This window comes from Pan paniscus, chromosome 15, assembly GCF_029289425.2.
Source record: "Pan paniscus chromosome 15, NHGRI_mPanPan1-v2.0_pri, whole genome shotgun sequence".
NCBI lineage: Eukaryota > Metazoa > Chordata > Mammalia > Primates > Hominidae > Pan > Pan paniscus.
The window spans coordinates 96,233,530-96,521,887 of record NC_073264.2 but is presented as its reverse complement, the minus strand read 5'-3'; the positions used below and the strand labels follow the sequence as shown (position 1 = coordinate 96,521,887).

The following is a 288,358-nucleotide window of genomic DNA, read 5'->3' as shown; positions in this document are numbered from 1 at the left end:
ACTCTGTTGCCCAGGCTGGAGTGCAATGGAGTGATCTCGGCTCACTGAAACCTCCACCTCCTGGGTTCAAGCCATTCTCCTGCCTCAGCCTCCCAAGTAGCTGGGATTACAGATGCATGCCATCATGCCCAGCTAATTTTTGTATTTTTAGTAGAGACAGGGTTTTGCCATGTTGGCTAGGCTGGTCTCGAACTCCTGACCTCAGGTGATTTGCCACCTCAGCCTCCCAAAGTGCTGGGATCACAGACGTGAGCCACCGCGCCCAGCCTCAGCTTCTTCATTTAAATCCAGGGATTGGAATCCCAAGCATCTGCAAAGAAAAGAGAAAAAGAAGAACCACATTTTTTTCTGTGGGTGTGTTTTTTGATATCCAGGGATCCTGTAAGAACCCATTGTTAAATTTTCAAGATTTTGAAATTGCTAAGCACAATAAACATTAAATTTATATACTTAAATAAATTATATTAAAATGTGGCAATAAATACTTAAAACTTATCCCTTCCTGATTATGTCATGAGATTTTACTATTACCTATGCTCTCGAGGATATGGATGTTTATTGCATCTGTGTGGTGATATTCTGTTTTTTTTTTTTTTTTTTTTTGAGACAGGATCTTGCTCTGTAGCCCAGGCTGGAGTGCGGTGACACAATCAAGGCTCACTGCACCCTCCACTTCCCAGGCTCAGGTGGTCCTCCTACCTCAGCCTCCCGAGTAGCTGGGACTATAGGCGTGCACCACCACACACGGCTAATTTTTGTATTTTTTGCAGAGACAGGGTTTCGGCATGTTGCCTAGGCCTGTCTCGAACTCCCGGGCTCAAGTCATCCACCTGCCTTGGGTTGGTAATATTATATAATGGCATGCTACTGTGCAGCTCTTTCCAACTCCATGTTCAATAATATCGCACACATTAGTAGCTTGAAATTTGTTGCTGTGGAAGTATATACACCATGGAAATAGGCAAGTGCCACACATGAGACTTGGATTTATTGTTTTATTGATTGTCTAGACTTAAGAAGGTGATGAAGAAAGTGTTAATGATCAAGATTGTGAGAGGACAGTTTTCACAAAAGGTTAAAATTATGACTCTCAAGCAGGTATAATATGAATACAAGTCAATTATTTTACCTAACCCATTAATTAATGAGGGACCAGTAAGAAGTTACAACTGGGTTAAACGAGGATTTGCCTTGCACAGATTTACATTTTCTACCTGGTAAAATTCATTTGCATAACCTTGGACAGGTATCATTTGCTTAGCCATGGACATAAAAGATTTGCCCACTATCAATTTTTTATAAGTTAACATCTCTGCAAGGTTGTAAAATAAAAAGACAGACAAAGGCACATACCTCTATAGCATGAGATAATCCCTGGAGGCCCCAGAGATTTACTAAAAGAATATCCAGTAATCTTTTATTCACCTCAAAATCTTCCACAATTTTTCCTCAAGAGATTATATTTAAAGTATGTTACACCTGTAGCCATTATATTGTGAAAAGCACTAAAAAAATTAAGAAAATACTCTTAGAATTTGAAAACTATTATCCAACTTAGTAAAGAAGTGACATAATATTGATGAATAAGTGAAGTTCTTTTTTTTTTTTTGAGACAGAGTCTCACTCTGTCCTGGAGTGCAGTGGCTTGATCTCAGCTCACCACAACCTCTTCCTCCCGGGTTCAAGTGATTTTCCTGCCTCAGCCTCCCGAGTAGCTGGGATTACAGGTGCCCACCTCACAGCTAATTTTTGTATTTTTAGTGGAGACGGGCTTTTCCATGTTGACCAGGCTGGTCTTGAAATCCTAACCTCAGGTGTTCCGCCCACCTTGGCCTCCCAAAGTGCTGGGATTACAGGTGTGAGCACCATGTCCAGCCTGATGAGTGAGTGAAGTTCTGACATAAATCTTTGTTGTTTTAGTCTTCTCTCACTCATTAAAGTAAATGAAAATACCAACCAACATACATGTTGAAACTATACTCATTCGTCAATGATGTGAGTCACTTCTTTGCTGAATTGGACAGTATTCAAACATTTACTTGTAGTTTAATCTTCTCAAATCATGACTGAGATGCAACCATAAGTCAGCTACAGATAAGAATTTAGCAAAAGTTCTCAAAAGCATTCTATGAGAATCAACTGGCTCTGTGGAATTTGCAATAAAGAATATTATATATTTTCTTATTTGTAAGTTGTGTGCTACAATCCTTCATATCAGTAAAATGCATAATAAACATGTACACATATGAATACATACTTTTTTTTTCTTAGCCAACTGTTAAAAAATTTAACTACACACCACTGATGGAGATCCTCTGGATTCTTATCTGGATCATAGAATTTCCTTTAAAAATTTCTTTTTAATTTTACTCTATAAGAGTAAGAACATTTTATATCAAGAACCAGCATACACACACACACACACACACACCTTTAAAACAATCATAAGACAATTATTTTTCCCTTTAACTCTAGACACATTCCAATCTATTCCATTCCAGTCCAGTCCATTTCAGTTAAAATAGTTGCCATTTCAGTATGATCTTACTATAGATCTCAGGAAGATTCCCATCTGCAGTTTGAAAAACTCTTACCTAAACTCAACTTTCAGCCCTCCCTCATCTCCCAATCTTCCTCCTCCTCTTCTTCTTCTTCTCCTCCTTCCTCACCCCTCACCCTCCCAGGCTCAGTCAATCCTCCCACCTCAGCGTCCGGAATAGCTGGGACTACAGTTGCGTGCCACCACATCTGGCTAATTTTTGTGTATATATATATATATATATATATATATATATATATATATGTATATATTTTTTAAGACAGGGTCTCTCTGCGTTGTCCAGGCTGGTCTTGAACTCCTAGGCTCAAGTGATCCTCCTGCCTCAGCCTCCAAAAGTGCTGGGACTACAGGTATGAGCCACTGCACCTGGCCCCCTCCCAATTCTCTCCTTATTCCCACATCACACTTGAATTTGAAGGTCTGTCTCAGATGCCTTCTCCCTGATCAGTGAGTGGGCTAATCTCCAGAATTAGCTCTCTCCCCCAGTATTTTTTCACACTGGTACAATTGTATGTTCCTTTGTGTCTGGCCCTCCTGACTTACTCTACACAAAGGTGGGAACAACCTTGTACTCATCTCTGGAGCTTCAGCACATGACACAGTTCCTGGCACAGACAAGGCTTTTGAAAGTGTGTGGAATGAGTATATGAATGAACAGCTGAATGAATGAAATTCAGAGTGCAATGCCTCTTATGAAAAGACAGCCTTCAGTAGAGTGATCACTCATTCAGTCTCATGAAATCTATAGGAATCAGACGAATCATCATGCCCTTTTCACTAGACAGAGAAACTGAGGCATCAAGGAGCAGAGTGATTTGTAGGGAAAAATACACACAGCTTATTCTTTGACCATCCTGTCAGCAGAAAAGGGAGGGGAAAATAGTTATGATGATTCTCGCTCAGAAGAAATCAAAAAAATCTCTCCCACACTGGCTGAAATAGGAAGTAAAGCTGAATGCTGATTTGCAGATGTTGGAAATCAAATTGCATCATGTGTAATGGAATTCTAGAAATTTGTAGGGTCAAAAAACAAACAAAATAACCAAACACACACTTTTCATTTCTTATGCAATAGTACCAATAAAACGGTGTTAACCCAAATCACATTGCTTTATTTCAGCTTCAGTTACCCTGAAGAAAATTCCAGCCAACAACTTTCCACACTGTTGTTTAAGTAAGCTGATCCGGGTCTGGCTTTTATGTGAATTGTGAATTAGACATGGACACTTGTATTTTATTTATAGCAAAACGCTATTATTTATCGAGGGCTGATGATTGTTATGTCAACTACGTATAGTCTTTGGTAAATCTCCCATCACCCATAGAGGGATGTTACTATTATTATGCCTATTTCACAGATGAGTAAACTAGATGTAACGCAGCTCTTCAGCCAGCAAGTGGCCAAGCTGGGGTTTGAACCCAGGGCTCCAAAGCCAAGATTTCCTCCAAAACATGTGAAGAGCCTCAGGCAACATGGCGCTGAACTTACCAGGAAGTATCGAAGGAGTCTGTAGGACTGAACCTGCACTGTGTCTGCTCCACCACAGGTGAGTGTACGGAGATAAAGAGGGAGTGCCTGGCAACCTGACCTGTGGCCCCTGGCTGGTGACCCTTGCCTTGACCCTCTGCTGTGTTTTTGCTTAGTGATTACAGATGGTCAGGGTCAAGGGCAGCTTGCCTTTATGGGTGATCTAGTGGAAAAAGTGCAGGTTTTGAAGGCAGACAGAGCTGGGCTTGAATCTGGACTTTATTATTTACCAGTTACGTAGATCTTCGACCTGGGACTGCCTCTCCCCGAACCCCAGGCTCCTCATTAAAAAGTGTGGCTGCATAAGACTTTCTTCACAGGTGTACTCTGAGCATGAAATGAGCTAACATGCATGGAGGCATGCAGTGAGGGTTGAACGACGCTAGCCCCTTTCCTTGCCACTCACAAGTATGGCCCTAACTGCTGAGAGTGCTGGGCCGCCCAGAGAGAGAGAGAGAGAGCAAGGGCCTGCAGAGAAGGTCATCACAAGGACAGCAGCACCTTGCAGGTGTCAGGGGGACAAGGGACCAATGCTTTCACCTGCCCCGTGCTGCTTGATTTTGCTCAAACCCATTTACTCAGGCAGGGAAGAGATTGTCATTCTTTCTATATGAGGAAACTGAGACTCGAGTTGGATGACCAAGTGTGACGCCTCCCCCTCCTCCCCCCACACCCCAGGCATTCTCGAACCCACTTCATGAATTTGCCACTTCCATACACCACCCATACCGCAGTTTACTAAATATGTGTCCTCAAGTCTACTTGGTTGCTTACTTAAATTCATTGTCAAAGGAAACTTGACTTCACCACCATAAATGGGAAACCAGCAGTGCAACTGCAGCCATAACAAAGAATATGATGGAAGTAAGTCCACTTGATTGAATTCCAGATAAACACACTATTGCCTGTGAACCTGGAGCCTGCCTGCTGTTGATGAAAAGGGAGATAAACAAAAGTCAAAGAAGCGTTCAAGACAAAGTAGCACCAGAGACTCTCTTCTTAACAGAGGCTTGAAAGCAAACTGAAAAGGGAAGAATCATTTCATATGTGGTCTGTGTTACCTAAAGGTACAGTCCCTGCACCATCAAAATCAACTCTGGGCTTCTAAAATCTCTCTTGTCAGGGAAACACTGATAGACCTGGTCCTACTTTTTGGGCTCTGAACTGTTGAGTGGCTTGCCAGCGGCAAGAGGGCTGAGAGGCAGTGTCTCAGGCTGGCCTCGACCACTGAGCAGAGCTGTTTCTGCTGCTCCACGGGTCCGGAAATGTTCAGGGAGGGATGTGGGGGCTTTGCTTGCTTGGAACTTCCATTTCCCAGGCTCAGCAGCTATCAACTTTTCTCCCACAGATTGTTCTAGAAATGAGTCTGTCTGGACCACCCCCCCAACACACGTGGTTTGGCAGCGGCATGTTCACGCCTCTGTGTCTACTGTTTAGACCAGGGTTTGTCAATCTCAGCAGCGTTGGTGTTTGGGGCCAGAAAATCCTTCACTGTGCTGGGGCTGTCCTGGGCACTGCAGGACGTCTGACAGCGTCCCCAGCCTCTGCCCCCTGGGTGATGTTCATCTCCTTCCAGGAGTGACAACCAAAAATGTCTTATGGGGGACAACCCTCCCTCTCCCACCCCACTTGAAAGCACTGCTTTTGATGGGGAAAAAAACGTGGTTTTTAGTCCCTGGGGAAAAGTCTACTATTAGTGGGATTTAGTTTGTTTGTTTATTTTACCTTCTTAGAGAAAGACTTACCTTTATAGATAAATTTGTAAGTTATAGTTATTATTCTTACCTCCTGACTAAAGACTAATAAAGCAGTGGGAAAAAAAAAGGGGGCATTTATTGTTTATGTCACTTGAGGCCAACTGAAAGCCAAGATAATGGACCAGAGGGTAGAAGAGGGAGGGAGAGGATAGGAGGAGGGAAGGAGGGAGGAAGGGAATGGCCACTGATTAAGCATCCCCCCGGGGTGCTGGGACCTCAAAACATTGTCTCCTTTCACTCACAGAATCCAACAGGGAAGGTTGGATGAGGATGCGAGACTAGAAAGGTCAAAGGGCAGGCAAGGGACTAGCTGGGTCCTCTCTCTGGCTGGGGAGCCCACACTCCCTTTTCCGGGGAGAAGAGAGGAGGAAAGAGTCAGTTCCAGGATTGGAGGGACTTGGAGCTCAGCTAGTCCTACCTCCCCAAACTCAGAGCTGTGATGTGAATTCCTTGAGGGCATCAGCTAATTGTCACTAGAATCCAAACTGTCACCAAGAAGACAGGGAAGAGGTAGATCTAGTGGATGTTGGTGAAGAGGGGCAAAGCAGGCTTCAACCCACACAGCCTGTCTCTTAGCCCTCTGCACTGCCCACGGCTCAGTCACATAGTCCTTCTCTGCATATGTGCACAGATAGGCTGGCCAAAGGGTGCTAAGAGCAATTAGCAAGGCAGGTAGTCAGCTGTCACGAACGGGGCCCCAGTGGGAGATGCTACAGGCTTGACATGAGGTCTTCTCAGACCCCTGTATCTTTTCTTCTATTTCTCTCTCCTTCTAACTTAGCAAACTGCTACCTAACTGCAGCCAAAAGTGGACGTCTCATGGACCAGCCCCTTGCACCTGGAAAACCAGAGATCACACACAGGTCACCCCTCAGGTCAGAAAAGCCCATCGAAGTAATCTTAACCCTGCTTGGGTGATAAAGTCCAGCTCCCAGAACAAGGGCCACATTCGCTTGTTTCATTAAACAGCATGGAAAGATTCAAGACTCGTCTCAACTGGCCATCCCCAGATCAGAGCAAGCCAATGAGCAGCCCCGTTACTGCCCTTGCCTTCTGCAGAAACGCCAGAGGACTAGAGAGGTTCATCAATTGTGATGGAAATTCTATCTGTGTGGCGTTTGTCTCTCTCCAGGTTTCTCTGCCTGCCGGATACCCAGGCTCACATCTGCTCCATGGCACACTTATTAAATATAATCTGAAAGAAAGTTGCTGGCAATCTGGAGAAAGACGAACCCTTCCCGTTTCTGAGACGGAAGGACTTCTCAGGTGAGAAGCACTTTTACATGCATAGCCCCCTTCCGAGTGCCCCCGTGCCTCCAGGAGGGCAGGTGACTGTCGAGGCTGTGGCTCTGTTTGCGACACAGAGCCGCCATCTACTCTCCTGGAGTCAGAAAGTCCGTTGGCAAGTTTCAGATAATAACTCAGCTAATTTGGGTGGAGCTCTCTCTACTTTTGTTTCCCAAAGGAAAGACGCCAGAGATGGAAAGATGTTAGAGAAACAGAAGAATGGACTCGGCTGAACTAAGAAAGGCAGTCCTTGGCAGGATGTGGGGAGGGTAGCGCCTCCGGCCAACACAATAGGATTCACCTGGGAGAGGGGCCAGCTCCGGAGATTTCTGAGAGGCTCCTTCTCCAGAAGGATCAGCCAGGTCCCGGCAGCTCAACCGGGCCAAGGTGCCGGAGCCCCTCGGACTCTGCAGACTGTCCAGTAGGGGGCACTGTCGCCTCCACACTGGCCGACCTCAAACACCTTCTGCTCCTGGTGTGCCCCTCCCCAAGGTCCTCCCCCAGGAGTGGAAGGCCGTCTCCAGCCCTGAAGAGACTCAAGGATCCTACCTGTCTGCAAGCCACCCCAGGCTGGCCTACCTGGCAGAGCCTGGGTGACATCCTGCATCCTCAGGGATGACACAGCAATCACTACAGCTGCTGTTTACTGAGCACCTACTATGTGCCAGATACTTTCACTGTGTGACCTCATTAAAACTCCACCGGAGCCCTCTGACGGGGGTATTATTAGTCCCACTTTACAAATAAGAAAGGCAGCTTCAGAGGCCACACAGTCCATAAACATCAAAGCATAAGCGTCTCAGGTCTTTCCAGGTGGGAAGTTTGGGCCCCTTCCACTGTCCCCCACAGTGTCAGATCCTGTGGTTCCAGAGGGCTGCCTGTCCCCTGGGATCCAGGGCTGGGCGTGTATTATCTTGTGAGCTAGGTACTATTTTATACAAAAGCACAGAGCGGTCAGACGCCTGCCCAAGATTGCACAGACACCGCAAGTAGAGCCAGGATTTGAGCCTGGACTTCCGGGATCCAAGGCCCATATTCTTTCCATTACCTGGCCTGCCCCCTGCAGAGGGCCCATCAAAAACACCTGTGTCCTTGCTTGCCCAAACCAACAGGAGGCCTCTTCCATGATCTCCTTCACTATGGCTTTCAACCCCTATTAATGCATTCTTGTGAATTTGGGGCTTTCTAGGCCTTCTCAGGTTGGCCAGGTCCACACAAGCTCATTGGCCTCTCTGGCCTCAATTTCCCCACCGGAAAATAGAGATTTCAAGGCATGGGCGGGCAGGGCTGCTGGTGTGGAATAAGACCCCGATTCTGGTTCTGGTTGGGGGTGGCCGGCAGGCTTTTTCCACCGCCAGGGTCAGGGAGGCTTTGCATACTTGTGTGGGCGGCGGAGCAACTGCCCCCACGTGAGCCCCTGAACAAAGAGGCCTCAGAGCACCTCCCCTCGCCCCACTCGCCTCCAGCGCCCGCCGCCAGCCGGCTCAATAGAGCGCTTGTGGCCGCGCTGAGGAGCTGCGGCTCGGGCTCGGCGCATTGTGCATTGTCTGAGTCCCGGCGGCGCCGCGGCCAAGGGTCGCTCCATCAAGGTCGCGCCTGGGAGGACGGGGGCTGGGGGGCGCGCGCGGGAATTGCCGGCCGCTGGGCAGCGACACGGTGCATTTGTCTCAGCGCTAGGGGTCACGGGGACTTTCAAAAGAAAGGCTTCCGGGCGCCCCTCTGCCCCTGATAAAGGCACCCATTGCTGCTCTCAACCCAACCCAGGCAAAACCCCACATTCCTCAACAGAGCCCTGAACCGAAATGACCCAGCAACCCACGGTGGAGTGAACCTCAGCTGAAGCCAAATGTTCGCTTTTCACTGAACTGAAACAACACTTGGGCGTTTTCCAAAATCATTCACTGGGAACATTTGTGCATTTGTTTATTCATTTAATAAACGCTCACTGGTCACTGCCCTGTGGTCCAGGCACAGTTCAAGGCGCCAGGGCTCCTTGTGGGGTAAGCAGTGAGGTCTGCCTGGTGGAGTCACAGATACGGAAACAGATAGGATGGCACAGTCAATAAATGGTTGCCACTCCACATTCTCAGGGCAAGCACAGTGCCTGGCTCAGGTAGGGACTCAGCCTGTTCCCTGGAGGAATGAAGATAGGGAGGGGGCGAGGTGGGGACCCTAATAGAAGCGTGGCTCTGGTCTGTAATACAAGCACTTTAGGAGGCCGGGGCAGGAGGATCATTTGAGCCCGGGAGTTCAAGACCAGCCTAGGCAACATAGCAAGACTCCATCTCTACAAAAAATAAAAAAACTAATTCGCCAGGTGTCGTGGCACGTGCCTATAGTCCCAGCTACTCCAGAGGCTGAGGTGAGAGGATGGCTTGAGTCTGGGAGGTCAAGGCTGCAGGGAGCCATGATGGCGCCACTGCACTCCAGCCTGGGCCACAGAGCAAGACTCTCTCTAAAATAAGTAAATAAAAGTGTGGCCAGGTGCTGCGGGATCAGAGAAGTGAGGTCTGCTACTTTTCCAGGCAGTCAACATCTGAAAGAAACCTGAATTTACCCTACCTGAACTACGTGTTTTTAAACTGAAAGAAATCAAGCAATATGAGAATAACGAGAGGTTCAATTGAGTTTTCAAAGGTCCGGAAGGTGTCCTGAGCAAAATGCCAGGTTGGTCGTTAATCATGCATTCATTCATCCATCATTCTTTCATTCAACCAACACTTATGGATGAAGCACCCACTCTAAGCTAGAATCTGTGGGGATTTACCCACACCCAGGTCCTTCTAGTTTCTTTAACAATGAAAAAGCAACTTTTAAAAAGCCCACTCAGGGGCCAGGTGCGGTGGCTTACACCTGTAATCCCAGCACTTTGGGAGACCGAGTCGGCGGATCACTCGAGGCCAGGAGTTCAAGACCAGTCTGGCCAATATGGCAGAACCCTGTCTCTACTAAAAAAAATTAGCCAGGTATTGTGGCGCATGCCTGTAATCCCAGCTACTTGGGAGGCTAAGGCACACGTATCGCTTGAACCTGGGAGGCGGAGGTTTCAGTGAACCAAGATCATGCTACTGCACTCCAGCATGGGTGACAGAGCGAGACTGTCTCAAAAAAAAAAAAAAAAAAAAAAAAGGAAAGGAGAAAAAGAAAAAAAAGCCCACTCAGGGATTGGGGCCTGCAGAAGATCTGGACTCAAATTTTATAGCAAGTGGCTTAAATAAGAAATGGAATTTGAGCTTATTTCCTCACTTACAAGGCTGCCTGCCTGCCTTACAGGGATTTGGGGAGAGTAATGTATAGAAAGTGCCTTCCTCAATGGAGCCGGCATCACCATAATCTGCTATGTGTGCCCTGGTCTTTACAGTTAACAAATCTCCTTCACTTGCAAAATTTCATTTTGTTTTCACCATAATCCCAGGAGTTCAGCAGGACTGCTATGTTTAATAGTCACCTTTACAGAGCAGGAAATTGAGGGTCAGAGAGATGAAGCAACTTACCAAGTTCACACAGCAACTCAGCGTTAGAACTGAGATGAAAACACAGAGTTTGAATCTAAAGCTTTGAGGGTTGGTCTGATTCTGTTGACAAAGCTTCATGACAATGCCAGAAGACTCTGGGGACTGGTATTTCCAAAGTAATTAGTCACATCTAACATAGGAGAGACTTAGGATCAAGCACCAAGGATCTGCCACCTATTTTGGGCATGTGAGTAGCCCAAGGAATGTTCTAGAAGGAATACCTGGTGAGAGAGATCATGTTTCCCAAAGATGGCCACAACAGTAGCTCCCATCCCACATGCTGTACCTGTAGTGGGACTGTCTCATTCTCTTATTAGGATGTGGGGTCTAATTTGCCTCCCCTGGAATCTGGGCTGGCCTTACAGACTTGCTTGACAAATATAATGTGGTCATTAGTGGTATTCTGGGACTTCTAGGGCTAGGTCATAAGAAGCCTTGCAGTGTCCACTGGGGTCTCTGGGGTTGATCTTGGAGCAATCTGTGTTGTAAAATTCTTTACACAGAGAGGCCATATATGGATGTTCCCAGGGACAGCCTTAGCCATGCTCCCAGTTGACGACCAGCAGGTCATCATGCTGTGTGAGCCATCTTGGACGTCCTGCATCGTCAAGCCCTCAGATAATTCCAACCCCAGCTGAATCCAACTACAAACAGCATAAGAGAACCTAAGCAAGAACTGGCTGAGTCCAGTCAAATCCCAGAACCACAAGAGACAATAATGCATCAATATTTTAAGCCATACAGCTGTGGATGGTATATTATAAAGCAGTGAATAACTGGAATACCTGGAGTGGTTTACAGGGCTCTTCATTTAAAGAGAAACTGAGGCTAAGAAATTAATCAAGGCCCTTCCTCTGGGCTCTCAGAACGCTCAGTGTAATTGCTATAAGGGTATCTGAGCCCAAATCATTGGTTTACTTGTCTGTCCCATGAGACTGTGAGCTCTTTGGGGATAGAGAATATATTAGGGCTCTGGAGTTGCTAGTAACGGAAATAAAACTGGCTTACTTAAGCAAAGCAAAATTGATTGGGAGGATTTGGGAGAGCTCAAAGAATTAGAATAAAAACCAGACTGGGTTCAGAGAACAGCAGTGATCCAGGGCAGGGGCACATGGAGAGTCTCTGGGGGTGCCAGGGCTATACATGAAGAGTAATCCTTTGTCCCTGTCATGTTATGCTGCTCAAGATTCCATTTCCAGGGGGAATACTCTTGACTGGCCTGCATTGGGCCACAGAAGGGCAGGCCCCACTTGGATGTGGGCCCCACTTGGGCTCTGTCCATTGGATGGGCTGTCCCCTAAACAAATTCAGGATGTTGATGCCAGAAGAATGGGGAGTGGATATTGAAGAGGCAAAGTTGGGCCATCACATTTGCCTCAGCAACCCCAGTACCCAGCTCAGTGTCTGGCACATAATAGGTGCTCAAGAAATATTTTTTTGATGTGTGAACAAATAATCTAATGAATAAATGTGCATGAATGAATGAAGCAACACATGAACAAGTGCATAGTTAGACAATGCATGGGCCATGTGCAGGCCTTTGAAGACACCTGCTAGATATTACAGCACTTTAACTCCCCTCCACCAAGCCAGGCATTTTTTTCTCAAGAGAGTTTCTGATACCTGGATTCTAGAATGTATAGAATTTTAATCCCCTAATCCTGTCAGTTTAAGAACATTATACACTTTGAACAGGGCCTGTGATAATTCCTGAAAACACCCCAGGAGCGATGACTCCCTAGCCCTGCTTGATTTTAAATTCAGTTTTCAGGGGAGGGCTGGTGGAGGAGACAGATGTGAGGGAGGCTTGTCTCTGAGGCAAGAGCTGGGAGGTCTGGCATTTCCTTTTATGGGTCCACAGCTGTTCAGCAGAAGGCAGCTGGACGAGGCTTGGTCTGGTGGCAGCCACACTACACCCAAGGCAGGTAGATGCGTCATCTGCACATCTGCCCAAAACCTGCACGTAAAGGACGACAGACCATGTTGTCTCACGCCTTACACAGACTCACTAAGGGTAAAAGGTCAGACTTCACCAACTCCTGAAAATGTCGCTACTTCTATTTTTGGTACACTTTCAAGGCACTCATCCTAGGTGGATAAGCTTTGGGGAGACAGGCCAGAACGAGGTCCTGGGTCAGGAGCCCAGCTGGTTGGGCCCAGTTGCCTGTGTGAGGCCTTCCAATTTGTTCTGAGACCCCCATCCCATGAACCAAATCCAAATAAAGTGACATTCCCAGCCTGCTGGTCCTGTCCCGGTGACTGGGGAGAGAATGGGTTCTCGCTCTGGTCAGGACTATAGAATTTAATGTTAATGATGGCCAATAGTGCCCTCTGGGATGGGCAATGGATTTTATTGGCCCCAGACATAGTCATTCTTGTGGGGGACTCAGGACCAGAGCTGATTCAGCCTAACGGTGGCAGAGGGGGGTGGCCAAGGAACTGGATAAGTGTTGGCAATAGTGAATAGAATCTTTGATGCCTTTACAATTTGTTAGCACACGCACAAAGAAAACTTAAAAAGCAAATTGGCTCAAATATATATTAATACCTAGACACACCCTGATTTACTCATCTGGAGGTAACTTACCAGTCAACAGATATTCTCCAGGACAGGAGGGAAAGGGTTAAGGAAGGAAAGGTCATTTGTGCTGAGCACCAGGGGGTTCCAGGGGTGATGTTAGGAACTTTCAATATATTATGTCCTTTAGGCCCTACAGCAGTCTGGAGATTCAATGCAACCTCATTTCACAGGTAAGGAAACTGAGTCCACAGAGGTAAGGTACATTGCCCAAGGTCATGATACTCCTAAGTGGCAAACCTAGGATTTGAACCTCGGTCAAGTCAGACTCTGTGGCCCATCTCCATTTCATTACATCATACTGTCTCCTGGGAAGTAAACAAAAGAGGTGTTTGAATGGAAACGCACAGACCTCATTCACCAGAGATTCTGCCAGAGCCACTGATTTTGGCTGTTATACAATTCTCACAAGTATGATTATTCGATCTCCTGGCTCACAGACAATGGGAAACATCAAATAAGTAGGAGAGAAGGCTACAGAAGGAAGAATACAGTGTGACAAGTAGCTATGGAAGCCAGGGTTCCAGGTACAGTAAATGGTGGGGTGGCTTGAATCTGACCAAGCCTCCTGATTGTAACCATTAAAATCTCTCAATAGCAAATTTTTAAAAAACCATTTGAAGGCACTGGAATGCAATTCAGAACTGGTGGGAATACAACTCTTGGAAAAAAAAGAAAGCATATAATTTTATGATTTTCTCAAAGAAAAAGCTTTTGTTTCATTCTCTCCTTTTTAATTTTTTATTTGTATATATTTGGGGGGTACAAGTGCAGGTTTCTTCCATGCATATATTGCATAGTGGTAAAGTCTGGGCTTTTCCTATACACATCATCTGAAGAGTGAACATTGTATCCAATAGGGAATTTTCTATCCCTCACCCCCATCCCCACCCTCCCATGTTTCGTAATCTCCAATGTCTACTATTCCACTCTGCATGCCCCTGTGTACCCATCATTTAGCACCCACTTATAAGTGAGAACATGCAGTATTTGACTTTGTGTTTCTGTCTCCTCTTGGTTTTTCAATGTCACTGATATCTAATTTTATTTTATTATTTCCTTTCTTCTTTTTACTTTGGACTTGATTTGCTCTCTCTTTTCTTGTTTCCTAAGGTAAAAGCCTAGGTCATTGCTTCGTGACCTTTCCTCTTTTTTTTTTTTTTGGGATGGAGTCTGTCTCTCTCACCCAGGCTGGAGTGCAGTGGTGCCATCTCGGCTCACCGCAAGCTCTGCCTCCCAGGTTCACGCCATTCTCCTGCCTCAGTCTCCCGAGTAGCTGGGACTACAGGCGCCCGCCACCACACCTGGCTAATTTTTTTGTATTTTTAGTGGAGACAGGATTTCACTGTGTTAGCCAGGATGGTCTCAATCTCCTGACCTCGTGATCTGCCCACCTTGGCCTCCCAAATTGCTGGGATTACAGGCATGAGCCACCACACCTGGCCCTTTCCTCTTTTTTAATGGCAATTCATGCTATGAATTTTCCTCTGAGCACCACTTTAGCTGCATCTTGCAAGTACTGATAATGTCAGTTTTTATTTTCATTCACTTTGAGTTACTTTTGATTTCTTCTTTTTTTAATTTTTTTTTTATTATACTTTAAGTTCTAGGGTACATGTGCACAATGTGCAGGTTTGTTACATATGTATATATGTGCCATGTTGGTGTGCTGCACCCATTAACTTGTCATTTACATTAGGTATATCTCCTAATGCTATCCCTCCCCTCTCCCCCCCACCCCAATTTTTAAATTTTGTGGGTACATAGTAGGTGTATATATTTATGGGGTACATGAGATGTTTTGATATGGGCAACTTTTGATTTTTGCTTTGGCCCATGCATTACTTAGATGTATATTATTTTGTTTCTAATATTATGTCATTTTCCAGATGTCTTTTGGGTATTGATGTCTAATTTGTGAGCACAGAGCAAATTTTGTAAAGTGGGGGTTCATTTACATTTATCAAGACTTGTTCTGTAGCCCAGAATATGGCCTACTTTGGTATATATTCCATGTGCGTTGGAGAGGAGAGTGTATTCTGTTGTCCTTGGGTGAAGTGTTTTATACATATCAATTAAGTCACGTTGGTTGATAGCGTGCCATCTATTGTTTCCTTTTCCTCTTTTTCTGCCGTCTTTTAGGTTGAGCTTTTTTTTTTTTTTTTTTTTTTTAATGGAGTTTCGCTCTTGTTTTCTGGGCTGGAGTATAGTGGTGTGATCTCAGCTTCACTGCAACCTCCACCTCCTGGGTCCAAGTGATTCTCCTGCCTCAGCCTCCCAAGTAGCCAGGACTATAGGTGTCTGCCACCACACCCAGCTAATTTTTGTATTTTTAGTAGAGATGGGGTTTCACCATGTTGGCCAGGCTGGTCTTGAACCCCTAACCTCAGGTAACCCTCTCATCTCAGCCTCCCAAAGTGCTGGGATTACAGGTGTAAGCCACTGTGCCCGGCTGAGAATTCTTTTATGATCCTATTTTATCTCTTGTGGGCTTCTTGGCTACCCCTCTCTGTTTTCTTTTAGTGGTTGCTTTAGGGTTATAGTACATATTTTTCCGTTATTACAATCTACCTTCAAGTGATATTATAACATGACATGTGCTATATGAAAACTTTATAACAGTGTACTTCCATTTCTCCTCTCCTGGCCTTTGTTCTAATTTGTCATATATTTTTACTTCTATGTATGTTATAAACTCCACCTTACAATATGTTAGTTGTTAGTAGTTTTACTTTTAATAATTACCTTTTAAAGGATTTATTTATTTATTTATTTATTTTACAGAGAGGGTCTTGATCTGTCACCCAGGCCATCTTCCCACTTCAGCCTCCTGAATATCTAGAACTAGAGGTGTGCACCACCACACCTGGCTAACTTTTTTTATTTGTGTTTATTTTTGTAGAGACAAGGTCTTGCTATGTTGCCCAGGCTGGTCTTAAACTCCTGGCCTGAAGCAATCCTCCTGCCTCAGCCTCCCAAAGCACTGGGATTACAGGCATGGACAACATTGCCAAGCCGTTAAAGGGATTTTCTAAAAGAAATAATATATTTTATATTTACCAACATATGGTATTTATCACTTCTAAAGCTCTTCACTATTTTAAACAGACAGACCATACCAAGTATTTCTAAGGATGGAGAGCAATGTAGGGTGTCCAGCACTGCTGGTGGGCATGTAAAATGGAGCAGCCACTTTGGAAGCACAGTTTGGTGGTTTTTATAAAAGCTAAATACATACCTACATATGATTCAGCCATTCCATCCCTACATATTTACACAAAAGAAATGCAAGCATGGCTGGGCATGGTGGCTCATGCCTGTATTCCCGAAACTTTGGGAGGCTGAGGCGGGCAGATCACTTGAGGTCAGGAGTTCAAGACCAGCCTGGCCAACATGGTGAAACCCTGTCTCTACTAAAAATATGAAAACTAGCTGGGCGTGGTGGTGGCACCTGTAGTCCCAGCTACTTGGGAGAGTGAGACAGGAGAGTTGCTTGAACCCAGAAGGCAGAGGTTACATTGAGCCAAAACCCCGCCACTGCCCTCCAGCCTGGGTGAAGGTGAGACTCTGTCTCAAAAAATAAAAAAAGAAAGAAAGGAAGGAAGGAAAGAAATGCCAGCATATTTCCACACAAGGATCATTACATGAATGCTTATAACAGTTTTATTTTTAATAGCTAAAAACGAGAAAAAGCCCAGGGGCCCATCAGCAGATGAGCAGATCAACAAACAGTGGTGCATCTATATAACAATAAAAACAGGCACGTAGTCAAGCAGGGATGCCTACGGCACCCCGCAACAACATGGATGAAGCACGTAGCTATCATGCTGGGAGGAAGAGCCAGAAAAAGAAAAGATGTGTGAAATTCCAGAAAATGCAAACCAATCAGAAAGCAGAGAGAGAGGAATGGCTTTCAAAGTAGCCCAAGGAAGCTTTTGGGGATGGTGCCCTTTGTATGGTCATAAACCTATGTCAAAACTCCTCCAGGTTTACATTTTAAATATGTGTGATTTATTGTATGGCAATTATACATCAATAAATCTGTAAAATCTATTGAATGGGCTTAAAGTAGATCGGACGTGGCGGAAGAAATGAGCAATGACCTTGAAAAAAACACACGATGAAATGATCTGAACTGAGAAAATAATATTGAAAAAAGTAAGGAAGAGCATCTCAGTAATTAGTGGGACAACACCTGACAGGTTAGCAAATGTCAACCAGGGTCCCAAAGACGGAGGAAACGAGACAGAAAAAAATATAGGAAGAAATAATGGCCATGTTTTTTTTTTTTCAAATTTCCAGCATCTACAGGCTCCCAAAGTTCAACAAACCCAAGAAGGAAAAAATAATAATAATAATAAAATAAAGAAATCCACATCATAATCAAATGCCTGAGAAGCAAAAACGAAGAGAAAATCTTAAAAGACTCCAGAAGTTAAAAGATATATGAAATCCGGGGATATGATAAGAATGACAGCTGCCTTCTCCATAGAAACAACGGAGGACAGAATGGTGCCATGTTCTTTAAAGTGCTGAAGCAAAATAACCACCAAGCCAGGGTTCTACATTCAGTAAACATTTTCTTCAGAAATACAGGAAAATAAAGATGTTTTGAGAAAAACAAAATCTAAGAGAATTCAGTGCCAGCAGAGCCATGCTACAAGAAATGTTTTTAAAAATTCTTTGGGCTAAAGGCAAAGGATATAGTTGGAAATACAGGTCTCAAGGAAGGAAAGAAGATTACTAGGTAATTAAATATATGAACAAATGACCATTTTTTTTCTCAATTTCTTTAAAAGATATGCGTGTATGTTTTATTTTGTTTTTTGAGATGGTGTCTTGCTCTGTTGCCCAGGCTGGAGTTCAGTGGCGCAATCTCGGTTCACTGCAACCTCTGCCTCCTGGGTTCGAGTGATTCTCCTGCCTCAGCCTCCTGAGTAACTGGGACTACAGGTGTGCACCACCATGCCCAGCTAATTTTTGTATTTTCAGTAGAGATGGGGTTTCACCATGTTGGCCAGGCTGGTCTCAAACTTCTGACCTCAAGTGATCCTCCTGCCTCGGCCTCCCAAAGTGCTGGGATTATAGGCGTGAGCCACCTCACCTGGTCAAGACATGCATTTAAAGTGAAAAAATTTGAAACATATTGTAGCATTTATAACTTATATAGAAATAAAAATATGACCATAAAGGCTCAAAGGACGAGAGAATAATAAATGGATTTATGCCATTGTAGTTCTTGTAGTTTACATGAAGCAGTATAGTATTAATTTATGGTAAATCAAAATAAATTAAGGGTGCATATTGTAATACCCGAAGTATTAGTGGTAAGGTATTACTACTAAAAAAAACCCAACAAACTAACAAACAAACAAAAATAGATACAGCCAAAATGGCAATAACTGAAGAGAGTAAAACTGGAACACAAAACAATACTCAATTTTCCCAAAAGAAAGCCTGAAAGAAAGAATAAAGAAAGAAGGAAAGAAGAAAAAGAAAATAAGTAGGAAATGGAGGCTTACATCCAACCACATCAATAATTACTCTAAATATAAAATAAACCCCCCAATTAAAAGACAGCAATTGTCAGACTGGATTAAAAAGTTAAAAATCAAAGCAAGACCTAGCTCTATGCTGTTAACAAGAGAGAGCTTTTAATATAAAGAGGAAAACAGTTCTGAAATTAAAGTGACAGGAAAAAAAAATCTAACACGAAAACACGAAGGATAAGTAAGCGAGTGTGAATATAATAGTGTCAGAGAAAATAGAGTTCAAGACAAGGTGTGTTGCTAGAGACGAGGAAGGTTTTTGATGTTAAAAGGGTAAATTCATTTAAAAAAATCTTTAATGTGTATTTAGGAATAATAGAGCTTCAAACCAGGTAAAGCAAAAATCAGCAGAATTAAAGGGAGAAAGAGGCAGGTCTACGACCACAGTTGGAGATTTTAACACATCTCTCTCAGTAACTGATAGAACTTGGGCCAGGTCTAGGGCAAGGCAAGTGAGACACTCGCCTTGGGTGCAAAATTTAAGGGGGCACCAAGAAACTTTGTAGCTAAGTAATATTTTAGAAAATCAACATTACTGCAGAAAAATCCCATATGAACAAAATATCAATGAATTTTTTTTTTTTTGAGAAAGGGTCTTACTCTATCACCCAAGTTGGAGTGCAGTGGCACAATTATAGCTCACTGCAGCTTCAAATGCTGGGACTCCAATGATTCTCCCACCTCAGCCTCCCAAGTAGCTGGGACCACAGGTGCACGCCATCACACCAGCTATTTTTTTAAAAGTTTTTGTAGAGATGGGGGTCTCACTATGTTGTGATCCTCCTGCCTCAGCCTCCCAACTCTTGAGATTACTGGCATGAGCCACTATGCCTAGCTCTCAAAATTTTAAATAAAGATAAGTGCTCCATGCCACCATCCATCAGACCTGTCCTGAGTGTAGCTTACAGACAAAGCCACCTTCTCTTTCTTACCTGGCCCCTGGGGAGCAAGAAGCTGCTTTGACAGGACAGCTGGCCAGCCACAAGGGTCCCGAGAACACCCCCCTGCTTCTGCTCGGAGTCCACACCCACATACAGTGCAGAGTCCATTCACATCCACCAAGCAGCACCGTAAAATATTGAGGAGAGGGAGCTGTTTGCAGGTTTGGAATAATATCTGTGTCTTTACCTGCACATGCATTTCACCACTTGTAAAGCCCTATCCTGTATCTCATCAGATCTTCAGTCATCTTCTGAGACCACCTCAAAGTAAGAATCACATGCCCATTTTGATGGACAGAAACTGTCCATCAAAAGGAAGTAGAAACTTGTCCCAGGGTCCATGGTAATCGGCACAGCCGAGACTCAAATCCTGCCCAAATCTTTGTCCTTGACTCCATCACGCTGTGCAGAATTCACTTATTTCCCTCCAGTTGGAGGGAATTCGCACCCAAGGCAAATGTCTCGCTTGTCTTACCCTGGGCCAGGTCTGGGGTGAGGCAAGAGAGATATTCAGTTTGGGTGCATGAAGTACATTCGCTGGGGATGCTGAAGGCTTGGCTGGGGCTTTTTGCCTTATATTGACACTTGTAAATATCTTTGGAGCCAGGTGAGGCCAGTAAAATGTTACACAAATAAGAGCTATCTCCTAGAATCTACAGGTCATTTCCTGGAGTCAAGACCAAGCAGGCATGGGGGGCTGGGTGCATCTTCTGTTGGAAAGAAGCCCAAAGCACCCTTTGGAGGGTAGTGAGTTTTTAGGGATGGGCCTTTGCTTTCCTCTCCAAACCTGTGTCGCATCTGAAAGGATGTCCAAAGGCTAGATCGGTGTTTCCCAGGGTGGGTGACACAGATGGACAAAGATGGAACTGAAAGGCAACTTGTTCAATGATGACCTGTCTCCCACCCATGACCAGTGAGGGGTGCTGAGGAGCTGTTTGTGGCCTAGGTTTTCCCATTCTTGTGCTGTCTCCCCTAGCTCCTGCCTCCACGCTCCTTGGGGACTGCTTCCCTGGGCTGTGCAAATGTCAAAGGTGCCCAGTCCTCATTTTCCAGGGCTCATGTTTCTAGATGCCTCATGCCCCCTCCATTTGTTTGTCTGAGGCTGCCTGATGCATGGTTGTTTGGCTTTTTCTCCCCATCTGCATGAAAGTTGCTTCTCTTTGGAAGCAGAAATGTGGGTGTCTTCCTGTAATCCCTTTTTTCCTGAATCCTACTCCAGGGGAAATTTCTGACCTTTCGCTTCTCCTGAATTCCTCCTGGCATCTCCATCCCAAGGGCAGGGTCCAAGTACCCAGACCCACCCCAGGACTGTTGCAGTTGCCTCTAAAGGGGTCTTGCCCACTGGGAGCCCCAAAACCAGCTTGGGAGGGTGCCTTAACTAACTCCACCCCAATCTCCATCAGCCTCCTCCCTCCCAAGCCATCCCCATAGACTTCAGTCCAGGAGGAAAATAGCTGGCTTGTTATGGGAACAGCTTCAACACAAATATCGCATCTCCTCCTCCACTTGAAGGGAGATGCATTGTCCCGGCCTATATTGAAATTCTGGAGCTGCCATAAGACCTCTCAATACCTGTGTGCCTCATATTGCTTATCTATATAGTAGGAATAATAATAGAATCAACCTTTTAGAATTGCTGGAAGGCCTGTAACTATTGCATCAAATGAAGAGAATTCATAAGGTGCAGGCACTGAACATTCTCCCCTACCCTAACACCCCCATTCCCCTTCCACCCTAGTGCTTGCTCCAGCCTGCTCTTGGGGACTATTCCCTGCTCCTTGAAGAAATCTTGGGGAATCTTCATGCTCACTCTTTTTTTGTCATTTTTCTTTTTCTTTTTTTTTCTTTTTCTTTTTCTTTTTTTTTTCTGAGATGGAATCTCGCTCTGTCACCCAGGCTGGAGTGCAATGGCATGATCTCAGCTCACTGCCACCTCCGCCTCCTGGGTTCAAACGATTCTCCTGCCTCAGCCTCCCAAGCAGCTGGGATTACAGGCACGCGCCACCACACCCAACTAATTTTTTTGTATTTTTTAGTAGAGACAGCGTTTCACCGTGTTAAGCCAGGATGGTCTGGATCTCCTGACCTCGTGATCCTCCCGCCTCAGCCTCCCAGAGTGTTGAGATTACAGGCGTGAGCCACCGCACCCGGCCCATGCTCACTCTTAGATACTGCTATTACTACTAATAATCCTGCTATCACAGTGGTCTCCTGATCTCATTTTAGTAAATATTACATTCATTTGAGATAGTGGCCAACATTCCTAACTTCATTCAGAATTAAAGCTTCTTCAGTCCCTTGGCCAGGGCCTGATGTAGGGACCTAAGGGCCAGACAGCATCTTGGCTCCTGGGGACTCTTCTGCATCATCTGCCCCTTGTCAACAGGAGCACAGCTGTGCTGCCCTGCTCTGTTGCCAAAGCCGCTTCATGCAGCCTTGTAAAGGCCTTGGGATTCTTCACGGGTGAGTCAAACAACAGCCCACTGTGTCTCTGAAGCTGGAGGAAACAGGTATCACACTCTCTAAGGCCTCCTCAAAGCCCCCTAACTAGCTTGGATGAGAGAAAAGCACTACCCATGCATCCCTGATTGGATGTGGGGTTGGAGGTGGGGAGGTGGAGCTGGGAGGGGCCACTCACAGCTCAGCATAGAGACCGCTTCACTTAGGAATCCTCCAATCCCTGGGCCTGTCCTTTGTGTCTGTCCTGCGGTGGATGAGCAGACAAAAGTCACAAAAGCAGTCTTCAGCCACTTCCTTTGCAAGTTCTACCTTTGTGGTCTAGTCTCCACTCCAGAGTTCAGCAGTCCATTCATTTGAGTCATTATCTAAGGGCCTTGATAAAAATGAATAAAATATTCCCAGCTAAACACTACAAGACAGAATATTCTTTCCACTTAAAGGGCCTGACACACAGCAAGCACTCAATAAATGTTATTTTTCATTTGTTTAAAAAAAGTGGTCTCGTTCTGTCACCCATGCTGGAGTACAGTAGCTTGATCTCGGCTCACTGCAGTCTTGGCCTTCCCGGCTCAAGTGATCCTCCCACCTCAGCCTCCCTAGTAGCTGGGACTACAGGCGCATGCCACCATGCCAGGCTAATTTTTCTAGTTTTTTGTGGAGATAAGGTTTCACCATGTTACACAGGCTGGTCTTGAACTCCTGAGCTCCAGTGATCTTCCTGCCTTGACCTCCCAAAGTGTTGAGATTACAGGCTTGAGCCACCACGCCTGGCCAATAAATGGTATTATTCAACTAAATAAGTAAGTGTTAGCCAGTGCTATTCTTATTTCTAATCATTACTATCCATACCTGTCCAGGCTCAGCCCTTCCAAGTCTTCTCTGCCTTCATGCTCCAAGCTCTCCCAAGGCTTTTGATTTCCTGCCTTTGCCTATATTGTTTTTGCCCTGGATGCCTGCCCATCCCACTCCCAGGCTAGAACACTTAGGCTCTTTCTTCAAGCCCCAGTCAAGCCATGGCCACATTGGCAGGCTGTTCCCACCTCTCCAGATGAAGCTGACCCCTCTCTTATTCTGCGCTCCCTGTAGCGTGTCCTCTGCCCCTATCCTGGGCACTAATCCTACTCACTGCAAGGTCTTCAACCTGCTGCTGTCATACCCCCTCACCCCCACATACACACACACACACACACACACACGACTTCAAACCATGGCTTATGCATTTCCATAGCCCTAGTGTGCCCCTATTCTGCAAGGATAATTGAATGAATGAGTTACTAGTGAATGAATGGATGGATGCATCAAAAAACCGCAAATTAAAAAATAAATCTGTCATCAATATGCTAGGAAAAGAATGAAATCCTCCTCAGTGAATCTTGCACTAAGTTACCACCTCTGCTGAGCAGTTTTAAGGGGGCCTTGATGGCTAAAATGATGATGGGATTTTCCCTGCATAAAATTTTATCTATATTTTTCTACCCCATTCACCTAGAGGTAGAGACTGATGAATAGTAGCAAGAGTGCGGTTCATGTTAGGTCTTTGCAGCAAAGTGTCAAGTGCCTTGCAAATCCCAAGGTTCTGAGGCCACTGTGACCATGTTTTGAGTGGTGATGGCTGTTCCTTCACTCTTTGCTGGGCTGCCATTTCTGTGACTCCAGAGGTGCAAAGGACCTATTCTCAGTGGAGCAACAATAACTGTGATTATGAGCCCTCCATCAGACACTGTACATGCCCTGCCTCAGACAGTTTATGAAGGAAATCCATTTACCCAGTCTCACTTGTCTCACTTTTAGTCAATAGTCTTTACACTTTCTTTTTGCAAATTCAGTGGTCGATTCTTACCCTTCATGGTTAATAGTGATTAACCATGTTAAATGCTTCTCAGCGGCATCCATCTTGAAACACTTCCTTCGCTTGCTTTCTGGACCACCACATTTCTCTGGCTTTTCTCCTTAGCTGGCTGCTCATTCCAGATGTCTCCTCCTCTCCCCATCATTCTCTTCTCTTCCCCAGTCATTCTCTCCTTTCCTCTCTTGTTCTCTCCTCTCCTCTTCCTACAATCACTCCCTTAGTGACCTTGTCCATTCTTAAGGCATTAAACACCATTTATACACTGGTAACACTAAGGCATTTATCTCCAGCTCTGTCTTCTCTTCTAAGCTTCAGATTGACAATGCCAAATGCCTATTTGACACTTCCCTCCTCTTGGATGTCTTAAATTTTGAACTCATGATTGCTACTGCTTACCTCACCACACTTAGACCTGTACCAGCCCCCTGGCCTCACCCATCTCAGTGATGATGTCACTGATCATCCAGATGGTCAGGCCAAAAACCTTGCATGGTCATTATTGCATTCTTGTTCTCCCTCTCCTACTAGCAATTGCTGTCAATATCTTCAAAATATCTCTGGAATCTGATTACTTCCCTCCTTCCTGTTTCCACCCTGATCCCCATCATGATTACCTTTTTCTTGGATTATTGCAAGAGTCTCCTAACACCTCCTTGCTGCCACAACCTGCCCCATTTGTTTGCCATGCAGCAGCCAGACTGATCTTTAAAAACAACAAGTTATATCATTCCACTCCTTTGCTTAACACTCTCACGTGATGTTCTAGTTCATTGTTGTTTCTCTTTATCCCCTTCAATCTGGAATGGATCCTTATTCTTTTTTTTTTTTTTTTTTTTTTTTTTTTTTGAGACGGAGTTTTGCTCTTGTTGCCCAGGCTGGAGTGCAATGGCACAGTCTTGGCTCATTGCAACCTCTGCCTCCCGGGTTCAAGTGATTCTCCTGCCTCAGCCTCCCGAGTAGCTGGGATTACAGGTGCCTGCCACCACACCCAGCCAATTTTTGTATTTTCAGTAAAGACAGGGTCTCGCCATGTTGGCCAGGCTGGTCTTGAACTCCTGACCTTGGGTGATACACCCGCCTCGGCCTCCCAAAGTGCTGGGATTACAGGCATGAGCCACCGCACCCGGCCCTGGATCCTTATTCTCATTCTTTCCCTATCTTTCATGTTCTCAATTATTCTGCAGGATTATCCTCAACCTGGGCCCATCTGATGTGTATACTAATAGGGTCTATGTATGTCCAACTTTAGTAGAAACCACAAGTTTTCCAAAGTGGTTGTATTTAATATGCTGTCCCACCAGGAATTGCTGCACATCCTCATAAACACTTGGTATTTTCTATGTTTTGTTTAATTTTAGTCATTTTGGTGGATGTGAAGTGAAATCTCATATAACTTAAATGTATACTTCTTTGATAACTAATGATGTTGCAGACATTTTTGTGTGCTTATTGGCCATATGAATGTCCCCTTTTGTGAAGATCCTATTCAATAATTTTACTCATTTAAAAAATTGGCTTGTCTTTTTCTTTAAAAATGTTTTATTAATATTATTTTAACTGACAAATATTAATTGTGTATACATATATACACATATACATCCATATATATACACATATATATACTTTTTTTTTTTTTGAGATGGAGTTTTGCTCTTGTTGCCGAGGCTGGAGTGCAATGGCATGATTTCAGCTCACCGCAACCTTTGCCTCCTGGGTTCAAGCGATTCTCCTGCCTTAGCCTCCTGAGTAGCTGGGACTACAGGCATGTGCCACCACACCTGGCTAATTTTGTATTTTTAGTAGAGACAGGGTTTCTCCATGTTGGTCAGGCTGGTCTTGAACTCCTGACCTCAGGTGATCTGCCTACCTCGGCCTCCCAAAGTGCTGGGATTATAGGTGTGAGCCACCATGCCTGGCCTAATTGTATATTTTTTTATGGGGTGCAATGTATATGTATACAATGGGGAATACATAAATTAAGTTAATCAGCATATATAACACCTCACTTATTATTTTTTGTGGTGAGACATTGGACATTCACTTTCTAAGTTATTTTAAAATATACATTATTATTGGCTGTAGTCACTGTGCTATACAATAGATCTCAAATCTCATTCTATCTGAAACTTTGTGCCTTTGACCAACAACTCTCCATTCTTTTTCTTTTGATCTGTATCAGTTCATTAAATATTCTCTATACAAGTCCTTAAATGTTGAAAATAAAACAATAAAGCTTCTAGAGGAAAACATAGGAGATTACATTTGTGATCTTTGTAAAGATAAAGATTCATTTAACTGAATACAAAAGGCATTAGCCATAAAGGAAAAAGTTGAGGAATTGAATTACATTAAAACCAAGAACTTCTGTCCACTAAATGACACTTTTTTTTTTTTTTTTTTTTGAGACAGGGTCTCACTCGGGCTACAGTGCAGTGGTGTGATCAGAGCTCAGTGCAGCCTCAAACTCCCAACTTCAAGTGATCCCTCACACCTCACCTTCCCAAGTAGCCGGGACTATAAGTGCATAGCACCACACCTAGTTAATTTTCAACTTTTTTTGTAGAGACAGGGTCTTGCTATGTTGCCAGGGCTGGTCTCGAACTCCTGGCCTCAAGCAATCCTCCTGCCTCAGCCTCCCAAAGTGCTGGGATTACAGGTGTGAACCACCACGCCCAGTCTTCACTGAGTGACACTTTTAAGAGTCAAAAGGCAAGCCATACAGTAGGAGAAGACACTTGTTTTATACCTTTATACATCTGTATAACACATAGTAATATATATTGTTATATATTATGTAATATATTAATATACTGTTTTCTATATTAACATATATAATGACATTTATTGGCCATATTTACTAAAGCTGACCATACATATACCCTATTAACAGGTACATACACACTCCTCCGTATATACCAAACAGAAATGTTTATATCTGTGCAGCAGAAAACACAAACAAAATATTCTTAGCAGGATTATTCTTCATAGCCCAAAACTGGCAACTACTCAAATGTCCATCAACAATAGAAAAGATCAATAAATTGAGGTATAGTCATATAATGAATACCATACAGTGATAGGGGAGGATATAACTGCTCCAGGTGACGACATAGATGAATCTCACAGACATAAAGCTGATCAAAAGAAAACAGGCACAAAGGAATATGTACAGTTTAATTCCATTTATATAAAGCTAAAAAAAGTCAAAACTAACTTTTCACTTTCTAAAAACTTATCATCGAACTGTATATTTAACTAATATTTGTGTGCTTTATAGTATGTGATATATGCCAATTAAAATTAAAGGAAAAAAACCAGCCTCCAGTGGCTTCCCATTACACTTAGAATAAGTCCAACTTCTTATCAAGGACATTTATGAAGTGGCTGCCATCCAGGTCCTGACCTCATCTTTTCCCCTCTCTGCCTCATTCACTCCACATTAGCCATCCCGACCTTGTTGCTGATACTTCAGCACACAAAGCTAGTTCCCACTTGTAGCAGACAGCCTGATGTTCCCAATTCTTCACCCATCTCCCTGTCCATGCCCTCTGCCATTTGCCATTCCTACTACTAGAGGTACAGTATACTTCTCAGCTCCATGGATGTTAAGCTTGGGGTTGTGCTATGTCTTGGTCAGTAAAATATGAGTAGACTCATGGTGTGTCAGTTCCAAGTGAGGCCCTAAAGTGAATCACTTCTTTCTGTTTGTCCTATCCCTCTGCTGCCACCAACCTGAGAACATGCCCTCCCTAGCCTGCTGATGCAAAGAGGATGAGAGACACAGATATGCAGCTTGAAGTCAAGCCCAGCTGAGCCCATCCTACATCAGCCGCTCACTAGTGGACCTGCAGAAGCATCATCAAGAACAAATAATTATTGTTTTCAGCCACTGAGTCATAGGATGTGTATTATGCAGCATCATTGTAGCAATAGCTGACTAATACACCACCTCAGTGTCTTTACATTTGCTGTTCCTCACATAGGTAACATCCTCATTCAAGTCCTTGTTCAAATGTCACTTCTTCAGAGAGCCCCTTCCTAACCACTCTATCTCAAACAGCACCATCTCTTCCCTTCATTTCTCTCCATCCTCCTGCCCTGCCTTACATGTCTTCATAGCACTTACTGCTACCTGACATTTTATTTGCTTATTCAGCCTCCATAAGAGAATGTAAGCTCCATGAGGGCAGGCACCTGTTCATTTCCACATCCCTGGTGCTAGCACCGTGTCTGGCACTTATCAGGAGCTCAATAAATATTTGTTGATTGAACAAACCAATCTCTGCCCTCTCCCTCATCCCCGCTCACAATGTTTCCAGCATATAGAGAAACTGACTCAAAAATCACATCCTGCCGCTGTTTACCAAGGTGGGGCTGGTGAATGACAGGTCACTAGCAAAGTGACCCATCATTAAGTTGGTGGAAGGAAATAAAACCAAAGCAAGGAATCCACAAAATCTACAATCTTTCATACCAGCCCTTGGGAAAACCATTTCATCATGATAATAATTGGGTGTGAGCTAGTGTGGTCCATAAAAGCTCACTTTCTCAGTGTGTCTCTTCCTGGAGTTCTCTCCGGGGCCTTGCTGCAAGAGAACACGCCCCAGGCAGGAAACAGACTGGCCGGATCAGCATGGCATTGTGCCTTTGTCCGGCTCCGCCCACACACCTAATCTTTCGGGAGTCAAGGCACAGCCCACAAAGAGAGTTGGGCACCATCTGTGTGTTGGCCTCTGTGCTGGGACCTTTGTGAGCTTTATGACACCAATCCTCCCAAGATCTTGCCAGGTAAACATCATCAGGGCAGTTTAGGAACATGCCCAAGGACACTGGCAGAGCTGGAATTTGAGTCCCCGTCCTTCTGATGCCAAAGCCCACGTGGTTTCCACCCCCTGCACAGGAGGGGAGGAGGGCGAAGGCTCAGAGCTGATGAGGCTCAGGGCCAGAACTTTCATTCTCCCCACATTTTTCTGCAGCAGGAATTTGACTTTGTGGAAGCTTCACATTGAACCTGACCTGCTCTCTGTGAATTATTTTCTAGGTCTTCGATGAATAAACAGGCAATTCTCCGTATCCATGTATCTTATGTACCACACAAATATATATACCTACTATGTACCCATAAATATTAAAAAACAAAAAAACTAAAAGACCCAGATAATTCTCACTTTTTGGCTTCAGATCCTGGTCCTCTGTTGAAATGCTTATAAATAAAGGAGAAAGAATAGAACCTACATACACCTATAAATAAAGGAAGACATAGTTATAAAGATATATAGTTATAAAAAAGGAAATGGCCATAGAACTATTTAGAGGGATCTACATAGAAGGAAGAGAGACTAAAAATCAACCTGACTTCTATGAGCAAATAGCAGAGCAGTTTGCAGAGTTATGTATACAGAAGCCTCTGGCAAGAGGACAAGAGAAGTACAAAAAGTTTCTCATTAAATAACTTTTCAAACAGCAGTGCAAAGGTCTCTGGGCGTGTGCCCAGCGCACCTCAACCTGGAAGGCATTGCAGTGGGTGCAAGGCAGGACAAGCCCACGGAGCAAGCACTTCGGGTCGGCACTCACCTGCCCAGGAACTGAGAGGTAGGTCATGGATCAGCCTAGAAAGAAAGATCCACGTGTGACTTCCCCGTGGCTCTGCAAGTCTCCCAGGCTGTAGCGCAGTGTAGTGGCTAAGAACATGGCACTTTGGTGACAGATAGACCTGATTCCTGTCTTGGCTCTGCCCTTCACTGGCGGTGGCACTGTGAGCAGGTGGCTTCACTACCCAGCCTGTAAAGTGGTGACAGTAGTACCTACCTTGCAGGACTACATGAAAAAGAAGTGAGATCATCCATGTAGCACGCATGGGACCAGATCCCAGAAAGTGGAGGAGGAGTGAAGCTCAACTCCGCTGGTCTGGACTTTTTGCAGTTGAAACGGGGCCCTTCCTTAGTTCTGGCTAACATTAAAAATGATCTGGCCAGGTGCTGTGGCTCATGCCTATAATCCCAGAACTTTGGGAGGCCAAGGCAGGCAGATCACCTGAGGTCAGGAGTTCGAGACCAGCCTAGCTAACATGGTGAAACCTTTTTCTACTAAAGATACAAAAAATTAGCCGGACGTCGTGGCGTGTGCCTGTAATCCCAGCTACTCAGAAGGCTGAGGCAAGAGAATCGCTTGAACCTGGGAGGCGGAGGTTGCAGTGAGCCAAGATAGCGCCATGGCACTCCAGCTTGGGCAAGAAGAGAAAAACTCCATCTCCAAAAAAAAAAAGAAAAGAAAAGAAAAAAAAAAAAGATCTGCATCCTTTGAGCTCACACCAATGGATGAGAAAGAAGCAGGTGAAGGAATTTATTGTTATATTATATTAAATAAATAATAATAGTAACAGCCCTTATGCCACTCTCAAGGGGCATTCTCGTGTGCATAGTTGCTTGCTGTTGAGCCCGCTGGAATATCTGCTTCTGCAATGAGGATGTTGGGCCCTGGGCAACCTGGAGAACCTACCCAGTGCTGGCACATAGGAGCACAGAGAGACCTGGGACAGACTGTCTGGTGGAATCAGACCTCGGTGGACACCCTCGCCAGAGTGCAGCATTACAGGCACTATTATCTGCATGTCTCTAGACAACATAATAGACAGACTCAGGGTTCAAAGCTTAGCACCAATGATGCCTCCTTCTGGAAGCCCTCTCCTTCCTCTGGTTGGAATGAGTCCCCTCTGCCCTGTGTTTCCATGACCATGCTATGGCCTTTATCATTCCATTCACCATAGCAGTCCCCTTTCATGAATGACAGGCACTATGTCAGTGGCCTCAGTGAATCTCCCCATGGGAGAGATGAGGGGCCGCAAGAGGGCTGGGGCAGAGAAGCATCATCACCTTAGTGGTTAACAGGATGCAGGGGAGCAGGGATGGATATAGGCAGACAGGTCAGGAAGCCATGGCAGTGATGCCAGTGAGAGCTGATGGTGGCAGTGAAGGCAGGAAGAACTAGTTGGATTATAGATTTTTTTTAGGTTAAACTGACAAGATGTCCTTGTGGATTGAAGGTAAAATACCCGAGAAATGAAGGAGATGAGAATGACCCCACGGTTTTTAGCCAGAGTAACTGCAAAGTTAGAGAACCCAAATACAAAGATCAGGAAAATTGTGGAAGAGCTGGTTTTGGAGAAAAAATAAGGAGGCCAGTTTGGGACGAGTTGAATTTGAGACACCTGCTAGATATCACACCTGCAGTTGGCTATGGGAAGATGTAAAGGTGGGAGTTATCAGTGTATAGGTGGGGAAATAAAGCTCCGAGCTTAGATGAGACAACCAAGGAGTAAGTGTAACTGATCAAAGAAGAGGACCAAGGAACAGATCGCTGGGCTTGACAAGGGTCGGCTGAGCATTTACACCACACCCAGCTCTGTGCTAGCAGCCCTGGGAGGCGGTGGATCCGAAGGACACCCAGTTTCTGTCCTCAAGGAACTCAGAGCCTGTAGGGAAGGTGGAGCGTGCGTCTCATTCACAGACCCGGGGAGCTGTGCCACATGGAAAAAGCTCTGAACCTGAGCCCAGCACCCAGGGCTGAACTGCCCCCACCACCCACTGGCCATGCCTGTGACTATCTCTGAGCCTGAGTTTCCTCCTTCGTAAAATGGAGATAATAATATATCCTGGCAAAGGAGTTGCTTAGAGGATCAGAGAAGGCATGTGCCTAGCACAAAGGAGGTGTCTGGCAACCTGTACGGCCTGTGCTTGTTAGTATCTGCCGGCATGCTCTCCACACCCTCAGCTGGGGGGCCCATCTTCACACACAGTAGCAGTGGGGTTTCCAGAAGCACCAACCCCATGAATGGGCCTGGGGACTCCCCTTGTCCATGGCCCAGCCTCCCTCATGGCTGCCACTACCCCATGTGGGCTGGGGACGTCGGTGGCGAGGTCAAGGCCACTCTGTCCCTTGGAGTAATTGAAGATGACAACATTATTTTGTGTCTCACAGAGACTGGTAGAGATCAAAGGCAGCAAGAAGGAGCTGCCGGGACAGGCAGGAATTCCCTGGCAAAGGCCGCCAATTATTGGAAATTGGCTGTAGTTACAGCTATTACCATTAAGGGCTGCCTGGCTGCCCTACGCTGCTGGAGAGGCGCGTTCTGACAGAGGGTGTGAAAGTGGCCACAGCAGGGTTGGGGGCAAAGAGAATTCCATGGGTTTGCACCTACCACGACTCAGACTTCTCTGTGGATTGCTGTCCCAGAGACAGGCAAAGGCGAGTCTTGGAATATTCTCTGGACAAATAGGAAGAGGCGTCCTGGAGAGATATGTGGGGAGAGAAAGGGGGCTGTAGAGCCCAGCAGGGAGAAAAGCCATGGGCTCATGAGGTCCAGGGAAGAAGAGCTCCAGCAGAAAGGAGAAGAGCACAGACCAGCAGGGAGAAGAGCCATGGGCTCATGAGCTCCTGGGACCAGAAGGGAGAAGAGCAGAGACCAGCAGGGAGGAGGGCCATGGGCTCATGAGCTCTAGAGACCAGCAGGGCGAAGAGCAGAGACCAGCAGGGAGGAGGGCCGTGGGCTCATAGGATCCAGAGACCAGCAGGGAGAAGAGTCATGGGCTCATGGGCTCCAGAGACCAGGAGGGAGAAGAACCATAGTCTTATAAGCTCCAGAGTCCAGCGGAGAGAAGAGCCATGGGCTCATGAGCTCTACAGACCAGCAGGGGGAAGAGTCGTGGGCTCATGACCTCTAGAGACCAGAAGGGGCAAGAGCCTTGGGCTCATGGGCTCTGGCTCATGTTAGCTGAAGCTGTGCCATGGTAGGCATGGGCATCAACGCTCTACTCCTCGATCCTGACCAGAGAGGTACAGCTGTAAACAGTGTGCCAAGGTTAGCTCTCACTTTGGGCATGAGAACAAAGCAAGGCACCTTGGCAGGAGGCAAGACCCTGAGCCAAGCTGAAGGGCCTTGCTGGTGTTTGAAGCCCACTTACTGCCCTGTCCTGGCAGCAACCTAGAAGAGTGGGTCCCAAGGAAGAGGGCAGCCAGTGACTCCCAGAGCAACCCAGGGTGCAGATGAGAATTCCAGCAGGTACCAGGGAGGAGGGGAGGGCATGGCAAAGGAGCAAGCTATTCTTTCAATAACTTCAATAACCTCAGGGATCTTATCTCTGTCTCCTTCGCTTACGAGCTGTGTGAACTTAAACAAGTTACTTAGCCTCTCTGAGCCTCAGATTCCACATCTGAAAAGTGAGGAAATCATACAAACTAGAATCATACAAGATGGCACGGTAAAATAAGTCATGAAATTATGGTTGCCATTAGTGAAAGGTCCAAGGCTAACCACTTGCTCAGTAATCTGAGAGGGGCCCTTTCTTTTCAAAGTGACAGTAAAAAAAAGTATAGCCATCAATCACTGGGGGTCTAGTGCATCATCCTGAGATGGTGTCACCTCACCCTCATAGAATGTCAATACTGCAGCATTATTAAGCAAAATGAGGGAGCCTGTTTCAGGAAGGCCTCCATTTTTGCTTTAAAAAATATATGATGAACTAAGGGCTTGGATAGCAAAGAAGCTCACTGACAGGAACAATATAGATGTCTCATTAATTATGTCAGAAGCAGGTGTGTGGCCACACATGGCTTTCAGGCTCCTGTCATCTGCTTCCATGGATGCCTTCAAAGCTCTCCTCCAGCATGTTGGCCTCCATGCAGGCTCCATGACCATGAGGCCATGCCATGTGTCTTTCAATCACCAGGTCTTTGATGATAATCTGCCCCCCGACCCATCTCAGAAAGCTCTCCCTATGGCAGGACCACCCCAAGGCCAGCCATGTGGCATGATGGAGAGAGCACTGGCTTGGGAGCCTGGTGACGGAGGGCTTCCTCTGACTATGCCACTGATGGGCTGGATGACCTGGAGGAGTCACTTCCTGTGTCAGGCAGAGTTTGAGGGATGCAAGCAACAGAAACCAATCTGGCTGTAACCTACATGGGAAAGGGCAGACCCAAGAGGGTCTCAGAATTTAAAGGAAAGCAAAGGACCAGACTCTGAAGGCAGAATAAGGCTGTCTGGGGGTGGGGTGGGGCTGGGATCCAAGGAGTCCAAGAAGCAGGGTCCCACAAGAGCGTCTCCTCAGGACACAACCCCACCCTCCTCCTGGGGCAAATCAGCTTCAGCCATTTCTAATCTTCTGTCCTTATGCTTGAAACAGAAACTCCAGAGACTGAGAGAGATGGGGAGAGCTAGAGGAGGTGGGCACCTTGACTGATAATCCCACCAGTCAGCCCGTCACAGAGAAGAGGGAGTTCTCCCAAAGAAGTCAGGGCACCATGATCAGAAGGAATGGGAATCAACGTTGGGCAGGGAAAAATTAACTCATCTACACTTTCCTCTTCTGGAGGCTGTTTTCTCATCTGTGGAATGGAGACAGTGACACCTTAAAGGAGTGGTGTAGATTTGGTGCATATCGTGGCATAGATGAACAGCAGTCGTTGCTATTAGTGATAGCACACAGGGCATCGAGCAATATTGAGAGCATTCCTTATGTTGACAACTGTTACGCTAGTTGTATTGTCATGCAGTTAGGACTGAATAAAGACTAGATGTTATTGGCCATTTGTCTGAGTCCCAGAGGTGTCTTCCTTTCATGAAAAAAGGGGTGAGGCATATGGACATTCATCCTCATTTAATACTCAGAGCCAGTCCATTTTCCACATGGAAACTGAGCCTCGGAAAAGTGAAATTGTTGGACAGTTGTGGGCATTGCTGGATCCACCTCAGGTCTGTGCTGCTCTGAAGTCACAGTGGCAGACACAGTTCCGGGTGATGCAAATTCCAAGTGAGCATCCCCTAGAGTCCACCTGGGGTGACACATCCCTCCGCGTGGGCCTCCTGTGGAATTCCTCGCTGTGTTTCTTGGTCCCTCAGCCCTGCAGATGGTTCTGCTTTCCCTCTGGAAGAGTATTATGTCGATTCACTTGAAGTCATGTTTGGGGCAAACAGGGCACCAGATGCTGGAATATGGTCCCCTCCACTTTTCCAGAGAGGTATGAGGATTTAATCTTTGCTTTTCTTAAAAAAAAATAATAATGGTTCTGAGGGCTGGAGGACATGTAAAATCAAAGGGAAATTACAGGCAATGTGCAGAGAATTCTTAGTTTCCAGATGCTTGTCAACCTACCTTGGGAAATGAGCCCCTCTCACAGGTAGGGGCTGCCAGAAGCCCTTTCCGGCTGGAGAACATCACGGAGGAGAATTAGCAAGACCCCTGCCTTCTCCCCTGGGACCTGGCACTGCATTTAGCAGCATTTAAGAAACAATCCCCCCATCACTGCTGATTAGGAGGAACATCAATTTTAATGGAGAGGTGTTACCTAAGTCTGGCCACATGGCCTAGCTGCAAAGGTCGCCCTTTCTCAGAAGGTCTGCATTCCCTTCCTCCCCAAATCAGGCACTGGTGTGTGGGAGACAGCCAGCCTTTGCTACTGAGTGGCTGACCTCCATCACTCCACAGGGCCTGGGGTCCTCTCAGCAAAGATATCCCAGGGCAAGCAGAACCTGTCCATTTGTACAGGGCTGTGGCTGTGGGTCAGGTGAAGGGGGGTTATAGATTTTTCTGGAACTAAAGCCCACCTAAAGCCTCTGGGAAAATGATCATCCCTCCCTTAACCACAAATTCCACTGACATGATATACCCTAATGAGCGATTTCATGACTGTGTGTGATTTCAGCAACCAAGCAAACTTCAGTGCATGCACATTGCAAGTTGTGAAAACAAAGAGAAGCTGGATATTTGTGTGGAGGCCCAACTCTCTCGGCTGCAGAGCTTCTGCCAGTGTTCTTTCCCTAAGATTCACTGATGCTGTCAGGGAGGAAGACATGGACTCATGCCTCTGCATCGGCCGGGCTGGATAATCTAAGATGGCCTCATGTGTGTGCCAGTTAGTATCCTGTTGCTAGGGGCACCTTGGTTCTCCTCCGTGTGACCTCTCAAGTAGGCTAGCTTGGGCTCTTCCCATCAGTGTCTCAGAATTCCAAGTGCCACAAAAGAGGGCAAAAGTCTGAATGCCCAAGCACTTTTTAAGCCTCTGCCTCTGCCATGTTTGCTAATGTCCATTGGCCAGAGCAAGTCATGGCCAAGCTCAGAATCAAGAGGTGAAGAAACAAACTCTACCTTGGCTGGGAAGAGTTACTGAGGCCTTGTCTTTGTAAACAATCTACTACCCTGCCCCACCCACACCCCACACAGAGAACAGTTTCCCTGTTAGATATTCTCACCACTCCCTGAACTTTCTCTCCAGGGCACTTACCCACTGTAGTTGACTATTTGTACACCGAGTTGTTTGTTGTCTTTCTCTCCCATATCCCTGTTCCACCATGCGGGCAGGGGCTGATGTGTGTCCATCCGTGCCCAGCACAGTGGCTGGTACATAGTGAGTGCCAGTAACTACTAGTGAAGGAAGCAGGAAGAAGAGAAGGAAAAAAAGAAAAAGAAGAAAGGGAGGGCGGAGGGAAAAAGAGACAGGAAGGGGGAATGAGGGCAGGAGAAAAGGAGGGAAGGAGTCCTGGAACAATGGGGGCACTTCTTAGGCGGAGGACTAACTGGAACCTCTCTGGGCAGCGGGTGCCCTGTGCATCCCCCAAGCCCACTGCGCTGCTTTCAGCCTCCATATCTTGGCTCCTCCTGCCCTCCCACCTGGCTACCCTCCCACCCTCTTTCCTCTGCTGGCTCAGCCCTGGGTTCCTTCCACGTGCATCTCAAGTGTCTCTCCCCACTCCCAGCAGCTTCCCCTCTACCCCTTCCTCCTGAGCATCTGCCCGGCTCAGGCAGCTCCCCACACCCCCGCCTATTGCTGCCCACGCTGTCCTGCACATGCACCTCTCAACTGAGCACTGCACCGGCCCTTTGAGAAATCTAGGACAGGCATATTGATCTTTCCAACCCATTGATGAGAACTCAGGTTCAGGGAGGGTCGATGTCCACGGTCACCCTCCAGGACCAGAGTCAGTCTGGTTCAATAGTCCCCAGACTGCAACGACTGTGGTGAAGCCTCAAGGACCTGAAGGAAGAGGCTCCATCCTCTCTGTCTTGGTGAGAGTGGATGCCCGTGCCAGAGGACCCAGGATTCTGATCTCTGGACAGTGGCAGACAGAGGGAAACCAATAGGTCAGAGGTGGAGCCTGCCGTCTCCTAGCCCACAAGGGCTTCCTCCAGAATGACTGGGCCCTAGGGCAGGCCTGCAGCCTCCCAGGTGACACTCCCATGGCACCACCTCTCCCATGGAACGTCTTCTTTAGAAAAGAGATGAGCCCATTCTTAAAAGGGGAAGGGGCTTTCAAGGTCACACAGCAAATTAGGGCAGCCCAAACTCCAGACTCAGGCTCCTGCGGTCCCTGAAGTCACATCGTGCCCTCCCTCACTGCCTTCCCAGTCCTGCCTCCTTCCCACCTCCACAGGGCTTGTGACCAACTGAAGGGGATTAGACTAGTTAGCAAGGGGCCAGTTCCCCAACCCAGGCGCAGGTGGGAGGGGAGTGGTAGAGGGAGCAGGCCCATCCAGCAGGTGATGGATCTCACAATAGGTATTTGCCGCGTATTGGTGACTGTCTTCAGAACTGCGCCTCTGCCTACACTGCTTGATGTACATTAGTGTGCTGGTTAACTTTAACCTGCACCCTGGGGATGGGTGCTTGAAGTAACATAATTAGGAAGCAGCTCCACAGGGCAGCGAGCCTCGGATCTGGTCAATCATGGCTTTGCTAAATCGGCACCGGAGGCTGCGGCTAATCAGCATAGGAGATGTTGCCAGTGCCTTTTCATTGGTGAAATGAGCTGTACAAAAAAAAAAATGTGGTTGGCTCCCGAGATCGTGCAGTACCCTCCTCTCTTGGTGAACCAAGCTCAAGAATCCACCCCCGGCTCCATCTGGGCCAGCGGCCGCCCACTGAATGGAAGGCACTGAGTTCACTGGAAAACTCAGGACCTGACTTCACCGGGGATCCTGCCCTCTCCAGGTCCTGCCTTCGCTAGCGATGCTGCCTTCAGTAAACAGTTGCACTTGCCTGGGAGTGACACTGGCCTGTGGGGTCTGGTCAGATGCCCCCAAGGACAGCGCGTGGTCCCTGCTGCGTGCCTGCTCTGTGCCAGAAAAGTTCTCCACATCACGTGTATATTACTTCATTGAAAAATCACTGCTATCTGGGCGTGGTGACTCATGCCTGCAATCCCAGCACTTTGGGAGGCCAAGGCAAGAAGATTGCTTAAGGACAGGAGTTCGAGACCAGCCTAGCCAACATGGCGAAACCCCATTGCCACTAAAAATACAAACAATTAGCCAGGTGTGGTAGCACATGCCTGTGATCCCAGCTACTCAGGAGGCTGAGTCATGAGAATCACTTGAACTCGGGAGGTGGAGGTTGCAGTGAGCTGAGATCATACCACTGCACTCCAGCCTGAGTGACAGAGTGAAACTCTGTCTAAAAATAAATAAATAAAAAATAAAAGTCACTGCCACCTCCATTTTACAAGAGGTACCGAGTGGCTATGTTGCTTCCCCAGGGCCTCACGGGGAGGAAGTGGTGGAGCTGGGATTTGAACCCGGGCTGTTGTTTTTGTAAAGGATCGAATAAATGATGTGAATGTACTGATCTATGATAAGCTAGCTGCATGAGATGGAGACTCAGACACAGATGAAGCCAAAGCTGAGATGCAGAATTTGCTGAGAAATCGCATTGTATCTCACAAGAGCAAATTGCTAAGCCCACCACGTATCCAGGCTGTGCCGTCTGATTGAAGAGCCTGTGCTCTGAACACCATACAGCCTCCTCCCTGCAGCTGAGGAGCTGGAGGCCTACGGGAAAATGGGCTCTAGATGGCTGAGTTTCAACGGGAGCCTACAAGTGTCCCTCCCCAGCCTCGCACCTGCCGTGGCTCCATAACCAAGAACCCACTCTCCCTCTGGATCCGGCCCTCCACCCTTCCCTCCCAGCTCATATGCTTGGCCCAGGCTACACTGAGCTCCTGGACCACACCAGGCAGTTTCACACCCAGCAGCTTTGCTCACCGGGCTCCCTTCACTTCCCTTGGCCATTGCCCACCAGGAAAACATCCACTTATCTTTCTTGGCTTCATTAGGCCTCATCACCTCTACCAAGAGAACAACACTGGACACCAGATGCCCTTTGGGACACACCAGTGTGAGGCCACCCTCACCCTGCTGTGTGACCTTGGACAAGTGACTCAACTTCTCTCAACATCAGTTTCCCCATCTACAAAGTAGGAAAATGATGTTTACCTCATGGTTTGTTGTACAAGTTAGAAAAAATGCACATTAAGCCTCTGACATGGCTTCTACTAAAAACATGGTACTTATTTTTAGAAAGTTTTCCTGCCATCTGCCCCAGAAGAATTGAACTCTGTATACCTGTATACACCTCAGACTCTCTGGACATACTTGTGTCTTTTTTTGCTAGCACTTCTCACAAGCTGGCATCCTGTGTATTTTCCTCTGTTTATGTTCTGTCTCCTTCATTGCGGGACTTATTAAGGTGCAGCTCCTTGGGGGCAGGAATCTTGTCTGTCATGTTCATCACCGGATTCCAGGGCTCGGAATGCTGCCTGGAACTTGGCAGGTCCTCCATTAAAGTTGGCTGGTGAAATGAATGAACAAATAAAGGAATAAAAAAATGAACAAATGAACCCATACCCACCTCCTGCATTAATCTTATCCATCAATCTGTCCCCAGCTCCCAGCCCAGTAACTGACATGTGTGTTCAGCGGGGATTGTAGAACAAGTCTTATCAATTCTTTGTTTATGCATTTATAAAACACAATTTAACGACGCACTAAATCAGATCAGCATGAATGAAGCTTTCCAGATGGGCACTGAACCAGGATTCTCTTTCTTCATGTCTTGCTTTCTCAAAACTGGTCCACATTATCCTCCCCAGCAGCATAAGAACGGCCCAAATTGCCAGCCATAGAATCATGAGCTAATTAATGAGACTGCTTTGAGTCACTGTGCTTTGCTTGTAGGTATGATCGCCCCACAGCCAAGACTAACTGATGCAACAGAGGAAGGGCTCCCCGAGGAGGGGAGGGCTGAGCTAGATCTGAACAACCAGAAGAAGACTAAGAGAAAGCAGTAAATTCCTGGTGGAGGAATTTGGAAGGTGTGTGTAGGAAAGTCATTTGGAAGGAGATAGGACAGCACTTTTTTTTTTTTAACACTTTATTGAACATCCAGCCAGAAAATGTACAATTGGCGAACTACCCCCTAGAGAATAACACGCTTGTACGACCAGACCCATATGAGAAACAAAGCATGACCAGCACCCCAGAGGCACTCCTTACGCTCCTTCCATTTCCCACCTCCCTCCCAGGCTAACCACTATCCTGACTTTTCTCATCACAGATTGTGTTATTTTTGTAGCGTTTTTTCAACTGGACTCTGCATTGTGCATTATTTTGTATCTGGCTGCTTTCACCCCATGTTAGAGTTGTGAGACTCATCCGTGTTGTTCTCTTCTTCTCCTCTTGATAAATCGTATTCCATTATTTACCCATCCTCCTCCTGATGGATCTTTGGGCTGTGTTGGCTATGGAGAATAACACTGCCATGAATACTCCTGAACACATCTTTCAAGGAATATATTTGTACACTTTGTTTTTTTCTTTTTTCAAGATGGAGTCACGCTCTGTCGCCCAGGCTAGAGTACAGTGGCGTGATCTCGGCTCACTACAACCTCAACCTACCAGGTTCAAACGATCCTCCTGCCTCAGCCTCCTGCCTCAGGCCTGGGATTACAGGCCTGCATCATGATGCCCAACTAATTGTTGTATTTTTAATAGAAGACGGGTTTTCGCCATGTTGGCCAGGCTGGTCTCAAACTCCTGACCTAAAATGATCCACCCACCTCGGCCTCCCAAAGTGCTGGGGTTAACAGGCATGAGCCACCACATCCAGCTGATATTTGTATACTTCTAGTGAGTGTAGACCACCAGTGAAATTCTTGGGTCATAGGGTTTGCACATAAAGCAGCTCTTTTGAGGAAATGAAAGGAACAGGTGGCTTGAAAGAGGAGCGGGGAGCTAATGAGATGAGGGGTCAAACTTTCTCAAGCCCTGTGAACACGGCAAGGAGGCTGATTTTCAAGAGATGTGCAGGGGGAGGCCAGGGAGTGACATGCTCCAATGACATTTTAAGATCACCCTGGAGAGTGAGGTCGGAGACCACCATGGGGGACAAGGAAACAGGTAGGTGGTGGTGGAGGGCATCTAAGGGAGAGATGACCATGGCCGGGACCAGGATGCTGTGGAGATGGAGAGGAGAGGATCGTGCTCTAGTTAGCTAGTACCGCATGACAGAGCTGAGCAGCTTAAAACTACGCAATGGATTTTCTCCAAGGATTTTGGGGGTTGACTGAGCTCTGCCGGGAAATTCTTGTATGGGATCTCTCATGCTGTTGCAGTCAGGTGATACAGGTGATAGCTGGGGCTGTAGCTCCAGCCAGGCCAAAAGCTCAGCTGGGCTGAAGATGAGCTCTTGTCCGAGGTGGGTTTTTCACTCACCTGCTTGGCTCCTGGGCTGAGATGGCTCAAGCAGTTGGGGGCTGGTGGGACCTATGTCACCCCATATGCTGCTGACTGGGCTTCCTCATAGCATGGCACTCTCAGATTGATTAAATGGAAGAAGCCTGTGACCAGAGCAAGTGTTCTAAGAGGCTAGGACAGACGCTGCAAGGCTTCCTATGACCCAGCCTCAGGGGCCCCCAAATATTGCATCCACTACATTCTCTTAGCCAAGCAAGTCATTAAGTCCAGCTGAAGTAGGAAGCAGGACTCGACTCTGAAGGTGGGGCTCAGATACCGGAACAAACTGAGGACTAGCTGAAACAGGCTGGGACAGAAGCACTTCCCCATAAGACACCCCACCAGTTTGCCATGTGAGTTTACCATTGCTGTGGCAACACCTGAAGGTTACCACCCCCTTCCATGGCAATGACCCAGCAATCCAGAGGTTACCATACTTTTCCTAGAAATTTCTGCTCAAACTGTCCCTTAATTTGCAATATAATTAAAAGTGAGTATAAATGCGACTGCAGAACTGCCTCTGAGCCACTATTCTGGGTATGCTGCCCATGGGGTAGCCCTGCTCTGCAAGGAGCAATGCCTTTGTTGCTGCTGTTGTACACTGCCGCTTCAATAAAAGTTTCTGTTTAACACCACCAGCTCACCCTTGTATTCTTTCCTAGATGAAGCCAAGAACCCTCCCAAGCTAAGCCCCAATTCTGGGGCTCACCTGTCTTGCATCACAGCCCACTTTCAAGGGAGGAGAAATGAGATTCTCCTGTTTCATGTGAGGAGCAGCATGCCCCTGTGGGAAGGGAAGAGTTGGTGGAGGTCTTCTTTGGTTGACACTGGCTACCAAGGATGGATTTGGACTTTTTGCTGGCTTGGATAAAGCCTTTTTGTTTGTTTTTGCTTTGTTTTGGAATCTACATGTTGAAATCAATTTGAACAGCAGGAAACATACATACTTTTCCAGCACAGCCACAGTGTTTGGGATGCTCAAGGGTCAGAGGCAGAAATGTCCCCAGCATTTCACACACACAGAAGAAACCTTTCTGCAAAGGGCAACGGAGAGACATTTTGCTCCTGGCCTAATAGGGAAAACTTGCCCCTTGTGATCTTGTTTACCTAAGACCAACAATTGCCTGAAAGTATTTCTTAGTGAATTTCTAACTTGAACTATTCTCCTCAAAGGCTGCTGCTGCAGAGCAGAAAGATCAGACTTGGTTTCCGCAAAACATCTGGACTCCAGTTACTTCTTGGCTAACCTAATGACTTATGTGACCTTGGGGACATTACTGAACTTTTTTGTCCTTAGTTTCCTCATCAATAAAATCAGGATGATAACAGTATCTCCTTGGAAGAGTTGTTGAGAGGATTAAATTAGATAATACATACAAAGCACTTGGCCCAATCTTTGGGAAATATTGAGTTCTTGATCAATGTCAGCTGCACAGTAATAGATGCACAACAAATCTGTTGTAATTGAGTTGTCCATGTAAGGAATGTCAGCTCAAAGCACTGGCTCAAGGATTTTATCTGTGCCACACTTTAGTATTTGTTTGTTTGTTTGTATATTGATTTATTTATTTAGAGACGGAGTCTTGCTCTGTCATCCAGGCTGGAGTGCAGTGGTGCGATCTTGGCTCACTGCAACCTCTGCCTCCTGGGCTCAAGCAATTCTCCTGCCTCAGCCTTCCGAGTAGCTGGGATTACAGGTGCCCACCACCATGCCTGCCTAATTTTTGTATTTTTAGTAGAGATGAGGTTTCGCCATGTTGGCCAGGCTGGTCTCGAACTCCTGACTTCAGGTGATCCACCCTCCTCGGCCTCCCAAAGTGCTGGGATTATAGGCGTGAGCTTCCTGGGACTATCAGCCATAAAGTTTGCTTTTGATTCCAAATGTTAAAAAATTATATCTATGTATCTATCTATCTGCAATGCTGTTGCAAATATCTCATACACAGGGCTTTCTCTCCCTCCATAGTACCGTATCTCTCTTCACATCTTTACATTGCCAATATCTCACACTTTGTAGGTGGGAAAGTTTATCATTTGCTTCACTAGGAGATGTACACTCTTTAAATAGTGTTCTAATGTCTGCAAAAAAAAAAAAAAAAAAAAAAATTAGCAGAGCTGTCTCTAGGGAAGCAGCCTTTGTTCAAACCTGGAAGAAATGAAGGGTTTTATTTGTGGAAATTGGGGCACCCGGTGCTGTCTACTTAGGGAAGCAGGATTTTTTTTTAGCCACCCACCAACACCTACACACACCAAAAAAATTAATAAAATCTCAGAGAATATATTAATCTTTTACTTATAGGTAATCTCCCAAGTTCAGGGCAAGTTTTTCTTCTGAATGTTGTTCACTCTGTACCACGGAAATGATCTGAATCTTACCAAAGAGCCTCACTGAAAATCTCTTCTCTATATGCACAGCTTTGATCTCACACAATCCTTCCAGGTAGGGACACCAGGCCCCATCTTACAGATGACAGCACAGAGGCCAAAATTAATTAGGAACTTGCCCAAGTTCACACAGCTCATGAGTAGCCACTTCTGTCTGTTGTCTACTGCACCATACCCACCATTCTTTTGCCTGAGCCTGGATTCTTTCTTTTTTTTTCTCTCTTTTTTGAGACAGAGTCTCGCTCTGTCACCCAGGCTGGAGTGCAGTGGTGTGATCTCGGCTCACTGCAACCTCTGCCTCCCAGGTTCAAGCCATTCTCCTGCCTCAGCCTCCCGAGTAGCTGGGACTACAGGTGCACACCACCACACTCAGCTAATTTTTGTATTTTTAGTAGAGACAGGGTTTCACCATGTTGGCCAGGATGGTCTCCATCTCTTGACCTCGTGATCTGCCCGCCTCAGCCTCCCAAAGTGCTGGGATTACAGGCATGAGCCACCGCGTCCAGCTGAGCCTGGATTCTTTCTACGTCTCAGCATCTCTCTCTGCTACCAGCCTTTGCGTTATATCCCACAGGATTCCTGGAGGTAGGTAGCAGTGGGTAAGAAAAGTTTAGCAGGCAAAACCTCAGCAGACAGGCTGACACCCAGCATTCCCAAGCACAGATGAGACCCTGACTCTCATGAGGAGCTTGGCACTCAATGAGTATTAGGAGTTACTGCTTGGTGAAGTTTAAATATTTGTTTATTCACGTATGCAACTAACATTTATTGAGCTCCTACTATGTGCTCAGCACGGTGCTGGGCTCTGGCGATGCACAGATGAATTAGACAGCTCTGCTTGCAAGGCATTCTTGAGGAGTTTGCAGTATAGTGGGTGTAACAGACATACAGAAGTCCTAGAAGCAAAAGCGTGTGGACAGGGCGTTGCCAAATTCCTCAGCCAGCTGCCAGGTACTGCTGACTCCACTGTCTGAACAGCTGGAGAATCCATCTCCATGACCACCACTCCGGCAAAGGCTGCCACTGCCTGACACCTGTATCACCGAGGCCAGCAGGGCCGCCTGACAGCCTGCCTCACTCCTCTGATCACTTCTCCACACCACAACTAAAGGGACAATCTGATCCCTGTTTAAGTCCTCCAAAAGCTCCTTGATGTCCTTTCGATAAAGTCTAAAATGCAGAGGCAGGCTACACTGTAGAGAGTTGGACTCCCTCCTCACAGGTGGATTCTGGGTCTTGTTCACAGTTGGGTGCTAGCACAGGGCCAGACCCTGGGTGACCAATGATTCCAGGGGGTCTTTATGATACAGTGCAGTCTGGTGACATCATAATGCAAACCCCCTGCCCAGGAGATGTTTTTGGTCCATTTGAAGGACAATCATTGGTCAATCTAGCTAGGATCCACTATCATCACTTAATCGGACTTAATTTGAAATTTCTAAAGATTTTTATATGAGCACTCTGATTTAAAGGAGTTAAGACTTTTTAAAAAATACAACACAAACATATGACTAATACCAATTGCGAAGCATCAATCTGGCCCATAGCATGAGCCCTTATGCAGTCATATTTGGGAGAGATGTGGGTAGGCGGTAAGAGCTACAGGACAAAGATTGGTTTTGCCTTGCTCTGCGATCTTGGATGGGTTACTTAGTAGCTTTAAGCCCCGTCTAAAACTGATCCCTGCCTCCTTGGCCTCATGAAGTCACTGCAAAGACCAGAGGAACACTGGCTAAGAAAGGGCTGTCCAAACCCTAAAGGCTTGTACACGTGAGGGCTTGAGGCCGTGACCAGAGACGGCAGCATCCCCCTTGCCACAGCCCCCAACACACTCCTCTCCCGGAAGTGGCTGGGAGGGTGTGCTGGGCTTATCTTCATTGTCCTATTCTTCCCCAAAGTGGGTCTGGGATGAGGAGATGCAAACCTCTACCTGGGTTTCCTGCCAGAATTCATCAGTTCCCATAAGCAGAGGCAGGAAGACCATTGGGCCATCCATCATGAGACTGGTTGCAGGGAATCTGGACCTGTCTGGACCATGTTTTAGAAGCCCTTACATGGGAAGAGATGTTAGACTTAGCGATCTTTAAGGTTCATTTTGGGGATTCTCTACAATTCTCTGACTCCAAGTCCTTTCCCTCAGCAGAAATCAGTTGTAAACAATGACAAGGATTCTAGCAGAATTGGGCAATTTCTATAAACTCAGTTTCTGGAAACTCCCAGGAAGCCAAGCCTTCAGGCAGAATACTTCTCCTTCCCCCAAAGAAGTGCAAAAGAAAAAGAGTACTGTTGATTCATGCAAGATGCCAAATACCTAATTCCTTCTGAAAGTCACACACCCTTCTCTCCCAGCCAGAACTCCAGATCCAGGAGGCTGCACACACCCAGAGGAAGGGACATATCATAGATTGGTATGTACCTGGTTCCCAAAAGCATGTGCTTTGCCTATCGCACATATGCAAACTTTTTTAAAATCACCTTTCCAGGAGCGTACTGGGGCCTTGGACATGAAGGTCAACTGTTTTTTCACTTTGGTCCCCTGGTTTCTGGGTTCAGGCCTATAGTGAGAGTCATTCATTCATCCATCCATTTAATTTTGAGACCTCTCCCTGTGCCAGACACAGAGCAGCCCTTGTTTTCATGTACTTCACAATTTATTGGGGAAAACTGTCAAGTAAACATAATTGTAGTATGATGCAATCAGGAAACAGAATTGCAGAGTTCATGGAATATTATGTGATTGTACTTAATATTACGGGAATTGTACAAGACAGGCACCCAGCTGGGCCTAGTGGTGTTGGAGAAGTCTCTGAGGTGCACATGATTAAGCAGGAGTAAGCTAGGTAAAGGTGAAGTGCAGGGAGCAGGGGAAGGGCATTTCAAAGGGGACAAATGAGCAAAGGTCTGGAAGTGACTGGATGTGGCCAGGACCTGAGGCAGCTCAGCACTGCTGGGTCAAAAAGTGTAGAGCCAGGATTGAGGGGCACAGATCAATCACAGATGACTTAGTGTGCCCCACAGAGGAGCCCAGAGACACTCTAGGAGACAGGGGTGATATTGACACATGAGTTCAATGAATATTCAAGTACCTTTTAGAGGCCAGCCTCATGCTCAATACTGGCTTCTATTCCTTTTTGAAAAACACCTAAAATTCTTTCCACTTTACTGAAAAGCAAAGAAGTTCTTTAGGCTGAGAGTCGTCCAACATCTGGTATACAGTTGGTGCTCAATCGATGGTGATCATAGTCCCTCCCTGCCAGGGAGCTGTTGCTGACTGGGCAGTGTTCCCCAAATGATGTGGCTGTCCATTCCCCGGATCAGACATCTTTGCATCATGAAAAATGGCCCAACCCTGTAGCTAACATCCACAGGGCACATTGCTTAAAGACAGATTCCCTGCAACCTCTCTCATGATGGAGAAGAAGGCTGATTCTCTTAGCTCTCTGCTTTGTAAAGAAAATGGTTTTCAGCACAACTTCACCCCACAGCAATTATGGAAAATAAATTGAAGTGTAAGAACAGGGAGATGGCTAGCAGATGGGGCAAAATTAGCCTGGCTGCTACTACCACCCTGGCTCCACAGGACGCAGAAAGAGATCCTGCTCCCTGGAGTGTGAAATGACCACAAGATTAAGAATCAAGGCAGCAGCAAGGAAGCTCCTGCCTCAAGCCCAAGCACCAAGGAGCCCCTAATGGGGCCTCCACTTCTGTCTCCACTGATCCCACCTTTCCCCGCCCAAACTGCTGTCCCTGTGGGGGTTCCTCTCCTCCTTCTGGGCTCAGCTCCAAGGTCAGCCTTTAGAGACCTCTGCTGCCCTTCACCCCCATTCACAGTTCCTTAACCCAAATTGACTTTCTCCTTTCTGGAGTCCACTTTAGAAATCTCCTTTCCTTGTTTAATGGCCACACGATAGCCCCTGCCCCGATGGATGACTGGAGGGTAGACTCACCCTCCTTCAGGGCCCTGCCTCAAGGGCACAGGTCTGTCCTTCGGGGGACCTCCATAGTTACTGGGTAATTAGTGAGCAGCCGGGTTTCCGGGATTCATTGCTGTGAACAGAGCAGCGATGCACACAGGCCCATGTGTTTAAATGCCCAGTGAGCCCTGTCCATTTTTTTCCCCCTCTTGGAACACTGAATATTTAAAGCCATTTTCTTTGTGGCCTTAGTTGTCACAGAAAGGGCCCAAGCACTGAGCTGGGAGCAGGGGGCTGGGACTTCCTGCTCCTAAGTCATTCCTCAACCTTGGGCAAATTCGGTAACTGTAGGGTCTCACTTTTAAGGAGTGTAAACCACATGGTGGGCACCAAACAGGATAAGATCCTGGAATTCTCTAGAGTTCAACAGTGGAGGTGGGGAGGGAGGGGACCGGAAGGCCTGTCCTGGCATTTTCAGGAGTCTCCACAGGAAGTTCTGTCCTGGCATTTTCAGTAATTTCCAGTGACCCCACAGAGGGTCACTTGGAGACTCAGTGGCCAGAGACCCCACAGCGTACCCCAGCTCCTAGGAGTTGGCCTGCTTCTTGTTCCTTCCTAGAAGCTGGAGTCACATTACTGGACCGGAAAAGGCTCCTAGTATCTAAACCAACGAAGAAGGCCCTTCTTTCACAGCCCCCCCGCACTTGGGAGACTCCCACAACTTTACCTCCACACTAGTTTGCCCCCCGACCCAGGCCCTCGACACTCCCCACGCAGGGCTCCCAGGATTCGGGGATGGGCAGGGCTCGGGTCCTGGTCCCTCCAAGTGGGGGCTGCCTCTCCAGAGTGGACAGGGGACCCGCGGAGGGGGTGTCTTATCCCGGACGGGAGGGAGACGCTGCCTCCTGGACCAGGTACTGGGACCCACGGGCCCACCCCCAGTTGCGTCACCCGGCCCACCGCCCCCTGAGACATCACAATCTGGGGGCCAGGACCCGCGCCTCATCACAGCCGGTTTCTAACCAAACAATCCAACCTACAAACACCCCGGAAAGAAAAAAAACACAAGCTGGCCTGATCCAGCCTCCCGCCCCTGCCCCGCCCCGCCCCGCCCCTCGCCCCTCGCCCCTCGCCCCTCGCCCCTCGCCCCTCGCTCCTCAGGGCCCCCGCCCCCGCACGGGGGGAGTGAGAGCGAGCCCGCCGCCCCGCACCCGCTGCCCCGCACCCGCCGCCCCGCTCGCTCGCGCCAGCCCGCGGCGGGGGCGGCCCCGACCGCGCCGCCCGCCCCTCCCCGCCCCGCCCCGCCCCGCCCCGCCCGCGCCCGCGCCCCGCCCGCGCCCCGCCCGCGCCCGCCGCGACTCCAGCTCCGCGGCGCCCTCGCCGGGTGCGTGCCGCTCGCGCGCCCGCCAGCCAGGCTCTCCGCGCCCGCCGCCCGCGCCGCGCTGGCCCGGGCTCTCCCGCCCGCGCTTCATGGCTGCACACGAGTGGGACTGGTTCCAACGCGAGGAGCTCATCGGGCAGATTAGCGACATCCGAGTGCAGAACCTGCAAGGTAACGCAGCCCAGGCTCGCCCCGGGATGGCTGGGCGCTCGGGGGGCCCGGGGCGCCGCTCCGACACTTGGCAACTCCCCCGCGCCGCCCCCGCTCGCCGGCCGCTCGTTGTTCCTGTCACTTGCCTCGAGGTGGGAGGCCGGGGTTGGATACCCGCCCCCAAGCCCCAGGGCGGCCAGCCCCGGCCAGGTTTACAGTTGCCCAGGGGGTGGGGCGCCACACGTGTGTGTGTTGTGGGGAGAGGGCTCGCATTTTCATTAGGGGGACGTCACCACCCCCTCCAGTCACCGCTGCGAGTTTGGAGAAGTTTGTACGTGGGCTCTTGGGGGCGGTGGCCCAGGTTAGGGAGGGGAGGAGACAGTGCGACTCTGTGTGTGTGTGTGTGTGTGTGTGTGTGTGTGTGTGTGTGTGTGAGTTCGCGCGCTTCCTAAGTACCTTCGAGGCAAGGGGAATTGAATGGTGGGCGGCGCTTCAGGGGGTGAGTTGGGGAAAGCGGGGCCAGGGGTGCGGATCGGATCGGTGGGGTCAGGCAAGCACCCAACTCCAGCGGCCACTTTGCTTAGGGAGCTGCCCCTCCCCTGCAGGATCAGGACTCTAACTGGGGAGAGGGCGAGAGCCCCACCCTTCCCCCACGCTGGCCCCCAACTCCGACCCTGCCTGGGCACAGGACACTGGGACCAAGGCTTCTACCTGGGAGGTAGCTGAGAAGAGGTGAAAGAGAAACTCCAGTGGTGGAGAGCGGCTGGGGATGGCGGTGCCACACATGAAGTGTGTTTCTCTTTCAAAAGAATTTATTCAATGTGGAAACTTAGAAAGCACAAAAATATTTGAAGGAAAAAAGTCACCCATAATTTCCCCTCCACAACCTATCCACCCAACAGACAGGTGTTCTTCATGGAACTGTATCTCCAGCTTCTTTTTTTTCATATGTGGGCTTTGCAGAACTAGACAGAACACCACTTCCGGCCCTTCTTCACCCACATTGACCTGTGCAGGCTAAGTTTCTGTAGCTGCTTCCCCTGCTGGCTTGGGTTTCTAGAGAGTTCAAGGTTAGGAGTGGCTAGGAGCGAGCTGGGAGGCCTGGGCAGAGAGGCGATGGGGCTGTGGGTGCCCTCCCCCAGCCAGGGCAGCGACTTTACTGTTATAGGGCAGGGAGCCCCAGCCGCTGGGGGATGGCCGAGCAGTCAAGTTTAAACATTACACCTGATTGAATGTTTCCTGGGAGCCCAGGGTCTGCCCCACCCCTAGGTTGGGCAAGGACAGTGCCGGCAGAGGTGACCTCAAAAGGACTGGGGAGCCTCCTGGGGTGGACACTGGAAACTGAGTTTGCTCTGGGCCGCTCTGATCTCTTCTGGCTGTGATTTGTGTTAAAGGAGGAGGCTTGGGCTGGGATGTTGAAAGTGATCTCTTTTGATAATAAGCCAAGTGCCTGGATCCTGTTGCCTGAGAAGAACTGACATCCTGTTTGGGGGTGGGCATTAGTGTCTTCTGCTGGACTGTCAGGGTGTGAGTGTGTGTACCTGTCTGTCTTAGGCAACCATTGAGTGTTTAATAAGCACATACTAACCAATGCTTCGTGCAACAAGTTCCTGCATTCCTCTAGGATTAGCTCCTGGTTTAGAGAAGATTGATTGTTGTGAAGATATGCCCCGCAATATGAACATTAGGTTACAACCAGAACGGTGGGAGAAGGCTTTACAGAATAGGGACAATTTGAGATGGGTCCTGGAGGTTGGGTAGGAGTTCACTGAGTAGGCTCCTCTCCCTCAGCTCCCAGTGAACTGTCCTCACTTTTAGGCAAACATCAGTTACAATTTAAGCATCAACAGGCTTTGCCATTAAAAAAATAAATTTTTAAATGTATGTATATGTTTAAATGTGCACTTATTAAGTTCAACAAAACTTTATGTATGAGTACATCTATGTAACAACCACCCAGATCAAGATGTAGATTTCCAGTACCCTAGATGGTCGATTCATCTTCTTTCTCAGCCAATAACACTGCCCCCTGACCACCAAGGGAGCAAACTTGATCCATTACTGAAAGTTAGTTTTGCCGCTAGAACCTGATATACAATTGGATCATACAGTATGTACTCTGGCCTTTTTTTTTTTTTTTCCAGCATTGTGCTGGTGTGATTCCTCTGTGCTCTCGCCTGTATCTGGACTTCCTTTCTTGCTGAGTACTATTCCATGGTATGGATGCCCCGCTGTTTGATGATTCATTCACCTGTTGAGGGACCTTTGGGTTGTGTGCAGTTTGGGGCTATTATGAATGAATGAAGCTGTCCGTGTCTTTTGGGGGCATTAGCACTGTAGAGTTACCGTGTCGGGCGTTGTGCTTTGCTTAGCATTGCTGAGAAGAGGCTGGGAGTGGAGATGGGGGCAGGCATCTGTCTTCTCTTGATTTTTCCCTTCTCTTGATTTTTCCTTTGGTCAGTCTCTTGACTGAATGCTTAATAGGCATTTTCTCTCCTTGCTCCTGTGGTACTCAGGAAGTCTCAGCCAAAGGGCCGAGTCCAGAAGGTGCTCCACGCCGAGCTTAGTTAGAGCATCTGCCATAACTGGCTGTCAGATGTCAGATGGCCCGGGATGTGCCTGGATGATCGACTTTGGGGGCCACCAGCAGGGGCCTTGTTCTTCTGAACTCAGTGCAGAGGGTAGTCAAGTTATGGGAGGCAGGAGGAGTCCAGGCAGAGGGGCTGCCATTGAAGCTGTGTGCCTGCTTACAGCACAGATAGCCGCAGTTGTCGTGGCGATGGAAGGAGGGCTACAGTGGGATCTTACAGATCTCTAATCATAGGGATTGAGAAGGATTCCCGGCCTCCATCTGCAGGCAGCAGCTGCTGTCAGGGTCAGGCATTCCTGATTCTTTTCAGAAAGCTTTGACTCTCTTGGGGCCCTGGGATGGGGTGATCCTGGGGTCATTAATGAGGGGTAGCCCTGAGCTTACAACCTCTGGGATATTGCATTTCAGGGGAGAATAGTTTAATAATAGAGCTATATCTTTGTATCTTTCCATATATCCATATGTTTAAGTTGACTTAGAAGTATCTTGGCCTCTGCTCACTTGCTCATCCAAGGCTTTTATCTCTCACGCTGAACTGTAGGATTCTGAAATCCATGCAATGTGATTGTGATGTCATAGGTCATCCCCCAAAAAACATTGGAATGAAGATTTCTCGACCTGTCTTTGGAGGTCCGGGTGAGCTGGGCAGAGTGATGGCCCCTCCCAAGAGGCCTGCCACTCACCTTCCTGTGTCTGATACTTGAGCAGATGCAGTGTTCATGGATATGTTCACATGCATAGCTCAAAAAGACGTTTGTCAAGGAGGAGCCCTCTGGCAGAGCATGGGCATGTCCCTCTGGGCAGACTGCGTGTGCCACCCTCACAGGGTCCCTTGCAAGGAAACGGGGGTGGTCCAAGCTGTTGACCTTTTTGGAGAAGAGAAGATGGAATTGCAGGATGCTGGCAGCTTCTGCCAGGTGGTCCCTGCTTCCTTGGAGCCATGTGGGAAGGCAGGGACATATTTTCTAGAACTGATGTTAGAGGTGGTGTGTTAATAGGTCTGCGCCTTAGTTCCGTACCTGGCTGGGGGCTCCGGTGTCCTTCGAAAGACAGGCTAGTCTGGCTGCCCCCTCTCCCTCTTTGCCTGAGCCTCAGGGTCCAGCTCAGTGTTCCACCAGTTCTGGGGGTCACTGTACTGTTGGACAAAAAGGGGTGTCAGGCCAGAATTTAAAGAAGGCTCCATTCATGTGGGAAGCCTCCACCACCCAAAAAACCCACAACCCTTCTCTGAGCAGTTTAGCACATGTGTGTCGAGCACGTAGCATCTTGCAGACATTGGAGAATGAAAGCTGGTTCTAGTCTCTGCCTTTCAGGACCGTGAAACTGTCATGGGCACCCAGCCAGACTGGAGCTTGAATTTTCTGATTCTAGCGGTGCAGAGGTCAGTTCTGCTTTGGGCCATCCCCTGTCATTCTGGTGCTTTTGGCGTTTGATGCTGTAATTCTGGACCTGGACTTTGAAGGCCAAGCAGAAACTTGACTGCGTAGGTTCTGGGTTGCACAGTGCAGAAGGGAGAGAAATGATTGGAATCCCCTCAAGGCAGGCTCAGAGGCAGGGCAGGGCCTGCGTTTTCCGAAGGATCAGCCCCGGCCCATGTGGCCCACTTTCTACTTTTGTTCCACTGGCTCAGGCCCAGGTGCAGGTGTCCCTCATGCGAACTTGGACTCCGCAGTGACTGACTTCTTTACAGCTTTCCACCCACCACCCAGCCACTCGAGCGTGTTGTTGCTAAAGCCACCAGTAGGTTTTGTGACCTACAGCAGAGCTTCCCAACCCATGAGCTAAGGGCAGCAGAGTGGGGGCCTGGGCAGCTCTTTGGTCCATCCCAGGACAAATGGTATCATGGTCCCATGTGACCACGAGAAAAAGGCTGGGTTGCACTGGCTTACAGGATGAAGTCCAAGCCCCTTGACCTGTTGTGCGAGGTCACCTGTGGCCTGGCTCAGGATGCCACACCAACCTTCTCTCCCATAACTCCCCAACACTTCCTGCCCCCACAGCCCACCCCTCCAGTTCCTTATCGCTCCATCTTTACCTCCCTATCTCTAGACCTTCCTTTCACACAGCAGTGGAGCACACAGCAGTGGGATGGGATGCTGCCATGGTCACCGTTATCCAGCAGCCAGAGAAGGGATGGAGCCAAGGAGGGACCGTTCCTGTTCCCACCTCCGTGAGCTCTTAGAGGGCACAGCAAGTGCACTGAAGGTTTCTATACAAAAACCCAAAGAAAACCAAATGCACAGGTTTCATGTCAAGGAACTGCCTGCCAGGGCACTACCCCTGGGGCTGTGTGCCTGGTTCTAAGGGATGAATCATCATGTAGAAAGTTTCTTTCTGACTGTGGCTGGGGTCAGGCCACGGGCTTTGAGTTCACTCCTGATTACAACAGGCAAAAGGCCGTGTTCTAGTGCCAGCTCCATCCCTATCTCATGGTGTGGATTTTTCTCGAGGGGCCTTTCCAGGTGGAGCATTGTGCAGCTGCGGAAGCCACAGCCAAGACCCCAAGGCTGAAGGCCTGAGCCAGGGTCCTGGCTTTGTTGCAAACTCGCTGTGAGATTCTGAAAAATCTCTCTCCCTTGTGGTTCCTTAGTTTCCTCATTTGCAAAATGAGAGGGTTGGATTATCTGGGGCTCAAATCCACCCCTGGGAAGGTGGTCAAGGAGTGGTGGACCTGGGCAGGTGCCCACCTAAAGCCGTCTGCCTTCCAGCCCGGCATGCATGAGTGGATGGCTGGTGTGTGACTCTGGGCTCTACTAAGCACTGCTGGCTGCATCCTAGATTCTTTTCACTGTGGAGTGCTGGAGATTCACTTCCACCAAGTGTCCTGGGTAGAAAATGTTGCATTTCATAAGCTTTGCTATACAAGTACACGTGGTAAATGATGTACATTCTTGGCTTGTCCTTGGCTGTCAAGTTGAAGGTACCTAGGGAGGAATAGTGGCCGGCCCGCCATCAGGGCAAACAAGGGGCTCTGGACTCCACCCAGGCATGTTTGTACCAAGGAACGAGAGTGTTCAGGGGCCAGGTAAAACAGAAGCCCATCTCACAAATGGCTTTGCAGCAGGGAGAGGGAAGCCCTCAGTCCACTTGGCAGCAGACCTAGGAAGAAGTTTCGCCACAGAATCACGTGTCAGCAGCCACGACTTTGCATCAGAGCAGCCCAGAGCTGCCTGCTGGCCCTATAGCCTCATGAGAGAGGCGGGATGTCTCACCAGATCTGCAGCTCTAGGGAAGCAACCCTTTGCCCAAGAGGCCCAGATTTCATAAACTGCCCTCCCTGACCTGTGGAACACTCTGGCATTTAATTTTTCACTGAAATAGCTGAGGCTCTGGACAAAGTCCCTCTGCCCGACAAGCCATAGAGCACATCTGCCCTATGTCTGAGAAGAAGAGAGAAAAATAAAGTAATTGTCTTTTTTGTGATTGAACCATTAAAAGTGAACTCCCTGTTCCCATAGAAACCTTTTTATACATTTTTTTCTTTCCCCATGCCTTTTTGTTTGTTTGTTTAAACAGTGGTAGATTGCGTTAGTCACAGAAGGAATTAGAGGCAGCATCAGAAATCATAAGTGCAGCATCAAAAAATGGACTTTTTCTTCCTTACCAGGTCTTCTTTTCCTACTTTCTTTCTATCAGAGTAGGGATTTGCAAACTACGGCCCACAGGCCAAATCTGGCCTGCTGCCTCTTTTTGTGTATAAAGTTTTATTGGCACATAGCCACACCCATTTATTTGCATATTGCCTATAGCTGCTTTTGCAGGACAAGGGCACAGCTGAGTAGTTGAGGCAAAGAAGTACCCACAAAACCAAAAATATGTATCATCCAGCCCAGTGTAGAAAAAGAGGAAGACAGAAATGGAGAAAAGTGTTAGTAAAATGCTCTCAGCAAAAGAAAAGTGGTGTGTGTATATGTGTTTTTAATTTTTATTTTATTTTTTTGAGACAGAGTTTCATTCTTGTCACCAAGGCTGGAGTGCAATGGTGTGATCTTGACTCACTGCAACCTCTGCCTCCTGGGTTCAAGCAATTCTCCTGCTTCAGCCTCTCGAGTAGCTGGGATTACAGGCATGCGCCACCATGCCCGGCTAATTTTTATATTTTTAGTAGAGACAGGCTTTCACCATGTTGGCCAGGCTGGTCTCGAACTCCTGACCTCAGGTGATCCACCTGCCTTGGCCTCCCAAAGTACTGGGATTACAGGTGCGAGCCACTGCACCTGGCCGTGTATGTGTATTTTTAGTGTGTATCTCTCTGTGTGTGTATGTCTGCCAGTGATGTTTTTGCTAAAGTCAGCTGCTCTGCCTTGGAACAGCAGCCCAGGATGAAAGCCGTCAAGATGCCCCCACATCCCAGAACTAAGGTGTTATCTTGGAACCCCTGCCACGTGCCTCCCACACTTGCCTGGTCATTGTTATCCCACGTCTGATTCTATCCAGAAGAAAGCCCCAACATCTGTGGACAAGGAATCACTCTTCTTTCCAGCAGCAATATGTGAATATAGGGGCCTGGAAGGCTGGAATCAGGTTCGTGGGGTGAGGCCGGCCAGCCTTCCTACGGAGTAGGAAATGGGTCCTTGTCAGCAAGTATCAGGCTGCTATGCAGAATACAGCAATCTGGAGGACTTCCTGTAGAAAGTTAGGAACGGTGTTTTCTGAACCCAGACCCAGGGCACGTGACAAGTAGAAGGTGCTTCTCGTGATGACAGCAGGGAATGCTTGTTGTATGTGTGGCAGCCCAGCCTTCTTCTCCAAAGGGTGCCTGACTGCCTGGGGTACGTTTTAAATCTGCTTTAGAAATGGGCTTACCCACTTGAAGCCTGGTCCTTTGGTCAAATAACAGTTGTCCAGTCCCCCTGAAATTCTGGGAGCTGGGGATGGAGGGGTGGGTGAATGGGACATGCTGGGAGTTCTCAGTACAGAGACGATAGGGTTATGGTGAGGTTGAGATCAGCGTGTAGGAACTGTGGGTGCTCACCGTGGGTCCTGCGGGAGTGTAGGGTGGGGAGGGAGGCCCAGTCCAGTCTTGAGGGGGATATTTGCACAGCTAGACTGCCCTGTAGCTTTCTCTGTGAGTTTGGTGGAGAACAGGGTGGCGGCAACAGGCCTGAGCTGAGAGTGTACAGACCAGGGCTCTGGTCACGGGGCTGGCACCACTTGGCCATAGAAACCCGGGGAGGCTTCCCGACAGAGGGCAGGAGAGTGGGACTTAAGGGGAAGGAAGAGGCCCGCATGAGTCACAGATTGTCTACCCAGGAGGCCAGAGAATGTGGTGATGTCATGTCACAGTGGTCGCCTCTATGTTCTGTATCCCTGGGATGAAGAAGGTGGCAGAGGATGGGGTACAGAGGAAAATCTGTCCCATGAACCCACAGGGTAGGGGAGCGTGTGGTGGGGGGCCATGGGGTCAGGGAGAGCCCCAGCAAGCTCCTCAGCAGGACGGAAGCCAGGGTTGGGTCGGGGCATGCAGGATGATGCGTCCCAGACGGGCCCATGCAGTTGACCTTCACCTTTTATTTCTGTCCCTCTTTTTATTTGGTTCCCTTGTGTTCTAGTGCTTCTTGGAGATTGTGGTCCAGTGTCCCCAGGGCACAGAAAAAGCAAGCAGGATTTGGGGAATTTACAGAGGCCCTGGGGTTGTTAGGATTTGGGGAATTTACAGAAGTCCTGGGGTCATTTTGGTGTTGACCAGAGCTACTTTCAGCTCCTGCAGAACTGCAGACCTCCCGGTCTAACTGGAAGGACCCCAGGCTCCGATGGTGGAGGCACGCCCCACCCCTGCCTTCCTCTCCTGGGGGGTTCTCCATGCAGCCAGGAAGCTTTGCGATATTTATATCCCTCTCCTTTTTAAAACTATTTTTAATCCTCTATGGTATGACATACTTAAAAGCAGTGTTCTGAGCCCTTCCAGCTGAGAACTGGGGCGGCGGGTGGGGAGGGGGCTCGGAGGTGACCTGCCAATCTGGTGGTGGAGGAACCTGAACCTTCAGATAGCACCGTTCATGCGCCTCTTCCCTCGCCTCCCGTGTCCCGTCAGTCCTGGCCCTGAATGTCTGTCTCATCTGGGCCTTCCCACGTTTGCCTCCTTTGCACACATTCTCCTTGTTAGTTGCCACGACCACTGTCTACGCTGCCTCCAGTGTGCCCGTCCTGCTCCGGCCCTGCAACCCGAAGACTTTTCTCGCACCCCATCCATCTCTCCACCAGGGCTCTTTGCCCCTGGGAAGAAGTGCTGCTGTGTGCTCTGCCCCCACCTCTCCTGGCCTTCCTTGAAGGAACTGGGCCACAGCTGCACCCGGGTGTCTTCCGGGTCCGCCCCCAGGCCACGCCCCGTGCCCTTGCTCTGCCTTTGTCCACAAGGACCTTTCTGCAGAGAACGACTGTGACCATGCCCAGAACAGCCTCTTTGGGCCCTGTCTGTGCCCTCCTGGACAGAACTCACAGCCCTGTGATCTGGACTCCCAGGGGCTTCACAGATGCCCTCTGAGCCGCCTCTCAGTGGAGCCCTGAATGAGGTGCACACATCTTTGTCCTGCCAGCCCCTAACGTGGAGCAGGTCTTTAGAAGTGTTGTAGGCTGGACAATGCCTCCCCTGCAAGATGTCCACATCCTAATCCCCCAAGCGGGTGAATATGTCCTCTTCCTTGGTAAAAGGGACTTGGCAGATTTGATTAAGCGAAGGATCTTGAGATAAGGAGATTATCTTGGATTATCCAAGTGGACCTAACTAATCACAAGCCTCCTTATGAGAAGGAAGCAGGAGGGTCAGAGAGAGAGGGAGACAGGAGATGTGATCATGGAAGCAGAGTTGAGAGCAGTGCTGCCGCAGGATGGGGCCAGGAGCTGAGGAGTGCAGGGACCTTGTGTTAGGCCTTTTTTTCATTGCTCTAAAAAATACCTGAGTCTGGGTAATTTATAAAGAAAAGAAGTTTAATTGGCTCATGGTTCTGCAGGCTGTTCAGGAAGTGTGGTGCCAGCATGTGCTTCTGGGGAGGCCTCAGGAAGCTTCCAATCATGGCGGAAGGGAAGCAGAGCCAGCACAGGGCCCACCTCCAGCACTGCGGATCACATTTCAACTTGAGATTTGGAGGGGACACACACTCAAACCATATCAGGCCTCTGCAAGCCAGAAAAGGGAAGACCTGGATTCTGGAATCTCCAGAAGGAACACAGCCTTGCCCGTAACCTTGGTTTTAGCTGGTAAAACCCATTCAGACTTCTGACCTTCAGAACTAGAAGAGAATTTATTTGTGTTGTTTTCAGCCACTAAGCGTGCGGTAATCTGTCACAGCAGCCACAGGAATCTCATACGCAAATAAATAACAAATGGCTGTCAAGCCTTCTCCGCTTCCATAGAAGAGACACATGGGGGAGATATTTGCACAGCTGGACTGCCCTGTAGGTTTCTCTGTGAGTTTGGTGGAGACCAGGATGGGAGCAACAAGCTTTAGCTGAGAGTGCACAGACCAGGGCTGTGGTCACAGGGCTGCCACCACCTGGCTGGAGAACTCGGGGAGGCTTCCTGACAAAGGGCAGGAGTGGGCTTTAAGAGGAAGGGAGAGGCCGGCTTGAGCCAACAGACTCTTTACCTAGGAGGCCAGAGAAGGTGGTGGTGTTGTGTCATGGTGATCTCATCTATGCCCTGTGGCCCTGGGACAAAGAGGGTGGCATCGTAGTGTCCTCTAGTTGCATACGCTGTTGTGTGGATTTTGGGACTGAACATGTTCTGGCAGCAGTAACATCTCTGTTCTAATCCTTGTGTTCTTTTGGAGTGGAGATCCATGAACCCTGGAAATGCCGTTACCCTAGAGCAAGCTGAGTCCTGGTTGTGTTGGGTAAACAATCTTCTACTTGATGTGAAATATCACAGTTTATTTAGAAAACAAGACAGCATCATTAAAATATGGGTTTATAGACAGTTTCTAACTTTTGGTTTTATTACATCACATATCGAAAGTCCCAGGCTAGACATGCAACTTACAAGGGACTTCAGTTGCCAAAGAATGAAAGAAAAGTCCTAATCCTGCCTCACTGTTTCAGTGCTGTTGAATGATGTCGTCTGTGTTTCCAACCTCCCTAGCCTCCCTCTCCCTCCTTGGCTGAACACGGGATTAGCCCCACAATCTTCATGGCCCCCGTTCCATTGTTGTCTCGTGGTAGGTTTATGAAACCAGTAATGATCATGGATAACCACACTTCCCATTTTTTTTCTTCTGTTTCTACTTATTTTTATAAAACAAGGATGAAATGCAATCAGACATTCCAGTAGTATTCCAAATATATGGCCGTGCGGCTGAAAAAGGTCCCCCATGGGTGCGCACGGCTTCTTCCTTGTCAGGCTACACTGGGGGAGTTGCAACCTGAGTTACAGAAGACAATCTGCGGTATTGTTGCTGTTACAATATGTATAATATACAGTACATGCTATATAAAAATCAGTTAAGTCAGGGACTGCCTTTATTGGTTATAGGGCACTGATGCGATCATGGGGAGTGTGTGTGGGGAGGGGGTTGGTAGGCTGAGGAGAGGTGACCACAGTGCAGGACCCTGTGCCATGTCTTTGGAAGAACCCTGATGGTGGGCATTATTATCAGCCCTGAGAACTAAGGCTGAGTGAGATTGTCACAGGTTCCAAGCCATTGAGCTAATAAGTGGTAGAACCAGGAATCAGAGGTAAGCCTGTTAAGATGAAGTCAGTCAGGGGCTGGGTAGTAAGATGAGATTTGAACGTGGGGACGTGGGGAGAGACTTGACCAGCACTAGATCAAGGACCAGGTGGTGCTAGAGAGGACAGTTGACTTACTTGGAACCCAGAAAGAAAACTGGATCCCAGCTAAAGGATGTTGGGCAAGATGTCAGCCAGCTTTGCTGCTGAGCCTTATCACAGTCTGTTCAGTGGCCCAGCTGGTTCTGTTTAGAGTCATTTACACACCAGGTTTTTCTTGAGCTAACAAAGTAAAGGCTGACTTCTTGACTGAAGATTTCTGCCTGGTGATTCCCCGGGGTGGATCTCAAAAGAGTGGGGATCTGAAGAAATTGAGGAGATGAAATTCTCATAACCTTGAATGATGGCAGAAGTGAGCAGAGGCAGCCATGGGAACCACCCTCTTGTCCCTGTGTTGTGTTATGGTGATGGCAGATGATAAAGCGGAGCCATCCCCATTATGTCATTTAAGGCTGACGTAAACCTCTGGAGCCCCTACTTCACAGATGCAGACTCCGAGGTCAGAGGGGCTCCGTGGCTTTGCCCTGTTCTCAGCGAGTGAGCAGCAGATGTGAGGTTTCACAGCACACTGTGATATCTCCAGGAATTTGCTGCAGCCCCCTAGACTCACCAGGCCTTTCTGGAGGCCGGTCTACAAAGGCTGCTTCCTCTCCTTTCATGTACACAAGCGTGGAGCTCTCTCGGAGAGCTGGCTTTCTCCAAGAGAGAGCTGGCCTGGCCTGTGAGTTTAACTCTGATCTAAAACAAACCAAACGTGTTACCTCCCGATTCAAAGCCAAGGGCCTTGGGTGCCGAAAGCAGGAGGTTGCCCCGGGCAATGGCCTGTATTGAGTTCCCAGGAGTACCTTGGGCAAGGGCCATGAAGTGGCACGTGATTGCTGATCCATAGGGGACAGAGACATCGCAATGCCATGAGGTCAGTGAGGGGTTGTGGAGTGGGTGAGGAAAGGAAGAGGAACAGCAGGAATCAGATAAGTGCTGCAGTCCTAGGTTGAGGCTGTGTAGGGTAGGCACTGCTACACTTGGATTTGTTGTTAATGATGGCTTGTTTACTGTGGGTTTGCCCAGGTAGACCAGAAGTCCTACTGGGTCAGGTGCTGGAGTCTGCCCTGGCCACCCCTGTGACCCAGGCTTAGAGAGTGCTCAGTTTATATTGTTGAATGCATGAATGTGGAATCAAAGGGAGAGTGTGGATGCTGGGTTTGGCAGAGCTGGATTTGAGCCTGTTTTTAGTATTGACTGGCTGTGGGTAGCTGTGAGCCCGACCATGTCTTTTTGGTGGAAAGGGATGATAACCCCAACTTCTCCTGGTTGCTAGAACATTCAGTGAGGTCACATGTCTTCATCAATGCCTGTTTCCCCATTCCCTTGCCTTTTCTTTAAGGTTTGTATGGAAAACAGTGAGACCCCAGCCTCTTTCCCTGGAGGATATGGCTTGCATTGTTTTTTAAGCTGATGATTTTAGTATTTTCTTCCATGTCTCTAAATAACATGCATGTATTGCTTCATCTTGAGTTTTTGGTTCTAGGCTCTGGTTTCTTACTGTAGAAGGTGAGGATGTAGGACCCCTCTTTACCTCCTTTAACCTCAAATCTGCCTCCTCTCAACTTCCCCATATGTTTTCATCATAATTTTGATAAGATCAGTAACTGGGGTTTACAGTGTCACTAGTAGGTCAGTGCTCTTCAGAGCTTAGCTGTGTAGTAAATGATGGTCACTTTTCCTTACCTGATCTGCTTTTTGTTTTCTTTGGAATTAAATATTGTCTGCTGTTGCTGTTGGTCATAGGGTATGCGCTTATTAATTCATCTGAAACTCTCTTACTATTCTAGATACCTCCTTAAGTTGTTTGGGTGTATCAGGTAAAGTGTCTCATTTATCTCTTCTTTTTTTTTTTGTTTGAGATGGAGTCTAGCTCTGTCGCCCAGGTGTGGTCACTGTCTCTCTAAAGTGGTATGATCTCGGCTCACTGCAACCTCTGCCTTTTGGATTCAAGCGATTCTCCTGCCTCAGCCGCTGCTTCCCGAGTAGCTGGGATTACAGACGTGCACCACCATGCCCAGCTAATTTTTTTGTGTTTTTAGAGAGATGGGGTTTCACCGTGTAGGCCAGGCTGGTCTCGAACTCCTGACTTTAAGTAATCCGCCCACCTCAGCTTCCCAAAGTGCTGAGATTACAGGCATGAGCCACCATGCCTGGCTAGTTCTCTCTTCTTGAGCAAGTCCGGGGCCTCTGACCTTCTTCAGTCTGAACTTGTGCTGTCCTCCACACCTGGGGCCCAGCTGTCACCTGGACTGCCTGTCACTTGTCACCTGTGGTCCCCCTCGCTTCTCTCCTGGGTCAGATCTCCTGCTTCCTGCCTTCCTCTGATGGCTTCACTCGTTGCATACAGGAGCACATCCTTCCTGAGAGAGAGTGCCTGGGTGGTAGATTTTCTGAGAATTTACACATGGGAAAATGAACTTATACTCTAATTCTTGATTGCTACATTAGCTGGGCATCAAATTCCAGGTAGGAAATGATTTTCCTTCAGCGTATTGAAGTGTTCCTTGCTCCACTGTCTGCCTGCTTCTAGGGTAGCTACAGAGAAGGGTGAAGTCATCTCTAATCCTCTGTTTGCATCCTGCTTCATGCTGTCTGGATGCTCACAGGAGCCTTGGTTTGTCCCCAGCAGCCTGAGACTTCAAGGTGACCTGCCTTGGTGGTGGTCTCTTTTCATCCATTATGCTGTGCCCTTAAAGAGACCTTTCTGGAAACTATACTTCAGTTCTGGGAAATTTTCTAGGACAATCCATTATGATTTCTGCTCCTTGGTTTTCTGACCTTCTAGAACTCCTTTTACTTGGATAGCATTCCTCATGGGCTGATCCTCCAATTCTCTTACCTTTTCTATTTTTTAATCCCTTTTGCTCTTTGTTCTGCTTTCTTTGAGATTCCATCAATTTTACATTCCATATTTTAACCTATCCATTTTTAATTTGCGAGAACTTTCTCTTATTCTTCAAAGAAGCCTCTTGTTCACGACTGCATTATCTTCTCTTACGTGCTGAGGATGGTCATGATGGACAGGGTTGGGGCGGAGCTTTGAGTGGTGGCTCACACAGTGCTCAATGGCGTGGAGCCAAATGGCTAGTTGGGAATCCTGGCTCTGCCCCTTACTAGCTTTATGATTTTGGACAAGTTATTTAACCTCTCTCTTTTTCAAAGGCCTCATCTGTACAATGGGAAGAATAATACTGATGTCTGCTTTGGGAGCTGCACTAATTGCATGAGTTACTGGAGGTGAAGGGCTTAGAGAGGGCCTGGCGCACACTGGATGTGATGGACGTGTGCACCCTTTCTCTTGGCTTCGCTTCATCTGAAGCTTTCGTGTTAGAGGCCTTCTTTCTTAGCTGCCTCATAGTCCTTGGTTGCTTTCCCCTATTTAAAAGTTGGGGACTAATAAGCATTCTGCAGGTTCTGAGTACATGGGTGTCCTTCCTGACTGGAAGCTTCTCCCATAGGCCCCTACTGGACTGTTTCACGGGGACCCCCATGCCAGTATCTTTAGGTCTTTCCTCCCAGGCTGCTTGGGCTCCCCATGGAAGGGTCTTACAGTCTCCTGTCTGGAGGGTCAGACCAGGCTGCTGGGGGTGAGGAGTGGGGGGTTTCGGAGCTGCAGAAGGAAGTGGGCTTGGGAGGCATTGGTCCTCTGTATGTAGTATGTATAAAATCACTTAATCTGGCTGTTGTACAGATTGTACAATCTGTACAATCAGTACAATTGTACAATCTGTACAATCAGTACAATTGTACAATCTGTACAATCAGTACAATTGTACAATCTGTACAATCAGTACAATTGTACAATCTGTACAATCAGTACAATTGTACAATCTGTACAATCAGTACAATTGTACAATCTGTACAATCAGTACAATTGTACAATCTGTACAATCAGTACAATTGTACAATCTGTACAATCAGTACAATTGTACAATCTGTACAATCAGTACAATTGTACAATCTGTACAATCAGTACAATTGTACAATCTGTACAATCAGTACAATTGTACAATCTGTACAATCAGTACAATTGTACAATCTGTACAATCAGTACAATTGTACAATCTGTACAATCAGTACAATTGTACAATCTGTACAATCAGTACAATTGTACAATCTGTACAATCAGTACAATTGTACAATCTGTACAATCAGTACAATTGTACAATCTGTACAATCAGTACAATTGTACAATCTGTACAATCAGTACAATTGTACAATCTGTACAATCAGTACAATTGTACAATCTGTACAATCAGTACAATTGTACAATCTGTACAATCAGTACAATTGTACAATCTGTACAATCAGTACAATTGTACAATCTGTACAATCAGTACAATTGTACAATCTGTACAATCAGTACAATTGTACAATCTGTACAATCAGTACAATTGTACAATCTGTACAATCAGTACAATTGTACAATCTGTACAATCAGTACAATTGTACAATCTGTACAATCAGTACAATTGTACAATCTGTACAATCAGTACAATTGTACAATCTGTACAATCAGTACAATTGTACTATATAGATTGTACAGTACAGTTTGCATTGAGATCTTCTCAGTATTTTTAACCTCTTCAGAGAATAAACTTCCAGTTCTGTGCCTGATGGGGGAGGGACAGTCACCCAGCTGGGAGATGTGGGGGAGGGGATGCACGGATCCGGCTGGTTCTTTCCTCTCATCCTCTTAGTGCATCCCTGCACTTTAACCCCATTTCCAGAGATACCTGCCACCACTAATTCCCGACCCTTTGGGACTTCTGGGTTGTAAATTGGCTTGGTTTTCATCCTCCCTTGCTGTCACTGAGGATGCAGATTCCTTTTTTTTTTTCTTTTAAGACAGGGTTTCTCTCTGTCGCCCAGGCTGCAGGCTGGAATGCAGTGGCACCATCATGGCAAACTGCAGCCTCGAACTCCTAGGCTCAATCAAACCTCCTGCCTCAGTCTCCCAAGTAGCTGGGACCACAGGCATGCACCACCATGCCTAATTTTGTTTATTTTTTTGTAGAGACAGAGTCTCACTATGTTGCCCAGGTTGGCATCAAACTCCTGGGCTCAAGTGATCTTCTCACCTTGGACCCCTAATGTGCTGGGATTACAGGTGTGAGCCACCACGTCTGGCTGAAGATGTAGATTTCTTTGAGTTTGCCAAATCCGTGACCACTGGTCCTTCTTGCTACCGCCTAGAATTGTATTGCTGTCTCCCCTTCTTCTGTTCTTGCCATCGTTGAGGGTTTATTATCTAAATACGTAATGCATACATAAAACAAAATCCCTTTCCTCTAGGTTTCAATAAAGTTGGGAGATGGACTGAAATTAGAAGCCCAGTTGGGTCCGTCCTCATCTCTGAGAAATCTCTCCCTTCCTTTCCAGGCATCTCAGAACAGCCAGATGGGAGGCTGGCAAACAGCCAGATGGGAGGCTGGTAAATGGGTGCTGCCATCATCCTAGCTTTGGAGATTCCAAGTCTGCAGATGCCTGCTGGCTATGTTCATTCCATTTTGACCATTTCCCAGGCTGCTGCTGAATACTGGTTACCAGGAGAAATCGGGGGCATTGCAGAGGAGGCATTGGTCACACCTAATGGCTATTTTCTCCGCCGCACACTTTGGTTCATCCGTGGTTGAGGTCCCAAGGCGTGAGGGTTGGGGGCCCCTATGGGGTGCAGCTGCACAGGCAGAGGACCTTCTCTAATGAACTCCCCGCCAAGGTCCTCCCCGGCCCCTAGTCGCCCATCAGTGGACTGAAAGCTCTTCTGAGCTTGGCGTGGCGGGGGTGGGCGTTGGGTTAATTTGACACCCCGCTCACCATCGTGCACTTGTTGTGATTACTGCTGTTTTGAAGCTGCAGCCTCTGCTGCACATAGGGTGCTTTGGCCCCTTGGGAGAGAAAAGCCACACCGCTGAGGGAATGAGTTATTTGGTAGAACATGCATTGTTTGGTGTTGGAGTCCTGCTTGCTTTTATAAAACCTCCTCAAGCCCAAAGCCACAGGCTCCCTGAGGGGAGAACTGGCTGGTGCCAAGTTTTTAAAGTTAAGCTCTTCTTCATGGCAAGATTAAAAGTATAAAGTATAATAAAAAATTTTAAAAAAAAGTTATCCTGCTTGAGCCTCTATCAGATACTGACTTGACTTGATCTTCTACATTTTTGCGTGGTTTGGATTACCTGGAACTAGGAGCACTGTGGAAACACTCTTTGGAGATGCCAGTAAAGAACAAATCACTACCTGACCCTCCAGCACCGCTGAAATGATGCCTGCTTATCCTGCAGCCCTTATCTAGTAAACATAGTTGATCAATAAGAACAAAGCCAGAGAAAGGACAGGCTGCCTGGCCTGTGGTGAAAAGAGGAGGTGTTTGAAGCCAGGCCCAGATTTGAATTTTAGCTTCTTCACTTTGCAGCTGCAGTGCTTTAGCCAAATTATGGGTCCTTGTGGTGTGTTGGTCTCTTCTATCTGTAATGTCACTTGAACAAATAGTCAAGCCCTCCCAGGGTTGTTTGGGGGACTCAGTGAAGTCATGAGTGTTAAAAATGCCCAATACTAGTAAAGGGTTTTTATGAATCAACTTTTGTTTTTTTCCTTTATTTAAAGTGAAAGAGGAATGTGTTTGCTTTGGTGGTCAATCTCATTAATACCATTAATCGTTTTAAAATATTACCTAAATGTTGAAATGATAATACTTTGGATATAGTAGATTAAAAATATATATATTGTTAAAATCAATTTCCCCTGTTTCTTTTGACTTTATATATAACAGGGCTACTGGAAAATGTGACATTTTATGTGTGGCTCATGTTATATTTCAGTTCATCAGGACTAGGTCTAGGTTAACCTTTTCCTTCCTCCCTCCTTCCCTCCTTCCTTCTTTCCTTCCTTCCTCTTTCTTTTTTTGTTTTAATTTTTTTAATTTTTGAGACGAAGTCTCACTCTGTTGCCCAGGCTGGAGTGTAGTGGCGCGATCTTGGCTCACTGCAACCTCTGCCTCCCGGGTTCAAGCGATTCTCCTGCCTCAGCCTCCTGAGTAGCTGGGATTACAGGTGCACACCACCATGCCCCACTAATTTTTTTGTATTTTTAGTAGAAATGGGGTTTCACTGTGTTGGCCAGGCTGGTCTCAAACTCCTAACTCAAGTGATCCACCTGCTTCCTTTCTTTTTTCGAGATGGGGTCTTGCCCTGTTGTCCAGGCTGGAGTTCATGGCATGACCATAGCTCAGTGTTGTGGTGGCCCAACTGAATGAGGTGAATGAATCGGTCACTTAGTCAGTCTGTTGGGGTGATGCTGGGGCATGTCAGACTTGGTGTCTGCACTCAGGGACCATGTTGTGGAGAGTACACAGCAGTAGTTGACAAGTACTAAGTGAATTGTCTGGTTAGAGGTCTGGAATTTTTTGGAGATGGGAGAGATTATTGGGGTTGAGTGATCCAGGAAAGTTTCCTGTAGAAGGACTTTGCATTGGGTGGAGGCTCAAGTAGGTGGGGCTTGGTGGGGATGGCCTCCAGGTGACCAAGGAGGTTGGTATGAGCCAGCATGCAAGGGCAGGAATGTGCTGGTTGTTCAGGAAGGTGACCGGTCCATCCTGGGTGGGCAGCAGACCTGGGGATGAGGAAGTAGGGGGTCCTCATTAATAATGATGTGACCTTTTGGACTCGTTTTCCCTTGCAGCCATTTCACCCTGTGGACATGGCCTAGGCTGGCTTGAGGCCAGCATCCCTCAACGTGTGAGTGTGGGGTGTCCACTCCTGGCTTTTGGAGCAGGATGGTCCTCTATGAGTGGGATGTTCCGCACACGGCAGGAGGTTTTAACATCCTTGAGTGAGTCCACAAAATGCCAGTCATGTGGCAGTCAAAAATTCCCCCCGCATTTCCACCTGGGAGTGGTACTGCCCATTTGAGAGCTGGTAGGGTAATAGGCAAATGAAGGGGGAGCTGTGTTTCTCCAAAGAGCTGTCCCCACTCTCGGACACACAAGAATTATGGGAACTACATGTGCCTTCACTCAAAAGACTCTTTGATGTGCAGCTTCAGCTTTGGGGCCCTTGGAAAATCAATAGTTGATGTAATAGCTGTTCTGTGAATTGTGTCCATTATAACCAGATACTCTCCAGTTGTGGGAAGAATCCAACAAAGTGACACAATAGTGCATGACCCTTTTGGAAAGTTACTTCATGGAAAATTACTTAATGCATCAGGTGCAGAATCTGCAACTTTTATTTCTATTTTCTAAAATATTGCCTATTTTCAAGTCAAACCAACCAGAGCCCTTCTGATTCCTGAGTTAACTTCATGCAACAGCAACTTCCTACAAATATTTATTGAGCGTCTGCTCGGTTCCAGGCTCTTTCCCAGGCACTAGGGATACAGAAGTGAGGAGAACAGACCTAGTCTCTGCTCCATGGCAGGGAGTCAGTCCCCCCGGTCTCATCGGGATATAATGATGGCTGTGATGGCAGACTACAGGGAGAGTATCTAACAAGGGGACCCTGAATTATGTTTTATGGAAGGCTGTTCAGAGAAGGTAGTGTTTTTAAGTGGAAATGAGAAGAATAAATGGGAGTTAGCCAGATGGGAGGGGGAGGAACGTTCCTTGCAGAGGGAACAACTCACCCAGAAGCCGAGGTAGGCAGCAGCGTGGCTCATGGACATGCTCTATTGCCCTGAGCTAACAAAGTTTCCATTAGAGGTCTCCTTTGATCTAGAGTACCGAATACACAGAGCCCTGTGCCCTGCCAGGTGAAGATGGTCACATCTTTGCTGTTGGAGGCAGGTTCTGGATTTCTTCCATTCAGTGAAGCAATGGACTGGGGCATTATCAGAGAGTCCAAAAGGTCTGTGATTTGCTTCTTTTAAAACAGGCTCAGCTCCAAAGAGGCTCCACAGGTTGGCTCTGACACCAGCCCACAGAGTTGGGGTGACTTTTGTTTTACTCATCTATGTGCTTTGGGGTGCAGCAGGCCTCTGGAGCTCTAGCACCACGTGGTTGTGTCCTCTACTCTGCCCATGACCATCTCTCCCATTTCTTTTTCCTGCCTCTGTCTTTGCCCTCCTGCCATCTGGTGGGCAGATCTGCCTGGGCTGGGACAGGGCATCATTTTTCTGGGTTGGGGATAATTAAAATGTTAAAAAAAGGTGATGGCAATATATTCCTACCTATATCATCATCATCATCATCATCATCATCATCATCATCATCATCATCATGATGTTCCCATTTATTGAACATCTACTATGTGCCAAAACCCCTGTTGGGTATTTCGTATTTATTTTTCACAACTATATGAATAAAATAATTATCTCCACTTTTCAGATGGGAAATTGAAACTAAGAGAGGCCAAATACAAAGTCCACAGGCACACAGCTAGTTAGTGGCAGAGTCAGAATTTGGCCTTGGATCTTTCTCACTTTCTACCTGTGCTGTTTCCACTAAACCACACCAATGCACCACCGAAATTGAGTTTGGCTCTGTGAATGACAAGCATGTGGTTCCTTGTTCAGTCCTCCATTTCAACCTCAGTTTCTTCTGTGAAACTGAGGGGTTAGACCTCCGCCGTCCACGACGGTAGGAACCAGTCACGTGTGGCTATGGAGGAACCCTGTTCAGTCCAGATTGAGATGTGCTTTGAGTATGAAACATACATGAAATTTGAAGACTTAATATGAAGCCAGAATGCAAAACATCTCATTAACTGTTTTAAAATATTACCTAAATGTTGAAATGATAATGCTTTGGATATAGTAGATTACGTGAAATACATTGTTGAAATCAATTTCCTGTTTCTTTTGACTTTCTGTAATAGGGCTACTTGAACTCCTGGGCTCAGGTGATGCTCCTGCGTCAGCCTCCGAAGTCACTGGGATTACAGGCATGAGTCCCCACACCCAGCGCATAATTTCTAAGAAACCTTTTAAATTCTCATGCTTAGGGTTCTCTTCTTCCTCGATCATGTAGTGTGCTTGAGTTCTTAACCTGTTTCTGAATTACTTGCCCCATTTTATCCCTGACACTCTGCAGTGGGACTCCTACCTTTGACTCCTACTTGACCCTTGACTCCATTGGAGGAAAGAAACTGACCTGTTCTAACATCACCTGCCATCCTGAACAAGGTATTTCACCTTTCTGAGTCTCAGAAGCCATGTATAAAATGGGGTTGGACAACCCCCTCCTCATGACATTATTAAGATAACAGGGTGTGGGCCAGGCACGGTGGCTCATGCGTGTAATCCCAGCACTTTAGGAGGTTGAGGCAGGTGGATCACCTGAAGTCAGGAGTGCGAGACTAGCCTGGCCAACATGATGAAACCCCGTCTCTACTAATAATACAAAAATTAGCTAGGCGTGATGGTGGGCATCTGTAATCCCAACTACTCAGGAGGCTGAGATGAGAGAATTGCTTGAACCCGGGAGGTGGAGGTTGCAGTGAGCTGAGATTGCACCATTGCATTCCAGCCTGGGCAACAAGAGTGAAACTCCATCTAAAAAAAAAAAAAAAAGATAATTGGATGTGCATAGAGCCTGTACTATGTGCCAAGACCCCCGCTGGGTATTTCACGTTTAGTTTTCACAACAACTGTATGAATAGGGAATGATCTCCACTTTTCAGATAGAACTAGTAGGAACTCCCCTCTTATGCATTCCGTAGCCAACATGGGCCCCTCTCATGACGGTTGGCAGTTGTGTTTGGCATAGTATCTGGCGACAGTGTTCATCTCTTAGCAAAGTTCCTTACTGGTGACATGCTGCAGAGTCACATCAGCCACCCCATTGATCTTGCTGGCACCAGGTCAGATGGGGTGAGGGTGCCGTTCTGTCCTGTGCCCTAGGGGCAGGGATGGAGTTGGAGGAGGGTGTGGGTTGGAGGCCTGGATTTGCCTTGTATACCTGGTGCAGGGAAATCAGAAGCCTCTGGGCAAATGGGTGAAGTATTTGCCTAGAATCTGCTCTCCAGTGGCCATAGATACCCCACGGGCCCGTCTGTTCGGGCCTCAAGTAGGCTCAAATCTAGAAACTTGGACATTGAAGAGCTGAAATGGTGATGGGGGTGCTGGTGGGAGCAGTTGCAGAACAGAGAGAAAAGGCAGGAGGGAGGCCACTGCCCTTATAGGGTGCTCTGTCTCAAAACAGAGCCCCCATGAGCGACAGATCCCACGGGGAAGCCAACCATGGGCTCCAGGGTGCGTCCCTGACCTCCCTGGCCTGTCTCCTCTTCTGCTGTTGCTGGAATCCGGTGCCCGCCAACACGCCCTTATTAGTAGTGCTCATGAAGCCCTTGGCCCGGCACGGGTATGATCTGCAGGAGGATTATCCACTTGGTTAATCATCTGTGGTCGCTACTGTTTCTGTTTTATATGGTTATAAAAGTCACATCACCACATTTTTGGGCCATTACCCCGGCACAGCTGCTGCCGGCACTCTTGTGGCATCCCTCCCATCCCTCCTGATCTGTCTCCATTTGAGCATGTGGCTTTTGCACTTGTGTTTCTGGACTTCTCCCATTTGAGTCCTACTCTTTACTTTGCCTTTGCCGGCTAGTGTCTTATCCATTGCCTTCTTCCATGTTGGTGGGGGGCCCTCCCTGGGCTGCGTGTGGCCCCCGGTGCCGTTGGCATTGCATTTCAGCTCTTGCCACTTCATTGTCACACTGTGGTGGCTCCCGCACTGGGTGTGAGCCCTTTGGGGGCAGGATGTGGTCTCAGCCACCTCTGGGAGCCTGGCCCAGAGCTAACCCAGTGGTGCCCATGGAGTGGCCACACCGTGCCCCACTGAGCATCCGGGCCGTCTCCATAGTGGGAGACGGGAGGCTGCTTTCCAATCAGAGCTTCCTGATTGAGCATCTCGCTCTGTAGAGGTGTCTCTATGTTGGGGTGAAATTTCCGCAGGATAGGTTCCTAGAAAAACAATGAGGTCAAACATTTTGTTGCCCTTGGTCAACATTTATGCTTGACTGCCATTCTGTTTCTTTCAGGGTATAGGTTTCTGGGTCCCCCCAAACTCCTGTCACTTGGCACTTACACAGAAAAATAAAAGAACTATCGAGCTAGTTCTAATGGAAGGCGAGAATGAAAATGAGGAGGAAAGGTAACCAAAGGTTGGGCAGGGAAGGGAGAGGGCCAGCACAGGTCAGGTCTGCGACACTGGATTTAAATGCAGAAAAAATCCAAGTGGGAGGTGGTGGCATAGGGTGATGATCACACAGCTTAGAGCCCACAGCCTGGACTCGAATCTTGGCTCTGCCTCTTTGTAGCAGGGTCTCTTCCAACCTCAGAAGCCCTGTTTGCATCCCATCATTTACCTTCTACTTCCTAGTGGGCGTGGACAGGTTGCTGTCTCCCCACTGCATTGTGAGTCCTTGTGGACAGCAGCCCTGCTCTCATCCTCCTGTGTCTCCAGCACCTGGTGCTGCAGCTGGTGCAGCATAGGCACTTAGCAAACAGTGGCATGAATGAATGAATGAATGCCGGAAGCCCTGGTGCGTGGCCCGTGGGGCTGGAGGAGAGACCTGACTCTTGGGCAGTGTTCTTGCTCCTTCACAGGGTCTCCCATTCTGTCATGGATCCAGTGGGGCCTGGGCACTGAAGAGCCCAGAATGGTCCTCTGGATCCTGGGTTTTTGCATCTCTCTCTCCTGACTTGGATGAGCCTTTTTGGGTAGGAAAAGGGCCTGCAGCAGTGGTGGTGGGGTTGGGGGGAGCACAGCAAGGACCCTGGGCAGCCCGAGTCCCTTTTCTCTACCCACTGGCTCTCATTCCCAGTAGACCATGTGCTAACAGGGCAGGATTTTTGTCTGGTTCAATCACTGAGGCTTCCCTAATGTCAGACACATAGAGGGCACTCAATAAATGTGTAAATGAATAAACATGTGAATGAATAAACATATAGATAAATGAATGAGTGCTGGAAGTACTGGAAGTGGCTTTCTGTGGGGTACCCAAGTAACTGGAACCTGGTGGTAACACAGACGCTTGTAAAATTCTGCTTGCAAAGATGCCTTAGAGTCGGGAGAACCTGGATCGGACACCCTGGCCTGTGGCCTGAGCAGGTTATGGCGCATCTCTAAACTCCCTTTCTTCCTCTGTAATATAGGAATGGTAGATGGTACCCTGGATGTTAGGTTAAATATGCTTATTTATGTGCACCTGTCTCCATTTCACGGTCACTTCTGTCTCTCCTGCTGTCTTCCTTTGCAGGTATAGATGTACCTCTTTTTGCAAAGACATGAATGTACTCCTGTTACAGGTCTCCTGGTTTATACTTGGGCCAACGTTCTGACCCAAGATTAACTTAGCCTGGTGGAAAGCATCTTTCTTCATTACAAAAATCGTGTGTTTGGTGGGGCAGTTGCTGGCAAGTGAGGGGTCACATTCCTGCGACTGAGGTTACTATCTCTTTGTATGACTGACCCTCTCCACTTTGGGGTGCTGGATTAGTGGCCGTGTGGCCCCTTGAACAGTCTCTGGTTCCTTGCACCAGTTTGGTCTCCAGGGTGCAGGCAAGACAAGAGAGAAGCTTCTGGCTAAAGAGGATGCCCTTCTGATGCAGCGGCAGGCTACCCTGGAGAAGCTGAGCAGAACCCACCACTCACCTTCTGGCAGATCTGAGTCAGGACAAGGGAGAGAACAGGCTCTTCTTTGTGTTTTGTGATTCACTGGGGTATAAAATCTATTGGGGGGAAGGGGAAGGGAAGGGAGAGGACTGCAGGCAGGAGCCCAGCTAGAATTGGGTGCCATGGTGGCAGCCGGGTGGGGTGGGGTTGATCGATGACGCCATGGGAGCTGGGAGAGTCGAGAATTCTGTGACTTTAGAGCAGGCCCATCCCAGTGCGGGCAAGGCCCTGGAGCATCTGGAGCTCTCGTGTGCTGCTGGGGGAAATGCACAGTGGTACAGCTGCTCCGGAAACTGTGGCTAGCAGTTTCTTGTCAAGTGAGACGTACTCCACCATACAGCCTCAGATTTCCTCTAAGGTATTTGCCAAGGGAAATGGAAGCATATCCACACACAAAACTATATGCGTGGGTGAGCATACATATGCATGCACTCTGTGTGTGTGTGTGTGTGTGTGTGTGCCTGCCATATTCATAATAGCCAAAAACTGGGCACAGTCCAAACGTCCCTGTACTGGCAAAGGGATCAACAGATTGTGGCACATCCATGCAGTGGAATACTGCTCAGGAGGAAGAAGGGAAGAACTGCTAATGCACACAGCACAGACGAATCTCAAAACCCTTCTACTAAGTGGAAGAAGCCAGATTCTAAATGCTCTACAGACTGCATGATTCCATGTATATGACAGCTTGGAGAAGGCAAAATTATCAGGACAAAAAATGGATGTGTGGTTGTCAGGGGCTGGGAGTCGGGGAAGAGGATTGAGTACAATAGGACACAAAGGAATTTTGGGAGTGATGGAATATTCTATCTCTTCCATATGGTGGTGGTTATATGGCTTTATTTGTTTGCCAGAACTCACAGAACTGTACACAGGAAAGGCTGAAATGTATGTAAATTAGACTTCAATAAATCTGATTTTAAAGAGAGACCACTAGCGAGCTGGGAATCTCCTTATCACAGTTTTTTAATGACACTGGTATGTCTGTTTAAGCAGGACTGCACAAAAGTGGCCATTTTGGTTCTGTGACCAGTGATGTGCATAAGCGCCTTCTAAGTGATTTTTGAAATCCCTTCCTCCTAAAAACCACAGGAACTCCACTGAGCCCCAGGCATAGGCTTACTTTGTAAATGAGACTTTACAGGCTTCTTTCAAGCCTAGTAAAGTGATATCTGCAGGGAAAGCCACAGATAGGAGTCCAATGGCTCCCGTTTCGCTCCCACCCCTGGCAAGCACCGAGCCCAGAACCCTTCCTGGGAACACACTAGCTGGCATTCGTTTGCTTCCTTCACCTCCAACAGAAGGTGTTCTCTTATCCCGTCTGATGGGAAGATGAAATTCAAGTGCACAGCCCTGGAGTCAGACAGACCTAGGGGTGACTTCGGATCAGTCTCAATTAGGTTTGGCTATGAATTACAGAAAACCTGAAACAACATTGTTGTAAACCAAAACACATTCCTGTTCAAGCTGGTGTGGCCCACTGTGCATCAGATTATCTGCAGGTTCTCAGGTTCCTCTTAGCTCATTGCACTGCCATCCCACCATGTAGCTCTTGACCTGAAGACCCAAGATGGCTGCTAGAGCTCCAGCCATTACATTAACGTTTCAGGCAGCGTGGCAGAAGGAAGGATGATGAAGAAGGATCAAAGGGCGGATGCTAGCTCTCTGTTAATGGAAGTTTCAAGAAACTGCCTGATAGCATTTCTGCTGACATCTTATTGGTCAGCACTTAATCACTGGGTTGTGATTAATTGCACAGGAAACTGGGAAATAAAGCCCATGGTGCCCACCTAAGAACAAGAGGTTCTGATTCTGTGGAGGAAAGAGAGAATGGTTATTTGGGGTGGGGAAGGCAACCAACAGTCTGTACTACAACTTCCAGTTTTGTTGTGTTTTTACAGCAGGGCTTTTGATCAGTCTTTATAATTATGTTGTAAGGGCTCTGCCCTGGTGAATGGATTAGTGTCATTATTGAGGGAGTGGGTTAGTTATCACAGGAGGTGGTCTCTGATAAAATGATAAGTCCAGCCCCCTTCCTCTCTGTCTTGTGTGGTCTCTTGCCCTTTTGCCTTCCACTATGGGATGACGCACCACCAGATTCCAGTGCTGTGTTCTTGGACTGCCCAGCCTCTAGAAATGTGAGCCAAAATTCTGTCCAGCATAAATTACCCAGTCTGTGGCATTCTGTTATAACAGCATAAAACAGACTAAGACAACGCATTTTCCTCCTGGAACCTCCAGAGGGAATAGTGCCTTGATTTTCGCCCAGTGAGACTCTTGGGCTCTGACCTCCCAACCTATAAGATAAGTTTGGGTTGTTTTCAGCAACCACATTTGTGGTAATTTGTTACAACAAGGGAAACCAAGGAAGCTACTTGTGATCGGGGGAGCCTCTCTGAGGAGATGAACAATGAAGAGTAGATGACGCCATGCAAACAGTTGGGTGCACATTACTTTGGACAGAGAAAACAGCAAGTGCAAAGGTCCTGAGGTAGGACCGAACTCAACTTGTTTGTGGGTCATTCATCTGTCATTGGCCACCCGTCACTTTAAGTGGCCTGGTCCTTTGGTCAACATGAGAACACTGACCTTTGTCCCAATGGGCCTCTCCCACCCCTTTGTTTTTGTGTATGTTTTCCCTTTTGCTCTAAGTGCTCTTTTAGCCCAGAAAACTGTGCATTCAAAGAGGGCTAGTCCAGTGTCCCTTCTTCTGAGTCCTCTCGTGACACCACCCCCGGGCAGACTGACAGAGTTTCTTCTTGCCATTCTCAGCTCTTACCGTACGTATCCCCTGTGCAGCAGCCACTTGTTCATACAGTATATCTACTGCCTCTGCTGGGCTATCCCCCCAGGGAGAGCCTGCGTCTTACTCACCTCTCTGTTCTTACCAGCTGGCACAATGCCTGGCATGCAGGAAGCACAGTGCTTGTTGAGTGAATGATAGCTCTGCCTTCACAACCAATGGCTCTGAAGTCTCCTGCTTACCCTTTCCAGTGGCTACCCTCTTCGATTAGACTGAACTAACCAGCTTGTGTGCATTGCAGCCTGAACACATTTTCCCCAGGAGCAGTGGCCTCCACCCTGTAATCATGACTAAAATTGCATCGAGCTTATTGTAGGGTCGTATGAGGCAGGAGCCCAGTAGGAAACTCAAAGGAGTGAGTCCAGAGGGTTTGATGCAGAGGCTGTTTACAGAGGTGGGGCAGGAAAAGGCCACCAGCAAGGGCTGGTGCAGCACCCAGTGGCTCCCAGCAGGAGGGAGCTGTTACCATTGCCAGGCCTGATGGGCAAGAAGAGGGGGCTGAATTATAGGAGCCCCACAAAGCTATCGCCTGGTGAGGGGCACTCTGGCTGGAGCTGGGGGCCCAGTTGGAAGAATGCAGCCCTGGCCAAAACCACAGCTAAGGAGCGGGAGCAAGAGTAGGAGGCAGCAGAGGAATAAGTGATGTGGCCCCTCCACCCCACATTGTCCTGCCAGCGCCTCCCATTGGCCAAACCCAGTGAGTAGCCAGAAGACCAGGTGCCCAGTGCCACAACCTGTGGAGGACCTGCCCCCAGGACACAGGGCAGGGAGAGAAAGGATGATGAAGTAGGAGGAGGGGTGTGCAAAGGAGACTAGCACAGGGATTTATCCTAATCCTCACCATCACACCTGAAAATAAGTGCCCTTTTCTACAAGGTAGAGACCAGGAGGTAACTTCCCAAGATCATGTGACTCGGAAGGGACAGGTGAGGGAGGGGGAGCCGGAATGTGGATGCAGGTCTGTCTCCAGGGCCTTTCTGTTGGACAGGATCCTTCCCCGCGGATGCCTCTTGGCCCAGACTGGGTGCAAGGCCTGCCCTGTGCATGCCAGACAAGCACACGTTCTGCCCCCAGCCCTTCTCCTTCCAGAGGTGCCCTAAGAGATTGTGTCCTGGAACCCAGCTTTTTCCTGCTTCATTGCAGCGATCTTAACTGTAATTCTGCTGTTCTGTTTTCTTGGTTAAATTTTGTCTTCCCTCTGCAAGCAGGGGCCATGCCTTTTCCTCATCTTTGTAGTCTGTCCAGTCCCTGGCACATAGTAGGTGCTTAGCAAATATTTCTGGAAATATAAGTGAATCCAGCCCACTCCCCCACCCGTTCTTTGGCAGGCAGGCTGACTGCACGCACTCTCCTGGCTGTTTAGGGTGAGGTAGGTAGGAAGAGGTTCGCCTGGGGAGTGGGGAAGCCCTCCAGCCAGACTTCTGGCCTCCTCCTCCTCCTCCTCTTTGGTGTCACCCTCCAGCCAGGCAGTGGGGCTGGCACCTTCCCTGCTGGCGTTTGGTAAGTTTTAGCTAAAACGCTAAGTGAGAGACTGAGGAGGGAGTGGGAGGGAGTTTTTCCTTGTTTTCTACTTCATGTTGCCTCATTCCGTACCACGTAGAACAACACCAGACTTGGTTTCTAGAGACTGCAGGTTTGTGTGATGGTCCCGAGAGCCTTGGGAAAGGAAGGAGCCTGGACCCCATTCTCAGCCTCACAGGACAGCTCAGCCAGGGGATGTGTTGTTGCCTCAGATTTATTTTTCCATTTCACAAGCCAGAGAGGGCTGCGGGGCAGGGGTGGGTGGGAGACAGGGGGCGCAGTACACCCACGTGTCTCTGCCCTTCTTATCCAGTGCTGGGGTCTGTGCAGCTCGTTCCTGCCTGCTGGGAGCAGGTGCACAGAGCCCATTCTCCTGGTCTTGAATCCATAGAGAATGACAGTGAAGATCAGAGGCTGACAGACTGCCTAGGGAGGCCTCAAGATATGTATGGTTATTTGATTTGATTTAAAAACAAGTCAGAGAAAACTTGAAAATAGGGAGGAAGGGAGGAAGGAGGTATTGAGAGAAGGAAGGAAGGAGGGAGGGAAGGAAGGAGGGAGGGAGGGAAGGAAGGAGGGAGGAAGGGAAGGAGGGAGGGAAGGAAGGAGGGAGGGAGGGAAGGAAGGAGAGAGGGAAGGAGGGAAGAAGGGAGGGAAGGAGGGAGGGAAGGAGGGAAGGGAGGGGAGGGGAGGGATTTTCCATCTCATTTACCCTGACATAGTTATTGTCATTTTAATTTTTTTATTTCTAACCATCTCCCAAATACATTCCTAGTGGTTCTCATGGCCATGGACGGCTATGTGCAAAATTGCATTCTGCTCTGTGTCACTTACCCACTTCTTTCTCCTGCTCCGTGGTTACCCCTGGATGATCATGTCTGTGGCTGGTTGGATGTGCTGGGGTGGAATTAGCCATGTCCCTGGAGGAGCAGACCCACACCGGGCACCCGTGCTCTCACAGGCCTGTGCTTTTGGAGCTTCATCTCGCCCTCCCTGAGCTGGTTCATGTTAATTTAATCAGGCTATGCTGATTTCTCTCCAGCTCCCAGCAAATCCTAGCTCGTGGGAAAGCTGGTGTTTTTAGTGGGGGCACAAGCATAATGGTCCCCACCCTCCCCTACCACCAGCCTGGGAATCTGCAGAGCAGGTGAAGTCAGAGGGTACCGTCGGTCCCCGTGAGTGTGCAGGGCAGAGCTTGCTTAGGCTTTTGACCTGAAGTTATTTAAAGTCAAGGACATTTCTTAGAGGAAGGACAAAAATCAATAAGGGAGACAGTAAGGCTTTTACTTACACCTCCTGGAGGGCCATGGAGCCTGTGACCCAAGATGCAGAGGGTGGAGGTGGGGGTGGAGGTGGGGGTGGGGGTGGGGGTGGGGGTGGGGGACCCTTGGGGGGCAGATCTCATTACTGGTGTTTGTTTGTGTTGTTATTTTAAACCATCCTAGGGGAGCTTATGAAATCTCTGGAGACTTTTAAAAATAGCGTAGTTTCTGGTTTTAAAAGTAGTACATGTCCACTGTATAAAATATGGAAAAATACAAAATGTTCCAAATGATGCCACCCAGAAATGACTACCGTTTACCTTTTGACGCATTTTCTTTTTGGGCTTTTTCCCTGTGAATGTGTCGAGTTTTAACATAAATGGTGTAGAGGGTGTTAAGGACGTGTAGTTGTGTGGAGTGAGCCGCTGAATTCTCTCCATGCCTCAGTCCCCCTATCTGTGAAATAGGCCCAAAAGTCAGACCTTCCTCTCAGGCTTGCAGTGAGGCCAAATGAGGACGTGGGAACACGTCAACCCTTGGCACAGTGCCAGGAACACAGTCAGTTCTCAATAAATGCTTGTCATTGCCATTAGCAATTTCAGTCCACCATGTATATAATTTTGGATCCTATTTTTTTTCACTTTGTGTTCTGACCTCAGAATTTTCCCATGTTTTAAATGTTGGGTAACCAGCATTTTTGGGGCTGCATGCGCATTCTTTCTGTGGCTGACTTAACTGCTGTTGGCCATCCACGGCTTCTCCAGCTTTGCATGCTTTTTGGTACCTCCTGCTGAACCTCCTTGCACGTTCATTCTTGTCCCCATTTCTGGTGATCTTAGAGGACAGATACCTAGATGTGGAAATATTGGGTCACAGGCTATGGGAATTTATCTGTGGGGCTCTGAATAACGTACGCTCAGCTCACTTTTAAGGAGGAGGATAGGGCTCCCCATTCCCCAGCGAGGTTTGCTGGGGCCAGTCTGACTCTGCCTCTCCTGGAGCTTTCACCTGGGCTTGGTGTTTATTTGCAGAAGTGATAATCCCCAGCCGCACCTGCAACCTGGAGCTCTGGGGATGAGAAACAGCTCCTGTGGCCAATGATATTTCCAGGAGGATGTGTGTCTGGGTTTTTTTGGCACAGGCAGCATGCAGTCCCAGGTATTAGCCAGCCCCGAGACGCAGGAGCTGCAGGGATGCGGCTCCATGTGGGCGGGATAAATCTGTTTACAGGCCATCGCCATGGCTAGGCTGCCTGGCTCCCATTTCACAGGCGCCTGCAACAGGTGGTTTCCTGGATGGCGAGCCAAGCCCCAGGCAGACAGGAAGGCTCACGCCCAGGCTCAGCTGGGTGGGTGAATGTTGTCATCAGTAACCAGGGACGCTGTCACAGCCCGGGTTCCACTCTGGCCAGCTAAAGCTTTTTCCAAGATGGTTTCTTTTTAAATTGTTCTTGCCCTTTGGGAGAGGAAGAAATTAAGAATTTGACAGAAGAGCGTGGTCAGCTTGGAGCCCAGCAGGTGCCTAGAAGGATATTAATAATCATAGCAGTATCGGCAGCTGCGTTCCTGGCAAGCACGTGTTTGTGTCATCTCTGCTGCAAGCACGGGAGCTCCATGTCCTTGGTATTATTAGTTATTCTGCGTCGGTATCCCTAGGCTACCACCCTTCATAGAACCAGCATTCATTGAGCACCTACTGCATACCACAGCACTAGGGTGGGGATAGGAATACTGAGAAGCTGTTCTGACGCTCGGGAGCTGAAAGCACCATAAGGAGGCCCGTGGGTTTCCTAGGGCTGCTGTAACAAACTTACACAAAGTGAGCACTTTCAAGCAATGCAGATGTGGCATCTCACAGTTCTGGAGGTCAGAAACCTGAGGCAGTCTCACTGGGCTAAATTCAAGGCACTGGTAATACTGTGTTCCTTCTGGAGGCCCCAGGAGAGAATCTGTTGCCTTGCCTGTTTTAGTTTCTAGAGGGCCCTCATATTTGTGGGCTTGTGGCCTGTTCCTCCATCTTCAAAGCCAGCAGCGTCTCAACTCTCTCTGACTCTGTTTCCATCAACTGTCTCTTCTCTTCTGTCTTCTGGATCACATCTCCCTCTGTCTTCCTCTTATAAAGACCCTTGTGATTACATTTAAGGCCCTCCCTGAGACTCCAGGAAAACTTCTCCATCTCAAGATCCTTAACACATCTGCAAAGTCTGTTTTTGCCACATAAAGGCAACACACAGACTCCAGGGATTGGGATCTGGACATCTTTGGGGGAGCGTCAAAGTGTGACAGAGTCACAAAGCACCACCACCCAAGAAAGAAGAGTGGGTGGGGCGGACCCAGGGCGTCATGGTGAGGGTTTAGCACTAGGACCCATTGCACCTGAGTGGCTCTGCACACTGTGAAGGGCTCTGCAGGTGTCAACGAGAAACAGCCTTGGATTGGAGGCAATTTGTCTTTCATGTGAGGATTAAGGAGCTTTTCTTTTTTAAAGGTTATATTATTTTGAAGATAGAATTCCCAAAAGACATCCCCCAAAGAATGGACACTTTGCCTTGAAATGTTATAGGCTTCAGCTCTTGTGTTTGATTCTTGCACGTCTTTAAACCTGTCTTAGGTGGCGATTGCACACAAGGAGGCCAACCCCCTGGTGGGGGAGGTGACAAGCTGGCCCCTGAGCAAAAGGACCATGGGAGACCTGGCACAGTAGGCTAAGGCAGCCAGTGGGGATTTTGGCCTGATGGGGTCATAATATGAATGGCCAGCTCCTAAGAGGATGGGGATTGGGCATAAAAGGGAACAGAGAGGACAACAGCCGAGAGGACTAGGCTGGTGGAGAAAGTGGGCAGCCCAGGAATGGGGCTGGGGGATTGGGGTGGGAGGAGCCTGATTGCTTCTTTTCCCTGGTTTGAAGCCTTCAATGCCCGCGCCCCCCAACACCCAGGTCTTTGTTATCAACCCTTTTCTCCTTTTAGCATTTAAAAAAATTGAAGTATAGTATACATATGATAAGGATGTAGAACAATGGTTTTTTGTTTATTTATTTATTTATTTATTTTTTGAGACAGAGTCTTGCTCTGTCGCCCAGGTTGCAACCTCTGCCTCCCAGGTTCAAGCAATTCCCATGCCTCAGCCTCCCACGTAGCTGGGACTACAGGCACGCACCACCACACCTGGCTAATTTTTTGTATTTTTTAGCAGAGATGGAGTTTCACCATGTTGCCCAGGCTGGTCTTGCACTCCTGAACTCAGGCAATCTGCCTGTGTCGGCCTCTCAAAGTGCTGGAATTACAGGTATGAACCACCATGCCCAGCCTGACCAATGGGATTTATATGAAGTGTCATATAACAGTAAAGTGTACAGAGTGCCCTAACCTTAGGTGTATGTGATGTGTGCACACACCCATGGCACCGCCACTCAGATGCAGGCAGAGGCCACATCTGGAACACAAGCAGCTCTCTCTGTGCCCCTCCCAGTGATACCTACCTCCAGCGGTAACCCCTATTGTGATTCCCAGCACCATGCTGAATGTTGATTGTTTGGGAACTTTTGCATAAATGGACCCTGCAGTGGATTCTTTGTGTCTTGGCTTCTTTTGCTTGATAGTTGGCGAGATCCAGAGATCCATGCAAGTTGTGAGTTAATTCTTTTTCATTGCTGTGTAGTATTCCTTTGTGCGACTGTACCATGTCTGTTCTCCTGTTGATGGACAAGTGGATTGATCCCAGTTTTTGGCTATTATGAATGTGCTGTGAAGAACACTCTTGGGCATGTCTTTTGGTGGACACAAGCGCTTGTTTCTTCTGGCTTATACACAGGGGTGGAATTGTGGAATCAAAGGGTCAGCATGTTTTATTTTTTGTGGATGCTGCCAAACAGTTTTTGAAAGTGGCACCAATTTACAGCCTGCCAGCCAGCAGTGCATTGATGTGAGCTGAAACTTCTTGATGTGTTTTGTGAGGTGTTTAAGCATAGGATCTGCCAATCTCTTCAGCCTTGTGCTTCGTCACCTAGCAGAACCCTGTGCTCCAGCTGCTGTAGTTTCCATTGTTCAGATGTGCCTGATCTGTCTTACCTCTCGGCCTTTGCATCTGCTCTTCCCTCTGCCTAGCGCACTGTTCCTTCCCCAGCCCTGCCTTCTCACTGGCTCACTCCTCTTTAAGGCTTCTCTTAGGCTTATCTCTTTCAAAAGCCTACTGTGATCCCAAAACCTCATTAGGTGCCCTCCCAGGGCACCTTAGTCCTCTGGATCAGCCACATCATGGCTGTTGCAACTCTGGTTTGCAGCTGTTCATGTAAGTCCTCTAAGAATAGGACTTTGTGATAAGGCCCCTGCCTTAGGATACAGGGCTTCTGTGGGAGATACCACTGTGGCAGTATAGAAATTATACGTGGGTTTAGAAGTAGAAAGCCCATGTGCTCTTCCAGGCCCCACTATGCTGTGGTTGTGAGATCTTAGACAGGTTACTTGACTGTTACGATTCTGTTTTCTCTGCTGCAAAATGGGCATAAAACCTGTCCAAGTCACAGACTAATGAACTAATGAACCATGAACTAATGAACAGGAAATCTTTGTACTCTGGTAGGTGATGCCTTGGTGTGCACTGAGAATCTTGATAGCCAGTAATTACGGTGGGTTGGTTGAGAGCATAGGGAGGGAAATGCAGATAGCTGGCTAGGAGCCTCTCTGCCCTCCAGAAACAGGGCTGTATGGAGAGAGGCTGATGACCTTGGACTGGAGGCTGCAGGATCCCAAGAAAGACCCAGAATCCCAGGGCATCTTCTCCCTGCAAGCCAGTGTTGTCTGAGCTTTATGGACATCTTCCAATGCTAAACCACTGAAGCTGTCGTTCTCAAAGTGAGGTTCCTGGCCAGCAGCATCAGCGTCACCCAGGACCTTGTTGCAACTGCAGATTCTCAGGCTCCACCTCAGCCTACTGCATCAGGAACTCTGGATGTGGGGCCTGGTGCTTCTGATGGGTGCTCAAGTTTAACAACCATGGCACTGCAGGAAGGGTGCTGCTCTCAGACCCTCCTCTCTCCCTCTCCAAGTAAGTGACAAACAGGGATCCAGCTGCTGCCTGCTACAGCATCCAGCATCCCAGAGATGCCTAACATCGCGCCATGCTGAGAAGGGCGGGCAGGTTGAGGCAGGCCCAGCATACTTGGCTCTGTAGTTTGCGTGTTGCATGTGGCCTCCGTGGAGCCTGGCCACGGAGCTGGGCTAGAAAGTGACGGGGACAGTTCCCATCAGACAGAGGGTTTGTGCACAGAGAGGGCTGGCAGAAGCGGGGAGGTTTTTATTTATTTGTATAGATGTAAGCTTTGTTGCTCAAATCATAGGATTTCCCTGGTTTGCAAAGTCAGACCGTTAGAATTGCCTCTCCTCTGTGCAAATTCACAGGAGGGAAGATAGGAGGCAAGGCTGGGATTCTAGCGAAGGTGACAGAAGCAAAATGTGGTAGCCTTGGGGGGATGACATGACCTGGGAGGCAGCTCACGTGTGGCAGCTGGCCTTTTTGTGTTAGTTGTTGGTTCTCCCTTCCAAATCATAGATGCCACCTTTCACAGTCTGGGTCTGCCTGTCTGCAAAGTTGCATGCAAACTTTCTGTGGGGTCACGTGGTGAGCAGAGGCTGGCACACACAGGTGTTGAGTGAGATCCTGATGATCCCTGACTGATCTACCGTGAGACACGTGCTCTCTCTTCAGGGCCTTTGAACTCACTGTTCTCTCTGCCTCATGGAAGGGCAGTCCCCTCCCTGCAGACTCTTGGTCTTTATGTCTTCAACTCCCATTAATTTTATAATTTTTGGGGGGTAAAACGACATTTTTATTTTGGGTGAAAACATTTTGTAACTGAGCCGAAAATCACACAACATAAAATTAACCATTTTAAAATGTGTAATTCAGTAAGATTTAGTATATTCAGAGTGTACAACCATTACCACTATCTTATTCCAAAAGTTTCATCACCCCCAAAGAAGACCCAACACATTAAGGAGTCACTCCCCATTTACCATCCCTCTATCTCCTGGAAACCACTAAACTGCTTTCTGTCTCTATGGATTTACTTATTCTAGATACCTCATTTAAATGGAAGCAGATAATATATAACCTGTGCCTGGCTTCTTAGCATAATGCTTTTGAGGTTCATCCATGTTGTAGCATACATCAATGCTTCATTCCTCTTTATGGCTAAATAATATTCCATTGTATGGCTATTACCTCTTGCCTCTCCATCTTCCCACCTCATTGTCTAGGACTTACTAGTGAAGTAAATTTCAGATGTTGTTCCATTTCATTCATAAATACTTTAGTATTTTTCTTTAAAAGATAAGGACTTTTTAAAAAGCATAACTACATTACCATGATCACACCTGAAATAATTAATAATATCCTTAATATCAAATAGCCAGAGGAAGAAGTTTTTCAGCCTGACATTTGATGCCCAAGCTTGCTTCATCTCCACTCTTCTCCCCTTCCTCCTCCTCCTCCACTTCCCATAGGTCAGAGATGATCTTGCATGCACTTTACCATGTGGTCCTATATGAATCAATTGTTGGTGGCTACCTGGAGTGCTGAGTGCAGAAGGATTTTGAAGTGAAGTCTGGGATGGGTGGGAAAGAGTGCCGTGGTTGATTAGCAATGCCTGCTGTGGACATGAGTGGAGGGTGTGGCCGTACCATGGAGCTTATACCTTATCCACATATCCCAGTGATCTCGCCTGTTACATACCCAGCTCAAAAGTCCACCTCATCCTGGAGCATATATCTTAGCCACATATCCCAGTGATCTCACCTGTAATATACCCAGTGCAAATGTCCACTCTTCTAAAAGATTTTCTCAGATCCTCCAGTTATGATTAGTCTTTTCCTTTATGGGACTCTGTGGGGCCTGTCATACGTGTCTAGGGGAGGAAGGCATGTTCTACAATTTACCCAGTGTTTCCCTAGCTTGTGTGTCAACAGCACAGAAGACAGCACTGCTTCTCCAGAGGCCCAGACAGCATTCACATGCAGGCCCTACCTTGCTGGGCCCAGATTCTCTCTCCCACACACATTTAAATTTCATACTCTCCTTTCCTGGAAGAGAATTTGATGACTTAAAAGATTGATTCTAATGGATATATTTCCAGGTACTAGTTGGGGATGGGTGGTTTCAGGTTTAATTTTTCTTCCTGTTCAAAATCAAGCCTGGAAAGCCACATGTATTAGTCCGTTTTTCACACTGCTGATAAAGGCATACCCACGACTGGGAAGAAAAAGAAGTTTAATTGGACTTACAGTTCCACATGGCTAAGGAGGCCTCAGAATCATGGTGAGAGGCGAAAGGCACTTCTTATATGGTGGTGGCAAGAGAAAATGAGAAAGAAACAAAAGTGTAAACCTTTGATAAACCCATCAAATCTCATGAGACTTAATCATTACCATGAGAATAGCATGAGAAAGACTGGCCCCCATGATTCAATTACCTCCCCCTGGGTCCCTCCCACAACATGTGGAAATTCTCGGAGATACAATTCAAGTAGAGATTTGGGTGGGGACACAGCCAAACCATATCATTCCACCCATGGCCCCTCCCAGATCTCATATTCTCACACTTCAAAACCTGTCATGCCTTCCCAACAGTCCCCCAAAGCCTTAACTAATTTCAGCATTAACCCACAAATTCACAGTCCAAAGTCTTATCTGAGACAAGGCAAATCCCTTCTGCCTATGAGTCTGCAAAATCAAAAGCAAGCTAGTTGCTTCCTAGATACAGTGGGGTACAGGTATTGGGTAAATACAGCCATTCAAAATGGGAGAAATTGGCCAAAAAAAGGGGTTACAGGGCCTGTGCAAGTCCGAAATTTGGGGGTGGGGGGCACCAAAATTTAAAGCTCCAAAATGATCTTTGACTCCAGATCATGCTGATGCAAGAGGTGGGTTCCCATGGTCTTGGGCAGCTTCCCACCTGTGGCTTTGCAGGGTACAGCCTCCCTCCTGGCTGTTTTCACATGCTGGTGTTGAGTGTCTGTGTTTTTTCCAGGCACATGGTGCAAGCTGTCAGTGGATCTACCATTCTGGGTTCTGGAAGATGGTGGCCCTCTTTTTACAGCTCCACTAGGCAGTGCCCCAGTAGGGACTCTGTATGGGGGCTCTGACCCCACATTTCCCTTCTGCACTGCCCTAGTGGAGGTTTTCCATGAGGGCCCTGCCCCTGCAGCAAACTTTTGCCTGCGCATCCAGGCATTTCCATATATATATCTGAAATCTAGGCGGAGGTTCCCAAACCTCAATTCTTGACTTCTGTGCACCTGCAGACTCAACACCACATGGAAGCTCCCAAGGCTTGGGGCTTTCACCCTCTGAAGCCACAGCGTGAGCTGTACATTGGCCCCTTTCCACCACAACTGGAGCGGCTGGGACACAGGGCACCAAGTCCCTAGGCTGCACACAGCACAGGGACCCTGGGTCTGGCCCACAAAACCATTTTTTCCACCTGGGCCTCTGGGCCTGTGATGGGAGGGGCTGCCATGAAGGTCTCTGACGTGGCCTGGAGACACTTTCTCTATGGCCTTGGGGATTAACATTAGGTTCCTTGCTACTTATGCAAATTTCAGCAGCCAGCTTGAATTTCTTCCCCCAAAATGGGTTTTTCTTTTCTATCGCATAGTCAGGCTGCAAATTTTCCAAACTTTTATGCTCTGCTTCCCTTATAAAACTGAATGCCTTTAACAGTGCCCAAGTCACCTGTTGAATGCTTTGCTGCTTAGAAATTTCTTCCACCAGATACCTAAATCATCCTTCTCAAGTTCAAAGTTCCACAAATCTCTAAGGCAGGGGAAAAATGCCCCCAGTATCTTTGCTAAAACATAACAAGAGTCACCTTTGCTGTGGTTCCCAACAAGTTCCTCACCTTATTGTCCATGTTGCTTTCAGCATTTTGGGCAAAACCATTCAACAAATCTCTAGGAAGTTCCAAACTTTCCTACATTGTCCTGTCTTCTTTGGAGCCCTCCAAACTGTTCCAACCTCTGCCTGTTACCCAGTTCCAAAGTTGCTTCCACGTTTTTGGGTATCTTTTCAGCAATGCTGCACTCTACTGGTACCAATTTACTGTATTCGTTCATTTTTCACGCTGCTGATAAAGACATACCCGAGACTGGGAAGAAAAAGAGGTTTAATTGGACTTACAGTTCCACATGGCTGGGGAGGCCTCAGAATCGTGGCAGAAGGTGAAAGGCATTTCTTACATGGCAGCAGCAAGAGAAAATGAGAAAGAAGCAAAAGCAAAAACCCCTGATAAACCCATCAGATTGCATGAGACTTATTCACTATTACAAGAATAGCATGGGAAATACAGGCCCCTGTGACTCAATTACCTCCCACTGGGTCCCTCTCACAACATGTGGGAATTCTGGGAGATACAATTCAAGTTGAGATTTGGATGGGGACACAAACAAACCATATCACCACAGCATCATGCCATGGAGCACAGGGCTGGGGCTGAAGCCCTGAGATCTGCTCCAGCCCGACTGCCCTGTGACCTTAGGTGAGTCCCTCCCCCTCCCCAGTCCTCTGTGTCCTCCTGTGTATAAAAAGAGTGTGGGCTTCTTGATTGTGGTCATTTTGCCTGCTCCTGCATCTGACAGGCTCCAGTTCTGCTCCTGCAAAGAATGTGCTGGTCCTGCTGACTTGAGGCTGTAAGCCAGTGGGAGCAGGGAGGCTGTTAGAACTCTCCACTGCTTTCCCCTTCCGGCCCTGATTCTGACCTTCTCTCTGAGTGGCTGCTCCTTGTCCAGGGGTAATATAAAGGCTTCCTGGGCTGAGGTGGCAAGTGCCTTGGAGATCTGTCCTTGACTCTTTGTCCCTGTGGTTTTTGCCTGCCCTCTGCATAGGTGAGGTCCCCAGGGGCCATTTCAGTGCTTGTTTGGCTTCTGCATACTGGATTCAGCTGCCCCTTTCTGGCCACTCAGTTCTCATTTGGGCCTGAACCAGCTCAGCCTGCATTGCCTCATGGTCTGTCTGAACAAATTGGCAGGTCCTTTCTCTCCTGATATTGCTCTGATCTGACCCTTCCTATATCGCCCCCCAGCTCCTACTCCTGTCCAAGCCTCCATCACACATGCCTAGACTACAAAAACTTCCTAACTGGCTTCTTGGCCTATACTTGCTTCTCTTTCCAATATCCTTTCCATATGCTGCCAGAGAGATGTTCTTAAAAATGAAGTCTGGTTTGGCCACTCTTCATGGTTCCCTAGAAGTGCAAATCTTAGTGCAAGAAGAATTGTTCAAGATCTGACATTTGCCTTCTGCCCCATCCTCTGCTCCTGCAAAATCAAACTGCTCATTCTTTTTGTACATGGTGTTCCCTGGACATTCTCTTCTCCAGCAACTGTGACTGATGAATTCCTACTCATCCTTCAGAACCCAATTGACATGTTCTCACTTACTTGTTAAGCTGATGCTCTGAGGAAAGTTACCAACCATAACCAGAGACACACAGCCAAATCCAACAAGTGTGGTCCACAGTAGAGGAAAATAGGGCAGCTCGTTTGTGAATTGAAGGGTGGTGGAGCCCGCCCCTAGCCTCTACTCTCTTTCTGCCTTCATCTGCCTGCATGGTACAGCCCTTCTTGGTACCAGAAAACAGAAAGAACTGTGACTTCTGACAATAGGTGACACTATCTGGAAGATTTAATAAGTGTTTAAGAAAATGTTGAGTAAGCTTATCTTGCATTTCTACACGAGGAGTACAACAGCAATATATTCCACAACAGTAAAGCAAAATAAGTAATATTACCCCAAGTGACTAAACAAGAAGGCTTTCCTTGAACTGGGCTATTGTTGGAACCAAGCTGATATGGAGTTGTTAGCCTATTCCAATATGTGCCCAGAATTAGAAAATCAATCTAGATTTTTTACATTACCTATCCCTGTTTCTCCTGAGCAGTAGCCAGTGATCACTGGTTGGCTCACAGGAATAAGCAGGGTCAGTCTAAATTGCAGAAAAAACTCAAAAACAATGAATGTGACTAGAATCTAATAACAGGTGTACCATAGTTTCTGAAACATAATTTTTCTCTCTCTAGTTCCCATTTTTATTAAAAAGCGGTAACAGTAGGACTGATTTGTTTGCAAAATGACTTTTAGTTTTATTATACTTGGCCTGATGATCTGTATAATGTGCAGCAAGAATAATTATTTGCCATATAGCCTTCTTTTTAAAAATTGGCTTTGATGGAACCATAAGCAGTGTCAGCTTAGACTTTTTAAAGCCTTGAACCCAGCCATGGATTTATTTAACTGTGTCCGTAAATACGTGTATGAGTTGGATAAATGTTTCTCATCTCAAGGTCTCAAGATAATTTGGGGCTCCTGGGCCTGTCAGAACTTTTATTAGTTCTGTCTATGCAGTTAATTCCTGTTTTGCCTGGTATTTATGAATATATTAGTTATCCAAAAGAGACTTGGAAGTTTATTTTTCCTCTCTGCATTTAAAAGTGCTTGTCAGAGTTCCATAGCTGATTATAAACGACCTTTTAAAGAGGATTGAAACAAGATAACAATTGTCTGTGGATGACAAAAAGTCTTAGGGCAGCCACAGTCAAAGACAAAATTTACAAGGAAATTTGGTTACTTTTGTGGCATGTAACAATTTTACATAACCATTGTAATTATTACTGATAACATACCACTAAGTCATATCAAAATTATAGGAGTTTCCCCTAATTTTGGAACACATACCAATAACATATTTATAAAAATATAGCCCAACAAAAGCCAAACACCATTTCATACTTGACAATGCTTCCTATATGATTTTAATATACCAAATAAGCCAAATACTTTTGGACTTTAGGGAATCTAATATCTAAAAGGATTAATCAGGTCAGAAAAAGACTTAATTTAGAATTAGATTTTGGAAAGTTTGTCAAATATCAAAGTTTTAAAACACTGTAAGAGAAAATCCCAGGTCACCGTAAGTCATTTATTTAGCCAAATAACTCAAAGATTTTAAACAAGCAAAAACCTCTATTCATTAGCAGAGGGAAGACTTAGCTTTCTAAACAGTCTCTTTTATTTCCCTTCTTTTTCCTGTATTTAAAAGGCAAATAAAAATCTTTCATTATCTTTTAATGTTACATGAAAATCTTGCTCAAGAGAGAATCTAGCCAAATTTTACCTTTGCATTAGTGTCCTATTAATATCAAACCCAATTCTTAATAAAACCCTGTAGACAAATTTATCCAACTTTAATCAGTTTGACCATAAGGTAATATTTTCAAAACTGTTTATAACCCTTTAGACTTTTTTTGTTAAAGCACAGACCAATGCTCTAAGAAAATCCTGTTGTGCTTTATTCCAATGTTCAATTTATGGAAAAACCAAATAATACCTCTTTAACTTCAGCCAATATGTTCACACACAATTTCTTTTACAAGATTAATCTTTCACAAACCTTCCACAACTTGCTCAAATCTTCAGCTTTAGCCTATCTAACTTAATATAATCCTTTAACCCTTTATACTAGGCAAAAAAAAAAAAAAAAACCATATTCTGATGCCTTATAATCTTTTACCAAAAATACATTCTACATTTCTTATACACCTTGCATGTAAAACTGTTTCTTTAGTCGTCTCAATATACATGTTACAGTGTTAACTCTTAGCAACTTTTATTTTTTGGTGAAAAAGCCAGTAAGTAAGTGATTTTTGTTTTGTTTTGTTTTGTTTTTTGAGATGGAGTCTCGCTCTGTCGCCCAGGCTGGAGTGCAGTGGCATGATCTTGGCTCACTGCAAGCTCCGCCTCCTGGGTTCACGCCATTCTCCTGCCTCATCCTCCCGAGTAGCTGGGACCACAGGTGCCCGCCACCACGCCTGGCTAATTTTTTGTATTTTTAGTAGAGACAAGGTTTCACCATGTTAGCCAGGATGGTCTCGATCTCCTGACCTCATGATCCGCCCGCCTGGGCCTCCCAAAGTGCTGGGATTACAGGCGTGAGCCACCGCCCTGGCCAGTAAGTGATTTTAATTATGTACCAGGTGTGGAGCCTAGGACACCAGACAGAAGTGCAGATAAGGTTTAACTCTTTCCAGCATAGCCAGGGGCATGGCTAACTCCATATGTCCCAGGCCTTATCTAGAATCTAATGTCTCCAAAGTAGGTAAGCTGAGCAATTATCAAGTCATAGAAGCAGTTTAGAGCTTAAAGCATTTAACAAACCTAATATCTGACCTGCATAATTTAGACCAAATATCTACATTTTGAAGATATTTTTATTTTACCAATAACCTTTAAAACTATCTTTATTTCCCAAAGATAACTCAAGTGACACGAACTAAAAGGTATTAAAGTTTTTCTTTTTCTGACAAAATATTTGATTTAAGCACTTAATTTTCTTTAAGCCAATTAAGTAGAGCTCTTTTATATAAACATCACACACAGAACACATATAAATACATGCAGACAGAAGAAGATCCAGTAGTCGTAAGATTTTTTCATTTGCCAGTTTTTAAGTTTAATTAAAATTTAATTAGATTACTGGCTTCAGGGTGCAGTCCTTCAAGGAACAGGGCCAGGAAAGCATGCAGTTTTTAGGGCCTAATAAGCGGGCACAGCTGGAAGACAAAAACAGAACAGATCCCCATTTTTATACTGGATCCTGGATCTCAAAAGGGAATCAGCACATCCCCCATAGGAGTCCTGTTTGTTAGTGGGGGTGGGGATGTTTCCATAACTTCTAGGCAGCCAAGAACATGCTTCTCTGATCCAAATATGCAAAGAGAGTATCTTCCCATTACTGCCATTAGCCATCCCTAAAAGTTTATTTCCTACCTATATCAAGGCTATATCTCTCATAATGCATACTAATTTCTGATACCCTAAAAAGTCAAAAAAGGTCAGGTAACACAGTGTAAAACAGAACAAAGCCTTAGAATTTGAGAGGGATTGATCTACTTTCAATTTCTGGGGTTCCATGAGGAAAACAGAGTTTTCCCAAAACGGGATCGGTGGCACCTTCTCCCTTTTTTGCCAGGAGTCTCAGGCTGTTAGAAATTATCTTATGTCCTCTCATGTGGGCATCAAGAGTGGCAAGAAGATAAGATGGAGAAAAACGACTCAGTTCACCAAGAAGAAAAAACTTTTTCAGAAAAATAAGATCCAAGAAGAGAAAAAACTTAAAGGTCTTTTAAATATATGTATAGCTTGGATATCCGTTTTTAATTAAGCTGAGTTTTAATGAAATCTCTTATTCCCAAACTCTAGCCAGGACAAGCACCCGATATTGCTGGCTTTTGAACTTTTGCAAAGGTAACCTCCCAGGTGAAACCAATATTCCTTAACTAAGGTTATGACTTAACTATGGGTGTATGAGGTACTTTCAAAAAGGTGTAAGCACTTTTTTTTTAAAATGAGATTTAGAATCTCCAAAGGTAGCTCAGAGAAAGGAACTTCAAGATGGCAAGTCAGAAGTTGTTCATGGAGACGGAAAGAATCAGTAAATGGCAAAGGTCACGCAAATATCAAACCAGAAAATTCTTATTCCCTAGGCTGAGAATGAACCCAGGCTGCCATCATGAAAAGACAAAGCCTGGCCTGGCGCAGTGGCTCACGCCTGTAATCCCAACACTTTGGGAGGCCAAGGCAGGTGGATGACCTGAAGTTAGGAGTTCGAGACCAGCCTGACCAATATGGTGAAATTCCATCTCTACTAAAAATCAAAAATTAGCCAGGTGTGGTGGTGGGCACCTGTAGTCCCAGCTACTCTGGAGGCTGAGACAGGAGAATTGCTTGAACCTGGGAGGCAGAGGTTGCAGTGAGCCAAGATTGTGCCACTGCACTCTGGCCTGGGTGACAGAGAGACTCTCTCTCCAAAAAAAGAGAAAGAAAGAAAAGAAAAGACAAAGGCTTAGCTACTAAGCTACAGCATTGGGCAGTCTCCATTGACCTCCCCAGAAGGAGCCTAGAGCAATCAACTTTGAGCTTGCAAAGCCTTTTAACTGCTCAAGATAATTTTTAGAGCTAACTATGACATGAATTCCCAAAATTCCCACCTTCCAAATGGCGGAGACCAAGAGACAGAACTGCCACGTGGTTAGAAAGTCAAGCTCCCAAGGACATAAAACAAGATGAGAGGGAAACCTCATCCAGTTTTTGTTTCAGGGACCTGCAGCAGCAAAGTTTATAGTTGATCAGTGCTGGGTCAGCTCAAATAGCAGACTTACAGGGGTCCTAGGCCTGCATTATATCTATGACACACCTTTTATGACAGAGTGACACACAAAGACAAGTTTGTAGCACAAAGTTCACCAAATTCGCTACAGCCTAAGACTAGCCTCACCAGTCCTTTTTCCCATTAATCAAAACTTTGCAGAAGAGACAATGATTTTTACCATTCATTCAACCAGTTTGCACAGAGAGAGGCTGAAGCCTGACTTGTAAGAAACTCTTGCCCTTTTGCCAGTGTGCCAGGTTTCTGGGTTCCCCTTCTCTGAGTGGCTTTGATGACCCTGCTTGCTGTGCCATAGCTATGGGGGCCAAGCCATGTTACCCCCCCACCCAAAAAAAATCATCTTTTTCACTTTTATGGAACCATAGGCAAAAACCTCTCAATTTTGCAAGATGCCACACCAGGGGTTGCATGGGGGAACTGAATTAACATTTTCCATTTTGGCCAGAGAAAAATATGCGTGACAAAACACAGACATTATCCACCCAGCTCAGTGTCTAGTATCCACCTGGCAAGGCTCAAATTCACCTCCATTGTCCCCTGTTGTCTTTAATCCATTCAAAGTGGGGTGCAGTGACCTCCAACCAGGAGTTTCAACATGTGGTCTCTGGGAAAGATGGAAAAGTGGACAGTTGCCCTGAGTGACAGAAAAAGATGGGAAAGGGAAAGGAAAGAAAGAGAGAGAAAAGTATTGCCTGCGGTGGGGTGAGGAAGGCAAAGAACTCAGGGAGGCCAGAGAAAGACCCACCCATCATATCAACAGTTCAGCCAGCCACTCGTCAGTCCCTAAAGGATCTTTTCCAGCAATCCCATCAGCTCCCAAGTTCCCCCTTTGGGGAGAAAAAAGCTCCCCATATCCCATGATCCTATGCATACCTAATCCTATCACCCACAGATGACAGCAAAGAGCGCAAAGGCAGATTAATCCAAAGAGAATAGCGGCTAACATCCTGTGGCACGAAATTCACTTTTCCTTACTGAGGGACTTCACCAAGGGGACCTCTCATCCCCTATGGTCTTAGGAGTCCCAGCCCAATTCCATCCTTTCCTCAGGATAAAATACCTCTAACTCAATTCCGCCCTTTCCCCAGGGTAAAATACCCAAACACTTACCCAAAGTTGGCTAATTGGGACTGCAGTTGATTTCCTTTGAGTCAGGGGTCTCCTCAATATCACCCCTTCGTGGTTTGCCAGGAAGGTGTTACTGGAAAGGGGTCCCAATTCAGACCCCAAGAGAGAGTTCTTGGATCTCACGCAAGAAAGACTTCAGGGTGAGTTCACTGAGTAAAGCGAAGCAAGTTTATTAAGAAAGTAAAGGAAAAAGGCCAGGCATGGTGGCTCATGCCTGTAATCCCAGCACTTTGGGAGGCTGAGGTGGGCGGATCACTTGAGCTCAGGTGCTCGAGACCAACCTAGGCAACATGGCAAATCCCCATCTCTACAAAAAATACAAAAATTAGCCAGGCATGGTGGCATGCGCCTGTAATCCCAGCTACTCAGGAGGCTGAGGCAGGAGAATCACTTGAGCGTGGGAGGCAGAGGTTCCAGTGAGCCGACGTCACGCCATTGCACTGCAGTCTAGGTGATGAAAGTGAAACTGTTTCAGAAAGAAAGTAAAGGAATAAACAAATGGCTACTCCAATAGGCAGTGTGGTCCAGAGGACTGTGGGTTGGCGATTTTTATGGTTATTTCTTGATTATATGCTAAAGAAGGCGTGGATTATTTATGAGTTTTCAGGAAAGGGTGGGCAGTTTCTGGAACTGAGTTTTCCTCCCCTTTTTAGACCATATGGGGTAACTTCAAGACGTTGTCATGGCATTTGTAAACTGTCATGGCGCTGGTGGGAGTGTCTTGTAGCATACTAATGCGTTATAATTAGCATCTAATGAGCAGTCAGGATGGCCAAAGGTCACTTTCATTGTCATTTTAGTTTGGGGAGGTTTTGGCCAACCTCCTTACAGCATCCTGTTTTATCAGTGGGGTCTTTGTGACAGGTATCTTGCACCAGCCTCCTATCTTATCCAGTGGCTAAGAATGCCTAACCTCAGGGGAATGCAGCCCTGTAGGTCTCAGCCTAATTTTACCCAGCCCCTATTCAAGATGGAGTTACTCTGGTTTGAACGCCTCTGACATCTGTCTTCATACGAGACCGCAAGTGCCCTGAGTCTGGGATTTTTAATCTGCGTCATCTGTGAGATGCCTTTCTTGGGTATATGTATCTCCAGGGCTAGACCACTATCTGGCCTACAGTAAGGGTCAGTAAATATTTGTTGAAGGAATGAGTGACTTTTTTTTTTTTTTTTTTTGAGACAGAGTGTTGCCCTGTCGTCAGGCTGGAGTGCAGTGGTGCTATCTCATCTCACTGCAACCTCTGCCCCCCTGGGTTCAAGTGATTCTCCTGCTTCAGCCTCCCGAGTAGCTAGGACTACAGGCGCCTGCCACCACGCCCAGCTAATTTTTGTATTTTTAGTAGAGACAGGGTTTCACCTTGGTGGCCAAGATGGTCTTGATCTCTTGACCTGGTGATCTGCCCGCTTTGGCCTCCCAAAGTGCTGGGATTACAGGCGTGAGCCACCGCGCCCGGCTGTGACTATCATATAATAATACTGCAAGACACACACAAGAATGAGAAGGCAGTCAGGGTCTTCCCTTCAAGGAGCCACACAGGGTTTAGAGATGTTCTTACGAGGCAGCGTGCTGGGTGTGAGCTTTGGGGATGCTTCCCTTCTATCCAGCGACCAGGGCCAGGTGCCAGGAACCTGATGGGGAGTGATACCTGTAGCTGTGCTGGGCAGAGGGACCACAGCTCTCCAGGGCTGTTTGCTACTTGACCACAATTAACATGATGACAGCTGACACACGACACAGCCTGTGGCTGCTGTGCATGGGCAGGGGTGGTAATAAGAATACCTCCTGACTTCGTGTGCTAGGTGCCACATAGCCCTGGGAAGTTCATAAGGTGTGGTTAGACCATATGTGGTCTGATGGGGAAAGAGAAAAGACAGGCATTTCCAAGCAGAACAATGGAAACCAAAACCAGAGGAGACGGGGGAATCTGGGTGCGCAGAGAGCTCACGGCTAAACACGTTCGGGAGAAACCAAGCGGGAGCAAAGAAAGTAACAGGGGAAGGTCTGGATCGCAAATTAGGGAAAGTAAAATGGTAATAGCTGAGAAATATAGAAATCACAATAAAACATGGGAAACCTATTGATAAGCCAGAACCCGGGTAATGACACTGAGAACTACATTGGTAAAGGACCCGTTCTTTGTTTAATAACCGAAGGGGATGCCAGGTTCAGAATCAGACAGCTGAGTTGAGCGTGACCCAGCGTTGTGAGTTTCCAAGTGCAGGCTGGACTGGCTGGGAGGAGGGTGTCGTAGGTCTGAATGAGGTTCATGAGGTTCATGTACGATCGGTTTATCTATAGGATTGGCTTTGGGAAGCAGGGAGGCCTTAAGAGTGTGTGGCTTTTATTGTTGACCTAAAGTGTGTCAACAAAGTGGAGACACTCAGGCACGGAAGGGCAGAGGGCAGGCTTTGCAGAGCTATATGTCAAAAACACACTCACATTCACCCACCTTCTTTCTTCACCTCCCCTAATGGCGGGGGTAAGATACCCAAGGTTATTAAATTCCCTGGACATTGCTGCAGGGGCCGGGTGCAGAATAAGTCTGTGGTTATCACGGCACCATCACAAGCACTGATGAGCCTTTCAGGGCCTTTCCCTGAGCATGGCTTACTGCATTGGGAGTAGTGTTTATTTAGGGGTGAACCAGCCACAGATTGGAGTGTTAGGCCCTATCAGATGACGGAAGTTGGCTGTGCAGCATCATAAGTGAACTATAGCCTCATAAACTCCTTCTTCTTCTTCTCCCTGTGAGGAATCCTCCAGGGTAGGAGTGAATAGGGAGGAGCCCTTCTTGACGTGTGGCCTCTGGAGTGGGGCGGGTAGTGGATCCATTGACTCACCCCAGGCCTGGCCTCTGTGGGGCAGGAATCTCCCCAGAGCGGTCCTGGGCCAGACAGTCCAACTCTCCACACTGTTGCCTCTAAGCCTTCTGAACATCCGCTGGGGCTTCTCACCTGCTGGTATCTCTTTCTGGAATGTTCTTTCCATCACAATTTGCAGGGCTGCTTTCCATCACAATTTGCAGGGCTGACTCATCCTCACTGTCCATGGATCAGCCCTTTAGAGCATGCTAAATAGTGTGTAGGGGAGGGTGTAGGCATGCATATGCATTTTCTTCATAGAAGTCTAAAATATTTCATTAAGGACTCACACAACCACTATTGCATTGTTTGCTTTGGGGAAGGGAAAGCGGCTGGCTGCAGAGAGGGATGGAAGGGAGACATCACTGCATTCCCTTTTATTACATTTTTGGAATTTTGAACCATGCAAGTGTTTGTCTATTCAAAAATAATAAATGAACAAGGGAGGTTTTCAATATCTTGGCCCCAACGTTTTCCCTTGGGAGCGCATAGAAACAACTTACAATTATTTTATTAATCAGCTTGAGCTTGGTCTTTCTTCTATCCCACTACACCATGAACTCCGTGCAGGCAGGAGCCAGGGCCACCTTGCTTCTTAGCATCTAGTCAAGAGCTTGGCACACAGCTGGACTCAACTGTTGGTTAAATTAAGGAAGAATGAAGCACTCACAACATATGGCTGGTGTATTGTCATACTAAATGTGAATCTATATCCAAACTTCAAACTTTGAATGTTACTCCAGATGTCAGAATTGTCCAGTGAGTTCACTGCCTGAATGCTTGAGATTCTAGGCCCCTGGCATAGGGCCTTGTGCATAGTAGGTGTGCAGGAGAAGCCTGTTGAGCATGTGGATGAATGGCTGACTTCATCTCTGGGTGTTCTGGAACTTCTCTCCCACCCCATTCTGTTCCTGGGCCCCAGTGAGGTTTGGGGCTTATGTGTTACAGCAGCCAGGATCCCTCTAATACCCTCCTCCTCTTCCTGGAGTGCCCTCCTCCCCTCTCCCCTTCCAGCTCCCCAGCCCACACCCTCCTGGCAAGCTCCTCCTCCGGCTCAGTGTCTGACTTTCTCCAGAGCCTGCTCCAGCCTTCTACTTGTCCTTCGTCCGTTTTGCCACCAGCAGGCTGAGGGCCTCGCCCTACCCACAAATGAAACGTCTTGTACACTTTGGCATTTTTCTTTTCACACTTTTCTCCATTCAAATGTTTATATTTTTCTCTGGGACAAGATGCATGCCCATCAACAGAGAAGGGATAGATTAATTGCATAATAGTCACACTGTGGAATAATTCATAGCAGTAAAAGGACCAGCCTGTTAATACACACAGTAACACGGATGAGTCTCAAAATTGTTAATGGAACAAAACCGACAGGCTCAAACTGTGTGATTCCGTGTATATGAAGTTCAGGAACAGGTACATTTAATCTATGATGATAGAAGTCAAGATAGTGCATACCTTTGGTAGGCACGGAGTGGAGACAGACTGGAAAGAGGCAAAGAGAACATTCTGGGGTGATGCAAATGTTCTGTATTCTTGGTCTGAGTGGTAGTTATGCAGATAGATATACAGGCTAAAATTCATTGAGCAAGACACTTAACTTTCACACATTTTACAGCACTGAATCATGCCTCAACTCAGGGAAATGAAAAAGACAGGCCTTATACCCTACATGCTACTCTGTTCCCTTGTCCTTTTACTTTATTTAAACCTGCTGCCAGTTGGTAGATCTGCATGGTAATTTTAGTGGCTGCGTAGTATTTCATTCTGTGATCATTGTTTGTATCTTCAGACCAACTTTGTTCCCTGGTAGAAAACCCTTCTGAAATGAAGTAAAAGGAGAGGGGACCCCAGGGCCTTTGGTGCTGTCTTTGTGGCTCTCAGGAATGTGGCCTCTCTAGACAGGTCGGGAGAACACGGCTGATGTTCTGGGACTGACTTGTTCAGAATAATTTGGCTTATCGGGAATAGTTGAATCAGGATTCATCAAAATTAAAAACTCTTGTGCTTCAAAGGATACCATCACGAAAGTAAAATGATAACCCACAGACTGAGAGAAAATATTTGCAAATTGTATATCTGATAAGGGACTGTATCCACAATGAATAAAGAACTCTTGCATCTCCATAATAGATAAACAACCCAGTTTAAAAATGGGCAAAGGATTTGAGTAGATATTTCTTTATAGAAGATACACGAATAACCAATAAGCATATGAAAAATGTTGGACATCATTAGTCATCGTGGAAATGAAATACCACTTAATAATGATATGCCACTCACACCCACAAACAATGGCTAAAATAAAAAAGACCATTACAAATGTTCTCAAGGATGTGGAAAAATTAGAACCCCAATGCACTGCTAGAGGAAATATAAAACAGTTTCTTTTAGAAAACAGTCTGTCCGTTTCTCAAAATGTCACACATACCATTACCAAAGAATCCAGAAATTCTACTCCTAGGTGTATACCCAGGAGAAATGAAAACAGACCTCCATGTAAAAAAAATGAATGCAAACGTTTATAGCAGCATGGCAGAATTATTTATGGTAGGCAGAATGTGGATGCAACCCAACATCTATCAACTGGTGAATGAATAAAGAAAATGTGGTATATTCATACTTGGAATATTAATCTGCAATAAAAAGAAATGAAGTACTGATGCATGCTGTAGCATGGATAAACCTTGAAAACGTCCTATAATATGGATGAACCTTGAAAACATTATGCTAAAAGAAGCCAGTCCAAAAGGCCACATATTATATGATTCCATTTATATGAAATGTTCCAGATCAATGGAGCTAGAAGATCTATTAGTGTTTGCCTGAAGCTGCTGAGGGGAAGGTGGAGAATGGAGAATGACAGCTAATGGGTAATCGAATGTATTTTTGGTGAATGTGTTCTAAAATTAGATTGTGGTATGGTTATACAACTCTGTGCATAGACTAGAAACCACTGAGCTATGGGCTTTAAATAGGTGTATTATATTGCATGTGAATTATATCTTAAAAAAATGAGTGAGGCACTTGGCTTGGGAAATAAGTTATTTTTAATAGAATTTCCTTTAAAACATTGAATGAGGTGATGGATGGGGAGATGGTCAACAAAGACAGCATGAACTGGACCATAGCTTGGCAGGCAGACATGGCACATCGTGGGAGGAGATTCCCTGCTGAGTGCCCGAGTCCTGGCCCTGGCTCTTCCCCTCCCTGGCTGTCTGACCCTGGCCAAGCCATTTTACCTTCTTAGGTTCTGTTTTCTTATTCCTATAATGGAAGTGTGTTGTTAAGGGAACGCTAGCTGAGTCTCCGAATCGCGGTGGTTTAACATAGTAGAAGTTAATTTTCTCTCTCATGAAGTCCACTGCAGGGGCATGCAGGGACAGGCACCAACCTCCAGCCTGTGGATTGGGGTGGGGGAGGAGCTCGTGTGAGGTGCGGGGGCCAGGCCGGAGAGGACACACACCCCTTACCTCCCATTCCAGTGTCCAGAATTCATCATGTGACCCACCTAGAGTCAGGACCCTGGAGATATGGTTACCTCCCAGCAGTATCTCCATGCTGTGGGGGCCAGTGGGAGCCTTTGGTGCCAGGCAGCTGGGGTCAGCCAGGCTGATGCTGGGGCTTGGGCATCCAGGAAGGAGCCTGGCGGGGTTCAGGTTGGCAGAGCCTATGGGCCACAACCAAGGTGTCAATTACTGTCGAGCAGGAGTCCATTGAGACTCAAAAGGCCAAATATGAACATAAAGCACAATGACCTTGTCACAGCTCATGAGTTGGGGAAAGCCCTTTTAGCTGTGACTTGGGTCTGGCCATCTGACCACCTTTCCGTAGATCTACCAGTCAGAGGTGAAGCATATTATTTTCCCATTTGAAGAACAATGATATTATACTCATATTGAATATCATATAAAAATAAATGAGGTAAAGATAGAAATGTGAAAATACATAAAGATATTTTACATGTAATTGTTTAATACAATCATATATAACACAGTAGAAATCATAAGATTTTTTATTGTAATGCTCATAAAACATTAAGAATACAAAAAGGATGTTATGTCTGACAATAATTAAAACTAAATATAAGCACAGGCATATATTTGATTAACGTCTTGGTGGATGAAGAGTTTTTATTATTTTTAACCTTTCATTTTGAGATTATTGTTGATTTACATATGGTTGTAAGACATAGCCAAGTGCAGTGGCTCACGCCTGTAATCCCAGCACTTTGGGAGGCTGAGGCGGGCGGATCACGAGATCAGGAGTTCAAGACCAGCCTGGCTAATATGGTGAAACCCTGTCTCTGCTAAAAATACAAAAACTAGCTCGGTATGGTGGCACGTGCCTGTAGTCCCAGCTACTCGGGAGGCTGAGGCAGGAAAATCACTTGAACCTGGGAGGTGGAGGTTGCAGTGAGCCGAGATTGTGCCACTGCACTCCAGCCTGGGCGACAGAGTGAGACTCTGTCTAAAAAAAAAAAAAAAAAAGAGAGAGAGAGAGAGGTCCCAGTATACCCTCACTAGTTTCTGCAGTGGTAACCTCTTTCATAGCTACAGTGCAGTATCACAGCCAGGAGGAAGAACTGGACACAATCCCTCCAGCTCGTTCAGATGTCACCAGCTGCTTATAGACTCATCTGTGTGCTTGTGTGTTTAGTTCTAGGAAATCTTAGCGCCTATGTAGATTTGTGTGACCACCATGGCAGTCAAGATGAAGAAAGTTCCATCAAAAGGATTAGTTGTGGTTCCCTTTTATAGTCATGCCCCCACCCTTCCTTCTCAGTCACTACCCCCAGCAACTTCAAATCCAGTTTCCAACTCTAGAATTCTGTCATTTCAAGAATGTTGTATCAGTAAGAATCATTGTGGTGTAATCATTTGAGATTGGCTTTTTATTTTTTTACATAGCATAATTCCCTTCAGATACATCCAAGGTATTGCACATACAGATAGTTCATTTATTATTTTTACAAAATTGTTACATAAACGATACACATATTTTCAGGGTATGTGCAATATTTTGATATATTCATATAATGTATAATGATCAAACCGGGGCAATTGGGGTATCCATCACCTCAAACATTTATCTTCTCTTTGTGCTTCAAATTTTTCTCTTCTAGCTATTTTGAAATATATAAGAGATTATTATCAACCATAGTCACTGTACTGAACTATTGAACACTAGGTCTTATTCCTTTTATCCAACTGAATTTTTATACCCATTAATCAACTTCTCTTCATCCCCTCTCCCCTCTCTCCTTCCTGGCCTCTGATAACCATAAATTCATTTTCTATTTTCATGAGATCCTTTCTTAGCTCCCACACATGAGTGAGAACATGTGATATTTGTCTTTTTATGCCTGGTTGTTTAACTTAACATGATGATCTCCAGTTTCATCCATATTGCTGCAACCGACAGGATTTCTTTTTTATGGCTGAATAATATTCCATTGTGTGTATATATAGCACATCTTCTTTATTCATTTATCTGTGGATGGGCACGTAGGTTGATTCCATATTTTGGCTATTGTGAATAGTGCTGAAATAAATATGAGAGTGTAGATATTTCTTTGATGTATTGACTTCCTTTGTTTTGGATATTTACCCAGTTGTGGGATTGCTGGATCATAAGGTAGTTCTATTTTTAGTTTTTTGATGAATCTTCATAGTGGCTGTGTTAATTTACATTCTAGCAACAGTGTATGAGGGCTCCCCTTTCTCCACATTCTCACCAGCATCCGTTATTTCCTGTCTTTTGGTTAAGAGCCATTTTAACTGGGGTGAGATGATATCTCACTGTGGTTTCAATTTGCGTTTCCCTGATGATTAGTGATGTTGAGCACTTTATTCATATGCCTGTTGGCCGTTTGTATGTATTCTCTTAAGAAATGTCTACTCGTGTCCTTTGCCCATTTTATAATTGGATTACTTGGGGGTTTCTTTTTCTATTGGGGTGTTTGAGTTCTTTGCATATTCTTGTTATTAATCCCTTATCAGATGGATGGTTTGCAAATATTTTCTCCCATTCTGTATGTTGTCTCTTCACTTTGTTGATTGTTTCCTTTGCTGTGAAGAAGCTTTTTAGCTTGATGTGATCCCAATTGTCTATTTTTGCTTTTGTTCCCTGTTCTTTTAAGGTCTTTTTCAAAAAATCTTTGCCCAAACCAATGTCCTGGAGCATTTCCTCAATGTTTTCTTTTAGTGGGTTCATAGTTTTAGGTCTTAAAGTCTTTAGTTCATTTTGATTTGATTTTTGTATGCTCAGAAATAGGAGTCTAGCTTTATTCTTTGGCATATGGTTATGCAATTTTCCCAGCACCACTTATTAAAGAGACTGCCCTTTCCCCATTTTGGCCCCTTTGTCAAAAATAAGTTGGCTGTAAATTCATGATTTATTTCTGGGTTCTCTATTCTGTTTCATTGGTCTTTGTGTCTTTTTTTATGCCAGTTACCATGCTGCTTTGGTTACTTGGCTTTGTACTGTATTTTGAAGTCAGATAGTGTGATGCCTCCAACTGTGTTCTTTTTGCTTAAGATTGCGTTGGCTATTCAGGGTCTTTTGTGAATTTTTAGAAATTTTAGAATTTTTTTATATTTCCATGAAGAAAGTCATTGGTATTTTGATAGGGATTGCATTGAGTCTGTAAATCACTTTGGGTGATCTTGACATTTTAATATATTAATTCTTCCAATCCATGAACATGGAATATCTTTCCATTGTTTTGTCTTCTTCAGTTTCTTTCATCAGTGTTTTATAGTTTTCCTTGTAGCCATCTTTCACTTGGCAAAATCTATACCTAGGTATTTTATATTTTTATAGCTATTGTAAATGGGATTGCTTTCTTGATTTCTTTTTCAGATTGTTTGCTTTCGTCATATAAATGCTACTGATTTTTGTATGTTGGTTTTGTATTCTGCAACTTTACTGAATTTATCAGTTCTAACATTTTTTGGTGGAGTCTTTAGGTTTTTCTAAATGCAAGATTATGTTGTTTTATATTTAAAGACAAGGATAATTTGACTTCCTTTTCCATTTGGATGCCCTTCGTTTCTTTCTTTTGCCTAATTGCTCTAGCTAGGACTTCCAGTACTATGCTGAATAAAAGTAATGACAGTGGACCTCCTTGTCTCGTTCCAGATCTTAGAGGAAAGACTTTCAATTCAGGAGAAGCATACTTTTAGATACGCATTTGTAAATTCCCAAATCAAAGGACTGTGGCACTACCTGCTTACTCCCACTCAAATCTAAAGCTGATGACCAGGTGGGGTGGTCCCATCCTCTGGCATCTTGTGCCTCGACGGTGGCTTCTCCAGTGGCCCGTGTGTGAGATGTCCGGTTTCATCAGGAGATGGCTGGTTGTTGCAGCTGCCAAGAGGATTGTGTTGTGGAGCTGTTGCTATAGAGAAAATCTGATTACATTCAAACTCAAGCTCATTAAATCAGAATTTTCTTCTTCCTCAAGGCTGGAGAATGTCACTAGGAGGCCCTTCCTCTTTCTGCCTTCTTCAGGAAGGTAAACGTTCAACAGGGCTCTGTCTGAGCATGAAAAGAATGCCTTGTTTCTTCTGATCCTAGCCAGCTGCTCGGAATATGACTCACCAGGAAGTGAAAGTGAGAAATTGATATGGTTGGGCAATTGCAAATACTCACAGACGGTCTGATTCACAGGTAGTGCCTTCTCCTCTTTGTAGCATGCACTGTGCCAGGAGTCATACCTATGCATATTAGTTAGGGGTCTCCAGAGAAACAGCCAAGAGGATGAGTCTACATACAGAGAAAGACACTTATTTTAGGGAATTGGTTTATGCAATCGTGGAGTTTGGCGAGATCAAAGTCAGTAAGGTAGGTCAGCAGGCTGGAGACGCAAGGAAGAGTTGCAGTTTAAGTCTGAAGGCACCTGCTGGCAGAATTCCTTCTTGCTCAGAGGAGGTCACGCTTTGTGTTAAGGCTTTAACTGATTAGATGGAGCCCACCCACATTTGATGGAGGGCCGTCTGCTTTTCTCAAAGTCAGCTGGGGATTTTCTTTTTTTTTTTTTGATTCAGAGTCTCACTCTTTCACCCAGGCTGCAGTGCTGTGGCACAGTCTCGGCTCACTGCAACCTCTGCCTCCCAGGCTGAGACCCTCTCAGCCTCACCCTCCCAGAGCAGCTGGGACTACAGGCATGCACCACCATGCCTGGATAATTTTTGTATTTTTTTTTGTAGAGACGGGGTTTTGGCATGTGGTGGTCTCAAACTCATGGGCTCAAACAGTCCTCCTGCCTTGGCCTCTCAAAGTGCTAGGATTATAGACATGAGCCACTGCAACCACACCCGGCTAATTTTTTTTTTTTGGTAGAGATGGAGAGTTATCATGAGATCTGACGGTGTTTTGGTAGATCCATGTTGCCCAGGCTGGTCTCAAACTCCTGGATTCAAGTGATCCTCCTGCCTTGCCCTCCCAAAGAGCTGGGATTATAGGTGTGAGCCACTGTGCCCAGCCTTCAAAGTGTAATTTAGATGTTAATCTTACCTAAAAAACGACTTCACAGAAACATCTAGAATAATGTTTGACCACATCTCTGGGTGCCATTGCCTGGTCACGTTGACACATAAAAGTAACCATCACACTGTGTTTATTCTAAACATGCTCATAGAAGTGGGGGCTTTCCTGTGAAGGGCATGGACCCTGGGAGGCCTGGATGTGAGTCTTTCCTCCTTCATTTTCTAGGAGTGTAACCTTAGCTTCCGCGCCTCTGTGGTCTTGTAAACACACTAGCCATTTATTGAGCCCTCTGTACTGAGCATGGTGGATTTGTGATTCTCCCTGAGCTTAAAGACTGAATGTTTTACGGGACTAACCCAGGGTTGTACAGCTGCTAAGTGGGGCCTCGAATCCAGTTCTGGCACTCCAAGGTCACAAGGCTGGCTGAGGATTTATTAAAATAAGATGCAGGGGTCCGGCACAGTGGCTCATGCCTATAATCTCAGCACTTTGGGAGGCCAAGGCAGGCAGATTGCTTGAGCCCAGGAGTTCCAGCCTGGGCAACATAGTGAAATCCCAGCTGTACAAAAATTACAAAAATTAGCCAGGCGTATTGATGCATGCCTGTAGTTCCAGCTACTCAGGAGGCTAAGGTGGGAGGATCGCTGGAACCCAGGAGGTCAGGGCTGCAGTGTGAGCTGAGATGGTGCCACTGCAGTCCAGCCTGGGTGACAGAGTGAGACCCTGTCTCAAATAAATAAATAAATAAATAAATAAATAAATAAATAAGGTAATAAGGTGCAGGTGTGTTGAATACCAAGTTGGGAATGGTGGTCATGAATCCAGACTCAGAGGGTCTGAGGTCATGATGATACTAGTGACAATGACCATAACCAACACTCACTGGGCATTTGCTGTGCCAGTCACTTGTGTGAGTTCTTCACAGGCACTAACTCATTTAATCCTCACAACAACCCCCCAAGGTGGGCACTGCCATTATCCCCATTTTCCAGAAAATTGAGGCACAACTTACAAAATGTATCCGAGGTTTCCTTTCTTCTCCCAGCCACCCCCACCTCATCTCTTTGGCTGCTCTAGGCTCTGCAAAGCCTGTCTCATGCCCTTCCAGCTGGAACATCCAGTTATGCTACCTGTGAATTCATATTCCAAGTAATGTTTAGGGCTCCATTGCCAAACTCCTGCATTGAGGTGAAGTGGGCAGATGCCTCCCGCTCCTTTTCCTGGGTCACACCGGAACCCTTTTGCTAGGAGGATGTGGCTACTTCATTCCCTCATCAGTGTCTGGATCTTTCAGGCTTGTAGGTGCCAGACCCCAGTGGGTGATAGGGTTTGGCTGTGTCCCCACCCAGATCTCATCCTGAATTGTAGTTCCCATAATCCCCACGTGCCATGGGACCAACCTGGCGGGAGGTAATTGAATCATGGGAGCAGTTACCCCCATGCTGTTCTCCTGATAGTGAGAGAGTTATAATGAGATCTGATGGTTTTATAAGGGGTCTTTTCCCCTTTGTTTGGCACTTCTCCTTGCTGCTGCCACGTGAAGAGGACGTATTTGCTTCTCCTTCACCTTCCACCATGATTGTAAGTTTCCTGAGGCCTCCCCCGCCATACTGAACTGTGAGTCAATTAAACTTATTTCCTTTATAAATTAGCCAGTCTCAGGTATGTCTTTATTAGCAGCATGAGAACAGACTAATACAGGGAGCCACATATGCGCTGGGCAGTTGGTTTGGGTGGTACAGGCTGAGCCTGGGAGCCACTGTCACTGCAGGGTGGTTAAGAGCTGTGCTCTGAGACCATGGCCTAGTTTTGCTCCTACCTCCCAGAAGAACAAGCTGCGTGGCCTTGGACACATGACTTGACTCTCTGAAGCCAACTCTCTCATCCAGAAAATGGGGAGGCTGGGCACTGTAGCTCATGCCTGAAACCCCAGTACTTTGGAGGTCAAGGCAGGAGGATTGCTTGAATCCAGGAGTTTGAGACCAGACTGGGCCACATAGGGAGACCCTGTTTCTAGAAAAAATACAAAAATTAGCCGGGCATGGTGGCACATACCTGTAGTCCCAGCTACTCGGAAGGCTGAGGTGGAAGGATCACTTGAGCCTGGAGAGGTTGAGGCTGCAGTGAGCCATGATCACACCACTATACTCCAGCCTGGACAATAGAGTAAGATCCTGTCTCAAAAATAAATAAATAAATGAAATGGGAAAAAGAGTAGGCCCTACCTTGAACTTACCAAGATTGGATACGATACTGTCTCTAAAGCCCTAAGCACAGTGCCTGCCTGACACATAACAAGTGCTGCAGAAGTGGTAGCTATTTTTATTAGGTATTTCATAAATGTCACGTGGATATCTTTTGGTTGACTCTTTGCTTGTTCTAGATTATTTTTCAGGTCGCTGCTTGCTGAGTTGTCCTCTGGTCACTGGGAATGTATTTATTTTGTTGTTCTTCTGTTGAACAGAACAGCTGGCAGAGTGGTTTTCAGTAGCCAGGCCAAAAACTCAGCGAACCCCAGCGCAAGTACAGGGCTCTGAGAAAACATCAGCTCAGCCAGAGTCCCCTGGAGCCCAGCTCTGAGAATAGCTTTAATGCTTTTGAACAGGTGATGACATCGGGTTGCTGGCTGTCCAAACGATGTGGGGAGACACGTGGAGAGTTCAGATTGATTTGCCAGGATGTTTGGGAGCATTTGGGAATACAGGCGTGGACGCTGGCCCAGCCCCAGCGCCTGTCAGCCAGGCACAGCCAGGCCTTTGATGCGGGCCCTCCTGAGCCCAGAGCCAAGCTGCCGCTTGGAGGAAAAATTTCCAGGACAGGCATCTGGGGGACAAAGCTGCTCGCGGGTTGTCAGGACTCATTCCCTCTGAGTGAGGCTGATGGATACTCATAGAGGCCAGGGACGCAGAAGCCAGTGATGACTTCCAGGTTCTTACTGCAGGGGGGCATGGGCTGTGGGGATCCCCATGTCATCTGGGGCACAACTGCCCAATGGAGCGGGTGGACCTGCGGGCATCAAGATGCCCGGCCAGGCTTGGAAGAGCCATCCTGCCCGACAGCAGTTGTGTGGTCTCCAGGTCGCGATGCAGAGGCACAGGTCCTCTAAAACTGGTGACTCTCACTGCTGAGAGTGACTGCTCATTCCATTCCATTCCCTGATAAGTGTATTTTCTCTGCAGGGAATATTGCAGCCTTTCTGCACTTCAGCACTATACCTGAGGGCCGTTTTAGATAGCAAGATGCCCAGGAGAAACTACAAAAATGCAAAAACCATGGCAGTAACATGACATTTGTAGCTACAAATCCATTTTAGAGAGTAGACCAGTTCACGAAGACAGAATCCGGGAATTCACCCACTCTCTGAAATGCATCTGTATCTCCACAATCAGTGCTCGTCTTTCACGGAGGTGCGCAAAGCGGCATAAAGTCTGAGCAGCCAGACGCGCGCGTTCCCAGCGGAGGTGAAACAAGGCAATGGGCCTCGGCCTTCTGCTTCAGCTCTCAAACTATAAATAAGTGTCCTTTCCACAGCTTACTTAGTGCCACTTTTTTTTTTTTTTTTTGCATTTGTGTGCTTTCTCTCGGTGATCTTGCCGTTTAAAACAGCCCCCAATCAGAGTCCGGAAGTGCAGAAAGGCTCTGACGTTCCTTGCGGAGAAAATACATGTGTTCAGTAAGCTTCCTTCAGGGATGAGTTACAGCGCTGTTGGCCATGAGTTCAGTGTTAGTGAGTCATCAATGCATATTCAATAAAGTCTCCTTAGACAGAAACACACATGAAACAAGAGTCAAGGGTATGTATTGGTTGGTTGGAAAAAATTTGTAACCAGAGGTTTGCAGGAACCTAATATTATATTTCCACAAAAACAATGATTCAGTATTCACAAGTCAAGGTTGACCACAACTTCATAGAATATCATACTGTGAATGATGAGAATCAACTGTATTTCATTTGGACAATGGAGATAAACTGGGTTGTGTAGTCACTCAATACCTGAGTCAAAGACACTTCCACCAGGAAGCCTCCCATGGTCACACCAGCCTCCAAGGATCGTTTCCCACCCACACCAACTCACCCCACAATATGTATTGTGTTTACCATTGATTTCACATTTGACATGGACTGTAAGATATTAGTCACACTTCCCACAGGCCTTCTGTTATTGTGTGTCAAAATCACAAGCTCCCTGAAGACTGAGGATGTGTCTAAGATAATGTCTCCACTCATAGCAGGCAATATTGTAAGTGCTTGAGTCTTTCAACAAACATTTTATTCAGTAATTTGTTTGTTGGATCCATTCTTTTTTTTTTTTTTTTTTAGACAGAGTCTGGCTCTGTTGCCCAGGCTGGAGTGCAGTGGTGCCATCTCGGCTCACTGAAAGCTCCGCTTCCTGGGTTCACACCATTCTCCTGCCTCGGCCTCCCGAGTAGCTGCGACTACAGGCGCCCGCCACCACGCCCAGCTAATTTTTTTGTATTTTTAGTAGAGACGGGGTTTCACCGTGTTAGCCAGGGTGGTCTCGATCTCCTAACCTCGTGATCTGCCTGCCTCGGCCTCCCAAAGTGCTGGGATTACAGGCGTGAGCCACTGCGCCTGGCTGTTTGATCCATTCTTCTAGTGAACCAATATGCAGGACAGAATGAATGAATGAATGATATGCTTACTGAACACCTGCCATGTGCCAGATGCCCACAGGAGGATGCAGAGTCGTGGGTGCTGCAATAGCAGGGAGCGGAAAGGAAGTGCCACCCCTATCTTAGGGAGGGCAGCCAGAGGAATTTGACGAGCAGGTGGAGAAGTGCAGGGAGAGAGTGCCAGACAGCAGGAACAGCGCGTGCAAAGGCCTGGAGCCCCAGGCAAGCAGGCATATTCAGGAGCCACCAAGCGCAAGGGAATAGCCGTCCAGGTGGGTGTGGGGAGAGGAAACGCAGGTGCAGCTGGCCATGCATTTTAATGCTGAAGAGTCCTGAGTGAAGAAGAACCTTTGAGGGGTTATGCATGCCATGGTTTTGAGTTTGCATGTCATTACTTTTGTGCTCAGTGAACTCAACAGCAGATGCCCGTAGTTCAGAACAGGTATCTGCCCTGTGCTGGCCCCACCTGGGGGTGGGGGTGGGCCCTGTGCAAGTGATCTCCTCTCCTAGCCCCCAACCAGGCACAAAAACAGGATTCCCAAACAGATCAAGATCTCGTTTCCCTGGCCTGCTCCGAGCAGCTCTGTGGGAACTACAGCCTGTCTCGTTTCCTCCCAGATGTTTCTTGAAACTCCAGGAGGGGCCCAGGAAGAGGTGGGTGGGGGTGTCCTCCGTGTCCTCATAAAGTGCACATTCTGGTAACCCGGAGGTTTGTCCACTCACATTTCCTTCTCCGTTCTGGTGCCCAAGGTCAGGCCTGGTGAGTGGGGAGCCAGTGGACGGCCAGGGTCCAGCCTGCTGTCAGCTCTGTCGCATCTCCCAACCAAACATATGTGTTTACCCCTCCATTCCCGCTGACATTGGGGAAGAGCAGTGGTTGTCTATACCTCTGACACTAGGAGGCCGGCCCACTGCTTTCCTAGCCCTGCTGGCCGGCACAGCTCTCCGCTCCAGCCTGCCATGCAGCACCAACTCCCTGAGTGCACACCCCACTTCACACACACAGATGCACATAGCACACCACAGCACACATAAACACACAACACATATCACACATACATACAAACACATTCTCCACACACCACACCACACAAACACACACAACACATATCACACATACATACAAACACACTCTCCACGCACACACACCACACACCATACACACAAACACATACTCCACACACTCACAAACCACACATATACACATATCCTCCACATACACACACACCCTCCACACACACACCACAGATACATACACATACCACACACACACCACAGATACATACACATACCACACACAAACACACCTTCCACATACAACCACAGCACACATACACACCCTCCACACACACACCACAGATACATACACATACCACACACACACCACAGATACATACACATACCACACACAAACACACCCTCCACACACAACCACACACCACACATATACACATATCCTCCACATACACACACCCTCCACACACACACCAGACATCACACATACACACCCTCCACACACACACCACAGATACATACACATACCACACACAAACACACCCTCCACACACAACCACACACCACACATATACACATATCCTCCACATACACACACCCTCCACACACACACACCAGACATCACACATACACACCCTCCACACACACACCACAGATACATACACATACCACACACAAACACACCCTCCACACACAACCACACACCACACATATACACATATCCTCCACATACACACACCCTCCACACACACACCACACACCACACATACACACCTTCCGCACATATACCACAGATACATACACACCACATACACATACCCTTCACACACAACCACACCACACATACAAACACATCCTCTACACACACCACACAGACCACACACACCACACATACACATATACACACCCCCACACAAACATACCATACACCACACACCACACATACACATACACACACCCCACACACACACATACACCACACACACACACCACACATATGCCCCCACATATCACAGATACATACATATACATCATACATGTGTACATACCATGCACACCACACACACCACATCATATGCACTATGCATACATATACACACACCCCACATATACACAACACTACACGCATATCATATCCCCACACAAACACACATAAACACTGCACATGTGCTGAATACACATTCCCCACACCCCACACAAGCACACACACCTCACGCATACCACCTATTCTGCACACTCGCACCACACTCATGCCCACAGCCCCCACATGTACACACACCACACACTTCACACACACCATAGCTGACTCTTGTACTTTTGCCTCTGCCCCTCTCTACAGTCTGTCCGGTTCTCTCTTATTGTCTGGACCGACTTTCTCTACCAAGCGGGAAATGAGGCCTCCTTTAACCCCCAAGTTCTGGTCTCATGGCTTCAGTCCTGAGTCCAAATCTCTCAGGGAAGAGGCTCAGCATAGGTCCTGCGTCCTCTAAGTCAGTCCAACTGGGACTGGGAGGACCAGGGTGCTGAGATGCAGCAGAGACAAGGCCTAGGACTTGGAAGTCTTACTAGAACATGGTAGCTCCGCACCCCAGGTAGCCACGTGGCTGGGGTGTGAGAGCAAAGAGGCAGGCTGCAAAAAAAGGGACTTTGAACACGTTGTCGTTGAAAGAATTAAACCAGGTGTGTGCCTGAGCACCTTTAGCCCACTGCCTGGCTTCAGAAATGCAAGCTTCCGTGCCCTCCCACCCACGCCCTTAAATAATACAAGTTAATTGAAAGAGTTTAATTTGAATTAATGAGATTCTGTTAAAATATTGTTAACAGTTAAGTAGATAATTATTCTATGAACAAAACAAATGGCTCCTGCAGGGTCTATGTCAATGAATAGACACCTTCATTTACAGTTGGGATCCTTCAACTCCAACAGAATGATGTAAATCTGTTATTTGCAGAGGATTAATTAAGAGGGAAATGAATAAAAACAGTAACAAACAGGTCCTCGTCTAGATGCAGCGGGCGGTTGGCAGCAGGCTCTCGACAGTTGTTTTGATGCAAAGTGTAAATAATGCATTTTGCCCTTACCTTTGCCTTCTCCGACTTAACTCGTGCAAACGTCAACCCAGGATGAAAGATCACGCATTCTAATTTAACGGAGCTTTATGGATAATGGGCCTCGTCGTATTAAATATATTTGGTCTGAAGAAACCCCTGGGTGGCATTTAAGGCTCTCTCATCAAAGCGCCTCTCCCTCCTCTGTGTCCCCCTCCTGTCTGTCAAGGAGTGTGGGCTTAACCAGTCTCAGAACACGTCATTCATCATTAGATGCCACCCAGCCTTTGCCCTTGCTGTTCCCAACATGGAGAATGCCCTCTCCCTTTCCCTATCTGCTAACACCACATGGGGCCTTCAAGCTCCTGCTCCAATTCTGCCCCTGACCCAGGAGGCTTAGTGGCCTTGTCCACTGACAGCTCTTCTCCTGCCATCCCCAGTTTCCCCATGTCTGTTTTCCCGGCGCGATGTGGACCAGGGCCCTACATTTGGCAATTTCTCTCCCATCCCAGCCTAGACATACGCCATGTTCAGTTTCGTTTTGAAATGAACAAATGAAGGACTCTAGCCAGGAGTCACCTGGTCTTCTTTCTGGTCATGTAAGTGTCTTGCACAGTTCCACGTGGGGTGGATATTGACGAGGCGGTTGTGCAGAGCCACACTCAGCAAGCTGGTGGCAGTTACCCTGCCGTGGGCCCAGCAGCAGGTGGGAGGTGCTCCAGGAGGCCAGCTCCTTCACAGGGAGCAAACTGTGTCAAAACGTGTTCACAAAGAAGGAGTTAGAGTGCTTCTCAGTGTCAAGCACTGCAATTATCTGTTGAGTCACAGTGTCGCTGGTAGCAATTTCCTCAGCCAAGATTCATTGTTGCTGACAAAACAAGGAGGGTTCCATCCCATTAAACATTCATGAAGCCTGATCAGTCTGTGCTCTTTTGTGAATAGAACTGGGTTTTAAAGGACGCAGGGAGTGCTGTGAAGTCCTTCCCAACTGGGTGCCGAGGAGTGGGTGGCGGGCCTCGGTTGGGTGTGCCCGTGGCGAGGACAGTGTGGGGCATTGTACCCCATATGCCCACCCATGTAACTACCCTGTAGCCCGGTGGTTCAGAACTTGGGCTCAAATTACCGTTCTGCCCACTTCTAGCTGTATGACTGCAGGCAAGTTCGTTAACCTTTCTGTGCCTCAGTTTCCTCATTTGTAAAATGGGGATAAGGATAGTAGCTGCCTCATAGGGTTAAACGAATATGGATTAAAGGAATTAATTTAGGCAAAGAGCTTATATTAGTACTGTCAGTTCTGCTATAACATGGTACATGTGCTCCTAAACATCGCCACACTCATACACAAAAATAAGGGAAAATAACATTGGAGTGCAGCACTCAAAAACTTCATGAGGGATGCATTAAAAAAACATGGGAACCTAGTAAAAACAATAGAACTGTTGAGTGGTTAAGAAATGCGTCAGTGCTACACTAAATACGGCACTGACTTGAGGAAAGCCTGAAGCTTGCTCCTGAAGTGGGCATGGGAGGGGTGTGGCTTGTGACTTGTGAAAGGGTGGAAGGAAGGTGACCCGATGGAAATCAGACAGAAAGCTGTGTATTCATTTGCTAAGGCTGCTGGAACAAGCACCATACTGCCTCCTTCTCTGCAGGGGATGCGTTCCAAGAGCCCCCAGGGATGCTTGAAACTGCAGATAGTGCCGAACCCTATATATACTATGCTTTTTCCTGCATATACATATGTATGATAAAGTTCAATTTATAAATTAGGCACAGTGAGAGATTAACAACAATGACTAATAAAATCAATGATAACAAGACCCTGTAATAAAAGTCAGGTGAATGTTCTCACCCTCTCTCTCAGAACATCTTCTTGCACCATACTCACCTATTTTCAGACCCCAGATGACTGCTAGCAACTGAAGTCCCAGAAACTGAAACTGCAGGTGGGGGGAACTACTGTACCCCAGGTTGGGTGGCTTAACCAACAGAAATGTATTTTCCTATAGTGCTGGAGGCTGGAAGTCCAGGATCAAGGTGCTGGCAGGAGGCTTCCTCTGAAGCGCTCTCCTTGGCTTGCAGATGGCCGTCCCCTGCCCCTCCTCTCATGGTCATCCCTCTCTGTGCATGCACCCCTGGTGTTTCCTTGTGTGTTCAATTGTCCTCTTCTTATAAGAACACTGTCAGGTTGGATTAGAGCAAATGCGAAAGGCCTCGTTTTAACTTAATCACCTCTTTAAAGATCCTAGCTCCAGGCCAGGTGGGGTGGCTCAATCCCAGCAAGGTGGGAGGATCACTTGAACCCAGGAGTTCAAAACCAGCCTAGTCAACATAGCGAGACCCTGTCTCTACAAAAGAAACTATTTTAAATTAGCCAGGCATAGTGGCACACACCTGGCTACTGGGGAGGCTGAGTCCAGCGGATCACTTAAGCCCTGGGAAGTTGAGGCTGCAGTGAGCCGTAATTGCACCACTGCACTCCAGCCTGGGTGACAAAGCAAGACTCCATCTCAAAAAAATTTTAAAAAGATCCTATCTTGAATAGTATTGTCATATTTTGGCTCCTTGGGTTAGGACTTGAACATCTGGATTGTGGGAGGGTGGGGGAGAACACCGTTCAGCCCATAACACGTCACAGGATTTGATGTGGGTGGGGTGCCTCATAACGCACGCAGGGAGCCAAGGGGGCTGGTGGACGTCCAAGGGGGCTGGTGCGCGAGGCTGTGGTGTGTTGGGAGCAGGGTATATTCTACACAGCTCCACTCTGCTCGTCAGCTGGGTGCAGAGCTTTATGAATTCTATGCCCATCTAGTGTTTCTCAGGGATGAAATTGTATATCAGCAAATGCCAAGTTTATGTCATGCTTAAATTTTTCCCTACTATGTCAATTGCTTTGGAACCAATTTGCATTTTCTAACCGCCGTCCTAGCAGAACTGGCTGCACCCACTGTCTAGTGAGTGCTATACACTGCTGACCTTGGGGGGTGGCCTTGGCTCCTGGGTCATGGGTGGGGCTGGGTCTGCCCCAAGCACATCATCCTCACAACTGCATGATGGGTGAGAAAGGACAGCTGGGATCATCACCCCCATTACATAGATGGGGACAAAGGTCCAGACCTGAGACTCTGAGACTCACACAACAGTGGTGCTGCTAGGAGGGGACCCCAGGCCCTTTCCATCTTGACAGGGGTTCTCGGATCTGCCCATGGGTAGAATTGGCCCACAGTGAGCTATTAAACATACAGATTCCCAGGCTTCTCCAGTTGGCATTTGGATCTTGTCAGTCAGGTCCTGGGCCTAAAAAACTGTGTTAATGGGCCTTGCGCAGTGGCTCACGCCTGTAATCCCAGCACTTTGGGAGGCCGAGGCGGGCGGATCAGGAGGTCAGGAGATCGAGACCATCCTGGCTAACATGGTGAAACCCCGTTTCTACTAAAAATACAAAAAAATTAGCCGGGAGTGGTGGCGGGCACCTGTAGTCCCAGCTACTGGGGAGGCTGAGGCAGGAGAATGGTGTGAACCCGGGAGGCGGAGCTTGCAGTGAGCCGAGATCGCGCCACTGCACTCCAGCCTGGGCAACAGAGAGAGACTCTGTCTCAAAAAACAACAAAAAAAACCCAAAAAAAACACTGTGTTAATGAGCCTCCCAGGTCATTCTTACGACATGACTGGGCCACGTTAGGTGACACTGTCCTCCATCTCCCTGCATTCCCTGCATGCGAGACTTGATCCATATTTGTAATTGTGATGCTAAAGATGTATAAAATGTCATTTCCTGTGTGAATGAGCCATCCTTCCTGAGGGGGACTGTCTCACCACCAAGCTGGCCTTAACCCTTAGGAGGTTATGTGGACTGGGCACAGTGCTCAGGCCATGGAGCGGAACCCTGTGCTCTTGTTCCCTGACTGTGAGACCTTGGGCAAGTCACAACCTGGAGGGGTAAGCGCCGTGAGTCCCATTTTACAGATGTATAAACCGAGGCATCCATGAGCTAATTTATAGAAAGAACTCCACTTCGTGCAGGCAGAAGCTTCCTTCCTCAGTTCCTTTGTCCTTTCCAATGTGGGTGGTCAGGGGCCACAGTGGGCATGGAGCTCAGGAGAGTTTTTGGAGGGGAAGTTGCCTGGAGTTTGCCAAACTGCCAAGGTCCACACAAGACCACTCTTGTTTCTGGCACCAACTGCAAGTTCAGGGGGGTTCCTAAAATCACCCTCAGTTTCTATCATTCCATAAGAAGTACTCAGTGAACTCACTGAACGCTGTTATACTTCACAGTTACGGCTTATTCCAGGGCACGGCTTCAGATTAAAATCAATGCAAGCAAGAGATGCGTAGGGCGAGACTGGGAGGGTTCCCGATGCAAAGCTCCCCATGTGTCCTCCACATGGGGGCAGGATGCTTTACCCTCCCGGCATCGCACGTGACAGCACTCACTGAATATTGCCAACTGGGGAGACTCACTTGGGTTTCCACTGGGGCTTCATTACAGAGGCGTGGCTGATGATTGATTGATTGCTTGGGTGGTTGAACTCAGTCTCCAGGACTCCTGAGACTGTGTGACCTTAAAACCTCCACTCTAAATCACAGGGCAGGTCTTTCTGGATTGGCGGCCAGTCCCCACCCTAAGCCTGTTGGGTGTAGCCATTCCCACACTAAGGTCCTTCGTAGTCAGAACTCTTCTCAAATGTGACATAAATTACCCGCCAGAAGCCAAGGGCGCAGACCAGATGTCTCTCAGCTACTCGTAAGCAATGAGTCTTGCTTGGACTGATGGGTGAACATTCAAGGTGCTCATTCAGATGCAGGGCTGGCACTGTCCAATCTCTGTTCACTGCCACGTGTCAGATTCCAAGCACTTTGTAAATACCAGCTCTCATTTTATCTTCAAGGCAACCCTGCAATGCTGTGGGCTCTCATTATCCCCACTTTCCGTATGGGGACAGTGAGGGGGAGCAGCTTGCCCACCCTCCCAGAGCTGGTAAGTGGTCGAGGCCAGGCAGCCTGGTTCTGAGGGCCTGCACTTGACCCCTGGTTGCTTTGGTTTTTAAACTTTTAAAACATTAATTAGTTGCTGCCCGACTTCAGCTGGCACACTCAGCACCCCCTGTTGCTCCTTTGGTAATTTCTGGCCCCTTGGAGAAGGAAGGACCACCCCGAGTCCACGGTCTTGGGCCCAGACCCAGCAGGACTGGAAGGAAGAGGCGCAGAGCCATAAAGTGGTCTGCAGGGAAGTTATTTTTCAATCAAGTTGGGCTTTGCCTCGCTAATCCTTCTCCTCCATGGGGGCTGAGTGCAGAAAACTCTTCTTTGCATAAAGAGACCCCAGGCCTGGCTCGGGTCCTTGGACCCAAGTTTAGAACCTGTGCCTGGAGCTATGAGAATAAGTAAAAGGAAGGGAATGTGTCTCAGAAAACCACTAGGCTCTGAGGAGCTCCAGCACTCCAACAAAAGAGACAGTTGAACAATGGGAAGAGGTGCTGTTCACCAGCAAAGGCCCCACAATTCTCCCTGTGACACTGCATGTTCCCAGAATTACAGCCAATCCTTCTAAGACATTGAGAATATCATTTTTATGTGTGTGACCCTTAGCATAAAATTCCTTTACCTTTCTGAGCCTCAGTTTCCTCTTCTACAAAACAGAGATAATAATACCTATCTCTCAAGTGCCCAGAGCCATGCACAGAACTTAATAAATACAGGTTCCTAGTTTTCACACTCAAGGGTATACAATGACCTTTTTGATTCAGATGCTAGGTCGTCCTCGTTCTGTAACAAAAGAATTGTATTTATACAATTGAAGACATTCAGAATCGGACAAGTAGGGAACAAATGTGTTTTAAAGAGTGCAAAGACCACTTGACTAGGAGACGAGTCCCTTTTACTACATCTCTGATTTTATAGGGTTGGCCGGTGAGAATATGGGATTCGATTCACAGCCGGAATGATTGGATCCCATCCACAAAACGAATATCACATGCAGAGGCACAAAGCTTTCTTAGAATGCAGGATGGTGGGTGGTGGTTTTATCATCATCGTCTAAGAACCAAGAAGATGGACGTTGCCTTTGGCCCTGCGACACCCACCCCCCATTACACACACACATGAGATCATTGAGTGCAGACGCCAAATGCGTATTCCATACCACATGGGAAATAAAAAGTGCACTCAGGAAATCCAGAGGTTAGAGGAGGTGATGTTTGGCTCCAGGTGGTCCCTGGAGCAGATTTCCTGTACTGTCGTTAAGAACCAGCCCTCTCCTAATACCTTTGCAAGATCTCCTAGTCCTTGCCACCTTTTCTAGTGCTTGTCCTTTCCATTCTCCTCCCCTCCCAGCTCCCACATGCAAACATGTAGCTCATCATCTTGAGGCTTTGGGCCAGTCCCCCTATGTTTTTCAGAGGCCCAAGCAATATACAGTATTCATGAGTCCTTGTTTATGCCTTAGTCACCTGCATTCGTTCATTCTTTGTACCTGAAGTAAGAGACAGGCTTCCTGACTTAACCGGGTGACCTCCAATAGAGTTAATCTGCAGGGTTTTAGAACCTGGATAACACGCTCTGTAGCTCTTCAGGATGTGTAATTGTTTTGCATTTCTTGCTTTTGGCTCAGCAGCCAATATTTATGAACACTGCATGGCTTTTTATGAAGAAGTTACATGTGGGGCAACATAACAGAGGGAAGAACACATCCCAGAGAGCCTGTTGCCTGTTATTTGTCTGCCGAGCCATCTTATCTTGAATTATTTTTCTCTGGCTTCATGAGAGAATGGAGTTGGAAGAGTTTTGCAGATTGTAAAGTGCTATAGAATTGCAAGTACCCACGGGCATTTATGTATAAAATGCTTATTACTGAAGTATGTATAGCAGCAGGAAAAAAAACATTGGAACTAGCTGAAATATCCAACAGTTGGGATATGGTTGAGTAAGCATTCTGTTTACCGTCACACATGATGGGTTTGTAATAACACAAGGATGTCTATTTTATCGTTCACCTGCAAGTAACAAAAACTTGACTTACAATGGCTTCATCAAAGAGGATTTCTTGATCATATACAAATAAGCCCAGAGAGAGACAGCCTGGCCCAGTTCTGGGGCCCGGTAGGGCCATTCAGGAACCAGCTACCTCTGTTCACTGCTCAGTCATTCTTAGCAGTGGCGGTTGTGTAATCCAGCTTCGCACCTTTGTTTCGGGAAGGCAGAAGATTAAAGGAATGGGAACGGGGGCACACACCAGCATTGTCTGCCCCCTTTATAAAGCATTCCTGGAACCCCCACTCCCTGAGTTCCACTCCCAGCTCCTTGGCCAAACTTTGTTACATGGCTACCTCTGAGTGCAAGAAGGCTGGGAAATGGTTGTTTTTAAACCAGGAAGTTTGCTAACTTGAAATTGGGATTCTGAGTGGGCGGATCACGAAGTCAGGAGATCAAGACCACCCTGGCTAACACAGTGAAACCCCGTCTGTACTGAAAATACAAAAAAAATTAGCTGGGTGTGATGGTGCACGCCTGTAGTCCCAGCTACTCGGGAGGCTGAGGCAGGAGAATTGCTTGAATCCGGAAGGCGGAGGTTGCAGTGAGCTGAGATCGCACCACTGCACTCCAGCCTGGGCGACAGAGGGAGACTCCATCTCAAAAAAAAAAAGAAAAAGAAAAAGAAAGAAATTGGGATTCTGTTTGTTAGAAAGAAGGGGAAAATGGATATTGGGGAGGCAACCAGCAGCATCTGTCTCGGTCCACCCCATTAGCTTCCCAAGATATTTGTACATACCCTTTTCCAATACACAGACATGACTCACCTTCTTCCCAAGGGAGAGGGCTACAAAGTTTCATTGTGTTATTGCAGCTAGGGTGCAAAGTCCAGGATCGGGCAGGACTGTGCCAGTTTCCCACCAGGTTTGAATGTGTCTGGTTCCTTGTGCTAATCAACTAAAAGACAAGTTATCTGCTCAACATGCAGTGATGAAGAGGAAGCAAGATAAATAGCAGTGACAATGGCTACCATTCAGGAAAGGCGAGAAAAGATATTGGGCAGGCAGCCAGCTGTGTCCACTATGAAGCATACCTTACTGGTGCACACACAATGTGGTCAAAATAGTGTTAAGCCATCAAAAATGCAACAAACGTAGAAGGAAGAATGAAAGGAAATCATTTGTCATAGAATAATTTAATCCATGTGGCTTTTTTTCTGTTGTAATTTTCAATTTTGTTCTACTGTAGATACCCATTCATTCTGTACAAAGAAAATTTCCTTGTCAAATATAACATTTGTAAATATTTCCCCCAATTGGTGTTGAAGACAGAAGATCAGAAATGCTGCACTATGTACAGGGTACATAGTAATTTTTTGCAAATAAAACATAAAACTTTTATCAAATATATACTCATGGTAGAAAAAATATACAGGCAAGCTTATGATAAAAAAGTTGTTTCCTATTCCAGTTCCCCCCACTGCAGGCTTGTTTATGCAGGGAAGCCCTTTTATGGCATTTAGACTTTGAAGACAGGATTCTTCCCTTGCAGAAGGGAAGAACTGACTAAAATATTTGAAATTGCAAATAACCACCAAAAGCACGCATCCATCTGCAGAGGGACCCTCCAAGGTGGCAGGCAGCATTGCAGGGGGTGGTGACCTAATTTGGAAGGACTTGGAATACTTCTGCTAATGATTTCCTTGTGGTTTACTGGGACATGCTATGAGTGACATCTGGTGTCCTGGTCAGGGACGAGGTCAACGGACAGTACTGTGTAATGGTTAGGGATGTGAGCTTTAGGGCCAGGCCTGGGGTTCAAACCTCGCTCTCATTTCTTCGATGGGTAACCTAACGTCTCTGTGCCTTGGTTAGCACAGCTGCAAGATGGGGATCAGAAATATTTGAGTCAAGGTCTCTATGTTGCTGTTTTTAACATTCATTGGTTTATTTAAAATTTCCCAATTCTTCTTGCCCTAATTTTGGCATTTTATATTTTCTTAAGAATTTTAGTTATGTTTTCAAACTTTCAGAATACAATGATTTTTAAAAATATTTTTAAAAATTGTCTGAATCAAAGCCCATACATTGCAACGAGCTGGTGTGTCTCTTAAGCCTCTCTTGACAAGTTTCTTTTCCCCTCTTTCCTCTTTTTTTTTTTCATTTGCAGTTTGCTTATTGAAGAAATTAGTTGAGGTGCTTTTAATTGTAACCAACAGAAACCCATGAGAGCACCATTAAAAAGTTGGATTTACTTTAAGAGTAGCAGAGTTGCATAAACCCAAGGGTTAGGGTGTAGTGGGGCCTCAGGAACTGGCCAGAACAGGTCTCTCTTTTGCATGCTTTCTCTCTCTCTCCTTCTCTCTCTTTTTCTCTCTCTCCTCTTCTCTCATCTCTATGTCTCTCTCTTTCTTCCTTCCTCACTAGTCTTTGCTCTCCAGTCCACGTAGCAGCTAATGGCCTGCACACCATCCCTTTGATTCGAAGGACCAGTCAGTTGGAGTCCAGAATCATAGTCCCATTCTGAATTTCCAAGGAATGGATTCAGGTGCAACCCTGATCCATTGACCACGTTGTTGGCTGCCAGGGTCCCAGTGCCCTTACCACGTGGATCAGTGGTAAGGGAGGAGACATCCTTATACAAAAGTGGGTCTGCAGACCCTTCTGGTGTACACACCATAATGATAGTGCCTGTCTCCTGGGTTGGCTGGGTCAGAGTAAAGGATGAAGTGTGCACAGTGCAGAGCAAAGAGGAAGCCCAAAAGACATGGAGCTGTGCAGCAGAGATCCGACAACCAGCAGCCTCTCGACTCAGGGAGGTTGCTTCATGCCTGATGGCACCATGCGGCACAGCACCTCTTTTCTTCCCAGGGGCCAATCAGATGCAGCACCTTAATTGACTATTTAAATGCCAAGATGGCTGAGCCTTGGCCAAGCATGTGTACATCTGCTGCTCATTATGTAGCCAGGGAAGTTCCCTGGATACCTGAACCTAGGCATAGAAAATGCTGGCCTGGGTGAAATCCCTTCGCAGTGGCTCAGTGCCAGAAAAGCACCATGTAGGGACTTCATTCCAGGTCAGAATTCCACCAATATAGCCATAGTGACCCATCCAATCAGGGATGGATGTTCAGAAGGCCCCTTGGGCTGGCACACTGCAGAGCTGGGTCCCACACTGATTCCTGAGTACCTTCACCCAGGCTGTCATGGTTCTGGCCTGTGAATTCTGTCTGGTGATGTCACTGACATTAACAGCCTGATCAGTACTGTGAACAGCAACTCTGGGAGTCCAGGGGGCAGGTGCAAAGAGGGAGAAGACCTAGATTTTGTTCCTAGAATTGATGAGGTTAGATTCACAGAGTAGCAGTTAAGGTTGCAGCTGGGAAATGAGTGATCTAAGCTCTATAAGAATTTGGGGGCAGGGATATTTTAAAATGTGAGTTTTATTATAATTCAGGTATGGTGAGGCCCACAGATCAGGAGACAACTTCCATTTTAAAAAACAGTTTGTGGCCAGGTGCCGTGGCTCATGCCTGTAGTTCCTGCACTTTGGGTGGCTGAGGCAGGAGGATCACGAGGTCAGGAGATTGAAACCATCCTGGCTAACACAGTGAAACCCCACCTCTACCAAAAATACAAAAAATTAGCTGGCGTGGTGGTGGGCGCCTCTACTCCCAGCTACTCGGGAGACTGAGGCAAGAGAATGGCATGAACCCGGGAGGTGGAGCTTGCAGTGAGCCAAGATGGCGCCACTGCACTCCAGCCTGGGCGACAGAACGAGACTCCATCTCAAAAAAATAGTTTGTTACTCACAGTTCCCAAGAGGAGGGGGGTGCCACACCATGCAGGGCCCCATGGGAAGCCCCACGGCCCATTAAGTGGCAAAAGGAGAGAGAAGAAAGATGGACAAGAACCTTTCTTGTGGTTTTCACAGGAAGGAATGGGAGAGGCAGGTTCAGCAGGTTTAGGATTGGTAGTTTGAGTGATTTCAGCAGGCTCTGAGCATAGGGGCTGTCCCTAGTTTCCTGGCCTGGCCCTGAGGTAATTAGGGCAGGAAACATTGTCTCAAAGTATAATAGCCTGATAGAGGAAGGGAAAAGTGTGGGCTCTGGATTGTTCGGTTTTCATATGAAAAGCATGTTTCTTGTGAGTTGTGTGCTATTGCTAGGAATCAGTCAGCTCTGGGAGCAGCAGCTTCTTTAGTATCAGCAGAGTCCCAGATGTCACAACATCAGAATATGCAAAAAATAAAAAGTCATGATTAATACGAGGGAATATCATAATGGGCATGGTGCGTTTGGAGGCCAAATGCAAAGAGTAGAAAAGGGAGTGGGCTTTCCATCCATCCATCCATCCATCCATCCATTCATCCATGTGTCCATCCATCCATCCATCCATGCATCCATCCATCCAGCAATCCACCCACCCACCCACCTATCCATCCATCCGTCCATCCATCCATCCATCCATCCAATAATCCAACCACCCACCCACCTATCCATTCATTCATTCATCCATCCATCCACCCATCCATTTATCCATCCACCTATCCATCCATCCATCCATCCATCCACCCACCCACCCACCCATCCATCTATCCATCTACCTATCCATTCATCCATCCATCCATCCACCCACTCACCCATCCACCTATCTATTCATCCATCCATCCATCCACCCACCCATCCACCTATCCATTCATTCATCCATCCATCCACCCACCCATCCATTCATCCATCCATCTCTCCATCCACCTATCCATTCATCCATCTACCTATCCATCTACCCATCCATCCACCTATCCATCCATCCATCCATCCATCCATCCATCCATCCATCCATCCGTCCATCCATCACGCATCTGTACTTACACACCAGGCACTGGGAGGGGGCAAGATACAAAGATTTATAAGACATTCTGCCTACTTATGCATTCACTCATTCATGTGTTCACTTGTTCATTATTATACTCTACATTCTTGGACGTAACATTTGAGGTAGCTTACCTGACCCATAAAATAAAATAAAACAAAACAAAACTATATATATATATTATATATATATAAAATATAACCAGTTACAGTTCCTTTTTCACTTTGCCGTCAGGAAATTCATCCTTGAACTTGAAGTCCACCTTTAGCAAATGAGTGAGAATGTGGCCCAAATATTTAGATATTAACCTTCCTTGAACCTAAATTTTCATGAAAAGATTCATTGATTTAGATCCTTTTGTGTGTGTGTGTGTGTGTGTGTGTGTGTGTATACACATATATATGTATATATGCTAAAGGTGGACTTCAAGTTCAAGGATGAATTTCCTGACAGCAAAGTGAAAAAGGAACTGTAGCTGGTTATGAGATTCCTGTTGCCCCAAAGGGGAAATCCTGAGTATTTGCAGCAGCCCCCATTGGAAGGGGATCTGTTAGTGATATGATATGTCCCTTCTTTTAGCGCACTAGTGGCGTAGATGCACGGGATCATCTTCACGTAAAAATTGACCCCTAACAAACCTGTGTCAAAGAACAGTTTTCATAGCATATATAGAGGGAAGAATTATAGTAGTCTTTCAACAAAAGTAACAAAACCTTCCATTGTACTGGATTTTTTAGCAGGCTGAAAAACATTTCTCAAGCCTTCCCTGTCAGAATCATCTGATGTAGAGTGTTTCTGTGCGTTCTTAGTTTTTCTATGCGATGTTAAGTTTTGGAGGAACTAGAAATGTTTGACCAGAGGCACCCACAATCAGGTTTCCAGTATCTCAAAGCTTGTCTTGTGGATAAGGAGAAAACTCAATGGGCACAACTAGGACCAATAATTGGGAGCATGAGGGTGACAGGTTTCAGTTCAGTATCTGAAAATTAGGCTACTAGAGCTGCCCAACTGTGGAACAGGCTACCTGAATAGGTACTGAGCACCTCATCCCGGGAGGCATTCAAGTAGACTCTGGCTGACTGCCTTGATGACAGTGTTGGATGAGAAGCTGTACTAGTCTGTTCTCGCACTACTGTAAAGAAATACCTGAGATTGGGTAATTTATAAAGAAAAGAGGCTTAATTGGCTCATGGTTCTGCAGGCTGTACAGGAAGCATGGCTGGGGAGGCCACAGGAATCTTACAATCATGGTAGAAGGCGAAGGGGAAGCAAGCACCTCTTACATGACTGGTGCAAGAGGAAAAGAGAGAGGGGGAAGGTGCTACACACCTTTAAACAACCAGATCTCGTGAGAACTCTATTGAGAGAACAGCACCAAAGGAATGGTGCTAAACTATTCAAGAGAAATCACCCCCATGGTGCAATCACCTCCCACCAGGCCCCACCTCCAACATTAGGGATCACAATTTGACGTGAGATTTGGGTGGGGACACAAATCCAAACCATATCAGAAGCTGCTTTTACTGAAAGGCCTCTCCAGTCAGAAAACTGGATTGTCGAGTGCTCCAATAAGCAGAATAATTCTGGGTTCTTTGGTGCTAAAAAAAAAAAAAAAAAAAAAAAATTAGAGGAGATTACTCTCCTTGAACAAAATTTGATCTATTGAAAAATTTTACCTTGGATTTTTTTTCACCTATTTCTATTTAAACTTTACCGAAAAAAAAAATCAAGGAATCATTTTTCTTCTCCATGCTCCCCTGGATTCTTCAAACAAAGGAAAAATTTTAGTAGGGGTTAGGTGAGGGAGGAGTGAGTGCTAGGACTAGATTTGAAAAGGTCAGTTGTTGAAGAAGGAAAACAGAGGCAATAATTATTTAGAAGCATGGTTGCCCAAATGTGATTTTCAGTACTGGTTTTGGTGATGGCGGGAGAAAATTCAAGTAGGGCTCCCTGACTTGCAAGTAACAAACACTTCTGCCTTTTCTAGTTCCCACAGACCTACCCCCAACACACACACCTATCACCCCATCAATCCCACCACTGCTCTTTGATTTTCTCATAACAGTAAAGAGAATGCAAACAAATCTTTCCTTCTGAAGCCCAAAACTGGATCTTAAAATCTTAAAAGTTGGGCCATGAGCGGTAAGGACACCAGAAGAATCTAAAATGCCTGCTTAAATCAGGCAGTGGGTCTTATGGAGTCTACAGCAGGGTTTGGCAAAGTAGGCCCACCACTTGATCATACAAAGAAAGTTTTGTTATAACACAGCCATACCCATTTATGCAGTGTTTTGGCAGCTTTCACACCATGATGATGACTTGACTCGATATGACAAAGACCATAGGGCCTTCAAAGTCTGCAACATTTACTATGTGGCCCTTAACAGAAAAAAAATTGCCAACCTCTAGCCCAGGGCAGTGGTTCTCAGCCCTGGCTCAGTGTCAGAATCACCTGGGGTACATTAAAAATAGAGATGCCAGGCTGGGCGTGGTGGCTCATGCCTGTAATCCCAGCACTTTGGGAGGCCAAGGCGGGCGGATCACGAGGTCTGGAGTTCGAGACCATCCTGGCCTATATAGTGAAACCCTGTCTCTACTAAAAATACAAAAAATGAGCCGGACGTGGTGGCATGCGCCTGTAGTCCCAGCTACTTGGGAGGCTGAGGCAGGAGAATCACTTGAACTGCGGAGGTGGATGTTGTTGCAGTGAGCCGAGATCATGTCACTGCACTCCAGCCTGGCGACAGAGCGAGACTCCGTCTCAAAAAAAAAAAAAAGAAAAGAAAAAGAGATGCCAGGCTGGGCATGGTGGCTCATGCCTGTAATCCCAGCACTTTGGGAGGCCAAGGCAGGTGGATCACTTGAGGTCAGGAGCTCGAGACCAGCCTGGCCAACATGGTGAAACCCCATCTCTACTAGAAATACAAAAAATTAGCCAGGCATGGCGGTGCATGCCTGTAATCCCAGATGCTCAGGAGGCTGAGGCAGGAGAATCGCTTGAACCTGGAAGGTGGAGGTTGCAGTGAGCTGAGACTGTGCCACTGCACTCTAGCCTGGGCAACAGAGCCTGACTCCATCTCAAAAAAAAAAAAAAAAAAAGAAAGAAAGAAAAAGAAAAAGAAAAAAGAAAAGAAATGCCTGAGTCCCCACCCCTAGGATTCAAATTCACTTAGTCTAGAATGGGACCCAGGCACCTCAATTTTTTTTTTTCAAGTTTCCCCAGATGACCATCATGTGCACCCAGGACTGAGAATCACAGGTGTAATCCAAGTGGGTTTTTTAAGATTGCAGAACTGGTGTTTGTAATCTACAGGGTTTCTGCCCAGGAACAATGATCCAACTTCGACCTCAATGTCACGGTCTGGTTCTTGAGGTCTGAGCTATTGGGTCTGTGGCATTAGGGAGACCTTGTAATAACAAAAATCCCTTCGGGTACTCTGGTGACCAGACTTCCTTGAAAAGGTTGAAGGTGGTTGACATTACGGCGAGAGAGTGTGTGCGTGTGTGTTACATATACACATGCACACACACAGGCGTGCATGAGTGTATACATTTAGACGGTTTGTATATATAGATAACTTTTGTTTGTTTTCAAATGAATGCATTTCAGAAGGACCAGTTGGTGTCTGCAGCATTGGTATTGTCACATTGTCATAGCTCAGTCTCCTGGCTCCAGCTTACGCAGCCTCTGGTCTCTCTTGTGCTAATTAACACAAAATGTTGGTGACACTTCCAGCTCCAGGAGAACTTGACACCTCTTGCCTTTCTTCATCATAGTTTCCAGTCTTTACCTCTCCTGCTCAGGGTAGAAACTTCAGTTCATGCTGTTGTCACTTTTTGTTGGCAGGTAGAAGTTGCAAATGGGAATTTCTGGGTTTGTTTTGCCCCTTGCATTGAAAGCAAATATTAACCGCCTTGCCTTTCTCTTTGTTTTTCATGTGAATCCAGTTCTGCCTGTCCCAGCTGCTTTCCCCCTGGGGCATGCTCTCCTGGACATAGTAGCTGACTCCTAGCCAGAGTGGCCCACTTGTCCTGGTTTACCTAGGACTTTCCCAGTTTGAGCCCCAAATGTCCCATGCCCCAGGAGCCCCTTCAGTCCCAGGCAAATCCGGACAGTTGGTTACCATAATACTAGATCATCTCCCAGCTGATTGGCCTTTCCATGCACTTAAAAACACGGATGTTTACAGGGTGAGTGTGGGGTTTTATTAAAGACAGATGGGCTTAAAAATGCAAATCAGGGTCATTTGTATGAGGTTGTGTGTTTTTCACTTTTTTTTTTTTAAATAGCTGAACACAAGAGGTCAAGCTAATTCTTCTTGCTAGGCCTGTCAAGCTCTGTTCCTAAGGGACAACACAACAGATCAAGCCTTTCTTTTGCACTTGAGCCAATCCAGGCATGAAACAGATACTTCACAAAGGGCCTTCTCCAAGATGTTTGCTTTGAAGGGGTTCAAGCAGCCCGGCAAGGTGCCACGGAGGGGCTTGGCTCACAGTGACTAGAATAGACTCCTCTCCTGGCTGTACCACCAGCTACTGAGGCCAATCACTTCCCCTCTCTGAGACTCAGTTTCCTCATCTACATAGGAAACATGGCCACTCACCTGTTGAAGTGGTTGGGAGAATTACGAGGCTTTATAAAGGTTGATTTTCTCCCTTCCTTCCTTGCGCTTTGCCTAGTTCTTAGTCAAGGCGGGCTTTAGCCAGGGTGGGCAGCTGCTGTAATTACCACCCCACGTGACTGTGGCTTAACTCAGTGAATATTTATTTCTCACTCAACAGTCCAGCAAGGGTATTCCTCCTTGGATGGCTTTACTGGGTGATCCTTGTCCACGGGGAGACGTGGGACCCCAGACTCCTTTCCTTTTATGGTTCTGTCTCCCCTCCAGGTCCATGGAGTCCTTCCATGCAGTGGTCACGAGGCATGGAGGGTTGTGTGGGATTTTGTTTGGGGCCGTGTCTGGAAGTGGTATACCTGGAACCCACCCATGTTCTACTAGCTGGAACTTGGTCATGCCACACCATTCCCTGCATAGGAGGCTGGGAGATGTAGCACCGCTGTGTGCCAGAAAGGAGAAGGAAGTAGGGTTTGGTAAGCACATGGCTGGCTGTGAGCACCAGTGGGTCATCTTCCCCTGATTTATGAACATTTCTCTGTGCAGTCATACATCGCTTCACAACCGGAATACATCCTGAGAATTGCACTGTTAGGCGATTTTGTTGTACAAACATTGTCGAGTGTGCTTACACAAAACTGGATGGTACAGCCTACTACACACCTCAGATCTATGGTGCAGCCTATTGCTCCTAGACTCCTGTACAGCTTGTTACTGTACTGAATACTGCAGATAATTGTAACACAACAGTGTTTTCACATCTAAACAATATCTAAACATAGAAGAGGCACAGTAAAAAATAGATATGAAAGATAATGAATGGTATACCTGTATAAGACAGCTCCATTATAATCCCATGGGAACACCATTGTGTATGTGGTCCATCGTTGAAATGTCATTATATGGCACATGACTATTTCCAAAGCAGGATTCTCTAAGAACATTGCGATTCATTTTACACAGAAATGGGGTCTGGGTTCAAATGCACTTAGTTTAAACAAAGTTAAACCAATTTCTTTATTGCAGGGCTTATCAGAGCCTCTCATTTACTGATCATAAATGATGCAAGGGGGCAGACTGTGTAATATGTTCCAAACTTAGCAAGCTCTTCCTTTTTGGAGGGGCATTTTAGAACTCATACTCTGTAGAATATGGCTTGGAAAACACTGCTTTAAACGTTGCTCGAGTTTATATTCAGAAACCGGAACACTTTCACAAAAACATTGGGATTAAAAGAAACCGCCAAAATCTGTGGTTCTCAACAGAGAGTTTAGTCCTCCAGGGATCATGGTCAGGGGCCCAGAAGCTGAATCCTTATAGAATGTAAAAAGCGAATACTTTTCTATCTCCATTCCATCTTTCCTTCCTTCCCTCCCTCTCTTCCTTCCTTCTTCATTTTCTTACCCATCTCCTTCCTTCCCTGCGTTCATTCCTTCTTCTCAAACCCGCCAAAGGAAGCCCATGAGGTCTATGTCTTAGTATTTATGCCTGAGTATAGTCATCAATGTCTGCTAACTGGGTGTGTGAGTGATGTGTTCAGTACTATTTCAATCCTTGTCTCAATTTTAGCCGGGAGCTTCAGGGCAGTCTGCCTGGATTGGTCCTGTCACCCTGGCCTGCCCATCTGGGTGAATGTTAAAATCCCTTTCTAAGCTTGTGTTTTTATGGCTGGCTGGCGTCACCTGTCATAAATCAAGGTGGGCTGAGGTTTAGCACTGAGGTTAGACAGAATAACTCACAGCAAAACTAGAGCGGTTTTATTTTTCTATTTTAGTTACAGGCACCAGCCCTATATATATATAGCTTAAACTTAATTTGGTGTGTAATTGGGACTAGCTCTTTGGAGCCCTGGGTTATGTGTTTTGGAGCAGCTGAGAAGCGGGGCATGGTGGGGCAGGACATGGTATGTTAATTGGTGGCCTCTGGGACCTGTGAGAGAATTGGATTTAAGTCCCTAGTTAGAGTGAGCTTGGCAGTTTTATTTGAGTCTCTGCGGGCATGTACTGGGGAGACCACCGGTTTGTGCCGGCTGGAGCAGGTTACTCACTCTGTGCCCTGATGCCTGTCTGTGCCTCCCTGGTCAGCATGGTGGCAGGGGGTGGTGGAGGAGCCCAAGAATTTGGGTGGGGGAGGGCCTCTACAAGACTTGGCCTGCCGCTTACCTGTAGTAGTTGCATGCTGCTTGGCGCATGGTCCCAAAGAGGGTTTTGCATTTTATTACCAAAGTCTTGATAAAAGGGACTTGGGTCAGAGCAAACATGGGGGGAGGAAAAACAAAGGAAATTAAATGCAAAATCACTGCTGGTGAAAAACCACATGGAGGCCTTGACTTTAATACCGCCAGAGCCGATGGGGGAAGTGGCCCCAAGGAGTCGGAACCGAAGGACGTTGGCCTGGTATTCCTGAAGCCTGGCCCCTCTCCTGTTTAAAAAGAAATTGCCATTTAATTTGTTTCTGAGTCTTATTTCTCAAGTGAACCAGCATGAGGCCATGTAATGAGGTTGTGTTTCTGGGAGGTGTTGAAAGATGGGGAAAGGAGCGAAACCACCAAGCGGGGCCGGGCCACGCCAGGAGTGAGGAGTGGCAGTGGGCCATGGGAGTCAGCAGCGCTGGGGCTGGAGGGGCAGGCAGGGGCCGTCTGAGGGCTGGCTCCTCTACACACCGTCAGTGGGGCAGGGCTTGCCATTGTGTGGTCGGAGGGTGGGCCAGTTGGCTGGGCCGCCTCACTTGGCTCAAGAGAGGAAAGATGTTTTTTCATCTGGTTTAAAGATCCACAGGGGCTCGCTCAAGCTGATGGAGTGAGATTGCGTGGCTGATGTGAGCCAAGGACTCTTGCAGTTAGAAAGAATCTGAGCCATGGAGAAAAGGAATCCTTGGGCAAGGAGGAGAAGGGGTTTCCCAGAGAGCAGAGGTCAGCTCAGACCAAGAATGAGCAAGTGCATGTAAAGCATCTCGGGAGGTCACTTATATAAAAGGTTGGGCAAGAGATTTCTAGACCAGGGAGCATCAGAGAAGCCTCCAGAGCCTGCCACCCATGGGGCTGCGGCTGTCCTCTGGTGCTGAGACGGCTGTGAGACGCTGGGCTTCTTGGGAAATGACACCTGGGGCATGGGAGCAGATGGGTGCCAAGGTCTTCTTCCCTCTGCACAAAACTGGAGCAAAGTTGCAAAGTGTGAGGCCTCCTGCCACCCTCCCTCTCCTGGCCTCCCGGACAGTGGATGGGGACCTTTGCTCTCAAATGATCCTCCCAGTGGTAACAGAGAGAACCCAGGGTAGCCAGTCCCTCTCTGCCAGGTGACCATGCTGTCCCAGCGCTTAGTGTGACCCCATGGCACACACACACATAACCCCTGGGGTTCAGGTGGGATCCACCTTCTCTGCTGCCCCAAGCTCTGACTCCGGCTGCCTCCTCCCAGCCTCTGCAGGTGCCGGGTCTACTTGTCTAAAGGCGCTTGGCTTTGTGAGGATTGCGAAAGGCACTCCGCCCATCTGCAGGGCCTCTGTGCATGGCCGTGATGTGCTGTAAATTGGAAGAACAGATTAGTCTGTTTACTACACAACTTTTTTGCACCTGGCGTGCACAGGCTTCATTGTCTCTTCAACAGCCCCAGGAGGGAGTTATTATCTCCATTTTACAGGGTAGTCCAGTAACTTGTCCAAAATGAGCAATCATAGCCACAGCTGCATCTATTAAGCACTTACGATGTGCCAAGGTCTTTGGCCCGTGCCAAGGTGTTTGGATGCTTTATCCCATAGAGGCCTCGTCATAGCTGTCCTTCCTTCTTGCTGTCACCTGCTTGCATGCTCTCCCTGGCTGCCTAGTGCCTGACGAATAACTACAGCAGTCCCTCCCCACACCATTCCCACAACCCCACATGGTATGGCAAGGACAGCGCTAATAAACTTGGTCCTCACAACCTCATGAAGTGGGTACCATGATCCCTGTTGTACAGATAGGCAAACTGAGGCCCCAAGTACAGAGCTGACATTGTCCAAGGTCACTCAGAGGGGCTTGTTGGCAGAGCCCTCTTGTTGCTGAAACTCTTTTCTGTCTTCTGTGGGAGAAAGGTCAAGATAGGATCAGTGTGGGGTAGTCACACAGGCCCCCCAATGGCCTCTGCCCCTGGCAGTGTTGCCACTCTGAGCCGGGTCATTGTGTGATCTGGGGCTGTCCCGTGCATGGCAGGATGTGGAGCAGTACCCCTGGCCTCTGCCCGCTGGGTGCCAGCAGCCCCTCCCCCTCAGTCGTGGCAATCAAAAACATCTCCAGGCATTGCGAGATGTCCCCTGGGAGCCATCACCCCGGGCTGAGAACCACTGGTTGAGAGCCAGGCCTTGAGGGATTCCGAGCTGTGCGAGATGTTCTGGGTGGGGGCATGGGGTGAGGAAAGCTGGGAGGCCAGAGTAGTTCCTGGAGGGGGGTTTGGAGCATTGAGACCCCCCAGCCTGGCTGAAGAGCACATACCCCCAGGACGCTGCAGAACAGTGGGAGGTGCACCGCGCAGCACCTCAGCCATCACGTGTTCAAATCTTGGCGTTTCACTGAGCGGCCATGTTCCTAAGCTCTCTGTGCCTCAGACTCCTTACCTGTAAAATGGGGACCACATGAGCGCAGCTGCGCAGGAATGTTTGAGGCTTACGGAAGAGACAAGTTATTGCATGGGAAGTGGCGGCTGCTGTCAAGCAGCTCCCTTGAGGACCTTCACTGCCCCGGTTGGCAGGGCAGGCTCACCCATTCAAATGTCTCCTTCTCTACAGCAGCTTGGTGGCAGAGGGAAGGTGGGCTTTTTGCCCCCCATGCTGTGCTGCAGCTCACCCATCCTGGTGGCAGGTTCAGGGAGCCTGGTACCCCTCCGCCTCCTGCATGCCCGAACGTCTGGGCGAGCGCGTGTAGAGATGAAGCCACGTCTCACCCCCTTTGTCTCCCTCCCCTCTCCCAAGCAGCGTCTCGGAAGCTGGAAACACTGGCCCCAATGGACCTGTCTGGATGGACGTCAAAGAATACGGCTCCCATGCGGAAACTCTGATCTGCTGTCCACCTAGGCAAAACACCTCTCATGAGAATCAGATTCTGTCCAACTGTATGAATTCAGTGACTAAAGCCATTTGCAGATGGCCATTGTCAGGAAGAGCCCTTTAGACAAAGAAGGACAGAAAATGACCATTTTTTGGCCCAGTGCCCACGAGTCATTCCCTTTGCAATATCTCACTTAATTGTTTCAAGTGACCGTTAAGCCTGGGGTCCGTGGTGGAGCCTGTGTGTCTGGCTCTAGACTGCCTGGTCTTTATCCTATGCCAGGCTGAGGTGCTCATTGTCATTCTCTACCCCACCCAAAGATGACCAAAAAATGATGCTAATCATCTCCTCTGGCTAAGATTTAAGTTTCCGAACTGTGCATCCTCATCAACTGGAGAGCTGGTTAAATGCAGATTCCCAGGCCCCGGCCCCAGTGTGAGGCAGTAGGTCTGGAGTCCAGGAATTGGCATCTTAATTGTCATCCCAGAGGCTCATGACGTTAGTGACCCATGTGGGCCACACGTTGAGAAACTCTGAGCCATTTACTGATCACGTTTAAATTGTATACATGAGTACATGTGCTTGCTCTGTGTGTGTGTGTGTGTGAGAGAGAGAGAAAGAGAGAGAGTTTTCTCTGGGCATAATGAAATGTCAGGCAATTTTAGATATTTTTCTCTATGCTTTTCTGTATTTTAATTTTTTACAATGAGCTTATAATTTTTTATGAGCAGATAAAGCCATCAAGACTTTCTCCTGGGCAACAAAGAGCAGAAATATTATCAATATGTAGAAAGTAGATTTGGGGCAAATGTGGACATAGAGACAAAAAGCCACAACTGTAAATAAACATTTTAACTCCTAATGCGTGCATCCCTTTCTCTGTGACTCTGAACTCCTGAGCCAGCCACGGACAGCCTGGAGAAGAGAGGAATGTCCCACCTCCCATTTTCAAGTGATCTGTTCTTGGCAAAGCAGAGCTAAAGACACACCTAGGAATTTGGGCTGGTGCGGCTGAGCCAGGGCCAGGCCTCCCTCCCTTCTGTCTCGGCCCCTGGAGTCCAGGCCTGGCCAGTTTCTGCTCCTCCACCCGGCGCGGCACTTGGGCATCCTGGCCAGCCAGGCAGAGCCAGGGATGGCGATTTTACAGCACTTTTATGACTCTATTCTTGCCCATTAAACCCACACCGGGCCCCACAAACACTCTGTGAGAAGGCCAGGCCCTTCCAGAGAAATGGTTTCCTACACCTTTACAATGTGATAGGAAAAAAGGGGCCGTTGGATTTATGGAAACTGTATAAAGTTTATGGAGTCTTGGCAGGCCAGAAGTAGCAAGAGTCTGCAGGATGGGGGGTGGGCGTCTCAAAGCGGAGAAGGCCATGAAAGAGCCGCAGACCTTCATGTCGAGACACCAGTCAAAACGCCGGTGACCAGAGCAATGCTGGGGGACCCTGGGGACGGAGGAAACTGGCCTTGCTTGCGGCAGCAGCTGTGGGGGTGCTTTCTGGGCTGATAGCATTTAATCTCCGTAGCATTCCTGTGAGGGAGGCATGGCCAACCTCATTCTGTGGAGGGGAGACCAAGGCAAAGGTGTTTTGAAAATTGCAAGTGTGCCCAAGGTCGCCCAGCCAGTGGTGCGTGGCGCTGAAGTGGATGTTCTGGGGCGGGCTTGAGTTCTCGCAGTCTCTCCTGTGTATTGAGCAATGCGTCCCAGTTTTAGGTCCAGATAACATGGTGTCCACACTCTGCTTCAGTTTGGGACTTGTCTGCTATTTGTGGTTTTCTCAGGGTCCCCTGGGATCCTTCTGTCAGCCCCATCCGCCTCTGTGGGTCAGCTTTGCTGTTGAAGCTGATTTGTGCTCAGGCCAGCCTGCTGGCCTTGGCTAGAGCAGAAGTGAAACCACCCAGAGGGGTTGGCTCTGAATCAGGACAGGGTTAGAACAGAGTCTTTGCCTGTGGCCACCCCCCGCCTTGTTCCAATTCTGCCAGCAGAGCCTCTTAGGGCCCTGCAGGAGTACCTCACGGGGTCTGAAGTCACCTTTTCCAGTTCCTGTCAGCCTTCAGCATTCTAATCCATTTCTCCTTGCATATACACCTTGTGGCAGCCATGTTTTCTCTCTTTTACTTATTTGGCTGTGAATTCTTGGAGTGCAGATTCCATGAATGCTTAATTCTTCATCTCTGGTTTTGCCCAGAGAGCCTATCATAATTTCCAGAATATGGTAATTACTGCATAAATATCTGCTGGGAGGATGAACAGATGATTGGATGGATGGATGGATGGATGGACAGATGGATGAATGGATGGATAAATGGATGGTTGGATAGATGGATGGCTGGATGGATGGATGGGTAGGTGGATGGATGGATGGGTGGATGGATGGATGGATGGATAGATGAGTTATGTGTAGACTGTCAGATACCCACCTCCTCATTTACACCCTTGAGTGTAGTTAAACTAGCAGCCTAACCCAGGTTCTCTGAGGCTTTTGCTAAATGCACTTCTGTTTCAGGGGATATACTTTGCTCTCTCTGAAGCCATATGGAGAAACCAGCCTGAGTGTTTGAATGTGTGTGTAAATACTTTACGGTCCCCATAAACTTGTTTAAAGACAGGTGGGGGTAAAAGCATAAACCGGGACAGCCTTGTGGGAGGGCAATTTGGAAGTAGCTATTAAAATTTTTAATGTGCCTACCACTAAGATCCAGCAGTTCCACTTTTAGTTGTCACGGGTAAGAAATATATTCATATGTTTGTGCACAAAGAACCATGCACCAGGATGCTCATACAATGCTTGTTTCTGCATTGCTCGAAACAGTGAAAAATGGGCAGCAGTCTTGATGTCCGTCCACAGGGGGAACACCCACACTATGGAAAACACTGTAGCCATCAGAGAGAATAAAGTGGATCCATATTGCAAAGTGGAAGGATCTCCGATAGAGCTTGGGACAGACACTCTCTGAGCTTCCGGGAGTCTCCAAGACTCTGCTACTCACTGGTCTCAGCACATGTCTCCTCCCAACCTCATTTCTATTAACTTCTTTTCCTTCTCCCTTCCCTCTCACCCGTGAAACACAGTTTACTGGAATTCGTTCTTTAATTCTTATGCCTATTAGCCAGTGACCCTCCCTTACAGAAAAGGAGGAAACTGAGAGAAAAGCAGTGATCTACTGGTTCTTCAGTTAAAAAATATTGTAAGGCATAATATTGAAACGTGATTTATGGGTGCCACATTCTACCAAATAATGAGGCCAAGAGGAAAAAAGTCCCGTTGTTACAGAAAACCATAGGCTTTGCTCTCCTGCAGGAGATCAATTGGCTCTCATTTTCTTATTGCTAAAGAAATTTGGAATAGTTTTAGGCGTATGTGATATGGTCTTTCAATATGTTGAAATCCAGTAGCTGAGGAGCCGTCTGGCTCAGATATTGAAGGAAGTTTCCTGGAGGCGTGGCAGCTCACAGCCGAGGAGGCTGCAGCCTCAGGCCACCACGCACCCTCACCCAGACACTGGCACTGGGGCCCATCTCAGAAACACCCTCCGGGTGCTCGAGGGCCCAAGACAGCTAAGGCCACAGAACTCAGGAGAGAGCAGAAAAAGCACAGAATGGAGTTCCACCTGGGCTGTTTTATTAACTATTTGCCCCTCTGTTTCTTCATCTGTAAAACAGAAATGATAACCTTACTATTAATTGTGTGACCTTGGACAAGTTACAACATCTCCCTGGGTGCGATTGTCCCATCTGAAGGTCATAATAGCACCTGCCACAGAGGATGGTAGTAAGGATTAAATTAGTTAATCCATGTAAATTACCTAGGTAAGTGCCTGCCACATAGCAAGTGCTTGGTACTTTTTTAAAAAAATCACTGTTATGACTATTGCAGACACCTTTGCCATGATTGGAATAGCTGGAATCCAAACTCAAGCCTTCCATTTCCAGGGTTCTGGCTGGTGTGGGGCTGACAGACCTGGATGGGGATTCCCAGCTCTGCCTCTCTTGAGCTGAGCAAGTCACTGGAACCTCTCTGAGCTGCATTCTGTTCAGCTGTAAAATAATAGTTTGTACTTTGCAAGGGTGTTGTAAGGCAGTGGTCTCCAGCCTTTTTGGCACCAGGGACCAGTTTTGTGGAAGAAAATTTTTCCATGGACAGGGTGCTGAGGGGGATGTTTTCAAGCTCCTATGAGGATTTAATACGGCCGGGCGCGGTGGCTCACGCCTGTGATCACAGTACTTTGGGAGGCTGAGGTGGGCGGATCCCGAGGTCAGGAGATCGAGACCATCCTGGCTAACATGGTGAAACTCTGTCTTTACTAAAAATACAACAAAAATTAGCCAGGCATGGTGGTGTGCGCCTGTAGTCCCAGCTACTCTGGAGGCTGAGGCAGGAGAATGGCATGAACCCGGGAGGCGGAGCTTGTAGTGAGCCGAGATTGCGTCACTACACTCCAGCCTGGGCGACAGAGCTAGACTCCGTCCCCCCCCCAAAAAAAAAAAAAAAAAAAAGAGGATTTAATGCCTCTGCTGATCTGACAGGAGGTGGAGCCCAGGCCGTGATGCTCACTCCCCGCTGCTTACCACCTGCTGTGCAGGCCAGTTCCTAACAGGCGCGGACCAGTACTGGTCCATGGCCTGGGGGTTGGGGACCCCTGTTGTAAGGTTTCAAGATGAATGGAAACAAAGTGTCCGGGACGCAGTGAGTGCTTGGCGGATGGCAGTCGCCCTTGGCAGTGAAAGATCTTTGCTAAGAAGCCTCTTTGGGTAATGCTCTCCCCTGGGAGAAGGGGTCCATTCCTGGTTTATGTCCTTCGGTTCACATTGGCTCAGCAGCAAGCGCCTGCAGAACTCTTTATTCCTGGAGGGTGCAAAGTCTGCCCTGGCTCTAGAAATAATAGCTACAAAGAAAAACCACTGGCAGCCCCTGTGCCAGGGACTGTGTGGAGTTGGCTCTGCAGGAGCCTGGGTATCCTTAGAGCAGCTTGGAGAGTGAGCTCCTCATCCTCCATGTGCAGATCAGACATGCGGGTGGGGCTCTGGCCCGGGCACACAAAGCTGGGAGATGGCAGGGCTCAGAGTCTGATCTTGGGCTGTCCAATCCCTTTCACCACACTGTGGCATATTCCAGAGCCCCTATCCAATTCCTAATTATCGGCTCCACTCCACCCCGACCCTGACTGCCCTCTCCCATCTCCTCATGCCCATCACTGCCACTAGGTGACTATGCAGTCCCATTACAGCCTCTTGTGGGGTTGATCTGTAGTTTTTTCTCCAGTGCTTCTTAGCCTGAACTGTCAGATGTCTAAATGTTTGAATTGGGTTGTAGAGAACATTTTGTTCCATGTGTCTGAATCTGTGGGTTTACATAGATGCTCAGGGGTTGGGCTGGGGAGCATGGGTTCTGGGTGCCAGGTAAGGCGTTGCCAACCCCTTCCAGAAAGGCCTCTGTTCTTACATGGGACACCCTGGGGTTCTGTCTGCCCTCCACCTAGAATCTCCCCTTGGGAAGGGGAAGGTGTGATTTTGCACGTACTTCTTATTCTCCCAGCTGATGGTATGTCTTTGTTTTCAGTTGAGAGGGAAAATGTGCAGAAGAGGACCTTTACACGATGGATAAATCTACATCTAGAAAAGGTAATGGCGCACTTGGGTGTTTGCTAAGTGATAGATTCATCTGTAACTGAATTTACAGTTCCAGAGAGTGGAGGGGGAGCTGGTGACCTGTGCTCTTTCTGTTGTTCATTCATTTAAACATTTATAAGTGCCTCCCCCTGCCGGTTACCAAGCTCAGGGTTGGGAAGAGATGACTGAGACACGGCTCTGCCCTCCTGGGGTCATCATTCTTATCAGGGGAAGGAAAGAGAGGGTCTGTCTTTAAGTAGGAATCTGAGCAGATGGTGGAAGACATTCATTATTGAACACACCAACACCTGAAACTCAGGTGGCTTTGGGCCTGAAACTCAGGTGCGCATCTTGATTGCCAGACCCGCGATCTGTGAAGAGCCAAGAGCCATTTGTAGGTATTGGGCAAAGCTAGATTTCCTTCTAAAGTCACATAATGTTGCTATTTAATAATAATAATAGTAATAATATTATTACCTGCCCCTTCACTCTGCATCAGGCATCCTGCATAGTGCCACACACACATGCCATGTCTCCTGTCGTCCTCACGACGACTTGAATTACCCCCTCCTATCAGAAGGAGGAAACAGAGGCACGGAGACATAATGTGGCTTTCCTGAACTTTCCATGGCTTCTCCTCTGTATTCAACTTAGTGGCCCTTCTATTCCTGTTTCTTTCTTTTCTTGCATTCTTTGGCCCAGCTGTTTTGAGTTGCATTTTGTTTGCAAGCATCTCATGCACACACCATAAAACAAAAGCAGCTGAATCAGCTCCCCACTTGAAAGAGACTAAAGGAAGAGCCACAGAGGAGAGGCAGTGATGGGAAGGGATGAACAGCTCTGGGTGAGAAGGGGGATGGGAGGAGGCAGAAATCTCAGCCCTCCTGGTGCATGAGGTTGGATGGACCTCAAGACTGTGGGCCTGGGGCTGGGAGAGGAGAGATTATTTTTCTCTTTTTTAGAAAGTTGATTTTTTATCTACTCACTTCACCTCTTTCTCCTTAAGCACCACTATCTGGTTCTCCATCTATATCCAGCAAGTAGTCTCAATTCTGTTTGAAGCTAGTAGCACCCCACTTTCATGTTTGTAGGTAATCTTCTCTCTTCTCCTCTTAAAAGGTTCAAGAGAGGCCGGGCACAGTGGCTTATGCCTGTAACCCCAGTGCTTTGGGAGGCTGAGGCAGGTAGATCACTTGAGGTCAGGAGTTTGAGACCAGCCTGGCCAGCATGGTGAAACCTTGTCTCTACTAAAAATACAAAAATTAGCTGGGCGTGGTGGCTCATGCCCGTAGTCCCAGCTACTGGGGAGGCTGAGACTGGAGAATCGCTTGAACCCAGGAGGTGGAGTTTGCAGTGAGCTGAGATCGCACCACTGCACTCCAGCCTGGGCGGCAGAGCGAGACCCTGTCTCAAAAAACAAAACAAAAGGTTCAAGAGTAACTATTGACTGCCTTTATGGTTAACACAAAAGAAAGGTTCTTAGAAGAAATCACTGAAATGATTAGAAAGCAGAGAAAATAAATGTGGCTTTTAGGAAGTGGAGCTCTTGACCGCAATTCTAATTCACATAGTTTATCTTTAGGTCTAGGATATTGCCCGAGCAGGCATTCGGCCACCCACACCTCCACTCCTGACGTGTAGAACATGTGACGCAGTGCCACCACTTCACCCAGGAGCATCCTGAACTCCACGGGTGAAAGATTGTATCGCAGATGAAGCTTATAAATCATCAACCAGTTGTTTTGATTATTGGCACATTTTCGGCAATGCTCCTAAAGTGAAGTGTTATTTTGGGGAAAAAAGCAAAAGGAAAACTTGTCCCCAAACCTGAGATCACTGAACTCTTAAATTAATGCCTGATGTGTGTCAGGGTAGCTGGAAATTCCTGCTGGGGGACACACTAGGGCCATGGAGTATTTCTTTCTTTTTTAAAAAATTAAATAAATACAGAAAAGTACAGAGGGTCACGTGGTGAATATACCCGCACCCACTCACCACCCCAAATGAACCTCTGTTCGCATTTATCATATCAAGGATTTTCTCCCTGGCCAAATTCCTGCCCCTTTCTCAGGGCAGGTGGGTAGCGCCCACTCTGAAAATAAATCAGATAGCACCTGAAACTGATGTCTAATAAACAGGGCAAAATTAACAGCCATGTTTCCAACCTTGAGACTTTCAAGAACAACCTTGCATGTAAAGGAAACCCAGGAACTCCTTGGTGAATTGGGCTTAACTGCAATTTGAAGGCTGTCAGAAATATTTACTGAGTCTCTGGCTTCTGGAAAAATTCCTTAATTTACCGAAGGAGTTAGATCATGAAGAAAGCCCTGGGGGTGCTGTTTATTCGGCCATACCAATCTCATGAAGCCCACGGAGCGTTTGGGGCCCAAGGAGTGTTTTCCCTGGCGCAGGTTCAATTTCTCCCCCTGCCATCTCGCAGGATGGACTCCGGCCAAGGCCCCGGCCAAGGCCCTGTTTGCTGCTGCTGCTGAGGCTCTTATAGGAACTGTCAATGGAAATTATTCTTCAGGTTTAACTCAGAAGTAAGGCTTGGCCACAGCCGGGGCTGGTAACTGGAAATTGTGTTAGTCCATTTATCAGTGGGTATTCTGTTCGGGTCTCGCGTTTTCTGCCTCACATTAACAGGAATAACATTTCCGTAAGAGCCTCAGTAACCTGATCCCGTCATGCTCAGGGTGGAATGTGCCCAAGGAGCTGCGGCAGTTTGCAAAGAAAATAATTTGCCTTTTGGTTCAAAGTCGCTGTTGCCCTTGAAGCGAAGCCCTTTTCTGTGCACCTGCGGGTGGAATTGCCCTGTATTTTGACTAACTGGGGGTAAAGGGACTCGTATAAAGGGTAAGGAAATGCCACCTTCCTCCATAAAAAATGAAACACAGGCCCTCCACGGCTGCCACGGGAAGGAGGCTTTCCCACAGGGAAAGGGTGGCTGGGCCACAGTTCCACTGTTTCCTGCCCCTGGGTCTCTGGCTGGTTATGGCTGCCACCCTCCCGTTGGCCTCAGGAGCTCCATGCCCCATTAATCCTGTCTCCCATGTGAATGCCCAGCCTTCCCCTGTACCCAGGAGCAGAGACTTCACCCAGACCAGCTGCTCTAACCTTGCCAAAGCCCCCAGTACAAAAAGGTAAACAGGAAATTCATGCCGGGGTGGAAGCTTATTAAGAATCGGGTTTCAGCCGGTCATGGTGGCTCATGCCTGTAATCCCAGCCCTTTGGGAGGCCAAGGCAGGAGGATATCGCATGAGCCCAGGAATTTGAGACCAGCCTGGGCAACACAGAGAGACTCCATCTCTACAAAAAGTTTAAAAAATTAACCAGACGTGATGGCACGTGCCTGTAGTTCCAACTATTTAAGAGGCTGGGATGGGAGGATCACTCGAGCTCAGGGTTTGAGACTGCAGTGAACCGTGGTCATGCCACTGCACTCCAGCCTGGGCCACAGAGCAAGAGCTCATCTCAAAAAAAAAAGAAGAAGAAGAAAAATGCAAGTTTCTGGACCCTGCTCCCAGAGATTCTGTTGCGATTAAAAGGAGTTATTATCAAGCTTGTTTAGACAGTAGAAACCTTTCTTCAAGCAAAGCATTACCTAGAACCGTAAATGTAGTCATCCCTCCTTCTCTGTGGGTTCCACATCTGTGGCTTCAACCAACAGCAGATAAAAAATATTCAGAAAAAAAAACTGCATCTGTACTAAACAAGTACAGAGTTGCTTCTTGTCATTACTCCCTGAACGATAGAGTATAACAACGATTTACTTTGCATTTACACTGAATTAGGTATTATAAGTAATCTAGAGGTGATTTTAAGTATATGGGAGGATGTGCATAGATTATATACAAATACTGTGCCATTATATATCAGGGACTTGAGCATCTGCAGATGTTGGTACCTGAGGGAAGTCCTGGAACCGATCCCATATAAATACTGAGGGGTGACTGTACAGGCCAGTAAGAGCTGAGCCTCTCTGATTAAAGCGGGTGCAGTGGGATCAGCTGCCTCCACCATCCCCCTCTCCCCTATAGGGTGTCCTAAAGCTGCTCTGCTGAAGCCTAAGGTTCCGGGGAACAGAGTTTGCAAATCCTCACACCGGAGCATCTAACCCACAAGTTCCAGCCAGTTCTTCAGACTCCCGGCCACGTCCAGCCAAGCTCCTAGCAGATACCGTGTGGAACCAAACAGTGTCAGTTCACTTGGACAGCAGACCCCTCCCAGGTCTAGGCCCAGAGAGGGAAGCCCAGGGGACTTCTGGCTCTTTTCCTTCCCAGGCCCCACTCCACATTCCAGATCCTATTTAGGGAATTGCATTTCCCCTCAGGGAGAAGGAAGTAGTCTATGGGAACTGAGGCTGAGGCTTCTGTTACTGACCCAGGGAACCCAGAAAGCGAGTGAGTGGGGCAGAGAGAAGGTGTTTCAAGAGCCGTTCACTACAAAGGGGCCGCCAGCTGAGGACATCTCCCTTCCACTGATGGCCACAAGGCATACACCCTCTGAATGAAATGTCTTCCTGAGGAGGGCATCCCAAGGCTCTGCAGGCAGGATGCCACTTAGCAGTCAGCAGGTGGGAATGGGCCGGGCAGGTGGGGGCTGTGCCAGGCTCCCTACCTGCATGATCTCATTGCGTTCCAGCCCAGTCCTCTGACCAGGGTCAGATTCCTCACCTGACATTGCAGACAAGTACACTATCTTTGTGCAAGTGTGCAAGGTCAGGTTAGGCCCAGGGAGGTTAAAGAACATTCCCAAGGCCAAGTTGCTATCAAGGTAGAGCCTGGCTTTGAACTCAGGTGTGTCTAACGGCCTTGCTTCTCATTGGCTCATGTGAGAGGTGCGATGTTGATTTATCTCAGGAAGCTGGATTTTGTGGAGGAATAGAGGAGTAGCATGCAGCTTTTTTTTTTTTTTTTTTGGTACAACTTTAATGAGTTAGATTTGTAATAATGAGCTTGTATTGCTTTTGTACCTAAACATATGAATACACATACACATATACATGGACATGTAAATCGACCTCTGAACCTTTGAGTTCCTAGTAAGCCTACACATGTGGGTTGAGGAAAGCCTTCTTCCCTTCACCCAACCATTGAGCCATTCAGCAGGCCAGCTGTGTCCTGCCAGCCACCTGCTCTCCTAGCCAAGTCTCACACACCAGCCCCCTCTCCTGGCTTCCTCTGCTAAGGGTCCCACCACCTCCAGACTTGGTCTAAATATTGGTGAAGCAATGACGGGCACCTCAGGAGGGCACACTTGAAGACTAAAGCAGTCTTGGAGATGGGGGAGCCCTACTGACGCCGTATTGAATCCTGGAGAGTAACTGGCCCAGGGTCTTGTCATTGCTGTGTGGATCTAGGGTGCACTTGCGTTCAGCCCTTGTGGCCGGATACAGGAAACAGGACAATACCGAACAGCTAGCTTGACCAAATGCTGCGACTATCACTCATCCTCTTTGAGCCTCAGTTTCCCCAATCTAAAGTGAAGGGTGGCCGGGCGCAGTGGCTCATGCCTGTAATCCCAGCACTTTGGGAGGCCGAGGCGGGCGGATCACCTGAGGTCAGGAGTTCAAGACCAGCCTGGCCAACATGGTGAAACCCCATCTCTACTAAAACCACAAAAATTAGCCGGTCATGCTGGCAGGTGCCTGTAATCCCAGCTCCTCGGGAGGCAGAGGCAGGAGAATCACTTGAACCCGGGAGGTGGAGGTTGCAGTGAGCCAAAATTGTGCCACTGCACTCCTAAGCCTGGGCGACAGAGCGTGACTCTTGTCTCAAAATAAATAAATAAATAAATGAATAAATAAAATGAAGGGCTTGCACTAGGTAATTTCACATTAAGCCCTGATAGAATTGTTTTATTCTACAGAAGGATGTAGTCAAGATATGCCATTTCTTTCTGCCCTTAAGCATGTGGATGTGATCTAAACGTGGGGTCTGAGATCTTCGGTTTGAAGGGCCCCCAAGGGCCACTTGTCAATCAGCCCCCTGTTGGTGAATCTTCTCTGCAGCCTTCCTGCCAAGTTGTGGCTCTGCACCGCTGCCTGGGTATCACCTCCAGGGGGATGGGCCTGCTACCTCCTTGGATGGGCTTTTCTACCTGTAAACAGAGCTCGATGTTTGGAAGATTTCTCTTGAGCAGAAAGCTGCATCTCTGACATAGCTTTGTGGATCACACAGGTTGCTAATTGGCTACTTTCTTCCCTTCTCTTTCAAAGTGCAACCCACCTCTAGAAGTTAAAGATTTATTCGTCGATATACAAGATGGAAAAATCCTAATGGCTTTGTTAGAAGTCCTGTCTGGGCGGAATCTGGTACGTATGTTACAGAAGGGTCAGAAAGAAAGAAAATGCAAAGGAAAACGCTGCTGAGGTTTTCTTTTCAACACAAATACCTGGACATATCCTATAATAAGAAACTCTGAAGCGGTGACTTTTTTTATTAGTGCCTACAAGCCATATAGTCATGTGGAATGAACTAGTACTTTTTTTTTTAAGCCAATGTATTTTAGAAAATAAATGAATAAATGCCCAGTGTTTTCTTTGAGTCTGTTAAGGCTTAAGATTAGAACTAAACAGTTAAAATTTAGCCAGCCAGCCATTATATAAACTAGAATCATCGCTGAGAATTGGAAAAATTGGAAGAGAAAGGCCTTTTATCAACCACCCTAAGGCTAAACACCCTAGAACTGCTGGCTTCTAGAACATTCTTTTAAGTATGACTGAAGTTGAGCCAGCTGGTCTTGACGTTCGTTCCACTTTGGACATTAGCCAGACTTCTCCGTGTTGCATCCCTCTGCTGTGTGCAGATTGGCCCTTGTTCTCTTCACAGACAGCAGAGTTTCTCAGCCTTGGCACTGTTGACATTTGGGTCACATAGTTTCTTGCTATGGGAAGATGTCCTGTGCATTGCAGGACATTTAGTATCTAACTGCTAAACAACAGTATCACCTCCAGGTGTGACAGCTAACAATCTCCCAGACATGATGAAATGTTCCATGAGGGGGCAAACTGATCCAGCCCAGAATGGTAGAAGTGTCAAGATTGAGAAAGCCTGTTCCAGAGTCCACTGTTTGATTTGGCCTTGGCAACCCATTGTGCCTAACTAACACAGAGGTGCAGCAATGGGGTCATGACTCTACCAAACCATAGCTCAGCCAGCACAGAGCGTCCTGGGTCTGTCCTTAACTGTAGGTCTAAAGTCAAGAGTCCCTGCTTCTCTTCTCAGATATAATGTAGCTGGTATCTTATCAGACCTCTTAATCCTCCCACCTTTGCTTTCCCAATGGCAAAACACAAGACACCTATTAGCGGCACCCGCAGAGGGCTACGCAGTATTCAGTGATGAACTCTCAACAGTATTTGATTTCTTAGAGGCCTCGCCATGAGCACGGTCCCCAAAAGACTTCCTGAAAACGTACCTTCTAGTCCCTTGTTTATGCTCCCAGCACACAGGCTCCCCACTTTATTGCCAGAGCCCTGGTCACCAGCTGCTGTGTCCTTGGTGGGCCTCCACGGGGAGTCTTTGATTCTGGAGCCCAGCCAAGAACAGGCCTCCACTTCCCCATGAGCGTGGCCTGGCACTTCACACCTGGTGGAGCTGACCCACTGGTTTGCCTTGTAATGCCATCTTCCCCCAACCTGGAGGAGCGTCAGTGCGCTTCAGTTCAGGGTAAGCTGGCTGTGATGGTATTCCTGGTATGTAGAGCTAACCTTGTCAGAGTTTTAGCTTCTGCAGACGTCTCTTTCTTCTCTCTCTTTCTCTCTCTTTCTCTCTTTCGACCTGGGATAACTGTCCACAAAACTCTTGGCTAGAAAACAGAAACATCTGCCGCCACTGGGGAGGACCTCGGCTGGATGATTTAGCAGCTGAGCCGTGATGCTGACAGCTAGTGCTCCCTGTCCTAACAAAAGCAGCTGCTTAGCGAAGGGAACACGTAACGGAGGGTCTCAGGAGAAGGGAGGAATCTAACAAGCCAGGAGCTGGGTCCCAGAGAAAAAAATGGACAAATTTGTCCCTTGCTGACCCACTTCAGTTCCCCCCAACTCACCAACTTCAGCGAGTTAAATCCCAAGTACTGTAAATAAGGCCGACCTTTGAGAGCCCTCTGATGTCACATTTGTATGTCCTGAGAGGCACCTGTGTGGGTTTGGATGCATTCCAGGTGGGTTTTAGCTGTGAGCCCCTAACTTTTTCTTGAAATTCATGTGAAAAAAGTAAAGCACACCCAGCAGCACCGCTGGGTGTTGTGAAGTGCCTGCGTGGGTTTAATGTGCTTGTTTTGTTCTGTTCTGTTTTATAGCTGCACGAATACAAATCCTCGTCGCATCGTATTTTTCGGTTGAACAACATAGCGAAAGCACTTAAGTTTTTGGAAGATAGCAATGTAAGTGTTTGAAGCACATCCTGCTAACACAAGCTTGTCCTGTTAGGAAAAGGACGTCATTTGAAGTTCAGTGCTGGTCGCAAGAGAAGCGTGAGACAGGGACTGAGCTAAAATGGTCAAATTAAACTAAGCTTAAATTTCACAGAAATCACTCAGATGACCCCTCCGTTGGGAACATAGTCCCTGACTCCGTGCCCACCCACTTTGCAGCCATCAGGATTAAAACTCTGATGTACGTTCAGTCGTAGAAAGGCAGAGCAGCTAACTGGCTCTCAGATATTTAGAATTCAGTTCACGTTTTCTCCTTCATTCCCTTGAATAAGAGTATGGCGAGCATGTTCGAGTGTAAAACTTTCTCTTGGAACTTAGAATATGGGAGAAGAAGGGGAAGAGGGGGGCTAAATGAGCCGGGGAAAAAAGTTATAAAATTCTCCCTTTCTTGATGTAACTTTCTAGACTCCGATGATCTTTTTCTGTGCCTGGAACCCTGCTCCACATTCTTCACATAGGGGAGGGGGTGGCTCAGCAGGGAGGACGTGTCATCACGCCTCTCATTAGGTTTCACCAATCAATCCGGGTGAAAACAAAACCCAGCTTGCCCGACACATTGGCACATACAGTGAGATTTTATCATAAAGTAGGATTCATCTGGGGTTCTTCATAGTAACAGAAGCTGAACTCAGCTGATTTAAGCAGTAAAGGAATTTGTTGAAATATACCGAGTGGCCACAGAATGACTTGAAAGACCAGCGAATCAGGGACAGAACCCATGCCAGGCACCAGGACTACCGCAGAGCCCCCTGAAGAGACGGCAGGACATGCCCTCACCGCCCTGCCCCTGCAACCTCTGGGCAGCCCCACCACAGCCTGCAGAAGGAGCTCTCTCTGCTTTGTGGTCGTCTCAGCATCACAGGTCCAGATTCAAAGGCCCGGACAGGATGTGTGGCTGCACAGCCTGGGCCTCAGCCCACATTCCAGGGGCAAAGGAGGATGGGAAAGCACTTTCGCTGTCTGAACAGGGGTAGGCTCTGCTTCCCAATAGTCCCCTCCCAGTAGTTCTAGGAGAAAGTCCTAGGCACAGAGGGGAGGTTCAGATGGTGGCGGCCAGCAAGCGCATTACAGTTCATGGCAGCACAATTCACAACAGCCAAAAGGTGGGAACAACCCGCCTGTCCACCCACGGACAAATGGATTCTCAAAATGTGACTTAGATGGCTGGGCGCGGTGGCTCACGCCTGTAATCCCAGCACTTTGGGAGGCCGAGGCGGGTGGATCACCTGAGGTCAGGAGTTCAAGACTAGCCTGGCCAACATGATGAAACCCCATCTCTACTAAAAATACAAAAATTAGCTGGGCACGGTGGTGGGGGGCTATAATCCTAGCTACGAGGGAGGCTGAGGCAGGAGAATTGCTTGAGCCCTGGAGGCGGACGTTTCAGTGAGCTAAGATCTCGCCACTGCACTCCAGCCTGAGCAACAGAGCGAGACTTTGTCTCAAAAAAAAAAAAAAAAAAAAAAGTGACCTATCCATACAGTGGAATATTATTCAGCCTTAAAAAAAAATGAAGCACTGATAATGGATGAACCTTGACAACATGCTAAGTGAAAGAAGCCAGACGCAAAGGACCACTTATTATATGATTCTATTCATATGAAATGTCCTGGACAGGGAAGTTTTTGGAAATGGAAAGTAGACTAGTTGTTGTTTTGGGCTGTGGGAAGACAGGGGGATGAGGGATGGTAGCTCGAGGGTACAGTGTTTCTTTTAGAGAGGATGAAAATGTTCTAAAATTGATTGTAGTGATTCTTGCATACATCTTTCAATACACTACAAAACATCGAATTTTATACTTTGAGTGCGTGAATAGGATGGGATGTGAGTTATAGCTCATTAAAGCTTTTTATAAAGAAAGCCTATCCCCTGTTCATTAAAAGCCTCCCTTTCTGTTGAGTCAATGACACTGCTGGCCTCTGGCCAAACGTGGGCCAGCACAGGTCCTGGAGTACGGAGGACTGTTTCCAGTTCTGGCTTCCCCACTCCCAGGAACTGTAGGCAAATGGCATCTTCCCTGAGCCTCCGTTTCTACATCTGTGAAATGGAGGAGAGAAAAACAAAACCTACCTGGGAGAGTTTTTGGGGCTAAATGACTTGTCCAGGTACAGGTTAGCCATGCACCAGCCAGACCGAAAGCTGCGTGGGCTCCAGCTCTCACTGCGTCACCCCCCTTGATTGATTACGTCTGATGCCCACCTGCTCCCTGGAGCAGGCATTGCGTGTGGCTGTTCTTAGCAGTGTCTACTCCTGAATTGCAAAGGGCATGGTTTTTGTGATAATGTGGGGCCTTCAAACAGCCTCCTCAGATTCGTGCTGCTCTTCCTTCCACCGTATTGACCTCTAAATACTCTCCTGCTCTGTCAGCTGCCCACGTTTATGAGTCTGCTGTAATGCAGGCAAAACCCTCCTGCTGCATTTATCAGAATTACCTAGTAGGTCCTAGGTTTGCTTCCAGCAGCCATTTGGGTCACATTTACCAAGTGTCTTTTGTGGGCCTGAGAGACTTCTCAGCATTGGAGACAGACAGCTACATTAGAGACTCATCTGTGCCTTCAAGATGCTTAGGATCAGCTGGAAGAGACCTCACATGGACAGCGTGCTGTATGTCACCCCAGGGGCATGAAGATGGGGGATGATCCTGCAGAGGCAAAAACAAACAGCTGAGTCGGGGAAGGACTAGCCTAGGAACAGGTGTGGCAATGAGGGAGTGCAGTGCAGAGGCTTGGGAAGGCCTGGCCTTCTGTCATCCATCTGTGTAGTATTTTCCAAACTGCCTGCAGTAGCTGCCTTAAAGTCAAGGAACATTAAAGCCTCCATCCCCTCTATTTTTTCAAACAACTGTAAATATTCCAAATGCGAGCATACTATGTCAGCTTGGTGCCCCACTGGGCCCCATTTACCAGGCAGGTAGGACAAGTGAATGGCCCGGTGGGAAGGCAAGCCCAGGGGAGTGAGCCAGGTGGAAACGAGCGTTTCAGATGCAGTCTCTGTCCCATTCCCAGAATCCACAAAATACTCAGTGGGCCCTCGCTGGTCACTTCTTGTCCCATTATTTCAGCCCACTGTCCCCAACAGGCTATAACAGCTCTGCTGAGCTAAAGCGGTGCCCAGAACTGGGTGGTGGATGCCAGGCAGCAACCAGGTCCTCTTTGCTCAGGGATTCAGATGCCGTTAGGTGCTGTGGCTGGCCCCTGTCCTCTCCTCTCTCCCCTGCAACCACACGTCACAGAGCACAGTGTTTATGCCTGTGTCAGAGATGGGCTGCCCCACAGGACCAGCTCTATGACTTGCAAGTTATTCAACTTCTCTGAGCCTGAACTTCCTCATCTCTAAAATGGGTATATTGTAAACACTAAAGGAACTGACCAGTGAAAAGCACTCTCCACTCTCGGGATGGCCATCATCACTCACCAGGCCCCTGAGTTATCACCCTACATGTGATAACTAGGTGTGATACCACCTTCTCCCAGCTGCAGAGGGAGAGGGAATATTTCCACAAACCAATTGGTCCACTTGTTTTCAATCTGGCAAAACTAGCTGAGTTAGGAGGAACAAGAGGAGGAAAGCATTGTCCCTGAAGCTCTGAACTGAAGTCTGGCTTCAGTTAACTTTTTTATTCACCACCAAAAACAAAATGGTAGCTGGGCACACAAGCCACAGTTTTTGGAAATATCTGCTCCTTGGGGCCTCGGACCACCTGCAGTCACCACCTTCCCTCATCCCAGTTCTCTGAGGGAACTGGGCACCTCAGGAGGGTGCTTTATTCCCTGCTCAGCCCTGCCCTTCCCCTCTTGGGATGGTGCACCGTGGTGTTTACGGCACCCCTACATGGCAGCTCTGTCTTCTCACTTTGAAACCTCAGCTTACAGGGCCACAGCTGTCACTTGCCATTTGGGCTTCCCCCAGGTGAAAGGGAAGGCCAGGGTGATCAAGTTGACTAGCGGCTTTGATTCCCGTGGACTGGAATGTGCTCAGTAAGCCACAGAAACAGAAGGAGCTGTCAGAGCAGAGGCTTAGGAGACAAGCAGGCGAGTTCTCGTGGGTGATCCATCATGCAGGACGTGCGCTCGTGATGAATGCGGACGTAGTACTGAACCTGAATCCGATCGACTGTGTTATTCACAGTATTGACAACTTCCTTCCTGGCCTCCGACCTGCCAGTGATGAGCCTGTGTTGTCTGACTTATATTCTTGGCATCTGTCCTCAAAACAGACTGCAGCTTGGGAACCCAGAACTCTCCCTCTATTAGGCAAGCCGAGGCCTAAATGATTGGTGTTGTCGGAAACCCATGATGAACTGATAGGATCAGAGACCCATGTCAGAAAGTTTAAAAAGCCATGAGGGGAAGAGAGAGAGGAAAGAAATAGAGGAAAAAGAAAAAGGTTTTGTATGAGATGCCCTCTTCAGGTTCTCTTTCCCCAGTCTACCAGGCAGAATTTTGCAGTGTGGACCTGATAGTGTATCTTGACTTTTTCTTTCTCCTGAAGGATGACTTAGACTTTTGCTTTATTAAGCGTTGTTAAGAAAGAAGAAAAACGTGTGGCAGACACCAGTGTGGCCTGCAAAGCCTGAAATATTTACTCTCTGGCCCTTTTCAGAGAGGTCTGCAGAGCCCCGATCTGTGTCCAGTGCTTAGATTTTGTTTGTGGAATGAACTGATGACTTAGGGCAGTGATCCTCAAACCGGAGCATGCACTGGAATCACCTGGCACACTTATTAAAATACAGATTTCTGGGCCCACCCACAGAGTTTTTGATTCTGTAGACATAGGGGAGAATGAGCATTTCTAACACGGGGGTCCCACGTGATGCAGATGCTGCTGGTCCAGATGTCAGGTTGGCCTTAGGGATTTACCAGGAGCATCATTCTGTGGTCAGAACATAGTTAAATACATAGATAAGACCCTGAGGGTTTCTACAAGAGGCACATTTTAACTAATCAGTGGGATCTTTTCTAATGGTGCAGAAACCCTGGGTATAAACCTTATCCCAGTACACTATTTCTAATTAGCAGTCAACTCACCCACCACAGTCCGTGACTGCTCATGTCGGTGCTCTGTGTTTGTCCCAAGGACATGCTAAATCCAGGCGTGGTGGTGTTTATGTAGCAGACAGATGTACTGGGCATTTTCCATCTCTCTCGGAAAAGAATGACTGAAGCCTTACCAGCTATGTGACACTGGGCATGTTGTATTTAACCTCTCTGAAATTCCCTTACTTGAACTGGAGGGACAATAGAAGTACCTACTGATATGATTTGGCTGTGTCCCCACCCAAATCTCACCTTGAATTGTAGCTCCCATAATTCCCACGTGTCGTGGCAGGGACCTGGTGGGAGGTCATTGAATTGGGGGAGCAGGTCTTTCATGTGCTGTTCTCATGATAGTGAATGAGTCTCCTGAGAGCTGATGGTTTTATAAAAGGGAATTCCCCTGCACACGTTCTCTTGCCTGTCGCCATGTGAGACGTGTCTTGCTTCCCCTTCACCCTCCACCATGACTGTGAGGCCTCTCCAACCATGTGGAACTGTGTGTCCATTAATCCCCTTTCCTTTTATAAATTACTCAGTCTCAGGTAGTATCTTTGCAGCAACATGAGAACGGACTAATACACCTACATCATAGGTTTATTGTGAGAATAAACTGAGTTAATATTTGTAAGAAGTTTAGAATAGAGGCTGCATATGGTAAGTGCTGTGTATGTGTTAATTAAATACACTTTTGCATGCTGAGTGTCCCTGAGAATGGCAGGGTAAGTAAGAAAAACAGGCTCATGCAAACACATACACACACACACACACACACACACACACACAGAGAGAGAGAGAGAGAGAGAGAGAGAGAGAGAGAGAACCAGAAAATAACAGATGTTATCCTCCCTGGATACCTCGCTTTAAGTTCATAAATTGCTTCCCTCCAGGTAAAACTGGTTAGCATTGATGCAGCAGAAATAGCAGATGGCAACCCTTCTTTGGTTCTTGGGCTGATATGGAACATAATCCTCTTCTTCCAGGTAAGATCATTTCCTTTCCAAAACACACAATCATGATCTTGTGTCTGCTGAGCAGCCACAGAAGAGAGTGGGGCCAGATTAAGGGAGGCAGTGAGGCTTAGTTTATGGCAGATTTTATCTTTTCTACTCACTGAAAAAGCACTAGAAGAATCTGGTTGCTAAAGTGTTTGAGTCTCTGTGATTTTAAAAGTGGTGCAAGTTCTCTAGAAGAGAATATCCATCCTCTTGGGTCTGGAAGAGTTAAATATTTACTTCAAAAAATAACTTTGTTCTAAAGTGTCACAAGAACCGGGGAATACTCCTGACCAAAAATGGAACTTGGTAGAGTTACTTTCCTGAAATCACTCAGTGTTCCTTAGAGGTGATTAAAGAGCTTGCACTAAAGATGCCTGAGGAAGAAGAATAACAGGTGAGACCTTATTGTTCTGTTCTTTGCAACTTCAGCCTCTAACTGGAAATGCAGATTTGATAGAGGGAGAACTGGATCTGTGATTGGAATAAGAAGATGACATTTTATTTTTATTTTATTTTTTATTATTATACTTTAAGTTCTGGGGCACATGTGCAGAACGTGCAGGTTTGTTACATAGGTATACATGTGCCATGGTGGTTTGCCGCACCCATCAACCCATCAGAAGATGACATTTTAAATTGTGCTCAAGTTCATTTCCCTGTCAGAAGGAGAGAGCTGGTATCTCATTTTCTAGAGCACACCCGCTTTTGGAATAGAAACTTGTGGTTCACTGTTCGATTACCCTCCCAAGAGTGAAAGTGATCCACACGGGCATGATTTGCTTGGATTTTGGTGCAATGCCTGCATTTCAGAGAAGCATGAGCACAAACAAGGTCTGGAGACAATAGTTCCTGTTCTGAGTGAACAATGAACTTAAAAAAAAAAAATACTGTCTCTCTCTGAGCCTCAGTTTCCATGTCTGTGAAATGGGAGCAGTGGTCATAATAGGTGGTGAGCATCAAAAGAAGCCATGTGGGCCGGGCACAGTGGCTCACGCATATAATCCCAGAACTTTGGGAGGCCATGGCGGCAGGGTCGCTTGAGCCCAGGAGTTCCAACATCAGCCCTGGAAACAGAGCAAGACCCCATCTCTACAAAAAACAAACAAAATTAGCCAGGCATGGTGGTGTGTGCCTGTAATCCCAGCAACTTGGAAGGCTGAGTTTGGAGGATTACTTGAACCTGAGAGTTCAAGGCTATAGTGAGACATGATCATGCCACTGCACTCCAGCCTGGGCAACAGAATGAGATCCTGTCTCAAAAAAAAAGAAAAAAAAAAAAAAAGCAGCAGCAGCAGCCACCATGTGTTATACATATGCTTCAATTACTGCTACCTGTTATTAAACTTCCTCAGAGATTCTGGAAGCATCCAGAAGATGTGGTAAAAGTCAAGACCTTAAATCCACCACCGTAGGGCTTCATTTATTTATTTAACAAATGTCTATTGAGTTTCTCCAAGGTGCCAGGTGCTGAAAGTGAAAGGCCCTGCCCTCATGACCCTTTAGGATCACAGAGAAGTCAATCCTATATGGTAGAAGGTGATGCAAGAGCTCCAAGCAGGGGCAGCTAGCTCAGATGGGGGAGTGCAGTAAGGAAAACTTCCTGGAAGAAGTGACACCAGAGCTGGGTTTTGAAGGATGAGTAGGAGTGCGCTAGACCTCCTACTCATCTTTCAAACTAAGTTAGACTTAACCTACTGTGTGTGTGAATTGCCTGAGGGTGGTATTGAAACAGATTCTGATTCCAGTAGCTCTGGGGTAGAGCCTAGGGTTCTGCATATCTTACAGAAGTCCTCATGAGAGGAGTTCACTGATGGAGGGAAGGGACATCGAGGCAGCAAGGGCAGGATGAGCAGAAGCAATGGGGCTTGAAAGAGCTCAGTGAAGTCTGGGAGTGATGGGCGGTGAGAGGAAAGGGGCGGCAGAGTTGGGTCAGGAAGACCTGGTGTGAAGTGCTGGCTGGAGCTGGAGAGACTCCAGGAAAAGACGGTCCTCCCTGTAGAGTGTAATTACGTGTACCACAAGCCACAAGAAACGGACAGGCCATCACAAGTACTGCCTGTCCCCTGCCACAGCCATCAGAAAGGGTTTCTCTGCATTCAGAGAAGCAATCCTGCATGAGCCGGTCCCTCCAGCCATGGTCCATGTGGCCACCCACCAGACAAGGGGCTTGCTGAGAGGGTGGGTCTGTTGCTGGGGTCTGAAATGCCATTTTCCTTCCAGATTAAGGAGCTCACAGGCAACCTCAGCAGAAACTCTCCATCTTCCAGCTTGTCCCCTGGCTCAGGGGGCACAGACTCAGACTCATCCTTCCCACCCACACCCACTGCAGAGAGGAGCGTGGCAATATCGGTGAAAGACCAGAGGAAGGCTATCAAGGCCCTGTTGGCGTGGGTGCAGAGGAAAACGAGAAAGTAAGCCGCAGCCCCTCTCCCCACACTACTTCATTTAACTAGCTGCTTTCAGGCAGAGGAAAGGAGAATTAGTATTTATTAAGGTGCCAGTTATGTATGTGCCCATTGCTTCATATAGAATATCAGAACAGGGGGCAGGCGCGGTGGCTCATGCCTGTAATCCCAGCACTTTGGGAGGCCGAGGCGAGTGGATCACCAGGTCAGGGATCAAGACCATCCTGGCTAACATGGTGAAACCCTGTCTCTACTAAACAATACAAACAAAATTAGCCGGGCATGGTGGCGGGCACCTGTAGTCCCAGCTACTCGGGAGGCTGAGGCAGGAGAATGGCGTGAACCTGGGAGGTGCAGCTTGCAGTGAGCCGAGTTCACTCCACTGCATTCCAGCCTGGGCAACAGAGCGAGACAACATCTCAAAAAAAAAAAAAAAAGAATATCAGAACAGGAAACCCTGCATTTTTCTGGTTTTGCAGTACACACAAAATGCAGTTTGCAGAATGTTTGGTTTGCACAAAGCTGATAAGATTTGAATACAGATCAGAGGGGCCTTCATCATGTTGCCTCTCAACATGGGCATGTCTCTTGGATTCTAATGACTTGTGTGCATTTAAGCTTCAGGGTATCTTCCAGAGTCTGTACCTACTTTAAAAATAGTAATAATAAAGGCTGTAACATACTCAAAGTTAGGTCGGACCTTCCAAAATCGAGACGGGAACTGGAGCCAAGTTCCGGCCCTGTTTCACCCCATACCGGCAGCAGAGTGATTTTAGCAGTTTTGTATCAGGCCTTTTTACCAGCAGCAGGCCCACAGCCCCTGGACCATGGGCACAAATGCCAGACCAGTGTGGTGGAAACCAAACCAACTCGGGGCCGCCCCAGCTCCTCAACGTACAGACTGGTTGAGATCCTGGTGAATCATTTACCTTTCCAAGCCCCAACTGCAAATAGTATCCTATCACACACTGCCTTCCAGGACAATTAGGTGAAATTAAATAAAATCCATGAAAGAGCACCTTGCACAGTGCCAGCCCATATTAAGCACTTCACAAATACTGATTCCTTTATCCCCTGTGTGTGGAAATAAAAGAGGGAAGAGAGGTTGGATCTTTAGAGTTTTGATTGAGAGATCAAGCATGGTAGATTGAAATTGACAAATGTGAACCACCATTAAATGTTGTTTACATAAATATCAACCAAAAAAAAGTCCATTGTCAGGGGTTAGGGTAGAAGGGGGGTGTGATGTAAGGGAGAGGAAGTGTCTTAGGGTGATAGGACAGTTCTGTTTCTCTATTGTGGTGGTTACATTAATCTGTACACCACCCCATGAAAAGTAACACCTGTGAAAATGTGAAATTCAAATGCAGTCTATAGCTTAATTAATAATTGTCTTGGACCAGTATTGGTGTTCTGGTTTGGATAACGCACCCTGGTAGCATAAGATGCTGTCACTGGAGGAAGCTGGGGAAAGAGTAGAGACTCTCTGTACTGTGTTTCCACTTCTTTTGGGTCTTAAATGATTTCCAAATAAAAAGGTGCTTGGTTGTTGTTGTTGTTGTTTTTTTTAAGAGAGTTTATTGACCACGGTTGAGAGACTGGTGGAGTCTCAGGATAGATTCTACAGGAAATTAGTGCCTGGCAAGATTCTCTTCTCTTTTGTCCTTCACTTTTACTTATAAAAAGTTGAGGTAGCCTCCATTCTACAAAATAGAGTGAAAGCTCTCTGCCCCTCACTTTTACAATGATGCTTTTATTTCTATTACTGATAATAGTAGCTGTCATTAGTGAGTGGCTTTCTTGGGCTCCCAACGTTGCATATTAGGTTGACCCTATGACATGGCCGTTCTTCTGGGGCCAGGCTCGACTTTCCCCACAAAAGCCCCAGCAAGTTCACTGTGTGGAGTTTGAGGCTCAGAGAGGTAGGTGACTTGCCCAAGGCCATGGCACTAGAAGCATAGAGGGGACAGCTGAGGTACAAACTTGTGTCTTTCTGGTTCCATTTTTATGGCACAGCACATTCCATGTTATGTTTTCAATGTCACTGATACAAGGAATGGTCTATACAGTTGGTCCTTTATGTGTCTGGGAATTGGGGAACCCAGGGTCCTATTTTGCCTCTTTGTTCAGTGTATACCCTCCTATTCCATTTGGCTGGAAATGGAAATGTGAGTGGTTCAGGGCAGCTCTCCCATGCTCAGGGACGAAGGCGTCTTCACCTGGCGAGGTCGGCAGCTCTGCCCCACTCAAAAACTCACGCGGCTGCTGCATGCTGACCTTGCACCTTTGAGTCTGTTTACTAACCAGCATCCTGGCTGCCGCTGCTGTTTTTCCTTCAGGTATGGCGTGGCGGTGCAGGACTTTGCGGGCAGTTGGAGGAGTGGGCTGGCTTTCCTGGCAGTGATCAAGGCCATTGACCCCAGCCTGGTGGACATGAAACAGGCCCTGGAAAATTCCACACGAGAAAATCTAGAGAAGGCTTTCAGCATCGCACAGGATGCCCTGCACATCCCCAGGCTCCTGGAGCCAGAAGGTAGCAGTGGTTCTCTCTTTCTTTCTAATGATTTTTTTTACAAATGTACCACTTGCTGTCCCATGTGGAAAATCTGGAAAATACAGAAAAATCTAATGAAGAAGATTTTTTCTCCTATATTTCTACCACTCAGATCATATGAATATTTTTCCAATATTTTATATGCCTCTAATTATATTTTTACATAATCGGTATCATTTACTGTATATATAATTTTGTACTTTTTATTTAATATTATATCATAAGTATTTTACATACTTCTATAATGTATTATATATTTTTATTGGCTGCATAATAATTCATCTAGTGGGCATACTAAAATGTACTTAGTGGCTGGGCGTGGTGGCTCATGCCTATAATCCCAGCACTTTGGGAGGCCGAGGCAGGTGGATCACCTGAGGTCAGGAGTTCGAGACCAGCCTGGCCAACATGGTGAAACCCCATCTCCACTAATAATACAAAAATTAGCTGGGCGTGGTGGCGCAGTCTGTAATCCCAGCTACTCGGGAGACTGAGGCAGGAGAATTGCTTGAGTCCGGGAGGTGGAGGTTGCAGTGAGCTAAGATCGTGCCACTGCACTCCAGCCTGGGCGACAGAGCCAGACTCTGTCTCCAAAAAAAAAAAATGTACTTAGCTCTTCCACTACTGGTAGACATTGAGGTTGTTTCTGAAATATTTCCTTTTAGATACAACAACACCGCAGTGAACATCTTAGTAAATAAAGCTCAACGTGCATCCCAGATTATTTCCTTAAGGACCAGGTTTCATTAGCAGAATGACAGAGGGGGAGAGCCCATGCCTGTTTAAAGGGTTTGGCTATCTCTGTGAAGTTGCCTTCCACGTGGGTTAGGCTAACGTAGGACTCCGTGTACCATATGTAGGCTGCCTGGTTCACCGTCCTTGCCCATGGAGCCAGCAGCGAGCTGGCTGCTTACTATGGAAGGGACTAAAACAGCAAGGAAGAAGGGACAGAATTTTGGGAATAAGAAGCCCTAAATTCTATATCCTTGCTTCTCTGTTCATCAGCCAGCTGTGAGATTTCAGTTAAATGATTCACCACCTTTGAGCCTAAAGTTCCTCAAGTGGAAAATAAAGAGAAAAAACCTTCAATAATCTGTGGGATTCTTCACCATCAGGCATCCGGGAATACTATTGAAAGCGTGTGTGTTTGTATCTCCTGCTAATTCCTGTGTCTCTCTCGACAGACATCATGGTTGACACACCAGACGAGCAGTCTATCATGACTTACGTGGCACAGTTTCTAGAACGTTTTCCGGAGTTGGAAGCCGTATGTTTGCTTTTCTTACCTTTAATTCCGACACCATACATTTCCATCCGCTGGCCATCAGACGAAGCAGGGACGTGGGCAGCGTTGCTCTGTGTAACTAGCAGTCAAAATCGCCACTTGCTCCCAAGTCCCTTGAGCACGGCCTTACCACATTTTAATTTCAGAATGATAGTTGTCCCCCTCATATGCGGGGGATACAGTTCAAGACCCCCAGTCGATGCTTGAAACTTTGGATAGTACCGAACCCTATATATACCATTTTTTTCCTATACATATGTATCTATGATAAAGTTTAATTAATAAATTAGGCACAGAAAGAGATTAACAACAACTAATAGTTACATAGAGCAATTATAACCATGGGCCGACATCATTACTTTTGCAGTTTGGGGCCATTCTTAAGTAAAATAAGGGTTATGTGAACACAAGCACTTTGATATCGTGGTGGCTGATCTCCGATCATCCAGACAGCTACTGAGTGAGTGACAGATGGGTGGCAGAGATGGCATGGATGTGCTAGACAAAGGAACAAGTCAAGTCCCAGGCAGGACAGAGCAGGATGGTGAGAGATTTCATCCCACTACTCAGAACAGCACTCCATTTGAAACTTAGGAATTGTTTATTTCTGGAATTTTCCATTTAATCTTTTCAGACCACAGTTGACCATGGGTGACTGAAACCTCAGAAAGAAAAACCTCAAATAAGGGGGGAACTATTTACATGTAACATGCGTTAAGTTTCAAAGCAGGATGGAAGCTGACGCCTGTCACAGACCTCTTCCCATGACAAACTTTATTAAGATTATGAAAGATGCTTTCTTATAAAACGGATCTGCTTCTTGATTTTTTACATGTCAGATGGAACATGTTAGCATCTACCAGATTTTTATCAATGTTAAAAATCATAAAAGACAATGATCATTGAAAAGTTTGCCTTTTTATTTTCAGAATTCCAGATTATACTTGGTGAGAGTTTTTTTGGGCACAGAATCAGACCTTTTAGAAGTTGTCCTGGCCCCGTTGAACTCCCACCCAACCCATGCACAACCCCGAGCTGATAATAATGACAGCAATGACAGCATTTTCTTGAATCCATTAGTAATTGACTGAACCCTTGCCCCTGGCTTAGGGGACTCAGAAATAAACTAGATGGCTGAGGTCCCTGGCCTTGTGGAGCGTTGTTCTAGTAAAGGAAACAGTTATAAGTGAGCAAAAACGTAACTTCGGGTAGTTATAAGTACCAGACAGAAAAAAAGAAAGCATAAAGAGTTAAAGGATGCTTGCAGGAGAGGGGAGCTGCTTTTCTAGCTGGCTGCCTTGCCCCTGTGTCTCTGGGCTGCCTGCCATTCCTGCAATCCAGCATGGCTCAGTATCATAATCCTCTTTTATAAACGAAAATAAGGATCTCAAAGAGGCTTAAAGACCTCTCCATAGTCACTCAGCTATGAAGCACAGAGCTGGGGTTTGGACCCTCTGTGTTTCCAAAGTTCAGGCTCTTGTTTCCCTTACAACATGCAGCTGAAACTGGGGCTCTGTTTTGTACAGAAGAGCTTCCCAGGATCCTCCATGCCGTGGCTTTCATCCTGGCCTCCACCTGTGTGTGTGTTTCCTGCCTGTCCCTGCACCACATACGGACCCCTTACAGGGCGCTTTGGAAGCAGGAATTCCTGAACTGGAATGCCAGTTCTCCACTTGGAGCTGTGTGACCTCAGGCTAGCGACTTGACCTCTCTGATACACATTTATATTGAATGTGTATCTATTGAATGTGTGTCACCTGTAAAATGGAAATCTGACCCACATTTCAGGGTTATGTGAAGAATAAACAGTTATGTGAAGTACCTAGTACTGTGCCTGGAACAACAGTGGATGTTTAGTGAATAATGGTGACTTGGTCAATGGGTATAAAGTTACAGTTACATAGGAGGAATCAGTTCTGGTATTGTATTGCAGAGCAAGATGGCTATAGTTAATAATAATGTAACCAGTGGCTCACATTTATAATCCCAACACTTTGGGAGGCTGAAGCAGGAGGATTGCTTGAGCCCAGGAGTTAAAGACCAGCCTGGGCAACAAAGCGAGACCCCATTTTCTTTTCTACAAAAAAGAAAGAAAGAATAATATACTGTGTATTTCAAAATGTCTAAAAGAGAAGATTTTAACTGTTTTCATTACAAAGAAATGATAAATATTTGAGGTGATGAATATATTGATTTCTCAGATTTGATCATTTTACAATGTATACACGTTTTAAGATATCACATTATACTCCATAAATATATACAATTATTATTTGTCAATTAAAAATTTAAACAGAATCAAAAGAAAGGGATCCGGCCCTGCCAATATCTTGATTTTAGTCCATTGAGGCCTGTTTTGGATTTCTGATGTCCAGAAGTGTAACATAACAAATTTTTGTTGTTTTAAGAAAAAAAAAAAAGTAGTGATTATTATTTTGCAATTCAGTTTTCCTGGCCTGTTACTGTATTTTGAAATACTAGGCATTGGGGCTTTCATTAGCCCTGAGCTCTTAATCTGTAGGCAGAGTTTGAAATCAACTAAAACATACGGTATTTGTGTGAGTCAAAGCCACAGCTATAATTGAGCAAATCTGACACAGATCTCCCCAATGCTGAGGTCAGAAACTGCAGATGGGAAAAGATTGAGCCAGAAATAATACCTGGAGAAAGTCATTCTGGTTCACAGAACATGCTGCATCACTGCAGAACAGTCTATTTACATCTACAAGGGAATACAGATGAGAATTCACAGCTTATCCAGACACGCAGTGAACTGTTCTTAACAATTCTGCTGAGTTATTTCATTTCAGTAAACATTTGTTGGGCCCTGACCGTGTACCACACATTGTTGCTAGCTTTGCGGCCCAGCACATGGTTTCTTTTGGTAAATGTGCCATATGCATTTGAAAAGAACGGGTTTTATACAGTTAAAGAATACTGGTATTCTTTAATATGCTGTTAATATGTTAATATGCTATTCTAATATTCTATATTTATACTGATTTTTCCTGCTTTCCTGATCCATTAATGCAGGAGAGAAATGTTGAAAAAAAAATCTCCAACTGTGATTGTGAATTTATTTCTCCTCTTAGTTCTGCCAGTTTTTGTTTTATATATGTTGATGCTATGCTGTTAAGTGCACAGACACAATTTATTATATTTTCCTGATGACTTGATTGCTTTATTTTTATAAAATTTCCCCCATCTTGAAGTGTGCTTTGTCTGATATGAACATAGCCATAGCAGCTTTCTTATGATTAGTGCTTGTGTCATAACTTTTTCCATTTTTTTCCTTTCAGTGTATGTACACTTATATTTAAAGTATGTCTCTTGTAAACAGTATACAGTTGGGTCTTGTATTTATTCTGACAAACTCTATCATTTAATCAGTACATTTTTCATACGTTTATACGGGTTTCATCTGCCATCTTGGTTATTGTTTTCCATTGGTCTGATATGTTCTATGCTCCATTGTCCTTCCTTCTTAACTTTTTGGGGATTATTCAAGGATTTCTTTTGTGTGCATTTATCCCCTTTATTGGTTTTTTAACCACATCACCTTCTTTTATCTTTTTAGTAGCTGTTCTAGTGATTATAATACTCATCTTTAACATACATCAGCTTACCTTAAATTAATATACTACTTCAAGTACAATGCATATTTTACATATTTGTATATATTTTATATATATCACATATATAATTTTACTTCATCTCCATTACTTTTGCTACTATATTGTCATTTACTTTACTTCTGCATATGTTTTAATCCTCAATACTTTGTTATTTTTGCTTTAAATAGCTAGTAGGCTTTTTAAGAAAACTTTGAAGTAGTCTTTTATATTGACCATGTATTTACCATTTCCAGTACTGTTCATTCCCTCCTTTAGGCTTTATATCTGAGATTGTGTTCTTTGAGCCTGAAGAACTATTTCTTTTGTATTGCTTGTAGCACAGATTAGTTATTCTAGAGCCTTTGCTTGTGAATTCTAACTCCGGGTCCTATATGGGTCTATATCTAGTGATTATTTCTTCTCTTGATTGTGGATTTCGTTTTCCTGCCTCTTCATGTCTTGTAATTATTTTATGTCAAACTTGGTATATAAAAGAACAATAGAGGTTGAAGCAGATGTCATTTTTTCCCCTCAGGAAATACAGCCCTTTCCCAAACAAGTGTGTAAGATGAGGAGCTGTCGTTTTGATCATATCAGCGTCAATAGGAGCTATGTTGCAGTTTTATTTAATTTCTTCTCTCTGGTTTTAAATGATTTGAGGCTGAAGTCAATTCACACTATCGGTGCATTGGGAGTCAAGCACTGCAGTACCACAGAGTCATTTTCTGCTTTTCAGCCCTGCCCCCAGCTGGCTCTTACACAGCAAAATTCCCTGTGTGGGCTAATTAGTATATGAAGAGAATTGCTTTTGTGTTTGGAGGGCTTCCAGATTCACTCTCTCATACAAGCCCACACAATCAATAAAGATTTGGCTGATCTTTCCTTATCTCAGGTGGATTAGCTCTTCTCCAAGTCCATACCCAGACTAGGCAACATGGTCCTCAAGCATGAAGGGGCTGACAATCTCTGCTCACTTTAGAAGGGATTGTCCTGCTTTAGAGCTTGGTTTCATTGAGATTCGTTAATCCATAGCTTTTTAAAAAACATGGTATTTTATATTTTTATTTATCTGATGTTTTCATATTTCAGCAGGAACAAGAGTCTTCTCTAACCATTTACATCTTAGAACACTGCATTGGTTTGAAGTGGCTTTTTCCATTTTTGTTTGTTTGTGTTTTGGGAAAGGTGGATATGGGTTGTACTTAAACCCTCTTCTTACTCATGTTGCTCTGTGCTTTTTTTTGTTGTTGTTCTTTTGTTTTTTTTTTTGTTTGTTTTTGGTTTTTTTTGCAGGAAGATATTTTCGATTCAGATAAAGAAGTTCCTATCGAATCCACTTTTGTTCGCATCAAAGAAACTCCTTCTGAACAGGAGAGCAAAGTCTTCGTTCTGACTGAAAATGGGGAGCGTACCTACACTGTTAACCATGAAACCAGCCACCCACCACCCTCCAAAGTCTTTGTCTGTGACAAGCCCGAGAGCATGAAGGAATTCCGCCTGGATGGTGTTTCCAGCCATGCGCTGTCAGACAGCTCCACCGAGTTCATGCACCAGATTATTGACCAGGTCCTGCAAGGGGGCCCAGGTAAGACCAGCGACATCAGTGAGCCATCTCCAGAATCCTCCATTTTATCATCCAGAAAGGAGAACGGGAGGTCCAACTCTTTGCCGATCAAGAAAACAGTTCACTTTGAGGCTGACACCTACAAGGATCCTTTCTGCAGTAAGAACCTGTCCCTTTGCTTTGAAGGGAGCCCAAGAGTGGCAAAGGAATCATTGAGGCAAGATGGACATGTCTTGGCCGTTGAGGTTGCTGAGGAAAAGGAACAGAAACAGGAATCCTCGAAGATTCCAGAATCCTCCTCTGACAAGGTCCCTGGTGACATTTTTTTGGTGGAGGGCACAAACAATAATTCTCAGTCTTCTTCCTGTAATGGTGCTTTAGAGAGTACAGCCCGCCACAATGAAGAAAGTCACTCTCTTTCACCCCCAGGAGAAAATACTGTGATGGCCGATTCCTTCCAGATCAAGGTTAACCTGATGACTGTAGAAGCTTTAGAGGAGGGAGACTATTTTGAAGCCATCCCATTAAAAGCCTCAAAATTTAACAGCGACCTAATAGATTTTGCTTCTACCAGCCAGGCTTTCAACAAAGTTCCTTCACCTCATGAGACAAAACCTGATGAGGATGCTGAGGCTTTTGAGAATCATGCTGAAAAACTAGGTAAAAGGAGTATTAAATCTGCTCACAAAAAGAAGGATTCGCCAGAACCTCAAGTTAAGATGGACAAACATGAACCTCATCAGGACTCCGGAGAAGAAGCTGAAGGCTGTCCTTCAGCCCCAGAAGAGACACCAGTGGATAAAAAGCCAGAGGTGCATGAAAAGGCCAAGAGAAAGTCCACCCGTCCTCATTATGAGGAAGAGGGAGAAGACGATGACCTCCAGGGTGTGGGCGAGGAATTATCTTCCAGCCCCCCAAGCAGCTGTGTCAGCTTGGAGACCCTTGGGAGTCACAGTGAAGAAGGCCTGGATTTCAAGCCCTCCCCACCCCTCTCAAAGGTTTCTGTCATTCCCCACGACCTCTTCTATTTCCCACACTATGAGGTTCCCCTGGCTGCAGTCTTGGAGGCTTACGTAGAAGACCCGGAGGATCTAAAAAATGAAGAAATGGATCTTGAAGAGCCAGAGGGCTATATGCCAGACCTGGACTCCAGGGAGGAGGAGGCCGATGGCTCTCAGAGCAGCTCCAGTTCCTCGGTGCCAGAAGAGAGCCTCCCCAGTGCCAGCGACCAGGTGCTGTATCTCAGCAGGGGTGGTGTGGGTACCACACCAGCCTCAGAACCCGCTCCACTGGCCCCCCATGAGGACCACCAGCAAAGGGAGACCAAAGAGAATGACCCCATGGATAGCCATCAGGTACTCAACCGTGGGATTTGGGAACCCTGGGTCCTGCCTGGGAAACTTGATAGTTCTTTGTCTGAAGCTCAGCTTCTTGCTCCATAAAATAGCGATGAGGGGGCTTCCCTTGGGACTACCATGGTGCAAAATTCAAAGAGGCACCTACTGTGAGGCTCGGGCAAATGCAGGGTTGGCACCTGAGAGTGAGCACCTCCTGAAATCCTGCACACGGGCACCTCACTGGCTTTCCCCCAGTCCTGGCCCTACTCACAGGGATGCTCTGAGGATCAAGTGAGGTCACCTTTGAGGGTCCAGCAGAGGAGGAGCAGAAATGATTTCAAAAGCAGTCATTGTCACAGGGCAAGGGTTGAAAAACTAACCGTTGCATACTATTCTCAGTACCTGGGCAGTGGGATCAGGAAAGCACATCTCCCTTAACCTGTTACACACACATTTCTAACACAGAAACCAAATATTAGTGCCCAACAGGAATAAGTCCTTTAAAAATCAAAAAAGCTCACCATCACTGATCATTAGAGAAATGCAAATCAAAACCACAATGAGATTCCATCTCACACCAGTAAGAATGGCGATTATGTCAGGAAACAATAGATGCTGGCGAGGCTGTGGAGAAGTAGGAATGCTTTTACACCATTGGTGGGATTGTAAATTAGTCCAACCATTGTGGAAGACAGTGTGGTGATTCCTCCATCTGATTTCAGAACCAGAAATACCATTTGACCCACCAATCCCATTACGAGGTATATGCCCAAAGGAATATAAATCATTCTGCTATAAAGACATACATGCACACATATGTTTATTGCAACACTATTTACAATAGCAAAGACATGGAACCAACCCAAATGCCCCCCAGTGATAGACTGGATAAAGAAAATGTGGTACATATATACCATGGAATACTATGCAGCCATAAAAAAGAATGAGTTCATGCCCTTTGCAGGGACATGGATGAAGCTGGAAGCCATCATTCTCAGCAAACTAAAACAGGAACAGAAAACCAAACACCACTTGTCCTCACTTATAAGTGGGAGTTGAACAATGAGAACACATGGACACAGGGAGGGGAACAACACACATTGTTGGGGGGTGGGAGGCGAGGGGAGGGAGATCATTAGGACAAATATCTAATGCATGTGGGCCTTAAAACCTAGATGACAGGTTGATAGGTGCAGCAAACCACCATGACACTTGTATTTCTATGTAACAAACCTGCACACTCTGTACGTGTATCCCAGAACTTAAAGTAAAATTTAAAAAAAAAAAAAAAGGAAAAAAAAGCCAATAAAGGAAGAAACAAACAAACTAATAAAAAGTCCTTTAAAACTCAAGGCTGGAGTCAGCCTTCATGACCCCATCACTCAGGTACTGAGAATAGTGTACTAACCGTTGGGTATTGCAGCCAGGGGAACCTCATAGTGTGGGAAATAGAAGGGGTCGTGGGGAATGATGGAAGGCCTTTGAGAGGGGTGGGGAGGGCTGGAAATCCAGGCCTTCTTCGCTGTGACTCCCAAGGGTCTCCAAGCTGACACGGCTGCTTGGGGGGTTGGAAGATAATTACCCCAAGCTTCAGCATCATGCAATATACCTACATAACAAACTTGCACATGTACCCCCCAAATCTAAAATAAAAGTTGAAAAACAAAAATATATATATATATTTTTAAATTTTTTATTATACTTTAAGTTCTGGGGTACATGTGCAGAACGTGCAGGTTTGTTACATAGGTATACATGTGCCATGGTGGTTTGCTGCACCCATCAACCCATCATCTACATTAGGTATTTTTCCTAATGCTATCCCTCCCCTAGCCCCCGACCCCCACAGGCCCCGGTATGTGATGTTCTCTCATAACTTACCACTAACATAGGCATTAGAAAGTTAAAGAAAAAAACAGTCATCGTAGCTAACATCTAGCATGCACTTAGTGAACACTAGCCTGTTCTGCAGTAACTTAGGAGAAACGGAAGAAGCCCTCATGTTTGACTCCAGTTTTGATTTTTTTAAAGGACTTTTGCCCGTTGGGCACTAATCTTTGGTTTCTGTGGTTTGAAATTGGTGTGTAAATAGCATAAGGGGACATGCGCTCTTCTGAGCTTGAGCAGCTGGTCACATTCTTATCTGCCACTTGTGTTCCCACTTCATCTGGCCCAGTAGCTCACAAAGGGCCACTGGAGTGATCAGTGAAGGGGGGTGCCTGGGCGGCTGACCTGATGGGGAGGCTCCTCCTGCAGATGCCACGTTAATAAGTGCTGCGTCCTGCTACGGCACTGGGGATCCAGGAGGTGAGTCCGAAACCACATTGGCCATGCCCTGCTGGATATAGTGCACACAGGGCATCCAGGGCAAGACAGCCAGGGAGGAGAAGGGCCTGGGCTCGGCCTCTCCAGCCCTTCCATGAGCTCACCTGCTTACTCATCCAACCCCATGGAAAGCGATGCATCTGGCACTGCCAGGAAGATAAAAAAAGAAGGAAAATCCTGCCTTCGGTGTCTAATGCGGGAGACAGAGTCCCCAGTAACTGTACTGTGAGAGAATGTGGCCTCAGCCATAAGAGATGGGCCCAGCAAAGGGATTCAGGAGTTCAACAGAAGGAGGCTCCCACCCAGATCCAGAAAGGCTGCATGGGGGTTTTGGGGAGCCTAGAACTGGGGAGGGAGTTCTGGGTAGAGGGACTAAGGGTAGAGGTCCCCTAAGTGCAGGAGCCAGGTGGGAAAGTGACCAGCTATTTCAGATTGCATTGGCTCTGCCTCTATCTCAGACCCTTCCCCAGTCTCTCACTGTCCCTCCTCCCCAGCTCAGCTTGCAGAGGGATGACCCTAAAGCACAAGTCTCACCTTATCACTTCCTGACTGCTGTATCCAGGATAAAGTCTAAATGTCTTAGCATGAACTCCAAGACTCTTCCCTCTCTAACCTGGCCACCCACCCCTCTTTGTCTCCCTCCCCTCTAGCCAAGCCAGCATCCTCCCACACCCCCAGACATCCAGGCTCTCCTCTGCCTCCAGGTGTGACTGGGCTGGTCGCACCATCTGGGCAAGCAGTTATTCAGCCTTCAAAGTCAATGCAAATGGCACCTCCTCCCAGAAGCCCTCCCACCTCCTCCCCAGGCAGAGCCATTGCTCCCTCCCTATAGCTGATCACATTTTTGACAATCTCTCCTTGAGTGCTTACCTGATTTCCATGGGCTTTGTTTTTCTCTCCCGGGAGAGTGTGGACATTTGTGTATTGATCTTTGGATGCTAGAGACCAGCACGGTGCCTGACAGGGCTGCCAGTGTAGGGGACAAAGGTTTATTACACGATGGTTTCGGGGTCATACAGCAAATGGAAGGTAAATGAAACACTGAGATACATGACAAAGCCCTGGCTCATCAGAGCCCAGTGAGGGGCCCAAAGGACTGGAGCTGATTGGAGGATTGAGAGAGGCTTGCACCCTGCGGGAGCTACAGAAAAAGTCGGGTTCGAGTAGTCTTTTTTAAGTTTAAGTTTATTGACAGTTGAGTAGTTGGTGTGAATGAGTGGGGTAGAAGACCTAGAAGATTAGTTGAGCCAATAAAGAGAATAAGGGAAATTAATATAAGGGATCAGGTTCGTCCTAAAAGACACTGCAGATTTTAGCTAGGCCAGAAGTGGGGGGCTGGTTTTATTCAGTTTGCCAAATCTGAGCAATGAGGAGTGGCTACCTAAGCCCTAGGAGGAGCAGCATCCTCAGGCCGAGGGCCACATGGGCAGGGCTGCACACTCCGTGTTTGCCAACCGTGGAATGGATGGGAAGAGGGCTGGATGGCTCTGCAGGTGCCAGGGACCACGGCTGCCATCTTCCCCCTCTTCCCCCAGGGAGAGGAACCCAGTCCCCCACTTGCTTCCATGGCCTGCTGTGTGCTGACTTCTCTGAAGTCTCAAAATAAATAAATAAATAAATAATAAATAAAATAAAGTGATGAATTAGCGGTTTGCACCCTCCCTCCTGGCCTGTTGGATGTGGCCTGTGAAAATACACATGTGGCCGTTTGTTCTCGAATGCTTTCCTTCCAGCAATTGCCAAAAGCAGAGCGTGCATGTGTCCAGCACTTGGACAGGTGATTTGGGGTGTGACTGAAAGAGCCCTGGGTTGCAGTGGTAGAATCAGGAGATCTAGATTTGAACTCCATCTTACATGGATCTCACTCTTGGTGAGAGCGTGGGCAGATGAGCTCCCTTGGGTGCAGTGTGGGAATGAAATCAACACCGTCTGCCTCACTTGGCTCCGGTCCGCTGCCTCACCTGCCCAGCAAGCACTGCCCACTGATCCCCAGCCCACCTTGCAATTTGCTCCCAAGTGCAGCCCTTGCCTCAATCCGTGTGGGTGAGCGTAGGGGGAGGGTACAGCCCGTTTGATGAGGAGCCCAAGGTGAGGTCTGGGAGTCTTGGGTCCTGGCAGACAAGGAGATGGGATGAAGCATTTCTCTGATACCTTGCCTTCCTTTAAAAAAAAAAAAGAGGCCAGGAGCAGTGGCTCACGCCTGTAATCCCTGCCCTTTGGGAGGCTGAAGTGGGTGGATCACCTGAGGTCAAGAGTTCGAGACCAGCCTGGCCAACACGGAGAAACCCTGTCTCTACTAAAAATACAAAAATTAGCCAGGCATGGTGGCAGGTGCCTGTAATCCCAGCTACTCCGGAGGCTGAGGCAGAAAAATCACTTAAACCTGGGAGGTAGAGGTTGCAGTGAGCCAAGATCAAGCCACTGCACTCCAGCCTAGGAGACAAAAGCAAGACTCCATCTCAAAAAAAAAAAAAAAAAAAGAAAGAAAGAAAAAAAGATATTTTCCAAGCCAAAGGGACTAGAAAATGGCAAGTTTTTCTTCTGATCTTGAAAAAATAAATAAGCCCTCTGCTTGTTTCATCTTTCAAAAACAGTAGCATTTGACCATTGATGAGGGCAGCCTGTGAGACTATCATTTCAGATTGCTGAGCGCAGCTTTTCATTCCTGCATGGAGCTTAGTTCTCCCGGGGCACAATGGCCTGGCCGCTCTAATGCTCTTATTCTGACACCTGTTGAACAGGTTCTTCCAGCCCCTAAAAGAATTCTTGAGACGTGGCTCCAACAATGACCATGCTCCTGCATTTCACTCGGGAGCCTTGCTGACGGGTTTCAGAGTGCCTGGTGCAGACGGAGGTCAAAGAATCTTCATTACCAATACATGCCAGACATGTTGCACTACCATCCACCTTTGGCCAAAGGCACAGTGAAGATGGCATCCTGAAAACTCTACACCTGCCTGTGCGTGTGCCTCTCCAAACCTGTAGGCCACCTTTGCACCCTTTGGCCCACCTAGCTTCCAGGATTTATTCTTTGGTTTAATTGGATGATGGTTGTGAAGGATTCAACCACTGCTCACTGTAGGAGCCCTTCTCTTCCTCCTCTTTCTTTCTTTCTTTTTCTTTTCTTTTTTCTTTCTCTGCCTTCCTTCCTTGTCTCCTTCTTTTTTCTTCTTTACTTTTCTTCTTTCTTCTCCTTCCTCCTCCTCCTCTTTTCTTCTTCTTCCTTCTTCTTCACAGGGTCTCACTGTGTCATCCAGGCTGGAGTGCAGTGGCATGATCTTGGCTCACTGCAACCTCTGCCTCCCAGGCCCAAGCAATCCTCCCACCTCCATCTCCCGAGTAGTCGGGACCACAGGCACTACCACACACAGCTAATTAGAGACATTATTTATAGAAAATCCTGTGGAATAGTGGGATGTGGTTAATAATTATTGTACCCATTTCACCAACAAATAAACTGAGGCTCAAAAAGATAACATCAGTCACTCAAGGTCACAGAGCTGACTCAGCCAGGATTTGAAATCAGATCTTGCCGACTCTAGAACCTATATTGTTTTAACTCCATCAATTTGTAGCATTTGAAGTCTGTACCAGGGGCCGGAGTTGGGGTGGACTTGTCTCTCATGCAGGCTGTGCTGCAGGGGATTCATGAAGAGGATCAGGGAACAGGCAGAATTGGAAGGGACGCCCTGGCTGGGCCTGAGCAGAGCACTGCTGGGTGATGTCACCTACTTTACACTGCAGCGTGACATACTGACTTGGATTTGGTCATTCTGTCTTTCAGTCCCAGGAATCCCCAAACCTGGAAAACATAGCAAACCCCCTAGAAGAAAATGTAACGAAAGAATCAATCAGTAGTAAAAAAAAGGAAAAAAGGAAACATGTGGACCACGTAGAAAGTTCACTATTTGTAGCACCAGGAAGTGTTCAATCCTCAGATGACCTAGAAGAAGACAGTAGCGACTACAGCATTCCTTCCAGGTATTTTATTCATCTCTTTTCACCCGTAAGGTGGAGCCAGAGAGTTAGAGAGTTATTTGCAGTTTCTGATTTGATGGGGTGGGAGGTGCAGGCATGGGATTGGACAGCAAGGGAAATACAGCTTCATACACAATCCTCATTCTCTACACCTGGGTTCCCCGACCCACCCTCATCATTACCGGACCTCATAAGGAGCAAAAAGGGAAGGATGGGAAGCTTGCCTTCTCTCCTCAGTCTTCAAACCTTTGGGTGGAAGCTGGCAGTGAGCAGCAGATGGCTGAACCATAGGTAGGCGTGGGGGTGAACGCGGTAGACTTGGAGCCTCTGCTGGCTGCCTTCTGGCCCCCAGACAACTACAGGTTGACCAGACTTCACTTTATAAGCATCTTAATGACTTCAAGCATATCCACCTTTCCACCAAGGAGACCATTAATGTCTGGCACGTGGAAGCTGGACATCTCACTAATATTATGGCTTCTTCCACAATTCCCATTCCAAGGAAGTAGGGATGCTTAATTTAGCTTGGGAGAAGGAGGGAGCAGGGAGGATAATGAGATTTAACTGATCTACAGGAATCTCATAGCACACCTCTGCTCTGTCACTCCAAGGCCACCAGATGAGCCAGATTTGTCCCAGGGAAAATGTGTAACTGCTGAAAATCAGAAGACCCTGGTCTCTCCCCTCTCTCATCATCACAATAGTCAGTCAGTGTTTATCAAGCCCTTACTGTACCCAGGAACTTCACATTCATTTTCTCATTCTCACGTCACCTATAGACACACTGGTGGGACTGTGCCTCATATGGCAGACAAAGAAGGTCAGGGGGCCAGGTAACTTTCCCAGCTTAGGGAGTCTTGGACTCAGATGTGTCCCACTCCACATTCCACATTCTTTTTGTGCCCCCTTGTTGCCTGTGATGATGTAATACAAGCTGCAACAGAAAACTATTGAGATATGCATTTGGGGAGGGGCAGGGAGAAGCCCATACAGACAGAGCCAGAGGAGTTGCTGGCAGGTGCCTGGCTTTCCACCTCCCTCTGCCTTGCTTCTGTGCCTGGACTTTGGGGAAACAGAGGCAGGGGGAGGAGGGCCAAGGCACAACAGAAGGCTGCTGCCCACTTGGCCTTTGACTCCCAGCGTGCCTGTCCCTGCCCCTGGGTGTGACTGTCTCGCAGTCATCTATGATCTTCGCATGTCGCTGGGCTCTGCTGTCAGTGCAGGTGAGCACTTTGGACAAACAGTGCAGGGGATTTGCCCAACTGCTCAGCTTCTCCCTAAGCAGGTTAATTCTCAAAGAATCCTTGAGCAGCCACTGTGCAATGGAGTCTGCTAGGCCTGGGGACTTCAGGAGAGGGAGAAAGAGGTCAGCCACAGGGGTGATTCAGGCGGGGCTCCATCCTTCAAGGAAATAGGACGTTACCCTCCATTCCGCTAGGACTGGGTGGAATGTGAAAAGTGCGAGGTAAGCATTCCCACTTGTACATTTTGGACCTCAGACGCAGGTAGAGAGAGTCAGGGCAGCCTGGTCTAGGCCCAGGTCTGACTAATTGCAGAGAACCTCTGGTGAGTCCCAGCACATCGGGATGCTTGGGTTACTTCCTGCTCCAAATGCTTTGATTTTTAAGAATATGTGCCTTGCTTTCTATTTAAAATCCTGACTTTGATTTTTCTTGTAGATGAGGGCCCAATGTGTGTATCACTAATATCCATCCTGTTTGTAAGCACTGTCCAACCAAAGTAGGCATGTTAGATAAAATCTGTCATTTCTGTCCCTGGGTGTGAAGTTGTCGCTTGCCTAAATCCATACGTGGAAACCCCAGGATGGGGGTGACCGTACAACTGAGCCATGAAGAGCTCCAGGTGGTACCAATTCAAAACATGTGTTTGTTTTTCAGGACTAGTCACAGTGACTCCAGCATTTACATTCGACGACATACTAATAGGTCTTCGGAATCGGTTAGTATGTGAATTTCTTCTCTTTCCGCACGGCCCCTGCTCATCAATTCCTTTCCATCCTTCCTCCCCCCAGCCCAGAGCTTTGAAATTACTGACATGCAACAGCTATATCTTTGGATAGAAGACAAGCAAATTGAAACCTTATCATTAAGCACAGTCCAATCAGATATCCGGTTTGGGCAATAAGGGATGTAAATAAAGTGATGATTTTAAAGCCCAAAGCCCTCTTTGTTATAAAAATGCATCCAAAACGCCTCACCTGGGCCCCCCGCACACACACCCAGAAGGATCACGTTCAAAGACAGAGGTGCAACATGAGTCAAGGTCCGATGGACAATTGCACGTGCTCAGTAGCAGATGTGTTAGAACCCGGAGCAGCACACCCCAATTCGGGTTCCGGGTGGTGGGGTCTCTCGCACTCACAAGGGAGGGGCTTAGGGGAGGAGGCAGAGGAATGTATATTGTTTAGCACTTTGATTTTGGATCTAGATGCTGACAGTATTGAGAAATGCCCGGCATGCTCGGCTTTGTGTGTTTAAAATCGTTTTATTTTCTATTTCAGAGATTTCATCTTTACTAATTGGGTTGCGGGGGTTTTGTTTATAAATTTCACTGTAGGATCATTTTAGCTATGTTCAGTTGAGGAACGCAGCAGATCTGGATGACAGAAGAAACCGAATATTAACCAGGTTGGTGGCTTTCCTTCAGGTTTTGTGGGGGTTGTAATAAAATGTTTTTACATTCTGCAGCCTGCCTTACAGGGGTGGTTATTCTCCCACTGCTTTGTTGATAACAGTATTAATAATTTGGGATAATGCAAGAAAATAACGATTCCAGAGAAAATGATGTAAATTGAATATGAGTAGAAAGGAAAAGTAGATATTAATTAACACTGATGGGCAGGGCCCGGTTCCGAAAATGAGTCAGTTTAAAGACGGGTCTGGGTTCTGAGCCTGCAGCTGTGTTTAAATGAGTGGTATAGAGTATAGGGTGGTTTAGTGGTATAGGGTAGTTAGCAAAGGGACGGCCAGGCAGGAGAAGAGGTGGTGGTCTTGTGAGGCTGTGTGGCCCCCGTGAATGCTGTAGCCCCTGACGCCTGCCCATTCCCTGTCGCCACCGCAGGTACAATACTCAGAAGCTTACTGAGCTGATTTTACAGTTTTATGGCATCAGAGCAGACATGAAGAGGGAAAGCAAACATGCCAGGATGTCTATGAAAGTATTTCTTGCTGTCGGAGAACTGTTGGCCTAGCCTAATGTTGCTGAATTGCTGGAAACCTGCCCATTTAAAACATAGGAAACCAGAAAAACTTCTCAAATTCTTACAATTCTGAGACGTCCCCATTCCTGTTGAAGTCATAGAGTTGCTTTATTATGTTTTTATTTTTAAAATTTTTTATTTACTCGCCACAGATTTGAGTTGGCTTGGAAGGATTTAGATTACTGGAATCGGAAGCCTCTGTCTGAATATTACCCAACACCCAAGAGTGTGGTCATTAGAACCCCATCCCTCTGGCTGCTAAAAAAGAAGCAAGACAGCTCCTTTCCCCTGCCATGAAATGGAAATACTAATTCAAGTTTTCCACCAGGCTGGATATGCTCATAGGAAAATAATCCTTTTTGCTCTTATGAGATAGAGGCGTTGAAAATAGAACCTGTAAAGTTGAGAAATGCAGTCGTGTTTTCAGTTTTCTACATTGAGCATTTATTACCTTTATAATAAAAAATAAGATTTAGGCCGCGCGTGGTGGCTCACGCCTGTAATCCCAGCACTTTGGGAGGCCAAGGAGGGAGGACTGCTTGAGGCCAGGAGTTTGAGACTAGCCTGGGCAACACAGAGAGACCGTGTCTCTATAAAAAGTATATAGTTTAACTTGTTTCTGTGGACAGCTTTTTAAAGAAGACCATCATGTGGGTATTTATCATTCAGTATGTAGACTGTGGCAGATGTTTAATCCCACCCTGCCCCTCGCTCCTGCTATCAGGAGATAGTTCTGGGACAAGTGGTTTTAGCCTCTCGTAATCTCCATTACACCGCACGAAACCACCCTAAGAAGCTTACACTGCAGGCTTCTCTACATGCAGCTCCAAGCAGAGGCCCCAGCCCCAGGCAAAACCTTCTGGGCTTCCCTATGATCCGCCAGGCAAAACTGAAATGACATTTTAACACTACCATCTATAAAATAAAAGCAGGAAGGTAAATCTGACTGAAATCAAATCTAGTAATTATTTTAAAGGTAATATTCCAAAGCCAAAACAAAACTGTGGGGAATGGGAGAGGTCTTTGTTTCTTTCTGATAGATGATTTAAAATGATCTGCTATTAGGGACACTTCATCCCTTAGATGACCTATGGGGTCCCCTGCGTTACTAACAAACAGCAGCAAGCAATCAGTATCTAACTCCGTGTCACTCTCTGAGAGCACTGTGGCATCAAGAAAGGTGTCCCAGGAGACCTGGCCTAGGCGCCAGCTCTGTCGCCAAGTTAATTGCAGGGCCTTGGGCAAGTCACTCCACCCCGAAAGCCTCAGTGTGTCCATCTGCAGAATGGGGCTGCCACCTCCTCTCAACCTGATGTTATGGAGATGAACGGAGTACGTGCAAAAGCTCGAGGGGCTACCTGGATGGCCCGACGCACTGCCTTGGGCCAGTACACACAGTGTGGGGCCTACCTGGACATGGTGCTGGGGAGCCTTTGGGTCTTCAGGCGGGGAGTGGGGGCCGGGGAGAGACGGGTAGCACTGGGTGGGGTCCACTTTCCTGGGAACCTGCTTGGTAACTGCGTTTCCTCTGTGTTTCTTCTGTAGGAAGGCCAACAGCTCAGGAGAAGCCATGTCACTGGGGAGCCACAGCCCGCAGAGTGACTCCCTGACACAGCTTGTCCAGCAGCCGGATATGATGTATTTTATTCTCTTCCTGTGGCTCCTGGTGTACTGCTTGCTGCTCTTCCCACAGCTGGATGTTAGCAGGCTCTGATACGTGTGTCTGGATAATAAAAAAGACAGGACCCTGACCAGGGGCGGGGTTACTTCATTTTATTTTGGGTTCTGGGTGGGGCACTTCTACAGACAGTTGAGGACCTCCGAGGAAACTTAGACCCCCTTTCTCGCTATTGTGGTTTTTTTTTTTTTTCAGGTTTCCTTTTTTTTCTGGACAACCTGAGCATGCTTTTTTCTTTGGCTGTGTACTCAAAACTCAGGCATGCAGCTGGATCCGTAGGTGGGGTTTTGTCCTTGTGTGCCTTGCTGGGTTGGATAGGGAGCATTGTTAGTGATCATTAGCCCGCCTGGATCTTAGCACACCCCACATTGCAGGTTCACACGCTGGATGAACTCGAGTTTCTTACCTCTCAGATGAAGGGCTGCTTAATGAGAAAGAGGGTGGGCACCCCAGGCCGAGCCCCAGCTGGGGAGAGAGCTGCCACGTTTTCCTCCAAGTGTGGGTGTTTGAGAGAAGGTGCTGGGGTCCATGCACCTGTCGCAGTCCGGTAACTGGTTGCATTCACTAGGGGAAATCCGAGCAGCCAGCTCTGTGTAAGCACATCCAGGAATGGCAGAATCCAGGGAGGAAGGTGAAAGCTGTGTTGAGAGCCACTGTGTGCTCTTTTTCACCCTGTTTTTTTTGTTGTTTTTTTGTTTTGTTTTTTGTTTGAGGGGAGATACACTTGAAATTCAGTTTTCCATTGATTGGATTGAGATAGAACCATGATTTTCAAACCAGATCGCCAGGGCCCAGCAGGGCCATATAAAAGCCATGAGGAGTGGCTGGGCTGGAATCAGCTCCCACCGGTGCTGGAGCTGGGTGGTGGGGTAGCTTCCTGCCCACCAAAGCTTTGGTGCACACCTCCCTCAGAATGCATGTCTTGGAACGGGCATTCTTTGTGGTCACTTGTAATGGGTTTCTTGAAGAGGCTTTCTGGACAGCACTCCGGGAGCAGGCCAGCACAGGAGGTTTGTGAAAGAAGAGAGGCATCTCTAGCACCCCTGCCCCCAGTCTTCCTCAGCCCCAGGCTCCCTCTGCTCTCTCCTCCCTGCCAAGACTCAGGTCCGTGGTGAGTCTCTGCATTGGTTCCTCCTCCCCTTGCTCTCCCCTTCAGAAAGCATGTACCAGGCAACCCTTATAAAATCACAAATGAGTCAGGAGGGGACTCAGTGAGCATCTTGTCTAGCTGGACCCAGAGAGACAGAGCAGCTTGACCAAGATCATATAGCCGACCAGGGGCAGACTTGCAGTGAGCACACAGGCACCTGATGCCCTGTCCAGAGCTGTCACCCCTTGTAGGAAACTTCCACTGGGCACACCAATGTCCTGAGAAAAAGATAAAATGACTAGATTAAAATGTCCACATTCAAGCAAAACCAAAAAGTTTAGACCAACTATCGACATTTGTTTTGTTCTTGTATTTTTCCCATGAGGAATTCTTACTCACCTTCAAGCTCATCCCCAATTCCTTCTGAAATACCCTTGACAGCTGCAACAGCTTGTCATTTGACATACCAGCGTCGCTCTTACTCCAGGAATCACGTTTCTTTCTTTGCTAGCCAAGGACTTGCTCATTTCAAGCAGTGGGTTTCAAGTTTACAGAATTCCAGCATGGCCAGAAGAATTTACATAGCACATCTGAGTCGATGACAGCCAAAATCTGGCCTCTAAACCAGTCTGATTATAGTCTGTCTCCCCTCCTGAAAGAATTTCAGCCTTCCAACCAGAAAGCTGCTGGGAGCTTGGAGTGATTCCATCTTGAAGGCCAAGAGCCCCATGGAAAATGAGCTAATTAATGAGCTCCCTGGCATCAATGAAAGCTCAAAGGTACAGATAATAAAGATTATGTGATAGTTTATAACCCTGGGCACCATGCAGTCCTTGCCTAAATTAGATGCTCGAAGAGCCTGGGAAGAGCCAACCCAAATGTGAATCATTTCATTTTATGGGTCTAGACCTTGTTCAGAAAAACCTCTGCAGGATACTTCTCTCACCTATTACAACTTGTAATATTGTTTAAAACATTACTGGCAAGATGCCTGAAAGTCATTTGGTTCAGGTTGGCAGTCAACTGATATTTTGCAAAGGAAAAAGAAATCTCATTTGAGTATAGGCTTCTATGGAAGAAGCTGGATATAGAAAAGGGATGTGGAAGTCTGCAGGACAAACCACCCCATTGCTTGTAATTTTTTTTTTAATTAAAAGAAATACAATAAGGCTTTTAACAAGAACTAGCAGTCCCCTAAGTCTCGCTGCTTAGAAGTAACCACTTTCAACTCTCTTATATTTGCATTTCTACATAACGTGCTTACACTTTATTTTTTAATTTAGAAACATCTACTGGCTTGCTGTCACAGTAGAGGAGGATTTCACTCTTACCATACCATGCTTTGGTTTTCCAGTATAGCTAGATCACATCATTTAGTACATTTCTATTAGGTGTTGACATTACCTGGAGCACTTAAGGATTGTTGACTCCCAAGCCCAGCAGTGTGTTATGGTTACATGTCCTTTCTCCTCCAAATGTCCCCCTTAATTTGCTATTCTCTCTCTTTACTTTTTTTTTTTTTTTTGGTGTGGCACATTCTTTAATAACTTCCTGAGGAAGAGAACATGGGAAGTAAATATGGTTGTAAATATTTTGAGATTTTTGCATGACTTAAGATGTCTGTATTCTGCCCTTAACAGAAATGTGGCTGAGCATAGAATGACAGGTGGAAAATAATACCCTCCCCTAGCCCCTCCCAAGCGTGCTGGTTGAGATTTCTGATGCCATTCTGATTCCCATACCTTTATATGTGACTTAGGTTTTTTTATCCACCCTTCCTGGAAACATTTAAGATCTCTTTATTCTTGGTGTTCTGAACTGTCATGACGGTGTTGTATCCCGGGTGTTAAACCTTGTGCTGGGCCTTCATGGGAAATTTCTTAAATTTTCTTGTGATTACTTACATTCTTTCTTTCTGGACCACCTATTATTTCAATGTTGGACCCTCCCCTACACCCAGGCTGATGCTCTAATATTTTTTATCTTTTCTATTTTTCGTCTATGTTTCTGATCTGCTTTCAGGAAGAATTATTCATTTTTATCTTCCCAATCTGAATGTTTTATTGAATTTTTATTTTCCAAGTTAATAAAACCTTTGGTTATTATCCTGTCTTTGTTTTACAGTGTCCTGCTCTTGATGCGTGGATGCAGATTTTGTCTCTCTGTGGACGTTAATGATTGTGGTCTGAGGGGAAGTTCTTTTCTGCTCCCTGTGTTGCCCTCATTTTCTCTGAGTTCTCTTTATTTTGGTGGTCTCAGTCTCTATCTTTCACGTTGTGAATTTTTCTCAAATATCTGGTGATCCTATGGATCTGTTCATGTTTTAAGAGTGAGGCATCCAAAAGCTGATTGGAAGTTGTGTGTGCCAACTGGTGAGCTTTTCCACTAGGGTCACCAGGTGGGCACCTGGACTCATCATTGGAGAACACTGCCTGTCAGTATTTGCACGTGTTTTTTCTGGGGCTCATTCTGTTTCTTGAGAGATATTCCCACTACTCTCCTTCCTGGGAAACGGGCATACACGGGGCTTTTAGCCTATGCTGAGCCCTCATGTGGTTTCAAAAACGGTGTCCCATCTGGGCAGAAGTCCCCATGAGCACTTGGCTTGACTGGCAAAGGACACCTTTTGCCCCTTCCTCCAGACATACCCAGCTCTGAGCTTGGACAATGCTCGAGGAACAATGAAAAGGCTAGATTTTAACTCCTAATTGCCCTCTTTAGCCAAGTGCCTCTGTGCAGTGCACAACTGTAGGGCCATATCCAGAGACCCTGGTCTATACTCAGTGTGCCCGAGTCCTGACCGCTGAGCAGGCAGCCTCATCACCCGTGAGTATTTAGACTTTCATTAAGTTGCTTCAACCTTTGCTGTGCCTGGTGTCCCTGAGTTGGAGCTGCTCTGATTTCTCCATGGAGTAGGAGCACAGTGGTCATCTGGCTGCATGGGAAGGACAGGGGACCTCAGAGCCAATAAATGCCCTGGTCTTCAGCCTCATGTCTCACCCCATCCCTCCTATTCCAATCCCCAAGCCTCTCCTGGAGGCCACAGGGCATCTCTGCTGACCACTCTGTGGCCTCCCCTCTGCAGGCATTTGGTTTTAGGATCCCCCTCCCTGCTCACTTTTCCATCAGTTCCATTCCTGCATAAATAGGTTGCTAGCTCTTGCTTACTGTTCTCTTCTGTATTCTTCTGTGTTCATGGTTGTATTAATATAACTTTCATTCCTCTGCTCCTATTTTCATGGGGTTTCATGAGGGAAGAAACAGGCTTATGTGTTCAGTATACCATCTTGATCCATAAACCCCATTTGAGTTATCTCACAGGTTGCTTAGGGGGCTTGCTGCTCTGACTGGTTTGTGAACGTGCCCTGAGTCCAGCTGGGACTGCAGCAACATCCATCCTGTTGAGCTGTGGTCTGCTAAGTGATTTTGTGTAATGCTGTGCCAAGTGCAGGAGAGGGATACATAGCATGGCTAAGCTCTGCTTGAATGCCATGATTAGTTATTACCTTCCTTCCTTCCCCCTGGTTTTGCTGCCTATTGTCAGTAAATGATCTTAGATCTCCTGCCTCCCCAAAGATATAGTCTATGTGGTGGTCTGGGTTCTAGGTTTTCTTTACCACCCTTGCTTCATTTAAGAAACAGAAAACTGGCTAGGCACAGTAGTGGCTCACACCTATAATCCCAGCCCTTTGGGAGGCCAAGGCAGGAGGATCGCTTGAGGCCAGGAATTCAAGACCAGCCTGCACAACATAGCAAGACTCCATCTCTACAAAAAGTTAAATTTAAATTAGTGGTGGCATACACTTATAGTCCCAGCTACTCAGGAGGATGAGGCAGGAGAATTGTTTGAGCCCATGACTTTGAGGTTACTGTGAGCTATGATCCTGCTATTTTACTCCGGCCTGAGTGATAGAGCGAGACCCTGTCTCAAAAATAAAGAAACAAGTAGTCCACACAGGTGTTTGCCAGCAAACAAACAGCGCGGATTCTCTGTTGAACGTGGCCAACATTGCCTCGTCGAAGTTTGTATCTTGCCATAGTTGATGATCAGGTGGTCGGGGCTTCCTGGTCAGACCTGACCTTTGTGGGGAGATGTTCTCCCACCAAGGCTCAGAAGCAGGACACTCTTGCTGCCCCTCGGGCAGCCACCCAGAACATGGGTGTCTCCATTTCTGAGGTTCAGCATAGTTCTCCCCACCCCTCTTCCCATGCAGTGCATGCCTGCTCTTTATCAGGATGGAACAGAGGGAAGGCAGAGGCACTGGGGGCAGCCTGTGTAGTTGACTTCTGTAAGTCACAGACTGTTCAAAAACCTCAGGAATTATGTAAGCATTCAGTGCCTCATTTAAGAGATGAAAAACTGAAGATTAGAAAGAGGAAACGACTAGTCGCCCTGCTAGTTGATGACCTCCAGATAGCCATCTTCATTCCCAGTTAAGTTTACTACAAAACCATAGCCTCAGCTGCTGAAGCTAACCTCCCTACCCACCATTGCTAGGGACTCAGAACACCATGGAGCTCATCTCTCCAACAAAAGTCAGAATTAGCAAGTACAGATGTGTCTTACGAAAATGTCAGAATCCATCATGGCTGCTTTGGTGAGGAGCTGTTCTCCTTCCGTGGTCATGCCATTGGAAGGCAGTTGTATGACAAGAATGCTTTCACATGAGCTCCGATTTTCTTAACTCTCCAGAAGGACTTCAGAAGCCTCTGGAGTTTTGAGACATGGCCTCTCTCTCCCTTCTGCTTGGAGACACCTTCCTGGGGGTCTCCACTGCATTCCCCGCTGGTATTCCTCTGTGGAGCCTTGCGCCCTCAGGTCCCAGAAATGGGCTGTGTGGGAGCTTCCAGTCAGCCTGGTATCTCGGGACCTTCTCAGCCAGGAAATGAGACTGCACAAAGCCCTGTGAGGCCCAGGTGTGTTATTTCTCCTTCCCCGACATTGCATAATCACTGCTGACACAGCATTTGGGGAAGATTTAACGTCTTGGGCCAGCAGCTGCCATCTGGAACCATCACCACATAGCAGGTTGTTCTGTCCCATCCAACTGATGAGGGGGCTGCCCTAATGACAAGGTCCAGGACCTGGGTTGGGTGGTGGAAGGCTGGGAGCTGGAGTGGGCATTATTGTGTTTCTGTGCTGAAAATTGCTATGGCTCTTTTCCCCTAACAGCCAGCGTGGGAGAGCCAAACATGAGACACAAGCATCCCCTTGAGCTCCACAGATCTTGCGCCTTGCTCTCATCAGGCATTTCCTTGGAGAACAGCAGTCAGCAGCTCATGGAAGTGAGCCCGGTGCACAGACTTTGCATGGACTTTGCACAGGTTCCATTTCCATCGTGTGCAGACACCTGTATCTTTGGGCTCCACGTGAGCACCTGCCCTCTTCACTCTGATTTTTTTTTAAGAGACAGCATCTTACTCTGTCACCGAGGCTGGAGTACAGTGGTGTGATCACAGCTCACTGCAGCCTGAAACTCCTGGGCTCAGGCAATCCTCCTGCCTCAGCCTCCCAAGTAGCTGGTAGTACAGGTGCGTGCCACCACGCCCACCTAATTTTTTTATCTTTTATAGATACAGGTCTCACTGTTGCTCAGGCTGGTCTCGAACTCCTGGCCTCAAGTGATCCTCCTGCCTTGGCCTACCAAAATGCTGGGATTATAGGCATGAACCACTGTGCCTGGCCTTCACTCTGATTTTTCTTAAGAGTCCTACAGGACCTTCAGGTCTTGTCACTTCTCTACCATTGTGTGTGAGACAGGGCATGGGGTGAGCTTGGTCACGTGTGGGTCAAAAGCCTGGAGACTCAGAGCTGCTGGTTCCCCGAGAGCCCACAAAAGTTATCAGAGTTTCTGAGCTGAGTGTTCTGCAATTGCCAGACCCCATAATGCTGGGAATACTGGCTTCTTTGTGTTTAGAACTTGTTCTGAGAACCTTGATGAGAACACATCAAGCAAGCAGTTCCTCCCAGCCAGGGCTGGAGCAACATGCCAAAAAACATTCTTGTCTATGGGAAAAAGACAACCAGTATTTTGTACCATTTGACCAAGTTGTTTTTAAATATACACATGCCTCAACAATCCACGGCCTCAATCGCACTGCTAATTTGTTTAAATCCCTGACACTCAGATGTCAAGAATAGCTTCATCTAGCAGTGTTCTCTTTAAAGGAACCCTTTTTTTGGTTTTCATTTTAATCACTGCCTTCTTCTCTGGGAGGTATTGTGGGCTAGAGAAAGAAGTCAGGTTTGGGAGTCAGCCAGATTTAGATTGGAGTCCCAGCTCTGTCACCAGATCTCTGGGTGATCTTGGCAAACTAACTTCTGAGCTTCTGTGCATTATAGGCATTCAGCACATATTTGTTGAATGAAAAATACTTTTCTTGAAAGTTTATGAAGTTGTAGGATGCCCAGCAGCCCCCTTTTCTCTATTTCCTTCCTCTTGAAGCAAGCGTTGACTATACCTCTTTCCCTAACCCTTAGTGTACCATAGCTTCTTCCAACCTCTCTCCAATCCATTACTTTTTTCTGAGCTACCCTGTCTCAAATCTAACTCAGGCCTTTTTGCAAGAGGAAGTTTAAGCCATTGTTTACTCATTAACTCGACCCTTAGAACAATCGTGGGAGGTGTTTATTTCGGAAAGGAAGCTAAAGCACTGGACAGAAAAATAAGGTCATAGCGTGAACTAGTAAGTAGCAGAACTGGGAACATAGGACTGTTATTTTCAAACACTCTAAACTTCACTGCAGTTGCAAATTTGCAACCAAAATGGCCGCCTTGAAAGGGTCTTTTGCAGTAAAATCTCAGTGTCCAACATCAAAGACAGTTCTTCAGGGCCTCCAATTAACTATACATCCTGCCCCCAGCTGCTCATCTCTGCACCTCTAACACGTACTTCTCAGAGTAGGAAATTGGGCTTTCTCCTTCAAAAAGAAAAGTAGAGAAGGCCTGAGGGCAGTGTAATTAAAATGGAGAAGTAGAGACCACGAATTACTTGGATGAATTCATAACTGGTTGGTCTCTGAGGCAGGAATTATTATTTTTCCTGTATTTTAAGCTTAAAAGTAGTGATTTTTGCATTGTTACAAAAAACAAAATAGCAAAATATCATTTGATACTTGTATTCTGTTTGCAATAGCTACCACTTCCTTTAGCCCCAGCAAAAATCAATAGGTGTGTATTCTCTACAAGCCCATGCTGTGCCAGAATGCCAGTATTGCTAAATGTCATGCAAGGATTTAGACACTTTTTAAAAGGAAACTCTGGGAGTGCCTGTTGTCTGGAGAGTTGACATTGTCCAAAGGAGGCCAACACTGGTATGGGTATGGAGAACCCACATCCTAGCTGTGGCTCACCTGCAGATGCCTTGAATTTACCTCTCTGGGTTGGAAGTGGGAAGACTTCTTTTAAAAGTCCTTTCTAGGTTTAAAAATCCAAAGGTTACGAAGGTAGTTTTTATTTATCTCAGTAAGTGGCCTATTTGCTTAAAGCAAGTGTACCTCTGTATATAAGCCCAAAGCTTAGGGCAGTGCTTCTTGGCTTTAGTATCTGAGAAAGGTGCCTTTGGGAAGAGTTTGGTCAAACAGAAGGTAGTCTGAATCTTAAAGGTTTCAGATGAATGTTTGAAGTAGAACCTGGGAAATCTGCTTCCTAGGGCTGTTAGAACGAAATTGGTCTCCTTAAATTACGTCAGCATCTGAGGCAGTTTCCTAAGGGAATTTCTTTTAAATTCAAAAGTTCAACTGCAGGAATAAATAGCTGTACAGGACTAGATCTTCCCATCCCTCATCTTTTCCCCTTACCCGAGTAACGACTCAAAAAGGCTTCTGAAATTCTACTCAGAATCGGAGCCGTTTGCATTCCAACAAGGATCCCTTAAGCCAAACGCTGGTGTGTTTGTGTAGAATGTCCCTGGGGTAGGGGCGGTAGCTGTGGGGAGGGAATGTGGTGCAGGGGACACCTGCCCTCTGCCCTTGAAATTGCACCATAAGATGCTGCCTATGTCACTCACAGTGGTGCTGATACTATCCGCCAAAGACAAATTGTGAACACGGAAAAATGGTCGTTCCCTACTGTACATCCTCAGGACAGACTAACTAAACTTGGAGACAGGAGATTGTTCAGACCATATTGTAGTGGGTGGTGATCGTTGTTTTATTTTGGGGGAGTCTGGTCTATTGAGCAGATTTAATGTTTCCTTATTGTGCAGGGCTTAATTGACTATGTCTGAAAGTTTTTACTGAGAGCTCTAAGAAAACTATTGAGGAAAATGAAATGTTATTTTGTAGTACAAGGATTATTTTTGTCTATTTAGGATATACATAGCTGTAGCTTTGTAAAAAAAAAGATCTTTATAAACAATATATGAATGTGCCGTCTTATTTATTGATTACTGTAAATTAAGATATAAATGGCTATTTGCATAATTTATACCTGTGGGAATTAACTGGAGTATTTGTTATTTGACTGTTTTCTATTAAGGAATATTAGGCTTGGTGCTATGATGAATGATCTTGTAAAATCGTGTATTCTTAAGAAAATTTTTGAATATAAATTTCTTGAACTGACGATTTCATTGATGATACTTACTTTCATGTGTGTTTGTGGTTTTGACAACCAGAAATTACACTATCTTTCCAACAAATAGTCCCAACAAATAATACTTTTGCCAGGGCCGAAGCGAAGCCAATTGGCTTTAGAGTGGTAGAGATTGTAAAGAATATGCCCTTTTTAAACTGCATTAACTTGCCTAGAGCCTTTGTAATGCTCCAAGTAGTAGTAATAATAGTAGTAGTAGCTATGCAGCTCTGGAGTGGGACTGCCTAGGTCTGAATCCTAGATCAGTCTTTTACTAGCTGTGTGACCTCCAGGAAGTTACTGTAGTTGCCAGGGGTCCTCAGAAGACAGCCTGAGCCAAAGCTGACATGATGATTGCATCATTTGAGGGCAGAGGGGATGCAACCAAGGGCAGCAGGAGTAAGATGGGGACAGAGGGAGAGCAAATAAAAGGTGGTGCAACAAATATTTATTACACACCTACTTGGCATCAGCACTGTTCTGGTTGCTGCGAATATAATAGGAAACCAAAACAAGGTTTTTATCCTCCCAGAGCTGACCGTCTAGTGAGAAGAGGCAGACAGAAACAAAATGGTAAGATGCACAGTATGTCATCAGTGCTATAAGAAAACGCAGGGAAGGAAGGTAGATTGGGGGTGGACAGCGAGGTGCCACCAGGTTCATACAGCAGCCAGGAAAGACCTCTTTGAGCAAGAGACATTTGACTAAAGACCTAAAAGAGCCGCAGGGACAGATCCTTTGAATGCCTGGGGAAAGAGTTTTCTAAGCAAAGGGAGCAGCCAGTGCAAAGGCACTGAGGCAGGATCATGGCTGGGGTTTTTAAGGAACAGCAAAGAGCCTGGTTTGGTGAATGCATGGTGAGTGAGAGGAGAGAGGCCAGGTAGGGCCTTGTAGGATGTGGTAAGGGCTTTGGCCTTTACCCAGAGTGAGCTGGGATCCACTGGAGAATTTTGAGCACACGTCAGCTTACATTTTAGCAGGCTAAACCCAGCTGCCATAATGAGAATAAACTCCAGGGAACGAGGGCAGAATGCAGAGGCCAGCCAGAAGTCTATTTCAACAGTCCGGGAGAGATGACAATGGCACAGGTGGGTGCAGCGGAAGTGGGCCACAGTGGTTTTATTCTGGATGTATTTTGAAAGTAGACCCTCTGGATTTGCAAATGGATTGGGTGTACAGTGTAAGAGAAAAAGGATTGAAAAATGCTCCAAGGTTTTGGCCTGAGGATCTGGAAGAATAAAGATGCCATTGGCTGATGGGGAAATGGGGCTGAAGCAGATGGTGGGGAAGACCCGGAGTTCCTGAATCTGAGCATGTTAAGTTTGAGATGCCCGTTGCTCATCTCCTTTTCCTCTCCCTGTCCAAGGGTACTCGGGCTGTGGCATTGAAGTGCCCTGAGGTGACTGTGCCTCTGTCTGCACTGGTAGGGCGCAGCCCCCATGGCCCCTTAGCTGCTCTGCTGCTGTGCCGTGATTGACTGGGCTTGGGCATCTCTGACCAGTTTTGGAATCTCAGGTCCCCAGTGTACCATGAGGCCATTCCCATGGCATCTGCGGAGCCCCCAGACTGATCTCTCCCCAACCAATCCCACTCTGACACGCCACCCCGAAGTGGGTCTTCCGACCATTCTCCCTGCTGTATTTGAATTTTAAATCTTTTGAATACAGATACCAGGAGGCCCTTCACAAACCTTCCTGGATGCACAGAGCCTTCTCCCTGCTTGAATGGAGACAAAGAGAACACATCAAACGATCTGGCCACATTAAAATGGGAATGGCAGGCTGTATGACAGGAAGATAAACCCTGTACTGAAATTTCCAAAGCCTGTAAACAGCTGAGCATAATCATGTTTCAACTTGGTGGTATATTACTTTGGACAGAGTGGTTATGCCATAAAAAGCTCAAAGCGTGAAGATGGGGTTCTATTTTTTCCATTAATTGCTGCAGCGTTTCAGATTAATTCCAGTGACGTGACAGCCCAAAAAAGCAATGGTTTAAACACCAATAAATTTTATTTTTCTCTTAAGAGAGACAGTCCTGCTTGGCACAGCAGCTCCCCTGTCCTTCTCGCCACTCTCAGTGCTCTGGCTGTGTCATCCTTAGACAATCGTCCTTGTCTTTATGGTCCAAAATGGTGTCTGTACATCCAGACCACACATCCATATTCCATGCTGCAGAATGGAAGAGAGGCAGTGAAGGGCGGCTCCTGCCTTCTCAGAGTTCCCAGAAGAACCCTCACAACACATGGGCTCTCATCTCCTTGTCCGAGCTAAGCCACTGACCACAGCTGCTATGGAGTAAGGAAATGTGTCCTTGGTCCAAACACAGAAGATCTTGCTTCTCTCCCATCTTCACCTTCTCCCGAGCACGTCCTTCCTCCATTCCCAGCCTGGGCACTCCTTCAGCTCCAACCTGTGCTAAATGAATTACAAGTGAGAAGGGCTGCTGGTTGGCAGCAGGCATCTAGCAGCCTTGGTGACATTTGTCTAAGTCCTGGTTGTCAGGGGTTGGGCCAGATGTGGGCAGCTTGTTCCTTATACATACCTGTATGGAAGGCCTGCAGGGTGTCTGGGGCTTGAAGAGATGGTAATGAGATCAAATCCATCCTCTGAAGGAGTTCACCCAGAGCAACTACCATTTCTTTCTTTCTTTCTTTTTTTTTTGAGACAGTGTCTCACCCTGTTGCTCACGCTGGAGTGTAATGGCACGATCATAGCTCACTGCAGCTTTGAACTCCTTAGCTCAAGAGAGCCTCCTGCCTCAGCCTCCTGAGTAGCTGGGACTACAGGTGTGCACTACCTGCCAGGCTCACAGCTACCCATTCTTGAGCACTCTCCCAGGCGCTAGGCTATGAACATACTATACTATCACAAGACTCTCACAGTGAGTTTTGTGGTGGGTGGTTGTGTCCTTCCCATGAGAAGGTTGAGGCTGGAAGGAATGATTGAATGAAGATAGTGCAGGCAGAGTTGGAATAGGAACCCGGGGCCACTGGAATGTTTCTGGCACATCAGTCTTCCTTGTGTGTCCCCAGAAGTGGCCCCCAAGAGAATGTGACCTGGGCCATGGGATCTGCAGCTGCTTCTGGTGGGCAGGGCTCAGAGAGACCCACAGGGCAAAAATGACTGCCAGGGTTCCAGTCTGAGGCCTACGTCCTGCCATGTGGAAGAAAGCTGGACAGGGGAGCTTCGTTTGCCACCCTGACTCAGGGGTCCATTCTTTTAGGACCTCTGAAAAGTCTCAACATTCCCAGCCCTCAGTTCCCTCAACTGTGAATGCAAATCATAACAGTCCCCATAGGAAAAAGAACTCAATAGACATTTCTGAAAAAAAAAATAGCAAACAGGCATATGAAAAGGGGCTCAACATCAGTGATCATCAGAGAAACGCAAATTAAAACCACAATGAGATATCATCTCACCCCAGTTAAAATGGCTTCTATCCAAAAGACAGGCAATAAGGAATGCGGGCGAGGATGTGGAGAAAAGGGAACCCTTGTATGCTGTTGTTGGGAATGTAAATTAGTACAACCACTATGGAGAATGGTTTGGAGGTTCCTCAAAAAACTAACAATAGGACCGGGCATGGTGGCTCACGCCTGTAATCCCAGCACTTTGGGAAGCTGAGGCGGGGGGATCACTTGAGATCAGGAGTTTGAGACCAGCCTGGCCAACATGGTGAAACCCTGTACTAAAAATACAAAAGTTAGCCGAGTGTGGCAGCACACACCTGTAATCCCAGGCACTCAGGAGGCTGAGGTAGGAGAATCACTTGAACCTGGGAGGTGGAGGTTACAGTGAGCCAAGATTGCGCCATTGCACTCCAGCCTAGGCAACAGAGTGAGACGGTCTCAAAAAAATTTTTTTTAAATAAAAAATAAACCTAACAATAGAGCTACCATATGATCCAGCAATCCTACTACCAAGTATATACCTAAAAGAATGGAAATCAGTATATTGAAGACATCTCTGCACTCCCATGTTTATTACAGCACTGTTCACAACAGCCAAGATTTGGAGGCAACCTAAGTGTCCATCAACAAATGAATGGATAAAGGAAATGTGGTACATATACACAATGAAAAACTATTCTGCCATAAAAAAGAATGAGATCCTATCATTTGCATCAACATGGATGGAACTGAAGGATATTATGTGAAATAATCCAGGCACAGAAAAACTTCTCATGTACTCACTTATTTGTGGGGGCTAAAAATCAAAACAATTGAACTCATGGAGATAGAGAGTAGAAGGACGGCTACCAAAGGCTGGGAAGGGTAGTAGTGGAGGGGTGGGGGATGGTTAATGGGTACAAACATATAGTTAGATAGAATGAATAGGATCTAGTATTTGATAGCACAACAGGATGACTACAATAATTTATTGTATATTTAAAAATAACTGAAAGTATAATTGGAAAGTTCATAACATAAAAAAAAATGCTTGAGGGGATGAATACCCCATTTACCCTGATGTGATTATTATACATTGTATGCCTATATCAAAATATCTCATGTACCCCATAAATATATACACCTACTAGTAACCATAAAAATTTTAAAAATTTAAGTAACCAAATTAAACCTCTAGAGATTAAAGCTTAAAAGAAATAGTCCCCCTGCGAGAACTGAAGTGAGCTACCATCTGTAAAAATACCCAATAAATAAAGCAAGCACTAATGTTCATGGAATTACAGCAGCATCATCCTTTCTTTCTACAAACCACTGCTCAGGAAAATAAAAGAGGACACAAACAAATGGAAGAACATTCCATGCCCATGGATAGGCAGAATCAATATCATGAAAATGGCCATACTGCCCAAGGTAATTTATAGATTCAATGCCATCCCCATTAAGCTACCAATGACTTTCTTCACAGAATTGGAAAAAACTACTTTAAAGTTCATATGGAACCAAAAAAGAGCCCGCATCGCCAAGACAATCCTGAGCCAAAAGAACAAAGCTGGAGGCATCACGCTACCTGACTTCAAACTATACTACAAGGCTACAGTAACCAAAACAGCATCGTACTGGTACCAAAACAGAGATATAGACCAATGGAACAGAACAGAGCCCTCAGAAATAATACCACACATCTACAACCATAAGATCTTTGACAAACCTGACAAAAACAAGAAATGGGGAAAGGATTCCCTATTTAATAAATGGTGCTGGGAAAACTGGCTAGCCATATGTAGAAAGCTGAAACTGGATCCCTTCCTTACACCTTATACAAAAATCAATTCAAGATGGATTAAAGACTTAAATCTTAGACCTAAAACCATAAAAACCCTAGAAGAAAACCTAGGCAATACCATTCAGGACATAGGCATGGGCAAGGACTTCATGTCTAAAACACCAAAAGCAATGGCAACAAAAGCCAAAATTGACAAATGGGATCTAATTAAACTAAAGAGCTTCTGCACAGCAAAAGAAACTACCATCAGAGAGAATAGGCAACCTACAGAATGGGAGAAAATTTTTGCAATCTACTCATCTGACAAAGGGCTAATATCCAGAATCTACAAAGAACTCAAACAAATTTACAAGAAAAAAACAACCCCATCAAAAAGTGGGCAAAGGATATGAACAGACAACTTCTCAAAAGAAGACATTTATGCAGCCAATGGACACATGAAAAAATGCTCATCATCACTGGCCATCAGAGAAATGCAAATCAAAACCACAATGAGATAGCATCTCACACCAGTTAGAATGGCGATCATTAAAAAGTCAGGAAACAACAGGTGCTGGAGAGGAGGTGGAGAAATAGGAACACTTTTACACTGTTGGTGGGACCGTAAACTAGTTCAACCATTGTGGAAGACAGTGTGGCGATTCCTCAAGGATCTGGAACTAGAAATACCATTTGACCCAGCCATCCCATTACTGGGTATATACCCAAAGGATTATAAATCATACAGCTATAAAGACACATGCACACGTATGTTTATTGCAGCACTATTCACAATAGCAAAGACTTGGAACCAACCCAAATGTCCATCAATGATAGACTGGATTAAGAAAATGTGGCACATATACACCATGGAATACTACGCAGCCATAAAAAAGGATGAGTTCATGTCCTTTGTAGGGACATGGATGAAGCTAGAAATCATCATTCTCAGCAAACTATCGCAAGGACAGAAAACCAAACACCGCATGTTTTCACTCATAGGTGGGAATTGAACAATGAGAACACTTGGACACAGGGTGGGGAACATCACACACTGGGGCCTGTTGTGGGGTTGGGGAGTGGGGAGGGATAGCATTAGGAGAAATACCTAATGTAAATGACGAGTTAATGGGTGCAGCACACCAACATGGCACATGTATACACATGTAACAAACCTGCGCGTTGTGCACATGTACCCTAAAACTTAAAGTATAATAAAAAAAATTTTAGTAATCACTTAACATATATATACAATTTTAATTTTTCCATTTAATTCAATCCTTGTTTTATCTATGTATAATTTTTAGAAAGCCTAACAGAGAATACATACAAGATTATATTCTGAGTTTGGTCCAACCCCCCCTCACTCATGAGCATTTTTCCCTACCTCTAAATTGATTGCATACATATTCTAATGGCTACAGGATGACAAATAATTCTAATATCATATTTTACTTAGTCACTTAATATTTATTATTTCAGTTGTTTGAATATTTTACGATAAAAAAATGCTGTAACAAATGACCTCATGAATTTGACTTTTTCCTTTTAGATTATTTCTTAACAAAAGCACAGCAGTTCAAAAGAAGGATTATTTTTATTTTTCCTACCAAGTTGGTTTCCAAAAGACTAGCAATTATCATTACTACGAATGTAACAGTTTCAACAGAACTTTATCAGATTTGGGCACTTACACTTTTGGTCAACTTAGAAAACATATCTTAGAAATATGTTTGTAAAAGAATAATTTTCTTGCCTTTTTAAAGATGACAAGTGGGAGGGTTGAACTCTCCATGTATAAGTTGGCTGCCCTTACAGGAAATGTAAACGTCCTTTGCACATTTCATCTATTGAGGTCTTGAAGATTTCATTGTATCTCTGGCTTCTAATGTCTTCAATTACTTATATCAATTGCTTTTAATAACAATACAATATTTAGGGAAACTAATATTTTCTAGCAACTTATAGCTTACAAGAATAAACAGGGCAAGTCTCGTGGTTTTTAATACGCTTCTTCAAAAAGTATGAACTGATTAATTGCCAGAATGTTACTAATTTCACATGATACATGAAATACAGAGTGGACCACAGTGAAATAGATAGCTCCATCTACTGTAAATACTTTGAATTGGATATCTCCAGCTTTTGTCTTTACGGACTTACTTTCATAATGAATTTAGGAGTTTTGTAAGTGATGTCATGCTCAGAGCCTTTTGCTAGACTCTGAGGGATATAAATATAATTAACATGAGGATGCTGCCCTCAAGGAGCTCCTAGGTGAGCAGTAAGTATGAGGGCAGCCCCTAGTCCAGGCTGACATTTGGTGATCTGCTGACTTTATGCTGACTCAGAAAAGCCAAGGTTTTAGAGTGTAAAAGAGTTACTCTGCTTTACCTAAAACCATAATCACTGGAGTGGGATAAAATTAAGTGATGAGTTGGGGAAGGACGTTTGGAAAGTGTTAAGAGAGATGGGCAGGAAAAAGGAAATGCAGGGGAAAGGGTAAGGAGAGGCCAGTGGTGCTCCCATTTATCCCAGGCTGACCACCATTGGAGGGCAAGGAAAGGGTCTTCCCTTTCCTTGAAGGACCAGGTCATTTGTTTACAGCAGTTGTGCCTAGCACAGGCCAGATTTCATTTTCTGAACTAAGAGAACTTTCAAGGAACTATTGTCTGGTAGATGAAATGGATACTCAAGAAAAACCATACCCTGTGATAAGTGTTAGAATAAAAGTATATGTAGTGTGCCTTGGAAGTAGAGAGAAGGAAGAAATTCTTTCTGCTGCAGGGAGTAGGGTCTGGAGCAAGTACGGTATCGGGTCACAGAATGGGACAACCTCCCAAAGGAGGAGACCAGTTGAGATAAGCACTGAAGAATGGCAGGATTTCTAGGGCACAGAAAGAGGAAGGGCATTGTGGGCAAGAGGAAAAGCATGAACAATTGCATGGAGGTGCAAAGTTTCATCATGTGTGTAGGAAACAGTGCAGCCTGATGTGGCTAAAGCTTAGTAAGGTGTTAGAAGACTAACTTCTTAGCAATGCAAGAAGTTACATAAGCAGGAACCAGCATCTGAAGACTTTGAACTCTAGATTAAAAAGTCTGCAGACACTGGGGAGACATTGAGAGTTTTGACGCAGGGCAGGGACAGGACAGCAGGCAATAGGCTTTGCTTGCAATAAAGGAGAGTGTGGATGGTAGCAGATTAGGACTGCAGGTTAGAGAGACAGAAAATAGAGAAATAGAGAACCAGAACCAGGCAATAACAGCACAAAGAGGAGGAAACAGAATTTTCTCTGTCACAAGAGAGAGTTCAAATTTACCAGTGGGATGCACCATACTGGGCCACGAACTGGACTTGGGCAGCACTTTTAACCAAGATAAGATTCGGGAGAAGAAATGATCAGGTGATTACGATCCATCTGTTGATACAAGATATGGCACATAAAAAGTGCTCTGTCTGCTGGGTGTGGTGGCATGTGCCTATAGTCCCAGCTACTCAGGAGGCTGAAGCAGGAGGATTGTTTGAGCCCAGGAGTTCGAGGCTGTAGTACATGATCATCATGCCTGTAAATAAGCACTGCACTCTAGCCTGGGCCACACAGGGAGACCCCATCTCTAAGGGAAAAAATGCTCTATCCATGTTATTTATCATTAATGTATCACTACTATTATTATTTATCTCAAAAACTAAGTCATCTTTTGCTGACTTTTTAAACAGATAACCTTTAGGAAAGTTATATAATTAGATTTCTTTATATTAAGCAAACTACCAGAGATCACTAAAAAAACTGGTTTACTGATTTTAAGATCATTAACCCTTAGAAAAGCGCCTTTGTAACTTGTGCCTATGACTCTCTGAGAGACTGGAGTCACAATGGAGAATAAGTCTGTGTGACTCTGGGAAGCTCATAGTCCAGTGGGAGGGCAGGGGACAGAGGTAAACTAGGGGTCGTAACATCCTACCCTCCCACTGGACACACTAGGGCTTATGCTCCATTATGTCCCCAGTCCCCAGGGCAGTCTTAGAGCATGACCAGTGCTCCAAAGATGTTTGTTGAAGAATGAAGGAATGAATGAATGGAACAAGAATAATAATTAAATATTTGAAAAGAATCTTTCTTTTGAATTAAACATAATGTGTCTCAGACTCAGAAAGTGGCCAAATGATCCAGCCATGGGATGACAGAACGACTTTGACAGACACTTAGATACTAGAATCTACAATGAACAAGGGTGAGTCTGCATCCTATCCAGAGGCAGCTGAAGTGAAGCCACCGCACTTTCCCTCTCCTGAGCAGTTTTCTCAACTCTAGACTCATCAAAGAGATTTTGGCTGAAGGACAGCTTGGCTGAGTAGATGCTATAGGAAGTGTCAAAATTGAAGTTGACCTTAAAATGGTAAACATAGGTTCAAATGTTCATTCTGAAAGGTGAGCGGGAAAAGATTATATAGGGACTGTGGGTTGAGTTTCATATTTTGCAAACCAAGAAGGTAGGCAGCCTTTCAGAAAGGGTATGGGACAATGCAAAGTCCAGGTTAGCCCTTGACCAGGTAAGGTGGAAGCTTGGTAATTACCTGCTTGTCTTGGCCAATCTTGAAAGATTAATGATAATTTACAAAGATAAAATACATCTTATCATGAACTCTTTTTCCTTATGGTTAATAGAAATAACAGGGTATCTCCTAATGTTTCGGGTCATTTTGTACCTGTAGATAATCAAAGAGCAACCAAACTGATGATAAAATGTGTCCTTTATTGCATACATACAAGTTTCAAACTTTTGTGAACAACCCTCTAGTAAAAGATGTGTAAGGCAGAGATGGGCAGGAAAGTTAAGTTGCAGGTAAGGTAGCACAAAAAACAAGCACCCTCTAAGCTCATGAAAGAACAACAAACTATTTAAGCTTTGCAAGGCTTTAATTACATGCCAGGCACCATGGCCAGAACCTCAGAAAACAAAGTTGACTATGAAAGATCTGATTCTGGTCTTCAAGGAGCAAACAGTAGGGGGAGAAAAGGGTGAACACAGATCTGGGAGGGCCAGGATTGTGAGCAGTACTTGCCACAGTGGCCCCAGTACCTAGTAAACACAGTGCTCACAAATAGTAGGGATTCAGGGTGTCTGCTTGGATGAAATATGGCCCAAGGCAGCAATGGCTGTGGGACCCCAGATGTGGTTCACAGTGATGCTTGTCCATCCTGAGTCCTTGGGGGTTCAGAAGTGCTCTAGGAGCAGGACAGAGAGGGGCTTCCACTACTGGGGTCCATGGGAGGCCACCTGAATCAGCGTTACCTGCAGAGTCCCAGGCCTCACCCCAGACCTATTTGGTAAGACTCTCTGGGACTTGTCCTAAGAATCTGGCTTTTTAACATATTCTGGAATCAAAACATCTTTTTTTGAAACTCAGTTTTCCTACACTTACTGATTGTGTAAACTTGAGCAAATTAAAAATCCTCCTAGATTTCAAATAGCTCATCTGTAAAATGCAGATAGTAAAATAGTTCTTATCACCCAGGGTTCGTGTTGACACAGTGGAAAAAGGCAACGAAAGCATAAAGCATAAGAAAGCACTCAGCAGCTTAGACAATGATGAGGCAGGTGAGGAGACACAACCATCCATGTGCATTTGCTATTATGGCAATCATCAAACTTTATCGATACTATCTGTCATTTTTCTCCATTTTATTTCTAACTGAAAATGCTATTTGAATAGCTTAAGGTTTATGTTTTGCTGTTTTAATTATTTTATTAAAAACAAAACCAAATAACAACAACAAAAGAAGTTTACCCCTTTGGCAAAGACTGTTAATCTTTTTTTTTTTTTTGGAGACAGAGTCGTACTCTGTCACCCAGGCTGTCACCAAGTGCAATCTCGGCTCACTGCAACCTCTGCCTCCCGGGCTCAAGGGGTTCCCCTGTCTCAGCCTCCCAAGTAGCTGGGATTACAGATGTCTGCCACCACACCTGGCTAATTTTTGTATTTTTAGTAGAGACAGGGTTTCACCATGTTGGCCAGGCTGGTCTCGAACTCCTGACCTCAAGTGATCTGCCCACTTCAGCCTCCCAAAGTGCTGGGATTGCAGGCATGAGCCACAGCACCTGGGCAAGACTGTTTATCTTAATTATGATGAAGAAGGCCCTTGGTCAGATTTCCAAGCTCTAATGCCTGGCAATGTTGTACCCTAATTGCATCTTCTACTTTCTAGAAGATGAAGAGTCTTGGGGGCCTTGAAACCACAACTATGAAAAAGGAGAGTAGGTTGGGCATGGTGGCTCACGCCTGTAATCCCACCACTTTGGGAGGCCGAGGCGGGTGGATCATGAGGTAAGGAGATCGAGACCATCCTGGCTAACATTGTGAAACCCCATCTCTACTAAAAATACAAAAAATTAGCCAGGCATGGTGGCGGGCACCTGTAGTCCCAGCTACTCGGGAGGCTGAGGAAGGAGAATGGCGTGAACCCGGGAGGTGGAGCTTGCAGTGAGCCGAGATTGCGCCACTGCACTCCAGCCTGGGCGACAGAGTGAGACTCCATCTCGGAAAAAAAAAAAAAAAAAAAAAGGAGAGTAAACCATTCACACGTTTACTGCTCAAATGTCTCTGATTCAGATATTTCTCTCTCCCATTAAGACTATCCTCAAAGCCGCTACTACATCTTTTGCACCAGGAGTCCCCATCTAGGCCATTGACTGGTACCAGTCCATGGCCTGTTCAAAACTGAGTACAGCAGGAGATGAGTGGCAGATGAGCAAGCATTACTACCTGTATTAATCAGGGTTCTCTAGAGGGACAGAAGTAATAGGATATATATATATGAGTTTAAGAAGTATTAACACACGATCACAAGGTCCCACAATAGGCTGTCTGCAAGCTGAGAAGCAAGGAAGCCAGTCTGAGTCCCAAAGCTCAAGAACTTGGGAGTCCGATGTTTGGGGGCAGGAGGCATCCATCATGGGAGAAAGACATAAGCTGGGAGGCTAAGCCAGTCTAGCCTTTTCATGTTTTTCTGCCTGCTTTTATATTCTGGCCATGCTGGCAGCTGAATAGATGGTGCCTACCCAGATTAAGGGTGGGTCTGCCTTTCCCAGCCCACTGACTCAAATGTTAATCTCATTTGGCAACACCCTCACAGACACACCCAGGATCAATACTTTGCATCCTTCGACACAATCAAGTTGACATTCAGCATTAACCATCACACTACCTGAGCTCCACCCCCTGTCAGATCAGCAGGGGCATTAGATTCTCATAGGAGCGCGAACCCTATTGTGAACTGCGCATGCGAGGGATCTGGGTTGCACGCCCCTTATGAGACTCTAACGCTTGATGATCTGAGGTGGAACAGTTTCGTCTAGAAACCATACTCCCCTTCCCTGTGAAAAAACTGTCTTCCACAAAACTGGTCCCTGGTGCCAAAAAGGTTGGGGATCGCTGTTTTACACTATTGCAAACACACACTTCAATTTTGTTCTCCTCTATTTTCTACAGTGGCTGGAATTAACTTGTAAAAATGTAAATCTGATCATATCACCTTTTGCTTGAACACCTTTCACTGAAACACCTTTCAATGGCTTTTCTCTTTTAGATGAAACAACAAAACCTTAACATGATACATGAGTTCCTTTGTGTTTTGGTGCCGTTTTCCTGTCTCTTATCTCTTGCACTATATTGGGTAAATACTGGACTTCTTTGAATAAGTCAGACCTCCTTGCTTTTGGACTTTGGGCATGCTGTTCCTTCTACCTGGAACACTCTGTGCCCTTTACCTGGCTACTAGTACTTTAGGTCTCAGTGTTACAGGTAGATTCTTTACTTAGGAAGACCTTCTTTGACCCCATGGACTATGTTAGAGTCCCCTAATTATGTGGCCCCATATCCATCCATGTGCATTTGCTATCATAGCAATCATCAAACTTTACTGATATTATTCGTTATTTTGCTCCTGCTGTACTGTAAATTCTATGAACATAGGGACCACATCTTATTTTTTCAACTTTGTAGCTCTAGCCCCTGAGATAATTTCTCACACAAAGGAAGTGCTCAATGAATACTTATTGAACAAACGAGAAAAAATATTTTAACAGGTGGCACTCAGAATTCCCCCAGGAAAGGAACTCTCTTGGGGGAAATATCCCCTTAAATCTGATCAGGGTGGGTGTGTCCTTGCTAGTTTGGGATGTTAGCAGGCACTGAGAACTGTCCAAGGAAGAGGGCACCCCTTAGTATTTGAATAAAAAGGCTGAATTTATTGTTTGCTTAAGAAGAAGATCTGTACTTATAAGGCACAGTATGTTAGCCCATTTTGCACCATTACAAAGAAATACCCGAGGCTGGGCAATTTATAAAGAAAAGAGGTTTAACTGGCTCACAGATCTGGAGGCTATACAAGCATGGCATCAGCATCTGCTTGGCTCTGGTGAGGCCTCAGGGAGCTTTCAGTCATGGTGGAAGATGAAGACGGAGTCAGTGTATCACATGGTGAGAGCAGAATAAACAGAGGGAGAAGGGGGCCTTAAACTCTTTTACACAACCAGGTCTCATGTGAACTAAGAACTCAGTCATCACGAAAGGGATGGTGCTAAACCATTTGTGAAGGATCCACCTCCATGATCCAATCACCTCCTACCAGGCCCCACCTCCAACATGCGGATTACATTTCAGCATGAGATTTGGAGAGGACACACATCCAAACTATATCATTCCACCCCTGGACCCAAGTCTTACGTCTTTCTTACATTTAAAAATATCATGCATTTGCAATAACTCCCCAAAGTCTTACTTTGCCAGCATTAACTCAAAAATCCCTAGGCCCAAGTCTCATCTGGAGAGCCATTCTTTCCACCTGAGTCTGTGAAATAAAAACCAAGTTATTTACTTCCAAGATACAGTGGTGGTACCCAGATGCTGGGTAAATACTCCCATTCCAAAAAAGAGAAATCAGCTAACATAAAGGGGCTACAGGCCCCCTGCAAGTCTAAAACCCAGCAGGGAAGTCATTATATCTTAAAGCTCCAAAATAATCTCCTTTGACTCTGTGTCCCACATTCAGGGCACACTGGTGCAAGGAGTGGGCTCCCAAGGCTTTGGGCCGTTCTACCCTGTGGCTTTGCAGGGTGCAGCACCCATGGCTGCTCTCATGGCTTGGAGTTGAGTACCTGCAGCTTTTCCATACTGAGTTTGCAAGCTGCTGGTGGCTCTACCATTCTGGGGTCTGGAGGGCAACAGCCTCTTTCCCACAGTTTCACTAGGCAGTGCCCCGGGAGGGACTCTATGTTTGGGCTCCAATCCCATATTTCCCTTTGGTGTTTCCTTATTAGAGGCTCTCCATGAGGACTCTGGCCCTGCAGCAGGCTTCTGCCTGGGCATACCCAGGCTTTCTCATACATCCTCTGGCATCTAGGTGGAAGTTGCCAAGCCTCCTTCACTCTTGCATTCTGTCCACCTGCTGGCTTAACACCACATCGAAGCCATCAAGGCTTATGGTGGCTTCCACTCTCCAAAGCAATAGCCCAAGCTGTACCTGGAGTCCCTTGAGCTACAGCTGTAGCTGGAGTGGCCAGGATGCCAGGACTAGCGTCCTGAGGCTGTGCTGGGCAGAAGTGTCTTGGGCCTGGCCCCTGAAACCATTCCTTCCTCCTAGGCCTCTGGGCATTTGAAAGGGCTGCCTCGAAGATTTTTGAAAGGCCTCTGAGGCCTTTTCCCCATTGCCTTGGATATTAGCACTTGGCTCCCTTTTATTCATGCAAATCTCTCTAGCAAGTGGTCAGATTCGTCTGCTGAAAAACACTTTTTCCTTCTTTACCACATGGCCAGGCTGCACATTTTCCAAACTTTTACACTCTGGTTTCCTTTTAAATATGAGTTCCAACTTAAGTCATTTCTTTGCTCCCATATCTGATAGTAGGTTAGAAGCAGTCATACCACTTCTTGAATGCTTTGCTGCTTAGAAATTTCTTCTGCCAAATAACCTAAGTCATCACTCTTAATTTCAACCTTCCACAGATTCCTAGGACACAATGCAGCCAAGCTCTTTGCTAGGATGTAACACAGGTCACCTTCGCTCCAGTTCCCAGTAATTTCCTCATTTCTATCTGAGACCTCCTCAGCCTGGCCTTCACTGTCCATATCTCTATCAGCATTTTGGTCATAACCACTTTACAAGTCTCTACGAAGTTCCAGACTTTCCTTCATCTTTCTCTCTCCTTCTCAGTCTTCCAAACTCTTCCAACCTCTGCCTGTTACCCAGCTCCAAAGGTACTTCTATATTTTCAACTGTCTTTACAGTAATGCCCCACTCCTTATACTGATCTTCTGTATTAGTCCATTTTTGCATTGCTATAAAGAAATACTTGAGGTTGGGTAATTTATAAAGAAAAAGGTTTAACTGGATCACAGTTCTGCAGGCTGCACAAGCATGATGCCAGCATCTACTGGGCTTCTGGTGAGGCCTCAGGTAGCTTTCAATCAGTGTGGAAGGTGAAGGGAAGCCAGTGTGTCACATGGTGAGAATGGGAACAAGAGAGGGAGAAGGGGAAGGTCCCAAACTCTTTTAAACAACCAGATCTCACATGAACCAAGTGAGAACTCACTCATCACCCAGGGAGTGGGTAAACCATTCATGAGGAACTACCCCCGCCCCATGATCCAATCACCTCCCACCAGGCCCCACCTCCAACACTGGGAATCACATTTCAACATGAGATTTGGAGGGGACAAACATCCAAACTATATCATACAGTCTTTCTAATTAAAGCACATTGCATATCCTAAATACGTATTTAGGAATTTTAGAGTTCAGGGATTGCTGGATTTTCAGAAACAGGAATATCTATGGATTGACTGATCATTAGCTATGGAAGCATGGTTATTGGGCTGAGACTTGCTAATTGGCTATCTCAGAAAGTTGGCGTTGTCAATGACTGGCCAGTTTTCAAAAACCTGTGTAATAGTTAGAGTTGATCAATCCGGCTGTTTCTGGGGGGTTTTTTGTTACAGCAGCAGAACAAAACAAATACTCATTGTTCTGGGAGGGCAGAGGTACAAACTTTTATTCTCAGCCTCCAGGAGATGAAAAAACAATAAATGAATAAACAAGTAATTACCAAAGAGGAGAGCAGAAGAAAGAGAAGAAAGGTGAAGTCACAGAGGAACTCTACCATGATGGGGTCCAGAAGACACTTTGAGAACAATACCTTCTATTTTACTTAAGTTGTGTTCATTGATACAAGGCAAACTCTCCTTCTTCCTATCCCACCTTCCTGCTAATATCCTCTTGCATTTTTAGTAAGTGTTATCTTAGAGAGCATGAATGAGCATATTGGACAATGGAGGGAAGATGGGTTTCATGTCCGAGTCAATGAGATGTGAGGCAAAGGTGGTTGGTGCCTTACTTGCCCAGAGCCTAGGGTGACCCTGAAAATATAAGTGAGCTACACTGGAGAGTCATAGATTTTGGTTTGAAATCAGGATTAGTGAAGTCTAATTTGAATTATATAAAATGTAGTGTATAGTTCAATGAGTTTTGACACATGTTTGCAGTGTGTAACAACCAGGCACGATCAGGATATAGGACATTTTTATCGCCCCAAAAAGATTCTCCCCATTATAACCCCTAAAGCTACACATCTGATTTCTTTCCCTATAGCTCTGCTTTTTTTCAGAAAGTCACAGAAATGGAATCCTACATTATATAACCCTTTGTGTCTGGCTTCTTTCACTTTGCTTATAAGATTCAACAGTGTTGTTCCATATACCAGTATTTCATCCCTTTTTTATTGCTGCATAGTGTCCCATTATATGGATGTGCCACAAGTTGTTTTCCATTTGCCAACTGATAGATACTGGAGTTGTTTCTAGTTTTTGGCTTCATTTCTTTTAGGTAAATGTCTAGGAGTAGGAATGCTAGGTGTGATGGTTAATATTAGTCGTCAACTTGACTGGATTGGGAATGCCTAGGTCACTGGTGACACACTGTTTCTGGGTGTGTCCACAACTCATGGTGTGTCCATGAGTTGTTTCCAGAGGAGACTGGCATGTGAGTCAGCGGACTGAAAGAGAAAGACCAGCCCTCAATGTGGGTGGGCACCATCCAATCACATTGGGATGTGGCTAGAATAAAGCAGGTGGAAGAAAAGGGACATTCAGCTTGCTTGGCTTTCCTTTTTTGCTCTCTCACACTTCTGGAGCAAGAAGACTTTTCTGCCTCTCACCCTTGGACATCAGACTCCAGGTTCTTCAACCTCTGGGCTCTGGGACTTACACTAGCAGCCTCCCAGGGACTCTCAGACCTTCAGCCTCAGAATGGGGGCTGTAGTGTTGGCTTCCCTGGTTTTGAGGCTTTCACACTTGGACTGAGTTACACTATTGGCTTCTTTCATTTTCCAGCTTGCCTAATTGTGGGACTTCACCTTTGTGAACATGGGAACCAATTCTCCCTAACAAATTCACTTCCATACACATACACACAAACACACATATATCTACATACACATATACATACATATACATGTATATACACATATATTGTATATCTATGTAGACATGTATATATGTATATCCACACACATGTGCGTGTGTATATATCCACACATACACGTGTATATATGTATATCCACACACATGTGCGTGTGTATATATCCACACATACACGTGTATATATGTATATCCACACACATGTGCGTGTGTATATATACACACATACACATGTGTATATATGTATATCCACACACGTGTCTATGTGTACATCCACACATGTGTATATGTGTATATCTACATATACATATATGTATATATATGTGTATTAGGGTTCTCTAGAGAGACAATATACTAGGTTATATGGAAAATATATCTTAACTTGATAAGAAACTGCCAAACTGTTTTCCACAGTGGTTACAGCATCTGCATTCCCATCAGCAATGTATGCGAGTTCCAGTTGTACTATACCCTTGTCAGCACTTGATAAGGTTGTAACCATAATTGGTCCAGTGCCCAGTGCATTCGGCAAGTCAACATGTGGAGACACCAGGCTGCAGCAGAGAGGTTTAGTCATAGTGTCACAGAACAGGGAGACAGGAGGGAACCTCAAATCCATCTCCTTAAGGAGTTTGGGGTAGGGTTTTTTAGGGTTTTGGAGTGGGCCAAAGGGCAGAGATCATTCATTGGTTGAACAGTGCAGGTTGAAGTCATAGGGCAGGAGATGAGGAAGCTGTCTTCTCATGCTGCTCCTGCGCTTCAAAATGCTTATGGAATTCAGGGTCTGTAAACATCTTTTTTTTTTTTTTTTTGAGACGGAGTCTCGCTCTGTCGCCCAGGCTGGAGTGCAGTGGCGCGATCTCAGCTCACTGCAAGCTCCGCCTCCCGGGTTCACGCCATTCTCCTGCCTCAGCCTCCCGAGTAGCTGGGACTACAGGCGCCCGCTACCACGCCTGGCTAATTTTTTGTATTTTTAGTAGAGACGGGGTTTCACCGTGTTAGCCAGGATGGTCTCGATCTCCTGACCTCGTGATCCGCCCGCCTCGGCCTCCCAAAGTGCTGGGATTACAGGCGTGAGCCACCGCGCCCGGCGTAAACATCTTAACTGTTCCTTAAGCAAAAACCTTATGGTTTTAATGTCAGAGATTCTATCTATAGGAACAATAGAGATGAAAATCAACTGTTAAATAGTCATGATCCTAAAGTTGGAAATTCTATTGATAGGAACAACTGGGGATGCAACTGGTCAGTATCTAGAGTGCTGTGTGACTTTCAGCAACTGATAAATGGGTCAAAGTGCAGCCTGATTAATGCTAATTTTTTTTTTGTCATGAGTAAGACGATATCTACTAGATTCCTCTTTTGTAAAGTTCCTGTTTTTTTAAATAAGAATTTCATGGGGAGATGCTTTGAACCTATGTAAGTAACTCATTCCTTATTCAACTTTTCCCCACTAGATTTAGCAAACATTGATATTTCTTGTCTGATGATTGCCAAATGGTGATTTTCTAATTCTGTTTACTGAGTACCCCCATTTTTCTAAGAGAAAGATAATTGTGTTTTAAAACATTTTTTTTTCGTTTCTCCTTTTCTCCTTTTTCCCACTTCCCACTTAGTTCCTTAGAAATGCAATTATAATCTTTACCTTCCCTTCACCAGACACTCCTTACAGGGCAAGCTTATTTAACCATGTGCTTACTTAGAAGGTTCCCAGCCAGAAATCTCTCCCACCAGGAGACTGCCTGGAGAGACAACAGTCAATTTACAATCTAAACTATGCCTGCTAGGAAACTCTGTCCCACTTGGAGAGCATCTCAGACAATGGCCACTTTACAATCTAGTCCTGCCTGCCATGGTGCCAGCTCAAACACCCCGTAGATAAAGCGCTAAGGAGAGTCATGTAGATCCTCACCTGCTTGCTCCCTCCCCTGCATGCCATTCATGCCAAGTCCCACTTTAAAAGCCCCTGCTTTCTGCCCCAAAAGCAAATCAGTACCTTAAGGCAGGAACCTGCACTTTTCCCCCTACGTTAAGCTTTGGAATAAAAAGTCACTTTCTTTACAGCAGACCTCACTCTTGTTAATTGTGCTCTGTAAGCAGTGGGCTGCTGAACCTATGATTGGGTTACAATTCCATTCTTTTTTCTAAATATATTATTGAATCCTATTCTAAAGAGCTCTTTATTGCCATTTATTATTTTTTTTGAAAGTGTGGACTCATAAGATTCCATTTTAACCCATGGGATATAATCTCCTGCTACTGTGATTTATTTTGATGTTCAAATTGTCCCAGATTTGGCCAACAGGAGCCCTTTCAAGCTGATTGCTTTGTCCTTTTGAACTGTCTCCACCATTTCTTGAGCATTTCCACACTTTCTAGCACAAGATGTTCCAGTCTCATACTATACTTTCTCTGGCCCAACCCTAAAATCAGCCATTTCTCTAAAGCGCCCTGGTTCCTTTTCATGGAGAAAGGTGTTTAGAGCTAGGTGTTAGGTGTTCTCTTGGCTAATGTGGTGTTGCTGCACCAAGACCTTCTCACTGGTTAGGCCTAGGAAATACATGTAAATACATTTATAGACGTGTGTGTATATAACTGACTGTGGAAAAATTACACACCCTATTCCCTCACCCTCAACAATTAACAAAGAAGACTTCAGTGACCAAATGTCGGGGGGCGTTTCCCCACACACCAAGCAAGCAATCGATTCCGCAGCAGACACCAACTGGGTGTCTTCCAATTCCCTTCTAACCTGGAGATAGCATCAGATCCCACAGGTTGAGGCTCCCTCCCCAAGACATCCCAACAACTGCCCCACTCTGTCCCTGGCCACTGACCAGTCCCAAGTCTGGGCCTCCAGAACTTCCGACAGGCTTCAAGTTGTGGTTGCCATGACCCCCTCTTGGGTTAGATTAATTTGCTAGAGCAGCTCACTGAACTCAAGCAAACACTTATGTTTACAAAAGATATTACAAACAATACAGATGAAAAGATAAATAGGATGAGGTATGGGAGAAGGGGCTCAGACCTTTCATGCCTTCCCTGGGTGCACCACCCTCCCAGGAACCTCCTGGTGTTCAGCTATCTAGAAGCTCTCCAACCCTGTCCTCATGGGTTTTTATGCAGGCTTCATTACATAAGGCATGACTGATTAAACTATTGGCCACTAGTGATAACCTGACCTTCAACCCTTCTCTTCTCTAAGAAGTTGGTGATAGGCTGAAGGTCCAACCCTCTGATCCTGCCTTGGTCTTTCTGATGACCAACCCCATCCTAAAGCTACCTAGGGGCTCCCAGCCACCAGCCAACTCATTAGCATACAAAAGACATCACTTCGGTGTTTGTAAGAAATTTAGGAGTTGTACACCAGAAAATGAGGTCAAAGACCAAATATATATTTCAAAATCTCACAAAATATATATATAGATACACACTTTTACATTTATTTTTATATCTACATGTATTAAGAACCATGACTTTACATGAATATCTCCAATTCCAATCCAATCACACAAACTTCTTGCTTTTCTTATTTCTGTACTTGTAACTCCCTTCTCCAACAGGGAAAAATCTGGCTCCCATTACCCTCAATATAGTTTTTCTTTGTGTAGTTCTCCTGTATGTAATCAGCTGTCTGGCCTTGCAGGGCTGCTGCCCCACCTTCCTTCTTTGGGCTCAGACTACTCACTGAACTGACAGCCCAGTCCAATATGGGAGTGACTATATTCTCCCATGTAGATGGAAAAGCAGAGAGAACAAGTTAGCAGAGATACATAGAAAACAATCACAGAGGAGGGGCACAGAGAGTACCTTTTGGGTTCCTGGAAGCTTTTCAATGACTGGTTCTAGTTTTTGCTAAGATGTGGCTGTATTCCTGTTCTGGGCTTTTGTGAGAAGCACCTATATCATTATGGTAAATTCTCCCTTTTTGGTTGCACTAGTTTAGCTTGGTTTCTGTTACTTGCAAACAGAGAGTCTTAAAGGTATATTTAAATCCTGGCTTGTTCTACAAAAAATAAACCAAATTGTGGAAATAATAGGGGCTAAGGGAGAATAAAAATTAGCCCATAGAAAATGCATGCCACATGGTACTATACCGTTGCTTAACATGGGCTGAAATATAGGCTTTAAGATTTCTAGTGATCCAAACAAAGTGTGAAACAATATCCCTTACAAGATTTTATGTCTCTGGATGTAAAACAAACCAGCAAGTGGAGCATGAATAGATAGACCATTAGAACGGATACAGAGTCCAGAAGTGAACTGCTCAATAAATGACTGTGTAGCCACCTGGACAAAAAAATTAATTTGGATCTATACCTTACCCTATATATTAAATCGATTCCAAATGGATCAACATTTAATTCCAAAAGACTTAAAGTCTAAATGTCCATCAATAGAGAACTGGTAAATTATGGTATGGATATACCTGCAATAATATGTTAAGGGGGTTGAAAAAACAGCAAGGAGCTCTCTATGTGTTACTATAAACATGCCCCCTGGATACATTAAGTAAAAAACACAAGGTGGAGTAAATATGTATGGCATGCCGGCATTTTTCTAAACAAGGAACACAAAGGGCATATCTTGGCTCATATATACATAAACATTTTGAAGAATGAGCAGGAAACAGTGGTCACCTATTTGTGACACTAGGACAGGTGTGAGGGACATCTTTTTCCACTGTGTATCTTTTATAGGCTTTCTGATACATGAATAATATGGATATACTATTTATTTTAAAAATAAAAACTGAAATTGATAAAAATCAGACAAACCGGCCAGGCGCAGTGGCTCATGCCTGTAATCCCAGCACTTTGGGAGGCCGAGGCAGGTCAGGAGTTCGAGACCAGCCTGGCCAACATGGTGAAACCCCGTCTCTACTGAAAATACAGAAATTAGCCGGGCGTGGTGGCACATGCCTGTAACCCAGCTACTTGGGAGGCTGAGGCAGAAGAATCGCTTGAACCTAGGAGGCAGAGGTTGCAGTGAGCCGAGATTGCGCCATTGCACTCCAGCCTGGGCGACAAGAGTGAAACTCTGCCTCAAAAAAGAAAAAAACAAATAAATAAAATTAAAAAAAATAAAAAAATCAGGTATACCTGCTGATGGAACAAGCAGCCTGGCTAGTCTTGACAGATTGCAAGAGGACAACAAGAGGGGCTGAAGTTGTACCAGCCCACAAATTTCCACTGCCAATAGAGTCCAGTGCCTACCCCCATACTGAGATGCTGTCCTTCTCATAAAGGCTTATCAGGGAGTCCACCGAAGAGATATCTACATTTGGGGATAAATTAAGACGATGTTCTTTAAGCCGGACACTTATTTAACTCCCACCGATATTTTAATTCCTAGCTACAAAGAAAACCTTATATGTATGACTGGGGTCTTAAAGGTATGACATGCTCACCGTGCTTGACATATAAGAAACTACTTTTTTAAATACATGGGTCTGCCAGGAGCATCCTACTTCCTAATTTTGCCCATAAATATGCTACTTTCAAGTGAAACTTTAAGCCAATTCATAGTAAATATATTATCAAAATTTTAGCACAGTAATGACTGAGCACACCAGCCTCAAAGCCAGACTACCTGGGTTCAAATCTCAGTTGTTCACTTACTGGCTACTTACTTGTTGGAAGTTATTCCATTTCTTCGTCTGTTAAAACAGGAAGCAGGCTGGGTACGGTGGCTCACGCCCGTAATCCCAGCACTTTGGGAGGCCAAGGCGGACGGATGACAAGGTCAAGAGATCGAGACCATCATGGCCAACATGGTGAAACCCCGTCTCTTCTAAAAATACAAAATTAGCTGAGTGTGGTGGCGTGCCCCTGTAATCCCAGCTACTCGGGAGGCTGAGGCAGGAGAATCACTTGAACCTGGGAGGCGGAGATTGCAGTAAGCCCAGGTCGCACTACTGCACTCCAGCCTGGAGACAGAGTGAGACTCCGTCTCAAAAGAAAGAAAAAAAACAGGAAGCAGTTTCAGCACCTACCTCACAATGTGCACACAGTTAAAGCACCTACCTCACAGGGTGCACACAGTTAAAGCACCTACCTCACAGGGTGCACCTAAGGATCACAGGCATGCAAGCCCTAGATCAGCCTCCCCAATGGCAATATAATGCAGGCCACAGATGACATTTAAAATTCTGTAGAACCCACACTAAAAAATAAACAAATAAAACTTTTATCCCAATATATGAAAATAGTTTATCACTTCAACATGTAACAATTTTTTGAACATTATTTGGTAAAGAATGCATATATCTCGATTCCGACTAGCCATACTTTAAGTGCTCAGGAGCCATGTGGGGCTGGTGGCCCCAAACTGAACAGCACAGCCCAGGCAGCAGGGGCGCATAGTAGGTTCTGCTCACGCCCATGGGCTGAAAGAAACACGGTTGCAGTTGCTGTGAGCACACCTCACCTGGAGCAAACCGGCCTATCAGGGGGTCCACTGAAGAGATGTCTACATTTGGGGATAAATTAAGACGATGTTCTTTAAGCCAGCCACTTATTTAATTCCCACCGATATTTTAATTCCTAGCTACAAGCTGTGGTGCGCGGTTCCGACCTATGCAAATGAACAGCTTACAAACAGAGGGCCACCATCTATTTCTCATTATCTGGGGATCCCGGTTGGGGTGGGGGGCGGAAGTGGGTGTTTGTTATTTCCCCAAATGCGGAGGCCCCTGCACCACTAACGCGAGGAAACGCAGGCGAGTGGGAAGGTACTTTAAAAAGGGGAGGGAGGTGCTCAGAGGGAAGCTAAGCTCTCCGGGAAACAATTACGGCCACGTTACGGTCTGTGGGTGCCAGAAGGAGCAACAATGGAGGCAGTCGAATTCCGAGAGCTCAGAGAGTCTGCCAAACTTAGCCGGCCTCGGCGCGCGGGTTCCCGGGGGCCCCAAAAACTCCGGGCAACTGCGGCCCAACGCCAAGGTCCAGTCCAGGCGCTGGGCCGCAAACGCCTCCCCGGCCTCCGCGCGCGCGCCCGCTGTCTCCCTGCTCCTGAGTGGCTGGGGGACCGGGATTAACCTTTCACCGCCAGGCCCTGTCCAATCACAGGCTCGCTCTCATGCCGCCACGGGGCGAGCGGAGCGTGGGGGCGCGGAGGGGCGGTGCGGGAGCCAGTGGGATTCTCCAAGCGGCTGTGCGCCCTTGCCGCGGGCCGTGCGCGGGCTGCGGGCCAGCCGGGCGCTGCGCAGTCTCCGCAGGCGCCGGCGGGAGGGGTCGAGGCGGAGGCGCGGCGCAGGCTGCTGCAGGCCCAGGTGAATGGAGTAACCTGACAGCGGGGACGAGGCGACGGCGAGCGCGAGGAAATGGCGGCGGGGGCGGCGGCGCCGGGCGGCTCCGGGAGGCCTGAGCTGTGACGCGCGCGCCGGAGCGGGGTCCGATGGTTCTCGAAGGCCCGCGGCGCCCCGTGCTGCAGGTGAGGCGGGCTCCCGCGGAGCAGCTTTGTGTCCGGGGCGGGGAGCGGGTCGCCTGGCCGCGCTCCCGCCTCCGCGCGGAGGCCCGCGTGCCGGCCATGGCCCCGAGCCGCGCGTCCGGGCCTGGCGGGCGCTGATGAAGGGCGCGGCCTCGCCTGCCTCGTCGTCCCGCACAGCGCGGCCTGTGGACCCGGCGTCTGCCCGCCTCGGCTCTGCTCCTGGGCCCGGACCCCGGCGCCTCCCCGCGAGGCAGCCCTGGGAGCTTTTCCGGGCCGCCGTGGCGTGGTGGGGGATGCCGGCGCCTGTCCACTCCCCGGCCTGGCGAGGCCTGGAGCTCTTGACAGGTCCCGTCACGCGCGCGAAAGTAGCGCGGGAGCAGCGGAGGTGGAGACGCGCGCCTCACCTGCCGGAGCACCCTGGGACCCTCCTCTGATGGGGCCGCTGCGCCGCGTCCGGAGGGGACGAAGCTGGGCTCTCGGTCCCTCCCGGGAGGGTCCTGTGTGATTACTGTCAGGGGACCAGATTGGGGCCCTGGGGGGCGGGCGGGGGCCGAGGCCATTCTTTTGCCTCTCCCCTCAGATGTTTTTGTGCCAAAATGCCTAGACCCTGCGGAGGACTCTTTCTTCAGGGTTTTTGATTTTGGGGAAATCAGTGTATGTTTTAAGTTAGCACATCAGATTTCTGTAGATTGTCCAGAAAAGCTGAGTTGCCCTGATGGCTCTGCCTGGAGGTCAGAGCCAGCAAACCACCGAGTGTGTCCTTAGGAACCTGAAGATCCGCGGAAACGTGGAGATGAGTTGGAGGGTCCTATTTGTGTAGTGTTAACTCCGTGCTTTTGTGGAGAGAGTTGTGGTTAAAGGGACACGTTACTGGTCTACACGATAAGTAAGTGTTTTTAGGACTTTCAGTTTTAAAAACATTCATCTGATGAAAGACGATCATTTGGACGCCTATGCTTCTGTCTTCGAATATTCTGAATCTTTACAATCCTGATTGTCAGGTGTCTTCGTGGTGCTTGTTTTCAAACAGTGGAAAAGAACTCAGGTTTGGATTTAAGCAACTCGGAAAATATTGTTAAAAATGTGCTTTTAAAACAGGTTAGCTATATTGGATATGTATTGGTGTAAACGTTAAGTTTTCTAAATAAAAATATACATCCTCACCAAAAAACTCAGCTTATTAAAAGATGGGTTCGGGATAAGCCAGGTCCTAGAGAATAGTAATTTTCAATATTATTGATATCTTTGGAAATTAGGTTCTGGAATAGCCAGTTTATTTTGCAAAGTCTACTTTAAAGCTACCTGTGGCACGTGTGTATTGTATGTAATATGTGCTATGTACATGCATATACATACATATACAATTATTTCAAAACTTCATTTTAGGGCATATTCCATAAAACTCAATAGATAAAAAAACAAAAAACTAAAGATTGCTTTTAACATGTTCACTATAAACATTGATCATGGTAACATAGGTTTATAGATTTACTCACGGCACCAAAATGCTGTTTTAAGAAAAGAACAGTTAGTCCATTTTAATTTGGGGAGAAAAGACATTTTCCTACAATCCTTTTTAGTAAGGGCCTGCTTTACTTTTTATGCTTCCATCTCATGTTTGAAGGGTAAGCCCTGACTGCTGTATTTTGCCCGTGGCTCAATGTGTGAGTTGGGTAGCTAGGTTGTTTTGCTATTATTGAGCTTTATTGTCTTGGTTTTAGAAGACATTGTCTTTTGATGTGGCTCATGATTCTTATTTGACAGTGATTTTGTCATATAGTGGGTTGTACAGTACTTGTAGTGCTATCTTCTAGAGAGGGTGACTTTTATGGCTTTGGGATGTTTTATTCTCTACCACTATCTGACACGTGAGGTGCTTGTTTCATTTGAGAAAGTAGATATTTCGTAGACAGTCTCTCACTTGCGACCCTACCATGTCATGGTCACGTTTCCACTTGCTCATGGCAAAGGAGATAAGGGAAACGTGTTATTGAGTGCCTCCTTGTTATGCGCCGAGATGTTTCAGGTTCTACGTACATTCTCTTCTAATCCTCACTGTGACCCTGCGATCAACTCGATATTGTCCTTGTTTTACAGGCAAGGAAACTAAGAGTCAGTGATTATTACCCCAAGTTAGGAATCTCGAAGTGGCAGAGCCGAGATCGAATTGTGGTTTGGTTTCAGAATCTTTGGAGGCATGCTTTTTGTATTGCATTACTGTTCCAAATGGATTTCAGGGCTGCATCACGTGTAGTGACTCCTCAGTTAAGACTTGTGGAATGAATGAAGCTGTGTCTAACCTTAAATGTTCAGGTGAACGAATGGTTATTTGAATATTTCAGATAGTTTTTTTTTTTTTTTTTGGCATGGTAAAATATACATAACACAACGTTGAACCATTTTAAGTGTACAACTAGCTGGCATACAGTACATTCACATTGTTTTTAGTCATTACCAGCATCCATCTCCATACTTTTTCATCTTTCCCAACTCAAACTGTCCTCATTAACACTAACTCCTGATTCCATCCTACCTTCAATGCCAGGGAACCACCATTCTACTTCCTGTCACTGACTACTGGAGAAACCTCAAAATAAGTAGAGTCATACAGTATTTGTTCTTTTGTGTCTGGCTTATTTTACCCAGCATAGTGTCTCCACGGCTCGTCTGTGATGATTTAGATGTCAGAATTCCCTTCCTTGGAAAAGCTGAATGGTATTTCATTGTATGAATATACTGCATTTTGTTTATCCATTCATCTGTCCATGGCCACTTGGGTAGCTTCCATCTTTTGGCTACTGTGAATAATGGTGCTGTGAACGTAGGTATACAAATAATTCATTGGAGTCCATGCTTTCCCTTCTTTTAGACATATACCTCAAAGTGGTCACATTGTTTCTTGATCCTCAAAACACTAGACTAGACTCAGAATTTATTGCAGTATGAGTTTTCTCAGGGTTCCTCCAAGCAGTGATAATTTCCTACAAACAACTCCTCTGTCAGTAAAATCTGTAATCTCTCTGAAGCCCAGGATTGACTCCTTTTTACGATCTTGGTTCCAATCATAGTGTCTGGCAGGTATTCAAAAAACTGATCAAACATGGAGTGATGTGCTTTATTGAATGCCAGAGGAAGATATTGGTGAGGTCTTTAATTTGTATAAAGAGAAAGTTGGAGCCAAGTGACTTATTTTGTTTACCTTTTGCTGTGCTTTTTGGACATTCAAGAGCTTAGTTCATCCTGAAAGCCTAATGTATATATTATACTCGCTCTTATTCACAGGTTTCTTTGCAATTTACGACTTGCCAAATGACTGTAGTCTTCTGAGGCAGCATTATTTTCTTGGTATTCCACCTCCTTAGCCTATGGGGCTTGGATCTTTTGATTTTTTGATGGCTAGTTTTCACTTCTTCCAAATTTCTGCTAAGACTCTAGTATTAGTACATTTATTTAATAGTTTATGATGTCTATTTTGAGAAAGGATTTGAAATGGTCTTATAATAGGAAAGTATTAGAGTACTATGAAAATGGTAAAGGTTGGTAGTATAGAATGTGGAGGCAGAGAATTAGATGAATGATTGGGGCAAGGAAAGGTGAGTGCTGCATGTAACTCATGTTGATTAATGAAAGGAAGCATACCAATTAGAAGCAGATTTTTCTCTTGTATGAAGAATAATCAGTCTTTTGGATTATTACATTAAATAACATTAGCAATATATGGAGAAAATGTTTTACATTTTACAAACGATAGAGAAACATTTTTTCACATGCCATTTTAGAGAAACTGGATAAAAGCCTCAGGCATAATAGAAAAGCTTTAGTAATACAGGTGTTCACTGTTCCAGTAGTTTGATTCATTAATTTCTTTTGGGTGGTGTCCCTCGAATATCAGTTGTCTCATTCAGGCTGTTGACAGATGCTGAATAACAATCCATTCAGGAATAAGCTCTCTGGACAACATGGGCAGTGAGGATTTTCCAAATAGGAATTCTCACCCAGTCTTTTTTTTTTTTTTTTTTTTGAGACGGAGTCTCACTACGGCGCCCAGGCTGGAGTGCAGTGGTGCGATCTCAGCTCACGGCAAGCTCCGCCTCCTGGGTTCATGCCATTCTCCTGCCTCAGCCTCCCGAGTAGCTGGGACTACAGGTGCCCGCCACCACACCCTGCTAATTTTTTGCATTTTTAGTAGAGATGAGGTTTCACCGTGTTTAGCCAGGATGGTCTTGATCTCCTGACCTCGTGATCCTCCCGTCTCGGCCTCCCAAAGTGCTGGGATTACAGGTGTGAGCCACTGTGCCCAGCCCTCTCACCCAGTCTTTAGGAACGTGTGTTGGTCTAAAAAGTAAGACTGGTTGTATCGTGGTGTATACTTGATGAATTAATACAGAAAGAAAAACATTATTTTTGAGATGTAGCTGGTGAAATTGACATTTTCAGTTATGTAATAAAGCCTTTGTTAAAATAATTCTGAGTACAAAATGGCTTCCTCATCTAAAATTGTCAATGAATTGTTGGTACTCCTTTAACATGCAGTTACCTCAATATACATTTTAAATAAGTGACTAAGAAGATGCTACAAAACATTCTCTGAGGATGTCAGTAAGACTGTTACTAGAAGTAAGACATGACAGGCTTAAGTTTGGCCTTAGAGTTTTTTCTTTTTTTTTTTTAGGCTTATAACAGCATTACATGTTCTTGGCTGTGTTAAGGTTTATGGAATAGTAAGGATTAGATTCTTCATGCATGTTCATTACCAGACATGGTGCTTGACATATAGGAGACACTCCGATTTGTTGAGTGAGTAAGTTAATTTATAATACTTTTTGAAGTATTTAGAAGCTAACACAGTTTTGTGGGGAAGAATATTGCTTGCATATTAAGGCTTTTAAAAAGATTATTACTATTCTGCTTTTGGACAAATCATGCTACTTGGTCCTTTTTGCTTTGTGAGGTACGTATGATTATGTGCACAGAAACATTGCAGACTGAGGGAAGTGTTAAGAATCATGGGAGAAAATCGCCGTCAAAATTGGAGTTTTAACTGTATTGCAGACTTTCTCCTTGTTGGCACAGACTAACTCTGTTGTGCTTGTTCTTTCTTTGACAGCTCAATGTATGCCATAAAGCAGGGGTTTTAACAACACATTTGAACAATTCTTGAGGATTAGAAAATGAGGTCTGTTAACCAGTTCAGAATTTTAAGAAAACAAACCGGTTGTACTTAGAGAACTTGAATAATGAGAGAAGACTCTTAGTTTAAAAACTGATCTTTGACATGATGTAGGAAGGTTCTTTGATTAAGAAGTTAAATGACCCTGTTTGAAGGGAAAAAGAAAGGTAGTAGTGGTATTTAGTCGTATTTAGTCGTATTTAGTCCTCTGAGATATTTCGAGATTGCAGGATTTCTGTCTTTCCTCTTTTGGTAACATCCTGGGAGGTGAGATTAACATGATGAACTCACAGCCTGTCCGCCTCTTATGCATCCTGCTGCCCAGCCATCACTGTCAGTTGCTCTGATTCATGGTATTTTAAGTTCTTTCCACTTTGCAGAGTTAAATATTAATGTTTTGTCATAGCTTTGTAGGGATGCTTAAGAGCAAGTGTTTGGTGTCAGAGAGACCAGGGTTCAAATCCTGATTCTTCGACTTTATAGCCGATGAGCACTGGGCATATGGCAACGTCTCTGAGTCTCAGCTTCCTTGTCTATAAACTGTCGTAGTGGTGTTTGCCTCTTGAGGTTTTGAGGAAAAAAAGGAGTTTCTTAAACTCTCATGGTACGTGACTAGCATTTGATAAAATTTATGTAATATTTTTCTTTTAAATATGTGTATTAGAGAAAATTTTAACGTGCAATAGTCTTAATGTGATTAGATTATATTGTGAGCCCCCAAATTATCAATATTGAAATGTATGGTCTAGTAATATAATGGAGGATGAAGGAAAAGAGGGCTTGAGAACAGTATTTTACAGACAAGTTTTCGAGGAGGATTATCTATACTGGTTCAGCTATCTTAGTTGGTCTCTGTAGTAGTGATACCAAATATAACAGTGCCTTAAACGTCTCTTAACTTTCCCTAAATAACACATTCTTCATCTGCTATGCATGAATTAACACATCATCCTTGAAATCATACTTCAATTCAGTGTATAAAGCCAAGTGTTTTGTAAAATAAACCTCAAGTTAGGTTTTATGTTTCCTTATGATTAGATTCAGGTTTCAGCTGGGCACAGTGGCTCACTCATGTAATCTTAGCACTTTAGGAGGCCAAGGCAGGAGGATCTCTAGAACCTAAGAGTTTGAGGTAGCAGTGAGCTATAATTGTGCCACTGCACTCCAGTCTGGGTAACAGAGCGAGACTCTGTTCCCCTCTTTCCCCCGGCAAAAATAGATTCAAGTTTTGTACTTTCAGTAGGAAAACTACATGAGGTATGTGTTGTCAGTTTGTCCCAATATTGGTGATCTTAGCTTTGTCACTTGGATTAAAGGGGTATCTATCAGGTTTTTCCACTGAATAAAAATACCAGTTTTCATTTGTAATTAGTAGGTAATCTGCAGAAAAGCTTTCAGGCTATGTAAATATTCTTTAGTAACCTTCACCCAATGGTTTTAGCATCCATTAATGATCCTTGCTTCAATCACTAATGCGATGGTTAAAAATGGTGACTTTTCTGTCATTCCTTCTACATTTATTAGTTGACATTCAATAGAGTTTCGCCTGAATTTTAAACCTAACAAAATACGATTTCTTTTTTGTTGTTGTTAATGCTGAGTCTTGCTGTGTCTCTCAGGCTGGAGTGCAGTGGCGTGATCTTAGCTTACTGCAACCCCTGGCTCCTGGGTTCAAGCGATTCTCCTGTGTCAGCCTCCTGAGTAGCTGGGACTACAGGTGCAAGCCACTACATTGAACTAATTTTTGTATTTTTTAAGTAGAGACGGGGTTTCGCCATGTTGGCCAGGCTGGTCTCGAACTCCTGACCTCAAGTGATTCACCTGTCTCTGCCTCCCAAAGTGCTGGGATTGCAGGCATGAGCCACCGTGCCTGGCCTACAAAATACAGTTTGTAAAATGAGAAACTAAGTTGAGAAATAATGTCTTGAGTTTTTGGGTTTTCCCAGTTGCACCTGTAACTTTAAGAACTTTAAAATTATTTCTGAAACATCTTCAAGGTTAGAGTCAGATTAGTTTGCATTAATATGGAAGAGAATTTTGTAGTGGTTGGAAGTTACCTGAGAAAACTAGGATGGGTATAGTCAGATGATACCATAATTATCATTGCATTAACTGATACCTCTCTAGCTTTGACAGTTTCTAGTTAGCCTCGAATTATTCTTTTGGACGTGGGTGCCAAGATCGAGGATGTTAAGCTTGTTGAAATAATTTGGGTTGTTTAAAGTCTTTTAAATATAGAAAGTGTCTAATTTGAGTTTTATATTTGACCTATAAAAAGCTGCTTTAATTCAATAGTTGTTAAGATCAATAAAGCTTATTCTCAACATCAAATTAATTAATAAAAAATTATTCATGGATATTTACTTTCCTACATTCCAAACTACCTAGTCATTACAAATTTACAGTAACATGAAAATCAAACAAATCATGAACTATGTAATATGAATGTGAGTATAGTATGAGATTATCTTTCAAAGATCTTAATACTCTTGAGGGAGATGGCAATAACAGCTAATATATGGGGCAGTAATATAATGAAGCCCGTGATGATTTGGGTGTTGTAGCTAGCCCATGTGTGCTAAATGAGAGGGGAGGGGACTAAAGTGATAGAGGTTTTTAGGGAAAGTTGTGGGGTGGGGTTCGTGAGAGGTGGCGAACTCTGTTGGTACACACTTGTTTTGGTGTTACGGGAAAGGCAGATAACATGAGATGTTGCACAGAAGCTATGATGATGTAGTGCGTCACACTCTTGCCTGGACCTTTTAATATATTTGCTTTCCTGTCTCAGTAAACATCCATCTTAACTCAGTAGTCTCTTATGTTCATTTTGTCTCTGGATTGACCTCCCTTTAGTATTTAAGTATTCATGTTATATATCTTAAAACAGCTTGACAAAGAGAAAATTGTGGCTCCTTTTTCCCAATGGATGCTCTTTCTTGGTGTAAAGGTAGAGGATAGTCATGAATTGAATAAAATTCTAGCACTCGTTGCACAGTGTTAAGAGTAAAGTATGTGCCTGTAGTCTCAGCTACTCAGGAGGCTGAGATGGCAGGATCACTTGAGCCCAGGAGTTCAAGGCTGTAATGTGCTCTGATGGTGCCTGTAAATAGCCATGGCACTCTGGCCTGGGCAACAGAGTGAGACCCTGTCTCCAAAAAAAAAAAAAAAAAAAAAAAAAGAGTAAAGTACAGAAACTTGGAATCAAATATCAACCTTAAAACTCACCTTGAAAGCTAGTGATGTGTTAAGTATTTATGTCTCTTGAAACAAAACTGTAGGACAAATGTCATTATAGGTAACTTGAAGGGGAGGGGTGGGTATCTGTGCTGTTTTGATGTGTTGAAATGTCATCTTTCTGAGAAGTACTCCAAGAAGTAAGCGGACCTTTGGCTTGCAGCCTGGAGACACTTCTTAGATGGAGATCTTTGATGGGTGGAATTTGTTAAGATGGTATTTGACCTGTGTTCCACTTCAATTTTGGACCAATCTAATTTTAGGCATGATTATGTTGAAATCTAAACATAACATATTTATGTTAGAGATTTAGAGAAACCCAGAAATTTATTTGGTTCAGATACAGTAATGCATGAAAAGAAGGCTAATGAATTTGTGGTTTAAATTGTAGATACTATGATACTGTAAAATATATATTTGGTCTGTCCTCTACCCTATTCTTAGGCATACAAGGCTTGAAATCCTTAGAATCTCCAAAGTGATGTGTTTTTGTATGCTAATGATTGACTGGTGGCCAGTAGCTCCTGGTAGCTTCAAAACGGGGGCTGGTTACTGGGAAGACTAAGGCGTGATTAGAGGTTTGGACTCAGACCCACCCTCCAACCTCTGGGGAGGGAAGAGGGGCTGAAGGTTAATCATGCCCAGGTAATGAGTCTTCATAAAAACCCTGAAGGACAGAGTTTGGAAAGCTTCTGGATAGTTGAACACATGGAGGTTCCTGGAGGGCAGTTTGCTCTGGGAGGGCTTGGAAGCTCTATACCCCTTCTCCATACCTAACCCTGTGCATGTCTTCATCTGGATCTTTGTAATATCCTTTACCTAATTAATTTACTTATTTTTATTGAGATGGACTCTCGCTGTGTTGACCAGGCCGGTCTCGAACTGCTGGCCTCAAGCGATCCTCCCATCTTGGCCTTCCAAAATGCTAGGATTACAGGCGTGTGCCACTGCACCCAGCCTGTAATATCCTTTATAATAAACTGGTAAACATAAGTAAGTTTTTCCCCAAGGACTGTGAGCTGGTCTAGCAAGTTAAATCCCAGGAGGGCGTTGTGGGAACCCCAGTTAACTGATTGGTCGGGAGCACTGGCAAAAAATAACCTGAGGTTTGCAATTGACACGGAAGGGTGGGGGAGGTCTTGAGGACTGGAGCTCTCAACCTGTGGGATCTGATGCTATCTCCAGGTAGATAATGTTGGAATTCAGTCATTAATAGAAGACACCCTGCTGGTGTCTGCTGCAGAATTGATGGCTTGCTTGTTGTTGGGGAGAAACCCCACACATTTGGTCACAGAAATTTTATGTGGTGTGTGAGAACAAAGGAAAAACAGTTTGTGTGTGTTTTTTCCCACTCAGATATTCAGGTAAATGTTACCACATTTTGTGCCTTAACGGGGGAGGTTTTTACTCATTCATTCATTCATTCTAGAGACAGGGTCTTACTCTGGAGTGCAGTGGTGTGATCATGGCTCACTGCAGCCCCCCGGGCTCAGGTGATTCTTCCGCCTCAGCCTCCTGAGGAGTTGGGACTACAGGCACACGCCACCACACCTGGCTAATTTTTATATTTTTAGTAGAGATGGGGTTTTGTCATGTTTCCCACGTTGGTCTCAGAATTCCTGGGCTCACGTGATCTGCCCACCTTGGCCTCCCAAATTGCTGGGATTATGGGTGTGAACCACTGCACACGGCTGGGAGGATGTTTTCAATACCTAAAACAGAATTGTATGTCTCTAGCTTATCGTCACACAAATCATCCACAGTTTGAAAGTTTGTTTTCCAATTCCCAATTCTGTGTGTTCAAGTTGTAGGAAATTTAAAATGCTGAAAAGTTTAAAGGAAAAATACTCATCCAAGTAATTCATCATTAATTTTTGGGTAAACTAATTTTCTCTCACCTCCTTCCTCTTTTCCTTTTCCTTCTTATCCTTTCTCACTTCCTTTTCCTTCTTAGCCTTCCTCACTCCCTCCCTTTTTCCTTTCCTTTAGTTTTAAGACATAATTATAGTCTCACTGTAAATAAAAGTGTTCTACTTTTTCATTTAAAGCCATTTACACAGGATTTTTCTCAGTCACTTTACCAGCCGGGGACCTTTGGCTGGTGACCCCCCTGTCCGGGCCTTGCTTGGCTATGCTACCCTCCCACTTGGCCTGCCTGTGCCACACCTGGCTTGTGCTCTGGCTCAGCTAGTGGCTGGGCCAGTCATGCCCCAGCCTACCTGTGTTACGGCTCGTACCCGCGTTCGGCGGTTCCCGAGTTCTTGTCCTGCATCCAAGAAGAATGAGGATATGCTGACAACTGAAGGGTGAGGAAGGCAGACGTAAATTTTATTGAGCAATGAAACAGTTCTCAGCAGAAGGGGGATGCGGGGGTGGTTCCCCACCCGAAGTTGTGTGGTTTTTCCCCCAGTGTGGCTGGGTCCTGAGCTTTTACAGGCTCAGAATAGGGGAGTGTGTGCTGATTGGTTTGTGAGTATGCAAAAAAAAGTTAAAAGCACCACTCAAAGGTGGGCTTGACAGTGTAAGAAACCAATTAGGGAAGTGTAGGTATATGTAAGATAGGTGAAGGGTGAGGATCAATCAGAGGAAAGTGTGCCAAATGGCAAGACAGGTTCTCAATCCGGTCCCTGGATTTATCTGGGACTTGTAGTTCTCTTGAAAAACAAACAAAAAATACTGTGTATCTCGACCTTCAGGCTTTAAACTGTCTTTGATTTGAAGGTGGGGTTTCACTGGGGACCTACCCCTGTCCGCCTAGGCATTTGTCTGCCTGCTGCTGCTCTCAACATAAGCATTTTTGTTCATTATAAACTTACCATTTTAAATGGCTGAATTGAACTTCACCATGTAAAATGAACCAGGGTTTACCAAACCATTTCCTCAATCATTGTTAGACATGTGAATTGGTGGCGGGGAGTGTTTCTTTGCTCTTATAAATGGTAATGATGAAGGGAGCATTTCTATATGAAGTTTTTTTGTGTGTGTGTGGTAATGACTAGGTTAATGTGCAGCGAATTTTAATTAAGAATGACAGAAATGTAAAGTTCATACCCATAGTGTTAGGGTAAACTAAAAAAAAAAACTTTTTAAAAAGACAAATGACAATTAAAAGTAAAAATATAAATAGTTCTCTGTGTTTTGTATTTAAATATGTAGAGATACCAGTGTTTAAATTCTTGAAATTATTGTTTTTTTTTCTCTTTAGTCTCTTAATCCTTGGTTTGACCTTAATCTTTTCATAGTCTATATTCACTAAATAATAGTTGATAAATCCTTGAAATACTTGTTTTATATACTGTGGATATGTTGGATATTTTCTTTTGATTTCTTTTTTATATTTTTGAAATATCCATGATTATTACTATTTCTTGTTTCTCTGTGAGACATTTTATTGCCTAAGAAACAGTTCAGTGAAATAATGTTTTCAGTGATGTCTGTCCAGCCAGTAAGTAGTACACAGTATTTTTTGTTTGTTTTTCAAGAGAACTAGTGAATACAAAACTGTTTAAATTTACTTTATGTTAGGTACCATATTTTGTGATTTAATTGCATTGATTTTCATCTTAATGTAAATGCATAATGGCTAGCTTGTTTGGAATGTAGGGGAGGAAAACTTTTCCTCCACCCACTTAGGCTCTATTGCTGGGATCTGTGAATTAAACTAACAAAAGACATTAACAGGGGAAGAGGTCTACAGCTTGTATTGATGTTAATATTTTTGCACGCACAGGGGCATCAAAGAAAAGATGTAAAATCCCAAAGAAACACTTAGATTTAGAGGCTCATATACCATCTTAACAAAGAGTGATAAATTGTGAAAGGACAAAGGAGGGGATGTTTGGATTTCTAGGGTTGATAAACTGTGGGAAGGTGATTAGACGGTGTACGGAGGAAACCATTGGTAGAAAAGGGTTATTTATTAAGGTTTGTTTATGCAGCTTCATCTTGGTGCCATCTCTCTGTGCTGTGATAAGGATTGTTCTTTTCTTCCTGGTGTAGAAGAAGGGGGAGTTTATGCCTTACTCTTAAGTAGAAAAAGGGAAGGCGTAGAACTTTTCCTGAATCTGTTGATTCTTAATTGCTTTCAGCTCAAAATAATATACCAAAGTGGCATAGTTGGGGATGGCATCTCCTGATCCCCATTCAGGAGTTTGTGGTTTTTCAGGTTAATCTGGCTATAAATTCTGTATAAAATCTTCTATGCATTATATGAGAATGCATTTTCTATGCCGAATCTTACGGTTAATGAAACATTTTAGGTTTTCTTTAAGGGTTTCATAAAATTTTAAGAGTTTAAGAATTATGCTAAAAAAATGGTTCTAGGTAGAGGTATTTTGTATGATATGGATTTTGTATGTTCCAAGCATTTTATTTTCTCTCTACTAAGTTTAAGATCTTGTGTAATCCTCATAATAGTCAGGTGTTTCTGTTTTACAGGCAAGTAAACAATGTTAGCGAGGTAGTGGAGTCTGGATTTAAACCTTGGTATTCTGACACTGAACTGCTTGCTGGCATTAAGATAATTTTTAAAAGAAAGATAGGTACAAAGGAAAAAAAAAAGAGGCTGCTTCCTATATCCCCAGTTGCCTTACTCAGTGCCTCCTGCATAGGGGGGTATACATGAGAAGGGAGTGACAGTGTATAGATGTCACTGAAAACTCAGAATCAGTGTTTTGAGGCAAATATGTCCATTAAATACATGTTTATATGTATATATAAGTATATGTATAAATATAAATGTGTATATTAAGAGGCAAGAGCATCAATTTGCTTATTAAGTTAGCTAAAAACATCTGAGACTTTTTCTGCTCTACAACTTAGAAAAGGGAAGTAGGTAGGAGTTGTTTTCAAACAACTTGGATTCTATGTGTGGATTCATTTTCAGTGTGGCTGTTTGCCCACTTTCATTTTCATTTTTAAAAATTCCTCCATGTAGTTGGCCAGCATATTTTAGGGCTTCTCCAGTATTTAAGTTCTAAGAAATGGAATTTTATTATTTGGTATGAATACTGTTTGAGATTTGGGCTATATTTAAAAAATAAAAAAGCTAATGTTAGGGAAATACAATTAAAACCAAAATCTCCCAACCCGGAAAATTGCTCCACAAAGGTAGAAAAGAAAGAAAACAATGTTATTATTGAATGAACATTAAATCAGACTGCTGTGCCCATCACAGGCAGTCACTAAAGGGATGGCAAAGACAGAAAGAAGTCTTAACTGTTTTATGTAACTAAATGGTTACAATCCATTACATCCATATTTTCAAGATAAAATTGCTATTTTTTTTTCACATTTTTATGACTAGAGGTAGGTTTTACATTTTGGAGTCAGGTGACAGATTAGGCCCATCTCCTCCTAGGAAACCAGGTGATTGAGTGTTATTTCCCATTTCGGAGATGGCTTTCAGGTCCTTAGGAAACATAGCCAAGTTATAAGACTAGAGACAAGGGAGGGAGAAATAAAATCTGGAAAAGAAAAGGGGAAAGGGACCTCTTCCCTTTTATTTTCAGCAGGAAGAACTATGCCTCTTATTTTTAATTTGTATTTGTCCTTATGTCAACAGTCAGTATTTTGTATCTATACCATGGCTGTCCTAAGTGATGTAGGCGTGATTGCAGTTAAAATAATGCCTTGTATCTCACATAGCACTTTTGTTACTAGGAACTTAAAGTGCTTCATACATTTTTTTAGTTTTCTCTGTTAGCTTACCATGAGTATTGCTTATAGTGTTTTAATGTCATTATATTGTGGTTTTTTTCCGTTTGTTTATCCTGGAACTTTATAGAAGTCATGCATTTTGGGCTTTGTGAGAGTAGGAATGAAATCTGGATGGTAATATTTGCAAAGTTAATAATGTCAGAATCTGTGATGCATAATAACATGGTTGAGTTGAAATTATTCTGTCACCAATTTTGAAAATTCACAGCAGAAAGTTCTAGGTGCCTTTAGGCTTCAGATCTCTGTGAAAGGATACAGCCTCATTACTGCATTTAGTTGCTAACGTGGATTAAGTTTGCTAGTTTGTACTAAAACTTGACTGTCTGATATGTGGCATGCCTGTTTCAGAGTTATCTTAAAGGGGCCTATGAAACAGGATTTTGCAGGTTTGTACTTTACTTCACAGTGATCAATTAAAATGAGAAAATGACCTATTAGCTTTGAATTACCAGTATAAAATAAGTTGCTATTATACTTGACATATTACCTTTCTAATGTATGTATGGAATTATCAATGGAAATAATGTGGATAACTTAGCAATAATTTTGTAATAGTTGGGTTACATTGAATTTTAAAGGATTATCAACTTAGTAATTTGATTATGGCATTTCTAGGAATGAGGTGAGTCTGAATTGGAAATCATCTCTAGAGGGTGACACAGCAGGACATGTTGGTGTGCGTGGTCTTTGCATCCTACTAGGTGGCGGTATAGAATGAAATTAAAAATTAAATGAAGTCTGAGGTAGCCTTAGAAAACACAAATTTGGCTGGTTGCAGTGGCTCACACTGTATTGCATACTGTAATCTGCAGTATTCAATACAGCATGTTACTGTACTGAGTACTGTAGGCAGTTGTAATGCAGTGGTATTTGGGTAATCTTTTGGGACTACAGCACTTTGGGAGGCCACGGTGGGAGGATCACTTGAGCCCAGGAGTTCGAGACCAGCCTGGGAAACATGGGGTGGCCCCAGCTCTACAAAATAGAAAAATAAAAATAAAAAACAAAAAGAAAAATGAAAACACAAGCACTGACATATTGGGAGATAGGAAGATATGCTCATATACAGCATGGTACTGATTTATCATAGTGTTTAAGTATTTTTAAAGCCAAGTTTTACTGAGGGAAAGGGTAATTTAATGCCAAGAGTTCTCCCTTCTATCTAATTGGATTGTACTAACAAGTTGTTTTTCCTGGCTGTATTAGAACATAATATCCCAATTTTAAAGGGCAGTTCTTTTAGACATGCATTGTCTTGTTGCCCAACAGATAAAGAATTTTATGAGGGATCTTAAAAAGTAGAACATTTCTTAAAGTTCGTTTTAAAAAATGAGTTGTCTCTTCTAAAATTTCTCTCTGATTGCTTTTAGGTTACCTAGGGTATGAATTAATACAGACTTGGAAACTCTGAAAGAACTTAGAATCAGCATTTTGAGGTAAATATGTATATGCCAAAGTAGTGATAAGGTTGCCCCAGTCTGCTTTGTTGACTTCTTAGCAAAACAAATTTGTGTATGAAATGAGAACTTTAACCTCCATGAGAATGTCTTTTAAAGGACTGGAAGTAGTAAAAAGAGGCCACTGCCAATTTGTTTTTCCTGAGCTTATGGTAGTGGAGACATTGCAGAAGGCTCAGACCTGAGCGCAAACCAAGTCTGATGTCAGATCTAACAAAATCAGTATTTGTTGATCAAATTGAACTTTTTATATCTACATTTTATGCTTTCTTAGTTTTTGATTTATAATCTCTTTTAGAGAGCCACCCCAAATTTAAATTTATGCCCGACATTAACATTAACAGTGTTCTTGAATTATTTTATTTATAAATTAATTCTATAAAAATGTATAGTGTAGATGTAACTGTTCTTTTGTGTTTTTAATTTCATTTTGGGAAATTGGAATTGCTGATGGATTTCATACCTGTGTTAAAGAGTTACTACTGGGTTATTTGGATTTCTCAGCCAAGTACGTCTTCTGGTGACCTTCTTTATTTCTTTCGTATATGTGAATTTAGGAAATAATAGCTATTTTTTTCATTTTTCTATAAAATACCATCTTTAGACTTTATTTACTTTGATTTCCTTATATTAGCTTTGAAATCTTTTTTTGAACTTTGCTCTAGCTCTTTATTTCTCCCAGATCTCTGGGAATTAGGCATGCTATTGTAGCTTATTCTCTTGTTCTTTGTTTTAGGGTAAGCCTTCGTATCCTAAAATAATCTAAATGCCTTTTGTTTAAAATTTAATTCAAAATAATGGTCTTTTATTCAACTCTTCATATCAATAGGGCTCTCTCATAGATGTGTTTCTGTTCAGTTTACAGGAATCTTAAACTTGGCTATTTTTGCATTTATTTTTAGAGCAGAAGCTTGGGCATGCTGTGATTTTCCAATAAACTGCTATCACAATGTCAAAATGCAGTTCAGACCAGAGCAACACAGAGATCTCAAACATTAAAACGGTAAATCTGTGATTCATCATGTGGAAAGAGGAAGAGAGTTTATTCTTGTCTTTCTTGTCTTTTGCTAAATTACAGTCATGCATTGCTTAATGACTGGATATCTTCTGAGAAATGCATTGTTAGGCTATTTTGTCATTGTGTGAACATCATAGAGTGTACTTAATTAACATAAACCTACATGGTATAGCCTATTATACACCTAGGCTATATGGTATGACCTTTTGTTCCTAGGCTACTAACCTGTACACCATGTTACTATATTGAATACTGTAGGCCGTTGTGACACAGTGGTATTTGTATATCTAAATATACCTAAGCATAGAAAAGGTACAGTAAAAATACAGTATCATAATCTTATGAGACCATAGTCTTATACGGGGTCAGTCTCTAAAACATTGTTATTGGGTGCATGACTGTATTTCTAAGTGCATAATATGTGGAAACTATGAAACAACCTCACTAGTTTCATGAGGGTAAGTTGTTTGACCAGAAATTTAAAATCTATAGTTGAAAAACAGTCATGTGGAGTTATTTTGGCTCTGCAAAAGCAGTTAATGGTAGCCAGTTTATCTGTGAAACTAGAACCTTTACCTGCCAGCAGAGATTCAGATCTTTTCATTAAGGCCAAGTTTAAAAAATCTGTTCAAACATGCCAAGAAAGTAAAAATTGGCAAAATTATAGGTTTTCCTGTTTTTATATTACAGATTACCTGTTGGAATTTTAAGTCTTGGATTTGTTTTCCCTAAATAGAAAGTGCATTACTGGGGCCAGTTATTGTCCACTAAATGAATGAAAATTAATTTAAACATTGTAACCTTATGGAAAATATAATTGGAAGGGTTAAATTGTTGTTCTTTATGTCCTTGTACATCCTCTCTCCTGCACTCATCTCTCAGGGCTGGTAGGAGTGGGATAGATGTGTGTTTCCAAACCGAATAGAAATATATCTTGATCCATCCATGATTCTGTTCTGTGTATTATTGTGTGGACATTCATGAGTCTCTAATTCAGTTTGTCAAATATTTACTTAAATGTATATACAGAACATTGTAGCAGGAAATTTAAGAGGTGCAAAGAATGAGACTCATGTCTTGTTCTTATGGAGCTGTGCTCCAGTAAAAGAATAACATGTATGTTGTGTATGTGTGTCTATGAATGGCTCTGAAAATCTGTGATAGAAATTATGAAAGGCAAATAGAAGCTGTTTGAGGTTTTAATGTCACTCAGGTGGACATTGTTTTCATTCTAACAACCTGCAGTTTTTGTTTACCATGTCCTGGATGTGGTTCTGTACAGTGGGTAATACAGGTAAGGGTAAGATATGCAGCTCCTATATCCAAGGAAATTCTAGTCTAATTGGTCATATTTTAGTGAGAACAGAGTTTTAAGAGAAATTATCTAAATAAGAATTCATATAAAATTACAGAAGTACATTTTATGGATTAAGACTATACCCCAAGCCTCTGTAGTATAACTGCTAGGATCACTTGGATTGAGCACATAGGATTGAAATACAGGATTAAACACTTTCAGTTGGTCAGTCAGGGAGGATGCATAATATGCTATAGGCTTTCAGCCAACAGGGATTACTCTTCTGTTGTGGAAATTGCTGGTGAATGGTGATGAGGCAGCAATAGGATAGCATTCTAAGCCGGGTGAATAATCTGAACATAAGGTTACAGGTCGGCAGAGGTCAGGCAGTCATGAGTGGGGGCAGTACTTTTCAGAGTACATTTGGTACTAGATATCACAGAGCATAGTGCTTTGCTTAATTTCCTTTTTAAATATCAACTTTTTAATGAATTCCATTCCAGTAGTTTGTATTATTTTCTTACACATGGTTTTTTGTGAGAGCTGATAGAAACCTTAATCTTTTCAGGTATTTTTGGTTAGAGATGTTATTTCTGTATTTCTTTATTGTTTGATATTTATTTTTACTATATAATGTATCTATTTTCTCTTTATTTAGAGCCTAAATGTTGATAAATGTAACCTTTCATTTCTCTGTTTGTTTTTTTTTTCACTTTTTTTCTCAGATTGATTCTTAGAAACCAGCTACGTATCATTTTTTCTAAACCCTGTGAAAGTTTTAGGGTGGGTTAGGGCATTTATGAGAAATGTTGTGTTTGCTAAGAAAAAAAAAAATACTCTGTCTTTTGAAATGCCAGGAACAGAACCTGGACACTGAGTGAATTTGCAACTCCTCCTTTTCCAAGCTCTTTACCTGCTGGTTTGTAGGAATAGGATCCACATACTTGAGTGAAGTTGGTGTCTTGAGGTGAAACCGGGCCTGAGAAACATTGGAGGTCTAGGGCTTATTTTCCAGATAGAATTGAGTCTTTGTTGGTCTTGGGCCAGCTTCCCTGCCCTGCCTGTTTTCTCCTTTGTGATTTTATGAGAACAAAGGAGGAAATAGGCAGGCCAGGGAAACGCTCTCTCTCTCCCTCTCTTGTGCCGAGGAAGAACTGTCCAGAGTTTTCCTCAATTTGTTTCCGAAACAAGCGGCTTTGCAGTTTCAAAAAGAATTTACTGATAGCAGAAAGTGAAAAAAATATTCCTAAGGACAAATAAGGAGAACATTTTCAAAGTCTTAGAAGCTTCTTGGTAGAGCTCATCCCTGGTTTTTTGGAGTCTAAGACCCTTGACTTTTCCCTTACAAACAAAGCTTTTCACCTTGCTTGGGGTCTGGCTGCAGTACTTGTTCATTATCTCAGTATTTGTGGCCTGATGGCTTTCTGCTTTGGTCCCTGACTTTTTTCCTTTCCCCTTCCCCTTCCCCTTTCCCTTCCCCTTCTCCATTCCCTTCCCCTTTTTCTTTCCCTTTCCCCTTTCCCTTTTCCTTCCCCTTCCCCTTCTCCATTCCCTTCCCCTTTTTCTTTCCCTTTCCCCTTTCCCTTTTCCTTCCCCTTCCCCTTCTCCATTCCCTTCCCCTTTTTCTTTCCCTTTCCCCTTTCCCTTTTCCTTCCCCTTCCCCTTCCCTATCCCCATTCCTGTCCCCTTTTCCTTCCTCTTCCTTATTCCCTTCCCCTTTTTCTTTCCCTTTCCCCTTTTTCTTCCCCTTCCCCTTCCTCCTTCCCTTTTCCTTCCTCTTTCCCTTCCCCTTTCCTCTTCCCCTTTCCCTTTTCCTTTTTCTTTTGCCTTTCCCTTCCCCTTCCCCTTTCCATTTTCCTTTTTATTTCCCCTTTCTCTTCCTCTTCCCCTTTCCTTTCCCCTTCCCTTTTTCCTTTCCCTTTCCCCTTTTCCTTTCCCCTTCCCCTTTTCCTTCTCCTTCGCCTTTTCCTTCCCCTTCCTCTTCCTTTCCCTTTTCTTTCCTTTTCCCCTTTCCCTTCCTTTCCCTTTTTCCTTCTTTCCTTCTTTCCCTTCTTTCCTTTTTTTCCTTTCCTTTCTGTTCATATCTGTTCTTTGCTTTCCTCTTTTCTACTTATACCTTTTACAGGAAGTGATAATAGTGATTTAGAGAGTGTCATTTGGTTTGCTTTTATCCCAGAATATTCAACTCAAGCTAGCTTGGATAGTTAAGGAATTTGTTGGCTCAGTTAATTGGAAAGTCCATTGTTAGGCTGGGCTTTGAGTTTGGTTGATCCAGCAGTTTATTGATGTCATCAATGACCCAGGTTCTTTATTTTTGCCATCTGCGGTGCTGGTTTCATCCTAAGGCTGGATCTTTTCATGGGTCTATGTAGTGTAATTGCAGCAGCAAATGGGGCTAATAATTTCATGAGTCATCTTTAGAGGGAAAGAAAGACAACTGCTTCTCTTCAACCATCAAATGAAAGTCCTAAATTTTTTGCTGTTGGATGAGCATGAACCAATTCCTCTGGCCAGGGGTAAGTTGTATGCCCATCAGCTTAGGTTTGGGTGACTGGCAGATGGCAGAAAATAAGAAACTAGAGCCTAGGCAGCATAGCGAGACCCTGTCTCTACAAAAAATTAAAAAATTAGCCAGTCGTGGTGATGCACACCTGTGGTCCCAGCTACTTGTGAGGTTGAGGCTGCAGTGAGCCATCATTGCGCCACCGCACTCAGCTTGAGTGATCGAGTGATTCTCAGTCTTGGTGAAAAAAAAGAAAAAAAGAAACTGGATCCTTGATCAGTGAGCCACTGTTTGACTGAGACCACGCTGAGTTGAGCATGGCTATTACCTGTGGAGGAAATGGAGTATTTGAGAGCTAGCCAGAATCGCCTGTCCTTGTGCTTTTGAATACATAAAGGAATGAAGTATTTATTTATATTTGAGCAGAAAATGAAGAAAAAGATTTATGTTGCAAGAATAATAGGACAAAAATATGTGCTGTACCCATTTTGCCCCACTTGCTTTATCAGCTGTGTGTGTGTGTGTGTGTGTGTGTGTGTGTGCGTATCTACATGTAGATTCTTTTTCTGTACCATTTGAGAATAAGTTACATGTATCATAGCTCTTTACCCCTAAATACTTCAGTGTATATTTTCTAACAATAAGGGTATTGTCTTACATAGCCATAGTCAGTTATATCAACTTCAGGGAATTTTAACATTGCTGTTATCTCGTTTTAAAAATGAATTCAATAATGTCCTTTATGAATGAGATCACTATTTATGTTCTTTGCAACATTATTCATAATAGCCAAAATATTGAAACAATCTAAGTGTCCATCAACAGATGAATGGGTAAAGAAATTGTGATACACAAACACACATGGAGGAATATTATTCAGCGCTAAAAAGAAGGAAATCCTGCCATTTGCAAAAATGCAGATGAACCTGGAGGACGTAATACTAAGGATAATAAGCCAGGCACAGAAAGCCAAATACTGCATGATGTCACATGGGAATCGAAAAAAGTAGAGTTCTTACAAGCAGAGTAAAAGAGAAGGCGTAGAATGTGGGGAGAATGGGGAGATGTTGGTGAAAGGTACAGAGTTACGGTTACATGGAATGAGTTCCAGTTACATGGAATGAGATCCAGCATACAGCACGGGGTCTGTAGTGGATAACAGTGTATGGAATACTTGAATTTGCTGAGAGAGTAGATCTGAAGAATTCTCACCACACCAAAAAATTGTAGCTATGTGAAGAGATGGCTATGTTAGTTAGCTTGACTATAATAGTTCACTGTGTATATGTGTGTCAAAACATCACACTGTATACCTCCAATATTGCCCATTTTAATTAAAAAAAAAAAGTCCTTTATGGCATTTTTCTCTTTCAGATAGGATCCAGTCTAAGTTCAGGTATTACATGTAGTTGTCATGTTTCTTTATAGTCTCTTTATTTTTTCTTTTAGATTCAGAGGGTACGTGTGTGTGTTTATTACACGGGTATATTGCATACTGGTGGGAATTGGACTTCAAGTGTACACGTTACCCAAATAGTGAACATTGTACCCGATGGGTAGTTTTTCAACTGTGTCCCCCTTTATCACCTTCCTCCCTTTGGAGTTCCCGCTGTCTGTTATTTCCATCTTTATGTCCATGTGTATCCATATAGTCTTTGTTAATCTGGAACATTTTCATAGTTTTTCTTTGTATTTTATGGCATTGACATTTTTGAAGAATACCCTCCCCAGCTTTAAAAAATAAAACATTCCTAATTTATTTTTAGACTATTTTTCTAAAGTTATTTATTGTTATTACTAATGTTATCTATATGAGAAGAAATGGTGACAGTTGTAGGGAGGAGGGGGTGCTGCTGGTTCCTGGACATACCTGGTTTCTGGAAGTGGGAGAAGATGTGTTGGGTATTTACATCACGGCCCTCTTTTCTCCTTTGTTTTATATTTTCATCCATCATCAGAACTTAGACTTGTTTCTTGGTACCTTCTACCATGTCTTCAATAAGTCTAGGATTAGCATTTGGGTTGGGTGAAAGTGAAGGGTCAGGCTTAAGGGTGAATAGTGCTAGACAGTATGCAGTCTGTAGTCATGAAGGAGAATTGTGGAGGTATCACGAGAGTGGATTCCAGGTGAGAAGGTCAGTGATGGGACCCGCAGATCTTAGCCTTGGGCCTTCAGAGTGGCCTCCTGATCTCAGGCATTTTGGTAAAATAGACTTCCACATAGGGTTCTTGGCAGTTGTATTAAGAAAAAAGTTTAACTGATGAGCCTGCAAGTCCTGAGAGCTTGCTGAATTTGGGAAAGTGGGTACTAGGCTTGGGTACTAGGGTAAAAGGAATGGCTGTTGGGGCTTTGATTCAGCAGAGAATTAGCAGATTATTTTTCGTGAAGAACATAGTTCTCTTTGATCCAGGGAAATTATGGGTTAATATTATCTCATAAAGTACTCTGTGGTACTTTGCTTGTTCCCTTCTGGAAAGATGATGAGCGTGATTGTGCTGTCAGGCCTACAGACGTGCTGTCTTACTGGGCTCTCAGCTCCGGCAGTGGGGTGCCCCTGCACTGCTTACTTGAGATAGTACTTTATGGTAGCTGAATGTTGAATTCTTGTCAACAGAATTAATTTCTCAAATCAGAATTCAGTATTGTGTTGTATAAGAGACCCTACACTTGAGACTTCTTGTTGAAATAGTTGCCACAACTTAAGTCATGTGTTGTACTTAACATGTCAGGAGATTCAAAAGTTTTGGTTGTTAAGTAACAGAGTTGAATTATCTCTTCCAGTTTCATAGAGTAATAGCAATGAACACTCCAAAGCAGTGCAAGAGAGGAAATTCCCTTCTGTGGGGCGAGGAAATCCTGCTGACAGTAAAGCCAGTGGTAGGCTTTCACACAGATATTTGAATCCCTGACCCTCTGTTTGAAGGGTAGGAATTTTAAAGATTCAGTTTTTATCATTTTACGTAATCAAATTTATCTGTGGGAAAAACTATATGAAATATAGAAAGTGCTTAGATACCATGAAAAAATTTTTATTTCACAGAGTGGTGTCATTTGTTTTAATTTATCTAGGATATGTATAATTTTAAAGATACATATTTAAATAGTCAGTTGTGCATTTATAATAGGTTGTCAATTGAGAAAAAGGCCTGTGTTCATGAGCTATTGATAAAGTGACAATTTTAGCAGGTGTCTAAATCTTTCGTGGTGCAGGCACAGTGCTAAGTGCCTTCCATACATTATCATTTTATCAGTAACGTCATAGAATATACAAAGAATGTTCAAAATTTATTTATGTGTATATTTACATATTTTATATATGTACATATATTTAACAAGGCATCATGCTGTACATATTTTCTTTTAAAGGTTTATTATGGACATTGTTCTATGTCAGGAACTACAGAGATGTGTTATAATCTTAATGGATTCAAAGTATTCCATTATATAGTCATACCATAATTTATGTAGCTTATTTTTTACCAGTAGATTTTAAAGTTATTTCTTATTTTTAAGTGATAATGCAACAACAAATATTCATGTACATCTCTTTGTGCAGTTGCTTGATTCATTCTTTAAGACAAATTTCTAGGCATGGAATCACTGGGTAAGGTACAGAATGCTTGACTCCTAAAATGATCCTCTTAGATCAAGAAAAAGCTAAAACAATTATAGGAAGAGTTTGAATGGCTCATAGGAATGATATTCTGATGTTTCTCTTGTTTCTGTGCTTTCTTTGTTTTTAACCCTGCATGATTGTGTAATGGTATTCTTTTTCCCTTTTGTAGTAAGCTGTGCTAGAACAAAAATGCAATGAAAGAAACACTGGATGAATGAAAAACCCTGCTTTGCAACCCCTCAGCATGGCAGGCCTGCAGCTCATGACCCCTGCTTCCTCACCAATGGGTCCTTTCTTTGGACTGCCATGGCAACAAGAAGCAATTCATGATAACATTTATACGCCAAGAAAATATCAGGTACTAATGCGAACACTAATACTGGAGCATTCTACACTAAAATGGAATACATTAGCATATAGTTGACACAACTTATATAAAACTCATTTACCCTTTCAGGCCTCCCACTTCTGATTAATTTTCTCATTTAAAATACTTTTATTCTTAATAGTCCTTTTCTTTTCTAACATCTGCTGGGTAATTGGATTTGATAGTTGTATTTGTGAAGTTTCTTTTTTCCCCTTCTGAAAACCTCACTGTTCCTTAATATTCACTTGGATGTGTCTGTCCTAGTGAGCTGGGTAGGAACCTAGATTAGTTTGAAAATGTTCAGCCATGAACTGGCAGAACCACGGTTACTCTAAGTTTAGTCATTCATGTTATTCTAAAGAAGTATTCTGTGTATACAAAAATAATGCTTAAAGAAAGGGTAAATGCCATTTCAACACGTATTTACACAATACAGCTGTATATAGCAGGCATTTTATTCCTCTGAGTTATTCTCGTATAAAGACGTAGACTGTGGGGTTTTTTTGTAAATTTATTGGAGGACGATTTTAGAGAATAGTGAAATTTCCTGATTTAAAATAAAATCCAATTTTATAAATTTTGTACTTAGGTAAGAAGTGCATAACTTTTTTTTCACCATGTTTCTAGGTTGAACTGCTTGAAGCAGCTCTGGATCATAATACCATCGTCTGTTTAAACACTGGCTCAGGGAAGACATTTATTGCAGTACTACTCACTAAAGAGCTGTCCTATCAGATCAGGGGAGACTTCAGCAGAAATGGAAAAAGGACGGTGTTCTTGGTCAACTCTGGTAATAAAAAATTATTTTATCAAGTTGTGCAGGGGAAATTGGATGGGATTTTATGTTTAAACAGATTTTCTGTGTTTCTTAAGTTAAATTATTGAAGAAAGTTTGACAGATAATGTACTCATTTAATCTCTTCTGGCAGAAATTGTTTTGTCCTATTTCTTTTTGGTGTTTCTCTTAAATGTTCTGGTTCTGTATTTCTTTTGAATGGATTGCTTTTGGAACATAAGTATTGGAACATATGTACATTAGAACATAATCTAAGTTGTTACATTTATTTTTTTCTTGATGTTTTAGCTTCACCAAGTATGTCAAAAGGTGCTTAATTATGGATAATTAACGTTTGTACTTAATGATTTTGCTATATCAGTTGTATTAATAAAGTTACATGCTGCTTAGAAATTAGATATTCAGTTAAGAGTTTAAAATACTGATTTTTATATGCTTGGATTATATATAAAAATAAAAAATATAAAATGTGAACCTAAGCTGGTAGGGCACTAATATATTCATGTCACTGCTCTTTTTTTAGATTGTCTCAGTATAACTATCTGCTTTAAATACATGTTAGACTGTCTTGTTTCCATCTGATTTTATTGAAGAAAACAGGAGGGTGGCTTAGAGGAAATCAGCTATGAAGAAGAAAGGTGGTGTAGGGTTCTCTGAAGCGAGTGACAAAAAGTGAGGTGGCAAGTCTAGTAGGTGCCATTTTTTTGGAGGATAACCTTGGAACTGTGGTTTTAAAGAGGCTATCAAAAACATTGTTGGTTAGGTCTAATATAATAATAAGGATTTCTGTAGACTGTTAATCATTAGTAGTCCAGAGAGCCAACTAGGCAAGATTTCTCATATTTACATGGAGTATTATATTTGTAATTAGCAAACCAGGTTGCTCAACAAGTGTCAGCTGTCAGAACTCATTCAGATCTCAAGGTTGGGGAATACTCAAACCTAGAAGTAAATGCATCTTGGACAAAAGAGAGATGGAACCAAGAGTTTACTAAGCACCAGGTAAGACTTGTAGAGAAATTTCACTTTATAAATCCCTACAAGTTCTTGACTTGGTTTGTAAGATGATCTGTAGCCTTGGTTGTCTGATTTAGGTTTGAAAACTAATTTCCTATATTTAATCAGCCTAGAAGCTAGTCCTGATGTACTATATCTTACTGTAAGTCTTACCTTAAAACCAAATAAAGGCCGGATGCAGTGGCTGACGTCTGTAATCCCAGCACTTTGGGAGGCTGAGGTGGGTGGATCACCTGAGGTCAGGAGTTCAAGACCAGCCTGACCAATATGGTGAAACCCTGTCTCTACTAAAAATAAAAAAATTAGCCGGGCGTGGTGGCGTAGTAGTCCTAGGTACTCGGGAGGCTGAGACAGGAGAATTGCTTGAATCCAGAAGGTGGAGTTTGCAGTGAGCTGAGATCGCGTCACTGCACTCCAGCCCGGGTGACAGCGAGACTCCATCTCAAAAAAAAAACCAAAAAACAAATAAATTACTAATTTTTATTGCTCTTAACTTTGTAGAAAAGAAATAGCTTTCAGTATGATCTGCTTGCTTGAAAAACACAAATTCCTATGACCTATTTCCAACTTGCTGATAATGCGCTTTCAAAAAATTTAGTCTTGAGTTAAATGTCTTGAAACTGGAAAAATTTCTTGCTTGAGCTGTTTAGGTCTTTGACGGAGACTTCCTCTAACTGAATGTTTCCATGCAGCCAGCATGTGCTGGAGGCTCCTCTAACTTACATGTTTCCATGTAGCCAGCATGTACTGGGGCTTTTGGTGTGTTGGTCATTGGGGGATACACAGTGATTAAGAGGCGCTTCCTCACTGAACTGAAACAGCCCAGCCTACTAGTGTGCTTCACATACTGGGATAAGTCCTCATTAATAAAGCACTTAAATATCCACATAATGATAGGCTACAAAAATAACATTTATTCTGAGTTTTCTTCCAGAAAACCATGTCAGTTCAACAGAAAAAAATAAAAAGTGTGAATTGTTTTGTGATTTGCCTAAATTGACAGATCTCATCAGTCATAATATGGCTGTGGGGAGCTAAGAACCTGAAGTAAATTTAGATTTGTCGTCAAGACATGCTTTCCATTATCAAGATATTTTTTCTCTACTCTTTTCCCATGCTTTCCTGATTTCCTTCTTAGTTCTGATGTATAAAATTATATGTATTTAGTATTTTAGTTTTAATTTTGACTAATGAATTCCTTAATCCTCACTTTTGATACAATGGCTCTATGATCTGATTTTATGTAAGTATATCCAGGCAGTGAATGCCATGTTTGTTTACTGATGTTGATTTTATTTTAGGTTCTCATTATGACTTGCTATGTCGCCTTGAATGTTTTGAAAAATGGTTACTTATCACTGTCAGACATTAACCTTTTGGTGTTTGATGAGTGTCATCTTGCAATCCTAGACCACCCCTATCGAGAAATTATGAAGGTAAGTTTTAGACCTAAGTCTTAGTAATTCTTGGTAAACTATTGAGTAAATGCAGATTTTTGTTTTTAGATTTCAAAAGCAATAATATTAGTTATCAATATTGGGAGTTTGGCTGCAGTGTATGAATGAATGAATATTAAATTAATGTTCATTTAAATCTATAATAAACTTTTAAACATCATAATAAATTCTGTATAATTTTCATAGTGTATCTAATTGAGCCTTTTTGAAAAACAGATCTTTTAAACAAACTACAGTAATTCTATGAGTAATTTTATGTTGTCCTTGGTATAGTGGCATTCCACCAAACAAATTCTTTTTTACTATTTGTTAGTGATTTTGATATGTTTTAATATGGCGATGTCTCTCTTGTTATGGCCTTGCAAAATGAAGTCTTTACTGTCAGTATCTTTTATTATGTTAGCTCTGTGAAAATTGTCCATCATGTCCTCGCATTTTGGGACTAACTGCTTCCATTTTAAATGGGAAATGTGATCCAGAGGAATTGGAAGAAAAGATTCAGAAACTAGAGAAAATTCTTAAGAGTAATGCTGAAACTGCAACTGACCTGGTGGTCTTAGACAGGTATGCACTTCCGATTGACTTGGCTTTAATGAGATTAGTTGAAAACAGTATTAAGTCTTTGGTGTTTTTTGTAGTACCTTGCAGAGAGTACCTATTTAAGTGAACAAATGGCAGTAAAAAGGAATGGGCAAGAGTAAGAATTCTCTATAAGTACCGTTACCTGTGAGTTCAAGAATCTAACCTTGTTTCCACAGAGAGTAGCAGACAGGCATTTCTGCCTTAAGAGAGTATGTGTCAGCTCTTCCTATTTGCTGTTGTTGCCAAGGACTGGGAACTTTGACAGTAAATTTGTATTTTTTTTCTGTCAATATGTGTGCTTTGTTGTTCTGACCTGAATGTCTTACATGATGCTTTCAAAGAACATTAAGTTATTTAGAGAATTCAGCAGTATACTTTAAAATGTTTGGAAATACTCCATTGTTTTGAAAATGGGTTGTAGATTTCAGAGAAAGTTGCTGTTTGTGATTTCTAGGTTTGACTCTTTTTGAGAGGGTTACTATTTTGAGTTTCATTGAAAAGCGCACACACACACAAAACCTTCATAACTTAGGTTGGTGGAAGGGAGCCTTTACAAATTAGGAAAATGGCTTTTCAAATGCAATGAATTCGATTTATGTCAAAATAGCCTTCCATTCTTACTAGATGTAGTCTTAAATAAGGCTAAAGATTACCTAGTGGTGGTTCTTAGGACAGTTACAATAAGTAGCGGAGACTGATTTCTCAAGTTGTGGAGTTAAGTCAGACGTGGGTTTGAATACTAGCTCCACTAATTGTAAGCTGTGTGACCTTGAGTGAGTCACTTATTTCCTCGAACTTGTAAAATGGCATTGACAGTGGTTTCATGGGATTCTTTGATGATCAATTACATTGACACATAGAAAAATCTGCAGTGTGCCTGGCATTTAGTAAGAATTTGAGGAAAATTTTCTTTGGAGAGTGGGAAGGAAAGGTAATATTTGGGATCTATCAAACTTAGGTATCCAAATGCCATATGAAATATAAATCTTATGACCTCTAGAACGTGCTGTGTCTGACTTCTTGAGCCAACACTGTGGTGGTGAAGTAGAAGGCTGTGCTTGTGCTTTTGTCTGACCTGAGTTAGAGTGCTTCACTTGTATTGCCTAAAGGTTTTCTGAGAAGTAGAAGTAGTAGAGTGTTTAAGTAAAACTGATAAGCAATCTGTTGAATAGGCATTACCTAATTCTGCAAATAAGGACTCTTTGGTTGAGTATAAATTCTGTTTTGGGTTAAGAAAAATAAGAACTATAGTATATATGCTTTTGCTAGATTTCTTTTTTCTTATTAAAATTATCATATGTACTTTTAGGATATTATGTGCCATTCTGGTGGTCATTTTTTATGAAAGGCATAAAAGACCCAAGGAATGATATTAGAAATGAATGAAAGTTGGGGGAGTTTTCCTTATGAGGATTTAAAAATACATTAAAAATAAAAGCGATATTTGCAAATATTAAAAATTCACACAGATATGGAAATGGATAAATTGAATGATAAAACTCCCAGTGATCAGTCTTCCCATTCTTCTTTCTGCTTCTGCGAAGTGATTGAGTTTCATGAGTATTTTGAACACCCTTGTTCCTCATTCTGGCAAATGCCTAAGGGGGCAAAAGATGGAAGTCTAAACCTAAAAAACAAAAGAAAACAAACTAATAATAATGAAATCTATTGGCAAAATTATTTGAATATCAGCCCCTGTGGTCATTTCTTGAGACCTAACAGGCAAGTGTAGTACAGATTGAGCAACCCTAATCTGAAAACGTGATATTCAAAATGCTCCAAAATCTGAAACCTTTTGAGTGCTGGTGTGCTGCCACAAGTGGAACATTTCATATCTGACCTTGTGATGAACTGAAGCCAAAATGCGATCAAAACCTGTTTCATTCACAACATTATTTAAAAATATTGTGTAAAATTACCTTCAAGCTGTAAGGTGTATATGAAACATAAATGAATTTCATGTTTAGACTTGGGTCCCATCCTCAAGATACTTCATTTTTTATATGCAAATATTCCAAAATCTGAAAAATATTGGAAATCCAAAACAGTTCAGGTCCCAAGCCTTTCAGATAAGGGCACTCAACCTGTGTAGATAAACATGAGTACCACTTTAGGAAGGCATGTTGTGAGCCTGCCTTTTATATTGATTAGATATACAAACTGAAACTAGGAAGCTTCTTTTTGGAGTTAGACATATAAATGGATCATAATGCTGTAGTGAGTTTTTTAGAAATGAAACAAAAGGTGTTCAGGGAGGCAGTAGGGTTTGGCTGAAAGAGCCCTCCGAGGAAGGCAGTCCTGAGTTTTGTTTAGGCAGAGTCATGTAATGTCTTTGAACCTTCATTTCCTTCATCATCCTCCCTGTGTGTGGATTCAGTTAGAAGGTATGTAAATTCCCAGCATCATGCTTGGGGATGCAGTGGATGCTCATTTGTATTCTTTTCTTTCCCCTCTTCTCCCCTTGCCTTTTGAAAACATCTTTTAAACAACACTTTACTAGTTTATAAAATACATTATTTACTGTTTAGAAATATGGTAATATAGAAAAATAATAATTAAACACCTAAAATCTCACCCCACTGCTAACATTCTGGCATTTTTTTTTTTTTAGTATCCCCCTTTTTTTTTTTTGCTTTTTGGAAAACTTTTTTAAAATTGCATTCTCACTACTGCAGTATTGATACCTTTTGTTTCTTATGTTAAAGGTATACTTCTCAGCCATGTGAGATTGTGGTGGATTGTGGACCATTTACTGACAGAAGTGGGCTTTATGAAAGACTGCTGATGGAATTAGAAGAAGCACTTAATTTTATCAATGATTGTAATATATCTGTACATTCAAAAGAAAGAGATTCTACTTTAATTTCGAAACAGGTAAGCATATATCAAGTAGGTATAGTGATTATATTTTGAAAGCTTTGTTAATTTTTAATATTGAAATGAAAATATGCTTAATGCGGCTCTTTTCTTTGCATTTTAGTTTAAGGTCTTAATCTTTTTAGACATTTTTCATTGAACATACCATATTAGGTTGAGTTCATTGTTATCCAGTGCACATTTATATTAAGTGTAGACTTCCCCTATTTAAGGAGCTGAGCTAGGATTCATGTCATGGTTATTTAAGTATAAGGAGTGAGTCCAATTTTTGTTTCTTTTTGGTCAGAAGAGTTAGTTCCTGTTCAAACCCTTGAACTAAACAAATTCTTCCGCAGTTTCCTAGTGTGTGTAACTGGATATGAGCCTATTGTCTCTCAGTGGTACTGCTTTGAGAAGAGATCCCTTAGGACAGTGATCCTTCCATTGTGGGCCCCACATCATCATCAGCAGCATCTGGGTGGGGTCCTCAGGACTGAATTTTACTGTTTGCAGAGTCTTCAGTTTTGAATTTCGATAAGCCCTCCAGTAATCTGATTCATTAAAGCTCGAGAACCACTGCCCTAGAACTTTGCAACCATTTGTGAATGTTAACACTGTATTAAATGTGGGTCTTAGTTTCTCTCCTGATGATTTTTTTCTTCTCGAGCAGCAGTGCCCACATTTTTCTCAATCTTTGCATTCTTTCTTCCTTTCCTTTTCCCTTCCCTTTCCTTTCCTCTTTCCTTTTCTTTCTTTTCTTTCCTGTCTTTTTTTCCTCTCTCTCTTTCTCTCCTCTCCTCTTTCTGTACCTCCCCTCCCTCCCCCTCCCCTCCCCCTCCTCCCCTCCCTGTCTTCCTCCCCTCCCCCTCTTCCTCCCCTCCCCCTCCTTCTCCCCTCCCTCCTCCCCCTCCCTGTCCCCTCCCTCCTCCCCCCATCTCTGCCTCCTCCCTCCTCCCCCCATCTCTGCCTCCTCTCCTCCTCCTCCCCCTCCTCCTCTCCCCTTCTCCCTCTCTTCCTCTCCCCTCCTCCTCCCCTTCCCCCACCTTCCCCCTCTCCCTCCTCCTACCTTCCCCCTCTCCCTCCCCTGACCTTCTCCCTCTCCCTCTCTCCCTCTCTGCCTCTCTGCCTCTCTGCCTCTCTCCCTCTCTCCCTCTCCCTCAATTCCTCAGTTACACCCTGGCCATGGATTGACTTTCGGCTCTCAATTAGAGTTGTAAGATGCAGCACTCTGGGAGGGTCCAGGATCAGAGTCTGAATTTAGCTGAGATGTTAATATTGAGGAGCCCTGACCTTGTGGTGGTGTTTTCATTGAAATCGGATAACAGGGGCTTTTGGAGAACTGTGACAGAGCGTGTGGAGGCTGCCCCAGTGCAGCTGTCCTAGCTCCTTTTCCACTTCCAACCAATAAAGGCCTTTCCTACTGTTTAGAAAGAAAGAAAGAAAAAAGAAATGATAATAGAGACAGCTGTGCAGTGTTTTTACAACAGTCTCACCGTGGCATCCAGAGGTGCTGACTGTAGATCGACCAAAATTCATCCACAGTTTCTAGTCAGTATAGTGGAAAACATATAATGCTGGAGAATATCGTACATAAAGTTCAAGGAAAACTGTATTGCTCTTCCTTGATGCCTAAAGTTAAATTATTGTGCTACATGAATTTTATGTAATTTGGCAGGAAGTAAATGACTCAGGTATAGTTTTAACTAATTACAGATCTAAAAATAAGCTTCATTAATGTCATACAATTGCATCTTTTAATTTCTGTTTGATTATTTTATTGAAAAAAGGAGATGGTTCTAGGCATATACATACGAAATGAGCTTGAAAAGGCTAATGGCCTCTCCCCCTACCTTCAGGGACTTAACCTAAGGCTGGGTTACATTTAAGGAGCCATTTGAGAACAACTGAAATCCCAGTTAAACCCCACATGAAAATGCTACATTATTATTATTTGGCATTAGGTTTTTTCTTTTCTTTTTTTTGTAGATACTATCAGACTGTCGTGCCGTATTGGTAGTTCTGGGACCCTGGTGTGCAGATAAAGTAGCTGGAATGATGGTAAGAGAACTACAGAAATACATCAAACATGAGCAAGAGGAGCTGCACAGGAAATTTTTATTGTTTACAGACACTTTCCTAAGGAAAATACATGCACTATGTGAAGAGCACTTCTCACCTGCCTCACTTGACCTGAAATTTGTAACTCCTAAAGTAATCAAACTGCTCGAAATCTTACGCAAATATAAACCATATGAGCGACAGCAGTTTGAAAGCGTTGAGTGGTATAATAATAGAAATCAGGATAATTATGTGTCATGGAGTGATTCTGAGGATGATGATGAGGATGAAGAAATTGAAGAAAAAGAGAAGCCAGAGACAAATTTTCCTTCTCCTTTTACCAACATTTTGTGCGGAATTATTTTTGTGGAAAGAAGATACACAGCAGTTGTCTTAAACAGGTAAATCTCTAAGTTGACTCCTTTCACATGAGAAAAGGGAGGCATCCTGTGTTGTGATGTGATGCGCTGCAGCAGCTGTAAGAGCTAGCATGAGGGTTATGTAAGTGTCCTTGACTTGGCACCATCATTGCTGATACGTCATGCTGTCCTGGGATTGACAGAGAGGATGTTTTCCAGAAGGCTGCTTTTCATATGGCTGATATTTTTTTCTTAAAGGATGCTAATCTATTCTAATCTACCTAAAATGGAGGACAAGTATGGTCTTTAAAAGAATCAGTATACATTTAAGTAAAGCATTGTTTTATATTCAATTTTAGATTCAATTCAGATATTTATTAATCCTTAACTATGTGTTAGACATTGTGTTAAGCATTTCACACCAAGTGTTCCCCTCAGGTAGTCTTAGGAGAAATTTTATCTGGGTATTGTGACTAATTTTTTAATGTTGATTTTTTTCTCTTAAAAATATGGATTCAACTTTTGAAGGCTAGGTTGGGCATGATGGGTTGTGCCTGTAATTCCAGCACTTTGGGAGCCAGAGGCAGGTAGATTGTTTGAGTTCACAAGGGGCAACACAACGAAACCCTGTCTCTAGAAAAAATATAAAAATTAGCCGGTGGTGGTGTATGCCTGTAGTCCCAGCTACTTGGGAGGCTGTGGTGGGAAGATGAGTTGAGCCTGGGAGGCAGAGGTTGCAGTGAGCTGAGATGGCACCACTGCACTCCAGCCTGGGCAGTAGAGCCAGACTTTGTCTCCAAAAATAAAGTTTTCAAGGCCACAGTGCAAAAAGTTTAGAACAATTGAATTTATTTTGGGTTGGTTCATAGACTGCATATTAAAATTTTGTGAATCAGAAGAGAATAAGAATGTTGGGGAAAGTTCTAAGACTATTAGCAAAGGTGATATTGAATCCAAATTTTAGGCCGTGGATTCCTACTCTTTCTCCCTTCTTCAATGAAAGATTTTTTTTCTAATTTAGAACCAGCCAGGGAGCTATACTTCAGATTTCTGTCAGATGGTCACTTAATGTATGGTCCTTTTGGTTTGTAGATAGATACTCTTATTTTTTTCTGCCAAAAAAGGTCCTTATTTTGTACTTAAATCAATTTACTTTTCTATGAGATCCATTAATTGGCCACAGTTGATCCCTAACTTTTCTGCAAGTAGTGATCTCTTAGGAAAAACTAAGCTTTGCTTCCTAAGGTAATTTGGGATTTTTTTTTCTTTTTCTTTCTTTCTTTGTGTGTGTGTGTGTGTGTGTGTGTGTGTGTGCGCGCGCACACACGCTTAACTGCTTTTGAATGTTTAGGGGTTTTAAAAACTTTTTTGAGTAACGAGAAATTGGACTCGAGGGTCGTCATCTGGCAGTTTTTAGTCTGGTAATTTTCATAGTCATTGAGCCTGATCCTTCTGATGAATACAAAGGAAAATAACTTTAGGGACCAAATTACATTTAAATTAGAAGTTGAAGGTTGGAAGGGGACCTCACTGACTATCTAATCCAACCCACTTATTTTTGTAAAAATGAGAAAGAGCCTCAGGAGAGAGTGATTTGCTGTAAGTTAAATTGCTAGTCAATGGCAGAGACAATTCTAGAATCCTAATATCCTGACTCCTAGTTTCCAGTTCTTTCTATCATAGTAATGCCCCTGGGCATCACAGAACACTAAAAACCAGTGCTTTACAGCAGGAAGATTGCCAGGAGACGGACCTGGGAGAGCGTGACTAAGGAGGGATTATTTCTTAGGGCAGGGAAAAAGCATTTTGGGAGTCAAAAAAGTTTAATGCTGGCGCAATTGTAAGCCTAGTTATGGACATACTCCCCGTCTCCATTTAGGATTGTATAAGGATTAAATAAATTTTCTGGGGCTTGGAGAGAAGAAATGGGGGTGTATTTTCCGCCTTCCTCCTGTTTTCTGCATGTATTTTTAGGTAAAGATGTGCCAGTTTTTATTGCAGGAATATTAGCCTGAAAAGGTTTATCCAGAATCAGTCGGTTACTTCCTATTGACTTTAAGGGTCAGATTAATTGTGATCAACTTTCATAAAATGTGACTGGAATTTAGTGCTGTATGATGAATCAAGAGTGCTCTGAGGGTTGACTTTATGAGCAGCTAATTAAATATACAATAGAGGTCTTGTTCCAGTAAGCTTTTTAATAAGCTTAGAAAAACTTCCTGAAATCCAGATTCTTTCCTTCCATCAGTTTAATGGGAGGAAAAACCCTTCTATAGTGAATAGTTTCATGGGCATATAAGCTATTGTAATATACATGCAGTTTTCTACTCTCCTAATTAAAAAAAATAAATCACAGCCACTTCTATATGTAGTGTATGTGCACAGTCTTATGTTTATGGGTTTCTTTGTACCTTATATTTACATAGGGGTTTCTAAGTTACTTTTATATATATTTAAGACATATTCACAACACTCCATGGGGGAGGAAAGTAGATGTTCTTTCCATATTACAGAGGAAGAAAACAAGCATCAGTGTGTGACCTTCCCCAAATTACACACATATCAAGTGGCAGAAAATGGCTTCCAGTCTCAAGTCCAGTGTTCTTTTCTCCGTGTAATATACTAGTATTATGTGATATTGGCATTGGACAAACCTGGGTTCACATCCTGTCTCTACCCCTCCCCCTTTTTTTCCTAATAACTTTTTATTTTGGAATAATTTGAGATTTACAGAAAAGTTGGAAAAATGGTACGGAGAGTTCTCATATGCCCCTCACTTAGTTTCCCCCATTGATATTATCTCATGTCAGTGTTCGTCACAACTAAGAAAACTAACATTGGCCCATTACTATTAACTGCAGACTTTATTTGGATTTTGACAGCTTTTCTACTAATGTCCTCTTTTTCAAAAAATTTATTTTTATTTTTTTCTAACCACTAGACAGTAAGGGATAATGTCTTTAATCCAAGGTGTCATATCACATTTAGTTGTCAGTATCTACCCAGTTTCCTCTGGTCTGTCACAGTTTTCAGTTTCCGTCTTGTTTTTGATGACCTTGACAGTCTTCAGGAGTACAGGTCAGGTATTTGGTGAATGCCCCTCCATTTGGGTTTTTCTTATGTTCTTGGGGTTGTACTGGGGTGATCGGATATGGAAGAATACCATGGAGGTGACCTGCTCTTCTAGTCACATTATATCAGGGGGCTCTCATGGTATCAACCACGAAACATCACTCGTCATGTTCATCTTCATCAATGGATTGTGATAGTGTTTGTCTGCTTTCTCTATTGTAAAGTTACACTTTTTCCCTTTTCTTACTCTATTCGGAAGGAAGTCTCCAAGTCTAGCCCACCCTGGTAGGGAGGGATTAATCTCCACTTGCTGGAGAGGGATATATCTATATGTATTTGGAATTCTTCTGTAAGGAAAACTTGTCTAGTTTATCCTTTTTATGTAACTGTCTACTTATATTTATTAATTGAATCATGTATTTCAATTGGTGGTTTCATGTTTATTTTATACTTTGGGCCATAATCCAATACTATGTTATTTATTTGTTGCTCAAGTTGTTGCAGCGGTGGCCACTGGGAGCTCTTCGAGTTTAGCACCCGTGTCCCTTTGACATACCCTCATCCTTTTGTTTTTGAGCACTTCCTTTGTGATACCACAGGGTGCTCTGGGCTCTTGTATTTCTCCCTGCCTGGCCCTAGAATCAGCCATTTTGCCGAGGAGACTTGGTTTCTTTTCTACCCACTTTTTGGATGTATATTTTGTGAAAGTTATTTAACTTTTAAAAGTTTCAGTATGTTCATTCGTAAAATGGAAATAATACCTCCCTCTCTTACTGGCTTGTTGGTAAGAGACTTTGTATTAAAAATGGCAGTTTTATCAACCAGCACACAGTAGATGCTAATTCTTCAGCCACTTATGCACCCATCTAGGGAGTGCGATATCTGTATGCTATTATGTAACTGTCAGTGATCTTTTTTTAGTGAAATCATAGAGGAATTATATCTGGTTTTCTCCACATTGACAAGAAAATGTAAGGAGTAAGGGATACTGTTAAAGGAATTGTTGATAATGTATTTCAATAACCTGGCAGGAATTTCAAATAATGTGTTTATATCTTTGAATTTCTTTTCCTCTTATGGTTGTCTGCATTAGTTAGCATGTTTATTCAGATCACAATTTTTTGTAATACATCTATTAGTTTTCTGAACCTACCATACATATTTCCCATTTTTGGTTATGTTATTTTCATTCTAATTGGGGAGAATTAGATGTACATATACACACAAAGTGTAGGCTATGAATTGGTGCCAGAATTTACCTATGTCATGAGTTAAGTACAGAGATTGAGAAGAAGCATTTAGAAACTCTTAGAGCAGTTTGACAGTAATTTTATATCTGCTGAATACAATAAAATTGATGCTTGAATTTTAATGCTTTTTAAATTTCGTTTTCTTAGTCATTCACTTTTATGAAATTCTACAAAACTGCCTCTGATGGATTGGAAATTTAAAAAGAAAAGCTGGTTCTTCACTGCAGATCGTTTCAGAAACACTGTGCATTAGGGAACAGTATACTTTGCTGGTGAACAGCTTGCTGGTGAACAGCTTGTATAAACTAAGTGTAAAAACCAAAAGAAACAAATAATACATTGTCTTATTTTTTCTGTGGTGTTACAAACTCTTTAAGCAGTTTGCACTGTCCATTGTCCTCTGGGAGTTCACATGATGTGACTGCCTGGCTTTGTTTTCCCTGAAGCCTGTAGCTTTGTCCTGGGTACTGGTTAGGCATGGCCGAGATTCACCAAGTAGATAAATACATTTTTCTCTCTAAGCATTATTAGCATAGGTATATCCCATGTAATTACTGCTTACAAGAGATTTTATTTACTGTGCCTGTTGTCTCTTCTGTTCTCTGTGGTTTTGATGTGGGTTTCATTAAGGAAAAATGAATTGACTGTTGTTGCCTCTATTTCTTAGCTAATTGAAGTCTGCCAGATGGATAATTTATAATTTTGGCAAAGTAAAATACATTCTTTGCCTAATTGACAGTAACTTAAAACACATTCTAAATCTCTATTATATTCAAATTGATGCTTATTTATATAAAATTTGGAAGTATGTATTATTTCTAAGGTGATTTATTTTGTATTTTAGACTTTTGGACATGTTATTTGTTTGCATGTCACACTGCTTTCTGTTACATCTTAAATTTATCAAAATAATTAAACACATCTTGAAACATAATAAGGGAGCTCTGATTCTGAATATTTAAGTACTTGAACTGTAGAGCTTGAACTACAAGCTGTAGTTTGTAGACTCCCAAACTAACCTAGACACGCAAATGTTGTGCCGGTTGGGATCAAGAGAGATTCTAGATGGCCACTTCCAGCTCTTTATTATTAGTCTGTTTCATGTATTTTTTTTTTTTAAAAAGAATGATTCAACTTAAAAATGCAATTTTCTATTTGGAATTTATACTATGTAATATGACTTCAGAGAAACCATGTGGAATCGCTTATATCAGGTGTGGAACCATTTATCCCGTGTGCTGAGTTTTTGAATGTGGATATTTCCAAAATAGCTGTAATGGCAGCACTAACTGTTAACCTTCTGCACCCGTGTAATGTGATCCCGTCCTGTAGCTCTTTGCCATTTCTTAGCTAGAAGGCCAGCTTTCAGTTACAGGCACTGTGGGTTAATACAGAGGAGCAGGCAGGAAGAGAGACAGAGCTCGGGAATCTCCTCTTTCATGACAGGGAAGGGTGGGGTTGCCTTGCCATTTCTGTGCCCTGTACTATGCTGTGCAGAATTTTGGTCAGTGGCCTGGGGACAAGAAAGCATCAGGGATTGAGAGGATACAACATTTCTTTCCCATGGGCTCTGCTTCTAATGATATCAGGTGATAGGATAAGAGGAAAAGAAATCGCAGCTGGAACTCTTGTTACATTTATTGGGGGTGAAGGTTTCCTTTGGTGTTGGGCTCACTGGTCCTTTCTGTATAAGCACAGTAGGGCCTGCAGCTCAAGCTGTGCATGGTCTAGAGAAGGGTGTTGAGTTGAGAGAGGAGCGAGTAGAACTGGTAGAGGGATGAGTCGAGCTTTTTTCATTGGACGTCCTGTCCCGAGGCCAAGATCTATGAGGATCCGTGTTTCTCTCTGACTAGCTCAGTCTCATCCTGGGCCACATTTCTATTAAATCACCGCGCCAAATCAGCTGTTGGAGGTAACGTGACCATTTCATTTGTCAGTACAAACCAATCTTGTATTTGGCATTATAAGTACTTGGTCCGCAGATCTATGTGGTGAAGAGTGACAGTGATTTCTGTTTAAGCAAGTTGGGAAAAAAGGACCAAGACCATTTTGTTAGGTATGTTGGCAAAAAATGCATGTACTTCCATTTTAAAGGAGGCTTTAAAAACAAAAGTTTATTTTCTCCCAGCAACATTTAACTTCCAAATGTGTATAATTTTCTTAGATTGATAAAGGAAGCTGGCAAACAAGATCCAGAGCTGGCTTATATCAGTAGCAATTTTATAACTGGACATGGCATTGGGAAGAATCAGCCTCGCAACAAACAGATGGAAGCAGAATTCAGAAAACAGGAAGAGGTAACTTAAATCAAAATAAGTGTACAATAACAGTTTTCGGGACATATACAGACAAAGTGCCCATAGGGTCTCCCTTTTTTCATAGTTTCCCAGAATTACTATTATTTTTTGTATTATAGAATACTTCTTCATATATTAGACCAGCTGTCCCCATGAGGTAGCTGTAGAGTGATTTGTATGCTCAGAATTAGAATAGCTATCTGGCAAACCAATTTTGTGTCTTAATTGCCATCAACCAACTTATTTTCTGTGATTGGATTGATGTTACACAACTGCATTTCATGGAAAGACAAAGCATGTATGACCTTAACTCTTGTACATTCCATATGACTATGAATTAACAAACTGAAATCTTTTCCTAGAAAGTGTTTTCTTTTTTTCATTTAAAGGCCTATTTTGTTTCAATTCTTAAAAAAAAAAAAACAGCACTATATTTTATAGATTTTAGCTTAAATATTTTTGTGCCTTGTAAGGTCTTAATACAGGAAACAGCATTGTAAAGATGCTAAAAACTAATACCATGGTCTGGCTTGTACACAAAAACCTATTTAAAGTTTATTATTTAACTTAAAATTAGCAGAATAATTCCTGTTGAAGGCCTTTTCTACATTGTAGCTTTTTGATAATTTCCAAATTTGGAGAGTCCAGGAGCCAGTCTGATAGATATAACTGTCTGAAAACTAGCTTATGTTACCATTTAATTTATCCTGAATTGGAGAGTCTCATTAAATCAGTTTCTTTGTCCATGTTTCCATGCATGCTGAGTTTTCTGTGATACTGTCATCTTCTTTAGCCTGGCCTTAAGGATTTAGAATGCCCAAGAGCATGTGTGTCAGAAATGACAGTTGTCATTTACTTTTACTATTTTTTTTTGTTTGTTTTAGAAATTTTCTTAGAAGTGCTTTTCTTGATGGATTTTTTTTTTCAGGTACTTAGGAAATTTCGAGCACATGAGACCAACCTGCTTATTGCAACAAGTATTGTAGAAGAGGGTGTTGATATACCAAAATGCAACTTGGTGGTTCGTTTTGATTTGCCCACAGAATATCGATCCTATGTTCAATCTAAAGGAAGAGCAAGGGCACCCATCTCTAATTATATAATGTTAGCGGATACAGACAAAATAAAAAGTTTTGAAGAAGACCTTAAAACCTACAAAGCTATTGAAAAGGTAAGATCAACATATTAACATGTGCCGGCAGATTGGGAAAAAAAATTAATGTGGCTTCTTTGTTATTCTTTGTATCCATAGAAACAGATAATGAGTTTTATCTACAGGCAATAATCTCAAAAGAGGTGTACTCTGTGTACATTGTAAGGAAGTTGAGAATGATCACAAAGACCCAGCAGTGTTATACAGAGTGTTTGAAAGGGCACAATAAGATAACAGTGAAAATGATCATCACATATGTTATTGGGGATGAACGTCTGGGAAATTGCATTGCAAATATGGACAGTAACTGTTGACTGCTTAAGTTATTGAGTGATTGGAAAATGATGACATGGTAGTTACATTCAGAAAAACTAACAGTCGTGTGTGTGTGTGTGTGTGTGTCTGTGTAGGCACGGTACAGTATAGACTTTGTACCATATGGTAAGGGTCTCCATATGATTGGAACTGGGAGGGATTCATTGGAAGAAGGTGTCTGCAGCAGGTGACTTTGGAGTACTGAAGTATGTTTAGGAGAGAGAAAGATATTTTCAGTAGAGTTTTTTCTGTAGGTACAGAGGCAGACAGCATACGGCAAAGAGGATGTGTTTTCATCATAAGTTCTGTTTTTTAAATGTTCAGATCTTGAGAAACAAGTGTTCCAAGTCGGTTGATACTGGTGAGACTGACATTGATCCTGTCATGGATGATGATGACGTTTTCCCACCATATGTGTTGAGGCCTGACGATGGTGGTCCACGAGTCACAATCAACACGGCCATTGGACACATCAATAGGTATGGCATCATATCATTTGTGTGGAAAACCTGGGAATGTTGCACAGTTTAAGTCTAAACCTGTACATTTTGTATTGTTGACATTTTGCGGTTACCAGTCTTTACTTAGACTTGCCATATTTTCGATAAAGAAAAGTTACTTCTTTTTTCATTTTTTTTTAAATCAAAAGGCAAAAACAGTATCGTGCAGCAATAAAAGTTCAGTATTCCTTGGCAAGGCTAACATAATGAAGGCATTTTAAATTAGGTTTAATTTAATTTTATAATTCTCACCAATTTTTTTCTAAATCCTGAAATTTTTTGTTTTGTGCCGTAACCATTGGGTAATGTTGAATTTTCCCCTAGCAATAAAGTAAGATTGTGATAAACTAATTTATGTTTTTGGGTACATTGTAATTTACTTTGTCCAGAGCTGATAATAAAATTTCTAAGAGCTAAGAACAGCAAATGCATTCCTGGATTATATATCAGGATAATTTCTATTCAGAGACAAAAGAGCAAGTATAAGATTTTCTTTGTAACCTTTTATTTTGAAACAATTTCAAACTTTAAAGTGTTACAAGAATACTAGAATTCCACATATGCCTTTCACCCAGACACCAGGAAAGACTCATTCAGTTTCATGAGAATGTTCTTTGTAGCCAAAGGATCCACCTTAGAGTCAGGAGTTGTCCTCAACTCCTGTTGTCACATCTTCCTAGTCTCCTTCAATCTGGAACCATTCTTTAGTCTCTCCTTGACTTTAATGACCTTGAAACTTTGGAAGATAGATAGGCTGCCATTTTGTAGTCTTACTCTCAGTCTGGGTTTGTCTGCTATTTTCTTATGATGAGACCCAGGTTACAAGTTTTTGGGCAGCACATCACTGAGACGATGGTGTCTTCTCCTCATCCTAGCTTACCAAGTCGCACACCATGTTGATTTGTGCCCTTACCGGTGGTAACTTAGATCACTTGAGTGAAGTCTGCCAGTTTTCTCTACTGTAAAGTTCCCTTTCACCCCTTTTATAATTAGTAGATATTTCATGGGGAGATACTTTGAGACGGTATAAAATTTGTTCCTTTTCCCAGTTTGACTCATTAGTGTAAGCATTCTTTGATATTTCTGGCCCAAATTGATTATTACTATGATGGCTACTAAATGATGATTTTCTAACTCCATTATTTCTGTATTTATTAGTTGGCATTCTACCATCCATTTCTTCTCTCCGTTTATTCATTCTTATATTATCATTTTTTAATGTCAGCGTGAACTTATGGACTCCTGTTTTATTTAATGGGTTATAATCTATCATTATCATTTACTGTTTGTTTTGATGTTAAAATTGTTTCATATTTGGCCAGTGGGAACCCCTTAAAGCTGGTTTCTTTGTCTTTTTAACATCTCACTATTATTCCTTGAATACTTCCTTGTTTTATGGCGCAAGACATTCTAGACTGCCCCAGCCTTGATGTTGGCAGTTTCCTCAAATTTAGTGGAGAAAAAGTTGTAGTTAGAAACCAAGAACTGGATACTAGGTTTATTCATTGCTACCGGGGTGTTGCTGCTGCCAGGCATTTTAGTGGACAGAGCTAGAATGTTTGTTTGTTCATGTTTACATCTGTATTTGTTTCAGTGTCTATCTGTTGATATCTCTATTTTCAGTGTGACACTAGAGGTTTCATTCTAAATTTCCTCTTTTCTGTCTTTGTACCTCCTTTCTCTAATAATCAGAAATTTGGCTCCCATTGTCCTCAAAATAATTAGTGTTCAGTCTTCCTGTATGTAGCCAGTCTCCCTGCTCTGTAGGGCTGCAACTGTGGTCAGGTGCCCTTGCTGCACAGGTCGCAACCTCACAGGGCTGCTGCCCATTCCAGCACCCTCCTGATGTGGGTCCTGTCCCAGCATCCCTTTCTGGGCTAGCTTTCTGCCCTGTTCCAACCTTCCCTGGTGCTGTTGCTCAGTGAGTTGCTAGTTCTACTGTCCTTTTTGTGTCAGCACTGGGCTGTCCCGCCCTCTGCTGATGCCTTCCTTACACGTGTGCTGGTAGTTGGTGGGAAATGTAAGATGATTAAGGAAAAAACATTGGCAGTATGTTATCTTACTGGATTCTGAACAATACTTTGTGCTCTATTATGGTAACACTCGACACATGTTGCTATTTAAATTCAAAATTCAATTTAAAATAAAATTAAAAATGGAGTTTCGTGGTTGTACTTGTCACATTTCAAGTGCTCACCAGCCACTGCCCTGTTGGGCATCGAAGATATAGAACATCTTTGCAGAAGTTCTGTTAGACAACACTATTCTGTCTTATTCGAAGTTTGAAGCAGTGAAGTTTAAATGCCACATATAAATACAAATTCAGTAGAGGGGAAGAGGCACATGACAAATCAAACTCGAGGTTATAAATATCAATATTTTCTCAGTTGTAGATTCAGCCTCAGAATTTCTTTTTCTTCACAGATACTGTGCTAGATTACCAAGTGATCCGTTTACTCATCTAGCTCCTAAATGCAGAACCCGAGAGTTGCCTGATGGTACATTTTATTCAACTCTTTATCTGCCAATTAACTCACCTCTTCGAGCCTCCATCGTTGTAAGTTTAGAAGAAGAAATGATTGTTATCTTTTAAAATATGTCATTAGTGGATTTTTTTCAGCTTTTCTAAGACTTGCAAGTTATAGGTAAATTTGATTTTAAAATCTTTCATGAGCAGGAGCCTTGTGTTGACAGACCAAAAATAAAAATAAAAACCAAATTTACTTTCAAAAGTAGATTTATAGATTGCTTTTGTAGTCATCTACATGTTCATATTTGTAATAGACTGTCTGATTTACAGATACTTAGAACTGGACTAGGTGATCTCTGAAGTTTCTTCTAAGGTGTTACTAACATGCACATTTTTGACAGAATCATTCAACTGTGGCTTAGACACTTAGAGTAATATAAAACTTATTATAGATCGTTGCGTTGTCCTAGTTATTTTGTTGGTGACTCAAAAATCTGCTTTTTGTAAATACTGTTCTTGGTCTCAGTACTGATTTCCAAATGTTCCAAGGCGACTAATTTCTATTGCACATAAAAAGCTGCTCAATACTATTAATGTTATAGCTATGTTTTGATAAATCTTTCTTTTTGTTACATATTTATTGATTAGTAAAAATAAGATACTTTAAAATCTTACTGAAATTTAAATTCATCAAAATTGTAAAATCTTAATTATGACTTAGTTTTTACTAGGCAGGACTTTTAAAGATGAATATTTCAAATACGGAGATTAGAATTTTTAAAAACTTGCTGGAATTTTTCAAAATAAAGAATTTTGTTTTGGTAAATTGAACTTTAAAGATGTTGGGGCAGTGGTTTCATAGGTGTTTCATATGCTAGAGGTAATACAGCGATGTGCATATATAATGGAAAGGTTTTTGTTATTTTCAGGGTCCTCCAATGAGCTGTGTACGATTGGCTGAAAGAGTTGTAGCTCTCATTTGCTGTGAGAAACTGCACAAAATTGGTAAGGATGTTTGAAAAGCATATACGAATGAAAATAAATTGCAACCATTGTAAAAAAAAAAGCATATAGAGGACTTTATAGATCTCTAAGGATTTTGTAGAGCTATTCACTTGCTGATCTTAATGTGCTTTGGTGAATATAAACATAAGTGTTAGTAACTTGAAGATCCTACATGGTTGTGGGAGCTCTTTGTTTTCCATAGCTTGACTGCAAACAACTGTCATTTATTTGCTCTCTTTAATGACTCCTTTTAAATACATAAAGGTCTTTTCGTAATTGTTGAATCATGCACCATGAACACTTGTGTTTTAATATGTCAGTCTCTCAAATTAGTCTATACTAGTATAGAAATTAATCCTTTTTTAAAAAATGAACTCAGTTTCTTTTTTTTTTTTTTTTTTCTCAATCCTGCTCCTTCTGTATAAGTGGACCCATTTTCTATGGCCATTTTATTTAGCATTGATATGTGGTGATGTCATGTTTAGATGTTTTTGTTTCTGAACCTTAGAACAGAATTTGCAGTCCAGCTCATATTGGAATATATGGATGCCAAAATAGACTTTGCCTGAAGTGTGAATCTGATTACTTTTAAATTGTAAAAGGCAAAGGTGCTTTAGTTTCCATTACTTTTCCAGGTCCTTCTAACATAGTTCTGTTCTAAATTCTTTACTAATTAATCAGGCAAAATCTGGATTATGTTAATTCTCTCTTTAAATTTGTTAGGCGAACTGGATGACCATTTGATGCCAGTTGGGAAAGAGACTGTTAAATATGAAGAAGAGCTTGATTTGCATGATGAGGAAGAGACCAGTGTTCCAGGAAGACCAGGTTCCACGAAACGAAGGCAGTGCTACCCAAAAGCAGTTAGTATTGGTTAGAACAGAGTAAAAACCTAGCATTTCTGACTTTGTTTTCCGCTACATCAAATCTCAGTTCCTCTGCTTGGCTGGCTTCCCACACCCTTACAGTTTGGCCCACTCTGGATCTCAGCTCCTTTCTCCGATTCACAGCTTCTCTCAGATCAGCCTCTTTCCTTCCTAATGTAGACTGTGTGCTCTTCCACTTCAGAGGTTGCTTTTGTTTTTCTTCTCAAAAGGATTCTTGGACCCATCTGTCATATTCTATCCAGAATGAGATTATTTCATTTAAATAGACATTCTTTGTTTCATTCAGTTTAGTGGTGTGATTCTTGTTTTACTTATGATTTGGGGCTAAGACAGAAGAGGATTTGTGTGATAAAATAAGCAAGTGAAAAGATGCCCTCTCAAGATGACAGGTACACTGGAAGGTAGAAGCACAAATATCTGTCAGGAGTTATGTCAGATTCCCAGTGTGGGCCATTGGGAATCGAAATAAGTTATTTCCATGGAGTGTTTCCAGCTCAAATCTGTGGGCATCCTAGCAGAGTTCACACATGAAAGCATCTCTAAATCTAACTTCTAGTAATAGACAAACTTGGCTGAAGTATTTATTTTTAAAATATTTGTTAATATTTTTACCTCATAAGAACCCCAAGCAAAAGCAGAATTTTGCTGTGTGTAGTAGTCCCGCTTACCCTTGGAGGGTATGTTCCAAGACCCACAGTGGAAACTGCAGATAGTACCGATCCTCCAGCAGCTCAACGTTGTTTCATTAGAACGTTGACAAGGAAAAAAAAAATCGTTCCCAGCCAGGGCCACTGTCTCTATGTGGGGTTGGCACATTCTCCTCATGTCTGCTTACTCCGGTTTCCTACTACATCCCAAAACTGTGCACATCAGGTGAACTGGCGTGTCTGCGCTGCCCCACTGTGAGTGAGCATGGGGATGCATGTGCGTGTGCCCTGCCACAGAGTGGTGTCCTGTCCGGGATGGGTTCCTGCATGGGGCCCTGAGCTGCCAGGATAGACTCCGGCACCCTTGGCCCTGAACTGGAATAAGTGGGTGAATAATCATCTTCCTTGTTTTTATTCATCTTTCTTAAGTGTATCTATAGCTCACATTTATTTTAATGCTTAATATTAAAAGTGTTTTTTTTAATTTAGAAATTTGGTGATGTTTTTGTGATCAGAAATGTGCTGGAGGAATTTAACTGATTCATGTCAATTAGCCTGTGGGAAAATTGGTTTCTTTCTACCAATTGGTTGTTTCCCTTAGCCAGTTTCTAAGAACCTGCCGAAGACATTAAGTGAGGACTTATAGCATATATTATGCTTTTTAAAATGTGTTTGTACATATTTATGATAGTTTAAGATATAAATTAGGCACAGTAATAACAAAATAGAACAATTGTAACCATATACTGTAATAAAAGTTATGTGAATGTGGTCTCTCTCAAAATACTGTACTGTACACACCTGTTATTGGACCGTGACTGACCTCAGGTTACTGAAACCATGGAGGCTGCAGATAAGCGGGGACTGCTGTGCCTGTATGTTAGCCTAAATATGTGTTTCTTTGGTTTTGCTTATGCAGTTTTACCAAGTTTTTACTTTATAAAATTTTGCACCCAGCTTAGCATTTTCAAGATTCAGAATCATGTTTTTAAAAAATCATGAATGTTACCCATTTTCCCAAAATGCATGTTTTCCTCATACCAAATTTTCACGTTGAAACTAGTTTCATGTGATAAAGTCGTTAATGATAAGTGTTTCTAAAAGCATAGTATTGGCTGGGTGTGGTGGCTCACACCTGTGATCCCAGCATTTTGGGAGGCTGAGGCAGGAGGATCACTTGAGGCCAGGAATCCGAGACCAGCCTGGTCAACATAGTGAGACCTTGTCTCTACAAAAAAAGAAAAGCATAGTACTGCCTGGCATCCTGTTTAATTAATAGATACATTCTTTATTTTCTGATTCTCTATTAAATATAACTGTCTCTTTTACCAGCATTTTTGTACCTTTTAACTACAGATGCAGTTCTTTTTCATTGAACCTCAGGAACTGCAAGACCATAATCTGAAGGATTGTGTTAATATTGAAAGCCTAGCAGCAATGTCCATTTAATTATGGTTCACTCACATAATGAGGTAGCCATTACAAATAATGATATTGGCTCATATTGACTCTGACAGATATTCTCTTTACAGTAACGGGATAAAAATCAGGCTATCTCACAAACACACACACACACATACCCTAATATACACCAGTGTTGTGTGATTTTATTGGTATTGAAAAATATAAATGTGTATATGTTTCTATGTATTTATGCATAGAAAAAGAGTCTAGGAATTATACAGTGTATCAAAATGTTAATAAAGGCTGTCTTTGAGTGATAGGATTATATGTGATTTTTTAAAAATTTGCCTAACTTCATTTTCTGATACTCTACAGTTAATACATAAAAAGCCCAAGGAAGAGATGAGTTTTCTTGTCAAAAGAAATAGCTCAAATGAATAGTATTTTTAAAAAGGCCCTACAGTGTTGGATTGTTTTATGTATAATTTTGGTATTAGCTATGTAGTCAGCACTGCATTATAATGTATGTGAACTTGGGCCACTGTCAGCAGCCCTGTCCTGAGATCCGCTGACTTACCCAGCAGGGTTAAGTAATTAAGAAGTGTCATGCCTCGGGTATTTTCTTAGCTTATTCTCATCAGCTTTTAGTAAAGCCAGAATTAATTTGTTTTCTTGCTGACATCTGGAAAAGAGGCTAATATGCTTGAGCATGACGCTTAATTTTCCTTTCCAACTCTAGATTCCAGAGTGTTTGAGGGATAGTTATCCCAGACCTGATCAGCCCTGTTACCTGTATGTGATAGGAATGGTTTTAACTACACCTTTACCTGATGAACTCAACTTTAGAAGGCGGAAGCTCTATCCTCCTGAAGATACCACAAGATGCTTTGGAATACTGACGGCCAAACCCATACCTCAGGTAGGTATTTCATAATGAGTACTTATGTCAAAAACGTCTTGCTTAGGAAAAGGAAAAAAAAAAAAAAAACTAGTAGTAAGTACCTTTTGTTACCTCAGTATGTTTAATATTTAAAGATCGAGGTGCCTCTTCTATTTCTCCACTAGAAAGCATCATTTCTGTTCTGAAGTTAACTGTAATGGAATAAAGTACCTGTTAATTTTGAGGGGTGCTTTACGTTTCCTTTTGCTAAGATTCCACACTTTCCTGTGTACACACGCTCTGGAGAGGTTACCATATCCATTGAGTTGAAGAAGTCTGGTTTCGTGTTGTCTCTACAAATGCTTGAGTTGATTACAAGACTTCACCAGTATATATTCTCACATATTCTTCGGCTTGAAAAACCTGCACTAGAATTTAAACCTACAGACGCTGATTCAGCATACTGTGTTCTACCTCTTAATGTTGGTAAGAAAAAAATCTCTTACTTTGATAACTCTAGACACATATACAAACATACAGCTTTGGTATGAAACTTACCTGTATCATGTTTTAACAAGCTAAAGAGTCGTTTTTCTCTTCTAAGTTAATGACTCCAGCACTTTGGATATTGACTTTAAATTCATGGAAGATATTGAGAAGTCTGAAGCTCGCATAGGCATTCCCAGTACAAAGTATACAAAAGAAACACCCTTTGTTTTTAAATTAGAAGATTACCAAGATGCCGTTATCATTCCAAGGTAGGTATTTAAATGGAAAGGAAAATGGTGGTGATACTTTGTTTTAAAAGATGCACTAGGTCGGGCGCGGTGGCTCACGCCTGCAGTCCCAGCACTTTGGGAGGCCAAGGCGGGCAGATCATGAGGTCAGGAGATTGAGACCATCCTGGCCAGCATGGTGAAACCTCGTCTCTACTAAAAATACAAAAAATTAGCCAGGCGTGGTAGTGCACGCCTGTAGTCCCAGTTACTCGGGAGGCTGAGGCAGGGCAATCACTTCAAGCTAGGAGGCGGAGATTGCAGTGAGCTGAGATCGCTCCACTGCACTCCAGCCTGGAGACACAGCAAGACTCTGTCTCAAAAAAAAAAAAAAAATTCTCTTATTCACATGGGAATATAAGTGGGCTGTGACTTTAGCATTGTAATTACTAATAGGAAATATATTAGTCAGTCAGGCATGGCGATGCGTGCTGTAATCACAGCTACTCAGGGCTGAGGTGGGAGGATTGCTTCAGCCCAGGATTTCTAGGCTGTGCAGTAAGCTGTGATCACACCACTACACTCCAGCCTGGGCAACAGATCGGGGAAAAGAAAGAAACTCTTAAGGTCGACCCGTTCTCTCCAGTATACCTGCTTAAAAAATAATACCTAAAACGTTATAGATAAGGAATTTTCCTTTGTAAGGGGTCAGATAATCTAATGTTGATGGGCTTTCTTCTTAAAATCTCCATCCTTTTAGTCTCCAGAGTCTTATAGAATTTGATTATAAATAATGATTTCATTTCTTAAAATTTTTATAAGGAATATTAAGCTCTGTGAAAATAGTAAATCCAGAATGATTTTTTTCCTTATTTTATAAAAATTTAGGGAATGGAGTTTTGGGGCAATACAATACAGGCAGTTTTCAAATAATTATAATACTAGTTGTAATTCAATCTTTGATTTTTTTTTTCTTTTTGCACCTCAAAACCATATTTTAAATGTTAGTTATCAGGACCATCACTATCATAGATGATGCAGTAATACGTTTTATATGACAAGTGTCTTTAATGTTTAGCATTAGTAATATACAAAGTATTTACTCTTTGGATAGTGTAAATTTTTTATACTATTTATATAGATGAAATAGATATGTAAAGGTGCCATTTAGCTTCATGTGTTATCAAAATGTAGATATTTAGAACAAGAATAATAATAAAATGGGACAATAATGTGTCCATTTTTACTTGATAAAAATACAGTTCTTACATACTTGAAATATATTTGGAATACAAATTTTTATTGTTACTTATTTTTAATCTTTTGAATTCTTAATCATCATTTCCATACTACAAGCAGTTGTATTTTGAGAATAGTTGATTTAAATCAAAAAGCAACTGATTTTTTTTGTTTTTCTTTTTTAGATATCGCAATTTTGATCAGCCTCATCGATTTTATGTAGCTGATGTGTACACTGATCTTACCCCACTCAGTAAATTTCCTTCCCCTGAGTATGAAACTTTTGCAGAATATTATAAAACAAAGTACAACCTTGACCTAACCAATCTCAACCAGCCACTGCTGGATGTGGACCACACATCTTCAAGGTAAGGGGCTTCAGAGATGACACTTGGATTGCACTTGAGGGATTCTTACCAGACATCACTAGACATGCAGAGGTTCACTGTCCCCCTGCCCACCCGTGGACTATCTGAAATCAGGAGATGCTTTGCACACAAACTTGCCCAAGGGGTAGCCCAAGAGGCTGTAGTTGAAATGAGCTCTTCAGGTGGTTTTTGGAGAACCACTGTGAATATGTACTCATTTTTGTGTGTTTGATAAAATTGTTTTGGAATTCTTACAGACTTAATCTTTTGACACCTCGACATTTGAATCAGAAGGGGAAAGCGCTTCCTTTAAGCAGTGCTGAGAAGAGGAAAGCCAAATGGGAAAGTCTGCAGAATAAACAGGTAATGAGTTAATTGTACTAGAATAACTTAGTATTTGAGTATTAAAGATTATTAAAGATAAGTTTGAATTTTATCTTACCAAGTTAAATGCATGATTCGTTAATTTTTTAGAAGTTACCTAATCCTCAAATTTTGTTTTGTTCTGTTTTAATTAGTATTATGTGTTGAATGTTATTTGAATGTTCTTTTTGGTAAGTATTGAGAGTTTTGTTTTTATACTTGGCCCATTAATATATCACAAAATCATTCTCATAAATCCTGTGATAAATCCCATTTGGCCTTAGAGGATTATTTTTACAAATATTTTTTTAAATTAAGTTTTACTAGCATTTATGATTTTCTTTATCCATTAGTGAAATTGGTCTTTTTTTTTTTCTTTTGTGTGTGCGCTTTGTATTTATCTGTCCGTTTTTCCCCTTGCTTGAAGATACTGGTTCCAGAACTCTGTGCTATACATCCAATTCCAGCATCACTGTGGAGAAAAGCTGTTTGTCTCCCCAGCATACTTTATCGCCTTCACTGCCTTTTAACTGCAGAGGAGCTAAGAGCCCAGACTGCCAGCGATGCTGGCGTGGGAGTCAGATCACTTCCTGCGGATTTTAGGTATGCCTGTGCAGTCAGCCAGAAAGAACACAGATCATGAGATCCTGTTTGCAAAAGAATAGAATTAAGTTAAAATTGTATATAAAATAGTTCTTAAAAGAGTAAAAAGAAAATAATGGATATAAGATATCTTGTCAAGTCTCAGAGGGAGATGAGAATCTGAGGTCAGAAATAGCCATTACTACTTAAGCCATAACAGTTGGAGTGAGAATGAAATTGTTCTTTGTTACTGCATCAGCATTTTCAGTCTGTTTTTTCTTTTAAAAATCCAAATATATGTTAAAAAGCAATAGCCTTAGCATGTTCTTTGTCTTCATTATTTTCTTCCCATTAGTAAAATCTCTGCATTCTAAAGAAACTATGGGCTTAAACACTCACATTAGTTCTGGTTATCCAATTGGCAATATCAAGACTGTTCTAGGGATTGAAGGAATTTTAAAATATAATAGGAATAACCACAATATTTATTGGTTAGTTGCTATAGTGCCAAACACTAGCTTAAATGCTGTACCCTGTGTTAGTTAGCTCATTTAATCATTAAGACAGTGCTATGAGATAGGAATTGTTAGCCCTTTTCTCAGGTGCAGAAGCTGAGGCACAGAGAGTTTATGTAAGTTGCCCAAAGTTACTCAGCGGGTTAACCAGAGTGCCTGGGATTCCAACCCGTGAAGCTAGGCCCCAGGTCCTGCAGGATGCCTGCAAGCTTCGTGACCTTCTTAACTACCACACCTAGAGTCTAGGGCCAGGGATTAAAGCAGTAGATAAAACCATGTCCCACTTTATAATTTACACTGTAAATTAAAAATTTGGAAACTTGCTTCTATTCTAAAGTTTAGGAGTACATTTTTGGGATCTTTGTTTTTGTTTTTAAATTCAAATTGCTGTTGCTCTCAGCCTAGCTGTTTTGAAGAATCTGATGTAAAGTTATAAAAATGTCTTTGCAGATACCCTAACTTAGACTTCGGGTGGAAAAAATCTATTGACAGCAAATCTTTCATCTCAATTTCTAACTCCTCTTCAGCTGAAAATGATAATTACTGTAAGCACAGCACAATTGTCCCTGAAAATGCTGCACATCAAGGTGCTAATAGAACCTCCTCTCTAGAAAATCATGACCAAATGTCTGTGAACTGCAGAACGTTGCTCAGCGAGTCCCCTGGTAAGCTCCACGTTGAAGTTTCAGCAGATCTTACAGCAATTAATGGTCTTTCTTACAATCAAAATCTCGCCAATGGCAGTTATGATTTAGCTAACAGAGACTTTTGCCAAGGAAATCAGCTAAATTACTACAAGCAGGAAATACCCGTGCAACCAACTACCTCATATTCCATTCAGAATTTATACAGTTACGAGAACCAGCCCCAGCCCAGCGATGAATGTACTCTCCTGAGTAATAAATACCTTGATGGAAATGCTAACAAATCTACCTCAGATGGAAGTCCTGTGATGGCCGTAATGCCTGGTACGACAGACACTATTCAAGTGCTCAAGGGCAGGATAGATTCTGAGCAGAGCCCTTCTATTGGGTACTCCTCAAGGACTCTTGGCCCCAATCCTGGACTTATTCTTCAGGCTTTGACTCTGTCAAACGCTAGTGATGGATTTAACCTGGAGCGGCTTGAAATGCTTGGCGACTCCTTTTTAAAGCATGCCATCACCACATATCTATTTTGCACTTACCCTGATGCGCATGAGGGCCGCCTTTCATATATGAGAAGCAAAAAGGTAAGAGATGATTTTTTTATTTTGAGCAGTTAATAATTCAGTGTGCCTGAAAGTGGTTTGCAGTGTTGGATAATCTCAGAGGATGAGAACGTATCATGCTCAGAAATTGCTACACCGGCCAAGCACAGCTGCTCCCTTGTTCTACCAGGGCCAGCGAAAGCCTGTGGCAGAACTACCTGGCAGTTGATGAGTATTGCTTTACACCAATCCCACACTCAGGTTTTGGGGCTTAGCTGATCTCCACGTGCCTTACTTTTTGATTGAAAGTCAGTTCAAAGGAAGCTATGCAAGTGTGTACACCTCTTGATCCTGAGGGGGATATGAAGAAATGTGCGTTGTAGTCAGTCAAGGAGCTTCTGCTTTGTTGAGTTAAACATTTATTTGAGAGGGTACGTCTTGGCTTACAAGGTGTACAGACATGAGTAAGACACAAGTCTTGTGGAGGAGCTCATCTCCAAAGTTTTGGAGAGTGGAGCGGAGAAGAGTAACAAGCTTCACAGAGCTTGGCTGCTCTCCAGTGTGAAGAGGGTGACACCAGAGTTCTGAGTAATAAACGCTCGATAGCTCAGAGAAAGGGCGGGCTCTTAAACTCAGCATGGACTAAGACTTAAGAAAAGGAATGAAGGTAAGATATTCAAGTTATGGGGGGAAAATGGAAAAAAGAAGTGTCACAAGGCAACATGAGCCTCCTGGACAAATACCTTAGAAAGCTGCTGATCACTTGCAGCACTCAGAAGGAAGGAGCATCACTGTTGAATCAAGGATGGCATTAATGGAGGAGGCAAGTTGACAGTGCATAAGCAAAGTGAACAGATGGCAGAGCATGTCAGCGTCAGGGAAGCAGCCGTGGCAGCAGTCAGAAGTGTGGAAATACCTGAGAAAAGGCTTGAAAAGGCAGGTGGGGTGAAGCTGTATCGTGGAAGGCCTTGAATGCTGGGCTAAGGAGTTTGCACGTGTTTTGAATGTTGTAGGCACTGTTGAAGGAATTTAGAGCAAGGAACTATTAATGTTAATAAAGTGGTAGTTTAAAATGATTAATCTGGTAGCAGAATGTAGTGTGAGTTGAAAAGCATATCCAAACCAACAGCAGAAGCAGAGAATGGGATAGAACTAGAGTTCTGGTAGAGAGGAAGGGGCTGAGGTGAGTGAGAATTTCAGAAGAAATAATTTTAGCTAACAATTTAAAAGTGCTTACTCTGCACTACTCTAAAAGATAACCATATACGCACACACGTACACTCACACACATATATGCACATATATGCATATAAACCTAATTTAATTTTTATAATTCTGAGAGGTAGAAACTTTTATTTTCCCCATTTTATAGGTGAGAATAGGCTGGAGAAGTTAGCTTGCCCAAGGTCACTTGGCAAGTAAGTGGCAGAGCTTGGGTCGAATCCAGACAGCCTGGCTTTGGAGACCTTCCCCTTCCCCATCACACTAACTGCTCCGGATAGAACCATCACACCAGGCAGCACACCAAGCATTTCCCAAGTGCTCACTCATTTACTCTTCTCTAAGCCTCTGGGAAAGAGACAACACATCCCTGTTTTGCAGATGAGGGGACTCACACTTAGAGAGTCGAATGGGCTCCTGTCAGGTCACCTAACTGTTCATCTGGGAGAGTCAGGAGTGTGTCCAAGGCCTCCCAAGATGATCTTGAGGTGGACTGGAGGTGCAGTCATAACAACCACGTAAACTGGCAACTTGGGGGCAGTGGCAGTAGCAGGGAGGTAGGGAGAAATGTGGGAAGTCCATGTTAGAGTTGAGATTTTAGACCTCATGGAATATGAAGTGGAAATATTCAGATAATTGAGGCTGTAGGATTCAGATATGGTTTTGTAGAGTAGTCACCATACGGAAGCTCTGAGAATGGATGAGATTTCCAAGAGGTGGTTGCAGGAAGAAAGTATCAGAGGCTTGGACAAGTGTGGCATAGGCAATAGGATAGGATACTCTGTTAGACAAGACAGAGGTGACTTTCTATTACAAAACTCGTCCATTTGTCTGCTCAGAAACCTTCTACTCCTTATTTCTGCAGAAAGAATGATCACTCCCTCAGCCTGCTGATGTTCAGGCCCTTTCAGCCCTGATGCGTTTTGGATCCTAAGCAGGTGGAAGCCCCTTGCAGCTCATTGGACAGACTCCATGCTCAGACCCCCAGCCTTGGGGCCCTTGCTCTGTCCTGCCTTCTGCAGAGGGCTTGCCTCCGTCTCTACCTGTCCAGAATTTTGCCCCATATTTGAGACCTTACGTAGCTCTTTCTTCATCCTGCCCACCGTTTCTGTCAACTTGGAATGTGATTTCCCTCCCATGAGTCCACGTTGTACTTTATCCTCTTCTTGGCGCTTGTGATGCTTTGTTCTCTTAGCTTGGAAAGGGAAGCTAGCATTTATTTCAGCCTGCTACGTTTCAGGCAGAGAGGGAGAGTACTTTTGGCTATAGTGGTCACACGTACCCTCCTTTTCCCTGCTAGCCTGTGTGTCACGAGGACTGCCCCTCTGTCCTGCTGCCGTCGTTCCCTCAGGGTTGCCCAATCGAGTGCCTCTCATATGGGGGGTGTCTATTAAACAATAGTTGAGTTACATGGGAAGAGGGCTAATGAAGTACTTAATAATAAGGAACCCAGCTTTATGAAAATGAAAATGGGATTGACAATTCTAGACCCTAGTTTCCAAGTAATAACTTGACAGAAATGCAATGATGTGAGAAATTAAGAAGGAGATAGAGGCATTAGGAAAAACAGACCGGAGTAGAGGATAAGATAGTAAAGCTGTTCCATTAATGTGAATAAACAGAAACCTTTTGGTTCATTTTTTTTAAGTTGAATAAAAGTGTCTTGAAATGCCTGTAAAACAAAGGAATAATATTTGAGAGAGCATTACAGTTGAAATCCCGTTTGTGGCTTCGATTCTAGGAATATAACATTGTTTCAGTTTTGTTCGGTGCCAGTTTTCACTTTGCAGCTAGAGCTCATGGCATCCTCCCCCCATTTCATTGAAAATATTGTGACATCTTGACTTTTTATATGGGTTCTTTTCTACTTTGGTAATTCCAGTTAGCAGTTTGCATTTTATATCATCAGGTTGTATTTTCAAGGGTTTGATATTGTCTGAGGTGTTTCTTCTCAGTCATTCATAAGGAGTATGCATAGTTATATACATTATTTTTTCTGCTCTGCATCTTATATTCAGAAATATTTACACCAAAAAAGCATAGAATATGTGGGAATTTAATATTCTTTTTATAACCTGAATGGGTAGAAAAACTGTAGAGCCCTTATAATTAATTGATGACATATAATTAATTGATTAATTTTAAGAACATTTAACTGAGGATATGTTAATATGCCTTGAATGAATTCCAGCAGTGATCATTTATGGATAAGTGTCCTAATATTTTCTGCTAAAGGTCAGCAACTGTAATCTGTATCGCCTTGGAAAAAAGAAGGGACTGCCCAGCCGCATGGTGGTGTCAATATTTGATCCCCCTGTGAATTGGCTTCCTCCTGGTTATGTAGTAAATCAAGACAAAAGCAACACAGATAAATGGGAAAAAGATGAAATGGTAAGTTTTTGTGTGTGTGTGTGTGTGTAACTGGAGGGATTTACTTTTTGGTGAGCCAAATAATTTTGTTTTATTAATTTTTTGTTTCATTTTCTTGGTATGTTTATAATAGAGTAGATATTTGATATATTTAATTAATTCCTTTAATTACACTGTCTTTTCACTGAATTCAGAAATAGTATTATAATTTTGATGGAGGCAAATTTCTATTTTTATTATTTCTTTTCCAAAGGCATAAGAGTATGTGATGTTTTGACTTTGAGTTTTGCTCTTCTTTAAAAAAATTTCACTTTGCTGTTATTACAATTTATCCTAGATCCTTAGCTCTGTTCAGTGAAATGACTTTTCAGTGACCTGTGATCTCCAGTCTGTCTGTGAAATAATTAATTTCAGTAAAATCTTGCTTTTGTAGCTCAGGGTTTTCCCAGTCAGGACTCCTGTGAACTTAAAAAAAAAAAGTCATCCATAAAGATTGTTATTTTCTGGAAATAATTTAAATCTTGCCAGTGACTTAAGAAGACTCCAAATATCAGCAACAGCCGCTTCATTTTGTCTTGTCTTGAAGGCCACCAGAGGGCACTTGGGAGGGCCTCCGAACTGCAGGAACCAGCGCAGTGGTGGTTGACTGGGAGAGTTCTAGTGCCTCTTCCGAAGTTAAAGGCAATGCTTCAGACAGTTTCATTTCTTGGAGATTTATTTTGCATTAAAAATAAATTGGCTCATTGTTACTTCATTTTTACCTCAGGCCAACAATGATAATACCGTTTTTTTCTTTCAAAGGTTATATTTTTAAATATCCATTTTCTCCATGTCTTCTTTGTGATGCATGTATCCTATATATCTGCCTTTAAGTATTTCCAGGTAGCATGTTCAGTGACACTATTCGGATTTTTACCTATTTATTGAGGATGTTTTTAACTCATGTAGTATTTGTCTTATTACAGAATTAGAACTTATTTGGAAAAGCATTAAGGGAATATTTTAACGCAAGTTAGGTCCGAACAATTATTTGTTATTAATTTAGAAATATGTAGAACCTTAGAGGAAAATGTATAGATTTTCAACTTTAGAAATGGTATGGTATTTCTATGAATAACATTCCAGTAACGGTCATCCTCCTTTGTTAATACCGTTTCATAATGTTTTTGGCTCTTTTTAAAAACTTGCAGCATGAAGGTGACATTGGCATGTCATTGATTTTTTTTTTTTAAGATACAACACAAAGTTCAATTTATTTTTCTTAATGTTTCTGATGGCACTTTGGTTATTGGAATTCATTAGAAATACTGTTCAGATTTTTATTTAGTAAGTTACTTTTATTGAAATATAGGCCCTTGCATTATATTGAAAAGATACACTGTGGTTTTGGCTGGTTGCATTGCCATTCTCCCTACCTTGCTCTGGCCCTTCAGCAAATGGGCTTAAGTGGAAACCTTTGCATGCTAAAACGCCTCTTAATAGACGAGAGTATCAAAGTTGACTTGAATGATATAGAAAAGGATTTCATGTGGCTGTTTTTTCTTAAAAGGCTTGAAGTGCTCTTGAAAAACATTTTATGAGATAGAACCCCACTCTTTTGTAGATGAAGAATCTGAAACCCAGAGGCACTAAAAGGCTTTGCCCAGGATCACACAGTTTGTGATAAAAGTCAGCCCTTTGTGATTTTTGTGCTCTGCCACTTTTGGCTTATGGTGGCACCTTTCTAAAGATACAGAAGGTTTTTTTCAATAAAAAAAAATATTGTCCGATTTTTTAAAAATCGCAGTTTGGCCCTCTTTTTCTTAAGGACCAATCAAAAACATCTTCATGTTGCCTTGGAAAGTCTAAGATTGTTAGCAGGAAATGTTCCTTGAGGTCTGCCGCTACAGTTGCTTTTGGTGTTCCTTATTCTTGAAAAGGTGTTTCTTTCTTAATTAAAAAAATGAAAAGATAAATAGTTAGAGATATGGCTTGGCTTACTGCTATTTCTTTTCAGACAAATGTAGTGTTTATATCTTGAGTCTAGTTTAAAATATTTGTAGTATTTAAAAAATGCTTGAAGGTTGCAACTTTTTTTTGTCAGAACACTCTGGAAAGTTGTTACAATCAACATTGAATTGATGCACACCCTTTGTCTTCCCCCTTCACAAGTAAAGTTTTTTGGTTTTTTAAAAACTTGCATAACAGAAATTTGGCATCTTTCTAGGATTGCAAAAAAGTTACATCATTACTGAAATCTAGCCCATTATTAAGGTTGTCACTCACAAATAAGCTTTTGCCAAAGAAATTGGAATTAGCAAAGATCTTTTGACAGAAATTGGATTGTTGTGTTTCATGTTAGTCTAAATTTTCTTCTATTTTTGTCAGTTATGCTATAATCTGTTCCCCTGATTACTGTAGTTCAGAGTGGAGGGAAAAAGCGTAACTTCTCAAATTCATAGCTTAGTGCAGTGATCACTTTTATTTTTTAAGGAAAGCAGTGTAGTTTTTTTGTGGCAAGTATACTTTGAAGTGGAAATAGGGACAAAAGCTTTATTATAAAATCCTATTGTACATTTTAAAAAATGATTTTATCTGTTTTTATATTATATTCTTAATTGCAAAGGTAATGCTTTTCTACATCTGGAATTTCGTTTTATTAGTTTGAAAATCTTTTTGAAAATCAAATTACCACATTTTCAAATTTTGTCAGCAAAATTGAAGATCTGTGTGATCAGCATATGAGTGCTTTCATTGTGTGTCCTACCAGAGTTAGACGACTTAGTTGAAGTTTTGCATTGTGGACATTAATTTTAACTTTATATCCATGTTCAAAATCCTTAACTTAAAGCTTCATACTGGATAAAGGTCATTTTATAACTTAGAAAACGAACATTCAAAGAACATGTTTTACTTTGTTTATATGATTAAATAACTTATTTTATGTTAATTGAAAACAAATGGCCATGATTTTAAAGTTGCCTTTTAGTATTTGTGGTTGTCATTTGAAATTATCCATAACCCTTGCTTTTATTGAGTTTCAAACCCTTTTAAAAACAGCAGCTATGTTTCCCCTCCTTCCCCATTCCCCCTCGTTTCAGACAAAAGACTGCATGCTGGCGAATGGCAAACTGGATGAGGATTACGAGGAGGAGGATGAGGAGGAGGAGAGCCTGATGTGGAGGGCTCAGAAGGAAGAGGCTGACTATGAAGATGATTTCCTGGAGTATGATCAGGAACATATCAGATTTATAGATAATATGTTAATGGGGTCAGGAGCTTTTGTAAAGAAAATCTCTCTTTCTCCTTTTTCAACCACTGATTCTGCATATGAATGGAAAATGCCCAAAAAATCCTCCTTAGGTAGTATGCCATTTTCATCAGATTTTGAGGATTTTGACTACAGCTCTTGGGATGCAATGTGCTATCTGGATCCTAGCAAAGCTGTTGAAGAAGATGACTTTGTGGTGGGGTTCTGGAATCCATCAGAAGAAAACTGTGGTGTTGACACGGGAAAGCAGTCCATTTCTTACGACTTGCACACTGAGCAGTGTATTGCTGACAAAAGCATAGCGGACTGTGTGGAAGCCCTGCTGGGCTGCTATTTAACCAGCTGTGGGGAGAGGGCTGCTCAGCTTTTCCTCTGTTCACTGGGGCTGAAGGTGCTCCCGGTAATTAAAAGGACTGATCGGGAAAAGGCCCTGTGCCCTACTCGGGAGAATTTCAACAGCCAACAAAAGAACCTTTCAGTGAGCTGTGCTGCTGCTTCTGTGGCCAGTTCACGCTCTTCTGTATTGAAAGACTCGGAATATGGTTGTTTGAAGATTCCACCAAGATGTATGTTTGATCATCCAGATGCAGATAAAACACTGAATCACCTTATATCGGGGTTTGAAAATTTTGAAAAGAAAATCAACTACAGATTCAAGAATAAGGCTTACCTTCTCCAGGCTTTTACACATGCCTCCTACCACTACAATACTATCACTGGTAAGGAGCCCACGACCAGACTTCATTTCTGGGAAAATGAGACTTTGTGTTGATCTCATCGTGTTGGCCTTGTAAAAGTGATCTATGCATGTACAGTGTTCGTGCTTAATATTCAAGGGATGGGGCGGGGAACAAAAGGAATAGAAAGAATTCTTTTCCTTGTTATTTGGGGAGCACGTATTGCTTTATAACTTTGGTTGTTGGGAGTATGGCTATCATATACCCTCATCAGTGTCATTTTATATCTGCCTAATTAGAGAAATTTTAGTATTTTGATGTGTTTTCCCCATTTTATCCTCCCCAAATATCTTTCTCTTGCCCATTCAGTGCTGCTTTTGGTTTTTGATTTAGTTGTATATTCTGGATGTATTTCCACAGCCTTTTATTGTTCTTCCTGGACAAAAAGACCCCTCCTTTAGGGTCTTTTTAAGATGGATAGATTAAAAGATTAAAAGCAATGATTTCACAAGAAGGTTGCGTGGCCCTTGCTGTGACTCTGCTGTCATCTTCTACTTCTCACTGTGCTCTGTATTTGCCCCTCTTTTAATAGACTGTCAACCCATTAGATTAGAAGGGAGAACAAGCCCCTCACACCCAAATCAGCTTCAGGCTGTGAAACACAGCTGAAGTTTACATTTCAATTTCTGTATCAGAAAAATAAGTGCCTGAATTCAGAACACCAAAGCAAAGTATAAGGTTTGTAGTTTATATAATAAAAGCAGTGTAGGTTAAGGTGATCAGCAAAATGTAAAAACCAAAAAGTGAAAAACTATCTGACTCTGGACTAGAAAGACTGATGAAACTAAAGCCTAATTTTCGTTATGGAGGAAAAATGATCCGTGGCTTTCGACTACATTCTGCTGGAAGTTCCGAGACCTGGGTTCTCGCCTAGCACAGTCCCTGCTTCTTAATTCCTTGCTTATTCTGGGACAAGTCACCATCGGTCCCTGCCTCAGTTTCCTCAGCTGGATATATTATTTTAATCACTGTGAGAAAATAGAGGTGTTGATTTAACATTGATCATTTTCACATTTTGACAACCAGTTTACCTGCCTTTGCTCCCTTTCACAACTCTTCTTTCTCAATCTCTTGGTTTGTGGTAAATTCATTTCTGTAATAGCTCAAGTTAAGAAGAGGGTCTTTTCCTGTCATCCTGTGTAACAAAAATAGCCCAGGAATAGTGAGGAATGGTATCACTTATGCACAGATTCCAGAGTGTGAATGAGACTTTAGCGATGGCAGCACAGTGTAGCCACATGGAGAGGTGTGTGCGGCCCTGGTTTCACTTAAGTGATGATGTGTGAGGGAGACTCGAGAGGAAGGCCCCAGCACCTGCCCAGACAGCACAGTGCCAGAGAAAAGCATTCAGTGATCATGATAGCACCTGGGAGGTTTTGTTTTTCCTTCTTAACAAGCATTAGTCTTTTGACCACTTGAAGATTTTATGACCCCAGTTTATATAAGAAATGTACTTAATTTGTCATTAAAATTTAGTGTCCAGAGGCTTTTTAGTATGATATGTCAGATATCCTTTTTGAAGAATATATGTATGAAAATGATTGTAAATACAAATCTTCTTCGGATTTGGGGATCAGTTGCTATGTGGGGATAGTGTAAATGCTTCTGCACAAGCTTACGGTTCCACTTCGGATCCCCTCAGATTGTTACCAGCGCTTAGAATTCCTGGGAGATGCGATTTTGGACTACCTCATAACCAAGCACCTTTATGAAGACCCGCGGCAGCACTCCCCGGGGGTCCTGACAGACCTGCGGTCTGCCCTGGTCAACAACACCATCTTTGCATCGCTGGCTGTAAAGTACGACTACCACAAGTACTTCAAAGCTGTCTCTCCTGAGCTCTTCCATGTCATCGATGACTTTGTGCAGTTTCAGCTTGAGAAGAATGAAATGCAAGGAATGGATTCTGAGGTTAGTGCTGTTCAAAACGATGTTGAAAAAAGTGGTCTAACTAGGAGTCTCTGTAGTTTCAGAGTTCTGACGGCATAGTGGTCTAAAGGGACAGCAGGAGGTCAGGGGTGTGGGACCCAGTGTGCTGTGTTCTCTGGGAGCACGAGTGAACTGCAGTTTGCAGGTAGGCCTCTTAAACTTGTCTGCCCCCACTGTGGGCTGTGTGTTCATTCAGGTGAAGAGAAGGAACCAGGCCTTTCAGTTAGGGACCCTTCCCACGCCTTCATGAGGGCTTCCAGCATTGAGGCATGCCAAAGAAGTGGCCTCCACTGCCGGACCCCAAGGCAGGTTTAGCTTTAGTAAAAGCCCAGTGTAGCTTATTCTTCCTTTTTTAAATGGATCAGAAATATTTGCTAATATCTCAGGGAAGCATCGTAAATATACATTCTGCTTCTACTTGAAGTGGGAAAATCTAATTTAAAAAACAAACTTCTAAATTTTTGACCATTGGAATTTGGGAGGCTTCTATTGTAAGTTCAGCCAAAGGCTGTCTGGTGACAGAGCTAATTCTAATGTGTTTGTGAGCTATTTCAAATTTTTGTAGGAAAGGATATTGCTTAGATCTTTCCAGTCTGTTAACATTCATCTGCATACCTGTGTCCCCCAGAGAGACTCTCATTTCCTCCTCTTCCCATTTCATTTCCTTTGATTTTCTTATTTTTGTAGATTTTCTTATAAGGAGTCAGGAAATACAGCCTTAATACTAGTAGCTGTTTTAGTTGTCATTGCTTTAATTTGTACCTTCCCCTTTTTAATTGCACCAAACCTTTGTTGGGGAGTAGTGACTTTCTATGAGAAAAATTAAGAGTAGGTTTGAAGTCTAGCCGCAGAGCCGAGTTCACGCCCTGCCAGCTGCCCAGATGTGCACTGAAGGAGTCAGTAGGCCCTGCTCTTACTTTAACGCGCCTCTGTGCTCTTGTCCAAGATGAACAGCCTGAGCTGGAGCGTGGCAGGCTGTGAGGCGAGAAGGTGGGACCAGCTCGTAGACTTCCAAGTGTTACCTAGTCTCATTCTTTAGAAATAGCTAAGCTTGAAATTTGAGGAATTAGTTAAAATTAGATTTAAGCTCTCTTTGGATGCCAGTGGGGCATATTGGTTTTGTTAGTTTTTGTTCATTCTTTTCCTTCCCTTTGTTTATATAAACATATGTATAGAAGTTACAAGAACTGATTGGAAATGTCATGGTCTGGCATTTCTAACTTAACTATTTGATCTTAAGAAAGTCTCTTTACCTCTCTGGGCCTCCGTTTCCTCAGCTGTAAAAAGAGAGAATTAAACTTGGTAAGTTTTAAAATTCCTTTCTATCTCAAAACCATAAATATGAACAATAAGTCTGTTTTTTTAAGTAATCAGCAGTATAAATGTATTATATGTAACTTTGTATGGCTAAACAACCTATTAGAAATTAGTATTTTCCCACTTTCTCTTTATTTTTTTTCACAAATGATTTGTGTTGATTTTAGAAAAGTTAGTACAAGTAAATAAGAAGAAAATTAGTTAAATTTGCCTGATTATGCTACCTCGGAAATAACCAATATTAACATTTTGGGAGGAATTGTGGATGTGTATAGATATAAACATATCTAAAATGTAAAATGGAATTCTATTATGTATAGGATACTGTCACCTGTTCTTTTCACGTATAATATATTGTGGCTGACTTTCCGTGTATTGATGTACCGTATCGTGATGCTCAGGAGCCACACGCTAGTCAACACGTGGCTGATTGATTTAAACGCTTCTTTATGGCCGAGTAATTAAGTAGTTTTTGGTTAGGATGTTTAATAACCATGGAGGTGATAAATACACTTATGTATCTAGTTACCTCCTTAAAATAAGTTCTTAGAGATGCAATTGCTGCATCAAAGAATTGTGAACTTTTCAAAGGCTTTTGATGCATGATTTTCTTTTATTAATTTGCATACCTGCTATGTCAGATACTCGGTTATAGTGAACACATATCTAGTGGCTTAATGAAGAGGGAACTTGGAGGAAAAAATCTTTCAAATATAATTTCCCTATTTCCCTACAACAGCGATTTCTGCTCCCCAAAGCAGCATACACCCGTGCCAGCACCAGACCAATTAGTACTATTGAATGCTTGCCAAGCAGCTAGGGAGTAGAACTGTTTTAAAGTATAGTTCTTTGATTACGAGTGAATTTGAATTTTTTCATACTTTTATTGACTATTTCTAATTCTTTGTTAAGGTTGTTTAAAGTTAGAAGTAATCTTTTTTCTTTTCTGGGTATATAGAATAATAAATGGGGTGGGGATATTTTTTCTTTTTTTCTTGAGAAGTTTGAAAAACTTTTTTTTAAAATATAACATTTGTTTTACTATTACAATATAGTAGGCATACCATAAATGGTATTTCCCCCCTTATTAAAGAAGTAACAAAAGTCATATATCCAAGAAAAGAAACTACATCTGTGGACTGCCTGTAAAAGTGGCCTTCTTGCTTACAAGTCACTTTTCCCTCTATAATAGCTTAGGAGATCTGAAGAGGATGAAGAGAAAGAAGAGGATATTGAAGTTCCAAAGGCCATGGGGGATATTTTTGAGTCGCTTGCTGGTGCCATTTACATGGATAGTGGGATGTCACTGGAGACAGTCTGGCAGGTGTACTATCCCATGATGCGGCCACTAATAGGTATTGTTGGCTCCCTTTAGAAAGAAAAAAAACCCACAAAATTAAAAACAACTTCAGAGATATTATTCATATTATTCTTTCATTTTGATTGCAGAAAAGTTTTCTGCAAATGTACCCCGTTCCCCTGTGCGAGAATTGCTTGAAATGGAACCAGAAACTGCCAAATTTAGGTAAGCAAAAAATGTACATGGAAAAAACATTAACTTAAAAACATCAAAGGGGAAAAGTTCACAAAGATATTGTAAACTAATGATTCTGAAAAATATTTACACTGTGGTGTGCTGTTGTCAGATTTCTGTTTGTAATCTGATTGACTTCTCTTTTTTCCTTCTGTTTTTATGAAATAATGCTGTAATAAAGACTAGACGGCAGCCCTGTCTGTCGGGGGTATGCAATTGCAGTAAGTCGTAACGCGTGTTTCCTTTGTGTGGTGTCAGCTTATACATGGGACTCCTGGCCTGAGAGTGCACACTAAATGCTGATTGACAATGATAATAAATACTTCTGACTTCTAATTCAAGCTGTTTGGGTTTTTTACAGCCCGGCTGAGAGAACTTACGACGGGAAGGTCAGAGTCACTGTGGAAGTAGTAGGAAAGGGGAAATTTAAAGGTGTTGGTCGAAGTTACAGAATTGCCAAATCTGCAGCAGCAAGAAGAGCCCTCCGAAGCCTCAAAGCTAATCAACCTCAGGTTCCCAATAGCTGAAACCCCTTTTTAAAATTCAAAACAAGAAACAAAACAAAAAAAATTAAGGGGAAAATTATTTAAATCGGAAAGGAAGACTTAAAGTTGATAGTGAGTGGAATGAATTGAAGGCAGAATTTAAAGTTTGGTTGATAACAGGATAGATAACAGAATAAAACATTTAACATATGTATAAAATTTTGGAACTAATTGTAGTTTTAGTTTTTTGCGCAAACACAATCTTATCTTCTTTCCTCACTTCTGCTTTGTTTAAATCACAAGAGTGCTTTAATGATGACATTTAGCAAGTGTTCAAAATAATTGACAGGTTTTTTTTTTTTTTTTGAGTTTATGTCAGCTTTGCTTAGTGTTAGAAGGCCATGGAGCTTAAACCTCCAGCAGTCCCTAGGATGATGTAGATTCTTCTCCATCTCTCCGTGTGTGCAGTAGTGCCAGTCCTGCAGTAGTTGATAAGCTGAATAGAAAGATAAGGTTTTCGAGAGGAGAAGTGCGCCAATGTTGTCTTTTCTTTCCACGTTATACTGTGTAAGGTGATGTTCCCGGTCGCTGTTGCACCTGATAGTAAGGGACAGATTTTTAATGAACATTGGCTGGCATGTTGGTGAATCAACATTTTAGTTTTCCGATGCCACATAGTCTTGCATAAAAAAGGGTTCTTGCCTTAAAAGTGAAACCTTCATGGATAGTCTTTAATCTCTGATCTTTTTGGAACAAACTGTTTTACATTCCCTTCATTTTATTATGCATTAGACGTTGAGACAGCGTGATACTTACAACTCACTAGTATAGTTGTAACTTATTACAGGATCATACTAAAATTTCTGTCATATGTATACTGAAGACATTTTAAAAACCAGAATATGTAGTCTACGGATATTTTTTATCATAAAAATGATCTTTGGCTAAACACCGCATTTTACTAAAGTCCTCCTGCCAGGTAGTTCCCACTGATGGAAATGTTTATGGCAAATAATTTTGCCTTCTAGGCTGTTGCTCTAACAAAATAAACCTTAGACATATCACACCTAAAATATGCTGCAGATTTTATAATTGATTGGTTACTTATTTAAGAAGCAAAACACAGCACCTTTACCCTTAGTCTCCTCACATAAATTTCTTACTATACTTTTCATAATGTTGCATGCATGTTTCACCTACCAAAGCTGTGCTGTTAATGCCATGAAAGTTTAACGTTTGCGATAAACTGCCGTAATTTTGATACATCTGTGATTTAGGTCATTAATTTAGATAAACTAGCTCATTATTTCCATCTTTGGAAAAGGAAAAAAAAAAAACTTTTTTAGGCATTTGCCTAAGTTTCTTTAATTAGACTTGTAGGCACTCTTCACTTAAATACCTCAGTTCTTCTTTTCTTTTGCATGCATTTTTCCCCTGTTTGGTGCTATGTTTATGTATTATGCTTGAAATTTTAATTTTTTTTTTTTTGCACTGTAACTATAATACCTCTTAATTTACCTTTTTAAAAGCTGTGGGTCAGTCTTGCACTCCCATCAACATACCAGTAGAGGTTTGCTGCAATTTGCCCCGTTAATTATGCTTGAAGTTTAAGAAAGCTGAGCAGAGGTGTCTCATATTTCCCAGCACATGATTCTGAACTTGATGCTTCATGGAATGCTGCATTTATGTGTAAGTGACATTTGAATACTGTCCTTCCTGCTTTATCTGCATCATCCACCCACAGAGAAATGCCTCTGTGCGAGTGCACCGACAGAAAACTGTCAGCTCTGCTTTCTAAGGAACCCTGAGTGAGGGGGGTATTAAGCTTCTCCAGTGTTTTTTGTTGTCTCCAATCTTAAACTTAAATTGAGATCTAAATTATTAAACGAGTTTTTGAGCAAATTAGGTGACTTGTTTTAAAAATATTTAATTCCGATTTGGAACCTTAGATGTCTATTTGATTTTTTAAAAAACCTTAATGTAAGATATGACCAGTTAAAACAAAGCAATTCTTGAATTATATAACTGTAAAAGTGTGCAGTTAACAAGGCTGGATGTGAATTTTATTCTGAGGGTGATTTGTGATCAGGTTTAATCACAAATCTCTTAATATTTATAAACTACCTGATGCCAGGAGCTTAGGGCTTTGCATTGTGTCTAATACATTGATCCCAGTGTTACGGGATTCTCTTGATTCCTGGCACCAAAATCAGATTGTTTTCACAGTTATGATTCCCAGTGGGAGAAAAATGCCTCAATATATTTGTAACCTTAAGAAGAGTATTTTTTTGTTAATACTAAGATGTTCAAACTTAGACATGATTAGGTCATACATTCTCAGGGGTTCAAATTTCCTTCTACCATTCAAATGTTTTATCAACAGCAAACTTCAGCTGTTTCACTTTTTGTTGGAGAAAAATAGTAGATTTTAATTTGACTCACAGTTTGAAGCATTCTGTGATCCCCTGGTTACTGAGTTAAAAAATAAAAAAGTACGAGTTAGACATATGAAATGGTTATGAACGCTTTTGTGCTGCTGATTTTTAATGCTGTAAAGTTTTCCTGTGTTTAGCTTGTTGAAATGTTTTGCATCTGTCAATTAAGGAAAAAAAAAATCACTCTATGTTGCCCCACTTTAGAGCCCTGTGTGCCACCCTGTGTTCCTGTGATTGCAATGTGAGACCGAATGTAATATGGAAAACCTACCAGTGGGGTGTGGTTGTGCCCTGAGCACGTGTGTAAAGGACTGGGGAGGCGTATCTTGAAAAAGCAACTGCAGAAATTCCTTATGATGATTGTGTGCAAGTTAGTTAACATGAACCTTCATTTGTAAATTTTTTAAAATTTCTTTTATAATATGCTTTCCGCAGTCCTAACTATGCTGCGTTTTATAATAGCTTTTTCCCTTCTGTTCTGTTCATGTAGCACAGATAAGCATTGCACTTGGTACCATGCTTTACCTCATTACAAGAAAATATGCTTAACAGAGAGGAAAAAATGTGGTTTGGCCTTGCTGCTGTTTTGATTTATGGAATTTGAAAAAGATAATTATAATGCCTGCAATGTGTCATATACTCGCACAACTTAAATAGGTCATTTTTGTCTGTGGCATTTTTACTGTTTGTGAAAGTATGAAACAGATTTGTTAACTGAACTCTTAATTATGTTTTTAAAATGTTTGTTATATTTCTTTTCTTTTTTCTTTTATATTACGTGAAGTGATGAAATTTAGAATGACCTCTAACACTCCTGTAATTGTCTTTTAAAATACTGATATTTTTATTTGTTAATAATACTTTGCCCTCAGAAAGATTCTGATACCCTGCCTTGACAACATGAAATTTGAGGCTGCTTTGGTTCATGAATCCAGGTGTTCCCCTGGCAGTCGGCTTCTTCAGTCGCTCCCTGGAGGCAGGTGGGGACTGCAGAGGATCACTGGAATCCAGATCGAGCGCAGTTCATGCACAAGGCCCCGTTGATTTAAAATATTGGATCTTGCTCTGTTAGGGTGTCTAATCCCTTTACACAAGATTGAAGCCACCAAACTGAGACCTTGATACCTTTTTTTAACTGCATCTGAAATTATGTTAAGAGTCTTTAACCCATTTGCATTATCTGCAGAAGAGAAACTCATGTCATGTTTATTACCTATATGGTTGTTTTAATTACATTTGAATAATTATATTTTTCCAACCACTGATTACTTTTCAGGAATTTAATTATTTCCAGATAAATTTCTTTATTTTATATTGTACATGAAAAGTTTTAAAGATATGTTTAAGACCAAGACTATTAAAATGATTTTTAAAGTTGTTGGAGACGCCAATAGCAATATCTAGGAAATTTGCATTGAGACCATTGTATTTTCCACTAGCAGTGAAAATGATTTTTCACAACTAACTTGTAAATATATTTTCATCATTACTTTTTTTTTTCTAGTCCATTTTTATTTGGACATCAACCACAGACAATTTAAATTTTATAGATGCACTAAGAATTCACTGCAGCAGCAGGTTACATAGCAAAAATGCAAAGGTGAACAGGAAGTAAATTTCTGGCTTTTCTGCTGTAAATAGTGAAGGAAAATTACTAAAATCAAGTAAAACTAATGCATATTATTTGATTGACAATAAAATATTTACCATCACATGCTGCAGCTGTTTTTTAAGGAACATGATGTCATTCATTCATACAGTAATCATGCTGCAGAAATTTGCAGTCTGCACCTTATGGATCACAATTACCTTTAGTTGTTTTTTTTGTAATAATTGTAGCCAAGTAAATCTCCAATAAAGTTATCGTCTGTTCACTTTGTGTCCTTTCATCTTTTTTCAATTCAGGTGGGTAATAACATTTAAATAGTGGTAGCAGAAATGGTCTTTATAATGTTTCAATTCCATGGTGAATCATATGAAAATGCATATTTTAATATAAAATTTTGTTTACCAAGTTCTGCTTCATGTCCACCTGTAGAATTATATAGTAACAACTGTCTTTTTTGAAGACTTAATTCCAGTCTGCTTTTTGGAAATTCTGTCACATTGATTGATGCATTCTAGGTCTTGGATTATTTAGATGATATGTTTGACACATTCTTGAGGTGAACTTGGCTTTTCTAAAATCAGGTGGACAGAATGTTCAGCTTCCAGGTTTTTAGGACACATTTCCAATATTGTTGATTAAGAAATAATTCTATCATTTTAGCCTTTTGACCCAACTTTTTTTGTAACTCAGTAAACCAAGCACTAATACGATTCATTTGGTTGTAGAAACAAGATGGTAAGAAGTTTTTTAGAATGAGAAAAAAGTTTAGTTTTCCTTTGTAGGTTTAAATTAGTCCCTTCCTTTCCTCTCTCTCTGACTGCCCTAAACTAGATGAGAAAAAAGTATATTTTAATCCTAAGGAATTTGGGTAAGTGCTACATGCTTGTGTGTGTTGATGTTACTGCCCTGAATTCTCTAGATAGTTCAGGCCAAGCCTCAGGGCCACAGGTCCTTCCTGCCACCATTGACCCTACCCTCCAAGACAAGCAACTGCTCGCGTCTGCAGCTGTCACGGCTAGCAAGAAAGAACACAGCCAGGCTGAATGTATCATTTTGCAGATCGTGATGTGCGTGAAAAGAATCCAGATGGGATTGAATTTTTGTGTGTGTGCAGATCCATGAGCACAATGTATGTTTTAGATGGAATGGTAAATGCTGGGTCCCAGCCAGCTCAGGTCTGTGCCCCTTGGAAAGATGCAAGGAGCAGAGAGATGTGCAGGCCAGGAGAAGTGCTTTATAACTGGTCTGCAAGGCAGTTTATGAACAACACATATGTAAAATACACATAAAGTTTACCATCTTAACCATTTTTAAGTGTACAGTTTAATGGCATAAAGTACCTTCACAGTGTTTTGCAATTCTCACCACCCTTCATCTCCAGAAGTTTTTCTTTTTCTTTTTTTGAGGCAGAGTTTCGCTCTGTCACCCAGGCTGGAATGTAGTGGCGCAATCTCAGCTCACTGCAACCTCTGCCTCCCGGGTT

General features: G+C 44.3%; 2 protein-coding genes across 12 annotated transcripts; both read left to right on the top strand.

Moving 5' to 3' along the window:
* The first annotated feature begins 49,220 nt into the window (after nt 1-49,220).
* On the top strand, nt 49,221-190,541 carry CLMN (calmin). Of its 3 annotated transcripts, XM_055097987.2 has the most exons (14): nt 49,221-49,436; nt 83,165-83,257; nt 142,404-142,465; nt 148,675-148,770; nt 150,759-150,842; nt 156,817-156,909; nt 159,145-159,335; nt 161,669-161,862; nt 163,068-163,150; nt 168,076-169,701; nt 175,793-175,989; nt 177,885-177,945; nt 178,564-178,634; nt 180,752-190,541. In XM_055097987.2, the coding sequence occupies exons 1-14, from the start codon at nt 49,355-49,357 to the stop codon at nt 180,918-180,920; spliced, it is 3,102 nt and encodes a 1,033-aa protein (XP_054953962.1). In that variant the 5' UTR covers nt 49,221-49,354; the 3' UTR covers nt 180,921-190,541. The 3 variants fall into 3 exon arrangements, with proteins under 3 accessions (XP_054953962.1, XP_034793965.1, XP_063452178.1); XM_034938074.3 differs by lacking the exon at nt 83,165-83,257; XM_063596108.1 differs by lacking the exon at nt 156,817-156,909 and having other exon boundaries at nt 49,281-49,436.
* Nucleotides 190,542-214,691: 24,150 nt separating this feature from the next.
* DICER1 (dicer 1, ribonuclease III) lies at nt 214,692-287,140 on the top strand. Of its 9 annotated transcripts, XM_055097985.2 has the most exons (30): nt 215,377-215,472; nt 231,123-231,188; nt 231,684-231,717; nt 232,112-232,212; nt 239,814-240,002; nt 240,639-240,801; nt 241,679-241,809; nt 243,126-243,260; nt 243,685-243,845; nt 246,569-246,737; nt 248,706-249,178; nt 255,623-255,755; nt 256,684-256,926; nt 257,548-257,702; nt 260,148-260,280; nt 261,123-261,198; nt 261,922-262,061; nt 264,876-265,055; nt 265,289-265,502; nt 265,621-265,774; nt 267,157-267,339; nt 267,597-267,702; nt 268,130-268,305; nt 269,250-270,030; nt 273,445-273,600; nt 276,660-277,548; nt 279,209-279,477; nt 282,005-282,167; nt 282,262-282,337; nt 282,708-287,140. In XM_055097985.2, the coding sequence occupies exons 5-30, from the start codon at nt 239,859-239,861 to the stop codon at nt 282,871-282,873; spliced, it is 5,769 nt and encodes a 1,922-aa protein (XP_054953960.1). In that variant the 5' UTR covers nt 215,377-215,472; nt 231,123-231,188; nt 231,684-231,717; nt 232,112-232,212; nt 239,814-239,858; the 3' UTR covers nt 282,874-287,140. The 9 variants fall into 9 exon arrangements, with proteins under 9 accessions (XP_034793963.2, XP_063452177.1, XP_034793962.2 ...); XM_034938071.4 differs by lacking the exon at nt 231,684-231,717 and having other exon boundaries at nt 215,327-215,472; XM_055097984.2 differs by lacking the exons at nt 215,377-215,472; nt 231,684-231,717 and adding an exon at nt 215,639-226,340.
* The last annotated feature ends 1,218 nt before the right edge of the window (nt 287,141-288,358 follow it).

Excerpts from the sequence above, each read along its gene's own strand:
- CLMN (XM_055097987.2), top strand. The coding sequence starts at position 49,355 with ATGGCTGCACACGAGTGGGACTGGTTCCAACGCGAGGAGCTCATCGGG. Across the intron at positions 83,258-142,403 it reads TCAAAGTGCTGGAATTACAG|TTGAGAGGGAAAATGTGCAG; the intron begins GTATGAACCACC and ends CTTTGTTTTCAG. Across the intron at positions 175,990-177,884 it reads GACTACAGCATTCCTTCCAG|GACTAGTCACAGTGACTCCA; the intron begins GTATTTTATTCA and ends TTTGTTTTTCAG.
- DICER1 (XM_034938072.4), top strand. The coding sequence starts at position 239,859 with ATGAAAAACCCTGCTTTGCAACCCCTCAGCATGGCAGGCCTGCAGCTC. Across the intron at positions 268,306-269,249 it reads TCACTTCCTGCGGATTTTAG|ATACCCTAACTTAGACTTCG; the intron begins GTATGCCTGTGC and ends ATGTCTTTGCAG. Across the intron at positions 282,168-282,261 it reads CATGATGCGGCCACTAATAG|AAAAGTTTTCTGCAAATGTA; the intron begins GTATTGTTGGCT and ends TTTTGATTGCAG.